Source organism: Ranitomeya variabilis, chromosome 2 (genome assembly GCF_051348905.1).
Source record: "Ranitomeya variabilis isolate aRanVar5 chromosome 2, aRanVar5.hap1, whole genome shotgun sequence".
In the NCBI taxonomy this organism is placed as follows: Eukaryota; Metazoa; Chordata; class Amphibia; order Anura; family Dendrobatidae; genus Ranitomeya; species Ranitomeya variabilis.
This window is the reverse complement of record NC_135233.1, coordinates 89,001,918-89,216,058: the sequence shown is the minus strand read 5'-3', so window position 1 is coordinate 89,216,058 and position 214,141 is coordinate 89,001,918. Positions and strand designations below refer to the sequence as shown.

General features: G+C 44.8%; 2 protein-coding genes across 4 annotated transcripts; one reads left to right on the top strand and one right to left on the bottom strand.

The window, feature by feature from the left end:
• Nucleotides 1–15,626: 15,626 nt before the first annotated feature.
• On the bottom strand, nt 15,627–85,178 carry TRMT6 (tRNA methyltransferase 6 non-catalytic subunit). 2 transcript variants are annotated; one of them, XM_077282652.1, is made up of 11 exons: nt 84,985–85,178; nt 70,123–70,247; nt 64,110–64,219; nt 61,354–61,445; nt 57,352–57,435; nt 56,129–56,253; nt 47,577–47,956; nt 30,997–31,082; nt 20,598–20,700; nt 17,897–17,983; nt 15,627–15,985 (listed from the first exon to the last, which is right to left on the bottom strand). In XM_077282652.1, the coding sequence occupies exons 1-11, from the start codon at nt 85,176–85,178 to the stop codon at nt 15,824–15,826; spliced, it is 1,548 nt and encodes a 515-aa protein (XP_077138767.1). In that variant the 3' UTR covers nt 15,627–15,823. The 2 variants fall into 2 exon arrangements, with proteins under 2 accessions (XP_077138767.1, XP_077138768.1); XM_077282653.1 differs by lacking the exon at nt 84,985–85,178 and adding an exon at nt 84,841–84,955.
• A 76-nt stretch (nt 85,179–85,254) lies between these two features.
• Nucleotides 85,255–167,870, top strand: MCM8 (minichromosome maintenance 8 homologous recombination repair factor). 2 transcript variants are annotated; one of them, XM_077282651.1, is made up of 19 exons: nt 85,255–85,393; nt 88,250–88,421; nt 101,648–101,740; nt 109,396–109,478; nt 114,059–114,205; nt 116,295–116,398; nt 116,479–116,677; nt 119,753–119,838; nt 144,766–144,917; nt 146,060–146,258; nt 150,271–150,301; nt 151,121–151,261; nt 151,492–151,633; nt 152,911–153,106; nt 158,846–159,065; nt 159,157–159,366; nt 160,476–160,552; nt 164,420–164,609; nt 166,819–167,870. In XM_077282651.1, the coding sequence occupies exons 2-19, from the start codon at nt 88,286–88,288 to the stop codon at nt 166,909–166,911; spliced, it is 2,499 nt and encodes an 832-aa protein (XP_077138766.1). In that variant the 5' UTR covers nt 85,255–85,393; nt 88,250–88,285; the 3' UTR covers nt 166,912–167,870. The 2 variants fall into 2 exon arrangements, with proteins under 2 accessions (XP_077138766.1, XP_077138765.1); XM_077282650.1 differs by lacking the exons at nt 85,255–85,393; nt 88,250–88,421 and adding an exon at nt 92,155–92,371.
• Nucleotides 167,871–214,141: the final 46,271 nt, after the last annotated feature.

The following is a 214,141-nucleotide window of genomic DNA, read 5'->3' as shown; positions in this document are numbered from 1 at the left end:
GCAGTTTTCCAATTCAGTCAGGTGTGTATGTGCATGCAATTTCTGAAATCTTATCGCTTTTGCAGTTACTCTAAAAAGCAGCTTTTAATTTGCAGCAGAAATGCAACGTGTGAATAGCCAAAGGCTTCTAGCTAGTCAGTCTTATAAAAAATGCAGCACCGCCTTTAAAAAAATTTAGCCTATCCATTCGGGAGCTTTAAGCTTTTTGTCCTGGCGTACAGAATAGCTGGCTTACCTTGCAGGAAGTTAAATCTGCTCCAAAATTTAAACCTAAAAGGAGCAAAAAAAAAAAAAAAACAACAAAAAACCTCACTCCTCTCATCCATCTGTATCTTTCTGTGACACAGTAATTATTTTTGATACAGAAGCTATTTCAGATGATTCTTACAATGACGTTTCTCCAGATTATCATCTTTTTCATGAAGATATGATTACTAAAAATGGCCTGAAAAGAAATCAAAGATACTAAAAAGAAAAATATATGCATTGCAACGTCAAAACGACTTGCTGTGCTTGTTAACCACATCATGCTTTAAAAGCTGCGAAGCGTCTAAAGCAGTGACCTGACCATTTTTCAGGCGGCTTCCACTTGGAAATTGCTAAATAATTTCTATTACAATGTAAAAAAAGAAATACAAACAGGTTAAAATGACCAAAAAGATTCCAGAAAAACAAGCTTTAGGACAAAATACGTCAGCATGTCCTCGAACGTCTTCCTCCGGCAAAACACAGTGGGTATGCCAGTGTGTAAAAAATGCAGTGTGCACATACCCTTATTCCTTCTCGGCAATTGAGCAATCAAACTGGTTTCAGAATGTTTGGGACAAACTGCAGAAGATGGTCAGTGAGTTAAATGTAAAACAATACATAAAATTTAACCTAATTGTTCCAATGAATAAAACAGTCATCCGAAAGTTGATCTAACTGTAGCCTGGCTCTTGGTAAAATCTTTTTTCCCCATCTGAGAAGGATCCAATGGATTTTAAACCTGATTCCCTAATATTCTGTTACAGCCTCTAAAGCAGTTCCAGAGGAGATCTTAAAAGCTTTCCTCTTATGAAAATGGCAGCTAAGTTCCTACACGATGAATCCTTGGATAGGTTAAAATTTTCTTTCCTCAGTCTGCCAAGCAATATTCATGTAGGTAACTTCACGCTGCTGCAGAAGGTCTTCTAAACAGCAATTGACCATCAGATAAGCAATAGTGATGAATGAACGTGCTCGGATAACGTGCTATCTGAGTGTCTTGGGCGTGCCCAAATAATGTTTGAGTCCCTGCGGTTGCATGATTTGCGGCTCGTGTGCTAACCGAGTGTTTTTGGCATGCTCGAAAAATATGTTCGAGTCCCTGCGGCTGTTCGTCAGCTGCAACACATGCAGGGATTGCCTGTTTGCTAAGCAATAATTTTTAACCCCAAGAGAAGTAATGCTGTATAGAAACTTCAACATCTTTTAATGTCAGAGTCATCTCTACCATCATCAACAGTGATTCCTTCAAGTCAAATTGATTACAAGAGACAGATTTTGGTTGAGGAAAGACAACCTAGTAGTGATTCGCCTTTTTCAAGAGTTCTTAAAGAAGCACTAGAAGAAGCTCGTTAAAATCAATAGTAAATGTTGTATACTGTAGTCTAATTTTTCAATCCTATGATGTCCAAATTGAGTGGGACAACTTGCCTGCTGCATTCTATACTAAACAAGTAGGCAGCATAAGGAGTCTTGTATTGATTTAAAAAACCTGTATAATCATGTGATGGGCAGTCTCTGCTGTCTATAATCAAAGCTCCTTGTATTTGAGAGAAGATTGGCTGAACAAAAAAATATATTCACCGAAGAAAGTGGATTCTAAATCTAGAACTTTATATGCATACTGTGAGAAGACAGGCAAGCCAGTCTGAAATGTTATGTCAACAGTGGAGCATGCCAAGATAATCAACGTCTATTCTCTCAGTAGGATTGGGTGTCCCTTTAACATAGACTGTCTTCACACCTACTCAGAAATCATCTATGCCTCTCCCTATCAATGCTGGGTAAGGAGACATGAGAGTCCGCTAGCCGGAACTGCATGGACCAGGGATCGTCCTGCCAAATGCCCACTCTCCCTTTAACGTGGACGTAACGCTTCTCAGACAACACAGAGTTAGGTTAAAACAGTGTGGCATAATAATGCATAATTAGCATATCAGCAAACATCACTAGTGATCAAGGATAAGTGCACAATACAAGTCAATAGTACCGGCTTACACAAACAAAAAGCTGTTGTTTTCTTGACCAACCAGAAATCAACACAAATTCGAAAGCCCACAAACATTCTATTATTCTTGGTTTGCTAAAAACAGTTGTCTGGTAAATTAAGATACAATGCTGTGTGTCTTCACACTGGGTTTCTGAGGAAGATCAGTGATGTTCAAGAGGAGGTATAATTGCAATTCTTTCTACTTTGCCCAGAAGGGCCTAGTTTCCGCTACTGTTTATACTTTGGATTAAATTTAATTTAAATCTCGAACATCTGTCTTTCCAGACTGGTTACCTCTTCCAAGTTGGAGGCAGCTGAGCGGTAGATCTTAAAGGGAACCTATCACCCCTTTTTTAAAGATTAGATAAAAATAGTGTGAAATAGGGGCAGAGCTGGGCTTTACATTAGTGCTTTTTTGGAGACTTTATTCCCCCGTTAGGCTGCCGAAATACCTTTGTGAAGTGGCCGTTTTGTCCTGTCACTCAAGTTGGTCAGGTCGGATGGGCGTGGTTAAATAGCGGTTCCTCCCCCCTGCTTCTCGGCGTGTCTTTCGTAAACGCGATCTGTGAATGGCACAGATCGCGCTTTTTCTTAGCAGTTGCGCAGTGAATTTGCCTCCGGCGCCTGCGCATTATGTTTTGCCCAACTCTGGGCATAGCATATTTTGCATCACTGCGCATGCGCGGGTCGTAACTTTAGCCTTGGTGACGATATGATACCATATTTAGTGTTGAGCATTCCGATACCGCAAGTATCGGGTATCGGCCGATACTTGCGGGTATCGGAATTCCGATACCGAGATCCGATACTTTTGTGGTATCGGGTATCGGTATCGAAACAACATTAATGTGTAAAAGAAAGAATTAAAATAAAAAATATTGCTATACTCACCTCTCCGACGCAGCCTGGACCTCACCGAGGGAACCGGCAGCGCTCTTTGCTTAAAATGCACGCGTTTACTTCCTTCCGTGACGTCACGGCTTGTGATTGGTCGCGTGCCGCCCATGTGGCAGCGACGCGACCAATCACAGCAAGCCGTGATGTAATTTTCAGGTCCTGAATGCAGAATTAGGCATTCAGGACCTGAAATTACGTCACGGCTTGCTGTGATTGGTCGCGTCGCGGTCACATGGGCGGCACGCAACCAATCACAAGCCGTGACGTAATTTAAAAATGCGCGCGTTTCCTGCCTCCCGTGACGTCACGGCTTGTGATTGGTCGCGTCGCCCATGTGACCGCGACGCGACCAATCACAAGCCGGAACGTAATTTTAAAATCCTCAATGCCTAGAATTAGGCATTGAGGACCTGAAAATTACGTCACAGCTTGCTGTGATTGGTCGCGTCGCTGCCACATGGGCGGCACGCGACCAATCACAAGCCGTGACGTCACGGAAGGAAGTAAACGCGCGCATTTTAAGCAAAGAACGCTGCCGGTTCCCTCGGTGAGGTCCAGGCTGCGTCGGAGAGGTGAGTATAGCAATATTTTTTATTTTAATTCTTAATTTTACACATTAATGTTGTTTCGATACTGATACCCGATACCACAAAAGTATCGGATCTCGGTATCGGAATTCCGATACCCGCAAGTATCGGCCGATACCCGATACTTGCGGTATCGGAATGCTCAACACTACCGGGACACCAAGGCTAAAGTTACGACCCGCGCATGCGCAGTGATGCAAAATATGCTATGCCCACAGTTGGGCAAAGCATAATACGCAGGCGCCAAATTAGACGTAACTACGCAGGCGCTAAACACAACGCCAACGGCGGTACTAAACTTCGCAGAGAAACGCAAGAGGTGGGGGAGGAACCGCTATTTAACCACGTCCATCTGACCTGACCAACTTGAGTGACAGGACAAAACGACCACTTGACAAAGGTATTTCGGCAGCCTAACAGGGGAATAAAGTCTCCAAAAAAGCACTAATGTAAAGCCCAGCTCTGCCCCTATTTCACACTATTTTTATCTAATCTTTAAAAAAACGGGGTGATAGGTTCCCTTTAAAAAGGTCTTTTGAAAGTATTAGCTGCTTTCCAAAAGTTATAGTACTGGCAGAGTCTACTATTGTTTTTTTTTTTTAATTTCTGCATGGTGTCTTTAACTCCTTCAGGACATCGGCAGTACATGGACGGCACTGCGGGAGGCATCGCCGATTGCGGGGGGTATAACTCCTCTGATGCCGCTGTTAATTCTGACAGTGACATATCAATAGACATATCAATCTTTGCTCCGATCGGCACAATGCAATTGTGATCAAGTTGTGACAATGTTCTCCATGGTGACCCCGGGCCGAAAATAGCCATGGGGTCATCCAGGTAGGGCGGCCTTTCAGTTCCTGCTCAGAGCAGGAGTGGACATGCCTCCTTCCTAAATGCGAGATGCTTTTCTACTGCCCTGTAATGCAAAAAGCATTGCAGAGTATTATACTTGCGATCAGGGCAAAAAAAGTTGACGTCACATCCCGGGACAAGGTAAAATAAAGTAAAAATGTTTAAAAAATTGTAGAAATATATACAAATAAAATATATCACAAAATAAAGAACAAAAAAACAACAATAAATACATACATTTATGTAAAAACAAAAATAATCTACAGATATTTGGTATCGCTATGTCCGGAACTACCTGACCTATAAAACTTCCCAACTAGTTAACATCTTCAGTGAACATCTTAAAAAAAAAAAAAAAAAAAAGCAAAAACTATTGTTTTTCATCTTGCAGCTGATCTAAAAGTCGAATGTAATTAAAAATGATACTGCTGAAAACGTCATATTTTCTCGCAAAAAACAAGCTGCCATACAGCTCCACCAACAGAGAAATAAAAAAGCTATGGCTCTCAGAATAAAGTGATGCAAAAATAATAATTGTTTCTATAAAATAGTTTTCATTATGTAAAAGAAACAAAACATATAGAGAAGTATATAAATGAGGTATCGCTGTAATCGTACTGACCCGTAGAATACAGTTGTCTAATCACTTACCACACGGTGAATGACATAAACCCCCCGCTCTCCCCCCCAAAATAATAAGTGAATTGCTGGTTTTTGCTCATTCTGCCTCATAAAAATTGGAATAGAAAGCGATAAAAAAATCTAATGTGCCTGAAAATTGTGCGAAAAAAGTCAACTCGTCCTGCAAAAAACAAGCCCTCACATGACTGTCTGCAGAAATATAGAAAATTTATAGCTCTCAAAATATGGGGATGCAAAAACTTTGTTTTGCAAAAAAAAAAGCATCTTTTAGTGTGTTACAGTAGTTAAGAAAAAATATAAATATGGTATCACTGTAATCACACCGACTCGATGAATAAAGTCGTCTAATCAATTACAATACACTAGAAAAGGTGTAAAAAATAAATAAAACCAATTCTTCACTAGCTATTTGTTAACTCTAACCCCAATGATCGCAGGAAGGCTCAGCTCACATTCATCCTGCGCTCTGTGCTGAGCACTTACACCGGGGTTTTCGTGTAAATCTCTAAATTATGTAATTCAGATGAAACTCTGGCAAAATTTTCTATAAATGAGGTAGAGACACTGTGGATGCTGTTTGGCTTATGTGCATAAACACGCGGTTAACCACAATTTTGTTCAGCTCTGATAAAGACACTGCTGAACAGAGGCCAGACCGGAGTCCAGCGTAACTTTGCTGCCTCATTATAGTGAATTGATGCCTCAGAATTTCATCTCAATCATGTCATTCGGAGATTTACATGCGAACCCCGATGTAAGTGCTCAGCGTAGTGCACAGGATAAATATGATCCAAAATGTCATGCAAAATATTCCCAATAAAAGCCTCCACTCAATCCACAAAAAAGCAAGTCCCCACTCAGGTCTGTCATCTGTCAATGAAAATATAGGGGGCTTTCATGTTACTGGTAGTACAACGGCTCTGGAAAAGAGCTATAGCTCCTCGCCCCAAAAGAAATCCAGAGAATTCTGCACTACCAAATCCAAATGTCCCCCTCCCTTCTGAGCCCCACAGTGCACCTAAACCGCAGTTAGTATCCACTTTTGGCATTTCTGCAGCAAGGAGAGCACGCTTAGGCTACTTTCACACTAGCGTCGTGCACTGCACGTCGCTATGCGTCGTTTTGTAGAAAAAACGCATCCTGCAAAAGTGCTTGCAGATGCGTTTTTTCTCCATTGACTTGCATTAGCGACGCAGTGCGACACGTCGCAACCGTCGTGCGACGGTTGCGTCGGACCGTCGCCACCAAAAAACGTTGCATGTAACGTTTTTTGGTGCGTCGTGTCCAGCATTTCCGACCGCGCAGCATCCGCTGCCCCCGTTGTGCGGCGCTTGCACAATATGCGTCGGTGCGCCACAACGTCGCATTGCGACGTGCAGTGCACGATGCTAATGTGAAAGTAGCCTATATTTACAGGGTCCATGACTCTAGAAGCACAAGCTGGGCACTGCAAGGTACTGGTCATTACAATGGCAGGTTTGCAATTTTCACTCACCAACATTCACTGCTGCTTGTCTCTGGCAAACAGTCATGGAGTCAAAATCATCACTGCACCTGTATATAAATTCCCAGAGGGGTGCAATTTCCAAAATGGGATCACATGAGGAGGCAATCTGCTCTTCTGGCACTTACGGGCTCTGCATATGGAATCCACAAACTATTCTACGATTTGTTCTCCAATTGTCAAATAGTGCTCCTTCCCCATTAGATCAGCAATACTGTACAGACATATATGAGGTATTGTCACATTCAGCAGAAATTGTGTGAACTTTTGGTGACATTTTTTACCAATTTCTCAATGTGACAATGTAAATTCTGGGTGGGTCTAAAACATTTCTTTGGGGGTAAAAATGTAATTATTTTTTCTTCACATGTGGTGTCAATATGATCTCTACACTCCTAGATGAATTGATTGAGTGGTGTAGCTTGTAAAATGTGATCTCTTGTGGGGGGTTCTGCCGTTATGGCACTCAAGGAATCTGCCAATGTGACATAGCACTATTCCAGCAAAATGTGCACTACAATATGGTCCTTCTGTTTTGCACTGTGCCTCAAAAGTAGTTTTCGACCACATAAGAGGTACTGGCGCATTCAGGAGAAATTGCGTAACATTTCCCTCTTGAAAATTGAACACTTGGTGCCAAAGTAATATTTTAGTGAAAAAAAAATGATAATTTTCCATGGACTCAGCCCAATGTTATACAATTATGTGAATCGAGGGTTATAAATGCTCACTACACCACTAGATAAGTTCCTTGAGGGGTGCAGTTTCCATTATAGGGTCACTTGTGGGGGGTTCCAATGTTTATTCACAACAGGGGCTCTAAAAACACAACATGGCATCCACTATCTATTAATGACAATTTTGAGCTCCATTAGCACGCCTCCTTTCCAAGCCCTGCAGTGCTCCCAAACAGTAGAAGTTGTACAACAAACTGTTTTGTCCATTTCCTCCTGTTACTCTTGTGAAAATGAAATACTTGAGGCTAAAGCAACATATTTAAGGGAAAAATGAATTTTTAGATTTTCACAGCTTAACGTTATCAAATTCTGTGAAGCACCTGTGGGTTCAAGGTGCTCACTACACTGATATATTTACGTAACCCTCATATTATATCAGCCACATTGTTTGCCACCTGTAGTGATTCCATCATTTTCCCCATTTCATCCTTACTGACCCATGGAGAAGGCGGCACACATGTGCACCCGATGTGTTTGGGTCTGCTTTCCGACTGCGTTTATGTTCTCTGTGATGTCTGGTCACGTGGTGTCCCATGTGGCTGCGGCGTCACAGATCACATGACGCGGTCACTCACTTGTGTCAGTGCGTGACATGCGTCACACCTTGCCTCCTCCCTGATTGGATAGCACTCCCACACCGATAGGCCTGCAGCACAATATATACCACACTAATCCTTGATGGCTCCACCCTCTTACGAAGGTGGAAGCCGAAACGTGCGTCAGGGTTGACGCCACTCGGATGAAGGACTCCTTGCTCTGTCATTGCAGGAACACTGGCTTTCCTCCCCTTAATTTTTAACTAGGTTTATCATGGCGTATGAACACATTGGCACCTTATATGCATATGGACTCTATATTTATTAACCACAAACCATCTGTAATTATATAATAGTTGTAAATATAAACTCTTGCACTAGCACTTTACCCATTTCTCATATTGTCAGTTCACAGCTTCTGTTTATTGATTTATATGGTTAGTCATTACGTACCAATCTCTATGCACCTTATATTATCATCATGACTATATTGTACCAGCCTCTTTGTCTCTCCTTCGGACACTTGTCTACATCCCTCCTGGGTGTGCGCTCCTGCTTTTAATAATGTTTTAATCTTTGTTCATTGTTCTGTTATCCTTTTTAGCACCTGATTCAAATAAAGCATTAATTTTGGTTCACTACTTGATGTATTGGGACTTCTTGGTTGTTTTTTCTCTTCTTTCTTTCTATAAAGTTACACTGGTCAGAATTGTAGAATTTGGCATTGTCAGGAAGGTGAAAACAGGATTTGGGGAGAAGGGGTTCTTACTGTCTTTTAAGGGGTTACCAAAAGGAGCTCAAGACTAAAACCTTAAAAAGTCTGTCTCATAATGTGTTATTTGAGAAAATTCTCTAAAGACCTGGTAATATCTGGATTCTGAAGGGCTATAAAGAATTTGAGTAAGTTGTATAATAGTTGTCTTAAATCATTGGACTTTATTCTTTTAACCACATCTGCCAGACTGTATTTGAGCCCTCACAGGACATCAAGCTTAAGCTTCTCTCCAAAAAGACAGTGTTCCTCATTGTTATCACTTCAACCAGAAGAATTTATTTTATATATATATTTTATACGCACTTATATAGTGCCATTAATTCCACAGCACTTTAGTCATCATCATCGCTGTTCCCATTGCGGCTCAAAAACTAAATTAATCAGTCTGTCTTTGAACTGTTGGAGGAAACCAGAGAACCTAGAAGAAACCCACGGAAACTCTTTGCAGATTTTGTCCTTGGAGGGATTTTAACCCAGGACCCCAGGTTTACAAAGCAAAAGTGCAAACCACTGAACCACCATGCTGTAGACCATCTCTTCCAAAGATTTTTATACCAAATTTACAATCTAAAGTATCTTTGGTCTTCAACATTAACAAATTATTCTTCTGCTGTTACGCTCAGCTCTAGAATCTGGCTCAAACAAAAAGTCATCATGTGGATGTGAAATGTCTTGTCGAGCACCTCAACAGAACTTGACCCTTCTAATGTTCTAAGGCCATTTTTCTCACAATTTCAGGAGCAACAAAAACTAATCCGTAAAGGCTTTGAAGCATATTTGAAGCATCCTGGTGTTTGTCCATTTTTTTTTTTTTAGTATTGAGTATATGCCTGTAATGGTTTCATTATTTAATAAGTGATGAGCCAGCATGCTCATGCGCTAATAGAGTATCTTCGGTGTGCTCGAATAATATGTTTGGGGAACCGCGCCTACCTGACTTGAGGCTGTTTGACAGCTGCAACACATACAGGGGTAGCCTGTTTGTTAGGCAATCCCTGCATGTGTTGTGACTGTTGAACAGCCGTAGGCTATGCAAGCCGCGTCAACTCGAACATAGTATTTGATATTCGAGTATGTCAAAGATACACTGTTAGCACATGAGCATTCTCGCATAACACCTTATTCGAGCATGTTCGCTCATCACTACTGCTAATCAATAGGCATAATCCATACGGGCAAACTACCTCATTAACCCATTCATGTGTTGGCACCAGAATCCTGGTAACAGATATTTCACGTAATAAAATTTTCCATTTCTTACAGTGCTGGTTGAATCAATTAAAATTGCCACAACCTATGATTTTCTAATGTACACTTTCCTTCAGTGCAGTGTGTTAGGCAGGTGTAACACATTTACTCCTCCTGTATTTAAGGTTACTAGCCAAAGCTTTCAAATCTTTGTATAATTACAGCAGAACACAAAGTCCTTGGTTTTGAAGTCTCATAAGCGTCAAATGTCGTGAAACGCAATGTACATGGAGTCATATTTTACATCACTTATATGGTTTACATTACCAATTGTGCCAATGATATGTAGAAGTTTCCAGCTCGATTAAGAAATTTGGTGCATGCGACAGCTGCTGTGCGCTAGACTAAAAAAATTATTGTAGTCAGGGACTAATATTTTGTCATAATTTAGTCTTGTGGCATAAATTAGGATTTTGGCAGTCATGCACAACCACACCCCAGCTCTGCCCACTTTACAAAAAGTTACCATAACTGGCATAAAAATGTCAAAAGTCACATTTTTGGGCAACTACGTACTTCGAATTTTGAAAATAGTTTAAAGGGAATGTCACCTAATTTTGGCCCTATAAGTTTTGGCCACCGCCATCAGGGGCTTATCTACAGCATTCTGTAGATAAGCCCCCGATGTATCCTGAAAGATGAAGAAATCAAGTTAGATTATACTCGGGCGGTCTGGTCCGATGGGCGTTGCAGTCTGGGTCCGGTGCCTCCCATCTTCATACGATGACGTCCTATTCTTTGCTTCCTGTCGTGGCTCCTGCGCAGGTGTACTGTATCTGCCCTGTTGAGGGTTAAGTACTGCAGTGTGCAGGCCTCTCTGACCTTTCCCAGCGCCTGAGCACTGCAGTACTTTACGGGGCAGCGACAGGAAGCAAAGAAGAGGACGTCATCGCATGAAGATGGAGTCGCTGGACCCGGAACTGCGACGCCCATCGGACCGGACCGCCCCTGGGTGAGTATAATATAACTTGTTTTTCTTATCTTTCAGGATACATAAGGTGGGGGGGCTTATCTACAGCATTACAGAATGCTGTAGATAAGCCCCTGATGGTGGTGGCCGCAGTTTACAGGCCCAAAATTAGGTGACAGAATTTCTTTAAAATATTGTGCTTAAACTGATGAATTGTGGTCAATGTTTGTAAACCTTTACAGTCCTAATCTTGGTTGCTGAGGTTTGGCTGTAATTGTATTCAGTGTAGTATCTTCGCAGTATACAACATATGCAGCGCAAATGGCTTGGTTAATATTCACCGACGTCAAAAAGATCCTGAAAAAGGAATTAATACACAAGGTATTTGACAAATTTGCAGGATATTTCATTAGAAAAAAAATAAATAAAATAAATCGGAGATGAAAGGGATTTTCTTGCTTATATGGTATATAGACTGTCTGTGTGAAACTCAAGGCCTGCATGCTAAATCCAGACCACCAGGTCATCTTATGTGGCCCAGATCAGCTCTCCACTTTCCCAGGAGGATGCAGCCAGCGCTTAGAAAGGACAGCGCCAGCAGAGGGAAAAGTTCCATCTCGGATTCTGAATTCTGGAGGTACGTGCCGAGCTCAGAATCCAAGATAGGGCGGCACCAAAGCAGGGAATGGGTGCCCTCTGCTAAACGCTGGGTGTCCAGTAGGGCATATCTTGGCTTCTGAGCTCCGGCGTGCACCTCCACCCTGCTCTTTTCAGCAACTCACAGCTCTGACATCCCTACCCAGCACCATAGCCAGCCGCCAAGACAGGAAGCTCGGTGCTAAAGAGGTGGAAGGAGCTGGCTTATATCTTACTTCATCACCATCATAGAGCACAACGTCAAGCTTCACTGCCTCCTTCAATACATCTGTGACTGCATCCCCCACTAGATAGGTATTTCTAGATCAGCGATCATCTAAGGTGGTTTTCAAACAAATGGAGTTGAAAAATACATGAAAATAATTCCAAATGTCCAGCAAAAGAAAAACTGATGGAAAACGAAGGTAATTTCATGAAAGATTGGAAAGTGAATACGTGAAAAAATGTATTTTATTTTTCATTAAAAATATAAAATGTATTTGAACTAAGACGACTAGTTAAATTACATTTTGCTCATACAGTTGAATGCTTGAATTTTGCTTTATATTTTCAGAACATGAGCAATGGCTGAGGATGGTTTGTGATCTGGTGTCTTAGGTTAATCAACCATATGTTACGGAGTAGTTATATTTACACAGTCTTACAATTACAGACGGCCCTTTGCAGGCCACCGTAATGCTGGTGAGGCCCTCAGTGAAAACGTTTGACATGTACACCATTAAGTAAGTAGATTTTAGATTTAGTACCAAATTAAATCAGCATTTTTTTTTGTATTTTTTTTTTTTTAAATCGGTTCCTGTTCTCGATTTGTTTCATACGACTTATGCATTTCAGGATGTATAAAATGGTTTCTTCAACGTGAAAACATATTGGAAACTGTACTTGTAGGAAAGAAATAAACACATCCCAGTGCATTAGCCATTGCCACGCTGCCTCCAGGAACATCACAATAATGACTTCACTCTACTTTATTGCTCTCGCTGCATTTATGGAATGATGAAAGTCACTTATGTCCAAAAGCAATACGCAGATGAAAACAAATAGAAGGCTCAATGGCGTTTACGTGTACAGACGTGGACTTTGATGTAACTGCGATCTGCAATCATTCTACATAATGCACGTCTCTGTATCCGGAATCGGACGGATGAAGGAAGACTGTGAGCTCCGATGTTACCCATGTCTATAATTACACGTTAATTTGGTCTATATCTTATAGTTTATAACTGAACAATAGTGAATGGAGCACTGAATAAAGTAAGAAGTATACAAAAAAAATGCAGACAATATAAACCAGCTATTGGTACATTGTAAAAAATTAGCACCAGACATTGCTTTTTCTTGCTGGATTTTTTTTTTTAAATAATTGAATACATTTATTACATTAATCTATGAAAATACCAAAACCATCATTACTTAACCAATGATGCTTTTTTGGTCTTCGCTGGCTGAAGTGGTGAAGTGTTGTAGAGGAGACATGATAAAGGCTGGTGCTGGATGTGGCGAGGGGTAAGTAATGAGACATTTGATATTTTCATATAGCTAAAACCTTCTGAAAATACAAATTTTCAACTATTCACACCTTTAAAGGGGTTGTCCCACGGACATAGTTCATTTTAATCAATAGATCTTTGAATATAAATAATTTCCACAATGGGATGTGTTTAAAAAAAAAGTTCCTGTGCTGAGATAATCTTATAAATGTTCCCCTGTTGTGTACTGTGTAATGGCGGTGTGTGACCGTGCAGGGACATGGTCTGTTCATACCACATCTCCTGGGCAGGGGAGGAAGCAAAAGACTATACAGATATTACAGCATGGAGTCATCGCTGATTCTTTCTTTGAAGTAAAACATTGCTTAGGCTTCTTTCACACTAGCGTCAGGCTCGGTCCGTCGCAGTGCGTCGGGCCGAGGTCACCGACGCTAGCGTTGTCTCCGCCGCACAACGGGGGCAGCGGATGCATTTTTCCAGTGCATCCGCTGCCCCATTGTGAGGTGCGGAGAAGTGCGGGGAGGTGGGGGCAGAGTTCCGGCCGCGCATGCGCGGTCGGAAAAAGCGGACCGTCGGGAGCAAAAAACGTTACATGTAACGTTTTTTGGTCCCGACGGTCCGCCACAACACGGCGCAACCGTCGCACGACGGTTGCGATGTGTGGCAATGCGTCGCTAATGTTAGTCAATGCTGAAAAAACGCATCCTGCAAGCACTTTTGCAGGATGCGTTTTTTCGGCAAAACGACGCATTTGCGACGTATTGCAGTTAACGCTAGTGTGAAAGTAGCCTTAGAAACAGGAAGGGAAATGTTTTACCTCACAGAAATAATCATTTGTGATCCCCGTGCTGTCCTGTCTGTATACACTTTTGCTTCCTCCCCCTGCCCAGGAACTGTGGTATTATCAGACCATGTCTCTGCACGGTCAGACACAGACATTACGCAAGCTAATTTAGGGGACCATATAACAAAATATATAGGGAGACTTCCAATATAGAACAGTATACCCAAAGAAGGGAAGTACACAACCCAAAATAAAATACAATTTTTTTTTTTTAATGTAACCCAGCTAAAACTAGAAACCAATATATACATAATATAGAAAAAGGGGGCCCCCCCAGGAAGAAGCAATAGCGAAACGCGCGTCGGGGTATCCCTCCTAAGCACCTTCATCTATACAGGTACTGGCAGCACCTCCTTCAGCAAATTTCTTCCTCGTTGTTGCAATGGTCCTTATGCACTTTCAAGCACTTGCACTTGAATAGATTTTTTCTACTCATCATCATTTGCCTCATCTTCTCCTGTGCAATATATTTTAGTATTGACAATCTGTATTTTGTATGAGTTCACACTTAACACATATTTATGTAGACCTTGCAACAGGGGTGCCACCAACACACATAGATTTTATCTGTTTCTGTATATACCGCTCCTTGTGCTGAAAATAATTTTCCCACTGGGTTGATATCATAAATCTATTTACAGTATTCGGTGATGCTTAATGGCTTTTTTTCTGACAGTGTGTTTAGCTACCTGTTTCACTTGAATTCCACTGGTTGCTTGGAGGTCACTCTGCTCAGGGTTTTTTCCCCGTTTTTCTATATTATGTATATATTGGTTTCTAGTTTTATCTGAGTTACATTAATACAAATTACGTATTTTATTTCGGGTTGTGTACTTCCCTTCTTTGGGTATACAGACATTACACAGTACACAGCAGGGGCGCATCTATAAGATTATCTCAGCACAGGGACATTATTTTTAAACTCATCCAATTGTAAAACTTATTTTTATTTCAAGATCTATTAATTATAATGTACTGTGTTCATAGGAAAACCCCTTTAAGTCCTCCAAATAAAAAAACAAAACAAAAACAGTGCAGTAGCTTTGCAATCTGAGTCATAGAGGGGATTTCTGAGCACTTCAATTCTGGACATGTATTAGAGACCTATAGAAAAAAGTTGGAATATGAGAAAACTCAGATCAAAAATAGATTAAGCATTTTGACAATTGTATTGGACATTGAAACACCCCTTTAACATGAGCGAGTAATACATTATAATCCTTTCATTTGAATGGGCACCATGTAAATTTTGCAAGCAGAGGTTGCTGCTGGGAAAATAAGCAGGAGAACGGAGCGTGCCTAAGGGTGGACAGATGATCGCTGGGGATTAGACAGAACCGCAGCTATCTGTCAGCCGCCGAGGTGCTTTTATTCTAACGAGGGCTTGTTTCCGAAGAATTACAGTTAAGTCAAAGCCTATTGTGTCCTGCTCTTACATAATGGAGACACAGAGCAGTCTACGGCACTGTATTCACAAAGCTGCACTGGATTAACTCCTGGAAAATAAACTCAAAAAGATTAAATGCTCTCAACTCCACTTTACGTCCACCATACAACATAAAGAAGCCGCAATCAGCTTTCATCCGACAATCCTCCAAAATTGCCAGCCACGTAGAAGGGGGACATCGGGCTGTACATACATTTTACATGTTAAAGTGATAAATAGACATTTCTTTTTCATTCTTGTTATATGTAAAAGAAAAGGAACAAATTCAATTATAAACTAAATTGTATTCTGTCTCTATGGCAACTTAAAAAAACAAACAAAAAAAACCCAACAAGAAACAAAAGGAGAAAAAAGCAACTAAAACCCCCCCCAAAACGTATAAAATTAAAGTAGAGAAAAAAATCTCTGGTTCATGCTGTGGGTTGAGTGTTGGTCTTGTGAAATTAAAAATAACGTTTGTGTCAAACTTCTACGACTTTCAGTTTTTTTGGTGCGGGCTCTTCGGTTGTTTCTGGACAACTGGTGCTGGTCTTTGTGGTGTCGCTAGCTACAGTGATGCCATGAAGTATGTAGCCTCCTGCACTACTCATCACCAATTTTGGGTGGCTTCTGTCTGGCAAAACCTAAAATAAATCATTATTATAGTCAGCTTGGGGAAATAAATCAGAAAGAAATAAGTATTTGATCCCTTGCTGATTTTGTAAGTTTGCACACTAACAAAGACATGAACAGTCTTATAATTTTAAGGGTAGGTTAATTTTAACATTGAGAGATAGAATATGAAAAATAAAATCCAGAAAATCATATTGTAAAAATAATATAAATTTCTTTAATTGGTGGCAAAACCCTTGTTGGCAAGCACAGCAGTCAGACATTTTTTTGTAGTTGATTATGAGGTTTGCGCACATGTCAGGAGGAATTTTGGTTCACTCCTCTTTGCAGATCATCTCTAAATCATTAAGATTTTGAGGCAGTCGCTTGGCAACTCTGAGCTTCAACTCCCTCCACAAGTTTTCTATGGGATTAAGGTCTGGAGACTGGCTAGGCCACTGCATGACCTTAATGTGCTTTTTTTGAGCCACTCCTTTGTTGCCTTGGCTGTATGTTTTGGGTCATTGTCTTGATGCAAGACCCAGCCGCAACCCATTTTTAATATCCTGGTGGAGGGAAGGAGGTTGTCATTCAGGGTTTTACGGTACATGTCTCCATCCATTCTCTCACTGATGTGGTAAAGTAGTCCTGTGCCCTTAGCAGAGAAACACCCCAAAACAAAATGTTTCTACCTCCATGCTTGACAGTGGGGACGGTGTTCTTTGGGTCATAGGCAGCATTTCTCTTCCTTCAAACACGGCGAGTTGAGTTAATGCCAAAGAGATAATTTTTTGTCTCATCTGACCATAGCATCTTCTCCCAATCATTGACAAAATCATCCAGGTGCTCATTGGCAAACTTCAGACAGGCCTGCACATGTGCCCTCTTGAGCAGGGGGACCTTATGGGAACTGCAGGATTTTAAACCTTTACGGCATCATGTGTTTCCAATGGTTTTCTTGGGGACTGTGGTCCCAGCTGCCTTGAGATCATTAACAAATTCCCCCCATGTAGTTTTAGGCTGATCTCTCACTTTCCTCATGATCACAGATACCCCACGAGGTGAGATTTTGCATGGTGCCCCAGATCGATGTTGATTGACAGTCATTCTGTATTTCTTCCATTTTCTTACTATTGCACCAACAGTTGTCTCCTTTTCACCCAGCGTCTTACTTATGGTTTTGTAGCCTATTCCAGCTTTGTGCAGGTCTATGATCTTGCTACTGACATCCTTATAATACTCTTTGGTGTTGCCCATGTTGTAGAGGTTAGAGTCTGACTGATTAATTGAGTCTGTGGACAGGAGTCTTTTATAAAGGTGACTATGTAAGACAGCTGTCTTTAATGCAGGTAACGAGTTAATTAGTCTGGTCAGTGGGAGCCAGAACTCTTAATGGTTGGTAGGGGATCAAATTCTTATCTCTCACTGCAAAATGCAAATAAATTGATATAATTCATACAATGTGATTTTCTGGATTTTATTTTTGATATTCTATCTCAATGCTAAAATTAACCTACCCTTAAAACTATAGACTGTTCATGGCTTTGTCAGTGGGCAAACTTACAAAATCAGCAAGGGTTCTAATACTTATTTGCCCCACTGTAAAAATGGAAACAGATGGCGGAGCAGCTATTAAGCTAGTAAAAGCATTAAAAGACAACGACGATCAATATGAAAGAACCTGTAAAGGCATGAGCCAAATTTGGCCACTTAAGGCCCCGGTGTCTCAGGGAAGACATTGCTATGCATTGACACAGACACTTCAGCAGACCAAGGTAATTCCAAGTCAAGTCAGCCATGTCATGTTCTTGTGGAAACTTTGATTTTTGCAATTACACAGTAAATAGGTTTGCTTTATTATTAGTGTTCGGCAGCCAATGAGGTTCCATCAGCAAGAGAGACATCAATGGAAAGTATTGATTGGTTATAGGAAAACAAATTACCTGATAATTCCTCAGCCAGGTCTCCGACAGCTTGAGGTTAATGACGCCACTTTTTTCTCGAAGTTTTGTATAACATTCAAGTAAGGGCTGAAAAATGAAAAAAATAATATACTGTATATATTTTCTTCAAGAAGTGAGGGTAAATGCTGCAGGTTTTAGTATTTTAGATTGCTCTTATGTTAAACTAAATATTATTAGTTTATACTGGAACTCAGTCAGACGGGTGTTCATTCGTTCTCTGGTGGTTACACCTTCATTATATGTATGAGAGACCAGCCATAGCCACACCTCCAGGTCTTGCCTCCGGACCCTCCCCAGGAAGTGTCTGTATGATTTCCGGGTCAGAACTTCTTCCCAGACACGCTATGTGCATGGAGCAGTCAGGCGAGACCTAATCACGCGCATACACAGCATTTCAAGGCCGCATCTCACTTTCCGGTGCGCTGATATAACCGTCACCAGCGCGCCCCACACGTGTGCAGGTCCAGACGGCAATGTCTCTGTTGCACGCCAATTCAGTGTGTCCCGGGCATCACAGGTCTGGGACAGCATGTTAGCTACAGACGTTTTGGCAAAGTTCTCCAACTGCACATCACCAACCTCCAGGACCGGTGGTGGCGCTTCCCAACCTGCCAGAGTCCCAGAAGGCCCTCGATGACACCAGCCAGACCTGGGAGAGTTCCTATTCTTCGTACCATCCTTTATCCGGTTCCCTCAAGGACAGGAGACCAAAGGAGAGGTGCTGCCCTTTTATTCAGTAGGTTTCATGTCCTTGATGAGCGGATATCCTCTCTCAGGTAGTGCTGTCATGGGAAATAGGGAAAACAGGTCCTTTCTGTAGAAACAATATGAACGCAGCATCCAGACCTCCCCCACATTACGTCACAACCAGAGTTAGACAATTATATGAGATTTTGATCAACCATAGGAGGTCTGGGTGTGGTCTGTGTAATATGGGCACAAAAAAGGACCTGTATAACATCCGTCAAGGCCACAGGATAGGCATTAAATGTATGATTGAGACCCTAAAGAAGAGTTGACATGCATTGCTTTGCTCAGCCTCCTGTGTTCCTGTTACATGGCCGGCGCCTGCGCTCTGCCAAGATTTCTCGGGCATGCACCATGCACGCTGCCCGGAACTTACATCAGGGCACGTAACAGGAACACAGGAGGCGGCGCACAGACGCAAGAGGGAGAGGATTGCCAGCTCTGAGGCAGTTGACACCGGGGGAGAAAACATACCTCCGGGACACAATAGAGGTATAGTGGGCAAATTATAAAAGTCTGTACTTGTGCGTTCCTAGGGATAAGAAACATAACAATCACCTTCACAGAATGCAGCCTTAGTACTGCTGAAGGTGGCTCTTTTACTTAAAAATGCCCTGGGAGGGGGGGGGGGGGGGGTGCCAAGTTCCCTTTAAAGGATGACTTTTTTTTCTTTCTTGCATCTAAGGTGCAAAGCTTTACTTAGTGGACAGTGACAAGTCAGGCCTGGCATGCCGGAGCGATGAGACTTATATACACCATGCAATGCTTCTCTTGGAAATAAAATCTGCAAATTACCTCTTCAGAGAGGAAGAGGACTAGAACCAGTGCCACTTATTAGAAGTAGCAATCCTAAAAAAAATCAATATCAACCCTTTAGCGAGCCTTGTCACATGACTTACGATAAATACCAAACCAGAATCTCAATTTGCAAACACTGTGTTTCGGGGTACTGCCCCTAATCAGTGCAAAGTATGAGATCTGATTTGGCTGCGTAAGAGGCTGTTTTTTTTCTTGTTACAGGCATATTTTTTTAAACTTCCCTGATTGTGGTCATAATGGTGACATACATTCTTGGACGGTCCACATTCTCACCTGGCAGTGGAGTGCGTTCTTTATGGCTGCTGCAATGAATGGGATTTAATGGAGGAGGAAATGTCATAATTGGATAGTTTACATAAATGATAGGAGTATAGCATGTCCTTCAGATACTAAGCAGAGACAGTGGAGATGTACAAGGAGTCTTCACTGTGCATAGAACGCTACTATTCTGTAGTAACAGTACACAAGTGCACTAATGACACCCCCTATCTGATTCTGGGGTGTCCTAGGCTACAGAGCAAAGCTGACAAGTGGGCTGCGAAACAGAATGTGCAAGTGCATTGCACTCACCCAAAAAAAAGATTTTTTTTTTAAACTGCAATCATATAAAGACAGAATGTAATTTTTTATTTTTTAGATGCCATTTTCTTAGAAAACATTTGCTTTAAAGACTACGTACATTTTTTTTTTACTATGTGATGGGCCCAGAAATGCCCTGGAGATTTGTGGGGGACCCGCACTGATTACTCAAAATGCTTGTCCTAGGAGAACTGCCCATGACGCAGAGGCGCTCAGATTGTGCCCAACAGTGGAGTACAGCGTTATAAATAGTGGAGCCCCTACACTGATCTGTGTGTGCACTCATATAAAAGCCTAAGCTGAATTGTTTGGAGCAATTGGTGGGGGTCCAGGACCTAGACCCCAACGATATGCTGGCCGATATGCTTTTTAATTGTTTGACCTACCGCACTCACAAGCAGCATTATAAAAAATATAAAAGGACTAAAAACCTGACTGCATTCAGAAAATATACATTTTATACATTATATATATTATTGGCTGTACAATAACAAAATGCTTTACACCAAGATGACATCTGTGGACTGACACCTACCTCCTTATATTGGCAATAGACTACAAAGGGCCTTGATGGGGCAACAAATTCTAGCAAAGTAAGTAGCAGAGGTGTAGGGTGGAACCGGGAAGCAATAATTAACCTGGAGCAAATAAAAAAACAAAAAATAAAAGACAATCAAATATAATTGACCACAGTCTAAAAAAATATTACAACAGCGCTTATCTACCATCTTTCAAGAAAGATTTTTGGAGATTGATTCTTGTTTGTCCACAATACATAAGAAGGAAACACGGATCTTAAATCCTGGCATAGAAAAGGCTGATAAATATATACATGATATAACACACCACAATGCTCCCATGATAAAAGGAGAAAGCAAGTACCGTAACTTTTCTTTATAGTATAGAAGAAAACAGACTATTATCCTGGAGAATGCAACTGCATGCAGGGCCGGCGCGAGAGATTACGGCACCCTAGGCGAAACTATTTTGTTGCGCCCCTACTACTTTTAACATACCTCCCAACTTTTGAAGATGGGAAAGAAGGGCAGAGTTTGCAGCGGCAAATTTTAGGCCACGCCTCTGACCACACCCATTCATAACTAGCCACACCCATATCCACGTCCCAACCACAACCATTTAGAACTGCTGATCACACTTTCATAAAGAATAATTATAAACGAAAAAATATGGCCACACAGTGCTCCATACTGTATAATGGCCACACATGATGCTCCATACTGTATAATGACCACACATGATGCTCCATACTGTATAATGGCCGCACATGATACTTCGTACCGTATAATGGCCACACATAGCTACTCCTACCCACGCGGCTGCGCTCCGTACACACGCGCTCCGCTCCATACACCTCGTACACACGCAGCTCCGCTCCGTACACCTCGTACACATTTAGCTCCGCTCCATACACCTCATACACACACGACTCCGCTCCGTACACCTCATACACAAGGCTCCGCTCCGTACACCTCATACACACACGGCTCCGCTCCATACACCCTCAGCTCCGCTCCATACACCTTTTGCCTTTTGAAAAGATTTTTTATAATTTTTTCTATTTTTTTCTCTGGCGCCCGCTTAGGGTCGGCGCCCTCGTTCGCCTATACGTTCGGGCCGGCCCTGACTGCATGATAAGATATTCCACCTCCTTGCCATACGTGGCCACCAGATCATCGGGCATCACTAAATCAGAATGTCCTCAAAAATTTCTCAATTTTGTCTTTTATGTCTGCCACCATCATCAGTGATAATGAACTCTTGACAATTGAAATTCACAATGAAATTCAAAAAACTTTTTTCAAGTGTTGAGCAAAATTTTGTAAGAGCTTTAAAAGGGGTTGTTCTCCACAATTGGACAACCCTTTTGAATGCCTCCAGTGTGCTTAATAAAAATAAAAGAGATAAACATATTTCCTTTCCGGACCGGCGCTGCTCCCCTGTAGAGAATGTTGTGTCTCCTGGCAGTCATGTATGTTACAATGTTAAACGTGTTCTCCAAGAATGTGATAAAATGACTCCTGTCACGTAATTTAAACGACAGTCCGTTCCTAGTCGTGTATCAGGGTGGGCTACAGTTTCAAGAAACACAGCTATCAAATTATTAAACAACATGTATGCAAGTACTTGGATAAGAAAACAGTAGTTAACCAGAGCCAGTATGGGTTTGCAGTAAACAAGTCATGTCAGATTAATCTAATTTCTTTCTATGATGGAATCACTGACTGGGTGGATCAGGGAAATGCGGTAGATATAGTATATCTCGACTTCAGCAAAGCATTTGATAAAGTATCTTGTACTATCCTTATTGAAATAATGATCAAGTATGGGATTGACAAGGCTACGGTTAGGTGGATTCATAACTGGCTCAGTGATCATACTCAGAGTGGCAATAAATAGTTACCCATCCAATTGGAAGCGTTTCAAGTGGGGTACCACATGTCCTGTTCAACATATTTATAAATGATCTAAATAAGAGAACTGAAGGTAACTAATCAAATTTTTAGACGATGCAAAGCTAGGAGAGATAGCTAGCACTAGAGAAGACAGAGAAAGGGTTCAGAAGGATCTAAATAAGCTTAAACAGTGGGCAGTGGCTAATAGAATGGTATTAACAGGGAGAAATGCAAGATTCCACATCAGGGCAAGAAAAATGAAAATTACATCTATAGAATGGGAGGAACAGAATGAAGCAACAGCACGTGTGAAAAAGACTAATAGATCACAGCTGGTCTTCTGTCAGTTGAAACACAGATTGCGTTAACTGTTTCTTCAGACTGCAGCCCATCCTCACATGTGACTAGGACGGGCTCCTGCATCAATTTCGTGACCGGGGCTGTTTCATAACATTCTTGGAGAATCCCTCTAATATCAAGTGAGCACTGCAACCCAGTTTAATGGATCATTGAAGACTACATACTATGTGATATAAACAATGTAATTAGATTGACGGGGAACATAGCGCTCAGAGTGGTGCAAGTCAGTGAGGAAAGTAGGTTTCTTTCTTATTTTACTAAGCAAATTTAAATAGTCTAGTGCCACCAATCAGTTCAAAAACGAAAAATAGCAAGGTAGGGCTGTAGTTAAGTAATTAATAAAATATAACCTTTAATCTTATCTATTTAAAATGAGCTATAATGTCTCATAAAATCCACGTAATACATAACAAACAACATATAGATACTCCTTAGTGCTTCAATCATGCACCATAGTCTCCAGCACAATGCACTTTTTATCAATATATGGGATATCACTCCCCCAACAAGAAAAAGAGTGCTTCTTAAAGTGGTCTAATCTATGTATGCCACTTATATTAGCCGTTGAAATATAGGAACAATCTCACCAAATAAGGTCCCTTGTTTCACGGTCTGGATCAGGATGGGTTGCGATGCTTCTATTCATGAGGGGGCTCTCCACTTGCCCTTTTTCGAGACCTCATTACTCAAAGTCTCATCCAACTCTCCCTACGTCCTCCTTCATAACAGAATCTCCCAACGCGTTTCTTGTTTCCCTAAGTGTGCATATCTGCATGGTGAATGGCACACTTGCTGCTATATTGAACGACCTCTCCCCTGATGACTGGGAAACAAGAAACGCGTTGGGAGATTCTGTTATGAAGGAGGACGTAGGGAGAGTTGGATGAGACTTTGAGTAATGAGGTCTCGAAAAACAGGATTTTTGGTTGCTTACCGTAAAATCTGTTTCTTGGAGCCTCCATTGGGGGACACAGGAACCATGGGTGTATGCTGCTGCCACTAGGAGGCTGACACTATGCAAATAAAAAAGTTAGCTCCTCCTCTGCAGTGTACACCCCACCGACTGGCATTATACTCTTCAGTTAGTGAGAAAGCAGTAGGAGATAAGTAACAAGGTTGAAAAACCATAACCACAAACTTGAGAATTGTAAACATAAGAACAGTCATAAAAACATATAACAGAAGCATTGGGAGGGAGCTGTGTCCCCCAATGGAGGCTCCAAGAAACAGATTTTACGGTAAGCAACCAAAAATCCTGTTTTCTTTATCGCCTCTCATTGGGGGACACAGGAACCATGGGACGTCCCAAAGCAGTCCCAAGGGCGGGAAAACAGACTTCCATCAGGTCAGAGGACTCACCACTGCCGCCTGCAAGATCCTTCTGCCTAGGCTGGCATCCGCCGAAGCGTAGGTATGGACCTTGTAAAATTTGGCGAACGTGTGGATGGAAGACCAAGTTGCCGCTTTGCAAAGCTGTAGGGCGGAAGCCCTGTGGCGCACCGCCCAGGAGGCGCCGACTGCCCGGGTAGAGTGAGCCTTAATCCCAGGAGGGGGCACTCTGTTCTTGACCCGGTAAGCCTCCAAAATTGCCATTCTGATCCAGCTAGCAATAGTCGCCTTAGAAGCCGGTTGGCCTCTGCGCGTGCCATCAGGAATGACGAAAAAGGAATCAGTCTTTCGAAAAGTGGAGGTTCTATCCAGGTAGATCCTCACAGCCCTGACAAGGTCCAGCTTGTTCAGAGAGCGCTCCAGAGGATGAGTCGGAGCTGGACAAAAGGAAGGTAAAATGATGTCCTCGTTGAGGTGGAAGGTTGAAACCACCTTAGGAAGAAAAGAAGGTGGAGGTCGGAAGACCACCTTATCCTGGTGAATGACCAAAAACGGAGGTCGGCAAGACAGAGCCGCCAACTCGGAAACGCGGCGAATAGACGTGATGGCCACAAGAAAGGACACCTTCCAAGATAGAACTGATAGAGGAATCTCCCGAAGGGGCTCAAAGGGAGAAACCCTCAGGACGTCCAGTACCAGGTTCAAATCCCATGCATCCACAGGGGCCCTGTACGGTGGGACAGTGTGGGCCACTCCTTGAAGGAAGGTCTTAACCTGTGGCCGAGAAGCTAAAGTCTTCTGAAAGAGGATGGAAAGCGCAGAAACCTGGCCCTTCAGGGAGCTAAGAGCCAGGCCCGAATCCAGTCCTGCCTGAAGGAAGGCCAAAAGAGAAGGCAGGGAAAAGGTCATGGATGGAACGCGGTTGGACTCGCACCAACGGAAGTAAGCCTTCCAGGTACGGTAGTAGATCCTGGAAGACGAAGGCTTCCGAGCCTGAATCATGGTATGAATCACCCGGTCTGAAAGGCCGGACGCTCTTAGAACCGCGGTCTCAACAGCCACGCCGTTAAACTGCGCGACCGAGAATTCGGGTGGCAGATCGGACCCTGAGACAGCAGATCGGGCCTGTCTGGAAGGCGCCAGGGGGCGTCCGCGAGAAGGTTGACGAGCTCTGCGAACCAAGCTCTCCTGGGCCAATCCGGGGCGATCAGGATGACCGGCACTCCTTCCGCTTTGATCTTCTTCAACAGTTTGGGAAGAAGTGGAAGGGGTGGAAACAGATAAGGCAGCCCGAACTGTGACCAAGGGATGGCCAGAGCATCGACGCCCACTGCGAGAGGATCGCGAGACCTGGAGACGAACTGCGGAACCTTCCTGTTCATTCGAGACGCCGTGAGGTCCACGTCCGGAGTCCCCCATCGAAGACAAATCTGATGGAAGACCTCCGGATGCAAGGACCATTCCCCTGCCGCGAGGCCCTCGCGGCTGAGGAAGTCGGCGGCCCAGTTGTCCACGCCGGGGATATGCACCGCCGATATCACTGGAACTGTAGCCTCTGCCCAAAGGAGGATCCTGGAGACCTCGGCAAGGGCTAGGGAGCTCCGGGTCCCCCCCTGATGGTTGACATATGCCACGGCCGTGGCGTTGTCCGTCTGGACCCGGACTGGCAGGCCCCTGAGAATAGTTTCCCAGTGGCGGAGGGACAGAAAAATGGCCCGAATTTCGAGGACATTGATTGGCAGAGACGACTCCTGCGACGACCAACGGCCCTGGACCGTCAGGTGGCGAAACACCGCACCCCAGCCGAGCAGGCTGGCGTCCGTCGTCACCACCTGCCAGTGAACTGGAAGGAAGGACCTGCCCTGGGAGACAAGAGGAGACGTCAGCCACCAGTTGAGAGACTGTTTGACCCGAGAAGAGAGACAGATTGGCCGATCCAGGGAGAAGACAGACCTGTCCCATTGAGACAGAATGGCTTGCTGGAGGGGCTGCGAGTGAAATTGGGCGAAGGGAATCGCTTCCAATGTTGCTACCATCCTCCCCAGAGCCCTCATGGCCGAACGGAGAGAGAGAGGCCGAGGACCCTGGAGCAAGCGTATGTCCCGACAAAGAGTGGATTTCTTGTCTTTGGGAAGAAAGACTCTGGACTGGCGAGTGTCGAAGAGCATGCCCAGAAAGATGATGCGCTGAGAAGGGATAAGGCAGGACTTCTTCCGGTTGACCAGCCACCCGAAACGGACTAAGGTGTCGATAAGAATAGACAGGCTTTCGTGGGCCTGAGCAAAGGACGGAGCCTTGATGAGGATGTCGTCGAGGTAAGGAAAAAGGACCAGGCCTCTGACCCTCAAGATGGCCATCAGTGCTGCCATGATCTTTGTGAACATCCTTGGCGCGGTTGCTAGGCCGAACGGCAGGGCAACGAACTGAAAATGTTCCCGGAGCACTGCAAAGCGCAGGAAACGGTGATGTCCAGGAAAAATCGGGACATGTAGGTAGGCGTCCTGGATGTCGATTGAGCACAGAAATTCCTGGGCCTCCATGGAAGCAATTACTGAACGAAGAGATTCCATCCTGAAGCGTCTCAGATGAACTCTCCTGTTCAGCAATTTGAGGTCCAGAATGGGACGAACCTTGCCGTCCTTTTTCGGTACCACAAAAAGGTTCGAGTAGAAACCCGTGAAACGTTCTTTTTCTGGTACGGGAACGATAACCCCGGCTTTGAGGAGAGAAGCGATGGCTGCAAAGAAGCCCGGAACTAAAGCGGGATCTCTTGGAGGACGGGATTCGAAGAAACGATCCCGGGGTCGTGAAACGAACTCGATCTTGTATCCCGAAGATACAACTTCCCTGACCCATGCGTCCTCTACTGCGGAAAGCCAGACGTCCCTGAAAAAGAGAAGACGGCCGCCCAACCTGGGAGTTGGGCTGGAGTCTTGCCGAGAGTCATGCAGAGGTGGATCTTCCAGTCCTGGACCTGGAGGATCTACCCTGGGAATAGCGAGGACGCCAGGACGGAGTGGGTCTAAAGGACACCGCCTTCTTCTCTTGACGTGCCTGTGGCCTCTGTTGCTGCTGGGAAAAGGAGCTAGACGCCGCGAAACGGCGAAAAGGCCGGAAGGGACGAAACTGCCGTCTAGGAGGACGACGAGGCTTAGCCTGGGGGAGAAGAGAACTTGTACCTCCGGTGGCGTCTTTAATGATTTGGTCCAGCTGGGAACCAAATAGACGAGAGCCCTGGAAGGGCAGGCTGGTAAGGGACTTCTTGGAAGATAAGTCCGCCTGCCAGGCCTTGAGCCAAACGGTCCGGCGGATGGCAACAGCATTGCTGGAAGCCTGAGCCGCACAAGACGCGGTATCCAGGGAGGCGGAGACCAGGTATTCACCAGCGTGGGAAATTTGGTTGGCAAGCTCCGCTAGTTGCGCGGGAGGCGCACCGTCCAGGATACCGCGACGGAGATCTTTGGCCCATTTGGAAATAGATTTAGAAACCCAAGTAGAAGCAAAAGCTGGGCATAGCGCTGCCGCAGCCGCTTCAAAGGCTGACTTCGCAAAGGATTCTACAACTCTATCGTTAGAGTCCTTCAGAGATGCTCCGCCGGACAGTGGAAGCACAGTGTTGGTGGACAGCCTGGAGACAGGGGGATCCACCGAGGGAGAGACCGTCCAATTGGCGGTAAGTTCTGGAGGAAAAGGATATAACACACCCAGGCGTTTTCCCCTCTGAAAACGTCTGGTCGGGTTCTCTCTCTCTCTGGACAAGATTTCCACGAATTCAGGATGAGGAGCAAAAAACTTGGAAGGTGGTTTGGCCCGTCTAAACGAAACCGCCTGATCTGCGGGTTCCGTAGAGGGATCCTTGATGCCACAGGTTTGGTTTATTGCCCCAATGAGATTCTGGACCATATCCCTCATAGTGGCGATTTGGTTAGAATCCAGCTCCGAAAAATCCTCCGAGGGCGCATCAGAGAGAGCCTCGCCTGACTCAGGGGAGGAGGATCGGGGGGACACCGACCGCAGGGGTGGGCCGTGTGGCGAGATGGAACGCGAAGAGGACTCAGACCGACAGTCCTGCCTGGACCTTTTGTGGCGTATCAAGGAGGGCTCGGGCGGTGGTTCCTGGGACCCGCTGGCTACTGCAGGGGTCTGCAGAGGTAGTCGATCCAGCACGGACACAAGGGTTTGAGACACCCGTGTTAAATCGGCCACCGATTGAGACAGAGTGGAGGCCCAGCCTGGGATGGGGTATCACTCTCGGGCGGATCGGCCGGGGGAACCTGGGCGGTGGGAACAATTGGGTTGCTGCAGGCCTGACAGAGTGGAGAGGACTGACCTGAGGGAAGTTTGCTGTTGCAGGACGAACATGCAAAGAACTTGACTATGGCAGAAGAGGAAGAAGTAGGAGGACGGGAGCGGCCCCCTTTAGAATTAGACATTTTGAGAGGTCCCTGAAGAAAATGCCAGCAGGTTAGGGGACAGTGAGGCAGAGGGGGGTGTCAGTCTGCAGTGCAGCTACTCACGGACCCGGTCCTGGAAGATGTCCCACTGTCGGTGAAGAACTCCTGCCTGAGGTGCTGTATACTGCGCAGTGCTGTGCCGAAGAGATGCGGTGCGGGCCGCACTGCGTGGGCTCCAATGCTGAGTGTCCCTGGAGGAAGGCGGGCGGGGCCAGACACAGAGACGCCGGTGGGTAGGGCACAGATGTCGGGCAGGAAAAAGCCCGCCCGCAGCAGCGGAAGTGGAGGGGCGTGAAACCGGAAGTAGGCCCCGGCAGAAGCTGGGACCTAAATTAGAGGCCGGCGCCGCCGGAGAAAGGAACCGCGGCGCCGGAGCAGTGCGCCGCACGGACAGAATAGCGCGGCGGCCTGCTAACGCCGCCCTAAAGACCGGAAGAGGCGGAGTCGCGGCGCCAGAAGTAGGCCCCGGCAGAAGCCGGGACCTAAATTAGAGGCTGGCGCCGCCGGAGAAGAGAATCGCGGCGCCGGAGCGGTGCTCAGAAGCCGGCGCCGACCGCAGGAATAAGTAGCGCGGCAGCCCCAAGAATGCCGCGCAGAGGACACATTGCGGCCACCGAGCGGTGAGGCCGTAGAGCGGCGCGGCAGTGGAAAGTCAGACGTCCCCTGCCAGGCTGTCACGCTGTAAGAGGGGACATTGTGGCCGCCGAGCCGTGCGGCTGCAGGGAGAGCCCGATGAAGGGTGCAGCTAAGGTGTGATACCTAAGAAACACCGCATTTAGGTACTTCTACTTCCCCACACTGCGAGGAAGATCCCGGGGGGTTGGAGAGGAAATACTCACCTAAACATCCCATGCCGTTACTAACCTGAGGGGAAATGAGACGTCCACGGAGCCATGATGGACGTCCTCGTCTCCTCCAACCGACAGGCTCTGGTAGGCGAGTGGGTGGGGGTCGGATGCAGGACCGGACTTCTAAACACGCTGGTGTGCTAGGCTCTTGGTCCTGCAGAAGGATCTATGAGGATACGGGGTGGCAGTACACGCCGTACTCATAGTCCGAATTGTGGGAGTACAGGTGTGACTGTTCACCCTGTATCCCTCCGGAAACCTGAAAAGAAACGACGCACATTGAGGTAGATAAGGGTCTAATGAAAGACCCGTGTCCACCTCCTACTGACACTAAGCTAAACTGAAGAGTATAATGCCAGTCGGTGGGGTGTACACTGCAGAGGAGGAGCTAACTTTTTTATTTGCATAGTGTCAGCCTCCTAGTGGCAGCAGCATACACCCATGGTTCCTGTGTCCCCCAATGAGAGGCGATAAAGAAAAGGGCAAGTGGAGAGCCCCCTCATGAATAGAAGCATCGCAACCCATCCTGATCCAGACCGTGAAACAAGGGACCTTATTTGGTGAGATTGTTCCTATATTTCAACGGCTAATATAAGTGGCATACATAGATTAGACCACTTTAAGAAGCACTCTTTCTTGTTGGGGGAGTGATATCCCATATATTGATAAAAAGTGCATTGTGCTGGAGACTATGGTGCATGATTGAAGCACTAAGGAGTATCTATATGTTGTTTGTTATGTATTACGTGGATTTTATGAGACATTATAGCTCATTTTAAATAGATAAGATTAAAGGTTATATTTTATTAATTACTTAACTACAGCCCTACCTTGCTATTTTTCGTTATTTTACTAAGCAAATTGGGGGCATTCATAATGGATTGTCCAGTATTGTACAACCCATTTAAAAACATCAAGAATGGTAGATTTGGCTGCAGACCATTTGTTTTGGGGCAGCAAGCATGGAGAAGCCTTTTCCTGTTCCAATGTCCTCCCACTATATGCATCTATGGCAAATCTTTCCAATTGTTTAGTATTCTCTAGCTTACAGTTGGCACCATGCCCGATAAGTTCACAATGGAATTCACAGGTTGAATTTGGCAATAAATGCTCAATAATTTTATCTGTGCCACAGTAGAAAGTTTTACCACCATGTTGTTCGTAAAAGATTGGGAATTATGTAATTTTCACGCACCGTAGAAAGTCTGAGGGTTCAGAAGTCAGCCTCTATGAATGGATCCAGCTACTTAATAAAAAAAGGTCTTCTGGGTCACATTTAGGTCTTCACCATTGTAGCCTGGCTAGCTATTCTGGGCCAGCAGTTTGTGCCTCATCTACTCGAATATATTATGTCTGGATGCCAAGTCATAAATTGCTTCCATGATGCGGAGTTTTTGCCGCCCTACTCTCAGGTCACTCTGCACCCATGTCAATGGTCTTTATTTTAGATTTAGGTTCTAACTCTGGGATGATTGACTAAAAAGCATCTTCAGCTATGGGAGTTTAGAAAATTGCAAAAAGACGCTTACCCGTCAGCATTTCTATCTTGTAACAACTTTGAGGCATCTGACTCCCTTTTTCTTCTCTCATCTTGTCTACGCTTCTTTTCTATAGCCTGGAGAGAAATAAGAAGCAGTCAGTTCTCCTGCAAAAAAAAAACAAGCCAATAATTCACTCAGATACGCAATTTTAGTTTATTTCCATTGCAGGAGGAACATCGCACACAATCGGAGATGCTCAGATCAGAATTACATAAACAGCGGATGAAAAAGAAACCTCATTCATGGGTTTAAAGTGGATCTGTCAGCATAAGAAGACAAGAAACGTCCTTCTGTTTGGCTACTAAGGAGCGCTGGAAAAAATTAGACGGACAAATTGTTTATGGATTGTTCAAAATCACAGTGCCCCCTCCATGCCTCAGACAGATGTCATGTATACACAGCAGTCTGTCAGTCACTGCTGAGGAGGGCACAGGGAGGCGAGGGGAGCAACCTCCACATGTAAAGAGTGGCTCCTGGCAGGACCACCTATTCATCTGAATGTATCTCTCCCACAAATGACTGCATAATTGTGGAACAGCACACACACAAAAAATGGAGATTCTGACACGAAGGCTCCAAATTTTGGCTGGTGTGACTGATGAAAGCATATCGGGGGTCTCCTGGCATGTTTGAATTGGAAAACCTGATCCTCTTGATCTCTACCACTAGAGGTGTCAGACAGCAGCTTACTAACGTCTCTTATTGAAAACATATGCACGCTCAGCAGAGCAGAGCATGCAAGTGTATAGCAGGGTTGGGAGATTTAGCCTACCACGATCAAAGGTTATGAAGATGAAATGATCTCTACAGGCCTAAAGTTAAAGATGACATTTCCTTTTGTAATTTAGGCTAAAAAATAATAAATTATATAGATATATAGTGTTCCCTTTAATAATAACAATATCTATAAATATAATATATATATATATATATATATATATACATATATATATATATATATATATATATATATACACACACATACATATATACACACACACACAGTACTGACCAAAAGTTTGGACACACCTTCTCATTTAAAGATTTTTCTGTATTTTCATGACTATGAAAATTGTACAGTCACACTGAAGGCATCAAAACTATGAATTAACACATGTGGAATTATATACTTAACAAAAAAGTGTGAAACAACTGAAAATATGTCTTATATTCTTGGTTCTTTAAAGTAGCCACTTTTGCTTTGATGACTGCTTTGCACACTCTTGGCATTCTCTTGGTGAGCTTCAAGAGGTAGTCACCGGGAATGGTTTTCACTTCATAGGTGTGCCCTGTCAGGTTTAATAAGTGGGATTTCTTGGCTTGTAAATGGGGTTAGGACCAACTATTGTGTTGTGCAGAAGTCTGGTGGATACACAGCTGATAGTCCTACTGAATAGACTGTTAGAATTTGTATTTATGGCAAGAAAAAAGCAGCTAAGTAAAGAAAAAAAGAGTGGCCATCATTACTTTAAGAAATGAAGGTCAGTCGGAAAAATTGGGAAAACTTTGAAAGTGTTCCCAAGTGCAGTGGCAAAAACCATCAAGTGCTACAAAGAAACTGGCTCACATGAGGATCGTCCCAGGAAAGGAAGACCAAGAGTCACCTCTGCTTCTGAGGATAAGTTTATCCGAGTCACCAGCCTCAGAAATCGCAGGTTAACAGCAGCTCAGACTAGAGACCAGGTCAATGCCACACAGAGTTCTAGCAGCAGACACATCTCTACAACAACTGTTAAGAGGAGACTTTGTGCAGCAGGCCTTCATGGTAAAATAGCTGCTAGGAAACCTCTGTTAAGGACAGGCAGCAAGCAGAAGAGACTTGTTTGGGCTAAAGAACACAAGGAATGGACAATAGACCAGTGGAAATCTGTGCTTTGGTCTGATGAGTCCAAAATTGAGATCTTTGGTTCCAACCAGTGTCTTTGTGCGACGCAGAAAAGGTGAACGGATGGACTCTACATGCCTGGTTCCCACCGTGAAGCATGCAAGAGGAGGTGTTATGGTGTGGGGGTGCTTTGCAGCGGCATGCTATCCCATCCGGTTTGAGCTTAGTTGGACAATCTTGGACCATCATTTATTTGTCAACAGGACAATGACCCCAAACACACCTCCAGGCTGTGTAAGGGCTATTTGACCAAGAAGGAGAGCGATGGGGTGCTATGCCAGATGACCTGGCCTCCACAGTCACCAGACCTGAACCCAATCGAGATGGTTTGGGGTGAAGGCAAAAGGGCCAACAAGTGGTAAGCATCTCTGGGAACTCCTTCAAGATTGTTGGAAGACCATTCCCGGTGACTACCTCTTGAAGCTCATCAAGAGAATGCCAAGAGTGTGCAAAGCAGTCATCAAAGCAAAAGGTGGCTACTTTGAAGAACCTAGAATATAAGACAATTTCAGTTGTTTCACACTTTTTTGTTAATTATATAATTCCACATGTGTTAATTCATAGTTTTGATGCATTCAGTATGAATGGACAATTTTCATAGTCATGAAAATACAGAAAAATCTTTAAGTGAGGTGTGTCCAAACTTGTGGTCTGTAATATATATATATATATATATATATATATATATATATATATATATATATATATATATATATATATATATATATATATATATATATATATATATATATATATATATATATATATATATATATATATATTTGTCTAAGGGGTACTTCCGTCTTTCTGTCGGCAACTTCCGTCACGGATATTCATTCGCTGATTGGTCTCGCCAGCTGCCTATCATGGCTGCCGCGACCAATCAGCGACGGGCAGAGTCCGATTACTCCCTCCCTACTCCCCTGCAGTCAGTGCCCTGCGCCCGCTCCATACTCCCCGCAGTCACGGCTCACACAGGGTTAATGCCAACGGTAACGGACCCCGTTATGCCGCGGGTAACTCACTCCGTTACCGCCGCTATTAACCCTGTGTGACCAAGTTTATACTATTGAGGCTGCCTATGCAGCCTCAATAGTAAAAACATCTAATGTTAAAAATAAATTTAAAAAAAACAAAAACAACAAATTATATTCTCACCTTCCGCCGCCTTTCCGACGCTCCGGTGACCGGTCCATACAAGCGGCAGGTTCCGGTGCTAAGGTTGGTGTGCGACAAGGACCTGCCATGACGTCACGGTCATGTGACCGCGATGTCATCGCAGGCCCTGTGCGCCTGCGCGAGAAGGACCTGCCGTGACGTCACGGTCATGTGACCACGACGTCATCACAGGCCCTGCGCGAGAAGGACCTGCCGTGACGTCACGGTCATGTGACCGCGACGTCATCACGCCCTCGGACCGGAAGCTGCCGCCTGAACCGAACACAGGCGACAGAACTACAAGGGGCCCCTTGGAAGGTGAGTATATGTTTATTTTTTAACCTGTGACATACGTGGCTGGGCAATATACTATGTGGCTGGGCAATATACTCCGTGGCTCTGTGCTATATACTACGTGGCTCTGTGCTGTATACTACGTTAGGCTACTTTCACACTGGCGTTAACTGCATTACGTCGCAATGCGTCGTTTTGCCGAAAAAACGCATCCTGCAAAAGTGCTTGCAGGATGCGTTTTTTCTGCATTGACTAACATTAGCGACGCATTTGCGACGCAATGACACACGTCGCAACCGTCGTGCGACGGTTGCGCCGTGCTGTGGCGGACCGGCGGGAGCAAAAAACGTTACATGTAACGTTTTTTGCTCCCGACGGTCCGCTTTTTCCGACCGCGCATGCGCAGCCGGAACTCCGCCCCCACCTCCCCGCACCTCCCAATGGGGCAGCGGATGCGCTGGAAAAATGCATCCGCTGCCCCCGTTGTGCGGCGGAGACGCTAGCGTGGGGAACCTCGGCTCGACGCACCGCGACGGACTGAGCCCGACGCTAGTGTGAAAGTAGCCTTACTGGGCAATATACTACATCACTGGGCAATATACTACATAACTGGGAAATATACTACGTCACTGGGCAATATACTACATCACTGGACAATATACTACGTCACTGGGCAATATACTACGTCACTGGGCAATATACTACGTCACTGGGCAATATACTAATTGGACATGCATATTCTAGAATACCCGATGCGTTAGAATCGGGGCACCATCTAGTGTGTAAATATTATATATATATATCTTTATTTCATTGCATAGTGGAGTGCGTTGAGTACAATAAAATATAATGATCACTGCAAGTCAAAATTCATATCCCATGGAGGTTTGGATTTGGAATGATGCTCAAAATCAAATTACAGGCTGATCCACCTTCAGTGGAAGAGTGCCTCGAGACAAGGATATGATTCTAAGTAGGGTGTGTGGCCTGCAAGTGCCTGTATTGACCTCTTTGTATCATCTAGGCATGCTCCTTATGAGGTGGCGGATGTTCTCCTGAGGGACCTCCTCCAGACCTGGACTAAAGCATCCGCCAACTCTTGGACAGTTTGTGGTGCATGGAATGAGACATGATGTCCAAGAAGTGCTCGATTGGATTCAGGTCTGGGGAACGGGCGGGCCAGTCCATAGAATCAATGCTTTCATCATGTAGGAACTGCTGACACACTTCAGTAACATGAGGCCTAGCATTGTCATGTATCAGAAGGAACCCAGGGCACACTGCACCTGCATATGGTCTCACAATGGGTCTGAGGAGCTCATCCCAGTACCTAATGGCAGTCAGGCTACCTCTGGCGAGCACATGGAGGGCTGTACAGCCATCAAAAGAAATGCCTCCCAACACCATTACTGACCCACTGCCAAATCGGTCATGCTGGAGTATGTTGCAGGCGGCAGAACGTTCTCCACAGCGTCTCCAGACTCTGTCACATGTGCTCAGAGTGAACCTGCTCTCATCTGTGAAGAACCCAGTGCACCAATGTCAGATCTGCCAATCTTGGTGTTCTCTCGCAAATGCCAATTGTCCTGCACGGTGTTGGGCTGTAAGCACAATACCCACTTCTGGACATCGGGCCCTTCAACCACCATTTCTGACAGTTTGAGCAGACACATGGATGTCAGTGGCCTGCTGGAGGCAATTTTGCAGGTCTCTGGCACTGCTCCTCCTGTTCCTCCTTGCACAGAGGAGGTAGCGGTTCTGCTGCTGTGTGCCACAGCCCACTCCACGTCTGCCGGTATCAACTCCATGATCTGGACACTGTGCTGACAGACACAGCTACCCTTCTTGTCACAGATTGCATTGTTGTGCCGTCCGGGATGCACTGCACTACCTGAGCAACTTCTGTGGGTTGTAGACATCGTTTCATGCTACTGTACAATACTTCTAAGGCTGAGAGTAATGACAAAATGCTAAAGTGACCAAAACAACAGCCAAACAGGATGAGAACAGAGAAATGGTCTGTGGTCACCCCCTGCAGAACCACTCCTTTATAGGGGTTGTCTTGCTAATTGCCTATCATTTCTATCTGTTGCCTGCTCCATTTGTACAACAGCAGGAAAAATGTATTTACAATCCGTGTTGCTTCATAACTGGACAGGTTGATTTCACAGAAGTGTGACTGACTTGGAGTTACATTGTGTTTAAAGGGAATCTGTCACCCCAAAAATTGTATATGAGGTAAGGCCACTGGCATCAGGGGCTTACAGGTCCTTCTCAAAAAATTAGCATATAGTGTTAAATTTCATTATTTACCATAATGTAATGATTACAATTAAACTTTCATATATTATAGATTCATTATCCACCAACTGAAATTTGTCAGGTCTTTTATTGTTTTAATACTGATGATTTTGGCATACAACTCCTGATAACCCAAAAAACCTGTCTCAATAAATTAGCATATCAAGAAAAGGTTCTCTAAACGACCTATTACCCTAATCTTCTGAATCAACTAATTAACTCTAAACACATGCAAAAGATACCTGAGGCTTTTAAAAACTCCCTGCCTGGTTCATTACTCAAAACCCCCATCATGGGTAAGACTAGCGACCTGACAGATGTCAAGAAGGCCATCATTGACACCCTCAAGCAAGAGGGTAAGACCCAAAAAGAAATGTCTCAACAAATAGGCTGTTCCCAGAGTGCTGTATCAAGGCACCTCAATGGTAAGTCTGTTGGAAGGAAACAATGTGGCAGAAAACGCTGTACAACGAGAAGAAGTGACCGGACCCTGAGGAAGCAGTGGACTGAGTCTGGTGTGGAAACATCCAGAGCCACCGTGCACAGGCGTGTGCAGGAAATGGGCTACAGGTGCCGCATTCCCCAGGTAAAGCCACTTTTGAAACATAAACAGCGGCAGAAGCGCCTGACCTGGGCTACAGAGAAGCAGCACTGGACTGTTGCTAAGTGGTCCCAAGTACTTTTTTCTGATGAAAGCAAATTTTGCATGTCATTCGGAAATCAAGGTGCCAGAGTCTGGAGGAAGACTGGGGAGAAGGAAATGCCAAAATGCCTGAAGTCCAGTGTCAAGTACCCACAGTCAGTGATGGTGTGGGGTGCCATGTCAGCTGCTGGTGTTGGTCCACTGTGTTTCATCAAGGGCAGGGTCAATGCAGCTAGCTATCAGGAGATTTTGGAGCACTTCATGCTTCCATCGGCTGAAATGCTTTATGGAGATGAAGATTTCATTTTTCAGCACGACCTGGCACCTGCTCACAGTGCCAAAACCACTGGTAAATGGTTTACTGACCATGGTATTACTGTGCTCAATTGGCCTGCCAACTCTCCTGACCTGAACCCCATAGAGAATCTGTGGGATATTGTGAAGAGAAAGTTGAGAGACGCAAGACCCAACACTCTGGATGAGCTTAAGGCCGCTATTGAAGCATCCTGGGCCTCCATAACATCTCAGCAGTGTCACAGGCTGATTGCCTCCATGCCACGCCGCATTGAAGCAGTCATTTCTGCCAAAGGATTCCCGACCAAGTATTGAGTGCATAACTGAACATTATTATTTGATTGTTTTTTTGTTTGTTATTGAAAAACACTTTTATTTGATTGGACGGGTGAAATATGCTAATTTATTGAGACAGGTTTTTTGGGTTATCAGGAGTTGTATGCCAAAATCATCAGTATTAAAACAATAAAAGACCTGACAAATTTCAGTTGGTGGATAATGAATCTATAATATATGAAAGTTTAATTGTAATCATTACATTATGGTAAATAATGAAATTTAACACTATATGCTAATTTTTTGAGAAGGACCTGTATCTACAGCATTCTGTAATGCTGTAGATAAGCCCCCAATGTAACCTGAACGGTAAGAAAAACAGGTTATATTATACTCACCCAGGGGCGGTCCCCGCTGCGGTCCGGTCCGATGGGCATCGCGGTCCGGCGCCTTCCATCTTCATACGATGACGTCCTCTTCTTGTCTTCCTGACGCGGCTCCGGCGTACTTTATCTACCCTGTTGAGGGCAGAGCAAAGTACTGCAGTGCGCAGGCGCCAGGAAAGGTCAGAGGCCCAGCGTCTGTGCACTGCAGTACTTTGCTCTGCCCTCAACAGGGCAGACAAAGTACACCTGCGCAGGAGCCACGGCAGGAAGACAAGAAGAGGACACCACCCTATGAAGATAGGAGGTGCCGGACCAGGACCACGACGCCCATCGGACGGACCGGCCCTGGGTGAGTATACTACCGGTGTTTACGTACCGGTAATAGGATTTTACGGAGCCACGACAGCACCCCTACGAGAGAGGGGATCCGCCCACCTTCCGGACAGGAACCTACAGGATTTAAAGGGGCGGTCCCCCTCATCACTCCAGTTTGTGTTTCAGAGTATAAGGGACACCGCCATTGAGTTAGTACATAAACATATATACTTAAACATTACTAAATACCATCACCTTCTAAAGAGTGATTTTTTAAAAGGCACACTTTTCCCAAAGGGTGCAGAAACCAGTGATCAACTACGGGGGGGGGGGGGGAATGTGCGGGTGCTGTCGTGGCTCCGTAAAATCCTATTACCGGTACGTAAACACCGGTTTTCCTATCGCCACGACAGCACCCCTACGAGAGATTTTCAAAGATCAATCACCTGGGAGGGACTACAGCACTAAGTACTGAACGGCCAAAAACTAAATTGGCCTCTGATGATAGGTCAAGACGGTAATGTCTATAAAAGGTGGAAGGAGATGACCACGTTGCCGCCTTACATATTACGTCTATGGAGACGTCCGCTCTTTCCGCCCAGGATGAGGCCATGGCTCGAGTGGAGTGGGCCCTGATGCCATCTGGTGGTGTCTGGCCTCTAGCCGTATAAGCAAGATATATGGCATCTCTTATCCATCTGGCGATAGACGTCTTAGTTACAGTCGCCCCCTTCCTTGGATTCTGAAAGGAAACAAACAGAGCCCTACTCTGCCTCCCTGGCTCTGTTTTGTGTAGGTATTCTAATAAAGCTCTTCTAACATCCAACATGTGATATTTCTGCTCATCCGCTGAATTCGGATTGTCACAGAAAGATGGTAAAACTATTTCTTGACTTCTATGAAATTTAGAAGCTACTTTTGGTAGGTATGCGGGGTCCGGTTTTAATACTACCCTATCTTGAAAGACCATTAAATAAGGAGGATCAATTGACAATGCTTGTAAATCACTCACTCTCCTAGCAGAGGTCAGGGCTACCAGGAAGGCTGTTTTTAAAGTTAAATTTTGTATGGAGACAGAATCTAATGGCTCAAAGGGGGGTTCTGTTAAGGCGTCTAAAACTAAATTTAAATCCCATGGGGGTAATCTAGGAATATACACTGGGTTACTGCGTTCAGTGGCCCTAATAAATCGGGAAACCCATCTATTTCCCGCCACATCGTTGTTATATAACGCCCCTAAAGCTGAAATTTGGACTCTAAGGGTATTCACTGCCAAGCCCAATTCTCGGCCCTTCTGTAAAAACTCCAGAATAGCCGGAATTGGAACCTTGCCTGAAAAGGGTTTTTGGTAGAAGGCAAGGAACTTTTTCCAAGTCTTAGCATAGATCTTGGTAGTAATCGCTTTCCGACTATTTAAAAGGGTAGCTATCAGAGCCTCTGAAAACCCTCTTCTCAATAACTCCCCCTCAAATTCCACGCCGTCAGATGCAGGGATTCCACATTGGGGTAACGGAATAGACCCTGCGAAAGAAGCTCCGGACTGACTGGCAATACCCAGGGATCGGTCACAGACATTGTCCTGAGTAACGAGAACCATGCCCTCCTGGGCCAAAAGGGGGCAATCAGGATCACTCTCGCCCTCTCCTCCCTGATCTTCCTGAGTACTATAGGGATCAGACACATTGGGGGGAACGCATATGCCAGAGGGAAATCCCAGTGTATTTGAAGGGAGTCTATTATACAGGGCTTGTCCGCCACCCGAAGAGAAGCAAACTTGTTGGTCTGTCTGTTCTTTCTCGTTGCAAATAGGTCTATAACGGGCAATCCCCATAGGTCTACTATCCGTTTGAACACCCGTCGACTTAGAACCCATTCTCCCTGATGCAGAGAATGACGGCTGAGGTAATCTGCCTCTGTGTTGAGCTCTCCTTGAATGTGAACAGCTGACAGAGAGCGAAAGTGGGTTTCGGCTATGTTGAATATGTCTGTGGTGGTGTTCATTAGAGATCTTGACCTTGTACCTCCTTGATGGTTGAGATACGCTACTACTGTTGTGTTGTCTGATTGGACTCTTACATGTGAATCCTGCAGAGATGGTAGTAACCTGAGAAGGGCCTTTTTTACTGCCGTCAGCTCTTTCCAATTCGAGGACTCTTGGGCCTCTAAGAGAGACCATTGCCCTTGAGTCCAAACATCTCCTATATGAGCTCCCCATCCTATTGGACTGGCATCGGTTTTAACCACGTTGTCTGGAACTATACTCCAGCATACTCCTTTTCCTAAATGTCGCTTGTTTAACCACCATCTCAGACAGTGTAGAGTGGCGGCGGACAGCCTGAGTCTTCCGCTTAACTGACCTTGAAGACTGCTCTCTGCATTCAAGACCTGGGCCTGCAACACCCGAGTGTGGAATTGAGCCCACTGAACGGCTGGTATGCAAGACGTTAGGGATCCCAGAAGGGACATAGCGTCTCTCAAAGTCAGATCTGTTTTTTTTGTTACCGTACTGACTTTGTGCACAATCCTCTGCTTTTTCTCTTCCAGAAGGAAACATAGCTGCTCTTCCGAATTTAGCAGAATACCTAGGAAAGTCTGAGTCGTTGATGGTTCCAATCTTGATTTTTCCATATTGACTATCCAACCCAAGTCCTGTAAGGAAGAAATTACATGATTTAGGCGACCACCACACTGAAAAACACTAATTTCCCACTACCAGGAAGTCATCCAAGTAGGGTACAATTAATGTATCATGTTCTCTGACATAGGCCATTACTTCCGCCATGACCTTAGTAAACACCCTCGGTGCCATAGATAGACCAAACAGCATTGCAGTAAACTGAAAGTGTCTGACCTGGTCGTTTAAGCGCACCGCCATTCTGAAGAATTGTTGATGATCCTGGTGAATGGGCAGATGGTAATACGCATCTTTTAAATCCAGGACTGTCATATAACATCTGGGAAAAAGAAGTTTAGTTGCCGTTTTAATAGATTCCATTTTAAAGGCATGATATTGAAGATGTTTGTTCAATCTCCGTAAATTTATGATGGTTCGAAAGGATCCATCTGGTTTGGAGATTAAAAATAAAGGGGAATAGAACTCTTTCCCCTGCTGATGTTTAGGAACCTCCACTATAACTTTCTTCCGTATTAACGTTTGGACCTCTTTCTCAAGGGCCTTTTGTTGGTGTAAGGAATCGGGGGCAGTCAAGATATAAAAATCAGAAGGTTTTTCCCGGAACTCTAATTTTAACCCTGAATTAATTATACCTAAAACCCAATTGCTTGCAGTTATTTTAGCCCACTGAGCATAGAAATATTTTAACCTGCCCCCTACTGGAAGATTTTTATTAGCGATAATTTCTTCTTCTTCTTGAGGAAGATGATGAGGCATTAAAGTCCGAACCTTTCTTTTTTGGGTCTGTTGGTTCCCAGTCTCAGTTGTGGTAAGGTCTTCGGTATTGGAAGCGTCTCCTGAAGGTATTCCTAAAGGTAGGATTGAAAGTTTTAGGAAAACCTTTCTTCCTATCCTCAGCCTTAGCTAGGATGTCATCCAATACCGGGCCAAACAGGTACTCACCCCTACACGATATTGTACATAGTTTAGCTCTCGCCTGGGCATCCCCTTTCCAGGTCTTAAGCCATAGGGCTCGGCGAGCAGCATTTGAGAGACCTGCCGATCTCGCTGCTAATTTTAAGGAATCCACCGATGCATCCGCTAAATACGCCACACCATCCCGTATTTGTGAAAGGGAGTTCAGCATCTTGTCTCTGGGCACCTTGGATTTCAGCTGTTCCTCCAGCTGGGATATCCACACCATAACGGATCTAGCCGTACATGTGCTAGAGATGGCAGGTTTGAATGCCCCCGCAGATGACTCCCATACTTTTTTCAAAAACATGTCCGCCTTCCTATCCGACGGATCTTTTAGAAGGCCCACATCCTCTAGCGGCAAAGTACCGGCTTTAGATGTAGAAGCCACCGCTGCGTCCACTTTCGGGACTTACATCCATTCTGCCAGATCATTGTCTTCAAAGGGATACCTCCTTTTGGCTGATGACGGCAGGAAACCCTTATCCTGCTTATCCCATTCCCGTTTTATAAGGGTCTTAACTGTATCCACAACCGGGAATGCCTTACGACTCCTCTGGCATAAGCCCGCAAACATTATGTCCTGTGCGGACCTTGGTTCCTTGCTCTCTGTAACACCCATGGTAGCTCGGACTCCTTTAACCAACGTGTCCATGTTATCCACCGAGAAACAAGGCCTTCCCTCTTCATCTGAGGAGGATGGAGATGAGGAGCGGGAACATTCACCTTCTTGGAGGGACAGACTAGATCCTGGAGATATGTCCCTGCCCGACCTTCCCTGGCGGCTGCTTTTAAGGGAATAGCTTATTTCCTCCCTGATGACCGCTCTAAGGTCTGATGACCGGAGGGGAGCTTCCTCTTTTAAGGTCTGACATATGCAAGCCTGACAAAGCCTTTTGGTATAACTGTCAGGCATTGGAGTCGTGCATAGAGCACATTGCTTGTGCTTAGATTTAGTTGTTTTTTCCCCTAAAACAAAGCACAAATAACAGACCATATCAGCATCAGGAGTTTTGTTAACACTCACCATAAGGCTGACTTTGTGAATACCGATTCTGAAGGAGTGGGATTCAATTGTGACGCTGGGGCGCTCGCACGTTGCCCCCGTACCACGCTGCTGCTGCTTCTCCTTGAGCGGCCGCTACCGTTTTTACTGCGCTGCTCCGTTCCCTCTCCATGAGGGTGCTCGGCGTCCCCGACTGAGGACATAGCTGCACGCATCGTTCCAAAGGCGGCGCTCTTTTACAACGCTGCAGCGCTCCTCCCCCGGCTTACCCCGGAAGTGTAAGAACTACTTCCGGGTTCACCAGCGCCGGTGTGCACCGCGCTCAACTGCGGACCAGGACGGCACTGCCCGACTCCTGGGACGCGATCCACTTGGCCAGACGAGGGGGGGTCTGCAAGCAGAACACCCCCGACGCTGCTTCCGAGCCCCCGATTCTGCCGTTCCTTAAAGACACCGCGCAGAGGCATGGAGGCCCGGGTAAGACTGCCTGCAGGCTCCCGCCGTCCGGACAGGAACCCAAACTGGAGTGATGAGGGGGACCGCCCCTTTAAATCCTGTAGATTCCTGTCCGGAAGGTGGGCGGATCCCCTCTCTCGTAGGGGTGCTGTCGTGGCGATAGGAAAATAACCTGTTTTTCTTACCTTTCAGGTTACAGAATGCTGTAGATAAGCCCCTGATGCCGGTGGCCTTAGCTAATATACGATTTTTGGGGTGACAGATTCCCTTTAAGTGTCTTATATCAGTTGTAGAACGGAGGACACATGTAGGGCAATAAATAGAAATGGGGGATGAGATATAGGGCGGTAAAGAACTGTGGAGAGCTTTGTGGGGGGAGAGAGAGATGAGTTTGTATTATATTCTGCAACGATTGGGCAACCAGTGCAATCACTGGCACAGGGTAATGGCATCAGTTAAACAGTGACAGAAATACGAGCCTGGCTGTGGCATTTAGGACGGTTTGGAGAGAAGAAAGTTTGGTTAGAGGGAGACCAATCAGAAGAGAGTTGCAGTAAACCAGACGAGAATGAATACGAGCAACAGTTAAAGTTTTTGCAGTTTGAAAGGTGAGAAAAGGTTGGATTCTCGAGGTGGTTTTAAGGTGACAAGAGTGACTGATTAGAAATGGGGTCATATTTGACACACAGCTTTCCTTTATTCCCCAAGACAGCGAACCTGCTGCTTGGGAGTTATGATTGCACCACCCAAGGAAATTCGGGTATAGGTAGATTAGTAGAGGGAGGAAACACAAGGAGTTTGGTTTTGGAGAGATTAAGTTTCAGATGGAGGGAGGATATGATGTTAGAAACAGCAGATAGACAATCCCTGGTATTTTGTATTAAGGTTACGTGATGTCAAGAGAAGAGGTGTATAATTGGGTGTCATCAGCACAGAGATGATGCTGCAAACCTAATCTGCTGATGGTTTGTCCAATAGGGGCAGTATAAAGAGAGAAGAGGAGGGGGCCTAGGACTGAGCCTTGAGGAACTCTGATAATAAGGGGAAGATTAGCAGAATTAGACCAGGGAACAAGATACAGTGAATGAGCGGTCGGAGAGGTAGGAGGACAACCAGGAGAGAACGGTGTCCTTCAGGCCAATGGCACGGGGAACATTTCACGGGTAGAGGGAACAATGGATTCCATGAAATTTCAACAAATTCTTGATGCAGATATACCACCATCTGTAAAAAGCTGAAGTTGAAAAGAGGATGGCTTCAACAAGTGGATAATGATCCTAATCACATATCAAAATTGACAAAAGACTACCTCAAAAGGTACCAGCTGAAGGTTTTACAATGGCCCTCACAGTCCTCAGATCTGATCGTCATCGAAAATCTGCGGTCTAGGCCTCAAAATAGCAGTGCATGCAAGATGACCCAGGAATCTCACAGAACTGGAAGAATTTTCCAAGGAAGAATGGATGAAAATCCTCTAAACAAGAATTTGAAAAACTCTTGTCTGTCTACAAAAAGCGTTTACAAGTTGCGGTACTTGTTAAAGGGGGTGCTAGGTATGAGCCAAGCACGGTGCTCAAACTTTTACATTGGCCCATTTTCCTTTTAGCAATTTTAAAAATTATATATATACCTGAGTGAAGGAGTAAAACAGACGACTAACAAACATTTTCCCTATAAACATTTTCTATTATTTCAGTTCACATTACATTTGTTTCAGGTTTTGTGTTTGACAATGGCAAGTGAAAAATCTTTCCAGCCAGATTTCCTTGCACAATCGATCATCTATATGATTGAGATCTGACGGATATTGGGACAGTGATGACAACACCCAGTCATACACCGATTACTGCAGATTTAGACAACTTCTAGACTACAATCCTGCAGTTACCAGTACAAGCAGCGACAAAGCGGCACCTACAGTCAGCATCTCCCATCATGCAGATGACAACAAAACTTTCATCAGCTTCATTAAAAGAATGAGTATTAAAAATTCCTAAACGTGGAATTATGTTATTACATTGATAGAAATATTAAAATGTGGTAATCCTCATCTGGTGAAAGGGAGTCTGTCAGAACAAAAATTGGCACCTCAACCCCTTCACAACCTTGGGGTTTTCCGTTTTTGCTCCTCTTACCAGAGCCATAACATTTTAGTCAATATGGCCAGGTGAGGGCTTGTTTTTTGAGGGACGAGTTGTACTTTTGAATGACACCATTGGATTTACCATAAAGAGTACTGGAACAAAATTACAAATGCGGCAAACTTGTAAAAAAAACTGCAATTCCACAAATTCCACACAAAAAAGGGCGCCATTTTCCGAGACCTGTAGCATTTTTCGGGATCTTGGGCTGGGTGTGGGCTTATTTTTTGCCCACCGAGCTGACATGAGTTGCTTCATAGCCCTGGTATGTGTAACTAAAATGCTCATGGCAGATGGACAATGATAACCCACAGGGGTCTCCTGCAGACCCCGGGTTCTCATGCCAACCTACGGCGCCCCATGGTCACAATGGATGGGATTAATGACTTGCTTGTGGCGCTGCCATGTTAAGTGCCGCTGTCGGAGATTAACGGCAGCATTTAACATGTTAACAGCCGCGGCTGTTAGGGGCACATGCCAGCTGATGAAATCAGCTGACATGTGCTGGAAAACATGCGGGCTCAGCGCCGGAGCCTGTATGGAATGTGGGTACACAACTTAAGATGTATATATACGTCATAGGGGTTAAATGGTTTGTCCGGTCTTAGGCTACAAGACTGCAGTCCCTCTGTATGACCGCAGGTTTGTGAATCTTTACAGCATGTACACTGCGTGCTGTGAGGATTCTCCAGTGCTTGGAGCGAGCAGTCATGTGACGAGTCCATGATTTCCATAATTCTGGCCATTTTCCGACTAGACATGTCTGGCCTCGCTCAATACGCTTGCATTGGGCAAGGCTACACCCACATAATCAGCACAGGACCACTTGTGTGCAACTCACATACTTGTAGTCACATGAACACTGCCGGCACCAGAGAATCCTCACAGCGAGCAGTGTGTGCGATGTGAGGATTCACAAGTCTGCAGTCACACAGAGCAACCACAGACTTGTAGCCTAAGACAAAACCGCTGATAAGGCCAAGTTCACAAATGGCATTTTCTCTGTAATTTTTTTTTAGTAAGGGGAGAAACCGTTCAAACTTTGACATAATCTTATTCATATGCAGCTCTTTTTCCTTTTCTGAGCTGTCGTTTTGTGTTTTTTTTTTTAAATCTGCAGCCGGTCAATTCTTTTAGCATTATTGTAGCATTTTTCAACCATTCAAATGAATGGGACAAAACTTTTAGATGAAGGTCTGTCAACCCCCCCCCAGAAGCGTAAAAAAATGTGCACACTGTACGCAGCGTTTTTCCTGCCAAATATCTGTTTCTCGTGCAGAAAAACCCACAGCTGCGTGTGAACATAGCCTTAGCACCTAAATTCTTTGCTGTAGTTGCCAAAAATTGTTCATTATTCAAATATGCTACTGAGGTGCTTGGTCCACCATTGATGTAGCTGAGCTGAACATTTCTTTGCACCTTCTCACCTACTATTTGTATATCCATCTCCTTCCTCCTCTCGTTCCTGTATAGCCAAAGCTGTCAATCAAGGAAGGGGGCATGAAGATACATGGAAAACAAGCAGGTGGGAAGGTACATGGATGGTTTGGCTAGGTGAAGGGTGCGGACACCTACCGGCCGGCTATTGATGATCTATCCTTTGGATAGGTTACAAAAATGTCACTGGACAACTCCTTGTTAAGCCAGTGATTGCCTTTATAAAACAGAGGAATGTTGGGAGTAGTAGTTTCACAATACCTGGCTGCTGACCCCTGTGCTGTAGTGGATACATGGCACCATAGGCCACTGATCCCAGAAGACTGGTGAGCAGCATCCACAAAAATACACGATCGTGAAATGAAACGTGTGCACCCGGATACTTACAAGTTGGTTCTTGTCGAGATCCTGCACTCCTTTGTGCCCCTCTGAGATCTCGCCACAACGTTTCACCTCTTCTTCATTTCCTGGTTGATTGGTTTCCATACGTTCTTCAGATTGCTCAGCTAAACAGTCCCCTACAACATTTCGAGTGGCTTCTTGATTTTCATTGTCAGACCTGCGGCTTTCTTCCTCGGTCTTTTCCTTGTTCTCCTCCGCAAGGATAACCGGACAGGAGGAATACCCAGTTCCAGAGATCAAAGCCTCGAGTTTGTTCAGCGGAAACTCATAGAGTGTTTTATAGAAGGACTTGGGAAACCCAAAGCAGTCTGTCGCGGCTCGGACCGGTCCGCTACCGGGGTACATCTGGATAACAGATCCGTATCCTTAGAGGAAGAAAACAAGCAACATCTAAATCAGGCAAGGAAGAAGAATAATGCAATACAAAAACGAAGTATCAGTGTGAACCATCCGTCCACCATGACCGGAGTCCCAGAAAGTGTTACAGATTGCTACAATTTAGCCTTTTACTAGAACTGACCTCTACAGGCCACCATAAATGGCAACTGGAAAATGGCTGGATTTCTCCCACAACTTATTATTGAACCGTTTCCATTTATACTGGGCTTTGCTAACAATACACTGGGGGGAGGAGGGCGGATATTCCAGGGTATACTCTGCAGGATGTCTCACGTGAGCCGCCGCTTTAATCACTTTCTTTATTAAATCCATTGTAACCAGGCAACTGCTTCACCTTGGTCTAAAATCCCTCCAATATATAATAAACCTACTCAGCTAAAGTTATGCATATTGGTTAAAGGGGTATTCCCATCTCCAAGATCCTATCCCAACATGTAGCTCTAAAAAATATTAGCAAATCCCTATTATTAAAAATGTGGTATAGTTCTCCTGATAACCTATGTCGCTTACCCCATGTCCGCTATGCATATTTATATAGCTCCATATAGGAGATATGATGTCAGTTACTGTCTACTCTAATATGCTTGCCTCAATACTTGTGCGCTTACCCCATGTGCAAATATTGCAGTAGATTAGATATCCATGGTTACGACCATTAGCAACTGTCACTATGAGTGGTTGTAACCATGGATACCTAAGCTACAGCAATGCCGCACACATGGGGTAAGCGACATAGCGAATCAGAAGAACTATACTACATTTCTACTTGGAGGTATTTGACAATATTATACCTAATACATACTAGGATAGGATCTTGGAGATGAGAATACCCATTTAAGTCAATAAAACTCTATGGGCTTTTTACACTTTTGTTTCATCACGGGTAACATGATTGTACCTTTACTACGATACGCTCAACTCCAGAGTCCCGATTTCTCTGCCTCTCAAATGGCAGTTCTGGGTTTGTCCTGACATAGAGAAGTAGCATCCCCTCTCTGCCTGTGTCAGAATAGGACCAGTGATGTGTATGAAGGGGGCTGGCTGGAAGATTCAATGAAGAAACCAAGCCAGCCTCCTACTCTAAGTTCAATAAATCAACATTTTAAACCCACTTAATGGGGTAATCCTGCTCCTATCTCCATTCTGCATTGGGAGGCGAGATGGACCGGTGACACCAATCTACAGGTATCTGCGAGAGGACAGGTACTGCAAACCTGTACTAGTAAAACAAAAACGGAAAGGACTCTAAGGGAACTCGCACTGTACTTCATGCTGCGCAAACTGCAGCCAGATACATTACTCTCTGTATTGCTTCAGCTTTTCAGAGAAACATATATTTCGAGGATCTAGTTGTGCGCGGCCCCGGACAGTCCATAACATGATGGCCTTCAGAGCTCATACCATGGTCATCCAATGGAAGTGTGAGGAAAGCAGCCCATCAGTGACAAATGATTGTCTGCAGTGTTCACCTGCAATACCGACATCACACAAGCGCTGGGAAACCCAGTGCTGAGGGACGAGTAGAAGGGTTTTTTGTATACACATTACATAGGACACAACACAACATTTAAGAAGCGGTTGTCTAAGTAGTGGACAACCCCTGTACTTACAGAAAATGCAAACCTGACTGACTGAAGAATTTTGATTTAAAAGGTTATAAACCTTTGTGGCAATTTCATAATGACCGCCATACATTTCCTATAAGTGGGGGTTCAGTAATTTAAGAGATCGAGACCCCGCTGATACCAGTTTGCCGATGGTCCAGGTGTAATGAAGGGGCCGAGCGGTGCAGGAGGTGCAGAGAGCACAGCGCGGATTACTCTGCTTCCATAGGAAGGACACCTCCTCTTCTCCACTGATCGCACTGCTTTGTGCATCTCCTGAGTCAGGGACTGAATCTGAAATGTGTCAATCATGTCACCATTAGATTTCAGATCATTCCCGTGATATCGTACATCAAGTCTGAGATGAGCTATGTCAGCTACATTTTCATGAAAATATGCAAAAATCTTTGCGCAGGGCCGCGCTTAGTAACCCGATGTTTACCCTGGTTACCCGGGGACCTCGGCATCGTTGGTCGCTGGAGAGCGGTCTGTGTGACAGCTCTCCAGCGATCAAACAGCGACGCTGCAGCGATCGGCATCGTTGTCGCTATCGCTGCAGCGTCGCTTCGTGTGAAGGTACCTTAAGTGCTTCTATACAGAAAGGGGAGGACGAGGAGGGACTAGCTAGAGGCAGACACAGGCATTCTGCCGAAAGTTCCCCGAAAACAACAGTTCTCCATAGAACCAACTACAATCTATCTCAGTAATGGGAAAATCTGCATTCTCTGAAGACATAGCTGTTACCCGTGAATGGAGAATTGTAAGAATGAATGATCATTTCACATGTAATATGGATTTATGAAACAAACAAAAAAAAAACAACAGTTACTCTTAAAGGGGTTATCCACTACTGAGACAATATCTTCTCAATCCCTATATTTGCCCCCAGTAAAATCTTAAGACTTTAATACACCTCCGCTGCAGGTGCCACACTAGCGGTGTCGGCACTGGCTCTCCCGGGGATCATGTTACGCTACGCAATCCCTGCGGCCACTCAGTGCTGCCTTCACGCTCTCTGCCTTCGGATGCATTACATGCATCTGATGAAAAGGAGACAGCAGCATCTGTCACTTCCTCCGGATGTAATGTGATTTGTCAGAGGGCAGGGAGTGTGAAGCCAGCACCGATTGTTACGTTACGCGATCCCTGCAGCCAATGTCACACAATCCCTGGGGGAGCTGCTGGAATGGTGCTGTGCTGCTGGCACTGGAGGTGGATTTAAGTCTAAGGGCTCCTTTTCATTTGCGAGAAATACGTCTGAGTCTCGCAGGTTAAAACCCTGCTCTGGCGCCGGCACTCCAGAGCGGAGCATGCAGCTGCATAGCAATACATGGAGCTGCACGCTCCGCTCCCAAGTGCCGGCGCCAGAGCTTGGTTTTAACAAGAGAGACTCGCACGTATTTCTCGCAAGTGAGAAGGAGCCCTTACTACTATACTGAGGGCAAACATACAGATTCAGGTGGTGTTGGCAGAGTAGAGGACAACCCCTTAAAACTGTGTGGCAGAGCAGCTCGTGACTTTCTGCCATTTGAACAGTTTTCAAAAGTTATATTTCCCTGTTATACCAAATCTGCACAAAGAAGGTGACTCATCGCAGCGAACCTCTCATGGTCCTGGATAATAGTTTGGAGACCTAAACCTTGGTGACAGATTCATTTATTCTACAGAAGAAACAAGAAGTTCTTCATGATGCTGGAGAGAACAGTGATGGTGGACACATTTCTTTCACCCCAGGCTTCCAGGGCTTGGCAGAGAGTTGATCAGAAGCGTTGGTGAAGCCTCCAGGCAGATCAGCTACACTCTGCTACATGCACCCAGTTCATGGCCCAAAATGTCGCCCAGTCATGAGATTCAACCCATTTCTCCAGATCACTGGATTCATTTTCTGAGGTTTTGTGAGGACTGAATTCAAGTCCTGTGCTGCAAGTTTATACAGATGCAATCAAAATTATTCAACCCCCTATTTATTGGCAAAACTCAAGCACACCGCCTGTGATGATCAAGGGCTTCATTAGCTGCATCAGGTGAGCTTGAGGTAAAATAGATCAAATACCTGGACTGGCTAGAGGTCTGTGGTTTGTGACTTTTCACTGACTGAATTTTAGAAATATGGTAAGAGAGAGATCAAAACAGTTAAGAGATCACTGTCTTGCACAAACAAAGGAACGGATACAAAAGATAAAAAGACTCCGAATGTTCCTAGAGATACAAGTGGAAGCAGAGTTCACTAGTTCAAAGTTATAGGAGAACCAACTACACTACCTCGATGTGGCAGAAAAAAGGAAGTGATCACCGGCTGCCACCAGATTCCCGAGGAGGCAGAGAGTGGAGTCAAAAAACCTTGAGCGACTGCAAAAGCCCTGAAACAAGATTTGGTGGCATCAGTCACAGTAAGGAGCATGCTAAACGCTGAAGGGCTCCATGCCTGAACTTCAAGAGGTACACTGGAAAAAAGTCAGCTCAAATATGCACAAAACCACTGAAATAACTAGGCCACATAAGTTTTGTGAATCTGTTCTGTGGAGCAATCAAATAAAACAAACTTTTTCAGGTCTATGTATCAGCGGTATGTCTGGAAAATGAGATGTATGCTGAAAAGATCAATGTGCCTACAGTGAAGAATGGCATTGGCTCGTTAATGATCTAGGGCTGCTTCGTTTCCTTTGGAACTGAAAACCTGTGAGCATGTGGAGGGATAGATGCATTCAAGGAAACCTTCAGGAAACAGTATGAGAAAACATTAAAGCCTTCGGTGAGTAAATGAAGCTTGGACGTCATTACAGTAGGAAAATAATCACAAGTAAAACCCCAATTCCACCAAGGCTTGGCTTCAGAAAAAGTCTTAGATTCTGTAGTTATGCTAACAGTTGTCTGCCATCTTTGATGGGATAGGGGAAGCATACAAACTGAAGAATATTAACGAACTGGAGACCATTGTCCAGGAGGAATGGATGAAGGTTACTCAGGAATTCTTTCAGAGCCTGATGTCTACCTATATTTCACGTGTGCAGTGGCTCATAACAACCAAAGGTTCTACACCAAGTACTAAAGACACTTGTCATAAAGGAGTTGAGAATTCTGAGACTGCATTACAGTAGTCAGTATAAGTGGCATTTTGTGATGAATTTGGAGAAACCACTTATCATATTAGTCGTGTTGCGTTATTTAGTTTGTTCTTGCTTGGTTTATTACAAAGAGCAGAAATTTTGCAAATTGTGCTAATAAATGTAATTGCCAATGAGGGTTGAATAATTTGATACGTCAAACATATCCAGGGCTACGCTGCACCATAGGAGGTCAGAAGAGGACTTCTATCAGAAGAATATATTGAGAACTCTTCCCAATGTACACCTGCAAGGAAAGACGTGTTAGGAGTAGGACACTTACATGGTACAAGTATATATTAGTGTTTGCAAGTTTGACAATTGCTGGATCATGTACACTTTGGAAAGTGGAGCTGTGGAAACACAATATTGCGTGTCTGTGCCAGTACCTGGAGGGCTAAATACGATTGTATTGCATTTTGCCGCTAAAGGTGAATAGCTAATTAATGATCATCATCCGTTTCCCGTTGTGTCCCACACTTCAGTGATAACTGCTCTGGGCTGTACAGGAGAACATCTGCTCTGAACCTACGTCAGAGGGAATCCCTTTCATTCACTGCTCAGCATTATCAATGTTGCATCAATTATGTGTTTCCTATAACCGGAGATGCTGTGAACAAATAAGGTTTTACACTTTGGTCACGCACAAACCCTCAGGGAGCTGCCGGATATTGAGTGCATTATATATTGTACAAATACAAAACCGCATTACTTTGGTCTTCAATAATAATGAACATCCACATACGATAACAATTCTGAGTACGTCAAAGAAAACTATTTTTGACGCCTCTACTACAGACCATCAGTGCTGGCGTTAGATTACCATAGACTTTCATTGCTGATTAAACTCCGGTCCTGATGAATTATGGGAAGTCTAAATTTATCATTCATAATTCGGGTGCAAAAAAATCTCCAGCACGAACATATATTCTACACACATCCGGTTCTGCTAAGCACCCATTTCTGGTAACGTACAGCTTCACAAGGCTTCAGGTATACGGTTTATACAGCAAGAAGAACAAAGCTATTACATTATAAATGGTTAATCGGAAAAGTAGGCAGTGTTTATAAAATGTTAACAAAAGAGGACAAAACAATACAGCATTTACAGTCACAAAATAAAAAATGGGTAAAGAAAAAAGTAATAAACCTGTAGTCGCAGGAATGGCGCTGATCATTATGGAGGGGAGCGCTCTGTTTGGAATATGGGGCAGTGATGCAGCAAGCTGTATGTCCTGATACTCAATAATGACAATAAATTGAAATCTAATTTATCAGATAATAGTCACTCCTACATACTTCCGCTCAGTGACCTCAGATGGGGTTGCTCAATGGGATGCGGCTCCGGTCCCCAAAAAATTAGGAGATCCCCAACCTGCAGGATATCGGTCCTCTGGAGGTCCCAGGCGGGAGATATTAATGACATATTTCCTATCATGATTTTAGCTATTGCGCAGATCGCCCAGTGATGCAACTAAATGCGTTATAACACTTCATCACGACACTGAAAAAATGTCTCCAAGACCTATAAGACCTACGCCTGGCACAAAAACCCCCAATATTCATAACAGGACACCGGTGTCGGAATGTCTGACATCCTTGGTCCAATGTTGCTTTGAAAAGAGGAAACGTATTTATCCAGGTGAGGAAAGTGTCACCTCCCAGCCTCTGTGTCTGGTCTTCATGTCTGCTGTTCATCAGATAACCTACTTCTATTGTTCACAGCAGGCGGTCATAGGTCAGGTGGAGTGCTTTGAGTGTTAGCTCTTGTTTCCTTTCCAAGTTATGATGAAGCCATGTTTCAACCCCCACTCTCAAGAGATGGCTTTATGGATTGTCATAATGTAATCGTAAAATAGGACCAATGGGCATCTAAACGTGGCCCCAAAAGAGTGATAGGAAAAAAAATATTGCACATTCTCAGAATTTCTCACTTGTGGCCAAAATACATTAATTCATACTTGCCAGCTGTCCCAAAATTGTTGGGACAACCCTGAGGTCCGATTGACAAAAGAGATCTATGCCAACACCACCAAAAAGCGTGTATTACTCTGTGTTTATGGACATTGTTTGGTGGTTCTTGGGTCATGGATTAAAAAAATTTTAAGTACGTGAACTGAAAATGAAGGTAACTAATAAGGACACCCCAGAGACCAAGGTTTTGGTGCGTAACCTTTGACAGTCAATAGGCTCACAGAAAAGCTGATGTAGATCTCCAGACTAATTAATAACTGAAATCCTGACTGATGGGGACAAAGAACCCGCTTGTAAATTCTCCTATACCCTTTTTAAAAAAGCATAGGAATTTTTGATTGTGTTTAGATCGAAGATTTTTACATTTGTAGGGAACCTATCAATGCCGTCATGTCATCGTGACATGTGAGAAGTTTTTATTTGATGGCATCCAAGTGCAGAGACCTTCACATATTACCCAGTGAAGGGGCATAGGCTGCTGTACATCTTCAGCTCTGCTCACTTCAGACAGCAGAGAAAGCAGTTTATGGATTCCTAAAAAGTCAATGTTCTTTCTAGAGCTGCAGTAAGAGCATCTTCCCCTGTGTTTTAGGGATTGATGGGGATTTCAGCATAAAGCCCTCCACCAATCACAACGTCTGACTTATCAGAAGTGTGTTGTTACAATGTACAGAAAAAGACTAAGTCCTTGTGTGATCAGATATATATTTCTGCATACATTTCTAATGATTTCACAATGTTGGATGATTTACACACAGTGCAGCAGATTTATCAATAATTGTCTAATTCTTAGAGTAAACTTCTAGACAGTCCAAAGATGCAAATTAACGCTGTCTAGTCTGAAGCAGCATTTACATTGCAACAATCGTGAACGAACGTTGTTAAAAAAACACTCATTTAATGATTACCTTGGCGTGTAAACAGGTTGGCAATCACCCGATGAATGAGCAAAACGCTTGCTCATACAGTGAAAATTAACTTACTTACAGCGCAAAAGATATTTTCTGCGGTGCATGGTCCTGTGTAAACAGGACTTGTGCTGTCGAGAGCAATGGCAGCACACATGCATATAGATCGTTTATTTTGGCCTGCCGGTGTAAACAGAAATTAAAAAATTTATTGATCGGCAGTCATATCTTGGTCTGTATAAATGAACCTTAAGTTTACACGACTTAATAGGCAGAAATCTGTGCCAAAATGTTAATGCAGTTTTTGATGCATGGTTTTTGCATGTTAGACCACGCTCTTTACCGCAAAGCCAGTGACCTCTTGACGGACAAGGCACAGAAAGTATCCAAAACCCTTAATAAATCTGCTGCAACTTGTGGAAAACTATTATTGGGTGCACTTCGCCTGATAAATCTCTCTCACTGTATATCAGAGTGCAGTGAATATTGTTTCACACACATCAGTCAACTTTCCCAGGAGCCACATACATAGGGCAGTATAATCTTACCTCCCATGCGCTCCATCACTGATCCCAGGACCAAACCAGCGCAGGTCTCCATGACCAGCACTTTGCTTCCTGCATGAATATTTCCTAGTGTGAGCATCTGGGCCAAGGTGTCATATCGGAGCTGGCTGAGAAACAAGCAAGATCAGTAAGGAAAGCAAAGTCTTAGGCTATGTTCACATTTCCGCTTGGCGGAACAGACAAACCCAATGAATAACTGAAATCAGAGGGGCGCATGGATTATTATGGGGTTCGTTGGGCTCCCTTGTGTGTCCGTTTTTAGAAAATCAGAAAAAGAATAGCATGGAGAACTCCCCCCCCATTCTAAAAGTGGACAAATAACAGAACCCAAACAGACCCCATAATAATCAATAGCATCAATCTGCTTCTGTTACAACAATTTAAATGTAACCGTCATTTTATTATTTTTTTTTCCATAAATCATTAATACACATGGAAAGAAGAAACTTTGCAATATATTTTATCAGAGAAATCTGCTTCTTTCTCCTCCTGGACAGGTCATTTGTTCTCAAAATTCTTAAGCAAAATCTATTCAGCGAAGACAGAATGTTACATTACGAGATAGAAACTTGTTAGTATAGCAACTGCCCTATGTAGAGGAGGTGATGGGGAGGAACAAGCAGCGCTCCTCCCTCCTCTACATAGAAGCTCATCAGCACCAACCGTCAGCAATCCCAGTAATGTCACAAACTTTACGGAATATGAGTTTACCCAAGAATTGAGAATTTTGGTAATGAAAGCGCAGTCCAGGAGGAGAAAGAAGCAGATTAATCTTAGGAGATATATTACAAAATTGATTATCTGCACTACCGATTTATGAAATAAAAATTAAAGAATGGTGACACGAAGCTCTGGATCTAGGGATTGTGGTGGCAGCAGGACGGGCAGCTGGGGCACAGACGATTTGTCCGTTGTCCTGTGGGTTCAGGTCTGGTTTAACTTTCTATGGATGTTTGCCTTCTTTGGTCTGCATAATAGCATTCAATAAAGACTGTCATATTTCTAGACTTCTCAGATGTGTGATTCTCTGGATCACAAAATGTTATTATCGAAAACAAAGAATACTAAACATGAAATAAAGGGATCTAAAAGTAATGTTGGGTGACCAGGTCATCTGCTGCACGCTGGATTCTAAACTTATGTGCCAAATCCAATAACATTTCCTCCCCCCCAAAAAAAACTGACCAGATGAGCAGTATCCTTACCAGATTTTTCCAGGTTCCCTCGCATAGTACATTATGGAAAGAATACGGGCCGTAGGCTTTAAAATCGTAATATGAGCTTCGTACCTGCGTTAGACAGTGTGTAACAGGTTAGGTCACAGTTAACCAACAGACGTTATATTCATTTATCCATTGAAGGTTGGAACATTAAAGGGTTATTCCAGCTCTGCTCACTTCTGCATTGGGAGATGAGCGGGGCTTGTCAAGTCACATTTATCACCAATTGTAAAATCTTCCAAGTTTCCAAATAGAGGAAATAAGGATTAGGCATACTGGAATTCAACATGCCCGATCCCATGGTCTTAGAGGGAGATAAGTCAACACTTCAAAAAGGTGTCTGGTAGTGATCGACCATGTGGGCTCCTGTGACGTTTCGGCTCGAGGTGTGAGCCTTTCTCAAGCCTGCTCATGTGCTAATTGGCTGCATGTCTCGCGGCTCTTAGATAGCCGCAACCCATGCGGGGATTACCTGTTTGTTAGACAATCCCTGCATGTGTCGCAGCTGCTGAACAGCCGCGGGACATGCAGCTGCGGGGACAGGAACATAGTATTCGTGCACACAAGCATGCCAAGATAACACCTTATCGAACACATTCGCTCATCACTAGTGAGCAATCTTCCTCACAACATGGACAGGTATGATCATGTCTTAGGCCCCGATTCATCAAGATCGACGTTTTTCACTCTGGTCTTGATGAGGGGGCATGCTGGAGTCAGACACTACTGATACAGAGAATCACGCTTCCTAATGAATCAGAAGCACCTGACAAATTGGGTGCACCTCCGTGTGTTCCTCACAAATCGTATGTCACTGCTTGTCAGGAATTTGACAAGCGACGGATGTCCCGCCATTTCCCAGGTCTGCTCACTGTGTCGGAGATGGCCAAGTGTTGTGATTTTCCAAAGCTTTTTACACCAGTTTACTGAGGTAAAAGCTTTGATGAATTAGGGCCGTCCGGTCTGGTCGGAGCTGTACTGAAACGTGCCACGCATTGCCGCTGCGAGGTGCTGACTTCTGGACTGAGGTAAAACGCATCAGCCCTTCACCCTTACAACAAGAGAGAAGAACTTTTTTTTTTCTCTCGATGAAGCCGAGTGATGTCATGTTTTCAGGATGAGTTTTTAATTTGAGGGAAAAAAAACTACTATCACTACCACCACTCATAATTTTTCTTTCTTTATTTATTTTTTACTATTTCAGTTTTGATAGTCTGTTAAGAATCCAATTCCAGTATCATAAGTTCACAACTTGCATATTTGACAGCGACTTTTATGCAGGACATCTATAGAAATAGGTCAAATGCAGATTTTACTGCTGATTTGAATCAACACCCACATTTTCCATTGCAGAAGATGAAATCAGAGCTGAAGCCAGACAAAAGGTTCACATGTTGTGGATTTAAATATCTGCACTGCAGATCAATCTCCTTACAGAAACTAGCAGCAATGTGGAAATAAAATTGATTAAGATTTTCTGCACTCAAATCTGTGTTGGATATCCACACCAAACGCCCAATGGTAGAACTTAAAGGGAATCTGTCACCAGGTTTTTGCCACGCAGTCTGAAGCATGATGTAGGGGCTGAAACCCCGATTACAATGATGTGTCACTTACTAGGCTGGGTATTGCTGCTTCAATACAATCAGTGTTTTATCATCAAGAGATTATCACTACAGGACTAGTTAACTTGAGCCGCCTAGTCCAACTACACCCCCAGCACTGATTAGCAGCTTTGTGTCATTATACAATGTACACAGAAAGCTGCCAACCAGTAGTGTGTACGGGGTTAAACAGAGCTCAACATTCTGAGCTCGGCTAAATCTACAACATAGAAATCTGTGATTTTATCATGACTGCTGCACCCAGTAAACTAAGAATACGTGCACACATTAAGTGTTTGCTGCACAAATTTCAGCATCTCTTGTCAGAAAAACCGCTGTGCAAAATAGGTGCGTTTTTGATGCAGATTTTTCCCCACTCATTACTATGGATGAAATCTGCAGCAAAGACGCTGAAAGAAGTGACATACTGCAGATTGAAATCAGCAAGTCACAAACAAGCAACATGTGTATGAGACTTCAGGATTCTCATGCACTTTCCTGGCATTAGGAAACCCTTCAGGTGTTCTGACAAAGCTGCACAGAAAAAAAAAAGCCTGAATCTGCAACGTGTGCACAGGCCCCAAGTGACACATCACTGGAATCAAGGTCTATGCCCCTACAATATGCTGCACTCATATTACATAACTAAAAGCTGCTGACAGATTGCCATTAATCTACTGTGGGGCACAATGGAGGAAATTGAAAGGGGCTACAGCGTGGTCACAGCCACTGGTCAGGTCAACACAGATTACTATAACATCCAACGAGTAAAGAGTGAAAATAGTGTATTGTAAAGCGGCTTTGTATATAAAACTGCTTCCTAATTAAAGAGGTACAGTCATTTTAATTGCAGGAAACAGATTGCTCAGGTAGTAATATATCTTAATAGAGAAACTGATTTTCTTCTCCTCCTGGATTAATCACTCACTCTCAAACTTCTAGAGACAGATGGCAGTTAGTGCTCATAATGTTCTATGGAAAATTCTAACTGTCGTGACAACGAGAACTTGCAGCAGAATCTCCAAAGAGCTTTAAAAGCACCAACTGTCATCTGCGATCTGAGTTATGAGATCCCGTGTGTTCACCGAAGACTGATTTTACCCACGAAATGAGTGAAGGATCAGCCCAGGAAGAAACCGGTAGCTCCGAAAAGATATATTACAAGGCGTCTTATTTTCACGCTTATTGTTGATTTATGGAGAAAGTATAACTGAGGGTTACTCTTTAAATCTTTGTTTAATTCGGCAGAGATCAGCGCAGCTCGAGCAATATTGGGTTCAGGAATGGAGTCACAGGTCAGTGCTCTGCTAACACCGCTGCTGAACCGAACGGGGATGATAGTGAAGATCACGTGGCACATCAGGGGGTGCGGGGAACAAGAGGAATAATCACCAGGGTCACGGAGCAGATGGATGCTCGCTGCACCAGATTAATAGACGCCTATCATCTGGCTGGCAGTGATCAATAGTAAGACACCGCAGAGCAGGCCGAGAATCGCAGGGTGTAACAGGATACAAGCCAGCAGGATGGCGGAGACAGAACTGGCACTAAGCCATTACTGATAATAGCCTGTACCACACACTGAAGAGACAGGACCCTCACAAGGAAGGACCTCTATGACCCGGTGTGCCAAGGGAGCATAGCCGCAGGACTGACCGTACAGAAGAATAGAAAAAAAGAAAGGGTGGTATAGCTCCGTATGCGGTTTTCTCCCCATTTTTTTTTTTTTTACAATACATATATACTAAATAACAATAGAATGATGCATACATGGAAGTCTATGGACGCTGCAGAGGAAAGCCTTCAGGAGGTGGTATAAAATCGATGAAGAAAAACATCCAGCTTCATAAAAAGTGCAAACTTTACTAGGACGTAAAATTAAAAAAATGTCCATATCTTGATTGTGAAAAGCAACGCGTTTCGCACGCAAGCTGCGTCCTTTGTTAAAGCTTTGACCGAAACGCGTTGCTTTTGACAATCAGGATATGCAGAGCTGTGGAGTCGGAGTCATGGAAATTGAGGAGTCGGAGGTTTGGCTTACCGACTCCACAGGCCTGATGATATTTTAAGGTTTCAATTTTCTGTCCCAATAAACTTTGCAATTTTTATAAAGCTGGATTTTCCTTCATCGATTTTCTACATTTGGTCCCATGAGATCTGTGCTCCAACACGCCGTGAGTCTTGGTGCGGCTTGTCCCCATTATGGCTGACAGCGCGTGGTGATCTGTGACTCCTGCACCCACAGTAACTGAAGAGCCGAATACGGCTGCTGAAGAGGAAAGGCCCGGCTAAGCAGCAGATCACCGGGGGTTAAAGCCATAAACTGGACGTACGGGGTGGTCCTAACATTCTGCCAGCACAGATGGAAATGGACAAAACTTACTTTTTCTTTTTTTTCTTTATATACTTTTCTTGTGCAAATTCTGTCTTGTCCCGAAACGTCGTACTGTTCTCGATCAGCTGCTGAACGATTTCCTATAGGAAACACGGATTAATAACGAGCTGTGGTATACGGATCCACACTATAAGAAGGTCTATATACTAACAAACATCAGCACACCCAATACCGGCAATAAACCTAACAGATATTCAGGAGGGGATTACAGATTTGTAGGAATGTAGCAGGAAGCGAGCGGAGGCGCCGGCGGTAATATTTACAGCCAGCTATAGGGGCGCGCTGCAGGACGGGCGATGCTTTAACAATCCATGTTCCCCGGGGTCCTCCGTTATTTACTATCACACCATTTTTACGGAAAGGCATAATTTCTTCAGGACCCAGCACAGAGCGGCTCCGTGTAATTATAGGAGGATGTAGGTAACACCGCTGCAGGCAGTGCACAATAGGAGAGCGCTGTGATCGCACTTCATTCATGTCCGCCAGTGATGGCTGGAGGCCAGGCAATTAACCTTTTGTCTTTACAAGGATAACAGTTATCAGGACGCTTCACGCCTGGACGAAGAAGAGACAAAGCCAGAAGTTTACTAAAAAGAGTAGAAGAAGACAACGGCTCAACCACCTAGAGCAGAACAGGAGAAGCCAGCTGGGGTCGACTCTGGACCAGTCTTGCCTCCGGTTATGTTCCCGGCCAGATCTTCAAAGTATATTTTCTCTGAAATTCTATGTACTTGGTTTGAATAATCATTGGGTGCTGATAGAGTCCCTTTAAGGACATGACAGGTTCTCTTTAAGACTGACATTGGAAACGCCAGTGTCTATGAATGGGTGTGGTGGAGTAAAAGGCGCTTGATTCACAGGCACACGCCACTTAATCAGGCGCATCTTACAAGTGTGTGCGCCTCTGTGCTCCTGGCAAGAAAATGGATTCCAGCTACAGACCGGAGTAAGAGTTGTGGCATAAGGTTCACCACATCCGAGCATGAATTAGGCTGGGTGACAAGAAATCTGGCTAAACACCCTAACATAGCGGCCCCAAAAATGTGTAGGTGAAATGTGATGAAATCTCACTTAGCTGTTACTACTATTTTACACGGTGGTTTATCTGCATGCTAATCAGTGGGAAAACCCGCACCAAAATGGCAATACGTGAGCTTAGCTTCCTCCAAGATATTATCATTTGAACATTTATTACCTGTACCTGGTGACAAATATACGATTACTTGGGGTACGACTGCCAATGACAAGAACGGCTCCTGAACCCCAATGTTCTATTAACGGTCTATGGTGATGGTCATGCTACCACTGCATTTTCACAGGAGAAAGGGACCTCATGACTGGTGGTCGTCCCTGCGATCGCACATTTGTTTGGTAGTCAATCCCTGCATGTGTTGCGGCTGTCGATCAGTAGAGACATGTAGCCGCAGGGACTGTGGACATATTATACGAGCACGTCGAAGTCACTCGGTTAGCACCCGAGCATGCTCAGATAACACCTTATCTGAGCACGCTCGCTCATCATTATAAGGGAATTGTAATCAAGGCTTCTGGCAGTCTGTCTGGGGCATAAGGATACTGGTGACAGTCAGACGAGCTATCACCGATCTCTGCAGTTACATAGGAAAAGCAGCCTAGCTGCAGGGAAGATGGCACAGTCACACGCGTGTCATACGGTACTAGGCCAATATACTTTTTTTTTTTTTTTAAAAAAAAGCAAAGCTAAAGATGGTTCATCATCTGGTATAAGACTGTGAATCTTCATTGCAACTTGATAAAATCCAGTGCACCTGAGTATTTCTAGACATACATGGACATCATTTAGGATGAAAAGTCAAGTGGTTTTCCAGTTACACAGATAATTAAAGCATTGTAAAGCCTATTAGAAATTAAGACTTTTTATCATTAAAATTCTGCTTTGATCCGGAGTTGTCAGGTGTGGTACGTGACCTCCAACTCCTTACTGCCTGCTGCGGTCCAGCACAGGGTACAGAGATTTCCAGCAGCTCTGCAGTGCGCTCTGAATAGTGATGTCATGGGAGCGTGGCCTGTGATGCACAGCAAGCTTAGTGTGACTGGTGATGTGCACAGGCAGGGAAGAGCACAAGAGCACAAGGTGGGCACCACATGGAACAAGGAATTTTATCCGCTTGTGACTTTGCCCAGAAAGGATGAGTATGGGCGTTCCAGAGTGCTATAATATATTAGAATACAGGAGTAAAATATATGCGAGTCATTGCTCCCTTACAGGACACGGAGCCACATGTAGAACCATTGTAACAATACTGGCAATAGGACAGTGTCAGCATAGTACATGTCAGGTGAAGTGGGAGGAATGGTAGGAAGAGGAAACTGGTCATGGTGATTTATCCATCTTGAGACTGTATATAAGTCTCATGATGGTGCTTTGTGGGTGGATGGGGTAAGCACAGAAGTTGAGAGCAAGTGAGCTGTGTGAACATTAATAACCCATAAGCATGGCAGCAGGGGCTGGAGGGGAGCTAAAAAAAGAAATAAGACATAACAGAAGGGTTTAGCGACTCAGTACAGGAAGAGCCAGATCGTATTTTTTTTTTTGTGCCCAGAAAACTCCTTTACGGCATAAGTCCTAACAATATGCACAAGGTAACTTGTTTTACGCTCTACAAATAAAGGTCAGTCCGCTTCATTTATACCATCTACATAATGAATGAGGTCACTACTAACAGATGTGAATGCATGGAGGGGTTTCATTAACTAGGACTAACCTGGCCTTTAATGCCTTTTTCCTTCAAAGCTTCGATGTCGTCGCGAGTTAGCTTTTGGGATTTGCCATCATCCACTATGTTACGGTTGTCAGCACCTGCTTCCTTAGGCTCTAAAGGGAAAACGAAAATTAATATTTAAACCAGGAAAATGAGAAGCACATGTATAATTTATGTATATATTTGCTTCTAGCACCGGGTACATATTCACTGAGAAAAGCTTTAGTGACTATACATGAAATGAGGGGAAAGAAGACAAATCCATTACAAAAGCTGCACTGATTAAAAGACAATGACATTCGTTTTTAATTTAGTCAAAATGCAAAAACCCATGTAATGCAGTGAGGGTCTGTTTACACGGACTGACCAACGGCACTAAACAACCAAATGGTAAACCTGTACTGACTGGCAGTCATTTGATGCAGTTTACACAGATAGACCGTTGTGAACGATGCGTACTGTGCGATCTAGAATAGATGGCTCCTTGTGTGTAGGCCGCCAAAGTTCTTGGCGATGCAGTTCTTGATTACACAGGATGATGCATCACCAAGAACGATGATATTTTGAAACAGGCAAAAAAAAAAATTTAACCAATGAACTAGCGTTTTGATCATTAATTGGCTGCTTATACTGAAATATTATGGTAAAATGAGCGTCCTTAAGAACAATCATTCCTGATAAGCCTTCAGTATAAATGCAGGTTAAAAGTCAGATCTACGGTACATGGAAAAACAGCTCCAGAGTGGATTCCAGGTTTGGATAGTTTAAATAGGCCATCAAGATCTGATCGGCGAGGGACTGACTCAGCGAGGGAGGTTATTACAGGGTTCTCTCAGAGTGACGGGGGCTATACTGCAATACCTTATATTGTAACTACGAGGTAAACTCTGCATATAGATGGTATGAAGTAAAGCTGTGCCCCTTTAAACAGCTGTCTGACAGGTGTGCCAAGAGATGAACCTCCACCCATCTGATACTGGTACCCTATCTTAAATGATAGGCCACCAATGTTCTAAACCCGGGAAATAATCATCATTTAGTATCAAACCATTGGGGTTGCTGATCTTCCTCTTCGCCTTGTTCCTTATATTCTTCCAACCATGATGTCCCTCTTCAGTGATTGCTCTCTTCGTGTGAGGTGTCCAATAGGCAAGGTGTAGCTTGGTGATCTTTCCTTCATAAAGGAGTAGTGAATATCTTTGTGTTGAGCAGCAGTCCCATGTTTGAGCTTTCCATCTTGGCACACTGTAAGAAATCCTTCATTCCAACATACAGAGAAAAAGCTACAGACCACAAACTGGGGATCACCAGACATAAATAAAGGAATAATAATTTTATTGAATACACACCAACAAACTTATTAAAAACAATTAAAAAGTCAAAAACGACTTGAACATGAAAACACCCAAACAGCTTATAATAAAAAAGCCTGGGAGCGGGGAGCCCGTGGAGATGCCCGACGCGTATCGCCCCTGACAAAGCCACCTTGCGGTGGCGATACGCGTCGGGCATCTCCACGGGCTCCCCGCTCCCAGGCTCTTTTCATGTACCATGCGCTGCTTTGGGTCTGTATTAGCTACTCTGCCATGCTGCACAGCATGATTTCATGGTTGTGCGAGCACTATTGGTGATATTAGTATTTTTCAGCCAGTTTATGCAGCATTCACTTGTTTACTAGGCAGAACTTACACATAGCAGCTTTGGTACTGTTGGACTTATTACTATGTTGTAGTTGTATATCCATGTTTATCATTCAAGTGTATTATTGGGACTCACATTATTGTTGATATATATATATATCGTTTTGATTACTGTTAGCAATATTCTTACTTCACTTTGTGACATTACAAAAGTCATTTGGATTCTTTATCAGCCTTGGGAGGGGCAGCCTCAGGCTTTATTATAAGCTGTTTGGGTGTTTTCATGTTCAAGTCGTTTTTGAATTTTTAATAGGTTTGTTGGTGTGTATTCAATAAAATTATTATTCCTTTATTTATGTCTGGTGATCCCCAGTTTGTGGTCTGTAGCTTTTTCTCTGTATGTTGTTATAAAATTTTTGTATTGACCCTGGGTGTATCCCTTTAGATTCATTGCGGTGCCCTCCTATACAAATTTAAATCCTTCATTCCATCTACACTTGTTTCTGTCAGCATTGCATCTTCCGCGTATTTCAACTTGCTTACGTCGGTAAAATGTGTAACTTCATGATGCTTATAGCTATGCTAGCAAGCAAAAAAGCCACATGGATGTCGCTCTTGAGGAATTCAGCTAAAAATATAATCCATGGGGTAAATGACGTTTTCAGATTATTCAAGAGAATTCTAAATTTATAAAGGAACAATAACAGATTATCGTGCCAACACTGTTTCTCCGTTGGTAGAAGTTCCACAGAGCGACACTAAAAGGTCAACTGGTTCCTGCACTTTGGGCTGGGCATCGGGCTAAAGAGAAGAGCTCAGTAATCTTGTGCTGCTGCTGGAGCACGGGGAGGAGGCTCCTGCTGCAGTCAGTTGTCTTACAGCCAGACTATAGAGTGTGAAGGTAAAGAGGAGCCATAGCTGGTCAGAAGTGACACAGGGAACACTCATTTTCATATAGTTCCCAGTATTAAAGGGAACCTGTCACCTGAATTTGGCGGGACCAGTTTTGGGTCATAGGGGCGGGGTTTTCGGGTGTTTGATTCACCCTTTCGTTACCCGCTGGCTGCAATATTGGATTGAAGTTCATTCTCTGTCCTCCATAGTACACGCCTGTGTAAGACAAGATTGCCTTGTGCAGGCGTGTACTACGGAGGACAGAGAATGAACTTCAATCCAATATTGCAGCCAGCATGCAGCCAGCGGGTAAGGAAAGGGTGAATCAAACACCCGAAAACCCCGCCCATATGACTGAAAATTGTTCCCTCCAAATTCAGGTGACAGAGTCCCTTTAACTGCAATACGACACAAAAAGGGAAGAATTTCTGGGATGGATATTTTTGGGAGGCATTTTATAAGTTTGCTGTTCTTTCAATCCCTTCCCATCTATGATGAAAATGTATGCAGTGTGCGCTGCGGGGACTCGCCAGTTTCTGACCCGGGAACGGAGGGTATGCATGAGTTATACATACTCCCGACCAGTCGGTGTAGCCTCGCTCCATACATTTCTATGGAGCGAAGCCGCGTCCCGTCTAGTGACGCGGCTGTTTAGTCGGTGTGGCTGACTAGAAGGCACGGCCTCGCTCCATACAAGTGTATGGAGCAAGGCTGTGCCCACTGGCCGGGAGCATGTACAATGCATACATACCCTCCGCTCCTGGGTCAGAAACTGGCAAATTCCAGCAGCGCACAGTGAATACTGAGGTAAAATACTGCCAGATACTGAACATCTGCTCACACAGGTCTGCTCCTGCTGTAACTGCAGTGATTGATGCAATCCTGGTCTCAGCAACTCAACCCCTTAGGTTATGTGCGCACGTTGAGTATTTTCTGCAATGTTTCTGCATCTCTTGGCAGAAAAACGCAGTGGAAAATCCGTGCGTTTTTTATGCAGTTTTTCATTTGTCTTTGTATGCGTTTCTATAAATCCATAGAGCTAAATAAAGATATATATATATATATATATTCTTCAAAAAGCACTAGAAAATGGTTTGAGAGAAAGCACTGAAGACTTCCAAGGTGGCCAGCAATGAGTCCAGACCTGAATCCCATAGAACACCTGTGGAGAGATCTAAAAATGGCAGTTTGGAGAAGGCACCCTTCAAATATCAGGGACCTGGTGCAGTTTGCCAAAGTAGAATGGTCTAAAATTCCAGCAGAGCATTGTAAGAAACTCATTGATGGTTACCGGAAGCGGTTGGTCGCAGTTATTTTGGCTAAAGGTTGTGCAACCAAGTATTAAGCTGAGGGTGCCAATACTTTTGTCTGGCCCATTTTTGGAGTTTTGTGTGAAATGATCAATGTTTTGCTTTTTGCTTCATTCTCTTTAGTGTTTTTTCATTTAAGACAAATTAAATGAAGATAATAATTCCAAAGAATTTGTGATTGCAATCATTTTCAGGAAGAAACTGAGTATTATCTGACAGACTTGCAGGGGTGTCAATACTTTTGGCCACAACTGTGTGGGCTGATATTAATAGCCTGGGAAGAAGGGGCCATGGATATTGGCACTCCCCAGGCTAAAAACATCATAGATGCGCTAATTCTGGCACTTAGCCTCGCTCTTGCCACTTGCCCTGTAGCGGTGACAAGTGGGGTTCATATTTGTGGGGTTGATGTCACCTTTGTATTGTAAGGTGACATCAAGCCCACAGCTTAGTAATGGAGAGGCGTCTATAAGACACCTATCCATTACTAATCCTATAGTTACATGGTAAATAAAGACACAACCAGAATAAAGACCTTTATTTGAAATAATCACACAGACTCCTTTATTGAATCTAAATTTACCATACTTACTGAACGCCTAATCCCTGACGCCCTCATCTCCTGCAAGCAATCAAAAAATAATAAACCAACATATACTATCCTTTAGAAAATAGGAGAACCTGAGTCTTCATATATTAAAAAATAAAATTTATTGGTACAAAAACATGAGATAAATACTCAACACAATTTGTATAAAATATTACATGTGTATGGATAAAAGCGTGATCCTCAAAAGTGACAAAAAATTCAGTAGCTGCTAACCTGGACCCAAATGGTGCAGCACCACAAACAATGCCCTGGTGGACATGTACATTCAGCCCTATGATGGCAACAAGGAAAAGTTATAAGCCATTAACCCACATATAGCGAGGCAAAAAAAGTAAGGCAATCCCAATCAGGACATATGGCTGAGATAGGCTATGAGAGCCAAAAAGTAGGTCATACTGGAGCGCTGCACCAAAAGCACAAAGAATACAATAAATCAGAGGTTAATTACCCATAGGAAAAGTTTCTTCGGTCCAGTCCAGGGGGCGACCACTCACCTGGTCGCCCCTGGACTGGACCGGAGATACTACTACTATGGGTAATTAACCCGATTAACTCTATTCTTTATGTGCTTTTGGTGCAGCTCATGCGGTCTCTGTTATATGTCACAAAACACGTACGACGCCTGGGTACACACACAGACAGACACATTCTCTGCCCACACACTCTTCCTCCTTCTGACAATTTCCCTTTGACAAATTGCAGCGTTTTTGACAGCAAATCTGCAGCAAATACACAAAAACACCTGCATTTTTGCAGCAGATTTGACTGAACTGAAGTCAATGAGTCAAAAACGTTGCAGAAACGCAAAAAGAATTGAAATGCTGCAGCAAATAAAACGCTGCAAATATGGATGGAAATTTACAGATCATGTGCACAACACTTCAGGATTGTCATTGCATTACCTTGCTTTAGTATTCCATTGTGTTTTTGAAGCATTTCCACACGTAAAAAACAAACAAAATAAAAACGCATAAAAAATGCATCGCGTGCACACAGCCTTAGCCTACGGCGCCACTATCAGTATTTACCAAAACCAGGAGTGGAACAATCAGAGGACAGGCATAATAGGAACAAGTCACCATTTCTGTATTTAACACCCACTCCTGGTTTAGCTTTCAAATACTGATAAAAAATACTGACCAAATACTGATAGTGGGCCGTAGTCTTAGATGCTACAGTCACAGCTACTGCAGCATCTCAATGGATGAGACAAAGGGAGAAGATGTTTTGTCGCCCAATCAGCCCCAGAACTGCTAACCTTCCCTCCCCCGAGGTACTAATGGGTTGCAACGGCAGCAAGGTGCCTAAGAAAGCATGCATAGCTGTCATTAGGCGCTTACATGAGCAATTGGGCTTTCTGCTTCTTCCTCGCCTCTCCAAGCCACAGAATTAGTAAGCTGTTTGTGGAGACACCGATTCCCTGAATAGGGGGAGATAACTCCCATAAAGGTGGGAGCAATAGATAAGTGGATGTCAGAGACCTTGTGTTGCTTATTATCAGGGGACACAATAACATATCAGCCGGATATAGCAGACCATTCATGCAGAAGGTAAAGCCATACCTGCTGACGCGACCACACTGCTCTTCGTCTGAAGATTTCCGCCTCCGGTTATCTCAAACATTGTGCCGTAGTTTTTACCGACTGCGTTATCCAGGTAGATCCATTGCTTTTCAAATATTACTTTCCTGTTGGATAAAAAAATATATCATATTAGTAAATGTACTTGATTTGAGATGAAAGCACACAGATGTATCCCACCCGACAGGAGGACAAAGAAAGGTGCAGGGATTGTGATGGCTCATGTACCCGTCAGACCTGTCAGCCTGCAGATTAACTAAAGAGTAATTCAAGAGGAATATATAACGTTTTGTCCAGTATGGAAAGTTCTGAGAGTTTATTTCACTGCCCGTACACAGACTGCAATGGGCGGGTTCATAAGAGCGTATTTCGCAGTCGGTATGTGGACTGCAATGCCCAGGATAGCCTCATATGTTTCTATGAAGCTGTACATTTGGGTGAGGACCCCCACGGTCATTCTGGGCATTGCAGTCCATATACCGACTGCAAAATAAGAACTGACCCTTTCACTGCCATCACCTGTACTCCAAATAAGAATGTTCTGACATCAATGCAGCTAATGGCAGGCATGCAGACAAGCACTGGCACCTAATAATGTAATTATTATTATTTTTATTTATTTTATTTTTTTACAGGAATGAAGCGAAATCTCTTACTTAATAAAGCAATTTGTAAAGCTTTTTAACTTACCATGCTGGACAAAATTTTTTATGTTTTTTTATAAACATTTAGGTACCCTTTGGTTAACCTTTGATTAACCCTTTGGCAAACTGGAAGTAGCACCCTTTGGATGCTGCACATGTCCGCTGCGTCCAAAGTACTACCGTCTAGTGAATCTGCATGTGGTCACTGGACCGTGCGGATTCAGTGCCCAATACATTCTATGGGTACAATTTGTCTTGGCCATCGCCTCAATGAACCGATAGCTCTGGCTTGCTAATGTTTCAGCGCTACTGCACAACTCTGCTATTAAAAAGGGGTGTGGGGGTGTCCCCCCAATCCTCAGCACCTATCACATGTATAAAAAAAAAAAAAATTAAACGTGTAGATAAACCAATTAATGGTCTGCCGGTGTTATTTCCAGACGTCCTCCAGAGAAATACATGATTCGGGACCATATAACCGCTAACAAAATTCTCCTGGCGGAAGCAATAGTCTACATTGTCTATACGAGGCCTGTATGAGGTAATTTATGAAGCCACTATTATATATGTCCTGCCTTACTGCGCCTAAAGAGAAGAGCGGCCTTGCAAAAAGGAACAAGATAAATGAGATTACAGACACAGAGAATAGGAATCCTGCGCACTTTAGGCTTTAATAAGAGACGTGGAAAGTATGAGAAATCAATGAATCAGCTGGAGACATTGGAAGCAGAACGTGACCTAATAATAAAGCTGGCGGTGTCCCTTATGGAATCCTGCAGGAACATATGCCGTCCTCATCGACAGATGTCATCTGGAGGAGGGTCGTGGAAAACACTGCTTCTTCTTCTTCTGGAGGATTACACAGGGAACCAAAATAGTCCTGCCTCCAGGCGCAGGCTGCATACACGCGCCCTCGGATGAATGATCAGAAGCCGCTCATTTATCTATTAACATTTTACATGTGGTGTCACTTTCCAGCTTTCTCCACCATCTAGCGCTGGATTATTCATAACAATGCCATTTGTTGTGAGAAAAGCATCCAGCGCCGGTGTATCTGCCTTTACTACCTGTTGAGGTCGGGCATTGCACAGATAAGGGTGCTTTCATATCACGTTACGCCAACCGTTCGGTGGCCCCGTCGAGGCATACTTCCAAATCCCATACAAAACAGGCATGGACGTATGCGCCGATGGCGCCATAGACCACAATGGTGACAATAGAACGGACGTACGCTCTGACGTGCATCATTTTCGGGAGTGTACGCCTAATGGAGGTGGACATTCAAATACAGTACACTGCATCTGAGTGTCCGCCCCCAGTAGGTGCACTCACCTAAAAATAATGCACATGAGAGCGCACACCCGCTCTGCCGGCACCATTACAGTCAATGGCCGTGTCGGCTCATACGTCCAAACTCACTTTTGCGGAGACTGAATGGGTACCAGAACCCAATGTGAAAGCTAATCATGACCGAGTGTTGTTACAAAGACTTGATTCTTGATTATCTTGCTTAGTAAACCGGCTGACGATCACTCATTCATGGGGTGAAATCTTTTATGGAGCATAAAATAACTCCTCCTGTAAACAGGACTCACGTTACTGAGAGCAATGGCGGCCTGTGCACACTGAGCCATCTAGTATAGATCGCTGAATGTGCATTGTTTAGTGATAGGTCGCACGCGACTGATCTGAAGCAAAGAGCCGGCTCCCTGCTGGGAAAGACGGGAGCCGGTACACCCGCGACAGACACAAAAGTCTCTGAATGGCTCTCACTGGGGGTGACATGATGGCGTTTGGCGGCACAAACCTTGCCCAACCAAATCCCGCCCTCCATCAATTCCATTGGCTGGCTGCATGTAGGCGGGGTTTCAGCTGTGCCAATTTCATTTTAAATGTGCATTCAACTGGGATGAACACAAATATAACAGGGAGCCATTTCCAATCCAAAAATAGCAGGATCTTTTGGGGGAGCAGAGCCAATCGCAAAAAACAAAAGAGCCAGTGTGCCCACCAGAAGAATCGTTTGCTTTGGTCTGCTTGTGTAAACAGGCAAGCGCCCGCCGATCGGTAAAGGTACCGTCACACTACGACGCTGCAGCGATACAGACAACGATGCCGATCGCTGCAGCGTCGCTGTTTGGTCGCTGGAGAGCTGTCACACAGACCGCTCTCCAGCGACCAACGATGCCGAGGTCCCTGGGTAACCAGGGTAAACATCGGGTTGCTAAGCGCAGGGCCGCGCTTAGTAACCCGATGTTTACCCTGGTTACCAGTGTAAAATGTAAAAAAAACAAACACTACATACTCACCTTCGCGTCCCCCGGCGTCCGCTTCCTGCACTGACTGAGCACCGGCCCTAACAGCAGAGCGGTGACGTCACCGCTGTGCTGTGCTTTCACTTTACGGCCGGCGCTCAGTCAGTGCAGGAAGCGGACACCGGGGGACGCGAAGGTGAGTATGTACTGTTTGTTTTTTTACATTTTACACTGGTAACCAGGGTAAACATCGGGTTACTAAGCGCGGCCCTGCGCTTAGTAACCCGATATTTACCCTGGTTACCATTGTAAAACATCGCTGGTATCGTTGCTTTTGCTGTCAAACACAACGATACACGGCGATCTGACGACCAAATAAAGTTCTGAACTTTAATCAACAACCAGCGATATCACAGCAGGATCCTGATCGCTGTCAAACACAACGATATCGCTAGGCAGGACGCTGCAACGTCACGGATCGCTAGCGATATCGTTTAGTGTGACGGTACCTTAAAAGTTTACCTATTGGCGATCATATAGTGCAGCCACCAGTCTGTGTAAACGGATCCTAACTGGAAAGAGCCCTTCCCGATCTTTCTGCTGGGATCATCTATCCTCCACACATAATCAATGTCTCCCAGTCCTTGAAAGGTGTGATTCATGTGCCAGTCCTTTGTATTGACTGACCACACATGTAAATGAGATCTCCTCTGAGGCGGCTTTTTTTTTTTTTTTATAAATGTAACAAGCCCAATTTTACTAGTTTCATGAGAGGCCTTTGAACTGACTGACTTCCCAATACCCTTTTTTAGGGTAGGTTAATACAAGAGTATAATGCTATGTTCACACACTGCGCTTTTTTCCCCACAGACAAAACCTGCACTCTTGCCAGTAACTTGCTGCAAAAAAGCAGCTTAGGCTACTTTCACATTAGTGTTGTTCGACGCACGTCGCAATGCGTCGTTATGTAGAAAAAACGCATCCTGCAAAGTTGTCTGCAGGATGCGTTTTTTCTCCATAGATTTACATTAGTGACGTATAGCCACACGTCGCAACCGTGTGTTTTGGCGGACCGTCGGCACAAAAAAAGTTGCATGTAACTTTTTTTTGCGCGTTGGGTCCGCCATTTTCAACCGCGCATGCGCGGCCCGAACTCCGCCCCCGCCTCCCCGGACCTTACAATGGGGCAGCGGAAGCGTCGTAAAACTGCTTCCGCTGCCCACGTCTGGCATTACTTTCACAACGCGCGTCGGCACGTCGGGCCGACGCTAGTGTGAAAGAAGCCTATACTTCAATTTTTGGTGTGTTTTTGGTAAATCCGCAGGAAATCAGCAGTGCGGAATTACAGCGGATTTACCGGGTTTTTTTTTGCGGTTTTTGTGCGGATTCCACCTGCAGATTCCTATTATGGAGCAGGTGTAAACTGCTGCGGAATCCACACAAAGAATTGACATGCTGCAGAATAAACAACGCAGCGTTTACGAAGGTTTTTTTCTGCAGCATGTGCACTGCGGATTTTGTTTTCCATAGGTTTACATGGTGCTGTAAACTCATGGAAAGCAGCTGCAAGTCCGCAGGAAAATCCGCAACGTGTGCACATACCCTTACAGGTCGGGCTGGGGGCAGATATGCAGCATTATAGAATGCCGTATATCAGCCCTGAAGGCTGATGGTTGTATCTTATATCGGCCAAAACTGGTGACAGGTTCCCTTAAAAAAAAAAAAAAAAAAGTTTTGTGATGTACGGTAATTTCTTGGTTCAACGTCACCTTTTTCATTCTGATGCAGTAGCATCAGGGGAATGAGATTAGGACTTTGTGTCAGCAGCTGTCATTGACACTAAAGGTACCGTCACACTAGGCGATATCGCCAGCGATCCGTGACGTTGCAGCGACCTGGATAGCGATATCGCTGTATTTGACACGCAGCAGCGATCTGGATCCCGCTGTGAAATTGCTGGTCGCTGCTAGAAGGTCTGCACTTTATTTGGTCGCTAGGTCGCCGTGTATCGCCGTGTTTGACAGCAAAAGCAAGGATACCAGCGATATTTTACACTGGTAACCAGGGTAAACATCGGGTTACTAAGCGCAGGGCCGCGCTTAGTAACCCGATGTTTACCCTGGTTACCAGCGTAAAAGTTAAAAAAACAAACAGCACATACTCACCAGCGCGTCCCCCAGCCTCTGCTTCCTGACACTGACTGAGCGCCGGCCCTAAACTGAAAGTGAAAGCACAGCGGTGACGTCACCGCTGTGCTGTTAGGGCCGGAGCTCAGTCAGTGTCAGGAAGCAGAGGCTGGGGGACGCGCTGGTGAGTATGTGCTGTTTGTTTTTTTAACTTTTACGCTGGTAACCAGGGTAAACATCGGGTTACTAAGCGCGGCCCTGCGCTTAGCAACCCGATGCTTACCCTGGTTACCCGGGGACCTCGGCATCGTTGGTCGCTGGAGAGCGGTCTGTGTGACAGCTCTCCAGCGACCAAACAGCGACGCTGCAGCGATCGGCATCGCTGTCGCTATCGCTGCAGCGTCGCTTAATGTGACGGTACCTTTAGCCATAAGCTTAGTAATGAAAAGGTGTCAGCCTGACACCCTCATTACTAAGCAGGTAAGTAATCACAAACACACATTGTCACCAGTCTATGTAGGAGCATTAACAGAATGAACCTACATAGGCTGTAACCAAACAGCAAATCTTAAAGAAAAAAAATGGTAAAAAAAAAAAATTGGGTGGGCTCCCATGTAATTTTCATAACCAGCAGAGGGAAAGCTGACGACTGATGTTAATATTCTGGGAAGGAGCCAATAGCCATTAAGGTTCCCAGGCTATTAATATCAGCTCACAGCTATTTGCTTAGCCTTTACTGGCTAGTTTACAGGGGGACCCCAGAAATTTTTTTACATAGGGTCCCCCTATAAAATCTAACCAGCAAAGGCTAGGCAAACAGCTGAGGGCTGACATTAATAGCCTAACAAGAGACCATGGATATTGCACCCCCAGGCTAAAAACATCAGCATGCTTAGCCTCACTCTTCCCACTTTCCCTGTAGCAGTAGCAAGTGGGGTGATGGTTGGGGTGATAGTTGGGGGGAGGGGGGGTTGATTTCACCTTTGTATTGTCAGGTGACATCAAGCCTACAGCTTAGTAATGGAGAGGCATCTATAAGACACCTATCCATTACTAACCCCATAGTTATATTCTAAAAATACACACAACCAGAATAAAGTCCTTTATTTGAAATAATGACAGACTCATTTATAGAATCTAAATTAACCCATGGTTACCAAACGCCTAATCCACTGATGCTAATGTCTCCTGCAACAAAAATAAAATAATAAACCACAATATTCCTCACCTGTCAGCAGAGAAGATAATCCATAATGTCCCATGACGATCCTGATCACTGAGAGCAGTCACTGATGTGACTGTTCTCAAAGACAACCGGCGATACACTGCGGGAGGTAATCACTCCTGCAGTGTATCACTGAGCTGCCACGAGAGAATTCACCGTAGCTCATTAACTGATCAGCTCCAATGCTCTCACTTACGGCACCACCGCTGCGTGAGAATTTTCTCACGCAGCAGTGGTGCCGTTGATCAGCTGATGAACTCCGGTGACCTCTCTCATGCAGCTCAGTGATACACTGCGGGAGCGATTACCTCGTGTCAGTGTATCGCCGTTGGCCAGGTAGAGCAGTCACGTTTCCCAATGTGACTGTTCTACAAGTGAGATCACCATGGGACACTTGGGATTACGTGGACTATGGTGGACAGGTGAGTATATGTTGGTTTATTATTTTACATTTTTTCTAGGAGACGAGGGCATTGGGGATTTGGTGGTAGGTGAGCATAATTTTTTTTTTTTAAATTTGCATTTGAATATGTATGTAAATATTTTAAATGTGTGTTTTTTGTTTTTAAATGTGAGCACAGGCGTCTCCCCATCAGCTCCTGCCATCACTGTTCTCAGTGACAGCAGACATAGCCTGATAGGAGGAGTAGTCTCAACGGCCCACGACTGCTGGCTTGTGATAAGCTTTTTACCGCGGGTCACAGCTGCGGGATCATGCTGACATCTGACAGGATGACCTCGCAGCGCTCTGACCGTAGTAAAAACGCAAACAGAAACTCAGCAAATCTGCAGCAAATCCGCAAACATTTTTACACCTGCGGATTTGACCGACTCAACGGAGGTCAATGTGTGGGAAACGCTGCAGAAACGCACAAAGAATTGACATGCTGCAGAAAAAAAACATACTGCAAATGCTCAAAGGAAATTTACTGATCACGTGCACAACACTCAGGATTGTCACTGAATTAGCTTGAATAAGGATTCCATAGCACTTTTGGCCCATTTCAGAATAGAAAAACTGCCGAGAAAACACATGAAAAAATGCACCATGTGAACTCAGCCTAAAACGCAGCTGGAAAAATTGTATATAAAAAAAAATGCATAAAAAAATGCTGAAAACACATATGCCTGAACATAGTCTGAAAACTGTCACAGTTTCATAAAGAAAAGCATTTTTTTCTCACTTGTCATCTGTGTAAAATCTGTTCTTTTTACAGCAGCAGCTATTAACCATTTACAGTTTCCAATGCTGCAGAACTGCAATGTATCCATAATAATCAGAGGTTATACTGCGGCTCTGTACATTCTTTTTTGCACACCATAGACTTGAATGGCTGAGTCTCATCTGATTTATGAAAGAAACTAGTGCAGATTGCGATTATTTTCATAAACAGATTGGTCAGTGAAAAAAGGAAAATTGTTCCTCTGCACTGCCCCTGTATAACATTGGTCATAGCGCTGTTTTTCATAGACCGCACTCGGACCGAATATATGGTTGTGTGAACGAGCCCTTGAGGCTATGTGCACACGTCAGGGTTATTTGCAGAAATTTCCTAAACAAAACCGGACTTTTTCTGCAGAAAATCCACATGCGTTTTTTTTGCGGATTTTTCACGTTTTTTTCCGGAGCTTCCCAATGCATTAAATAGCGGGAAATCCGCAAAAAAACTGCAAAATTAATGAACATGTTGCGCTTTTTACCGTGATGCGTTTTTTTCGTGGAAAAAAAAGCAACATGTGCAAAAAAATTGCGGATTGCATTCTATTAATAGGATGCCTAATGGATGCGGTTTGTTTGCGGTTTTAATCATTTTTATAGCGAAAAAAAACGCGAAAAACCCAGAACGTGTGCACACAGCCTGAAACAAGAAGCTAAAACCTGAATTCCATATTCATTATTTAGCCTTACAATATACAGAGGGTTAAACCTTCTGAATATAATTTAGTGGAGGCCACATAAAAACAGACAGAGCAAAATGTCCTACAGTCCGGCACCAATATAATCACATCAGGTGTGGAAGCGACATCTGCTTATATTGAGTCTATGGGAAGCGTGGTCAATGTTACTCCTGGAACAGATCAGCATCACAGCATCATTCACAGGATAGGCAATGGATTTCTGATCTGACCATAAAAACTGGGAGCCCTGATCCTGCTTCTACCTTGTGGGGTGGCTGCTGGAGACCAAATCCAGGCAGAGACTAAGTCACAAGTCAAACTCTGGCTACAAGGTGATCATATATGGCTCTTGACACCCCTCTATTCTGCGCGGAGGACCGTGGCGGGGCCCGCTATTCTGCGCGGAGGACCGTGGCGGGGCCCCCTATTCTGCGCGGAGGACCGTGGCGGGGCCCGCTATTCTGCGCGGAGGACTCTGTGGGGCTGATTATACTGTATTAAGGATGGCGGGGGGCCAGTTATACTATAAGGAGGATTATTATGTGGGGCCCACCATACTATATGGAAGACTATGTGGGGCCCACTATACTACAGTTAGGTTCATATATATTTGGACAGGGACAACATTTTTATAATTTTGGTTATAGACATTACCACAATGAATTTTAAACAAAACAATTCAGATGCAGTTGAAGTTCAGACTTTCAGCTTTCATTTGAGGGTCTCCACATTAAAATTGGATGAAGGGTTTAGGAGTTTCAGCTCCTTAACATGTGCCTCCCTGTTTTCAAAGGGACCAAAAGTAATTGGACAGATTAAATAATTGTAAATAAAATGTTCATTTCTAGTACTTGGTTGAAAACCCTTTGTTGGCAATGACTGCCTGAAGTCTTGAACTCATGGACATCACCAGACGCTGAGTTTCCTCCTTTTTGATGGTCTGCCAGGCCTTCACTGTGGTGGTTTTCAGTTGCTGTTTGTTTGTGGGCCTTTCTGTCTGAAGTTTAGTCTTTAACAAGTGAAATGCTGCTCAATTGGGTTGAGATCAGGTGACTGACTTGGCCATTCAAGAATATTCCACTTCTTTGCTTTAATAAACTCCTGGGTTGCTTTGGCTTTATGTTTTGGGTCATTGTCCATCTGTAGTATGAAACGACGACCAATCAGTTTGGCTGCATTTGGCTGGATCTGAGCACACAGTATGGCTCTGAATACCTCAGAATTCATTCGGCTGCTTCTGTCCTGTGTCACATCATCAATAAACACTAGTGACCCAGTGCCACTGGCAGCCATGCATGCCCAAGCCATCACACTGCCTCCGCCGTGTTTTACAGATGATGTGGTATGCTTTGGGTCATGAGCTGTACCACGCCTTCGCCATACTTTTCTCTTTCCATCTTTCTGGTAGAGGTTGATCTTGGTTTCATCTGTCCAAAGAATGTTCTTCCAGAACTGTGCTGGCTTTTATAGATGTTTTTTAGCCTTTTTATTCTTGATGCTTATGAGTGGCTTGCACTGTGCAGTGAACCCTATGTAATTACTTTCATGCAGTCTTCTCTTTATGGTAGATTTGGATATTGATGCGCCTACCTCCTGGAGAGTGTTGTTCACTTGGTTGGCTGTTGTGAAGGGGTTTCTCTTCACTATGGAGATTATTCTGCGATCACCCACCGCTGTTGTCTTCCGTGGACGCCCAGGTCTTTTTGCATTGATGAGTTCACCAGTGCTTTCTTTCTTTCTCAGGATGTACCAAACTGTAGATTTTGCCACTCCTAATATTGTAGCAATTTCTCGGATGGTTTTTTTTCTGTTTTCGCAGCTTAAGGATGGCTTGTTTCACCTGCATGGAGAGCTCCTTTGACCTCATGTTTACTTCACAGCAAAACCTTCCAAATGCAAACACCACACCTCAAATCAACTCCAGACCTTTTATCTGCTTAATTGAGAATGACATAATAATAATAATAATAATAATAATAATAATTTTATTTATATAGCGCCAACATATTCCGCAGCGCTTTACAACTTATAGAGGGGACTTATACAGACAATAGACATTACAGCATAACAGAAATCACAGTTCAAAACAGATACCAGGAGGAATGAGGGCCCTGCTGCTCGCAAGCTTACAATCTATGAGGAAAAGGGGAGACACGAGAGGTGGATGGTAACAATTGCTTTAGTTATTTGGACCAGCCATAGTGTAAGGCTCGGGTGTTCATGTAAAGCTGCATGAACCAGTTAACAGCCTAAGTGTGTAGCAGTACAGACACAGAGGCTATTAACTGCATAAAGTGTATGAGAACATGATGGAGGAACGTGATTATGTTGTTGTTTTTTTATTAATAGGCCACACAGGGATAATTAGGTTAATGCGTTGAGGCGGTAGGCCAATCTGAACAAATGAGTTTTTAGTGCACGCTTAAAACTGTGGGGATTGGGGATTAATTGTATTAACCTAGGTAGTGCATTCCAAAGAATCGGCGCCGCACGTGTAAAGTCTTGGAGACGGGAGTGGGAGGTTCTGATTATTGAGGATGCTAACCTGAGGTCATTAGCAGAGCGGAGGGCACGGGTAGGTTGGTAGACTGAGACCAGAGAGGAGATGTAGGGTGGTGCTGAGCCATGGAGTGCTTTGTGGATGAGGGTAGTAGTTTTGTACTGGATTCTGGAGTGGATGGGTAGCCAGTGTAATGACTGGCACAAGGTAGAGGCATCGGTGTAACGGTTGGTGAGGAATATGATCCTGGCAGCAGCATTCAGGACAGATTGGAGCGGGGAGAGTCTGGTAAAAGGTAGGCCAATTAGTAGAGAGTTACAATAGTCCAGACGAGAATGAATAAGTGAGACAGTAAGAGTTTTTGCAGAGTCGAAAGTAAGAAAAGGGCGAATTCTGGAAATGTTTTTGAGATGCAGATAAGAAGAGCGAGCCAGTGATCGGATGTGGGGGGTGAATGAAAGCTCGGAATCAAGGATGACTCCAAGGCAGCGGGCATGTTGCTTTGGAGTAATGGTGGAACCGCACACAGAGATGGCAATGTCGGGCAAAGGTAGGTTTGTAGAGGGAGAGAACACGAGGAGTTCAGTTTTTGACAGGTTCAGTTTCAGATAGAGGGAGGACATGATGTTAGAGACAGCGGTAAGACAATCACTGGTGTTTTCTAAAAAGGTCGGCGTGATAACAGGAGAAGAGGTATATAATTGGGTGTCGTCAGCATAGAGATGGTACTGGAAACCAAATCTACTGATTGTTTGTCCAATAGGGGCAGTATACATAACGACATAACGAAGGGACTGCCCACACCTGTCCATGAAATAGCCTTGGAGTCAATTGTCCAAGTACTTTTGGTCCCTTTAAAAACAGGGTGGCACATGTTAAGGAGCTGAAATTCCTAAACCCTTCATCCAATTTTAATGTGGAGACCCTCAAATGAAAGCTGAAAGTCTGAACTTCAACTGCATCTGAATTGTTTTGTTTAAAATTCATTGTGGTAATGTCTATAACCAAAATTAGAAAAATGATGTCTCTGTCCAAATATATATGGACCTAACTGTATATGGAGGACTATGTGGGGCCCACTATAGTATATGGAGGACTATGTGGGGGCCCACTATAGTATATGGAAGACTATGTGGGGCCCACTATAGTATATGGAAGACTATGTGGGGCCCACTATAGTATATGGAAGACTATGTGGGGCCCACTATAGTATATGGAAGACTATGTGGGGCCCACTATAGTATATGGAAGACTATGGGGGGCCCACTATAGTATATGGAAGACTATGGGGGGCCCACTATAGTATATGGAAGACTATGGGGGGCCCACTATAGTATATGGAAGACTATGTGGGGCCCACTATAGTATATGGAAGACTATGTGGGGCCCACTATAGTATATGGAAGACTATGTGGGGCCCACTATAGTATATGGAAGACTATGTGGGGCCCACTATAGTATATGGAAGACTATGTGGGGCCCACTATAGTATATGGAAGACTATGTGGGGCCCACTATAGTATATGGAAGACTATGTGGGGCCCACTATAGTATATGGAAGACTATGTGGGGCCCACTATAGTATATGGAAGACTATGTGGGGCCCACTATAGTATATGGAAGACTATGTGGGGCCCACTATAGTATATGGAAGACTATGTGGGGCCCACTATAGTATATGGAAGACTATGTGGGGCCCACTATAGTATATGGAAGACTATGTGGGGCCCACTATCGTATATGGAAGACTATGTGGGGCCCACTATCGTATATGGAAGACTATGTGGGGCCCACTATAGTATATGGAAGACTATGTGGGGCCCACTATAGTATATGGAAGACTATGTGGGGCCCACTATAGTATATGGAAGACTATGTGGGGCCCACTATAGTATATGGAAGACTATGTGGGGCCCACTATAGTATATGGAAGACTATGTGGGGCCCACTATAGTATATGGAAGACTATGTGGGGCCCACTATAGTATATGGAAGACTATGTGGGGCCCACTATAGTATATGGAAGACTATGTGGGGCCCACTATAGTATATGGAAGACTATGTGGGGCCCACTATAGTATATGGAAGACTATGTGGGGCCCACTATAGTATATGGAAGACTATGTGGGGCCCACTATAGTATATGGAAGACTATGTGGGGCCCACTATAGTATATGGAAGACTATGTGGGGCCCACTATACTATATGGAGGACTATGTGGGGCCCACTATACTATATGGAGGACTATGTGGGGCCCACTATACTATATGGAGGACTATGTGGGGCCCACTATACTATATGGAGGACTATGTGGGGCCCACTATACTATATGGAGGACTATGTGGGGCCCACTATAGTATATGGAAGACTATGTGGGGCCCACTATAGTATATGGAAGACTATGTGGGGCCCACTATAGTATATGGAAGACTATGTGGGGCCCACTATAGTATATGGAAGACTATGTGGGGCCCACTATAGTATATGGAAGACTATGTGGGGCCCACTATCGTATATGGAAGACTATGTGGGGCCCACTATAGTATATGGAAGACTATGTGGGGCCCACTATAGTATATGGAAGACTATGTGGGGCCCACTATAGTATATGGAAGACTATGTGGGGCCCACTATAGTATATGGAAGACTATGTGGGGCCCACTATAGTATATGGAAGACTATGTGGGGCCCACTATAGTATATGGAAGACTATGTGGGGCCCACTATAGTATATGGAAGACTATGTGGGGCCCACTATAGTATATGGAAGACTATGTGGGGCCCACTATAGTATATGGAAGACTATGTGGGGCCCACTATAGTATATGGAAGACTATGTGGGGCCCACTATAGTATATGGAAGACTATGTGGGGCCCACTATAGTATATGGAAGACTATGTGGGGCCCACTATAGTATATGGAAGACTATGTGGGGCCCACTATACTATATGGAGGACTATGTGGGGCCCACTATACTATATGGAGGACTATGTGGGGCCCACTATACTATATGGAGGACTATGTGGGGCCCACTATACTATATGGAGGACTATGTGGGGCCCACTATACTATATGGAGGACTATGTGGGGCCCACTATACTATATGGAGGACTATGTGGGGCCCACTATACTATATGGAGGACTATGTGGGGCCCACTATACTATATGGAGGACTATGTGGGGCCCACTACACTATATGGAGGAGTATGCGGGGCCCACTAAACTATATGGAAGACTATCTGGGGCCCACTATACTATATGCTGGACTATGTGGGGCCCACTATACTATATGCTGGACTATGTGGGGCCCACTATACTATATGCTGGACTATGTGGGGCCCACTATACTGTGAGGAGAGCTGTCAATACATATCAAGGTTAACCCGCAACTTTGTCCAAATTTTTTTTTTATGTTGGACCCGACTATTCTGATCATTGTTTGGTCTGAGTGTCATCTGTTTTTCTCGAAAGTGGGGAAATTATTAAAAAAAATGTCAACACCTCCTTTCTGACAGCCCATAAAAATCAGATTGCACATCTGATGCCATCCGATTTTTCACAGACCCATTAATTTGCATCGCTGATTTTGATAAGGCGCATATGTGAAAATCGGGTATGTCTCTGCGACATGTGAATGGCCCCATGGACTATCAGGGATAAGTGTCATCTGCGGAAAACACGGATGTGTGAAGGCTGGAGCTGTGAATGAGCACTATACAAGGTCCATGGGGGTAAACGGCCGCCCGTCCTAATGATTGTTCCTTGCTCCGACCCAGTGATTGGGACGCAGCACTGAACAGTCACCGCCGCTCTCCGATTCTGTGTGACTGCCGGCCGATGTCCTGTGAATACACTGACAAGTGGGCGTGGTTGGAGTCTGATCACTGGATCGGAGGCGCACGGGGCGGGATTATTATCTCCATTCACCAATAATGATACATGGCTGCTCATTATCCCCCCAGGTTGCTCTGCCAGGGCATCAATAACAGCTTAGTGGGGTCACCACCCTGCACCCCCCGATCAGCTTCATACACTGTAGCGGCTGCTCACATTCATTCAATAGGAGCCGATCTGCTGGAGATGCGGATGGCCCGGATGGGTGATACTAGCGGGATCCCGGGAGCACACGGGGCAGCTGCGGCTATCAGTGACATGCTGCTATCAGTGACACGTGGTCCGGCCGCAGACACTCACTTCCTCCTCTGCACCTGCACCGCTTTGAACACGTCCTCTCTCTTCAGCACCACGTAGTCCCCCTCGCAGATGAGCTGCCCGCAGGCTGGCACCGACTCCGCCATCCGCACAGCAGCCGCGCAGCCCACGTGTGACACACACACTACTTCCGGGGTCTCCTGAGCCAGGCCAGAAGAATCGAACACCGACCGCATCCACCTCGCAGACGGACTTAGGATAGCCGATAGAGTCAATCGATTAAGTCATTACTGATACCGGAGCCCAAGACTCGGTCAGCGACACATCACTGGCCGTATTAGTGACGGAGGCTAAACAGTATTGACGGAGGGTCGCGTTACTATGGTGACCAAGACAGCTCCCGGAAGTGACGTCACGTGGGCGCTAAACTAGAAACTGAGAAGCGAAGCAGGTGAGTGAGCGGCTGTGGCGTCAGTGGCTGCACATAGTCACCAGGTCTCAGCACAAGTGACTGGCCCAGAGGCAGAACTACAACTCCCAGCAGTCAGATTAGGAGTTGTAGTTTGTCACCAGTTGTAATACAAAGCGAACGTACCTTGTGCCGTATCAGCAGTGTGGGCCCCAGGCTCGTGTGTGTGTGTGTGTGTGTGTGTGTGTGTGTGTGTGTGTGTGTGTGTGTGTGTGTGTGTGTGTGTGTGTGTGTGTGGGGGGGGCCCAGGCTCCTGGATGTATGTATGTATGTGTGTGTGTGTGTGGGCCCCAGGCTCCTGGATGTGTGGGCTCCCAGGCTCCTATGTGTGTGGGCCCCCAGGCTCCTGTGTGTGTGTGTGTGTGGGCCCCCAGGCTCCTGTGTGTGTGTGTGGGCCCCCAGGCTCCTGTGTGTGTGTGTGTGTGTGTGGGCCCCCAGGCTCCTGTGTGTGTGTGTGTGGGCTCCCAGGCTCCTATGTGTGTGGGCTCCCAGGCTCCTGTGTGTGTGTGTGGGCTCCCAGGCTCCTGTGTGTGTGTGTGTGGGCCCCCAGGCTCCTATGTGTGTGGGCCCCCAGGCTCCTGTGTGTGTGTGTGTGTGGGCCCCCAGGCTCCTGTGTGTGTGTGTGGGCCCCCAGGCTCCTGTGTGTGTGTGTGTGTGTGTGGGCCCCCAGGCTCCTGTGTGTGTGTGTGTGGGCTCCCAGGCTCCTATGTGTGTGGGCTCCCAGGCTCCTGTGTGTGTGTGTGGGCTCCCAGGCTCCTGTGTGTGTGTGTGTGGGCCCCCAGGCTCCTGTGTGTGTGTGTGGGCCCCCAGGCTCCTGTGTGTGTGTGTGGGCCCCCAGGCTCCTGTGTGTGTGTGTGTGGGCTCCCAGGCTCCTATGTGTGTGGGCTCCCAGGCTCCTATGTGTGTGTGTGGGCTCCCAGGCTCCTGTGTGTGTGTGTGTGGGCTCCCAGGCTCCTATGTGTGTGTGTGGGCTCCCAGGCTCCTGTGTGTGTGTGTGTGTGGGCCCCCAGGCTCCTGTGTGTGTGTGTGGGCCCCCAGGCTCCTGTGTGTGTGTGTGGGCCCCCAGGCTCCTGTGTGTGTGGGGGCCCCCAGGCTCCTGTGTGTGTGTGTGGGCCCCCAGGCTCCTGTGTGTGTGTGTGGGCCCCCAGCGGACCACACTGTAATTACCTGCCAAGGATTAGAGAAACACCGCTACTAACTCAGAAACAGTGCCACTTCCTGACCACAGGTTGTGTCTGGTACTGCAGTTCAGTGCCTTGAAAGTGACTGGAGCTGAGGTACAATACCACACACAACCTGTGCACAGGTGAAGTGCTGTTTCTGAAAGAAGCCGCCATGTTTTCCAACCCTGGATTAGAAGGGTTTGTGCGGGCATTCTTACCCAGATGCTGCTGAATGCTGCGCAGGACGAGCATGCACAAAGCAGTGAGGAGCGTGCACGTGTCTTACTGATTGGAAGGAATCCCTGGAGTCGCCTCGTCCCATCACGTGCCTTCCTTCGCCCGATGCGACCGTGCGGTGTGAATGATTTGGCGTAGTCGCTGAGAACCTAATGAAGTCACTGTGTATGACTGCAGACTTGTGAGTCCTCGCAGCTTGTGCTGTGAGGATTCTCCACTGCTGATACCCAGGTCATGTGACTGCAAGTATCCGATTTACATACTTCTGGGCACATTTTGACTAGACGTGGGCGACCTACAGACTTTCATGATAAACTTGAGCAACCCTTTTAAGGGGATTTCCTGGTTTTGGAAACCCCCCTCTTCTCCCATTTGAAGTTTGTTGGAACAAACTGAACATTACTCACCCTCCCCAGGTCCAGCACTTAGTCTCTGCTGCTGCGCCGGGTGTCTTATTCTCTGCAGCCAATAGTTCTGAGCTGCTCATGCCGTCACCTGAGAGAGAGCCTCTGAGCTCAGTGTTTGGCTGCAGAGCTGTCGATCTGATGTCAGCACTGTATAACAGACACTGGGAGAAGCATTGTTAGACCTGGGGAGGGTGTGTAAAGTTTTTTTTTTAAACAATCTGTCAATGCTTAGGAATAAGTTGTGTGGTTCTCGTCAATGCCATGGTATGAATGGACGATCACTGATTCGCTCCGCCTACTGGACTCCTAAAAAGGATCTGTCAGCACTAATTTGTAAGTTAAAGACCTAGCTGTAATGGAGCTGTGCGCAGACTGAGTCCCCGGCTCAATGATGTCTTTTAGAGATGTATTGCCCACAGCAATGACTGCTCCAGAACGAGATTTCGGACAGCGGAGACAGGCCACTCAATGACCTGTCATTCACAGACTGGAGGTAGACTGTGGGTCTGGGGAGTCTCAGACAGGGAGGAGAAGGCCCAGGGTACAGTCCGGCCCCTGAGCACCAACATCCTGTTAGAAGAAAATGTCATTAAAGAAGAACAAAATGGATTTCTTCACCAACGGTATCAATGCACTCAGTATTACAGCACCATTACTGCCATGTCTTTACATTATTAGGCTAGGTGCACACGTTGCGGATTTGGCTGCGAAAAAATGAACTTTTTGAATTTACCAAATGGCTTCAATGAAGCAAAGAGTGAAAAATGTAAAGGGGTGTGAATACTTTCTGTACCCACTGTATGTAACACGTGAAGTTCATGTCAGGACTCCCACAGCAGACCTGGAAACCTCAAGGCCATACTCGGACTGTAAAAAACTGAGACATGTGAACCTGGCCTTAGCCTGAGCAGGGAGTGTGTGGCGAGAGGAGCTTTGCTCTGTAATTGAAGGGACGTCTTCTAGCACAGTATTTCTTTTCCACTGTCGCTGTACGTAGAACTTTATTTTCTTAATTTCACTCTACATTTCAGCATTGTTACAGTGAGAGTCCAACAAAACGCGATGTAATGAGTCAGAGTTGGAGAGGAGGTGGAGGAGCGCATCATTATTCAGGAGGATGGAGAGGCCGCTCCTGGAGGCAAAGGGGCAGCGGAAGAGGCCAAAGTGGAAACTGGAACAAAAACCCCGGGACCCATCCATCAAGTGAGTCAGACCTCATGGGAAAAACTGCAACAAATATTAGTCATTGAATTGCTACAAATTCTATTCACGTTTTCTTAAAGGGAACCTGTCACCCCAAAATCGAAGATGAGCTAAGCCCACCAGCATCACGGGCTTATCTACAGCATTCTGTAATGCTGTAGATAAGCCCCCGATGTATCCTAAAAGATGAGAAAAAGAGATTAGATTATACTCACCCAGGGGCGGTCCTGCTACGATGGGCGTCGAGGTCCGGTCCGGGGCCTCCCATCTTCTTACGATGACATCCTCTTCTTGTCTTCACGTTCCGGCGCAGACGTACTTTGTCAGCCCTGTGGAGGGCAGAGCAAAGTACTGCAGTGCGCAGGCGCATGACCTCTCTGACCTTTCCCGGAAGAAGCTGGTTGCGAAACATGCGGTGGGGTGAGGTGGGACGCTGGGTCTGCTGCAGGTAGATATTATTCTGGTGTCTGGTTACACTTGTATCTACTATATAATTGTCTAAGGGTCACTTCCATCTGTCCTTCTGTCTGTCACGGATATTCATTGGTCGCGGCCTCTGTCTGTCATGGAAATCCAAGTCGCTGATTGGTCGTGGCAAAACGCCCACAACCATTGCCACGACCAATCAGCGACGGACACAGTCCGACGGCAAAATGGCCGCTCTTTCCTCCCCGCAGTCAGTGCCCGCTCCATACTCCCCTCCAGTCAGCCCTCACACAGGGTTAATACCAGCGTTACCGGAGCGCGGTGTAACGCACTCCGGTTACGCAGCTATTAACCCTGTGTGACCAACTTTTTACTATTGATGCTGCGTATGCAAATGTGCCCACAGGATGCTTTTTTTTCCCATAGACTTGTATTGCCGATGGATCGCGACGTATGCCCAAACGTCGCGTCCGTCGTGTACTGGTTGCGTTGGGTTTTGGCGGCCCGTCGTCTGGTAAAAACGTTCAAGGGAACGTTTTTCTGTACGTTGCATCCAGTTTTTAATACTGCGCATGCGCAGCAGGAAATATCGCTCTTACTCTCTTCCTCACCCAGAATTCTGATGGAAATGTGAAAGGACACACTTCCGTCGGTACGTCGCGCCAACGCTTTGTGACGGGCGACTACCGACGGAAGTGTGAAAGTAGTTTTAAATGGGTTGTTCAGTTTTATCTCTTTTCTGATATGTCTGTTTCCTGCACATAAAAATAACATTAACCCCTTCCCGACCTTTGACGCCGCGTATGCGTCATGAAAACCCGTGCCAATCCGACCTGTGACGCAGCATATGCGTCATGGCCGGATCGCGTCCCTGCAGGCCGGGTGAAAGGATTAACTCCAATTTCACCCGACATGCAGGGACAGGGGGAGTGGTACTACAGCCCAGGGGGGGTGGCTTCACCCTCCCGTGGCTACGATCGCTCTGATTGGCTGTTTCACTTTCAACAGCCAATCAGAGCGATTTGTAATATTTCGCTATGAAAACTGGTGAAATATTACAATCCAGCCATGGCCGATGCTGTAATATCATCGGCCATGGCTGGAAACACTGGTCTGCACCCCCCCACCAACACCGATCGCCTCCCCAGTCCTCCGATCTGTCCGGTAGTCCCCTCCGTCGTCCTGTCCGCTCCCCCGTCCTCCTGTCCGCTCCCCCGTCGTCCTGTCCGCTCCCCCGTCCTCCTGTCCGCACCCCCCGTGCTCCGATCCCACCCCCCTGCTCCGATCACCCCCCCGTGCTCCGATTCCCCCCCCCCCCTAATACTTACCGAGCTTCCCGGTGTCCGTCCGTCTTCTCCACGGGCGCCGCCATCTTCCAAAATGGCGGGGGCATGCGCAGTGCGCCTGCCGAATCTGCCGGCCGGCAGATTCGTTCCAGCTACATTTTGATCACTGTGATAGGTTTTATCACAGTGATCAAAATAAAAAAAATAGTAAATGACCCCCCCCTTTATCACCCCCATACGTAGGGACAATAATAAAATAAAGAATATATATATTTTTTTCCACTAGGGTTAGAACTAGGGGTAGGGGTAGGGGTAGGGTTAGAACTAGGGTTAGAGTTAGAATTAGGCTATGTGCACACGGTGCGGATTTGGCTGCGGATCCGCAGCGGATTGGCAGCTGCGGATTCATAGCAGTGTTCCATCAGGTTTACAGTACCATCCGCTGTGCCCATGGTGAGGAAAATACAGCGTGGAAATGCTGCGTTGTATTTTCCGCAGCATGTTAATTCTTTGTGCGGATTCCGCAGCGTTTTACACCTGTTCCTCAATAGGAATACGCAGGTGAAATCTGCATAAAAAACACTGGAAATCAGTGGTAAATCCGCAGGTAAAACGCAGTGCCTTTTACCTGCGGATTTTTCAAAAATGGTGCGGAAAAATCTCACACGAATCCGCAACGTGGGCACATAGCCTTAGGGTTGGAATTAGAGTTAGGGTTGGAATTAGGGCTAGGGTTGAAAATAGGGTTAAGAATAGGCTTGTCTTTAGGGTTATGGTTAGGGGTGTGTTGGGGTTAAAGTTGTGGTTAGGGTTGGGGTTAGGGTTGGGATTAGGGTTAGGGTTAGGATTAGGGTTAGGGTTGTGGTTAGGAGTGTGTTGGGGTTAGGGTTGTGATTAGGGTTATGGCTAGAGTTGGTATTAGGGTTAGGGGTGTGTTGGGGTTAGTGTTGAAGTTAGAATTGAGGGGTTTCCACTGTTTAGGCACATCAGGGGTCTCAAAATGCAACATGGCACCACCATTGATTCCAGCCAATCTTGCGTTCAAAAAGTCAAATGGTGCTCCCTCCCTTCCGAGCCCTGACGTGCGCCCAACCAGTGGTTTACCCCCACATATGGGGTACCAGCATACTCAGGACAAACTGGGCAACAACTATTGGGGTCCAATTTCTCCTGTTACCCTTGCGAAAATAAAAAATTGCTTGCTAATACATAATTTTTGAGTAAAGAAAAATTATTTTTTATTTTCACGGCTCTGCATTATACACTTCTGTGAAGCACTTGGGGGTTCAAAGTGCTCACCAAACACCTAGATAAGTTCCTTGGGGGGTCTAGTTTCCAAAATGGGGTCACTTGTGGGGGGTTTCCACTGTTTAGGCACATCAGGGTCTCTCTAAACGTGACATGGCATCCGATCTCAATTCCAGCCAATTCTGCATTGAAAAAGTCAAACGGCGCTCCTTCCCTTCCGAGCCCTGCCGTGCGCCCAAACAGTGGTTTATCCCCACATATGAGGTATCAGCGTACTCAGGACAAATTGGAAAACAACGTTCGTGGTCCAGTTTCTCCTTTTACCCTTGGGAAAATAAAAAAATTGTTACTAAAAGATCATTTTTGTGACTAAAAAGTTAAATGTTCATTTTTTCCTTCCATGTTGCTTCTGCTGCTGGGAAACACCTGAAGGGTTAATAAACTTCTTGAATGTGGTTTTGAGCACCTTGAGGGGTGCAGTTTTTAGAATGGTGTCACTTTTGGGTATTTTCAGCCGTATAGAACCCTGAAACTGACTTCAAATGTGAGGTGGTCCCTAAAAAAATGGTTTTGTAAATTTTGTTGTTCAAATGAGAAATCACTGGTCAAATTTTAACCCTTGTAACTTCCTAGCAAAAAAAAATTTTGTTTCCAAAAGGCGGAAAATTTCTGAAGCCGAGATAATGGCCGCCGCGATCTCCATCTGTGCACGCGCGGCATCCCGCGGCCATTTTCCTGAAGCCCCGGGCAGCAGAGCACTCGATCTGCGCACACGCTGCCTCAGGAAGATGGCCGCCCCCACCGATAACCAGGGGAATAGCGCAGATCGCGCTCTTTTTCTTCACCTGCGCTGTGGATTCGGCAGTTGGGCATGCGCAAACCACTACGCCACCAACGGAAAGATAAGCAAGATCTGGGGGAAGAAACAGCGATGTCACCACGCCCATTTGACCAGACCACCTAGATTGACAGGCGAAAACGGCAACTTTGGTAAGGTATTTCTGCAGCATAGGTGGGGAATCAGGGTACACAAAATACACTATTGTAACGCACAGCTCAGGCCCTATTTAACGGTATTTTTATCTCATACTAAAAAAACGGGGTGACAGGTTCCCTTAACATCTGTATTTACCCACAGCAGCTTCTGCCACTGCTTTCCACTGACATGTTGACATTGGATGAGCTCTGCAGCGAATCAATGGGCTCAGTGTAGATGGCACCAGACTATTGAGCCGGGTGATTGGCTGCAGCAGTCATGCGATGTTGATGCAACTTTATTACTACTGCAACCACAATATAAAAAAAGTTTAGTATTTCCACTTTTAAACTCTAGTGGGAGCAGCTGCTTAAATTTGCCATGAAAACCCTAGTGCACAACAAACTCACCTTACGGCTGCAGTAAATGTGGGCGGAGTCTGCTCACGTGTGTGTGTGTGTGATGTCACCTTTTCGTGATGAGCGAATATACTCGTTACTCGAGATTTCCCAAGCATTCTCGGGGGTCCGACGAGTATTTTTTAGTGCTCGGAGATTTAGTTTTCCTTGCAGTAGCTGAATGATTTACATCTGTTAGCCAGCATAAGTACATGTGGGGATTCCCTAGCAACCAGGCAACCCCCACATGTACTTATGCTGGCTAACAGATGTAAATCATTCAGCTGAGGTGAGGAAAACTAAATCTCCGAGCGCTAAAAAATACTCGGAGGACCCCCGAGCGTGCTCGAGAAATCTCGAGTAACGAGTATATTCGCTCATCACTAGAGATGAGTCTAATATACATGGCAGCTGAGGGCCTAATAAATGCTTCTAGATCTGCGACATTAGTACGCCTATTTCTCCTTCGCCTCATTGGGGGACACAGACCGTGGTGTATGCTGCTGCCACCAGGAGGCTGACACTAAGTGATACAAAGAAAGTTCTCTGCTCCCCTGCAGTATACACCCTCCTGCTGGCTCCCAGCTAACCAGTTCTTGCTTAGTGTCTGTGGGAGGCACACGGGTCTGGTTCAGACCCCAACGTTTTTATTTTATTTTTTACTTTACTGTAAATTTTTATTTTTTAACCCCTTTACCCCCAAGGGTGGTTTGCACGTTAATGACCGGGCCAATTTTTACAATTCTGACCACTGTCCCTTTATGAGGTTATAACTCTGGAACGCTTCAACGGATCTTGGCGATTCTGAGATTGTTTTCTCGTGACATATTGTACTTCATGATAGTGGTAAAATTTCTTCGATATAACTTGCGTTTATTTGTGGAAAAACTGAAATTTGGAGAAAATTTTGAAAATTTCACAATTTTCCAACTTTGAATTTTTATGCCCTTAAATCACAGATATATGTCACACAAAATACTTAATAAGTAACATTTCCCACATGTCTACTTTACATCAGCACAATTTAGGAACCAAAATTTTTTTTTGTTAGGGAGTTATAAGGGTTAAAAGTTAACCAGCAATTTCTCATTTTTACAACACCATTTTTTTTTTTAGGGACCACATCTCATTTGAAGTCATTTTGAGGGGTCTATATGACAGAAAATACCCAAGTGTGACACCATTCTAAAAACTGCACCCCTCAAGGTGCTCAAAACCACATTCAAGAAGTTTATTAACCCTTCAGGTGTTTCACAGGAATTTTTGGAATGTTTAAATAAAAATTAACATTTAACTTTTTCTTTTTACACACACTTTATTTCAGCTCCAATTTGTTTTATTTTACCAAGGGTAACAGGAGAAAATGGACCCCAAAAGTTGTTGTACAATTTGTGCTGAGTACGCTGATACCTCATATGTGGGGGTAAAACACTGTTTGGGCGCATGGCAGAGTTCGGAAGGGAAGGAGCGCCATTTGACTTTTTAATGCAAAATTGACTGGAATTAAGATGGGACGCCATGTTGCGTTTGGAGAGCCCCTGATGTGCCTAAAGATTGAAACCCCCCCCAAGTGACACCATTTTGGAAAGTAGACCCCTTAAGGAACTTATCTAGATGTGTGGTGAGCACTTTGAAGTGCTTCACAGAAGTTTATAATGCAGAGCCGTAAAAATAAAAAATCATATTTTTTCACAAAAATGATCTTTTCGCCCCCAATTTTTTATTTTCCCAAGGGTAAGAGAAGAAATTGGACCCCAAAAGTTGTTGTGCAATTTGTCCTGAGTACGCTAATACCCCATATGTGGGGGGGAATCACTGTTTGGGCGCAGGGCAGAGCTCGGAATGGAAGGAGCGCCATTTGGAATGCAGACTTAGATGGATTGGTTTGCAGGCGTCACGTTGCATTTGCAGAGCCCCTGATGTACCCAAACAGTAGAAATCCCCCACAAGTGACCCCATATTGGAAACTAGACCTCCCAAGGAACTTATCTAGATGTGTTGTGAGAACTTTGAACCCCCAAGTGTTTCACTACAGTTTATAACGCAGAGCCGTGAAACTAAAAAATATTTTTTTTTCCCACAAAAATTATTTTTTAGCCCCCAGTTTTGTATTTTCCCAAGGGTAACAGGAGCAGTTGGACCCCAAAAGTTGTTGTCCAATTTGTCCTGAGTATGCTGATACCACATATGTGGGGGGGAACCACTGTTTGGGCGCATGGCAGAGCTCGGAAGGGAAGGAGCGCCATTTGGAATGCAGACTTAGATGGATTGGTCTGCAGGCGTCACGTTGCATTTGCAGAGCCCCTGATGTACCCAAACAGTAGAAACCCCCAAAAGTGACCCCATATTGGAAACTAGACCTCCCAAGGAACTTATCTAGATGTGTTGTGAGAACTTTGAACCCCCAAGTGTTTCACTACAGTTTACAACGCAGAGCCGTGAAAATAAAAAATCCTTTTTTTTCCCACAAAAATGATTTTTAGCCCCCCAAATTTATATTTTCCCAAGGGTAACAAGAGAACTTGGACCCCAAAAGTTGTTGTCCAATTTGTCCCGAGTGCGCTGATGCCCCATATGTTGGGGTAAACCCCTGTTTGGGCGCACGGGAAAGCTCGAAAGGGAAGGAGCACTGTTTTACTTTTTCAATGCAGAATTGGCTGGAATTGAGATCGGACGCCATGTCGTGTTTGGAGAGCCCCTGATGTTCCTAAACAGTGGAAACCCCCAATTCTAACTGAAACCCTAATCCAAACACACCCCTAACCCTAATCCCAACGGTAACCCTAACCACACCCCTAACCCTGACACACCCCTAACCCTAATCCCAACCCTCTGCAGTGGGATATTCACGTGCTGACAGGCAGGCTCAGCTTCCTTGTGGCCCACCTCCCTGAGGTAACTCTCTGGCCGGCTGCGAAAATTTAGCCACCGGCTTCGGCCGATGTGTAGGCCGCATCCCGGAAGCCGTGCCCGCATTATGGTGCGGTAAGGTGGCTCCACCCACCTTTTCTGGCGCTTCTTCCCTGGCACGGGAGCGATCGCTTACCTCGGCAACGCTGGGGCCCCGGCTTGGGCCTATTCATGGAAGTCACGAGGCTCCACCCACTTAGCGTCTGTGGCTCCGCCCCCCAAATTGTCGCCTCTCGCTCTCTGCGAGACTTTGCCACCTCTGCAACTCCAGTGGCCATCTTGGTCCACTCTGCCTACACACACACACACACACACACACACACACACACACACAGGCTATGGTTTTACATTAATGGGGCACAACGACTCTGCAACCGAGTAAGGAAGTACTGCATAAAGGTGCATATTCAGTAGTCTTAAAGGCACATGACCAGTATTCCCTGGTCTTAAAGACACATGACCAGTATTCCCCTGGTCTTAAAGGCACATGACCAGTATTCCCTGGTCTTAAAGACACATGACCAGTATTCCCCTGGTCTTAAAGGCACATGACCAGTATTCCCCTGGTCTTAAAGGCACATGACCAGTATTCCCTGGTCTTAAAGGCACATGACCAGTATTCCCTGGTCTTAAAGGCACATGACCAGTATTCCCTGGTCTTCAAGGCACATTACCAGTATTCCCTGGTCTAAAAGGCACATGACCAGTATTCCCTGGTCTTAAGGGCACATGACCACTATTACTTTTCTTGGGCGCATGACCAATATTTCCTGGTCTTAAAGGCACATGACCAGTATTCCATGGTCTTAAGGGCACATGACCAGTATTCCATGGTCTTAAGGGCACATGACCAGTATTCCCTGGTCTTAAGGGCACATGACCAGTATTCCCTGGTCTCAAAGGCACATGACCAGTCCGAAGCCGGTCACCCTAAATGAGCTCAGGAGCCCTCCGCCTCCGATCCCAGCTTATCCCAGAGTACCTAGTTCCCTGAGTGGGCTTCGTCACTGCCGCAACACATGGATTCTCTAACAAGAGATTGAAACCCTCTGTGAACCCTCTATGGCTCGGAGTGCTCGCAGGTCCAATATAGATGTCCCTTTCCTTCATGCAAGCCGTCAGCTAGCAGGGGCCGCAAGTATTCTAGAAACGTACACACGCCTAGAAAACGGAAGTTTCATTTCCTGATCCCTCACCAATGATTTGTGGAGAACAAGTCTCTGAATATGGATCGGTTATTGCCTTGGTTCTGGACTCGCCAGAACTTCAGAAAAGGATGGATTCGCCTATTTATATCATCAACCAATCTCTGTAGATTGACGAGGACTTAGGTTCTACTCTAGATCACGCAGTGTCCCTCATGAGGAAACTAAACTCCCTCGCAGAGCATTTGCCATTCACCCTGACAGGTAGCGTCCAGATAAGCGGTCCACTGGACAGAAACCTCTGCAAGCGCGGTATCCTTTTTTTCAGCCAATATGCAAACACGCGAGGTGTCCACTCCACATATATCTACCTAAGACGTGAGATGCCATGCTTGGTCTGATTCTTAAGGGCGAAGGGTCCTCTTAAAGGGCACCGATCTCCTCACACCATCGATAGACGAGCACATGGAGTGTCGCCTCCATGTATCCTCTTCTACGGCCAGGCCTAATGCCGGACAACCAGCCCTGTCCACCCAGGGACCTTAACTCTGTGGATGTACAGAGGCCCCCCTTTTTGGCATACAAACACACCCTCTGCATCTCCACTATTTAGCAGATGATGCAAAAAGGCGGACAATCCCTCTCCACTTCCCTGTTAAGAGGATGGTGAATCGAGGGTTCATCATTTTATCTCCGCACCGTCAAAAAAGAGCAAGAGACGGTTTTTCCTAACCTTCTGCATGCAGCCGCGCATTCTGTCACTTGGCATATTACCGGGTAGAATGTCCTGTGGTATACCTACCAGTATCCCTACCCGATGGGTCATCAATTAAAAATACAATGGACTGTCAGATAGCAAATCTAGTTCGTTCCGTCTTGCGGCCTCCAGTTCAGTGCTCTACCCTTCCTTAGCTGCCGCATGTGTTACTAGAGCAATGGTCTCTTGGTCAGGGACCTTACCTATTTTGATTTCCTATAGACTCAACCAGCAGTGGATCAGTTGTCCAGGACGGTCTAGATCTAAGGGATCTTGGTTCCAAAATGGGGACCGGAAGGTAAGACCGGCCCTGAACCTCAAACTTCTACCAAGCTTGACAAGGTCCCCCTTCTTCGGATGGAGTTCCTCCGCTCAGTCATTACTTCACCGGAAAAAGGTGGAGTTTCTGGCCTCCACCGACATTCGGTATGCTTACCTTCACATTCCTATGTTTTCCCCTCTTCAAAAATTCCTTCGCTTTCCCTTTCGCGAACAGCATTTTCAAATCACGACCTTGTCCTTCGGCCTTGCCACCACACCCAGAGTGTTCCCAGGGGTTATGGCGGCTGTCACGTTCCTCTTGCACCTAGAGGTGTGGTCATCCTGCCCTATCTGGTCGACTTTTTAGCCGCTCTTCCAGCCCTGCGCTCAGTCGTCCATATCTCTTGCTATACCCTATCTCTCCTGGGCTGGCAGCTAAACTTAGACAAGTTTTTTCCTCTTTTCCAGCCCAGCAGATATCCTTTTTTGAGGATAATCCTGGAATCCTCCAGAAGGTTGGTGATTCTCCCTTGAGACAAGGCCGTGGCCCTTCAACAGGGAGCTTGCGCACTTGTTCACTCATCCCCTCATTCCATTCGATTTGCTAGGAGGGTTCTGAGGAAAATCGGTGACGACAATGAAAGCATTTCCCTTCGCTCCTCGTTTTCTGCAGGTCAATCAGGCTTTCAGAGGGTAGTCTCTGAGCTTCTTCCTCATCCAGGGGAGATCTTTCCTCCCGGTTCAATAGTTATTAGTGACTACCGATGCCAGTCCTCTTCTCCTGATCATTGTTCTGGGGATCCGAACGGTATTGCTAGTTCTACGGCAGGTCCACTGCCTTCTGGCGGGTCACCCCCATCCAATTCAATCGGACAATCCCACGTCTGTGCCATACGTAAATCATCTAGCAGGTACCCACAGTCAGGCGCCATGGCCGAGGTACCTCACATTCTCTGTTGGGCCACGATCTATCATTTGGTGATCTTGGCACTACACATCTCAGGTGTAGAACTCTGGGCGGCAGACGCCATCAGGGTCCCTTCTCATGTGAGTAGGAACTTCACCCGGAAGTCTTCCATCAGATCTGTCTTCTCTGGAGCACTTCAGATGTAGGTCCGATGGCGTCCAGACTGAACGCCAATGTACTATAAGTTCAAGGTTCGGCCTCCAAGTCCAATAGCCATCGCAGTGCATGCTCTGGTCCTTCCATGGTAGCAGTTTCCTTTACCCCTCTTCCACTACTTCCGAGATCTTTTCGGAAACAGGAAGGGCCCCAGTGATCCTGGGAGATCCGCACTGACCATGTCAGGTTTTTCTCGTTTGCAGAACTAGTATTTTTCCATCTTATTGCAACAAGACTGCAAATATGGACTTCCTCGCAGGGAGTCTTCACATGTGGTTCTTCCCTATCGCATACCGTTAGATCTTTGGGACCTTAATGATCCGGTCCCCTCATCCTACCTAGTCTTCGGAGCTAGCCGCTCTGTTCTGTCAGACTTTTTTTCCTTATTACCATCAAGGCAAGGTTGCCCTCAGGCCATCCCCATCTCTTGTTACCAAGGTGGTATTGTATTCCCACAGTTATGAGGGCATCGTTCTTCCCTCAGCTCTTTCCGCACCAGTCCACATAACGGAATGGGTTCCCCATATTCTGAATGTGGTGAGTGCTCTCAGTAGGTACGTCTCGAGGACAGCATCCTTCCTAAGGTTGGACTTTTGATTCTTCACTGTAAGTGGACAGCTTCCTGACGGTTACAGGAAGGGTTTAGCCTTTTCATCGGCCATGTTGGTTTGGTGGATTTGTTACACCATCCAGGAGTCCTTCCGTGTTAGATGTCAGCCTATCTCCCTATCGAGGTTTCTTGGATTCTAGGCACCAGGCATCGGCACAGCACGCCTGCAAGCTTGCGAGGTCGTTCAGTCCGCATGCATTCTTTAAGCACTATAATTCCCAGACTTCCAAAGATGTGAGTCTGGACAGGCGGACTCTGCAGGCCATGGTGTCGCACTTGTAAGAAGCGGTTATACAGGGCCTGATCTGATGTTGTCCCCACCCAGGGACTGCTTTGGGACGTCCCACGGTCTGTGTTCCCAATTAGGCGTAGGAGAAATAGGGATTTTTGTGTATTCACCGTAAAATCCTTTTCTCCGAGCCATTCATTGGGGGACACAGCTGCCACCCTATTATTTGCTTGTGCTTGTTTTATACTTTAACATGCTATACTCTCATATATAATCTGACACGTTATATGCTCACATATTGTTTATTGATCTCTTAAGGTACCGTCACATTTAGCGACGCTGCAGCGATCTAGACAACGATCCCGATCGCTGCAGCGTCACTGTGTGGTCGCTGGAGAGCTGTCACACAGACAGCTCTCCAGCGACCAACTATGCGAAGTCCCCTGGTAACCAGGGTAAACATCGGGTTACTAAGCGCAGGGCCGCGCTTAGTAACCCGATGTTTACCCTGGTTACCAGCGTAAACGTAAAAAACAACAAACACTACATACTTACATTCCGGTGTCTGTCCCCCCGGCGCTGTGCTTCTCTGCACTGTGTAAGCGCCAGCCGGAAAGCACAGCGGTGACGTCACCGCTGTGCTCTGCTTTCAGGCCGGCTGGCGCTGACACAGTGCAGAGAAGCACAGCGCCGGGGGACAGACACCGGAATGTAAGTATGTACTGTTTGTTGTTTTTTACGTTTACGCTGGTAACCAGGGTAAACATCGGGTTACTAAGCGCGGCCCTGCGCTTAGTAACCCAATGTTTACTCTGGTTACCAGTGAAGACATCGCTGAATCGGCGTCACACACGCCGATTCAGCGATGTCTACGGGAGATCCAGCGACGAAATAAAGTTCTGGCCTTTCTGCTCCGACCATCGATGGCACAGCAGGATCCTGATCGCTGCTGCCTGTCAAACTCAACGATATCGCTATCCAGGACGCTGCAACGTCACGGATCGCTAGCGATATCGTTCAGTGTGAAGGTACCTTTACTGCTTTTGCACCGAACTGGTTAGCTGAGAGCCAGCAGGAGGGTGTATACTGCAGGGGAGGAGCTAACTTTCTTTGTACCACTTAGTGTCAGCCTCCTAGTGGCAGCAGCATACACCCACACACAAAAATCCCCATTTCCTATTTTTCTTTACATTTTTTCCCCAAATCCGCAAAAAAAAAAAAAAAGAATTGGAATATAAACATGACATAAATATCAAGCCCCATATATCGCGATAAAAAAGCCAAAAATTATATAAATATCCCAATGAGATATATTTTAAAGCCATTAAGAACGCAAGAAGGATAAAACCCGAATTTGTGCCCATTTAGGAATGGAATAAAATGGTGGTCATGAACTGGATAAAAAAAATTGTCTAAAAGGAGAACATTTCCCCCAGTTCTCTAGCATTGATGCTCCTGTGTTTCATCTTTTTACTTCCCTGCATTGATGGCAAAACGTACATCGATGTAACTGCTGCAGCCAGTCATAGGTCTCATCTGTCTCATGCTGTACCTCACCACTGAGGCTAGTGATTGGCTGCAGTGGTCACATGTATGTATGTATGTATGGCATGCCATTGTTGATGAGAAGCAGAAATAGCAGAGGAGTATTGGTGCTGGAGCGATTGAACAAGTGAGTAATGTTTTTTTTTTCTTTTTAAACTTTTCGCAATTTCTGCCATTTTAAAAAATCCTGGACATCTCCTTTCATCTTATACCTTATTTTTTCACCTTTCACCTCACTATTTATTTTCTTCGCCTTAGAATTGAAAAATGCAAGTATCCTTACACAGTATAATTCTGCAATTTTTTTTTCAGGTCAGTGCTGTATTCCTGCCAGGCCTCGATTAACCCAGACAACACTGGACAAGTACATTCCATACAAAGGTTGGAAGCTTTACTTCTCTGAAGGTACAGTGTCCAGCCCGGGAAGATGAAGAAATGGATTACACCACTCATAACATCTAGATCGCAATTTATTTTCTGTGCATCAATCATTCTCTGTCTGTGATTTTCTGGGTTTCATCAAATAACCTTCACAGCTGAGCATTTCTCATCTAGTGCAGATGATTACTGGTGTCAGGAGTCAGGGCAGTAGCTCCATTTCCCCTTGTATCAGATCAAATACATCTGCTACTTATCTGTATCATCTCAAAAAGGGAAATGCATCCTGGCAGGAAAAGATTGTATTAAGCCCAGCGCATCCCCCTGTATTATCAGCCTCGTCTTTGCATTATCTTTGTACTGCTGAATACACATGAACTGATTAGGGGGAATGGTTGTGAGCATGGTCTGTGTGATGTACAAGTAATGAACGCAATGTGCACATTTTCACATTGTCTGTGCACCTGTTCGTTGGTCCCGTCGGAGTTTACATCTGAACGCCTTGCAAAACGGGATCCGGATGTACGCGCCGATGAGCCAGACACTAAAATGGTGACAGCAGAGCGAACGTACGCTTTGATGTGCACCATTTTTTGGAGTGCACTCCTACAGGAGGTGGATACTCGGACATACTAGACTACGTCTGAGTGCATTCTGTAGTTGTACAATCCCGAAAATGGTGCACATCAGAGCGCACGTTCCCTTTGCGTCATTACAGTCTATGGCCCCAGTGGAGCCCCTGGGGAGGTTGGACCTACTGATCGATTCTCTTTTAGGTATTTTCACATTGTGTTTGGTGACCCGTCGAGTCATATGCCCGAATTCTCCCTTAAAATGGGATTCTGACGTATGCGCTGACAGGGGCCATAGACTGTAATGATACAGACAGAGTGAAAGTGTGCCCTGACATGCATCATTTTTGGGTGTGTACGACTACAGAAGGCGGACACAGATGCCGTATACTACTTCTGAGTGTCTGCCTCCTGTAGGTGTGCACTCTCAAAAATGGTGCTCATCAGAGCGCACGTTTGCTCTGCTGTCATCATTATAGGCTATGGCCCTGTCAGCGCACACGTCCGAACCCAGTTTTTCCCGGGTGTGTGTTTCAGATGCATGCCCTGACAGGACCAGCGAACGTGACCCTAGACGCAATTTGAAAGCACCCTTAAATCTATGGCTGCTCATAGTAGATGATCACATACAGTTGCACCAAATTTATTAAGAGGGATGTATCTCTAATTAAGTTTGATGCATGTTATGATTGAGGCTGGCACATAGAACACCAATGTTAATAAATCCCCCCATTATGAGATGGTTTTCTCACTTAAACCGTATTATTGAGACAAATAAAACTAGAGACAATTCTGAGGCATAAAAAGTTTATTAACAATGTTCATGTATCATGTATTCTGCCTTTACTCATGGTACCAGATGGTAAATATTCGGTACATAATAAACATGTGGAGGCATAACCAGTATCCGACCAGTTCCACCACTGACATAGGAGACCAATAGCCAATCTCAGATATAACAACATAAGATGCTGTAGTCAGGAGTATGGCACCCAAAACTCCAGTGGTGAAATGGAGAAAACCATTGCGGATGACTTCTACCACCTTGCATTGTTCATTCCGAGACATGGCGAGGGGCAGCCATATTTCTGGTGGAAGGACATATCTCGTAGCTGTATACACGGCTGGCCCGTCCATGTAATCAGTCAGTAGTAGAAAGTGAGCAAAGTAAATTTGTCCAATTATGATGAAGCCGGCAAGATTCCAGGAGGCAGAAAGAGCCGGTAAACAGGATCCAAGGGTCGTCACTGCAGCAAACGTGATTGTAACCCAGATGATTATCTGCAGGGCGCTCAGTCGCTTCTGACCATTTTTCCTCCTCAGTACAACGATCTGCCGCTCCATAGTGGTGACAACCTGTATCATCAGCCGAGAACAGGTTGCTGGAGAAACCTTCAGTGAAGAAATATCTTCTTGAAATTGCAGAGATGCTGAACAGCTCCAAGAACACGTCTGACGTCTCTAACCAATCAAGGAGAAATGGTGGCACATCGCTCCTTTTTCTGATGGCCGGAGTTCTATTATTATGATGCGGCAGGGTTCTATGATTGTGAGGCAGCAGGGTTCTAGGTTCTATGTATCAGCTATCTTAATCACTGTCTTGCCATCCCACATCTTTTTTTATTACTGCACCCTCCCTATCAATAGTTTTATGATCAATTTTCATTATTTTGGTGAGAATAGATAAAATTTAACTTTTGATATATTAATAAATTTAATAAAAATGCGAAAATGCCTTTCTTTAAATAAGGGTTAGATAACTATACTACAGCCACAGTGATGAACTTGTATATACCGAAAGACCTAATGCCACGCCATTTTAGGTAACAGCAGGGTGGGCAGTGGACACTTGGCCTTGATTCTAAGCGTGTAGATGACCTTCCCTCATGATGTGAGAGGAGAAAGGCATCAGGAGGAACACATGGATATTTAGGGAGAGTCTAGCTGAGGGAGAGCAGTGGACTGCCCTTGTAAGTGCAGGAATTATGGAGTTCAGGGACATTATACTGACCCGTTGGACCTTATAGGGTTAATGCTCCTGCCTTACTCTATTCAGACCTGATAATGATAAGGGTCTCCTTGATCGCCCTGGGAGCTGCAACAGTGGGTGAGGGATTTCCATTTTTTGTAAGATGTACCAGTTGTCATTGGACATTTTCTCATGCACTTAATACATCTTATGCATACTTCAGTATATATGACCTCATTTTCAGGTATCCATTGTGAAGTACTGATCATTGCCTCTTTTCTAGACTTATATGCAACCACTGTCGTTTTTGGATCTATGTAAAATTTTGTTTCTGTTTTTTGCCGTGTGAAGTATTGATCGATAGATCTTTCTGTATATATTCGTCCACCACTGTGGCTGTATTATAGTTACCTAATCCTTATTTAAAGAAGGCATTTTTCACATTTTTATTTGTTAATGTATTAAAAATTAAGTTTGATCTATTCTCGCCAAGTTACCACTCCATTGATTGTGAGATTGGGAAATATTAGATCACCTGGGACCTAAGTCCTAGTTATCTTGTGCTAATTTCAAGTTTCGTTATCATCTGTAATTTACAAGGATTTCACATGTCCTTGTGGGTTTAATTTAAAGAAGAACTCCCACTAACTTTTTTTTTTCGTTGTTAAATGTGTGTATATGTACTTGTAATGTAGTGTGAGTGTATTAAAGGGAACCTGTCACCCCCAAAATCGAAGGTGAGGTAAGCTCACCGTCATCAGGGGCTTATCTACAGCATTCTGCAATGCTGTAGATAAGCCCCCGATGTAACCTGAAAGAGGAGAAAAAGAGGTTAGATTATACTCACCCAGGAGCGGTCCCGCTGCGGTCCGGGTCCAATGGGTGTCTCAGGTCCGGTCCGGAGCCTCCCATCTTCATTACATGACATCCTCTTCTGGTCTTCACGCCGTGGCCCCTGTTGAGGGCAGAGCAAAGTACTGCAGTGCGCAGGAGCCGGGCCTCGCTGACCTTTCCCGGCGCCTGCGCACTGCAGTACTTTGCTCTGCCCTCAACAGGGGCCGCGGCATGAATACCAGAAGAGGACGTCATGGAATGAAGATGGGAGGCTCCGGACCGGACCTGAGACACCCATTGGACCCGGACCGCAGCAGGACCGCCCCTTGGTGAGTATAATATAACCTCTTTTTCTCCTCTTTCAGGTTACATCGGGGGCTTATCTACAGCATTGCAGAATGTTGTAGATAAGCCCCTGATGACGGTGAGCTTACCTTACTATCGACTTTGGGGGTGACAGGTTCCCTTTAATATATTCCCAAAACATGGCCCAAGAGTAATATAGGCACTTCCAAGAATCTACAAGAAGCTGGAAAGCTAATGGTGAATACAATAAAATATAAACTGTATTGATTTAAACATAAAAATCAGTCAACACACACAAATATTTAAATAGAAAGACAAATGCAGAGAATGCTGAGTCACTCAGGAAAAATCTTTCTAAGGTCGGTGTCACACTCAGCGTATGTAAATACGGTCCGTTTATTACGGCCGTAATACGCAGAAATGTTCCCAAAATAGTGATCCGTATGTCATCTGTAGGCAGGGTGTGTCAGCGTATTTTGCGCATGGCATCCTCCGTATGTAATCCGTATGGCATCCGTACTGCAATATTTTCTCGCAGGCTTGCAAAACCGACATCTAATGGATTTATGTGCTAAAATGTTCGTTAAAACTTATATACAGTATGTGTGTGTGTGTGTATATATATATATATATATATATATATATATATATATATATATATATATATATTCATATTCATATATATTCTGTATTTATATTTAATTCAGTGCGAGATATGTGAAAAGCCGGTAATTCAATTGCCGGCTTTTCATGTCTCCTTCCCAAACCCGACAGGATATGAGACATGGTTTACATACAGTAAACCATCTCATATCCCTTTTTTTTTTGCACATTCCACACTACTAATGTTAGTTGTGTGTATGTGCAAAATGTGGGCGCTGTTGCTTGTAAAATAAAGGGTTAAATGGCAGAAAAAATTGGCGTGGGCTCCCGCACAATTTTCTCCGCCAGAGCGGTAAAGCCGGTGACTGAGGGCAGATATTAATAGCCTAGAGAGGGTCCATGGTTATTGGCCCCCCCCTGGCTACAAACATCTGCCCCCAGCCACCCCAGAAAAGGCACATCTGGAAGATGCGCCTATTCTGGCACTTGGCCACTCTCTTCCCACTCCTGTGTAGCGGTGGGATATGGGGTAATGAAGGGTCAATGTCACCTTGCTATTGTAAGGTGACATTAAGCCAGATTAATAATGGAGAGGCGTCAATTATGACACCTATCCATTATTAATCCAACAGTACGAAATGGTTAATAAAACACACATTATTTAAAAGTATTTTAATGAAATAAAGACATAGGTTGTTGTAATATTTTATTATACTGGTAATCCACCTGATGACCCTCGTCCCGTAACAAAGGAAAAATAAAAACTCAACAATATCTCATACCTTCCGACGCTCAGGTCAAGTCCCACAAAGTAAATCCATCTGAAGGGGTTAAATCATTTTACAGCCAGGAGCTGTGCTAAAGCAGTGCTTGCGGCTGTAAAACCCTGGGGAATGAATGGATTGCAGGGGAATGACCTGTAGTTACCTTGAGTTGCGGTGAGGCGCCCTCTGCTGGATGTCCTCATGAACTGGAGCCTGGTAAAAGTTCCCAGGCTCGAGTTCATATGAGGACATCCAGCAGAGGGCGCCTCACCGCAACTCAAGGTAACTACAGGTCATTCCCCTGCAATCCATTCATTCCCGGGGGTTTTACAGCCACGAGCACTGCTTTAGCACAGCTCCTGGCTGTAAAATGATTTAATAAATGTATTGATTCTCACTAATAAAATCAAAAAGAGTCAATAGTTCAGACGTCATGGAATATTGCAGTTGAGCTAGAAGAGCACTACAAGTGACAGCAAGTCAGCATGTACCAGTATACAAAATGGAAACCTATGTGTGTGCACCTCTCTGGCCATCAAAAAATGACTTTACTACAAAAGCGAAACAAATACATCAAACTTGCACAGGCCGGAATTCAATGCATTTAAAGAGGATATGTCAACAAATTTCACAATACAAACTGTATATATTATTAAATAAGTCTCTTAGATCTGATGAGGCTGGTGTACTTGCTTTGAAAATCCATGTCAGAATGGCTATATAATCCTGATATTGAGATGATCATTTTATTAGTTCAGCTATAGAGTGAGAGAGCTCATGAGCCCAAGTGTATTCAGTCTCTTCACATCGGGCCTGACGGACAGCTGCAGCTTGTACTGAGCATTGTGAGATGTCAGCAGCAGGGAAGAGGAACAATGAGGAGCTGTCAATTAGGCTAGGTGGGCAGAGATTCTTGTAAAGCATTATACATCCATACTAGCATAGATGTAGTTAGTTTTTGTCTTGACTGTTTCGCATCTAAAATATATACAAGTGCTTCTCACTAAATTAGAATATCATCAAAAAGTTAATTTCAGTTCTTCAATACAAAAAGTTAAACTCCTATATTATATAGAGTCATTACAAACAGAGTGATCTATTTAACGTGTTTATTTCTGTTAATGTCGATGATTATGGCTTATAGCCAATGAAAACCCAAAAGTTATTAACTCCGTTAATTAGAATACTTTATAACCAGCTTGAAAAATGATTTTAAAATCCGAAATGTTGGCCTACTGAAATGTATGTTCAGTAAAGGCACTCAATACTTGGTCGAGGCTCCCTTTGCATCAATTACTGCATCAATGTGGCGTGGCATGGAGGCGATCAGCCTGTGGCACTGCTGAGGTGTTATGGAAGCCCAGGTTGCTTTGATAGCAGACTTCAGCTCGTCTGCATTGTTGGGTCTGGTGTCTCATCTTCCTCTTGACAATACCCCATAGATTCTCTATGGGATTAAGGTCAGGCGAGTTTGCTGCCAATCAAGCACAGTGATACTGTTGTTTGTAATCCAGGTATTGGTACTTTTGGCAGTGTGGACAGGTGCCAAGTCCTGCTGGAAAATGAAATTTCCATCTCCAAAAATCTTGTCGGCAGAGGGAAGCATGAAGTGCTCTAAAATTACCTGGTAGATGGCTGCGCTGACTTTGGTCTTGATAAAACACAGTGGACCTACACCAGCAGATGACATGGCTCTCCAGACCATCACTGATTGTGGAAACTTCACACTAGACCTCAAGCAGCTTGGATTGTGGCCTCTCCACTTTTCCTCCAGACTCTGGGACCTTGATTTCCAAATGAAATACAAAATTTACTTATATCTGAAAACAAAACCTTGGACCACTGAGCAACAGTCCAGTTCTTTTTCTCCTTGGCCCAGGTAAGATGTTTCTGGCATTGTCTATTTGTCATGAGTGACTTGACACAAGGAATGTGACACTTGTAGCCCATGTCCTGGATACATCTGTGTGTGGTGGCTCTTGAAGCAATGACTCCAGCAGCAGTCCACTCCTTGTGAATCTCCCACAAATACAGTATTTGAATATCCTTTTATTAACAATCCTTTCAAGGCTGCGGTTATCCTGGTTACTTGTGCACTTTTTTTTACCACACTTTTTCCTTCCACTCTACTTTCTATTAATATGCTTGGATACAGCACTCTGTGAGCAGCCAGCGTCTTTAGCAATGATCTTTTGTGGCTTACCCTCCTTGTGGAGTGTGTCAATAACTGCCTTCTGGACATCTGTCAGGTCAGCAGTCTTCCCCATGATTGTGGAGCCTACTGAAACAGACTAAGGGACTTTTTTAAACACTTAGGAAGCCTTTGCAGGTGTTTTTGTTAATTATTCTAATTTACTGAGATAATGACTTTTGGGTTTTCATTGGCTGTAAACCATAATCATCAACATTAACAGACTTGAAATAGATCACTCTGTCTGGAATGACTACATAATATATGAGTTTCACTTTTTGTATTGAAGAACTGAAATACATTAACTTTTGGATGATATTCTAATTTAGTGAGAAGCACTTGTGTATATGAAAAAACCTATACAATCCAGGTTACTTTTAGTAGGACTGTCTATTGTGTATTTAGTTTTTATCTAGTGTGTTAATATTTCCATGTTGTATCAGTTTACAGTGACAATTCTCCTTTTGTGCTGAAGGTCCAAGCGTTTGGGAAGTTTTTTACAAAACACATTGAATTGTATGATAAGGTAAGTGTCTGACCAACATGTTGGGTTTCTGTGAGGAGTTAAGTGCAAATCTGGATGTTGTTAGTGCGGCTTATGTGATTTATCTGGACTTTGAAAAGGCATTGATTCTGTACTACATAACAGCCTTATACTGAAGCTACAGAAGCAGGGGAACTGGGGGGAACCTATATGCAGATGAGTAAAGACAGGGAACAAGGAGACGTCATCTGATTTACATGTATAAATACATGTGTGGACAATACAAAGGACTGCCTCATGACTTAAGGTACCGTCACACTCAGCAACTTTGCAATGAGAACGACAACAATCCGTGACGTTGCACCGTCCTGGATAGCGATCTCGTTGTGTTTGACACGCAGCAGCGATCTGGATCCCGCTGTGCCATCGCTGGTCGGAGCTAGAAGTCCAGAACTTTATTTTGTCGCCAGGTCGGCGTGTATCGTCATGTTTAAATATGCAAATTTCCTCTGCTGAAAAAAAGAGGACTTAACTCTATAGCGTCACCTATTGGAAGTAGCGATCCTACAAGTCACAACCAACCCTTTAACGAGTCGTGCAATATGACTTAGGATTAAAGCCAAATCAGTATCTCAATTCGCAGACACGGTGTTTCGGGCTGTTGGCCCTCGTCAGTGCGAAGCATGAGAACTGATTTGGCTAGGTGAGAGGCTCTGGACTGGGGTCTAAGGGGTAACGTTTCTCCTTATGGAGAGTGACATACCAGCTGGCTTGTCAAGGTAAGGAGGCTTATTCGCCGTGCAATGCTCCTCTGGGAATTTAAATATGCAAATTGCCTCTGCTGAAAAAAAGAGGACTTAACTCTATAGCATCGTCATGTTTGACATCAAAAGCAACAACGCTAACAATGGATGTAATGGAGCTAACAACCAGCGAGAACGAGAAGTGAGTTGCCGTTACGTCACTGGATCGCTCCTGCATCGTTCTGGAGCTGCTGTGTTTGACGTCTCTACAGCGACCTAAACAGCGACGCTGCAGCGATCTAGTTTAGGTCGGCTCGTTGTCTATATCGCCGCAGCGTCGCTGAGTGTGACGGTACCTTTATTCCTTCCAAAGACCGTACTATGGACCAGGATGCACTCATTACGGGTGCTAGAAAGGCTATTCTAGCAGCTGTATAGGAACGGGTTCTTTACCGTTAGAGCAGTCAGATTGTGGAATGCCGAGCACAAGAGCTAGTAATGGCAGACACTATAGCAGCTTTTATAAAAGGTTTGGATGATAATTTAGTGACACAATGTATAATTGGTGGAGAAAGGTTGGACTTGATGGACCTAAGTCTTTTTTCAACCTATGTAACAAGATTTATGGTTCCCATATAATAACATCCTGTAGATCAGGGGGCCACATGCGGCCCATGATGCTATTCTGTGTGGGCCCTAACCCATCTGGTCATAGACGTGTGTGTCTGTCTGTGTTGGCTTCTGATATGTATAGTCAAGAGAGAAGAAGTGTGGCATAGTGCAGAGCAAGGATAGATAAGTACTTGTGGTTTACGCTGTGCCCTTCTCTGGATCCCCCAAATAGTAGCAGATTGGGGGTCTCCTGACCCCTGTGTAGTATTCCAGAAAGGAATAGGTGGGGAGATGGCCATCAAACAGTCAGACTCTCTTCAATGTAGTTTTATATGAAGCACATATTAGCAAGTCACATTAAGCAGCAGGCGAGGAGGTGACGCTTCATTTTCATGACAGGTGGGAATCCTATAATGTGCATCTGTCTGACACGTATGATTATGATGAAAAACTGGAGCGACAATGAGCGCAATAGCGTCTTATCTGGTTAAAAAGGAAAATGAAAGCAAAGAATATTCTCACCTTCAACAGTTGTGAAAGGCACAACCCCTGCGAGCACTGAAGAGACTGGCGGCAGCAGATCCAACACAGGAGATATCGTGCTGCCAGAAGTAAAAATGCAGTAAAAAAACTCCTTGAAAGTATAAATATTGAAAGTATACAGTAAATGCGTTCATCATCGCGTTTTGAAGCACGCCTGAAGTCCACTTCTGTGGTTTATCCTGATGAAGAAGCAGGTGTGCTTCCAAACGGGTTGATAAATTAAAAACGCATTTAGACTTTTAATATTTATACTTTCAAGGGTTTTTTCTACTGCATTTTTACTCCTGGCAGCACGATTTCGTCTCCAGTTGCACATGAGATCTGTCATTTTTGGCATTTACCATAATTATAATATTTTATAAATGGTCCCAAATCATATTTCCACTTCAGGTTTTCTTGTGCTCCTTGGAATTGATTCAGTCTGACAATGTGGCCCTTGGGGCAGGAAAGGTTGGGCCCCCCGCTGTCCGTTCTAACGCCAGTATAGGGTGTACAGGCCGAGGACTGAATCATTCTCTCTACTCTGATGTTTAGCACAGATCAGGGGGCCTGTTTTTTTTTAATAAATGTGTATAACATACCGTACATGCTAATTACTGGCCCTGTACATTTATCTATATAGAATATTCACAGTATTTATCAGTCACAACTGAGTGATGTTTCTATTCTCCTCGACGTAATAAAGAAACTGATGCGGAAAATGATTCCATTTTTTTTAATGGGAAGATTTTTGTTATCTGGCGCAATGTGTGGTCCAGAAGATTGATCAGACATATGCTGTGCTATTTTGTCTGCTCCGGTCAGGAGTCCATAGCCACAATTTTCAGGACCAGATTCATGAATTTTGTGCAGCTAAGGCATAAAACAGATATATGTATGCTCAACTATGGTGGCAAACAATTTCTTTATGCAAAAAAAGGGTCCAAGGCACTTCCAAAGGTTTTCACAGTTTTATTGTGGAGTATGAATGTAGTAATCCGCTTGTTTGGTAACAAATATCTGGCGGAGCCTTAGACCCTTCTTGCACATTATACTTCTATGGTGGCTAAGATTGGAACCCATCACCAAATTAGCACACTGCGACCTCGCCTGCTGCACATGATAACTAGTTGGATACAAATTTCCCTACAACTTAGAAAAATGTCTGTTCTGTGGTGGCCCTCACTCATCTGGGTGCGTTAAAAAGATCCTGTGATATTTCCTAAGGCCCCCAAATTTCCACCAGTATAATACAGAGCTGCATTATTGTGTCTTAATCAAGCTTGTGGTGGGGAAAAAAACTCTGGAGCTATAAGTGGCAAACCCATCATCATATGCAAATACGACAGCATTTGTGGAGCAGGCAATCTATTTCCTGGGACTAGCCCTGGCCTTGGATGCAATAATCACGCCCACTCGGCGTGATTGACATCTTACATTCTTTCACACATCATATCTTCAGTGCACAGCACTCTGGGAAAGGGCAGGATGTCCTGCACTGAAGCCATTACTGGAGTCGGGGAAGAAAAGGTCATTCACTCCGAGTGATTACTGCACCCGAGGTCGGGACCAGTCCAGGGGAGAGGTCTCTCTGCTGCACTAGTCCTGGCAACTTGGCTCATCATGGGTAACATAACCTTCTTTTTTGTTGTTGCTCATAGCTTGAAATCTTTGCGAAAACACAAACCTGATTAAAATGCAGGAATAGGGCTCTGTGTGACACTGGTGGCAGCCTGGGGACCTTGGGGAGCCTGATAAGTTACCTTTAAGAACTTTGTGTGTATGACCTGCTTAACATGTGTTACTGGTGGAGTCTAGTACCTGCCAATTGGATGATCATTTAGCTCACTGCCAACTTATGTCTGTGGTCAGCTTGTTCATGAAAAATTATCCTTCTTTCAGTTAGGAATACCTGTGAGGGGATCATCCAAAAATATGATATATATTTTTTTCTCAAAATATATGATAAAATGGAGGGACGGTTAAAAGTGAACGACTTAAAAGGAACCTGTCATCTCTTTGGGTGGCACAGTATAAGGAGGAGAAGCTGAGCAGAATGATATATGGGTTTGGTGGAAAAGATTCAGTATGACTTGTAATTTTTTTAATTGAAACCCCTGGTGTTTCAATGTACAGGGGGCGGTCCTACTAGTGACTGACAGCTACACACGTGGTCAAAATTGTTGGTACCCCCAGTTTAATGACAGAAAAACCCACAATGATCACAGAAATAACTTGAATCCGACAAAATTAATAATAAATAAAAAATCTATGAAAGGAACAAATGAAAGTCAGACATTGATTTTCAACCATGCTTCCACAGAATTTTTAAAAAAAATAAAACTCGTGAAATAGTTCTGGACAGAAATGATGGTACCGTTAAGTTAATATTTTGCTGCACAACCTTTTGAGGCAATCACTGCAATCAAACGATTCCTGTAACTGTCAAAGAGACTTCTGCACCTCTCGACACCCAAAAGAGCTCACAATCTGAATTCCCCATCACAAACGCACGCACATTAGCCAATATCATTGGAAGCCAATTTAACCTATCAGTATATTTTTGGATATTTATAATTGTTCAATACATGTCCAATATGGCCATGGCTTGGCCAACATCACCAATCCTTGGCCAACATCGCAATGCCTTGGCCAACATCGCCATGCCTTGTCCTATGATTTCTTACTACATACATTTGTAATTGGATTAAACATTTGTTTCCTAAGATGTTACCTTTGTTATAGGATGAAATTGAAAGAAAAGGCAGCATACTTGTAGACTATAAGGAACTTCTACAGGACAATGAACTTGCGTCATATGTTCCACTGACATTGGAGCTAAAAGATATGCCGGAGAAAATCCTGGATTGTATGGGGCTAGCGATCCACCAGGTGAGCAGTTACACAATATATAAATGTCCTAAAAAGCTGCTTATTGGCACAGCACTACTGGTAAGGTAAAAAATGAAGATTTTGGGATGTTCCAGCACATATTGGAGTTTTTTCACCCTTGTGAATTTGCATGGATGAATCATGATATATTCATACTTGGCAGACTACGGTAATTTCCGACATTTTTAAAACCGAAAATCAGTTCCATATATCTGAATGGAATTAGGAGAAACATCTGCACAAGCATTAAGATGAGTGGAATTAATTTGCAGTCACAGAAAATTCTGCAACAAATCCGCCATGTGTGAATGTACCCGGTAAGTTCTAATTCCTATTACAGTGGCATGTAAAAGTTTGGGCACCCCTTGTCAAAATAACTTTTATTGTGAACAATTTAACAAGTTGAAGATGAAATGATCTCTAAAAGGGCTAAAGTTAAAGATGACACATTTCCTTTGTAGTTTAGGAAAATATATATATATAATATATATTGTAATTTTTTTTACATTTTAAAAATTACAAAAAGGAAAATCGACCGATGCAGAAGTTTGGGCACCCTGCATGGTTAGTACCTAGTAGCTCCCGCTTTTGAAAGTATCACAACTTGTAAATTCTTCTTGTAGCCAACCAAGTGTCTTTCAATTCTTGCTTGAGGGATTTTCATCCATTCTTCCTTGGAAAATTTTTCCAGTTCTGTGATATTCTTGGGTCATCTTACATGCACTGCTATTTTGAGGTGTCGCCACAAATTTTCAATGATGTTCAGGTCAGGGGACTGTGAGGGTTATTGTAAAACCTTCACCTTGCACCATTTGAGGTCGTCTATTGTGGATTTTGACATTTGCAGAAGTCATCCTCTTTTCAACTTCAGCTTTTTTACAGATTGTGTTATGTTTGCATCAAGAATTTGTTGAAATTTCATTGAATCCATTCTTCCTTCTAACAGTGAAATGTTCTCCGTGCCATTGGCTGCAGAACAACCCCAAAGCATGATTGAGCCACCCTCAAGCTTAATGGTTAGAGATACATTTTTTCCTGAAATTCAGTGCTTTTTTTACTCCACACAAACCTTTAATCATTGTGGCCAAAGAGTACTATTTTAACCTCATTGGTCCACAGGATTTGTTTTCAAAATGCATCAGGTTTGTTTAGATGTTCTTTTGCATACTTCTGATGCTGAATTTTATAGTGAGGATGCAGGAGAGGTTTTCTTCTGAAGGCCATACTTGTACAGGTGTCTCTGAAAAGTAGAACAAAGTACCACAACTCCAGAGTCTGGTAAATCTTTCTGAGGGTCTTTTGCAGTCAAGAAGGGGTTCTGATTTGCCTCTCTAGCAATCCAATGAGCAGCTCTCACTGAAATTTTGCTTGCTTTTCCAGACCTTATCTGGACCTCCACTGTTCCTGATAACTGCCATTTCTTAATTTCATTTCAAACTGAGAAAAGAGCAACTTGAAAAAGCTTTACTATCTTCTTATAGCCTTCTCCTGCTTTGTGGACCACCACCATTTTCATTTTCAGAGTGCAAGGCAGCTGCTTAGAATAACCCATGACTGTTGTATTTCTGACAAGGTTAGAGGTGGCTAGGTTTTTATAAAGCTGGGAAATTTGCATCAACTGCCCTCTCCTAACGATGATAGTAAACAAGCCATAACTCTTAACAGGCTAATTAAGGTCTGAAACCTTGGTCAAAGTTATTTTAGCACAGAAATATCCAAGGGTGCCCAAACCTTTGCATAGGCCCATTTTTCTTTTTGTAATTTTTAAAATGTAAAAAATGACAATATATTTTATTTTTTTGCCTAAAACACAAAGGAAATGTGTCATCTTTACCTTTAAGCCTTTTAGAGATCATTTAATCTTCAACTTGCTTAACTGTTCACAATAACAGTAATTTTGACCATGGGTGCCCAAACTTTTACATGCCACTGTATTTCCACCGTTCTTGAAGTTCTGTGATCTCTCATTGTTTTGATCTGCATTTGACGGACCTTTAGACTTCTCTTACAAATGATAGTTATAAACCTATACTGCTTTATTTTTGTGCTTTGTCCATCTATGAAGTTGATTTCTTTGGTTTATTTTCAGGTATTAACTAAGGACCTGGAGAGACACGCAGTGGAGTTACAGGAACAGGAAGGCCTTCCACTAGAGGAGGACCCCATTGTCAATGTGCCATACATACATGCCAGGTATTTCATGTGCACTGGTATTATGCTAATAATGGAAGTATAGGTGGAATCATGTTTAGTAATTGACCTTTCTTCCACAGGGTATATAATTATGATCCATTGACTGCTTTGAAAAATCTTAGGGCCAACTTGTATGGGAAATATGTTGCATTACGCGGCACAGTTGTGCGGGTTAGTAACATTAAACCACTATGCACCAAAATGGCTTTTGTATGCAACATGTGTGGTGATGTACAGAGTCTTCCCCTGCCTGATGGAAAGTATACCATTCCAACAAAGGTAATAGCATTTTATTTATTTTTAAACTGAACATTTTCATTGAAGGTAATAGCATTTTTATGGTTAGGGGGATGAAATGTTTATGGACTGTCGCTCCATCAGATATTGCTAAGGGCATACCCATAAGATATTGCTAAGGGCATACCCATCAGATATGGCTAAGGGCATACCCAGCAGATATTGCTAAGGGCATACCCATCAGACATTGCTAAGGGCATACCTGTCAGACATTGCTAAGGGCATACCCGTCAGACATTGAGACATAGCTAAGGGCATACCCGTCACACATTGCTAAGGGCCTTCCCATCAGATATTGCTAAGAGCATACCTGCAGACATTGCTAAGGGCATACCCGTCAGACATTTCTAAGGGCATACCCATCAGATATTGCTAAGTGCATACCCATCAGACATTGCTAAGGGCATATCCATCAGATCTTGCTAAGGGCATATCCATCAGACATTGCTAAGTAAACGCAAGGAATACAGAGCAAGCAGAAAAGTTGTAACCATGTGACCATGATAACAATGGATAGGTCAGCAAAATGTAACTAACAACCTGCTAGCTATGGATATCATAGGACAACACCCATGCTGTAACAGCAAAGAACAACAAATGAAAAAAATGGTGCAAAACATCCATGTAATAAAAAGATATAAACTTTATTAAATAGATTTGCGAATATAACAAGAAAGACTGACAGTAATGGGTAAAATAGCCTATAGCCACCATGGACCGCCTGGAGACATAACAACACTCCTCATATGAAACAATATATAGTATGCAGAGACGGGAATTAACCCATATATGTACAAAGACTAATATATCAAGATGGAATCTACTACAGCATATATATCGATCGATATTCGTATAAATAAACATATACAGCGTGTAGATACATGGTCTATAGCATAGGGAACATACCCAGAATGTAGCTGAGGAGAGGAAACAGCTCCAGCTCACCCCTGGAGGGCATATCCATCAGATATTGCTAAGGGCATACCCATCAGACATTGCTAAAGGCATATCCATCAGATATTGCTAAGGGCATATCCGTCAGATATTGCTAAGGGCATATCCGTCAGATATTGCTAAGGGCATATCCGTCAGATATTGCTAAGGGCATATCCGTCAGATATTGCTAAGGGCATACCCGTCAGACATTGCTAATGGCATATTTATCAGATATTGCTAAGGTTACATAGCAGGTTTCCAGTGTCGGTACTTTACATTTAGTTGAAAGTGCAAATATGGTAAAATGCTTGAACAACACTTAGGAACAGAGAAAAAACTGTGACACCACCTCGTGGCCAAAAAATCCTAGAGCCTGGATGGAGCGCTAGGCAGTGTGAAACGGCCATCGGTCTTTTTTCTGTCGGTATCCTCCTCCCTGTATGTAATAAAGGAATAACTTTTTAGCCATGGGGTGAGTGCCAATGGTTTTTTTCTTTGTTTCTATTTTTAATATTTTTATATAGGTGTTATCATTACGCATTCTTTCTCTTACTCAGTATAGATATGCCCATTACCCACTTTAAGTTGTTAAGCAGAGCACGCAAACTTTTCTTTTTGGAAGTTGGAAAGGTATTGTCATCAACACCAAAATAGTTGTATGTGAAATGTCAGTCCTTGTCCCTCACATATCGTGTCTTTCCAGGAGAACACAAGGTAGTAAAAAGGGCCCACAAAATCAATTGCTCTCCGTGGGTGTTGGCAGTCTTAGAAAGCTGCATGCCATTGGTTGTAACTATCAAGGGGGATTGATTGGGGGTACTCATGTATTAAAATAGTATATTTATGTGTAAAGCATCGCAGACATTAAAAAGATTGTCTGGGTTATAAATTGCATGTTTAAATACCCTGTTAATGAATGTCCCTAACATTAGGGGTACCCTAGCTCGGCCTGTTCCCTGGATTACTTCTGATGGTGAAGACTCTGAGGCCACGTACCTTGCCTTAGCTCCTGAATCTGCCCTCAGTTTTAGCCTTGCCCCACACAGGGAAGAGGGGTGTAGTAGTGTACTGTACAATACACCAACCAGGTAATACAAACAGGCATAAAGGAAAATACCAAACATACAAATATACTCACATAAACAACAGAGGTAAACACCAAGGAGTGGAGGATGGGGTTAAACCAAAGTTGGAGAAGAAAAGTATCACACACTCAAAACCTAGCAACAGTCACAGATAAATCCACCAAACACCTTAAACAACAACAACCCAGCCATGCAGTGTGAGCTAACTCTGACAATGAGTGCTAGCCAGGGCCCAGTTTATATAGGAGATGGGAGTGGCTAACAGTGCACAGCTGAGAGCCTTAATGCAGGAAAGCTTCAGAGCAGATTAACCCCTGCACTGCTAAAATAAACCTGCACCGTTTAGAAGCACTTCACTTTCATATTAATCAGTGCGGGAGTAGAAGAAATCAGACGCTGCTGTCGTCTGGCTCCTCTCTGTCGTGGTAAACCTGTGACAATAATGCAAGCAATCACATGGTCACCAGTGGACTAAATAATGAGTGGAAGTTCATAAAAAAAAACTTTAAAAGCGTAAAAAAATTATAACGATTTTCATCACGCGTCCTTTTTTTTATATATATTTAAAATCAAAGAATTAAAAAAATGCATATGAATAAACACATTTGTTATTGCCGTGTCTGTTAGTCATAAACCATGAAATTATAAAATGTATTAACTTGTATGTTAAAGGTCATTAAGTAAGGAAAATCGAAACTCCAGAATTGACATATTTTAGTGATCTATTGCCCCTCCAAAAAATAAATGGAATAAAAAGCGATTTTGTACATTTTTTTTCCTCATTTTTCTTTTACATTATATGGTAAAGTGAGTGATACCCTTCATAACTACATGTGCCACAAATAACAAGGCCTCATAGGGCTATGTCGGCGGAGAAATTAAAAAGATATGGTTCCTGTAAGAAGGGGAGGAAAAACTAAAGTACAAAAATGGAAATTGGCCATGCGGAGAAGGGGTTGATCAAGATTTTGTACAGCGCTGGCATGCATTAAAAATGCTATAATGTTCCTATTATAGCTAGGATTTTGTGTTTTAGTGCCCAGTCCCAGAATGCCGAGGACGCTCATTTACACCGAACCGAGGGTCTCCTCTGACTGTGACTGTGGACTGGCAGACGATAAGGCAAGTGGAGAGTGTCTCTTATATCATGGCTTATGAGTCTCCTCACTCTGACATACCAGGCTTGGCTTGTCATTCTGCACAGGAGAAACGTTACCTCTTAGACACCATCTCACTGCACTGCAAGACATAAAGATGTTTCCTTCATCTGCTCTGTGTATGTTTTCCTTTTGCCTACATGTCTGTTCTTGACAAAAGCTTCTATAGATCAAAGTGTGAGTCACAAAAGGCCGAGGACAATGCAGCATCAGGCTCCGTACATGGGTTTTGCTGCCTGCGTCCTAGAACGCCTATTCAGTCTCATTCAGAATAGATTTATAGAGGCGTCTCCACTCCAAAAAGCAGATATTCTCTGAGATTTCCATATGAAAGGAATCGTGATTATATAATTATTACAAACGAAAAGGTTGTAGTTTTTATTCTGCCGCTACTTGGCTCATCCAGGTGTTTTCTCTATTCATGGTGAGAACATTATATTAGGTACACAGGGGTGTTTTAGCATATTGCTATTGTGTCGCTTTATTGCTTTAACTACAGTATATTCTACTTTGTGTCTTTATATTTTGATGTTTCCTGCCCTTATTACCTAACTGAGACGCAACCAGTTTAATACACAACATATTCTCATCTTTACTTTGTGGAACAGAAAAAAAAAACATGTTTGATCAGTTTCACATTACAGTAAAGATAAAGCCACTTGCAGGTAAAGGAAACCGATGAAACCTAATGAAAGGGTAAGTTGTGAATTCTGTTCTCGAGCTCCTTCCTGTGGTTATGAATGGTACTTCGGCGAGTTCTGTTCATGGACTCCCTCTGGTGGCTGTGAGTGGAGCTGCTGGTTCTGAGGTTCCTTCTCCAGCTGATCTCGTTTAGGCCTTGGCTGGCTGCTCTATTTAACTCCACTCAGATCATTACTTGATGCCAGCTGTCAATGTCCTAGCACTGGTTCAGTTCTCTTGGATCTTTCAGATTACCTGTCTACTTCAGCAAAAGCTAAGTCCCTGCTAGCTTATTTGTTACCACTGTGTTTTTGTCCAGCTTTCTATTATGAGTTTATCTTGTTAGCTGGAAGCTCTGGGATGCAGAGTGGCCCCACCGCGCCGTGAGTCGGTGCGGTGTTTTCTTTTGCACACTCTGCGTGGTTTTTGTTAGTTTTTTATGCTGACCGCAAAGATACCTTTTCTATCCTCAGTCTGTTTAGTTAAGTCTGGCCTCCTATGCTGAAACTTGTTTCATTCCTGTGTTTGTGACTTCCATCTTAACTCACAGTCAATATATGTGGGGGCTGCCTATTTCTTTGGGGAATTTCTCTGAGGCAAGGTAGGCTGTATTTTCTATCTTTAGGGGTAGTTAGCTCTTAGGCTGTGAAGAGGCGTCTAGGCAGAGTCAGGAACGCTCCACGGCTATTTCTAGTTGTTGTGATAGGATTAGGGGCTGCGGTCAGCAGAGCTCCCACTTCCCAGAGCTCGTCCTGTATTGCTAGTTTGCTCATCTGGTCATTTCTAGTGCTCCTAACCACCAGTTCAATCATAACAGTACAGCTGGCCCATAAAGTGTTAATGCATCTCAATAGAGGGATAAGAGAAGTTCTGAGACCATTTTTTTTTTTCCTCTGCAGTGTGTTTTGTTTCTCTTTTCCCCTAAATCTCTGGGTGGTTCAGGACACAGGTGTAGATATGGACATTCAAGGTCTGTCCTCTTGTGTGGATCAACTCACTGCAAGGGTACAAAGCATTCAAGATTATGTAGTTCAGAACCGATGTTAGAACCCAGAATTCCAATTCCTGATTTGTTTTCTGGGGATAGATCTAAGTTCTTGAATTTCAAAAATAATTGTAGACTGTTTTTTGTTTTGAAACCCCGCTCCTCTGGTGACCCCATTCAGCAAGTAAAAATCGTTATTTCTTTGCTACGTGGCGACCCTCAAGACTGGGCATTTTCCCTTGCGCCAGGAGATCCTGCATTGCGTAATGTAGATGCGTTTTTTCTGGCGCTTGGATTGCTTTATGATAAACCAGATTCAGTGGATCAGGCAGAGAAAATTTTGCTGGCTTTGTGTCAGGGTCAGGATGAAGCGGAGGTATATTGTCAGAAGTTTAGAAAGTGGCCTGTGCTTACTCAGTGGAATGAGTGTGCCCTGGCGGCAATTTTCAGAAAGGGTCTGTCTGAAGCCCTTAAGGATGTTATGGTGGGATTCCCCACGCCTGCTGGTCTGAATGAGTCTATGTCCTTGGCCATTCAGATCGATCGACGCTTACGTGAATGTAAAAATGTGCACCATTTGGCGGTATTTTCTGAGCAGAAGCCTGAGCCTATGCAATGTGATAGGACCTTGACCAGAGCTGAACGGCAAGAATACAGACGTCAGAATGGGCTGTGTTTTTACTGTGGTGACTCCACTCATGCTATCTCTGATTGTCCTAAGCGCACTAAACGGTTCGCTAGGTCTGCCACCGTTGGTACGGTACAGCCAAAATTTCTTTTGTCCGTTACTCTGATTTGCTCTTTGTCGTCCTATTCTGTTATGGCATTTGTGGATTCAGGCGCTGCCCTGAATTTGATGGACTTGGAGTTTGCCAGGCGCTGTGGTTTTTTCTTGGAGCCTTTACAGTATCCTATTCCATTGAGATGAATTGATGCTACACCTTTGGCCAAGAATAAGCCTCAGTACTGGACTCAATTGACCATGTGCATGGCTCCTGCACATCAGGAGGATATTCGCTTTTTGGTGTTGCATAATCTGCATGATGTGGTCGTTTTGGGTTTGCCATGGCTACAGGTCCATAATCCAGTATTGGATTGGAAATCAATGTCTGTATCCAGTTGGGGTTGTCAAGGGGTACATGGGGATGTCCCATTGTTGTCAATTTCGTCTTCCCATCCTTCTGAAGTCCCTGAGTTCTTGTCAGATTACCGGGATGTATTTGATGAGCCCAAATCCAGTGCCCTACCTCCTCATAGGGATTGTGATTGTGCTATTAATTTGATTCCTGGTAGTAAGTTTCCGAAGGGCCGACTGTTCAATTTATCTGTGCCAGAACACGCCGCAATGCGGAGTTATATAAAGGAGTCCTTGGAGAAAGGGCATATTCGCCTGTCGTCGTCACCGTTGGGAGCTGGGTTCTTTTTTGTGGCCAAGAAGGATGGTTCTCTGAGACCTTGTATAGATTACCGCCTTCTCAATAAAATCACCGTCAAATTTCAGTACCCTTTGCCGCTACTGTCTGATTTGTTTGCTCGGATTAAGGGGGCTAGCTGGTTCACCAAGATAGATCTTCGAGGGGCGTATAATCTTGTGCGTATTAAACGGGGCGACGAATGGAAAACAGCATTTAATACGCCCGAGGGCCATTTTGAGTACTTGGTGATGCCATTCGGGCTTTCTAATGCTCCATCTGTGTTTCAGTCCTTTATGCATGACATCTTCCGAAAATACCTGGATAGATTCATGATTGTATATTTGGATGATATTTTGGTCTTTTCGGACGATTGGGAGTCTCATGTGAAGCAGGTCAGAATGGTGTTCCAGGTCCTTCGTGCTAATTCCTTGTTTGTGAAGGGGTCTAAATGTCTCTTTGGAGTCCAGAAGGTTTCATTTTTGGGCTTCATTTTTTCCCCTTCTACTATCGAGATGGACCCTGTTAAAGTTCAGGCCATTTATGATTGGACTCAGCCTACTTCTGTGAAGAGCCTTCAGAAATTTCTGGGCTTTGCTAATTTTTACCGTCGCTTCATCGCTAATTTTTCTAGTGTTGTTAAACCATTGACTGATTTAACCAAGAAAGGTGCTGATGTGGTCAATTGGTCCTCTGCGGCCGTTGAGGCTTTTCAGGAGCTGAAGCGTCGTTTTTCTTCTGCCCCTGTGTTGTGTCAGCCAGATGTTTCGCTCCCGTTTCAGGTCGAGGTGGATGCTTCTGAGATTGGAGCAGGGGCTGTTCTATCTCAGAGAAGTTCTGATTGCTCTGTAATGAAGCCATGCGCTTTCTTTTCTAGAAAGTTTTCGCCTGCGGAGCGCAATTATGATGAGGGCAATCGAGAGTTGTTGGCTATGAAGTGGGCGTTTGAGGAGTGGCGACATTGGCTTGAAGGAGCCAAACATCGCGTGGTGGTCTTGACGGATCACAAGAATCTGACTTATCTCGAGTCTGCCAAGCGGTTGAATCCTAGACAGGCTCGATGGTCGCTGTTTTTCTCCCGCTTCAATTTTGTGGTTTCGTACCTTCCGGGTTCTAAGAATGTGAAGGCTGATGCCCTTTCAAGGAGTTTTGTGCCTGATTCTCCGGGAGTTCCTGAGCCGGCTGGTATTCTCAAAGAAGGGGTAATTTTGTCTGCCATCTCCCCTGATTTGCGGTGGGTGCTGCAGGAGTTTCAGGCTGATAGACCTGACCGTTGTCCAGCGGAGAAGCGGTTTGTCCCTGATAGATGGACTTGTAGAGTTATCTCTGAGGTTCATTGTTCGGTGTTGGCTGGTCATCCTGGAATCTTTGGTACCAGAGATTTGGTGGCCAGATCCTTTTGGTGGCCTTCCTTGTCACGAGATGTGCGTTCTTTTGTGCAGTCCTGTGGGACTTGTGCTCGGGCTAAGCCCTGCTGTTCTCGTGCCAGTGGGTTGCTTTTGCCCTTGCCGGTCCCGAAAAGGCCCTGGACGCATATTTCCATGGATTTTATTTCAGATCTCCCTGTCTCTCAGAGGATGTCAGTTATCTGGGTGGTTTGTGATCGCTTCTCTAAGATGGTCCATTTGGTACCTTTGCCTAAATTGCCTTCCTCCTCTGATTTGGTTCCATTGTTTTTCCAGCATGTGGTTCGTTTACATGGCATTCCGGAGAACATCGTGTCGGACAGAGGTTCCCAGTTTGTTTCAAGATTTTGGCAGTCCTTTTGTGCGAAGATGGGCATTGATTTGTCTTTTTCTTCAGCTTTCCATCCTCAGACAAATGGCCAAACTGAACGAACCAATCAGACTTTGGAAACATATCTGAGATGCTTTGTTTCTGCTGATCAGGATGATTGGGTGTCCTTCTTGCCTTTGGCTGAGTTCGCCCTTAATAATCGGGCCAGCTCGGCCACTTTGGTTTCGCCTTTTTTCTGTAATTCTGGTTTCCACCCTCGTTTTTCTTCTGGGCAGGTTGAGCCTTCGGACTGTCCTGGTGTGGATTCTGTGGTGGACAGGTTGCAGCAAATTTGGACTCACGTAGTGGACAATTTGACTTTGTCCCAGGAGAAGGCTCAACGTTTCGCTAACCGCCGTCGCTGTGTTGGTCCCAGACTTCGTGTTGGGGATTTGGTTTGGTTGTCGTCTCGTTTTGTTCCTATGAAGGTTTCGTCTCCTAAGTTTAAGCCTCGTTTCATTGGTCCTTATAAGATTTCTGAAATTCTTAATCCTGTGTCATTTCGTTTGGACCTTCCAGCTTCTTTCGCCATCCATAATGTGTTCCATAGTTCGTTATTGCGGAGATATGTGGCTCCTATGGTTCCCTCCATTGATCCTCCTGCCCCGGTGTTGGTTGAGGGGGAGTTGGAGTATGTGGTGGAGAAGATTTTGGATTCTCGTATTTCGAGACGGAAACTTCAGTACCTTGTCAAGTGGAAAGGTTATGGTCAGGAGGATAATTCCTGGGTGGTTGCCTCTGATGTTCATGCTGCCGATCTTGTTCGTGCCTTTCATTTGGCTCGTCCGGATCGGCCTGGGGGCTCTGGTGAGGGTTCGGTGACCCCTCCTCAAGGGGGGGTACTGTTGTGAATTCTGTTCTCGATCTCCCTCCTGTGGTTATGAATGGTACTTCGACGAGTTCTGTTCATGGACTCCCTCTGGTGGCTGTGAGTGGAGCTGCTGGTTCTGAGGTTCCTTCTCCAGCTGATCTCGTTTAGGCCTTGGCTGGCTGCTCTATTTAACTCCACTCAGATCGTTACTTGATGCCAGCTGTCAATGTCCTAGTACTGGTTCAGTTCTCTTGGATCTTTCAGATTACCTGTCTACTTTAGCAAAAGCTAAGTCCCTGCTAGCTTATTTGTTACCACTGTGTTTTTGTCCAGCTTTCTATTATGAGTTTATCTTGTTAGCTGGAAGCTCTGGGATGCAGAGTGGCCCCACCGCGCCGTGAGTCGGTGCGGTGTTTTCTTTTGCACACTCTGCGTGGTTTTTGTTAGTTTTTTATGCTGACCGCAAAGATACCTTTTCTATCCTCAGTCTGTTTAGTTAAGTCTGGCCTCCTATGCTGAAACTTGTTTCATTCCTGTGTTTGTGACTTCCATCTTAACTCACAGTCAATATATGTGGGGGCTGCCTATTTCTTTGGGGAATTTCTCTGAGGCAAGGTAGGCTGTATTTTCTATCTTTAGGGGTAGTTAGCTCTTAGGCTGTGAAGAGGCGTCTAGGCAGAGTCAGGAACGCTCCACAGCTATTTCTAGTTGTTGTGATAGGATTAGGGGCTGCGGTCAGCAGAGCTCCCACTTCACAGAGCTCGTCCTGTATTGCTAGTTTGCTCATCTGGTCATTTCTAGTGCTCCTAGCCACCAGTTCAATCATAACAGGTAAGCGTGCTCTGTCCCAAATTATGTACCCCTACCCCATACTAAGGAGGAGGAACAAAACCTCTGAACAGTGTTGTCTACACCTTGGTGTCCTTGGTTTGATGACGCTAGAGATACAGTCATGTCTCAAGGCTCTTTAAAGAGACTGGCCACTATTTGAACAACCCCCTACTCAATCCATATGTTTGCCCCCAGTAAAATAATAACATTTATGCTCACCTCTGGTGCCAGTGCTGTTCCATCAGTGTCGGCAGTGTCTCTCCCGGGGTTATAGCAGCTCTCACTTCCTCCGGATGTCAGTGATTTGTCTGAAGGCAGGGAGAATGGAGCTATCGCTGATTGGCCATAGACATCTCTTGACATAAAAATGTTACGCAAGCTCCGGGAGAGACACTGCCGACAATACTGGAACTGCGCCTGAGGTGAGTATACGTGTTATTCGTTTACTGGGTGCAAACATACAGATTGAGGAGGGATTGTCAGAGTAGAGGACAACCCCTTTAACGTCTGTTACAGACCCCCCAGCACCAAGAATATGTTATGCAGTATATGTATGTATAATAGGTTCCATGTGAAATGCATCAGTCCACAGGCTGCGCCCCTGGACAAGATATTCTCCTTCTGACCTCCCCCACCTTTGTAATTCCCACAGTAAATATCGGCAGGCTCCGGCCACCTGCGGCTATTGTAATGTATGTCTGGCCTGCTGTTTTTTTTCTATTGGCCTGCCCTCTATATCTGTGTTATATATTCTGTGTGCTGTGAATAAAGTGTGGTTAGACTAGAAATACGTGGAGAAGCAGTGAGATTTTATATGCACCCATGTAAACCTAGGAATTCCAGCCAGCATCCTTCATTCAGAATCCAGCCAAAGCAGAGTGGACCTCCTGAAACACGGGGTGGTACTGAAAGAGGTACTACAGCACACTAGACCCCGTTACACTGGTGGCAGACAGCGGGATGTGAGACCCCTTCTACCGGAGGAAAGGAATGAATGGAAAACAACTACCAGAAGTTAAAGAGGAATACATTAAAATATCTGGTGGAAGCCCGAGGGTTAATCGCCAGCAACAAAACAAAAGCGGATTTGATAGCAGCCATCATGGAACACGACAGTGCAGCGCCCCCCAATGTGAACATGGAAGAGACTGAATTCCAGAGGGAGGTAAAGCACAGACTGGCGTTCTATGGCCCAAACCCTGCAGTAGAGATCATACGAGAGGTGATGGCTGATGTGCGTACTGATCTGAAGGAAAAGATGGCCGAGCAGACCAGGATAGAGCTAGCCAAGATGGAGATGGCAGAGCGGACCAAAGTGGAGCTGGCCAAGATGGAGATGGCAGAGCGGAGAGAGGAGAGTCAACGAGCAGGGGGAGCTCTGGCCTCCGACCAGGTACCTTCAACAGTAAGCCACAAAAAGATCCAGTAAAATGCCTTCCGACAGTTGGGGGAGGCAGAGGAAGACATTGATGGCTTTCTGCAGGACTTTGAGCGGCAGTGTGCCCTTCATCAAGTGAAGCCAGAGGAATGGGTTCAGATTCTGGCCAGCAAGCTGACCGGCCGGGCAGCGGACGCCTATCGCACGGTACCTGATGAGGACTGTATGGACTATGAGCGGATCAAAGAAGTGATCTTGGCCCGGTATGCGCTGACACCAGAGGCATACCGCCAAAAGTTCCGCGGACTTATAAAACGAGTAATCGATACCCACGCTGAATGGGCCTGTAAATTAAGGCGGTCACTGCTACAGTGGGTACAAGGGAGCCAAGCAACCACTAAGGAGGACGTCCTCCAGCTCGTCTTGTTAGAACGATTCTTTAATGGACTAACCCCCAAGACACAGGAATAGCTTCGGGACAGGCGGCCAACGACTCTTGAGGAAGCCGCTCGTCTAGGCGATGAACATCATGATGCCAGGAGGCCTCAGTTGTCCGAATCAAAGATGGTCACTAGGAGTCCGCCCATGGACCTGGAGGGCCCCAAACCACCGAAGATTGTAGGGGGACCTGCTAGAAACCCGGCCTACTACAGTTCCCCTGGGGCGCGATGCCACACCTGCCGTCAGCTGGGCCACCTGCAAAGACAATGTCCCAACCGGACCTAGCATACCCAGTGGCCAAAGGCGGGAACAGCTACCTTCAGCCGGGCCGCTGTACACTGCTACCAAGGCGAAGTTGACCCGACATTGGGGGCTACGACTAACCAAGGGGTGGAAGAGATGGAGGAAGTGCTGCATGAAGTGGACCCCGTGCAGGCAGCCCGGGCAGATAACCGACAACAGCATCGACAGGTCGTGTTGGTTAATGGGAAACATATGCAGGGACTAAGAGATTCAGGGGCAACTTTGACCCTTGTGCCTCATCTCGTCCGGGACCAAGAGAAGACGGACCGGACAGTGGCAGTCCGTGTAGCAGGGGGAGCCATACATCGACTGCCCGGATTCACCTGAACTGGGGAGTCGGGGATAACCTTGTTGAGGTCGGCTTGATGGAGGATTTGCCCGCAGATGTCTTGCTGGGAAATAACTTGGGGCCCATGTTGTCTGCCTTCTCGGTTGCCTCTCTGGCTGAGACATATCCTGTGACCACCCGGAGACAAGCTCGAGCTGTGGAGGCGAAATTACACTCAGAGGAGGCCCAGGTAAGACATCCCAGCCCTACACGTATTCCCATAGCCAGGCACATTTCTTGGGCCACACCAGATGAATTTAAGAGGGAGTTACTTGAGGATCCTTCATTGGAGGGATATCGTGGGAAGGCACAAGAGGGGAGAGGGGTACTGGAAGGGGAACAGTTTATATGGTTGCAGGGACTCCACTACCGGATCACAGAGCAGCACCACACAGGGATGAGCCCCACTATAAAACGACAGCTGGTAGTTCCCAAGAAGTATAGGCAGGAGTTACTGCGAATCTCTCATGACATACCCTTGGCCGGGCACTTCGGCGTCAGTCGCACCAGGCATCGTCTGACACAAAACTTCTTTTGGCCGGGGGTAACCTATGATGTTCGTCAGTACTGCCAGACCTGTGACAGTTGCCAGCGCATTGGCAAGAGGGGAGATCGATGTAAGGCCAAATTACGCCCCCTCCCCATTGTGGAGGAACCATTTAGCCGAGTAGCGGTCGATCTGATAGGGCCATTAGCCAAACCCAGTCCGTCAGGGAAAAGGTATATATTGACAGTGGTAGACTATGCCACACGGTATCCAGAGGCGGTTGCGTTACCTAACATACTGGCAGAGACGGTGGCGGCTGCCCTGCTCCAGGTTTTCTCACGGGTTGGATTTCCCCGGGAGATTATCTCGGACCAGGGTACCCAGTTTACAGCAGAGGTGACCAACCAACTGTGGAAGCTGTGCGGCGTAAAGTCCATTAGAAGCGCCCCGTACCACCCGCAATCCAATGGGTTGTGTGAACGCTTTAACGGGACGTTAAAACAACTCATTTGGACTTTTACCAGGACCTACAGGGACTGGTAGAAATTCTTGCCTCACCTCCTATTTGCCTATGGGGAGGTGCCCCAAGAATCCACGGGGTTCTCCCCGTTCGAACTGGTATACGGGAGACGGTTAAGGGGACCCCTAGACTTAGTGCTAGAACACTGGGAAGGGGAGGGCATCATAGAAGGGGTACCTATTGTACCCTATGTGCTGGAATTCCAGGTCTGCCTACAGGAGCTGACCCAGGCTGTATGTGGGAACATGTAGGTGGCTCAGCGGCGCCAGCGCGTATGGTACGATCGGAGGGCCAGAGAGCGCACCTTGGAAATAGGACAGAAGGTCCTGGTGTTAGAGCCCACTAGGCAGAACAAGTTCCAAGCTGCATGGCAGGGGCCCTACCAGGTAGTGGGGAAAATAGCCGACACCACCTATAGTGTCACCGATTGTGACGACCCCAGGGTTATCCGCATGTTCCACGTGAATATGCTGAAGCCCTACTGGGAGCGCCCTGAAGAGGTAGTGGCCATCTGTGCACCTGAAGCAGAGCATTTAGCCGGACTTCACTTGCCTGATGTTTTAGGGATAAGGACTCAGTCTAAAACAGGGGACCAGGTACACTTTGGTGAAGACCTAGGCCCCCGGGAGAGACAGCAGGCGGAGGCATTGAGGCAGCGACAGAGGATGTTTTCGGGGAAACCCGGGTACACTCACCTGGCGCAACACAAGGTTGAGACCCAGGATCAGACCCCCCTGCGACAACCCCCCTTCCGCGTCCCGGAGTCTGTACGAGAAGGGATGCGATGAGATACAAGAGATGTTGCGTTTAGGGGTCATTGAAGAGTCAGATAGTCCCTGGGCATCCTCCGTAGTGTTAGTGCCCAAGAAGGATGGGACTACACGGTTTTGTGTAGACTATCGTAAGCTCAATGAGAAAACAGTGACGGATGCGTATCCCATGCCGCGTGTGGATGAGTTGTTAGACTGGCTGGCAGGGGCAAAGTATTTGACCACCATCGATCTATGCAAAGGCTACTGGCAGATTCCCCTTAGTCCTGACGCTATTCCCAAGTCGGCATTTGTCACCCCATTTGGCTTATTCCAGTTTCGAGTTATGCCATTCGGGACGAAGACTGCCCCGGCGACCTTCCAAAGGCTGGCTGACCGGCTTCTGGATGGTCTCCAGGACTATGCTTGTGCCTACCTGGATGACATCGCCATCTACAGCGCAACATGGAAAGAGCATCTAAATCACCTAGAGACAGTATTAGACAGGATCCACAAGGCCGGAATCACCCTGAACCCAAACAAGTGTCACGTGGGGAAAGCAGAGGTTCAGTATTTAGGGCATTGGGTGGGAAGTGGGAAACAGAGACCAGAACCAGCCAAGATTGAGGCCATAGCCAAATGGCCCACCCCACGCACTGAAACCCAGGTCATGGTGTTTCTAGGGACAGCGGGGTATTACAGGAAATTCGTTCCCAATTACAGCAGCGTAGCCAAGCCCCTCACTGGTCTGACCCGTAAGAACCAACCCCGCCAGGTAACGTGGACCCCAGAGTGTGAGGAAGCCTTCCGCCAGCTAAAGGATGCCCTCACCAATACCCCTGTATTGGCCGCACCCGATCCAACTAAACGTTTCCTGGTTCACACAGACGCTTCTATGTTTGGATTGGGGGCAGTACTAAGCCAAGTCGGGCCGGACGGCCAAGAACACCCGGTAGCTTACCTGAGTCGGAAACTACTGCCCTGTGAAGTGAGCTATTCGGCCATCGAGAAGGAGTGCCTGCAATAGTATGGGCACTCAAAAAGTTACAACCATATTTGTATGGACGACAGTTTTCCCTCCTAACAGACCATAATCCCCTAGTCTGACTTAATCGGGTCTCCGGAGACAACGCCAGATTACTGCGGTGGAGTTTAGCCCTACAACATCTGGACTTCACCATCCACTACAGACCCGGCAAACAAAACGGTAACGCCGATGGACTAAAGGTACCTTCACACTAAGCGACGCTGCAGCGATACAGACAACGATGCCGATCGCTGCAGCGTCGCTGTTTGGTCGCTGGAGAGCTGTCACACAGACAGCTCTCCAGCGACCAACGATGCCGAGGTCCCCGGGTAACCAGGGTAAACATCGGGTTGCTAAGCGCAGGGCCGCGCTTAGTAACCCGATGTTTACCCTGGTTACCAGTGTAAAATGTAAAAAAAACAAACACTACATACTCACCTTCGCGTCCCCCGGCGTCCGCTTCCTGCACTGACTGTGAGTGCCGGCCCTAACAGCAGAGCGGTGACGTCACCGCTGTGCTGTGCTTTCACTTTACGGCCAGCGCTCAGTCAGTGCAGGAAGCGGACGCCGGGGGACGCGAAGGTGAGTATGTACTGTTTGTTTTTTTACATTTTACACTGGTAACCAGGGTAAACATCGGGTTACTAAGCGCGGCCCTGCGCTTAGTAACCCGATATTTACCCTGGTTACCATTGTAAAACATCGCTGGTATCGTTGCTTTTGCTGTCAAACACAACGATATACGGCGATCTGACGACCAAATAAAGTTCTGAACTTTAACCAACGACCAGCGATATCACAGCAGGATCCTGATCGCTGCTGCCTGTCAAACTCAACGATATCGCTAGCCAGGACGCTGCAACGTCACGGATTGCTAGCGATATCGTTTAGTGTGAAGGTACCTTAAGTCGACAAACAGAACTTGTACCAACCCCATAAACTTCGGTCATCCCCAAACCGATCCGTTAAGGATCAGACTGTGTATGCCGATCGCGTCGCTGAAAAGGGGAGCCGTGTTACAGAACCCCCCAGCACCAAGAATATGTTATGCAGTATATGTATGTATAATAGGTTCCATGTGAAATGCATCAGTCCACAGGCTGCGCCCCTGGACAAGATATTCTCCTTCTGACCTCAACCACCTTTGTAATTCCCACAGTAAATATCAGCAGGCTCCGGCCACCTGCGGCTATTGTAATGTATGTCTGACCTGCTGTTTTTCTATTGGCCTGCCCTCTGTATCTGTGTTATATATTCTGTGTGCTGTGAATAAAGTGCTTACCGGCTGGCTGAAGGTCTGGGGAGCGAAGCGGTGCTGAGCAGTGGCCCCGACGCCAGAGGAAATGACTAGGAGACTTCAGAAGGACGCGGGAGCCGGAGATGCAGGTGCTGGCCAAGATGGCGCCGAGGCCAGAGAAGAAGCTGATAAAGCTAATTACGCATGTCAGAAGCGCATGGAGGTGGCGGCGAAGATCCAGCATTTCGCCAGAGTGGGAGCAACGGAGGAGGCGGAGAAGGGAGCTGGAGCTGATATCGAGGAGGAGGAGGAGGAGGGGATCCCAGCAGGAGAGCAAGAGGTACAGAAGGGGAGGGAGGAAAGCAGCATGGCGGTGGCAGGAGCTGGACCTGAAGACATGATACCAGGAGCTGAGCCGACCCTCAGGGATGTCTTTGTACTGGTTTCCTCATGCAAACAGTCCCTGACCCTTCAGATACAGGAGGTTAAAGGAGACACAGCACAGATAAGCGCAGCCCTGCAGAAGATGGACAGACGCATGGGGGTGGTGGAGGAGAGGGTGAGCACTGCTGAAGATCATATAGTTCAGCTGCAAAAAGCGGAGAAAAGGTTTGCTCAAGCGTTATCAGAGCTGGCTGCCAAAAATGAGGATCTGGAGAATAGGTCCAGAAGGAATAATATACGTATAGTGGGTATCCCTGAAAAAACTGAGGGGAGAAATCCCACTGAGTTTATTGAAAGCTGGCTGTTGGAGAACATTGGTGGCACAGTGCTGACAAAAGTGTTTGCAGTTGAGAGAGCTCATAGGGTCCCTCCGAAGCCCCCTGCTCCAGGAGCGAATCCCCGTACCATGCTTGCCAAAATTCTGAATTACAGGGACAGAGATCCTGAGGAAGGCTAGGGATATGGCGGATCTGACGGTTGGAGGTCAAAGAATTGCTATTTATCCCGACTATTCTGCTGTGGTTCAGAAACAACGGATGAAGTTCACTGGTATCAAGAGATGACTGAGGGAACTGGGAGTGCAATACTCTATGATGTTTCCAGCAAAGTTAAGAGTGGTGGCTTTTGATAAAACCCACTTTTTCCTGACACCAGAGGACGCTACCCAGTGGATTGACACCAATGCTAAACAACTTAAGGGAAAAGGAGATTGAACTACCGGGGAGACTCGGACGGGAGATATTTCACTGTTGCCCGGAGAAGAGATTTGTGATTGATAATCTTTACCCATCCCCATAGCAAATATGCTGAGGGCTGAGCTGGGCCTTATTGAGTAAATGGCCGAAGGGTGCAGTAATGGCTGTTGGGCACGGGGGAGGAGGGTTATGCGGCGTACTGCAAGCTTGATTTGTTCTTTTTCTACATGTTTATACACGTTGAAATGTTTTGTTCTGTTTAACCCCTTAACGACCGCCGATACGCCTTTTAACGGCGGCCGCTAAGGGTACTTAAACCACAGCGCCGTTAATTAACGGCGCTGTGGAAAAAGTGAATAGTGCCCCCCAGAGTCGGATTTTCTCTGGGGTCTCGGTTGCCGAGGGTAGCCGAGACCCCAGAGAACATGATTCGGGGGGATTTTACCCACCCCCGAGTTGCGATCGCCGGTAATTAACCGTTTACCGGCGGTCGCAACAAACAAAAAAAAAAAACGCGATTTGCCTTTAAAATTTCTCTGTCCTCCGATGTGATCGCACATCGGAGGACAGAGAAACAGGGTCCCCGATAGCCCCCCAATACTCACCTATCTCCCCCGGTGCTCCTCGTGGCTCCCGATGGGCGCCGCCATCTTTTTTCCGGGAAAAAATGGCGGGCGCACGCGCAGTACGCCCGGCACCCGGAAGATCTTTGGGGTCTCGGCTGCCGGGGGTAGCCGAGACCCCAAAGAACATGATCGGGGTCGGTTTGCACCGACCCCTGTTTTGCGATCGCCGGTAATTAACAGTTTACCGGCGACCGCAAAAAAAAAAAAAAAAAAAAAAAAAAGCGATCTGTATTTCTCTGTCCTCTGATGTGATCGCACATCGGAGGACAGAGAAATAGGGGGATTCGGGGACCCTAACATACTCACCCGGTGTCCCTGGGTCCTCTTCTGTCTTCTCTTGCCGGCCGGCTTCTTCGTCGGGAAAGAAAATGGCGGGCGCATGCGCAGTGCGCCCGCCATCTGCTGCCATCTGCCGGCCGGCAGGAGAAACGAGTTGGGGCTAAAATTAGGGTTAGGGTTAGAGTTAGGGTTAGGGTTAGAGTTAGGGTTAGAGTTAGGGTTAGAGTTAGGGTTAGAGTTAGGGTTAGGCTACTTTCACACTAGCGTTTTTTGGCTTCCGTCGCAATGCGTCGTTGGAGAAAAAACACATCCTGCAAAAGTGCTTGCAGGATGCGTTTTTTCTCCATTGGCTTGCATTAGCGACGCATTTGCGACGGATTGCCACATGTCGCATCCGTCGTGCGACGGATGCGTTGTGCTTTGGCGGACCGTCGGCACAAAAAAAGCTACATGTAACTTTTTTGTGCGACGTGTCCGCCATTTCCGACCGCGCATGCGCGGCCGGAACTCCGCCCCCGCCTCCCCGCACCTCACAATGGGGCAGCGGATGCTTTGAAAAAACAGCATCCGCTGCACCCGTTGTGTGGCGCTTATAACGCTAGCGTCGGTACGTCGGCCCAACACACTGCGATGGGCCGAGTACGACGCTAGTGTGAAAGTAGCCTTTGGCTTCTTTCACACTTGCGTCGGTACGGGGCAGTCGCAATGCGTCGGCCCGACGTACCGACGCATGTTGTGAAAATTGTGCACAACGTGGGCAGCGGATGCAGTTTTTCAACGCATCCGCTGCCCAGTCTATGTCCTGGGGAGGAAGGGGCAGAGTTACGGCCACGCATGCGCGGAAATGGCGGACGCGACGTACAAAAAAAAGGTTACATTGAACTTTTTTGTGACGACGGGGCTAAAGTTATGGTTAGGGTTGGGGCTAAAGTTAGGGTTAGAGTTGGGATTAGGGTTTGGATTATTAGGGTTGGGATTAGGGTTACGTTTGGGATTAGGGTTAGGGGTGTGTTGGATTTAGGGTTTTGATTAGGGTTATGGTTAGGGTTGAGATTAGGGCTGTTTTGGGGTTAGGGTTGTGATTATCGTTAGGGTGGTGATTAGGATTATGGATCGGGTTAAGATTAGGGTTAGGGGTGTGTTGGAGTTAGGGTTGGAGTTATAATTTGGGGGTTTCCACTGTTTAGGTACATCAGGGGGTCTCCAAACACGACAGCCAATTTTGCGCTAAAAAAGTCAAATGGTGCTCCCTCCCTTCTGAGCTCTGCCGTGCGCCCAAACAGTGGTTTACCCCCACATATGGGGTATCAGCGTACTCGGGATAAATTGGACAACAACTTTTGGGGTCCAATTTCTCCTGTTACCCTTGTGAAAATAAAAACTTGGGGGCTAAAAATCTTTTTTGTGGGAAAAAAAAATATTTTTTTATTTTCACTACTCTGCATTATAAACTTCTGTGAAGCACTTGAGCATTCAAAGTTCTCACCACATATCTAGATAAGTTCCTTAGGGGGTCTAGTTTCCAAAATTTGGTCACTTGTGGGGGGTTTCTACTGTTTAGGTACATCAGGGGCTCTGCAAACGCAACATAACACCCACAGACAATTCTATCAAAGTCTGAATTCCAAAATGGCGCTCCTTCTCTTCCGAGCTCTGCCGTGTGCCAAAACAGTGGTTTACCCCCACATATGGGGTACCAGCATACTCAGGACAAATTGGAGAACAACTTTTTGGGTCCAATTTCTCTTGTTACCCTTGTGAAAATAAAAATTTGGGGGCTAAAAAAATCTTTTTTGTGGGAAAAAAAAAATATTTTTAATTTTCACTACTCTGCATTATAAACTTCTGTGAAGCACTTGGGCATTCAAAGTTCTCACCACATATCTAGATAAGTTCCTTGGGGGGGTCTATTTTCCAAAATGGGGTCACTTGTTGGGGGTTTCTACTGTTTAGGTACATTAGGGGTCTGCAAATGCAACATAACGCCCGCAGACAATTCTATCAAAGTCTGCATTCCAAAATGGCGCTCCTTCCCTTCTGAGCTCTGCCGTGCGCCCAAACAGTGGTTTACCCCCACATATGGGGTACCAGCATACTCAGGACAAATTGGACAACAACTTTTGGGGTCCAATTTCTCTTGTTACCCTTGTGAAAATAAAAACTTGGGGGCTAAAAAATCTTTATTGTTAAAAAAAAATATTTTTTATTTTCACGACTCTGCATTATAAACTTCTGTGATGCACTTGGGCATTCAAAGTTCTCACTACACATCTAGATAAGTTCCATGGGGGGTCTAGTTTCCAAAATGGGGTCACTTTTGGGGGGTTTCTACTGTTTAGGCACATCAGGGGCTCTCCAAACGCGACATGGCGTCCGATCTCAATTCCAGTCAATTTTGCATTGAAAAGTCAAATGGCGCTCCTTTGCTTCCGAGCTCTGCCATGTGCCCAAACAGTGGTTTACCCCCACATATGGGGTGTCGGCGTACTCAAGACAAATTGTACAACAACTTCTGGGGTCCATTTTCTCCTGTTACCCTTGGTTAAATAAAAATTTGGAGGCAAAAAGATCATTTTTGTAGAAAAAATGCGATTTTTTTATTTTCACGGCTCTACGTTATAAACTTCTGTGAAGCACCTGGGGGTTTAAAGTGCTCACCACACATCTAGATAAGTTCCTTAAGGGGTCTAGTTTCCAAAATGGTGTCATTTGTGGGGGGTCTCCACTGTTTAGGCACATCAGCGGCTCTCCAAACGTGACATGGCATCCGATCTCAATTCCAGCCAATTCTACATTGAAAAAGTAAAACGACACTCCTTCTCTTCCAAGCTCTGCGGTGCGCCCAAACAGTGGTTTACCCCCACATATGGGGTATCGACGTACTCAGGAGAAATTGCACAACAACTTTTGTGGTCTAGTTTCTCCTGTTACCCTTGTGAAAATAAGAATTTGTGGGCGAAAAAATCATTTTTGTGAAAACAAATGCGATTTTTTATTTTCACGGCTCTACGTTATAAACTTCTGTGAAGCACTTGGGGGTTCAAAGTGCTCACCACACATCTAGATAAGTTCCTTAAGGGGTCTAGTTTCCAAAATGGTATCACTTGTGGGGGGTTTCCACTGTTTAGGCACATTAGGGGCTCTCCAAACGCAACATGGCGTCTGATCTCAATTCCAGCCAATTCTGCATTGAAACAGTCAAACGGTGCACCTTCACTTCCAAGCTCTGCGGTGCGCCGAAACAGTGGTTTACCTCCACATATGGGGTATTGGCGTACTCAGGAAAAATTGCACAACAAAATTTGTGGTTAAATTTCTGTTTTTACACTTGTGAAAATTAAAAAAAATGGTTCTGAAGTAAAATGTTTGCAAAAAAAAAGTTAAATGTTCATTTTTTTCTTCCACATTGTTTCAGTTCCTGTGAAGTACGTAAAGGGTTAATAAACTTCTTGAATGTGGTTTTGAGCAGCTTCAGGGGTGCAGTTTTTAGAATGGTGTCACACTTGGTTATTTTCTATCATATAGACCCCTCAAAATGACTTCAAAGGTGATGTGGTCCCTAAAAAAAAACATGGTGTTGTAAAAATGAGAAATTGCTGGTCAACTTTTAACCCTTATAACTCCCTAACAAAAAAAAAAATTGTTTCCAAAATTGTGCTGATGTAAAGTAGACATGTGGGAAATGTTATTTATTAACTATTTTTTGTGACATATCTCTCTGATTTAAGGGCATAAAAATACAAAGTTTTAAAATTGCTAAATTTTAAAAATTTTCGCCATATTTCCATTTTTTTCATAAATAATCGCAAGTAATATCGAAGAAATGTTACCACTAACTTGAAGTACAATATGTCACGAAAAAACAATCTCAGAATCAGCGGGATCCGATAAAGCGTTCCAGAGTTATAACCTCTTAAAGTGACACTGGTCAGAATTGTAAAAATTGGCTCGGTCACTAAGGGGTTAAGAAATGTACAAAATATTGTTATTTACGGTACCGAGAGGCAGGTGGAGAGGTTAACGTAAGGGAGAGTGTTCGCAATGGGCGGTGGTGCCCCACCCTTGAGAAAAGGCAGAATGTGTAGCATTGAGAGGGTTAGGGGGGAAGTTGGGTTTTGGTGGGGGGGTGGGGGAGGTTAGACAGCTCATAATTGGGAGTAAAGGTATAATGAAGGTTGATGAGTCACATGATGGGGGGCCGCATTAAGATACTGAGTTGGAATGTAAGAGGCCTTAGGGATAAGTCTAGGCGAGCCGCGAGTCTGCAATATGTTAGAGCTCAAAGGGCTACAATGATATGTCTGCTGGAGACGCATTTGGTGTGGGAGAGGGTGGATGTACTAAATAGGCGATGGATACAGAAGGCATACCACTCTACCTTCTCTACGTACTCAAGGGGGGTGTCAGTGTTGGTACCCATGGGAGTGCAGTATGAAGAGGTGAAGATACATGTGGATGTGGATGGTCAGTATGTGATGATACAGTGTATAATAAACATGGAGTGAGGTTGTGTATAGCAGCAATGTATATTCCACCCTCTTACTCAAGCAAGAAAATTAGAGAGGTGTTGGAGCGGGTGGAACGATGGGGTCCGACACCACTTCTAATTATTGGTGATCTAAGGCTGGTTTCACACTTGCGTTTTGATCTGCAGCGTTTTAGCGCTAAAAAACGCATGCGTTTTTTTTCCTATACTTAACATTAAAAAATGCATGCGTTTTTTAGCGTGCGTTTTGACGCGTTTTCGGCAACGCATGCGTTTTTTGACGCGTGCGTTCATTTGCAGAAATGCAACATGTAATTTCTAGCGGCGTTTTTTTGCCGCAAAAAAACGCATGCGTTTATTCGTGGCAAAAAAATGCATTGATGTCTATGTAAACGCATGCGTTTTTAAGCACATGCGTTTGCTTGCGTTAAAAACGCATGCGTTTTTACCGAAAAACACAAGAAAACACAAGAAAAATCAAGAAAACCCTAAACACAAGAAAAAAAAAAAGAAAACCCTAACCCTAACCCTAGGGTTACTAGGGATCCTAACCCTAAACCTAACCCTAACCCTAAGGTTAGGATCCCTAGTAACCCTAGGGATCCTAACCCTAGGGATCCTAACACTAACCCTTAGGGTTAGGGTTAGGATCCTAACCCTTAGGGTTAGGGTTAGGATCCCTAGGGTTAGGGTTAGGGTTTGGATCCCTAGGGTTAGGGGTAGGGTTAGGGTTAGGGTTTGGATCCCTAGGGTTAGGGTTAGGGGTAGGGTTAGGGTTAGGGTTTGGATCCCTAGGGTTAGGGGTAGGGTTAGGGTTAGGGTTTGGATCCTTAGGGTTAGGGTTAGGGTTTGGATCCCTTTATCACCTTGATGGTGGGGGGTGGCTTATCAGTGACCTGGTGACCAGGACATTCTAATAAAAAGCTACCCCTAACCCTAACCCTAGGGATCCTAACCCTATCCCTAACCCTAGCTAATTCTATTAATAGTGTGTTTTCTAGTTGATTTTGATGATTGGCAGCTGTCACACACTTCTCAGCATGCGTTTCAAAAACGCAAACGCGGGAAAAAACGCATGTAAACGCGGGAAAACGCCGCGTTTTCCCGTGTTTTTTTTTGGCGCTAAAACGCATGCGTCTAAATAACGCAGCGTTTGCATGCGTTTACATGCGTTTTTTCACCACATGCGTTTTTTTAAAAAACGCTGCAGATCAAAACGCAAGTGTGAAACCAGCCTAAATAATATCTGTGATGACTTTTGGGACAAAAATAATAACATCCAGAATAGGACGGGGGGGGGGCACACTACTACATTTGGCACCTATGTTGGTGATATAGGTATGATTGACCTATGGAGAGTTAGACATGTTGGGGAGAGGGGGTATTCATGTTATTCACCTGCTCATAGTACTTTGTCCAGAATTGATATGACTCTGGGTAATCGTCTGTTAGAAACGATGGTGGGAGATGTGCGATACTTACCGAGGGCCCTCTCAGACCACAGTCCAATTGAGTTTAAATTGTTGGGGACGCAGGCCCGAGTAGGAGAGAGTGGAAGATCCACCCTAATTGGCTGCACAGTATAGATTTAGATAATATAAGACAGGAGGTGGCGGAGTTCTTTGTACTGAATGATGGGAGTACAGACGCTCTTACTGTTTGGGAGGCTATGGAGGCGTACTTGAGAGGGTTACTGTTTAGAGATATTAGTAGGTGTAAGCGGAAGACGAGAGAGTCAGAGAAGGCAGCGGTTGACGAGCTGAGGGCAGCGGAAGACGAGATGGTAATATTGGGAACTCCTGAGGCTGGGAGTAGATTAAAAACAGCGCAAAATCATATGGAGACAATTCTGCTGGGAAAGGCTGAAAGGAAGCGGGAATTTCAGAGGCTGACTTATCAGGAGGGAGAAACTGTGGGCCACATGCTGTCGCTGGTGGCTGCTGCCCAGAGGGGTACCTCGTTTGTCCACTCGTTGGTTTCTGACAGTGGAAGTAGAGTCTCCGAAACCTCTGAGATTTTGAAGGTTTTCGCAGATTTTTACGTGGACCTATACTCCTCTCGGGTGGATGAATCGGTGGGAGACACAGTGGCTTTCTTGGAGGGTTTGGGGCTGCCGAGATTGAGTGAGGTAGATAGGGAGAGCTTGGAGGCCCCTATTATGGAGGAGGAACTGGGTCGGGCACTACAGTCTATGGCTAATGGGAAGGCACCTGGTGTCGATGGGTTGCCCGCTAAAATCTATAAAAGCATGGGGGAGGTGTTAGTTCCCAGATTAAAGGCGGTTCTAGACGAGGCTAAGTGTAGAGGGTATCTGCCAGCCTCCATGAGAGAAGCCATAATAGTGGTCATTCCAAAGGAAGATAAAGATTTGGGGAAACCTGAGTCATATCGTCCAATTTCTTTGCTTACTATGGATGTCAAGCTTCTGGCCAAGGTGTTAGCGTCCTGTCTGTCAAGTGTTATTACTAGTCTGGTGCATCCGGATCAGTCTGGCATTATGCCTGATAGATCTACAGCGGTTAACCTGCGGAGGCTGTTTATGAATCTGCAGCTTAGGTATGACAACTCTGGGCAGAGAGTTATCGCATCCTTGGATGCCCACAAGGCGTTCGATAGCATGGAATGGGGATATCTCTGGCAGGTGCTGAAGTGCATGGGTTTTGGATCGCAGTTGGTGTCCTGGATTCAGCTGCTGTGTTCGCTGCCGGTGGCTAGAATCAGAGTGAATGGGGAGGTATCTCAGCCTATAAAATTAGCTAGAGGCACAAGACAGGGATGTCCGCTCTCTCCACTTTTGTTTGCTCTGGCTGTGGAACTATTGGCCGTCAAGATTCGACAGTCTGATGAGGTGTCCGGGTTTAGGTATGGGATAGTTGAGGAGAAGATAGCGTTGTATGCGGATGATGTTCTGCTGTTTCTAGCTGACCCGCCTGCTTCCTTGGGGGGCGCCAATGGGATTATTGAGGGATTTGCCTCCTTGTCGGGGCTGACGGTAAATTGGAGTAAATCAATTCTGTTTAAGGTAGATGAAGTGGGAGAGAATGAGAGTGAGCCTTTGGGGGAGGGGCATCTTAAGGTGGTAAATCATTTTAAGTACTTGGGGATATGGATCTCTGTACCAGTTACGGACTTTCTACATAGGAATCTGACTCCTGTTTTAGGTGTACTTAAGGCAAAAGTGGATGCTTGGATTAAGTTACATTTATCGGTGGTGGGTAGGGTTAATCTTATTAAAATGTTTTTGATGCCTAAAATACTATATGTCCTTCATAACGCACCAGTTTGGATACCGCGCGGGAAATTTCGACAGATTAACTCCCTCTTTAGAAGTTTGGTATGGGGAAGGCAATATCCACGTATCAGACTGGAGACGCTTCAGCGACCCAAGGAGGATGGTGGTTTGGCTTTGCCCAACCCTGAAGTATATTTTCTTGCAGCCCAGAGTCAGCATTTGAAGGGCTGGGCGCATGAAGGGTCGTCCAGTGCGGTACAGCATTTGATGGAAATGGTGACAAACCGATGTCCAGTAATACAGTGTCTGGAGGATGGTTCCCTGGGGGCGTTGGGGAAAGTGTATCCAACTATATTTTTGATAAGTAAGGTGTGGAGCAGATTGAAGCCAGTTTGGGGGGTTACGGGTCTAACTAGATTATCACCGATATAATTTAATAATAACTTACCGGAGTTTGTAGCATTGGGGGTACTACCAGAGTGGCAGGCCAAGGGAATTCATTACATGAATCAGATAATTGAACAGCGAGTACTGAAATCCTTTTCCCAATTGCAGGTGGAGTTTGGACTCAGGCCCTCGGGGGAATACCAATATGCACAGATGAGGCACGCATTTGGAGCTCAAAACAGGGGTGCAGGTATTAGAATACAAGAAGATATAGTGTTGGAATATGTGTGTGGTGATGGGACTACGAGGGGAGTTATTTCCACCCTATATAAAGACTTACTACATACATACCTGTTAGGATTTCCGATAAAGGCGAGAGCTAAGTGGGAGAGGGACCTGGGCCCAATGGAGAACGAAACCTGGGAGTCGGTGCTGGAGTGGGTTCCACGGGTGTCATTAAGTGAACCGTATAGGCTGTCGCAGCTTTATATCATACACAGAGTCTACAAATCTCCGGAAGTATTGTATAAAGCGGGTTTGCGTGCTGATTCTGAGTGTCCGAGGTGTAGGACTATGAATGCTGGAATATATCATATGATGTGGACGTGTCCGAGACTGGCCGCTTTTTGGCTGGTGGTTTTGAGTCGTATGGAAGGAGCGTATAGATGCACGGTACCAAGGGATCCGATGGTGTGCTTGCTGGGGTATGTAGATGAGATTGGAGTGGATAACACCTGGAAGATAGCAATTGCTAGACTTTTATATATGGCCCAAAAGGTGATAGCACGAAACTTGAATTCCTTCAATATGTAAAGCAGGGTCTGAAAATGGAAAAAGGGGTTTACAAGAAACGAGGGAAAATAGAAACGTTTGACAGAATGTGGTCTCCGTGGCTTGAATTTGGAAAGAGCAGGTAAAAGGGGTGGGAAAGTTAAGGGGCCCGTGTTCGGTGAAAACTGAATGTTGAATATGCGGTCTTAAGTGGGTTAAGTTGGTTAAAGATTCTCTAAGTATTATTGATAGAGGCGATACTAAAAAGGATGAGCTGTCTTTTGGGGGTGGGGTGGGACTTGTTGGGAATGGTGGGGCTTTTAAAATTGAGAAAACTTTGTATGGAACATGAGAAAATAATATGTAAAATGTAATGTTATTCTTAATAAAAATCTATTTAAATTAAAAAAGGGCTTGTCTACTTCTCGGACTGCCCCTTGTCAATTACTATTTTTTCACCCTTAAATAAAAAAACATTTTCCACATGACTATCCCTTTTGGGTTGTGCATCTTGTCTGTATAACTTTCCGCGGGCTGGAGGAAACAGTCTGGCCTGTGTCCTTCTCTGCCCTCCGTCTATTGAGGCTTGTTGGCACATAGAGAGGTGAAATACTAGAGATAGGACCGTCCCGATTGGGTGCACTTTGTCGCCCTGGGATAGCTTTTACGCATCTTTTAATTAAAATGGTGCCAACCTACGTACCCTATGCTGTTTACATGTCCTATTACTATTTACTTACCTACTTACTGCATGGTATTTCCTCAGTGTTTTTTTCCTAGGTTTTATTTGTTAACGGCCACAATGTGAATGTGCACCTATACATTCCACTTGTACCGACAGGTCTGCCAGCCCATTTCTTCAGTTTTAAAATAAAAAATGTCTGTAGTCCCCTGCGATATCGTCGCAGTTCCAGAGACTAACTCTGTGTTGCTTTTTAATTTTAAGAACCTGTTTTAGCAAAGTGATATCGAACTTACCGACTTGAAAATATGTTTTCTCTTCCAGAGTCCAAGAGTTGATGTCGGATGATCAGCGGGAAGCCGGTCGCATCCCAAGAACTGTAGAATGTGAACTGAGCCAAGATTTAGTGGACAGCTGTGTCCCCGGAGATCTGGTGACCATCACTGGGGTAGTGAAAGTATCTAATATTAAAGATGGTACGTGTCATTCACTTTCACCAGACCACACGACAGAAGCTTGTGCTTTGTCTTAGGAATCTATCACAGTAAATTCACACATTAGTCAATTGAGGATAGTGAAATATTTTGATCAAGTACCCGATGACATTTTTTACTTTTTTTTAAGGAAGTTCAGTTTTAGGCCAGTGACCATGATTGATCCAGGGGATATCCCCATAAAGTGAGGTCATAGCCCTAGAATATGGCATCACTTCATGATCAGTTGGGTTCTGTATTCTGGGACCCCGGCTCCCCCGGCATTGAGGGGGCCATAGTGCTGGCTCACATAAGGAATTAGGTGCAGAACAGGTCAGTGAATGGGGACAGGTTGGGGAATCAGGTCATGTGATATGCTGTCACTTTTAGAGCGCTGTACACTGCCAGCTTATCCACTGAAATTGTGCTAGCTGGACATCGTGGTATTATATAGTATTGAGCCCATTTGGTGATGTCTCCTAAAAGAACTTTGCAGGCAAGTGTAGAAAGGATGCCATCTATATTGCCCTCAGAGGGTAGGACCTACGAGGTGAGCACTATGAAGGCATAAGAGGCCTTTTCTATGCATTTTTTTGCTTTGTTGGTACTTCAATATTGATAATTTAATATTGAAGCCTTTCATTAAGATATCTCATTAATCTCAGATCGGTGGGGATAACACCTTGCACCCCGGCCGATCAGCTGGTCCCAGAGTCGGTGTCGGCTGGAAGTGCTAAGTTGCGGAGCTGCACAGCTGTATCATCTGCATAGTGACCGCAGTGGGTACTGCAGATCCACTTCTATTCATTCAAGTAGGGGTGGATGTGCTGTACCCAGCACCAGGAACAGCTAATCAGTGGGTTTGCCGGGTGACGCACTGCCACCAATCTAATAATCACGACCTACTCTAAGGATAGGCCATCAGAATTATTAAAGTACTAGACCGCCCCTTTCATCTGTGTACTACTCACATGAAGCATTATAGGACTACATACACCAGCTGGATCTCCACAAGTAGAACCGATACCTTCCAAAATTTTGTTTTTGCACATTTTTATGTACTACATAAATGTGGCATAATGAACCTGTATTATAACAGGTCGCTAAATAATATATCACTTTTTTATCTCTTATCTTGTGAATAGGAGGATTTAAAAACAAAAATAATAAATGTATGTTCCTATTATACATCGAGGCAAATTCTGTCTGCAACAGCAAAGGACACAAAGGGAAAGAGACAGACGAGAGCGCCACCCATGGAGCTTCCATGGACTTCTCCTTAAAAGACCTCTACGCTATTCAGGAGATCCAGTCTCAGGAGAATCTCCTAAAATTAATAGTCCAGTAAGTGTGTTTCTCTTACTAGTTCTACAGCCTTCTTCTGACTGATGTGAATGATGAATTATTTAGGTTCATTAAAGTGACTTGGTAGAAGCTTGCTCTACTCCAGCTGTTATATAATATATGTCATCATCCATCCTGGCAGATGGAACGATTTACTGACGAGTCATATTCAGTGGAGACCTCCACCTACTCAACTTATTGTAACGTTCACCTGTGTAAGAAAATGGGCTCTGCGTCATTTTATTCTGGTGCTTTAAGGGGTTTTCTATTTCAGAAACGCCTGTCTCCAGCTGCACTTTGTTAAAAACAAACAAACCCTCTTTTATCACCCTCCCCAGGTCCACCACTGAGTCTCTGCCACTGCTCGCTTTGTCTGTTATTGTCTGCAGCGCTTTCTACTGGGGCCTCAGCATCCAGAATCCAGTGATGGCAGAGTCTTAACATCCTTGGTCAAAAAGCAATGAAGAATGAAAAACCCATTTACCCTCATATAACATTATAATAAGCCAAGAAGGAGCCGGTTATAGTGCTAAACCAGAAATTGCTGTAGCTAAAGCAAGTCTGTGCAGCCGATAATGACAAAAACTGCCTCCTGCATTTGGTGGGCTTACCCTCACCAAGTGGTAGGGGGGCGCCGTAAGCTGGCCGCACACATTGGAGAGCTGTTAGGCTGACCGCTACCACTCACAAGAGATGATCGGTCAATACCGTTGAAATTGGCAGATTTGGACGACTTTTATCCAACAGGGCTTTTACTGGAGAGGCTTCACCGATTAAGAAGCCCTGGTGTCGAAAAATACTTTATAATAGTTTGTATGCTGTTTTATAACAACCCTGAAATAATCCAAATTGTCATTTCGTCCCCACTGTAATCATGTTCCAAATCGAGGAGCGATGGATGTGCCAAAGAGGGTTCGATTCAGTAGATGCAATGCCGACATGTCAGACATGTTCTGTAGTCATCGCCAATCATGTCTCATGGGGCTGATAACTGCTGGGACGGTGTGACTATGGGACAAAGGCTCCTCCCAAATGACCTCTGCAGGGTTATTATCATAAAACATGTAGATGATTAATACTTTTCTAGGCTACACAGTATCTCCTCAGCCAGCATAACCATGATAGGAGAGGTATTGGGGATGGTGTACACCCCATAATCCTGCTGACAGGGTCACTTTAGAAGTGCTGTACACATGGCTCCGGAACAATTTTTTTTTAGAAGTTGTAGAAAATCTTTCAAAGACAGCTCCAACTACACTGTGTTCCAAATTATTATGCAAATAATATGTCCTCATATTTTCTCTAAATTACCTATCTGAATTGCAGTTATTGTTATTTTCCAGTCATCTACTATTCTAGTATAGTTGCAATGTTTTGGAACAAACTGCCTATGAAAACAGTATCTTTTAAAAAAAAAAATAAACACTCAAAATGCATGTTCCAAATTATTATGCACAGCAGAGTTTTCAACCTTTTTTTTTTATTATTTTGAACAAAAAATGGTCAATTGTGAAGTTATAAGCATTATCAGCTTATTACAAAATGAAATCACACAGTTTTCAAGTGAAAACTTTATTCTAGGTGATGTTACATTTGCACATAGGACCCCTTGTTCAATAGAAGCTTCTGAACTCTCTCGTCCATTGAATTTGTCAGTTTTTGGATGGTTTCTGCTTCAGTTGTTTTGCATGTGGACAGAATACCCTCCCAGAGCTGTTGCTTAGATGTGAACTGCCTCCCGCCATCATAGACACTCCTTTTGATGATGCTCCAGAGGTTCTCAATGGGGTTGAGGTCAGGGGAAGATGGTGGCCACACCATAAGTTTGTCCTTTTATGCCCATAGCAGCCAGAGATGCAGATGTGTTTTTTGCAGCATGAGACGGTGCATTATCATGCATGAAAATGATCTTGCTGCGGAAAGCACGGTTCTTCCTCTTGAACCATGGCAGGAAGTGTTGTTTTAGAAACTCCACATAGATTATGGAGTTCATCTTTACCCCTTCAGGGATCATAAAGGGGCCGACAATCTCTCTCCCCATGATTCCAGCCCAAAACATTACTCCACTTCCTCCTTGTTGGCGCCTTAGCCGTGTTTTCATGGGGTGTCCATCAACCAGCCATCCTCCACTCCATCCATCTGGACCATCGAGCGTTGCACGGCACTCATCGGTGAACAAAACAGTTTGGAAGTCAGTCTTCATGTATCGTTTGGCCCACTGGAGCCGTTTCTGCTTGTGTGCAGTTGATAGAGGTGGTCGACAGGATGGCTTACGCACCTCTGAAGGACCCTGCATCTTGTTGTTCTGGGGACGTTGGAGGCACCAGCAGCTTCAAAAACGTGTCTGCTGCTATGACAAGGCATTTTTGCAGCTGCTCTTTTAACCTTACACAATTGCCTGTTGGAAAGGGTCCTCAATTTTTCCTTATCAGGACGCACACGTGTGTGCTGGGAATCAGCTACATACTTCTTGATTGTGCGATGATCACGATGAAGTGTCTTGGCAGTGTTGATTGTAGTCATGCCTTGACCTAAATACTCCACAATTTGTTGCTTCTCAGCAGCCGACACATCCTTTTTCTTTCCCATTTTGGCAAAAAATGTAGGCTGCTTAATAATGTGGGACAGCCTTCTTAAGTAGTCTTGCCTTTATTTGGACACACCTGCCAAACTAATTTGCACAGGTATCTGCAATTGCTTTCAGTGATATAAAGAGCCCTGACACACATCACCATCAATGAGTTTAAATGACAAACAACAAAATTCTAACCTTATCACTCCTAAACTCTATGTGCATAATAATTTGGAACACAGTGTACATGTAAGGCCTCTTTCACACTTCTGTTTTTTACAATCAGTCACAATCCGTCAAAATGTTGAAAAGATGAATCCTGTGCTGATTGTAAAAGACGGATGCACTGGAGCCATTTTTTTGACTGTTCCAGTGCATCCTAGAAGGCTATGTGCACACGTTGTGTATGCATCTTCGCCGCGTTTTTTCACTGTGAAAAAGTATACACAACACAACCCATGATAAAAATAATTAAAAAAATAAAAAATCGTGATATTCTTACCTTCCAGCGTCCTGCGCAGCCCCTGCAGCCTTCCCGATGTTCCATTCCCAGTGATGCATAGCGAGACAATGACCTGTGATGACGTAGCGGTCTCGCGAGACCGCTACGTCATCACAGGTAATTTCGCTATGCATCATTGGGAACGGGAGCTGCCGGCAGCATCGCGAGCATCTGGGGGACCGCAGGAAGAAGGCTGCGGGGGACGCCGGAAGGTAAGAATATCACAATTTTTTTTTATTATTTTTAACATTATATCTTTTTACTATTGATGCTGCATAGTCAGAATCAATAGTAAAAAGAGAGACGGGAAATTCTTCCAGGCATTCTCATTTTGAAAAGATGGCATCCGTTTCTGGATTCCTGCTTTTGACAGTCAGCGATGGATCCTGCGCCCATAGGCTTCCATTATAGCCAATGACGGGCAGCACAGGACCCGTCGCTGAGCGATTTTCCGACATACAGAAAAAAGTTCCTCTGTGCGTTGTCTCCACCCGACAGACAGCAATTTTACGACGGATCCAGTGCACGACGGATGAAACGTGTGGCCATCCGTCACAATCCATCGCTAATACAAGTCTATGAGAAAAAAAACGGATCCAGCAGCACCATTTGCTGGATCCGTTTTTTTCACAAAATGACGGAATGTGATGGAAAAAGAGAGACGGAAGTGTGAAAGAGGCCTAAGCTGCACTCCTGTCACTTTTTCATGTAATTTTACTGGAGCATACCCCATAACACTATTCTTACTGGTAATGGACAACTGGACCATATGCTACAAACTGGCGGCCAAGAAAACCTCTGGTTACTCTTTCCATAATAAGTCACCTTCAGCACAGCCATTTACTAAGTCACTGTCCCAGTGAGCGGCACGATCAGTAACATTGGCCTTAGAAGCCATGAGTTCATTTGTAACATCGCCTTCTTTCTTTGTATTTCAGCTCACTTTGCCCTACGATTTATGGACACGAGGTAAGATGATCTATATGTATCCATGAACGCATTATGCCTTATATGTGTAGGAAATAAGAAAAAAAGAAATGGGTTGTCCTAGGACAAGGTTAGAATATTGGGAAATTGCAACCCTCCCTATCTTCTGGTATCATTATTTACAAATATACAAAACAATAGTGTTGTGTGATGTAGCCGACCGACTATTAGATATTCTCACTCCTCAGTAGGCTGCATCTTTCCCTGCAGGAGAGGCCAAAACAATGCTACATGCCCCGGAAAACATGGCGCCCGAAAAAAAGAGTCTAATGTTATCTGAGCCATAACTTGGCTCCCATTGAAGTGAAGAGGAGCCGATCTGCAGATCTCTACAATAGTGTTTACAGTCGTACAGCGCTGTTCTGTTCTGGCTCCATTCACTGTTTATATGTGAAGCTGAGTTCAGCTCATCGGTGGGGGGACCATGTGTCTGACCCCCACTGGCCTGATATTGACGACCTGTTCTAAGGATAGTTTACCAATATCATAAGGACCGAAAACCAGTTAATTATGGCACTTTAAGAAAATCTCAGTCGCAGATAATCAATAGTTTCTCTATCTTATATCTTTGCCGCGCTTAAAAATGTAACAGGTTTTGAGCCCCCCGTTTCAATATAGCAGCTGATGAGTATGTGCGTGGTGCTGAGGTAGGACCACCGCTACTTCCTAAAGGAAGATACAATCATAATTTGTAAGGGTCTTAGCTGTGAGACCTCTTAGATGATAAGCTGTGATTGTGGGACAACCCCTTTAATGCTTTTAATTTTTAACCGATAAAAAAATCCATTTTTCTTTTTTTAGGTGGTAAAAGCCGGCCTGTTACTTGCTCTTTTCGGAGGTTGCCAGAAATACGTGGACGACAAAAACAGGATTCCAATTCGAGGGGACCCTCATGTACTTGTAGTTGGAGACCCTGGACTAGGAAAAAGTCAAATGTTACAGGTATGGATGGCCTTAATACTCCTGACTAAATAGCAGATCGCTATGATCATACTCATTAGATATTAAAGAAATGACATAATGATGCTGCTCATGCCACCATTTTATTTCATGTAGAATTAAACTCCACTGGGTACAAGTCAAAAATAATAGCTAATGCTGAGATGACGTAAGAGTGACTTAAAGCAATAAATAATAAGAGTATGATCTATGTATGACATTGTGTTTTCTAGGCGGTGTGTAATGTCGCACCTCGTGGCATTTATGTGTGCGGAAACACCACTACGACGTCTGGACTGACTGTAACCTTAGCCAGAGACAGTGCAACGGGAGATTTTGGTTTGGAAGCTGGAGCACTTGTTTTAGGAGATCAAGGTATCATGTTTGCCACAAATCAATAGTTGTACGTCCTAATTCTGAAACATTACTAACTATCTTAAAAATTAACTATTGTTGCAAATTTTTTTCATTAATCAATGATACAAGCGAAGATAAGAAACCCTGTTATATATATCTTATTAAAGATAAATGCCCCAATCACCTGCACTCATCAAATCTGGCTTCACTGAAGGATCATTACTGCTGCTGCCTATAATAGTCTACAGAGATGGGAGGGGTAAGGAGTTGGAGGGAGACAGAGGCAGAGACACAGAGAAGCTGCTGCAGCTTCTAGTGCCCAGAGCCTGCAAGTGGGAAACTGCTTAAGATGCTGTGGCCAGAAATCTTGTTTGTTGTCATGTGCACACAGGACTGCACACTTTTTTTAAGTTACCAGGAACGACAGGTACACTTTGAGCTCAACTAGTGTGTACAACCAGGATAAACTCCTGAAATCCTGCCACATTATATGCTGAAGATACTCAGAGACTTTTATGGTCCAGATGTGAGCGAAAAAGGTGTTTTATATAATGTGTTTGGCCATTGTGTTCACACATCTTGTTTTTCCACTGTTTTAGAAATCAAAATGAACTTGCCTGCACAATGGCAGATATATTGGATCTGTACTAGGGGGAGCACCAACTCCTGATTTGGGACATGCACACTTCATTAATATTGCAGCAGTCACCTCCTCAAGATTCCTTATTAATGTAGATCATCCAAATGATTAAAGGGAATCTGTCAGCTGGGTTTTTGCTGTGTAATCTGATAGCACCAGGAGGTAGGGACAGAGACCCTGATTCCAGCGATGTATCACTTAGTTTACTGCATGCAGCAGTTATGATAGTCAGTTTTCTCTGCTGCAGATCTAGCAGAGCTCAATTGTTAAGCTGTATATAATCCGCCCACACCACAGTTTTCTGGGGACATTGTATAGTGACAGAGAGCTGATAATCTGTGCCATGGACGTGGTAGGACTAGCAGGCATGAGGCCAGTTGTCCTGTAGTGATAATCTGCTGATAAAACACTGATTATATTGAAACAGCAAAACAAAGCCCAGTAAGTGACACATAACTGTAATCAAGGTCTCGGTCTCCCTACATCATGCTGTTCTCTAAGTACATACTAAAAACCTGGTGACAGATTCCCTTTAAAGAAGATCTATACATATTGTTAAAAGAATCACATGATATAAGTTTGTATATATGGTATGCACATGTTCTGCAAATCACTCCCGCTCTCTTTGAGTCGTTCTTCTGATGTTCACATTCAGGGATATGTGGAATAGATGAATTTGATAAAATGGGTAACCAACACCAAGCTTTATTGGAAGCCATGGAGCAGCAAAGCATTAGCCTTGCCAAAGCTGGGATCGTCTGCAGTTTACCAGCCAGGACGTCTATAATTGCTGCTGCCAATCCAGTAGGAGGACACTACAACAAAGGCAAGACTGTGTCTGAGAACCTGAAGTAAGTGATAAAACTACATTATTAGAGGAAGGGAAACATTATCTGAAACAATTACCTGTTGCCACAAATTGTAATACATATCTGAATAATGTGTCCTCTACAGAAATAGCAGGGATCTCCTGGAGCCTCTACAGGAATACCAGGGATCTCCTGGAGCCTCTACAGGAATACCAGGGATCTCCTGGAGCGTTGTACCCAAATACTAGGGATCTCCTGGAGCTTTGTACCCAAATACTAGGGATCTCCTGGAGCTTCTTCAGAAATACTAGGGATCTCCTGGAGCTTTGTATAGAAATACTAGGGATCTCCTGGAGCTTCTACAGAAATACTAAGGATCTCCTGGAGCTTCTACAGAAATACTAGGGATCTCCTGGAGCTTCTATAGAAATACTAGGGATCTCCTGGAACTTCTACAGAAATACCAGTGGTGTCCTGGAGCTTCTACAGAAATACCAGTGATGTCCTGGAGCTTCTACAGAAATACCAGGGATGTCCTGGAGCTTCTACAGAAATACCAGGGATGTCCTGGAGCTTCTACAGAAATACCAGGGATGTCCTGGAGCTTCTACAGAAATACCAGGGATGTCCTGGAGCTTCTACAGAAATACCAGGGATGTCCTGGAGCTTCTACATAAATACCAGGGATGTCCTGGAGTTTCTACAGAAATACCAGTGATGTCCTGGAGCTTCTACAGAAATACCAGGGGTGTCCTAGAGCTTCTACAGAAATACCTAGGATCTCCTGGAGCTTTGTACTGAAATACCAGGGATCTCCTGGAGCTTCTACAGAAATACCTGGGGTGTCCTGGAGCTTCAACAGAAATACCAGTTATGTCCTGGAGCTGCTAATGAGTGTCATTTACACATCCAATGCTGCTTCTCACCCTGAATGATGTCACATGTTAACGGCTTGTCCGGTATAAAACATTTTTGTGGCAAACACTGAAGTAGCAGCGGAAAGGCAGTGTTGAACCCGGGGAAGGTGAAGAAGAGTTGCGAGTGATATTTTAGATACCCGTATATACTCGAGTATAAGCCGACCCCCCTAATTTTGCCACAAAAAACTGGGAAGACTTAATGACTCGAGTATAAGCCTAGGGTGGAAAATGCAGCAGCTAACGGTAAATGTCAAAAATACAAATAGATACCAATAAGAGAAAAATTAAAGGGAACCTGTCACCACGTTTTTGGAAGATGGGATAAAAATAGAGTTAAATAGGGGCAGAGGTGGGCGTTACATTAGTGTGTGTGTTATGCGTTTATTACCCACCTAAGTTGCCGAAATAACTTTGCAAAGTCTCCGTTTTCGCCTGTCAATCAGGCTGGTCAGGTCGCATGGGCGTTGTCTTCCCCCAGATTTGGCGTAGTTTTCCGTTGGTGGCGTAGTGGTGTGCGCATGCCCAAAGTCCGGAATCCTCTTCCAGGGGATTTAAAATAGCGCGGTGTTCGTTATTGCATTGGTGATCGGTGGGCGCGGCCATCTTCCTTTGGCCGCGCGTGCGCAGAAGCGGCGCTCTGCTGGCCGCGGCTTCAGGAAAATGGCCGCCGCGATATCCATCTGCGCACGCGCGGCATCCCGCGGCCATTTTCCTGAAGCCGCGGCCAGCAGAGCGCCGCTTCTGCGCACGCGCGGCCAAAGGAAGATGGCCGCGCCCACCGATCACCAATGCAATAACGAACACCGCGCTATTTTAAATCCCCTGGAAGAGGATTCCGGACTTTGGGCATGCGCACACCACTACGCCACCAACGGAAAACTACGCCAAATCTGGGTGAAGACACCACGCCCATGTGACCTGACCAGCCTGATTGACAGGCGAAAACGGAGACTTTGCAAAGTTATTTCGGCAACTTAGGTGGGTAATAAACGCATAACACACACACTAATGTAACGCCCACCTCTGCCCCTATTTAACGCTATTTTTATCCCATCTTCCAAAAACGTGGTGACAGGTTCCCTTTAATTGAGACATCAGTAGGTTGTGTTTTTGAATATCCATATTGAATCAGGAGCCCCATATAATGCTCCATAAAGTTTATGATGGCCCCATAAGATGCTCCATATTAAAATATGCCCCATATAATCCTGCATAAAGGTTAATAATGGCCCATAAGATGCTCCATAGACACATTTGTCCCATATAATGCTGCACAAACGTTAATTATGGCCCCATATGATGTTCCATAAAGATATTTGCCCCATATAGTGCTGCACAAACGTTATGGCCCCATACAGACATTTGACCCATACAATGCTGCACAAACGTTAATTATGGCCCCATAAGATGCTCTATAAAGATATTTGCCCCATATAGTGCTGCACAAACGTTAATTATGGCCCCATACAGACACTTGCCCCATACAATGCTGCACAAACGTTAATTATGGCCCCATACAGACCCTTGCCCCATATAGTGCTGCAAAACGTTATGGCCCCATAAGATGCTCCATACAGACACTTGCCCCATTTGCTGTTGCTGAGATAAAAAAAAAATCACATACTCACCTCTCCGTCGCTCAGGCCCTCGGCACTTTCAATATTCACCTGACTTCGTTCCGGCGCCGCTCCATCTTCAGCGTCTTCTGCACTGACGTTCAGGCAGAGGGCGCGCACTAACCACATCACCGCGCCCTCTGACCTGAGCGTCACTGCAGAAGACGCTGAAGACGGAGCGGCGCCGGAACGAGGAGCAGGTGAATATCGCGCTGCGCTCCCCCTCCCCGTTATACTCACCTGCTCCTGGCGCTGTGCAGTCCCTGCTTCCCCAGCGCCGCAGCTTCTTCCTGTACTGAGCAGTCACCGTTACCGCTCATTGCAGTAATGAGCATGCAGCTCCACCCCTATGGGAGGTGGAGCTGCATATTCATTACTGTAATGAGCGGTACCATGTGACCGCTCAGTACAGGAAGAAGCTGCGGCGACAGGGAACCAGGGACCGCGCCAGGAGCAGGTGAGTATAATTACACAGCTCCGCTCCCCCACCCCTGCTGACCCCTGGGTATGACTCGAGTATAAGCCGAGAGGGGGACTTTCAGCCCAAAAAAAGGGCTGAAAATCTCGGCTTATACTCGAGTATATACGGTATCTGCAACCAAATAGCTACGTCAAATTTTAAACCGTACAACCCCTTGAAAAGTAATAATGATCATGAAGTTTCCCAACAGATCCTAGTATTCTCAGAAGGATGTGGAGGTAGCATTGTCCTCCCTTCTCTGTACATTGCCTTAAAGTATTTATACTCCCTGAACTTTTCCAAATTTTTTTCACATACTCACAAACTAAAATGATTTTTTATTTGGATTTCACGTGATATACCAACACAAAGTAGCAAGTATTTGTGAAGTGTAAAGGAAATGATACATGGTTTTCTAAATATTTAAAAAATATAAATTTCACAACTGACGTGCATTTGTATTCGGCCCCCTGTAGTCTCATACCTCTAAATATAATCCTGAGTGATCAATTGCCTCCGTAAGTCACATAATTAGTAACTGAAGTCAACCTGTGTGTAATTTATTCTCGGTATAACTACAGCTGTTCTGTGAATGCTTCAGAGGGATATTTGAGATAAGGGGTATCAAATCACATAATGAAAACCAAGGAACACAATAGACAGGTCAGGGATAAAGTTATGGAGAAGAGTAAAGCAGGGTTAGGTTATCAAAATATAGCCCGAGCTCTGAATATCTCACGGGGCACATTTCAGCCCATCATCCAAAAATGGAAGGTGCAAGACACAACCGTAAACGCACCAAGACATTGCCGTCCACATAAACTGACATCCCATGCATGGAGAGCACTAATTAGAGAAGCAGCCAAGGGGCCCATGGTCTGGAGGAGCCGCAGAGATGCACAGCTCAAGTGGGAGAATCTGTCCACAGGACAACTACTAGCTTAATGCTCCACAAATCTGGCCATTGTGTTAGAGTGGCAAGATGAAAGGTAGTTTTGAAAGTAAGCCATAAGAACTCCCATTTGCAAAAAGCCATTAATTCGACACAGCTAGCACATGGGAGAAGGTTCACATGCTAGCTGTGTCCTCTACGTGGCATGTGGAAGAGGGTGCCCTGGTCAAATGAGACAAAAATATAATTTTTAGGGCTAATTGCAAAGCTTTATGTGTGGCTGAAAACTTAACACTGCAAATGACCCTGAAATCACCATCCTCACTATCAAACATGGTGGTGGCAGCATCATGCTGTAGGTAGGCCTTTCTTCAGTAGGGACAGTGAAGCTGCTCAGTTGATGGGAAGCTGGATGGAAGTAAATACAGGGCAATCCTGGAGGAAAGCCTGTTAGATGCTGCAAAAAATTTTTAAACTGTAGATTCTGCCTTCCAGCAGGACAATGACCCTAAACATCCTGCCAGAACTAAAATGTGTGTGAATGGCCCAGTTACAGTCCAGACCTAAATCCCACTGAGAATGTAAAGCTGATAGAGAAATACTCCAAAACACTCGCAGCAGTAATTGCAAAAAAAAGTGTTCCTACAAAGTATTGACTCAGGGAGGCTGAATACAAATGCACGTCACAATTTTCAGATTTATATGTTTAAAATAGTTAGAAAGCCATGTGTCACTTCCTTTACACTTCAGGAATACATGTTACTTTGTGTTGGTATATCACATAAAATCCCAATAAAAACATTTACGTTTGTGGGTGTAACGTGAATAAAATGTGGAAAAGTTCACGGGGTATGAATACTTTTTCAGTCAGTTATTTACATAACTTGTGTTTGCCTAAATCTGTATCATCGTAACCTTCTACTTCATGGGAACAAGGGCAAATTAAAAAATACACTTGGAAATATAACCTCAGAACACTAGAAAGCAACAGTCTGGTGCGTAAAGCCAAATAATGTGACAATGGGGCTCATAAATGAAGGTGGAATATATGGAGTTTTTTCCATAGTCGCCAATATAATTGTATCTGCCAGAAAAACATAGCGAGAGTGACCTCTACAGGGCAATTGATGCGACTTCAAGCTGAAAACAAAATATTGCTATATGTTGTTTGTGTCAGAAAATCACTTATTGTGATCTGGGGACCTAAAGCAAAGTTACTAATTTTTCCTAACCATCCAGAAGGCATAAGAAATGAGGATATGTTCTGTAGGATTATGTGCACACAATCAGTAAACGTACTTGTGCAGCGTCCAACCCGCAGCATCCAGATGTTACAGCATAGTGGATGGGATTCCAAGAAATCACCTGGGGAGACGGACATGCAGCGCTTCTTTTCAGACTGCGGCATGTCTATTTATCTGGCGGAGATGTAGAGCAGGTGCCTGAATGCGACGTACAGAGATCACGAGGCGGAAACAGACAGGGGTTGATAGATTGATATTTATTTACAACAATAACATCTAAAGGGTTAGTAAATATGCAATTTAACAATATAGAGGATTAGAACAAGTTATGAACAAGCTAGAAAGTCTTTCAGCACTTAACGTTGCTGATCGTGGTAGATGGCCGTTCCTCTCCAGCATATTGCCCAATGTTGAGCAGGCTGAGGATTCATGCTCCACTGTGACATTAAAGCAGATGATGCCTGTAATGTTAATTTACCTTCGGGATTCCGTTTTTTGATTCTTTCTTTTTGGCATGTTTTCTCCCAGGCAGCTTCCTTGCACGGCTCTCAGGCATAACCTATGGCACAGAGAGGCCAAACTATATAATGTTCCTGCAGAAAATGTAGAATAAACTTTACTTTGCCGATATTTTCTGTTTGTTCCGCAGAATGGGAAGCGCTTTATTGTCACGTTTTGACTTGGTGTTCATCCTGCTTGATACCCCTAATGAAGACCACGATCATTTACTGTCAGAACATGTCATGGCCATGAGGTCCGGGTCAAAGAACGTCATATGTGGTGCAAGTGTAACACGGACAGACACGCAGGGCTCCAACATCTCTGTCCTAGAAGTGACTTCCGACAGGCCACTGAAAGACAGATTGAAGGTATTGTTAAATGTAAATGAATTCCATATACAGAAGATCTAAGTAAGAAATGTAGTGCACGAAAATAAAAGCTGCTTTTGGTTTATTTTAGGTTCGGCCCGGGGAACATATTGATGCAATTCCACATCAGCTGTTAAGAAAGTACATTGGATATGCCCGACAGTATGTCCAGCCGAAACTGTCACTGGATGCAGCTCAGGTTCTCCAGAACTTCTACCTGGAGCTCAGGAAACAGAACCAAGGCATAGACAGCACTCCTATAACAACCAGACAACTGGAGTCGTTAATACGGTTAACAGAGGTGCGGAAACCCAACACTGAATGTGATGTATCCAACCTGCACAACACAGAAACCACACACAACAGTTTCTACTAATATTGTTTATTTTATATTATTGTAATATATATTTATATATATATTTTTTATTCTTTTCATGCATATATATTTATTATTCTAAAAATGAAATACTGACACGGGTGTCTACATTTATAGTGACAGATACCTAGCTTTCCTAGTACAGTACAGCAAAAGCAAACCTAATTTTGTAGATATCTGAGACAATGACTTTCAGAATGAAATCATTAGGGCAGTGTGCTGGTCTGGGTCTCTCTCCTGCCGACAGCAGCAAACATCTAACTTTTGCTGCAGTCGGCAGGAGAGATACCCAGCCTATAGTCTTACACGGTGGCCATTTAGATGAATAGCTGTCTATGTGATAAAAGAATGGCTGACATCTGCTCGAACACAGATTGCTTATACAGAGGAACTCTCTGTTCAGGCTTATAGAGAAGGGTCCTAGGCTGACAACCCACCTCTATGATGTCCGTATGCTCTGATATTGCAGATGGACAAAGGTTGTCTCCATAAATGTGACTACACTAGTCCACACTTCTTTTCCGGTTACATTTGGAGTAAATTGCCATAGAATAATTTATTTGCAAAAACTTAAAGCACCAGCGTTTTTTTATTTATTTCACTGCTGGAATAGTGCTTAAAATCTAAGTCCCCTGCTCCCTGTCTGATACTCACCTTCCAGGGTTTTTCATATGTTTTTATCGCCAGTCCAGTCTGTCTCCTGCAGTTTGTGACCTGCCAGCTGCTCCAGGGTTTCATGGAGCAAGCCGAAGGTCACTAATTAATGTACGTCTATGAGAGCCTCATTCTGTCCTCGTTCTGGCTCTCATGGACTTGCATTGAGAGCGTTTGACGTAGCTTATGACTTCCGGCCAGTCAGAAGCTGCACACGCAAGAATGCATTGTGGGCCCGAAGTGGCACTGGAACTGTGAAGACGCTGGAGGATGAGTATATGATCAGGGGCTGGTGGCTTAGATTTAAAGCGCCACTCCAGCGGTGAAAAAAAACAAACAAACTCTGGAGTGGTGCTTTAAACGTCTTGTATTTTACACAGGCCCGGGCCAGATTAGAACTGAGGGAAGAGGCCACCAGGGAAGACGCTGAAGATGTCGTACAAGTAATGAAATACAGGTAACCAGTTTTTTACATTCTGAATTTTGCATGATAAATTTATACATTTCATCTGATTAGTTAATGACAACCCCTTTTCTTATAGAGCTGCCGAAATAGTTTTTGAAATATACAGTAACTTCATTCTCATTTGGAAAAACAACAACTTTTTTCTAAACTGTTATTGAGCGCGGTTGTAAAAGTGTGAAGAGTCGGGACATTGGGTGTAGAAGAATGCACGAGTCTGATTAACACGTTATATAAGTAAAAAAAAACCCATTGGTCCCGTTTCATGAAAGCGTCCACACCAGAATTCTGCTGTAAAAGCTTTGAATAATCACAAAATTTAGATGCAATTTGGAATTGTGCCAGATTTTTACAACCTTAGGCTGTTTTCATGCCTGTTTTTCCAACTCTGACATAATGGATGGAGATGGGGTGGGATGAGGCCAACAGGGGCGCAATGCCACAGGTCGTCTGATGCATGATGAGCTGGGACATGCCGTAGTCCAGACATCGCACTGATTGGAGTAAGATTTTTGGCGTAGCTCACACCAGTCTACAGATGCTGCAGATTCATGAAGAGCTATCAACAGCGACGGTCTTGATGAATCGGGCTCATTGAGTTCAGCTTTTCTTCTGCTGTTGGAAGGTTTATGTTCTTTGCTTTTTTTTTTCTCCTGCATTGTGTTGTTCAGGCCACTAGCTGTATAGTTAACAGCAGATTGGGCCCCATCGAAGTCCGAGAGCGTTTCTTTACCAGGAGAACTTCGATGAAGACTCAGAATTACAAGTGCAGCATCTGTTTCACAAAATTCTTGAACTGTTCATACAACTTTTATTGGACAATTATATGTAGAATCCATTTTTTACATGGAGTTTTACACCTGTGTTTTTCCTCTTTTATGTCCAAAAGGAAAACAGCACATAGACACATATAACAGAGATGCATGGACTATACAAATACTGCTATATACAAGTGTTTCTCACTAAATTAGAATATCATCAAAAATTTTATTTATTTCAGTTCTTCAATACAAAAAATTAAACTCATATATTATACAGAGTCATTACAAACAGAGTGATCTATTTCAAGTGTTTATTTCTGTTAATGTTGATGATTATGGCTTACAGCCAATGAAAATCCAAAAGTCATTGTCTCAGTAAATTAGAATACTTTATAACACCAGCTTGAAAAATGATTTTAACATCCGAAATGTTTGCCTACTGAAATGTATGTTCAGTAAATGCACTCAATACTTGGTCGGGGCTACTTTTGCATCAATTACTGCATCAACCTTAAAAGGAACCTACCCCAAAATCGATGGTGAGGTAAGCTCACCGTCATCAGGGGCTTATCTACAGCATTCTGTAGTGCTGTAGATAAGCCGCCGATGTTACCTGAAAGAGGAGAAAAAGAGGTTAGATTATACTCACCCAGGGGCGGTCCCGCTGCTGCTACAGGTCCGGTGCCTCCGATCTTCATTCCATGACGTCCTCTTCTGGTCTTCACGCCGCGGCTCCGGCGCAGGTGTACTTTGTCTGTCCTGTTGAGGGCAGAGTAAAGTACTGCATTGCGCAGGCGCCGGGAAAGGTTAGAGAGGCCTGCGCACTGCAGTACTTTGCTCTGCCCTCAACATGGCAGACAAAGTACACCTGTGCCGGAGCCGCGGCGTGAAGACCAGAAGAGGACATGGAATGAAGATGGGAGGCACCGGACCCGGAGCAGCAGCGGGACCGCCCCTGGGTGAGTATAATCTAACCTCTTTTTCTCCTCTTTCAAGTTACATCGGGGGCTTATCTACAGCATTACAGAATGCTGTAGATAAGCCCCTGATGACGGTGACCTTACCTCACCATCGATTTTGGGGGTGACAGGTTCCCTTTAAAGGCTTCCCCAGATCAGTGTCCACAGGTCGGGACCCGGTCCTTTTGTCTGCCCTTATTCACACACTGATGTCAACTTTGACATAGGGTAGGGTTTTTAACCCCTTAACCCCCGGAGCTTTTTTTGTTTTCGTTTTTTTGCTCTCATTCTTTCCAGAGCCATAACTTTTTTATTTTTCAGTCAATATGGCCATGTGAGGGCTTATTTTTTGCGGGACGAGTTGAACAATACCATTGGTTTTACCATGTTGTGTAACAGAAAACGGGAAAAAAATTCCAAGTGCGATGAAATTGCAAAACCAGTGCAATCCCACACTTGTTTTTTGTTTGGCTTTTTTGCTAGGTTCACTAAATGCTAAAACTGACCTACTATTACGATTCTCCAGGTCATTACGAGTTCATAGACACCAAAAATGTCTAGGTTCTCTTTTATCTAAGTGGTAAAAAAAAATCCAAAATTTGTTAAAAAAAAAAAAAAAAAAAAAAAAGCGCAATTTTCCGATACACGTAGCGTCTGCATTTTTCATAATCTGGGGCCGTGATTTTGCGTGCCGAGCTGACGTTTTTAATGATACCACTTTTGTGCAGATACGTTCTTTTGATCGCCCGTTATTGCATTTTAATGCAGTGTGGCGGCAACAGAAAAAAACATAATTTAGATTTTTTTTCTCGCTACGCCGTTTAGCGATTAAGTTAATTCTTTTTTTTTTTTTTTCATTGATCGGGCGATTCTGAACGCGGCTATGCTAAATATGTGTAGGTTTGATTTTTTTTTTTATTGTTTTATTTTGATTGGGGTAAAGGGGGGGTGATTTGAACTTTTTTTTTTAAATATTTTTAAACACAGGGTGGCGCTCATAGCAATCTGCCATCAACAACCATAGAGGTCTCGAGAAGACCTCTGGTTGTGACGGCAATGCACCGTTGACCCCCAATCACATGATGGGTCAGCAGTGCGCGTACTTGTTAAATGCCGCTGTTAAGAGTTTGACAGCGGCATTTAACTAGTTAATGGGCGTGGGCGGATCGCAATTTCGCTCGCGCCCATTGCGGCATATGTCAGCTGTTGAAAACAGCTGATATGTTGCGGCTTTGAGGTGGGCTCATCGCCGGAGCCCACCTCAAAGCGGGGGATACTGCCAGCTGACGTACTATTCCGTCAGCTGGCAGAAAGGGGTTAATATTAGACAATGTAGGACCGTCCCAATCAGAATCGCCTTGTCGACGGTGGGATGGCGGCTTTTATGCCATTTTTGATCAAAAACAGTATTACTAAGAACCCTGAGTTCTTTGAATGCACTTTTGCTTTTTACTTATTTAGTTACAGCAGGGTTTTGATCATTATGTTTCTTGTAGGTTTTGTGCGCTTTATGGCCAATGTGAACATATGTTTATGTGCTGCATGTATGCCAACTCAAACCAAGCTCAATTTTTGTGTTTTTTTTCTTGATATTCTAATTTTATGAGACGCACCTGTATAAGTACATAGTGTTGTAATGTGGGCACTTGCCATGCAGATTGGGCACCCGCTCGTGTGAATAGGCGGGTTGCTCCATCACTGACGTCGGCTACATAGCACTACAATGTGACCCCACTATTCACTGGAACGAAGAAATAAAAGTCCTAGAAAATCATCTTACCACTTAATTTTCCTTTTTGCTCCACATTTTCTGGTTGTCTTTGTTAATCCTTGTACTATCCAGTCTAGGGAATATGTTACAGGATTTGATGAGTTATGAAGAATATTTGTTGCTAATGTCTTATTTGCATCATGTGTTCCATATTCCCCGGAATGATATGTGCACGGGGACACATGCAAAGATCATACGGATGGCGGGGAGCTAGCACAGCGCTGGGTGTTTCACAGACAGATGGGCAGATGTTGCCTTTTCCTCGCTGATGTTGGTCATTACTATTATTGATGGTCATTTTCTAGCTATGACTGCAGAGAGTAATCCCATCTTTACTTTCTTCCTAAATTAATGTTTTTATCCCCTCTAGTCTACTGGGAACATACTCCGATGAGTTTGGGAAATTGGATTTCAACAGATCTCAGCACGGCTCTGGAATGAGCCATCGATCACAAGCAAAGAAGTTTGTTTCCGCACTTAATAGGATCGCAGAAAGAACCTACAATAATCTATTCGATTATCAACAGCTTCGGCAGATTGCAAGGGAGCTGCAGATACAGGTAGTGCGACACATTAGACTCCACTCCACGGAGCCTCTCCAAAATGAAAACTAAATATATGTCCTCGTTCTCCATTGTTATTGAGCCATTCTCTGACAAGGGAAGGGGATGTCTGACTACATAACTAGAGACTGGACTCTTCGGAATCGGGGAAACAGGGTGACAATTATTTACTGGATCCAATAGATTGTGGTAGATCAGAGGACAGGAGCACAGTATGGGCATGTTCACACACAAGTTTTTTGACTTGTGAAAAATTGGATCTGTATTCGCAGCAGAATCCATGCAGGAAATCCGAGGATGACCTGTGTTTTGCAGTTTGAGCTGTCTCGTGACTGCACATGAATTGGCTGCATTCAGTTGGGCTAGTCTGCACTAATTATCATGGCTGACATCACAGTGAAGTCACTTATTTTTTTAAAAAAAAAAGCTGCGAGAAAAGCAACACAGATTTCCAATATAAAACAATAGGAGCTAGTTTGGGAATCTTTTTTTATTTGGATTTCAGTGCTTGCTGAAAAACTGCACGTAAATCTCTGTGTGAACATACGCTGATTTAGACTGTTGTTTCCCTGACCGTTGTCTCTGCAAATATTCACAATCTACCAGATATTTCTAGCATTGCTTTATTTCTTGGAGGAGCAAAAAAAAAAAAAAAAAGCATGACAAATCTTCAATCCCCAATGACACGTGAGACTTTCAGAGGGTTTGATATTCATTGTCAATGTCACCTGATTGTCTCCCACATTTGAAACCCTCTAACCCAACCTGAAAACTCCTCTCTACTGGAAAGTCTACAGCCTACAATGTCACCATCTGAGGTGCTCCAACCACTTTGCCCACTGACGCTTTCACTTATTCTGTGGAGATTTTGAGTTATTTATTTTCTTCGCCTTGGAATCAGCATGCAGGTTATATGCAATCTAAAGACATTCCTATATCGTACAGCCTCAATGCTGGCCATACACTGTATGAATGTGACAAGTGTGTCACGTCTTCCTGAAAGATTTGAAGTTAGAAGATCACTACTTATTGTGAATCGCAGATCTTCCATTTAGCCTGTGTGTTTGTGCCCCATATTGAATGGATTTGGTTTCCTTTGGTGCTGAAGAGGTTAACGACCCTTTCTATACTGATCAGAAACTTGCAGCTCCTTCTGATCTGGCCATTACCTCTCCCTATAAAACCCGGTCAGACCTTCTCTTTCTTTCCCGTGAAAGCTTTGCTTCCTAGCTCGTTGGAGACGCTGTGCTGAATAGGCGTTTGCTGTTGTTATTGGAGATTGTTGTATGCTGTTTTTGGTGTATGCTTTCCTCATTGTCCTATTCCCATTTGGTTGGTACATTCCTATCCTTGTCTATATACCTCTTTACCTTTGGTGAGTGTTTGTATGTTTGTTGCTTTCTGTTACCCCTGTTTTGTTTTTGTGTCTTGTTTATATTTGTGTCCCATGTGTCATGGGGCGGGGAGGGGACAGATCAGGTACTGTCCTCTAGAGGAGGTGGGATGCTGAGGAAAAATCTTGGAGGTGGAGCAGAGAAGGAAGTCTTGCAAGGACTGGAGATTACATGTGGGAAGGTATCGGGAGATTACTTAGGAGATGCATGAATGAGACATTATGGCCAGTCTTGTAGGTCAGTGTTTTTAGGCCCCTTTCACACATCAGTTTTTTGCCGTCAGTCACAATCCGTTGGATCGACAGATCTGTTGCAGATTGTGAAAAACTGGTGCGATGGATCTGTATTTTTGACAGATCCGACTAGGTGGGCTGGCTAATTGGATCCTAAAAAAAGCAGAGCATGCTCAGTTAAAAAAAAATGGAATCTGTCGCCGGATTCCGTCATTGGACGGATCTGGCGCCATAGGCTTCCGCTCTAGCAAACGACGGACGGCGACGGATCCGTCGCTGTCTGTTTTTTCGACGGAGACAAAAAACGTTACTTTGTCCGTTGTTTCCGGCCGCCGGACAAACAATTTTTGACAGATCCACCGAACGACGGATGAAACGTGAGGCCATCCGTCGCTAATGCAAGTCTATGAGAAACGGTTTGTTTTTTTTTAATTCGACGTATTGCGGCTGAAATTGGATGCCAGCACAAACTTTTTATGTAGCTTTTTACATAGAAATGTTACTAGATATGCAGGAGGTAATGGGTGATGTCACCAGCATTGCTGCATTGATTATTTTCTCTAATTTGTTTCCTTTCAGGTTCCAGACTTTGAAAGTTTTGTGGGCTCACTGAATGACCAGGGATATCTTCTAAAGAAAGGACCTAAAGTTTACCAGCTACAGACCATGTAGGGCCATTTCATGGTCCTTATGATCTACCTGCAATAGCCATTATAATGTAATCCAGAGGTGGTCAGACAGTTTATACCCACAGAACCATCTACACGGTCAGGTACGGGATGTGCCCAAATATACCTGTGTGGCCGCAGATAGTAATTGTAGATGAAAACACCTTTGATGATCTGGCGAGGAGTTGAAGGGTGGTCCTGTTCTTGGCAAGTGCTCCAACTGTTTTCCCTAACTTCTACCTCATGACAGGGACAGAAACTTGGCTTCAGTGCCCATCACAATGGTGGAGGCTAGAGATGAGCGGATATGTTCGGGTCCCTCCATATTCGGCAAGCTATAGTTCTTACCTAACAGGCTGCTGAGAGGATCCGGCTACCTGGATCTCTCAGGCTGATCAGCTGTCCAGCGCCGCATGTGTCGAGGCTGTTTCACTGTCACAGTACATGCATGGAGAGCCCAACACACAGGCCCAACACGCAGGCTCTCCATGCATGATCTGTGACTGTGACACAGCCGCGACACATGCAGCTGATCAGCCAGCGCGCTCCATGTATCCGGGTTCCCTCTGAAGCTTATTCGGTAAGCCCTATAGCTTGCTGAATAAGGAGGGACCCGAACATATTCGCCCATCTCTCGTGGAGACGTTATACAGGGATTAGTGAGGAAAACTGAAGCGTTAGCCAGGACCGATTCCATCCTTGGAGCACTTTATTTTCATACTCAAAGATAAATTTCTCTACAAGGCAAAAACGTGACTTGGACAAGTCCATTGTTTATATCAGGGGCCTGTGTGAATCCCATTGTTTAGGGATGCAGAAGCCCACAATGAATAGGTAGCATAATGCAATGTGAACACTGCCGAAGTCTTTCTGTGGCCACAAAGTTATGTTTGAACATGTCTTAATGTCCCCTACCCAGCACTGCATATATTTAGTAGGAATAAACCACGGTGTAAATGTAAAGCTGAATGTATTTATTTTTGTAATGTAAGCTTGATACATATTATTAATACATGAATATTACATTTAAAAGGAGTTGCCTCAACTTCTTAAATAGATGAAATTGTAAAGTGGATGTAAAATACAAGCAACGTTGCAATTTACCTCTTACTAAAATTCCTCCCCATTCTCAAGATCAGAGGGATTTTGAATTGTCTAGTTTACTGCTCATTGCTTAGGTTCCCTCTGATAGACTGCAGCGGTGGCCTGTTTACTAAGCAAGGAGCGCCAGCGGTTTACTATAGAGCTTGTAAGCGCAGCTCTGCAGCTGGTCAGATAGCTTCAGTGCCCCAGCGCTCCTGTGATGCTGCGGAGGCAACGCTTGCAACATGGGTGAGCATACATTTCAGACCAGCGGCATGACCACACACCCAGTGGAATCGTCAGGATCGAACCTCCCCTCGAAAGAAGGTAGCTGGGATGCATAGAGCGGTGTGCTCCTGAAGAAAGAAATGCAGAAAACCGCTTTAAAGGGAACCTGTCACCAGGTTTTTCCCATATACAGTATGGGCCTGCACCTGTAAGCCCTATGTGACATAATTCTAAAATGTTGTCTCTATGTCCCCAACGTGGTCTCCAGAAAACAAAAATAGCTCTTATTATACTCACCTACAGCGAGGTCCGGTCTGATGGGCGTCTCTGGTCTGGATCCGGCGCCTCCTGTCTTCTTGCTTTGTGCGGAGGACGTATTCTACATCATCCACACAGTGTCCTCTGTATCGCGCTCCTAGGCAGTCACACTTCTCTTCCCTGCCGAGGGCAGAGCAAAGAATTGTAATGCGCATGCGCCGGCCCACTGACATTTACCCGCGCATGCGCATTACAGTACTTTGATCTGCCCATAGTGGAGCAGAGAAGTTCGACCGTACAGGGGCACGATGCTGAGGATACTGTGTGTATGTAAGCAAGATGTCATCCTCATAAAGCAAGAAGAGAGGAGGTGTCGGATCCAGAACAGCGACTCCCAATCGTATAGCACCACCCCGTAGGTGAGTAAAATAAAAGTTATTTTTTGTTTTATGGAGAGCGTATTGGGGACATATAGATGGCATTCTAGAATGCTGCCACATAGTTACATAGCTACATAGTTATTAAGGTTGAAGGAAGACTTTAAGTCCATCTAGTTCAACCCATAGCCTAGCATGCCCTAACATGTTGATCCAGGGGAAGGCAAAAAAACCCCATGTGGTAAGAGTAAGCTCCATCATGGGGAAAAAAATTCCTTCCCGACCCCACATACGGCAATCGGACTAGTTCCCTGGATCAACGCCTTATCAAGGAATCTAGTGTATATACCCTGTAACATTATACTTTTCCAGAAAGGTATCCAGTCCCCTCTTAAATTGAAGCAATGAGTCACTCATTACAACATCATACGGCAGAGAGTTCCATAGTCTCACTGCTCTTACAGTAAAGAATCCGCGTCTGTTATTATGCTTAAACCTTCTTTCCTCCAGACGTAGAGGATGCCCCCTTGTCCCTGTCACCGGTCTATGATTAAAAAGATCAGCAGAAAGGTCTTTGTACTGTCCCCTCATATGTTTATACATTAACATAAGATCACCCCTTAGTCTTCGTTTTTCCAAACTAAATAGCCCCAAGTGTAATAACCTATCTTGGTATTGCAGACCCCCCAGTCCTCTAATAACCTTGGTCGCTCTTCTCTGCACCCGCTCTAGTTCAGCTATGTCTTTCTTATACACCGGAGACCAGAACTGTGCACAGTATTCTAAGTGTGGTCGCACTAGTGACTTGTATAGAGGTAAAATTATGTTCTCCTCATGAGCATCTATTCCTCTTTTAATGCATCCCATTATTTTATTTGCCTTTGTAGCAGCTGCCTGACACTGGCCACTGAATATGAGTTTGTCATCCACCCAAACACCCAGGTCTTTTTCATTGACGGTTTTGCCCAGAGTTTTAGAATTAAGCACATAGTTATACATCTTATTACTTCTACCCAAGTGCATGACCTTACATTTATCCCCATTAAAGCTCATTTGCCATTTATCAGCCCAAGCTTCTAGTTTACATTAATCAGCCTGTAATATAAAATTGTCCTCCCCTGTATTGATTACCCTGCAGAGTTTAGTGTCATCTGCAAATATTGAAATTCTACTCTGAATGCCCCCTACAAGGTCATTAATAAATATGTTAAAAAGAAGAGGGCCCAATACTGACCCCTGTGGTACCCCACTACTAACCGTGACCCAGTCCGAGTGTGCTCCATAACTACCCTTTGTTTCCTATCCCTGAGCCAACTCTCAACCCACTTGCACATATTTTCCCCTATCCCCATTATTCTCATTTTATGTATCAACCTTTTGTGTGGCACCGTATCAAAAGCTTTTTAAAAGTCCATATACATTACATCCACTGGGTTCCCTTGGTCCAGACCGGAACTTACCTCTTCATAGCATTTGATCAGATTAGTCTGACATGAACGGTCCCTAGTAAACCCGTGCTGATACTGGGTCATGAGGTTATTCCTCTTCAGATACTCCAGCATGGCATCCCTTAGAATGCCCTCCAGGATTTTACTTACAGTAGAGGTTAAGCTTACTGGCCTATAATTACCGAGTTCAGTTTTTGTCCCCTTTTTGAATATTGGCACCACATTTGCTATACGCCAGTCCTGTGGTACAGACCCTGTTATTATGGACTCTTTAAAGATTAAAAATAATGGTCTATCAATGACTGTACTTAATTCCTGCAGTACTCGGGGGTGTATCCCATCCGGGCCCGGAGATTTGTCAATTTTTGTGATTTTTAGACGCCGCCGTACTTCCTGCTGGGTTAAGCAGGTAACATTTAATGGGGAATTTTTATCACTAGTCATATTGGCTGCCATGGGATTTTGTTTTGTAAATACTGATGAAAAAAAGTCATTTAGCATATTGGCTTTTTCCTCATCCTCATCCACCATTTCACCCAGACTATTTTTAAGGGGGCCAACACTATCATTTTTTAGTTTCTTACTATTTATGTAGTTAAAGAATATTTTGGGGTTATTTTTGCTCTCTCTAGCAATGAGGCTTACATGTGTTATATGGGAGAAGAAACCTAGTGACAGGTTCCCTTTTAAAGGGAACCTGTCACCCCCCCTCAGGCGTTTGTAACTAAAAGAGCCACCTTGTGCTGCACTAATGTTGCATTCTGACAAGGTGGCTCTTTTAGTTCGGGTCCCTGGCACTTCTGCAATAATCATTTTTGAAATTTTTCCGTCATACCTCGAAATCACCACGGGAGCAGGTCTTTTCCCCCCTAACACAGACGCACCACAGCCGTCACTCGTGGCCTCTGAGCGCCGCCTCCTCTTCCTTCATTAGCGTCCCCGGCGCCTGCGCTGTTATTATTTTTTTTATTTCCGGGCATGCGCAGTTGCGCTGCCCTTACAGCACAGGCACCGGGGACGCTGATGAAGGAAGTGGAGGCGGCGCGCAGAGGCCATGAGTGACGGCTGTGAGGAGTCTGGATTAGGAGGGAAAGACCTGCCCCTGTCGCGATTTCACGGTATGAGGGACAAATTTCAAAAATGATTATTGCAGCAGTGCCAGGGACCCGAACTAAAAGAGCCACCTTGTCAGAATGCAGCATTAGTGCAGCAAAAGGTGGCTCTTTTAGTTACAAACGCCTGAGGGGTGACAGGTTCCTTTTAAGGTTTATTCACATATGGTTGTTAGGTAGCTGTTCTTGATATGAATCCAGAAAATCGTAACATAACTGCAGTGTGTGTACAAATCCTTAGGCACTGATGATAATATATGTATATTGTTCAGATAAGATTCTGTAATCAGTGAAATTGTGTTTTGTGTAGATTCTACTGTGTATACGACATTTTATCTATACATTCTTTCATTTAAAGAATAGCGTGATACATTTATCGTACAATTGTTGTTACCATGATTATATTCTGAAACATTCTCAATGGTTTGTAAAGGCCTCACATCTCCAACTTCCACATGTGCAAGTGTTAACTTTATCATCTGCATCACACACTTCAAGGAACACAATACTTCAGTCCGACTGCCACATTCACCAGCAGATGGCGCTTCTCTCTTTCACAATCACTTGATCAGGTACATATAATTATAAAATATTTTTACAAAAATTACTATTTATATAGCGTCAACATATTCCACAGCACTTTACAATTAAGTGGGGACATGTACAAACAATAATTGTGAAAGCACCCTTAACCCCTCTGTGACCGAGTCAATTTTGACTGTAATTACCAAGCTAAATTTTTGAAATCTGACCAGTGCCAGTTTATGTGGTTAGAACTCTGTAAAGGTACCGTCACACTAAGCGACGCTGCAGTGATACAGACAACGATGCCGATCGCTGCAGTGTCGCTGTTTGGTCGCTGGAGAGCTGTCACAGACCGCTCTCCAGCGACCAACGATGCCGAGGTCCCTGGGTAACCAGGGTAAACATCGGGTTGCTAAGCGCAGGGCTGCGCTTAGTAACCCAATGTTTAACCTGGTTACCAGTGTAAAATGTAAAAAACAAACACTACATACTCACCTGCGCGTCCCCCGGCGTCCGCTTCCTGCACTGACTGAGTGCCGGCCCTAACAGCAGAGCGGTGACGTCACCGCTGTGCTGTGCTTTCACTTTACGGCCGGCGTTCAGTCAGTGCAGGAAGCGGACGCCGGGGGACGCGAAGTTGAGTATGTACTGTTTGTTTTTTTACATTTTACACTGGTAACCAGGGTAAACATCGGGTTACTAAGCGCGGCCCTGCGCTTAGTAACCCGATATTTACCCTGGTTACCATTGTAAAACATCGCTGGTATCGTTGCTTTTGCTGTCAAACACAACGATACACAGCGATCGGACGACCAAATAAAGTTCTGAACTTTAAAATCAACGACCAGCGATATCACAGCAGGATCCTGATCGCTGCTGCGTGTCAAACACAACGATATCGCTATCCAGGACGCTGAAACGTCACGGATCGCTAGCGATATCGTTTAGTGTGACGGTACCTTAACGCTTCAATGGATCTCAATGATTCTGAGATTGTATTTGTGACATATTGTAATTCATGATAGTGTTAAAATTTCTTCGATATGACTTGCGTTTATTTGTGAAAATAGTGGACATTTGGTGAAAATGTAGCAATTTTAAAACTTTTCATTTTTATGCCCTTAAGGGTATGTGCACATGTTGCGGTTTTTGATGCGTTTCAGTGGCGTTTTTGGACTCGCGGAATTGCCTCAAATCCGCAGTGCGTTGTGCACACAATGTTAATCAATGGGAAATTCTAAAACGCTGTACACCTGCTGCGGAAAAAAACACACGGATTTGCAGCTTTTTTTTTCCGCAGCATGTCAATTCTTTTTGCGGATCTGCAGTGTTTCTGCAGCCATTGACTTCCATTGCGTCAGGCCAATCAGCAGCAAAACCGCAGATGTAAAAAAGATCGCAAGTTTTGCTGCGGATGTGGGTGTGAGAAACGCTGCGGCCCGGGAGTAGGGAAGTGTGTGGGCGGTGACTGTGTGCGTGTCTGTGTGTGCGGGCGGGGTCTGTGTGTGCGGGCGGGGTCTGCGTGTCTGTGTGTGCGGGCAGGGTCTGCGTGTGTGTGGGCGGGGTCTGCGTGTTTGTGTGTGTGTGGATCTGCGGGGCTCTGTGCGGGTTCGGCGGGGCTGTGTGCGGGAGGTCTGCGGGCTGTCCGGGGGTCTGCCGGGGCTGTCCAGAGGTCTGCGGGCTGTACAGGGGTATGCCGGGACTGTGTCAGTGTGTGTGTGTGTGTGTGTGTGTGTGTGTGTGTGCGCAGGCATCATCTGAGCCGGGGGGGGGGGGGGGGGGGCAATATTCATGGCCCCTTCCTAGGCTATGAACATCAGCCTGTCTGCGTAGCCTTTCTGGCTATAAAATATAGGGGGACCCCATGTCATTTTTTTTTTTTTTTTTTTTGGGGGGGGGGGGGTCCCCCTATTTTAATAGCCAGAAAAGGCTATGCAGACAGCGGACTGATATTCATAGTCTTGGAAGGGGCCATGGATATTACCCCCTTCCCAAGCTACAATTATTGGCCATCGGCTTTCCCCCTCTGGCGCAGAAAATTGTGCGGGAGCCCACACCATTTTTTATTTTATTTTTTTTTTTTAATTAAACATATTGTTCATTAATACACATCGGTCTTGCTATTCTATATCTATGTATATATCTATAGATATATCTAGGGATATATCCCTAGACATATCCATAGATATCCATCTGTAGATATATAGCTATATCTGTAGATAAAACCGTAGATATATCCATAGAGATACATATGGATATATCTATAGATATAACTGTGGATATATCTATAGAGATAGATATGGATATATCTATCTATAGATATATTTATAATTACTGTATATCTATCATATATCTATCTAACTATCCATATATCTTTCTACATCTCTCCATAGAAATATCTATCCATAGAAATATCTATCCATAGATAGATCGATAGATCTATCTATCTATAGATTTATATATCTATCTATCTATAAGAAATAGAAAAATAGAGCAGCACATTCAGCATTTAAAGAATCTGGGTGCAAAAGAGCTTCCACAGGCATATACCAAACCTTGCATGTAGTAGTCCAAAAAAGGAAAATTCACCCACTGTCTGTGAATAAGGAGCTATTTTATTTAGCCCATGATGGCGATGTTTTGGTTCGCTACACTGAACCAAAATGTCGACATCATGAGCTAAATAAAATAGCTCCTTATTCACAGACAGTGGTGTTCTGCTTCCTTTTTTGGACTACTATCTATCTATAGATCTATCTATCATCTATCTATCATCTATCTCATTCCTTCTATCTATCAATCTATAGATCCATCTCTTTATCATCTATCTATCATCTATCTAGCCCATATCTATCTAGCTATCTACCGATAGATTGACAGAAGGAATGGGATAGACAGAAGGAATGAGATATATGATAGATAGATTGATAGATAGATAGATCGAAGGAATAAGATAGAATGAATGAGATAGATTTATTGATAGATAGATCTATACATAGATCGATAGATGTTCTCTAAAGATCTATCTATCTATCCCTCTATCCCATATCTATCTGTCTGTCTATCTGTGTGTAATGGAGTTTGTGTTGGACAAATGTAAAAGAGGTTGGACAAGAAATTACATCACAAATCTTTTTTTGTTCAATAATAGATCTTCATTTAGCTTTCAAAAATGCATCAAAAAACGCATCAAATCCACACAAAAAAAAACCGCTCGGATTTTTACTTGCGTTTTCTGCCAAGAGATGCAGATTCTGTGCTGAAAAATCCGCAGGCAAATCTGCAACGTGTGCACATGCCCTAAATCAGTTATGTCCCCCCAAATAGTTAATACATAACATTTCCCACATGTCTACTTTACATCTTTATCATTTTTAAAAAACATTTTGTTAGGAAGTTACAAGGGTTAATGGTTGATGAGCAATTTCTAATTTTTCCAGCAAAATTTACAAAAATATTGTTTTAGGGACCACATCACATTTGAAGTGACTTTGGGGGGCCTGTATGACAGAAAATACCCAAAAATGGCACCATTCTGCAAACTGCACCCCTCAAAGTCCTCAAAACCACATTCAAGAAGTTTATTAACTTTTCCAGGAACTAAAGCAATGTGGAAGGAAAAAATGAACACTACATTTTTTTTCCACAAAAATTTTACTTTAGCTTCAAATTTGTTATTTTCACAAGAGTAACAAGAGAAAATGGACCCAAAAATTTTTTGTACATTTTCTATTGAGTACGCTGATACCCCATATGTGGAGGAATACTACTATTTGGGTGGATAGCAGAGTTCGGACGAGAAGGAGCGCCATTTGACTTTTTGTACGCAAAACTGACTGGAATCGAGAGCAGACGCCGTGTCGTGTTTGGAGCTCCCCTGAGGTGTCTAAAAAATGGAAACCGCCACCAGTGAAAGTGGAAACTAGACCCTTCAAAGAACTTATCTAGATGTGTCATCAGCACCATGAACCCTCAGGTGCTTCACAGAATTTTATAACGTGGAGCTCTGAAAATTCAAAATCACATTTCACCCATAAAAATGTACTATTAGCCCCTATTTTTTTATTTTCACAATGGTAGCAAGAGAAAATAGTCCACATAAACTGTTGTGCAATTTCTCCTGAGTACGCCGATACCCCATATGTAGAGGAATACCACTGTTAACCGTTAGGGCGCACGGCAGGGAAGGAAGGAGTGACATTTTGGAACTCAGACTTTGATGGGAATGGTCTGCAGGCGTGATGTTGCGTTTGGAGAGCCCCTGATGTGCCTAAACAGTGGAACATCCCCCCCCCCCCCCCTTACAGTTGACCCAATTTTGGAAACTGCACCCCTCCTGGATCTTATCCAGGGGTATAGTGAGCATTTTGAACCCACAGGTACTACACAGAATTTCAAAACATTAGGTCGTCATATTGAAAATGTTAATTTTTTTCAAGAAAATGTTGTTTTAGCCTCAAATTTGTAATTTTCACAATGGATAATAGGAGAAAACGGACCCCATAATTTGTTGCACAATTTGTACCCAACGTAACTATACCCAATATGTGGTCAAAAACTTCTGTTTGGTCACACAGCAGGGCTAGGAAAGGAAAGAGCGGTATTTGCCTGGGATAGATTGTGAATGCTATGTTGCATTTGAAAAGCCCATGACATGTGAAAACTGCAAAAAAAAAAAAAAAAAACAGTAAGTGACCCCATTTTGGAAACTAGACCCCCCTCAAGGAATTCATCTACGGGTGGGTGAGTATTTTGAACCTATAGATGCCTCATAGAATTTTAAGAATTTTATAAAATTGAGACATGGAAATATGACATTTTAGTGTTAAAAATGTAATTTGTGTTTGCTGCAAATTTATCAGGTACACAAGGGTTAACCCCTTAATCCCATATGACGTACTATCCCGTCAAAGTGACCTGGGACTTAATTCCCAGTGACGGGATAGTATGTCATATGCGATCGGCCGCGCTCACGGGGGGAGCGCGGCCGGGAGTCCGCTAACTATCGCAGCTGACATCCGGCACTATGTGCCAGGAGCGGTCACGGACCGCCCCCGGCACATTAACCCCCAGCACACTGCGATCAAACATGATCGCAGTGTTCCGGCAGTATAGGGAAGCATCGCGAAGGGAGGGGGCTCCCTGCGGGCTTCCCTGAGACCCTCGGAGCAACGCGATGTGATTGCGTTGCTCCAAGCGTCTCTTACCTCCTCTCCCTGCAGGCCCCGGATCCAAAATGGCCGCAGGGCTGCATCCGGGTCCTGCAGGGAGGTGGCTTACCAAGCGCCTGCTCAGTGCAGGCGCTGGTAAGCCAGGAGCGCTGTAAGTCAGATCACCGATCTGACAGAGTGCTGTGCAAACTGTCAGATCAGCGATCTATGATGTCCCCCCGGGACAAAGTAAAAAAGTATAAAAAAAAAATTTCCACATGTGTAAAAAAAAAATAAAAAATTCCTAAATAAAGAAAAAAAATATTATTCCCATAAATACATTTCTTTATCTAAATAAAAAAAAACAATGAAAGTACACATATTTAGTAACGCCGCGTCCGTAATGACCCGACCTATAAAACTGTCCCACTAGATAACCCCTTCAGTGAACACCGTAAAAAAAAAAAAGGCGAAAAACAACGCTTTATTATCATACTGCCGAACAAAAAGTGGAATAACATGCGATCAAAAAGACGGATATAAATAACCATAGTACCGCTGAAAACATCATCTTGTCCCTCAAAAAACGAGCCGCCAAACAGCATCATCAGCAAAAAAATAAAAAAGTTATAGTCCTCAGAATAAAGCGATGCCAAAATAATTATTTTTTCTATAAAATAGTTTTTATCGTATAAAAGCGCCAAAACATAAAAAAATGATATAAATGAGGTATCGCTGTAATCATACTGACCCAAAGAACAAAACTGCTTTATTAATTTTACCAAACATGGAACGGTATAAACGCCCCCCCAAAAGAAATTCATGAATAGTGGGTTTTTGGTCATTCTGCCTCACAAAAATTAGAATAAAAAGCGATCAAAAAATGTCACGAGCCCGAAAATGTTACCAATAAAAACATCAACTCGTCCCGCAAAAAACAAGACCTCACATGACTCTGTGGACCAAAATATGGAAAAATTATAGGTCTCCAAATGTGGAGGTGCAAAAACTTTTTTGCTATAAAAAGCGTCTTTTAGTGTGTGACTGCTGCCAATCTTAAACATCCGCTATAAAAAACACTATAAAAGTAAATCAAACCCCCCTCATCACCCCCTTAGTTAGGGAACAATAATAAAATAAAAAAAATGTATTTATTTCCATTTTCCCGTTAGGGCTAGGGTTAAGGCTAGGGTTAGGGTTAGGGCTAAAGTTAGGGTTGGGGCTAAAGTTAGGGTTAGGGCTGGGGCTAAAGATAGGGTTAGGGTTTGGATTACATTTACGGTTGGGATTAGGGTTGGGATTAGAGTTAGGGGTGTGTCAGGGTTAGGGGTGTGGTTAGGGTTACCGTTGGGATTAGGGTTAGGGGCATGTTTGGATTAGGGTTTCAGTTAGAATTGGGGAGTTTCCACTGTTTAGGCACGTCAGGGGCTCTCCAAACCCGACAATGTTGTCCGATCTCAATTCCAGCCAATTCTGCGTTGAAAAAGTAGAACAGTGCTCCTTCCCTTCCGAGCTCTCCCGTGCGCCCAAGCAGGGGTTTACCCCAACATATGGGGTATCAGCGTACTCGGGACGAATTGGACAACAACTTTTGGGGTCCAAGTTCTCTTGTTACCCTTGGGAAAATAAAAATTTGGGGGGCTAAAAATCATTTTTGTGGGAAAAAAAGATTTTTTATTTTCACGGCTCTGCGTTGTAAACTGTAGTGAAACACTTGGGGGTTCAAAGTTCTCACAACACATCTAGATAAGTTCCTTGGGAGGTCTAGTTTCCAATATGGGGTCATTTATGGGGGTTTCTACTGTTTGGGTACATCAGGGGCTCTGCAAATGCAATGTGACTCCTGCAGACCAATCCATCTAAGTCTGCATTCCAAATGGCGCTCCTTCCCTTCCGAGCTCTGCCATGCGCCCAAACGGTGGTTCCCCCCACATATGGGGTATCAGCGTACTCAGGACAAATTGGACAACAACTTTTGGGGTCCAATTTATCCTGTTACCCTTCTGAAAATACAAAACTGGGGGCTAAAAAATCATTTTTGTGAAAAAAATATTTTTTTTATTTTCACGGCTCTGCGTTATAAACTGTAGTGAAACACTTGGGGGTTTAAAGCTCTCGAAACACATTTAGATAAGTTCCTTAGGGGGGTCTACTTTCCAAAATGGTGTCACTTGTGGGGGGGTTTAATGTTTAGGCACAACAGGGGCTCTCCAAACGCGACATGGTGTCCCATCTCAATTCCAGTCAATTTTGCATTGAAAAGTCAAACGGCGCTCCTTCCCTTCCGAGCTCTACCATGCGCCCAAACAGTGGTTTACACCCACATATGGGGTATCCGCGTACCCAAGACAAATTGCACAACAACTTTTGGGGTCCAATTTCTTCTCTTACCCTTGGGAAAATAAAAAATTGGGGGCGAAAAGATCATTTTTGTGATTAGGGTCCTTTTAGGGTGATTAGGGTATTAGGGGATTAGGGTTAGGAGTGTGTTAGGGTTAGGGGTGTGTTGGGGTTAGAGTTGTGTTTAGGGTTGGGATTAGGGTTAAGGGCGTGTTGGGGTTAGGGTTGGAGTTAGAATTGGGGGGTTTCCACTGTTTAGGCACATCAGGGCTCTCCAAATGCGACATAGTGTCCGATCTCAATTCCAGCCAATTTTGCATTGAAAATGTAAAACGGTTCTTCCCTTCTGAGCTCTGCTGTGTGCCCAAACAGTGGTTTACCCCCACATATGGGGTATCAGGATACTCAGCACAAATTGCACAACAACTTTTGGAGTCCAATTTCTCCTTTTTCCCTTGTGAAAATAAAAAATTGGGGGCGAAAAGATCATTTCTGTGAAAAAAATATTTATTTTTACGGTTCTACATTATAAACTTCTGTGAAGCACTTGGGGTTCAAAGTGCTCACCAGACATCTAGATAAGTTCCTTAGGGGGTCTACTTTCCAAAATGGTGTCACTTGTGGGAGGTTTCCACTGTTTAGGCACATCTGGGGCTCTCCAAACGCGACATGGCGTCCCATCTCAATTCCAGTCAATTTTGCATTGAAAAGTCAATCGGCACTCCTTCCCTTCCGAGCTCTGCCATGCGCCCAAACAGTGGTTTACCCCCACATATGGGGTATCAGCGTACTCAGGACAAATTGTACAACTTTTGGGGTCCATTTTCTCCTGTTACCCTTGGTAAAATAAAACAAATTGGAGCTGAAGTAAATTTTGTGTGAAAAAAAGTTAAATGTTCATTTTTATTTAAACATTCCAAAAATTCCTGTGAAACACCTGAAGGGTTAATAAACTTCTTGAATGTGGTTTTGAGCACCTTGAGGGGTGCAGTTTTTAGAATGGTGTCACACTTGGGTATTTTCTGTCATATAGACCCCTCAAAATTACTTCAAATGAGATGTGGTCCCTAAAAAAAAATGGTGTTGTAAAAATGAGAAATTGCTGGTCAAATTTTAACCCTTATAACTCCCTAACAAAAAAAAATTTTGGTTCCAAAATTGTTCTGATGTAAAGTAGACATGTGGGGAATGTCACGAGAAAACAATGTCAGAATCGCCAAGATCAGTTGAAGCGTTCCAGAGTTATAACCTCATAAAGGGACAGTGGTCAGAATTGTAAAAATTGGCCCGGTCATTAACGTGCAAACCACCCTTGGGGCTTAAGGGGTTAATAATAATCATAATCATCCCAAGCGCAGTGCAGCCCTATATTTTGTCAGAAATTACTGTTAGGCCATATGTCAAGGCTGAGAAGGAAAAGGAGCGCTATTTGGCTTTTGGAGCACAGATTTTGGTAGAATAGTTTACGGACGACATTTGTAAAGCCCCGAAGGTGCCCGAACAGAAAAAAAAAAAAAAGTGACCCCCATTGTAGATACTGCACCTCTAAATGAATTCATATGCGACTGCAATGACTATTTTGTAACATCCACGCCAGGCTTTTTTTCTGGAGAAATGCAAATCTGCCAGTTTAGTATCCATACATTGTGTCCCCATACAGTGTAGAGCCCCCATATATTGTAGCGCCCACATACATTGTGCCCAGCTTGTGCTTCTGGCAATACATACCTGTAAATTAAGTGCCTCCTCTCCATTACAATAATGTCAAATGTGTCCGATTACTGTGGCATAGGCCCAGAAGGAGGGGGGCATTTGGATTTGGGAGTGCAGAATTCACAGGATTTATTTGAGGGATCAGGAGCCGTTGCTTTTCCTGAGCCTTTGTTCTACCAATAACGTGGTAAACCCTTATGGTTCCAGTGACATATGACGAACCTGTGTGGGGGGCTGGTTTTGTGTGGGATAAATTAGGGTTTTTATTGGTAACATTTTGGGTTACATAATATTTTTCAAACGCTTTCAGAATAAGGTTGGATCACAATCTTGTGTTCTATGCTGAGCACTTACCTCTGGGTTTCTGTGTAAATACCACATAAATACAATTCAGTTGAAACCCCCAACGGAACCATCCACCATGAGGCAGATGGAGACACTTCGTATTCCGTTTGACGTCTGCTCCGGTGGTATACATCTTTTTAGACGTGCACAGATCTGTGGTCGCTCACACTTGTGTGTTAAACCCCTAAAATGATGGGACACCGCTGGCACACAGACCAGTGCATAGTGACTCCATCTGCCTCATAAGTGAGTGGTTCTGCCCGGGGTTTTGTATGAATCGCGGTTTTTGGGAATTTACATGGAAACTCTGACGTAAGCGCTCATCGGAGAGCGCAGGATAAATGTGAGCCGAGCTTTATTCTGATTTGTGGGAGGTAGAATGAACAACTAGACAGCAGTATAAGAATAGTTTTTATTTTTGCACAGTTCACCGTGCTATATAAGTGATAAGGCACATTTATTCTTGTATTTATTCTATTTAATCACTGGTCTCATACACTGCAGTAATTGTGTACAGCCGTGTATCAGACTGTCAGTGACTCATTGACTGGTGCCTGAGAGACTCAACTTATAGCTGGATTTCACAGGGCACCATAGCCTGGGTCATCACGTGACCTCAAGGCACCATAGTAACCATCAGGACCTGCGATTCTCATCGCGGGGGTCCGATGGTTACTAAGAGGGTCTTTTACCCCCTTGTAACAACTTAAATACCGCTATCGCGATTGACAGTGGTATTTAAGGGGTTAATCGGCCCTGATCGGTCGCAAACCCGGCCGGGGCCGATAACGCAGGGTAATAGCTGTCACATACAGCTGCGGGAATCGCCGCTATACTTATTCCTCAGCGCTGTTAAAAAGTGGTGCTGAGGAACAAGGTTCCTTGACCACCGCTCTTAATCAAGGCCTATCGGCAGTTGTTAATGGATTAAATCTATGGCCGATAATGGGTATCGTTCAACTGTGTTGGTGGGTGCTCTGAAGTATGATGAGTAGTCATATAAATTATATAAAGAACTTTGACACTCCAAGTTGCAGTAAATCAAAATTTTATATGAAGACATAAATTACAGACATTAAGCCAATGTTTCGGCCCATGTGTGGCCTTTCTCAAGGTAAGTCTATGAAACATAAAATATACAATAAAAAAAATAAAAAGGAATAAAAAAATACACGTATAATAGAAATATATAAAGCAGTTTACAAAACAAACATGAAAACTGCTAGAATCATAGCAAAAAACAAGCATGCGCAGGTACTATACACGTATGATACAACAACGATCGTCATATGGTGGCTCAGAGAAGGAGGGACTGTAACTTATACGGTTGGCTCCAGAATGGAGGATTCGCACATAGGGTTTTTTTATATGTGAGAAAGAGATAAAATGCATTAATATAAAAAGTAAGATGAAATAAATTTAGTAAAGGGATATTTAATACAATAATAAAAACAACTAATGTACACCAAAAAAGAAATACCTACATAAAATATAGGAATAAATGTTGAGCTATATAAGGGAACAGGACCATGGACTGGCAGGGAAGAGGGTTGGAGAAATTAAGTAAGAGGTAAAAGGGGGAAATGCAGGAAGAGTATGTACCTGTAGGTGCATCAACAAAACATTGGGATTTAATCTTCCATGCTGCTCGGAAGATGCAGAGTCCGTGAGTGAGCTTCTATTTATGGCGTAGGGGTGATGTATGAGACTGGCATTCCTTAAAGTGTGACATGAATATATTAACATAAGGGGGTGCCACATTGGAGCCCATTGCAGTTCCCCGTTATTGTAGGAAAAACTGATCCTTGAACATAAAGAAATTGTTAGTCAAAATTAATTTGAGTAACTGTATACAGAATTGGGACTGGTATGATCTAAAAGTGGTATTAAGATTAATGAAATTGGAAATGGCCTGAATGCCTATGGAATGTTCTATGCTTGTGTAAAGGCTATTTACTGTACATCAAGGATAACTAAAAGACCGAGGGAATTATCCCAAGAAGTTGGACAGATTGCAAAAACTTGTTAGTGTTTTTTAAATAAGATCTAATCAGTGGAGTCAAAATTTTTCAAGTGTAATAGCCATTGGAGAAAAAATGGAATCTGTAGAGGACACATTGGACTGTCCAGGTGGTTCTCTCAGGTTTTTGTGAATTTTCGGAAGCGTGTAGAACACTGGAGTAACAGGAGTGGTATTGATAAGAAATTCGGCCAGTTTTGAATCTATGACCCCTTATTTTTAAATCGTGATCAGACTTCTAACAGTTTCAACAATTGTAGAAGTGGGATTATTGGGGATATGTTGGTAGGTAGTTGAATCATTTAATTGGGAGTAGGCCTCAGAAATGTAATATGATCTGTCTATTACCACAATCGAACCCCCTTTGTCGGCAGGTTTTATGATTCTGTTCTGATCTCTAAGGGATGTTATTGCTCTTAACTCCTCCTTAGATAGGTTGCTGTGTAAATTCAGAGAGCCACTGTTAACTGACAACAATGTTTCGGAAATATGTCTTTGGACCAATGAGATGAATGTCTCAACAGGATGGTTGGTACATGGTGGGAGAAAAGTACTGGGGATCTGTAATCCCAGGTCCTTTAAACAAAATGTCTCTATAGAACAAAGAGTAGTGTTCATTGTGGTAGTGGGAAATTCCTTTTCAGCTAAAAGGACTTTAAGTCTCAATCAGCGATAAAAACGCTGTAGATCTTGATTCAAGGACAAAATAAAAGGTGGGGGTAGGGCAGAAGGATAAACCCTTCTGCAGGACCATTATTTCAGACAGGGAAAGGCAGTAGGAGGAAATGTTATAGACAATGTCGGGAGTCCTACCTGTGATCAAGTCTTTATCTATTGAGTCTCGACGCTGTCATCTCCTACTCGTCCTCGTTGGTATGGGCGAATTGGACATTGTCTTAAAAAATGAGAAGAACGGGTTGAGCCATATTCGCTTTCGGAGCTGATGGGGGTTGAATTGTAGTAACTTTGATTAAGTCTGGTCTCTCTGAAGGAGCCTGCTGATTGCCATCGATAAACTCGTTCATGTTGAGATACAGTGAGGGGCAGCCATCTTTCTGATGGAAGGATATAGCTCGTAGCTGTAGACACCGTTGGCACATCCATGTAAACAGTCAGTAGACATAGAATGTGAGCTAAGTAAATCTGTCCAATAATGATGAAGCCAGCAAGATTCCAGGAGGCAGGAAGAGCCAGTACACAGGATCCAAGGGTAGACACTTCAAACAACAAGTTTATAATCCAGATGACCACCTGTAGGGCGCTCAGTCGCTTTTAACCAGTTTTCCTCAATACAGTGATCTGCTGCTCCATGGTGACAACCTGCATCATCAGCCGAGAACAGGTTGTCAGATGCTGGAGAAATCTTCAGTGAAGAAATATCCTATTTAAATTGCAGAGATGCTGGAAAAAAAAATCAAGATAAAATTGGAAATAAAAACTAAATATAAAAATGGGAAGATTATGTTGAAAGATTAGTAAAATAAAAATGAAATAATCATGGTTATATTGGAAAAATATGAAAATTAAATAAGAAAAATAGAGAAAAATACCAAAAGAAAATTAGGCAATAAAAATGAAAATAAAAAATATAAAATACTAAGAAAAACTGGAGAAAACTGGTGTAAATGAAAAAATGCAAATTAAAATAAAAGGAGCAATTAAAAAGGGAAAAAAAATAAAATTAATAAAAATGAAAATAATAACAATGAGAAATTGGGAGTAATGGAAAATGATTATAAAAAGGAGTCAAAAAAAGAAAAGTTATAAAAAAAAAAACCATGAACAACAGTGAGGAAAAATAAAAAGTAGAATAGTATAAAAATTCTGAAAAAAGAATAATAATACAAAATTGGAGAAACCAGGAAACTGGACAGAAACGAATGGAAAAACCACAAAGGGAAAAAAGAAAGAAAAAGAATAAAAGAAAAAAAAATTTGAAGGAAAATCAAGAAGAAAATAAAAGGGATGGAAAAGCCAGCCATAAATACCTGATCCCGCTTAGGAAATCTGAAAGAAAAAATGAAACACATTAGAGAGGAAGCACATTTCAGAACCAAACCTCGTATTCTCTATTAAGGCCAAGAGGGGTTAACATTTTTAAGGTGTGAGTCCAGAAGGCTTCTCTTTCCTTTAATCTCCTGTACAGCAAGTGGCCAATACCCCATTACCATTTTTTTTGTAAGGATTCACATTTAGAAAATGTAAAGCGAAGCGACAGTTTAATAGACAAAAGTCTCATTTAGGGTCCTGGAAAAAATTAGCAATGGCCTTTGTCCAGCACTGTAAATTGCTAACGAATATGTATGCCCTATCTAACTAAAAATTTGTGAACAGACATACATGCTGACAAGGGACAACTGAACGCTGTGCTGGGACAACGAACTGGACATGGTTGCTGACTGTTGTGTCAGTGCAACTGCAGGTTGTGGACAGGAGGCCTCAGCACCTCCTTCCTGGACAGCAGAGTGGGAATGACGTAATACAGGGGAAGGGCCAGTGGTTTCACAGTCAAACACAGATTTTGTACCCAGGCATTCTGCCCACCTACAGGGGTGCTGCGTACAGTATATGAGTAGGATATGGCGAATGCTAACAGGTATTATGTCGAATTTCCCTTTATAAAGGGATGTGTGGGTAAGATTTTTGAACTAGCTGCATATATATAGAGCATGTTTCATTACTCATATTCTGTGTAAGACTGAAACATGAAGAATTGTGTGGAGCATATTTATGTTCCAAAATGTCCAAGTGCAGACCCAAATACCAAAATCAGGCTACCAGATAGACGCTTAAAGAGACCATGAGAAGGGCAACACAATAAAAAAAAAATAATAATAGAATATATAGAGATTGAGAGTAGAAATTTGACCATTGAACAATGTACAAAGGTTTCCAAAAATTACCCCAAGGGGTCTATATCATACACGCTGAAAGACACCATGATGGGGACCTCACAAAACATTTTGCAGTTATTACAAGAGGTAGAGATAGACAGTACAAGTTTCACCATTGCACAATGTACAAAGGTTTCCACAAATTAGTCAGGGGGCCTCTCTCAGACCAGCTGAAAGACGCCCTAATGGGGATATCACAATACCCTTAGCAGTTATTACAAGAGATAGAGAGTACAAGTTTCACCATTGCAGATTGTGTAAAGGTTTAAAAAAATTAGCCAAGGGGTCTCTCTGACCAGCTGAAAGACGCCGTGATGGGGATATCACAATACCCTTAGCAGTTATTACAAGAGGTAGAGAGTACAAGTTTCACCATTGCACAATGTGCAAAGGTTTCAGAAAGTACAAAACAATACCCACGTGGGGTACACATAGATGAACACTAAGTATTTGTTGCAGGAGGAGCTGATTTCCTGAACAAAATGGTTTTGAATGGTAAGGGATGGACGATAAGACAACTTCCCCCAAAAAAAATTTGGCCTGCATTTACATAACATTGCTGTCAGCCAAAGGGCTTACAAAGTCAGAGAAAATCCGGCCCTTGTTCAATTTTAGAAGAGTCAGCCTGTCTGAATTTTTATTGACAGCCGTGTGCGCCTATCCATTATGATTGCACCTGCCGAACTGAAAACCCACTCAGACAGCACACACACACGGCAGGGTATCGCAGCACCTTCAATGCGTACAAGGAGAGGTCGGGCCCCGTGTTCAGCTTGGACAACCAATAGTTAAAGGGCACTGAAGAATGCTGGTATGGTCACTTAAGTAGTCCTTAACTATCTTGGTCAACTTCTCCCTCCTCATCATAGTTTCACCCAGAGATAGCCCTTGCTGATTGGACGGTCTCACGAAAATGGCCCAGTTGGTGAACATCCCCCCGAGTTTCACCTGGTGTTTGTGGCCCTCTCCTGTATTTATTGTGGTCGAAAAGAGCCGGTACCTCTGCCTGCAGCGTTGTCTTAGGGTAATCTTTTGAGCAAGTCAGTCACTATGACCCTCTGGCATGCATGCACTGAAAATGGCATGTCTGCCTCCGACATTAGAGAAGCAAATTTTTCCTTGTACCATGGGTCAAGAAAGGTACACAGCCAGCATTTCATGGTGGACAAAATGTCTTTCACGTGAGGGTCTTGAGAAAGGCATCTGGACATGAAATCTGCCTTGTGTGCCAGACTACAAAGAGTCAAATGTTCAGTGTCCTCACCAGGAACAACACTAAGCATCTCCTCACGGTGCTAGCGGGGATCTCACCGCAGCTCAGCCCGGCTGGGAATGGAGCCTCGGTGACCGGAGGTAACCTCGATGATGTCACCGCCGGTCACTGACGCTGCGTTCACAGCAGCTCATTCACCAGTGGTTCTCAGCCTGGATGGTCGCATCTTGGCACCATCCAGGTTGAAAACTGCATATCCCGCAGACATGGATTACGGCGTTGGACAGAATGACAGACAGGTATGGTATTTTATTTTTTTATTTTTGCTTTATTACAGGAGAACGAGGGCTTTGGTGGAATAGGCGTTAGGTGAGTATAACTGTGTTTGTTATTTTTAAATAAAGTCAAACTTTCATTTTATTTCTAATAAAAGACTTTTTTCTAGCTGTTTTTATTTACCATATATCTATAGGATTAGTAATGGATAGGTGTCTTATAGACGCTTCTACATTACTAAGCTGTAGGTTTGATGTCACCTGACAATACAAAGGTGACATCAACCCCACAAATATGAACTCCACTTGCCACCGCTACAGGGCAAATGGGAAGAGCCGGACAAAGCGCCAGAATTGATGCATCTAATAGATGTGCCTTTACTGGGCAGCTGCGGGCTGCTATTTTTAGGTTGGGGGGTCAATATCCATGGCCCCTTACCAGCCTGAGAATACCAGTCAACAGCTGTGAGCTTTAGCAAGGCTGGTTGGGAGGGACCCAATGCCGTGTTTTAAAATTATTTAAATAGTTTAAAAAAAACAGCGTGGGGACCCCTCTATTCTTGATAACCAACCTTGCTGAAGCTGACAGCTAAGAGTTGTAGCCCCCAACTGTGAGTTTTGCCTGGCTGCTTATAGAAATTACAGGGGAACCCACTCTGGGGAACAGTGCTTACTGTAACGCTTCTTCCTCGGTGCCGATGTGTGTCACATGGATGATATCCATGTGTGTTAAGCGTGTGCACGATGTTTTGTGACCCATGCTGACATTAAAAAACAGACATGTCGGCGTGTTTTGCCCATGGACACACGGTCCATGGAAACATGACGTGCACAGACCCATTCACTTGAATAGGCAAATAGCCATACGGAGAAACTCGGGAGGAACGAAGCGCTAAGTAGTACTGTACAGCCACATATGGGGTATTGCCACGTTCAGTGGAAATTGTGGGACAAATAATGGGGCAATTTTTAGCCACTTGTGTGAAAATGTAAAATCTTTGGCTAAAACAACATTTTGGTGGTAAAAATGTAATTATTTTGTCTTCACTGCCCAATGGTATAAAATTCTCTGACACACCCATGGTGTCAATATGATCACTACGCCCCTAGATGAATTCATTGAGAAGTGTAGTTCGTAAAATGGGGTCACTTATGGGGAGGGGGGTTCTGCTGTTCTGGCACCTCATGGGCTTTCCCAGTGGGTCATGGCACCTGCAAACTGTAACAGTAAACTCTGGTGCTCCTTACCTTCTGAGCTTTGCACTGTGCCTGAAAAATATTTCCCGATTACATGTAGGGTATTGGCGCACTCAGGAAAAAATGAACCTCAGTTTGTTGTAACAAAATTCCTATTAGACCTTAGAAAAATAAAGTTTTCTTTACCACTCAGTGGTATAAAATTCTGTGAGGCATATGTGATGGTAATATGATCACTGCACCCCTTGATGAATTCATTGGGCTCTGCCAATGTGACATGGCACCCTCAAACCATTCCAGCAAAATCTGAACTCCAGTATGGCGCCTCTTCCCTTCTGAGCTTTGCACTGTGCCTCAAAAGAAGTATTCTCCTACATATGGGGTATCTGCGTACTCGAGAAATTGCACAACTTTTTGGGTCCAACTTCTCCTGTTACCCTTGTAAAATAAAAAATTGGGGGTGAAAAGATTATTTTTGTGGAAAAAATATACTTTTTTATTTTCATGGCTCTACGTTATAAACTTCTGTGAAGCGCTTGGGGGTTCAAAGTGCTCACCACACATCTAGGTTTCTTCGAGGGTCTAGTTTCCAAAATGGTGTTACTTGGGGGTTTCCACTGTTAAGGCACATCATGGGCTCTCCAAAACGCGACATGGTGTCCGATCTCAATTCCAGCCACTTTTGCGTTGAAAAAGTCAAACGGCGCTCCTTTCCTTCCGAGCTCTGACATGCGCACTAACAGCCGTTAACCCCTACATAAGGAGTATCAGCGTACTCAGGACAAATTGTGCAGCCACTTTTGTGGTCCAATTTCTCCTGTTACCCTTGATAAAATAAAAAAAAATTGGAAATAAAGTACATTTTTGTGAAAAAAGTTAAATATTCTTTTTTTTAAACATTCCAAAAATTCCTGTGAAGCACCTGAAGGGTTAATAAACTTCTTGAATGTGGTTTTGATCACCTTCAGGGGTGCAGGTTTTAGAATGATGTCACTTTTGAGTAATTTTCTATAATATAGACCCGTCAAAGCGACTTCAAATGTGATGTGGTCCCTAAATAAAAATGGTGTTGTAAAAATGAGAAATCGCTGTTCAACTTTTAACCCTTATAACTTCCTAACAAAAAAAATGTTGGTTCCAAATTTGTGCTGATGTAAAGTAGACATGTGGGAAATGTTACTTATTAAGTATTTTGTGTGACATATCTCTGTGATTTAACCCCTTTCTGACATCAGACGTACTATCCCGTCGAGGTGACCAGGGCCCATATGACCATCGACGGGATAGTACGTCATATGCGATCAGCCGTGCTCACAGGGGAGCGCGGCTGATCGCGTCCGGATGTCAGCTGATTATCATAGCTGACATCTGGCACTATGTGCCAGGAGCGGTCACGGACCGCTCCCGGCACTTTAACCCCTGGAACACTGCGATAAAACAAGATTGCATGGTTCCCGTGGCATAGGGAAGCATTGCGCAGGGAGGGGGCTCCCTACCTGCTTCCCTGAAACCCTCAGAACAACGCGATGTGATCGCGTTGTTCCGAGGGTCTCCTCCCTGCAGGCCCCAAGATCCAAGATGGCTACGAGGTCCTGCAGGGAGGTGGCTTGTCAGTGCTTGCTGAGAGCCTCCTGCACTGCTTATCAGATCGCTGATCTGACACAGTGCTCTGCAAAGTGTCAGATCAGGGATCTGACACTATATAGTGATGTCCTCCCTGGGACAAAGTAAAAAAAATATATATATTATACTGTGTAAAAATATTTGTAAAAAAATTCCTAAATAAAGAAAAAATATATACGGTATATTTTTCCAATAAAATACATTTCTTTGTGTAAATAAAAAAAACAATAAAAGTACACATATTTGGTATCTCGCGACCGTAACGACCCGACCTCTAAAATTGTCCCACTAGTTAACTCCTTCAGTGAACACCGTAAAAAAATAAATAAAAAACGAAGCAAAAAACAATGCTTTATTATCATACTGCCGAACAAAAAGTGGAATAACACGTGATCAAAAAGAGAGATATAAATAAACATGGTACTGCTGAAAACGTCATTTTGTCCCGCAAAAAATGAGCCGCCATACAGCGCCATCAGCCAAAAAATAAGGTTATCGGTCTCAGAATAAAGCGATGCAAAAACAATTATTTTTTTATATAAAATAGTTTATTGTATAAAAGCGCCAAAACATAAAAAAAAGATATAAAAGAGGTGTCGCTGTAATCTTACTGAGCTGAAGAATAAAACTGCCTTATCAATTTTACCACACGATGAACGGTATAAACGCCCCATCCAAAAGAAATTCATGAATTGCTGGTTTTTGTTCATTCTGTCTCCCAAAAATCATAACAAAAAGCGATAAAAAAAAATGTCATGTGCCCGAAAATGATACCAATAAAAACGTCAACTCGTCCCGCAAAAAACAAGACCTCACATGACTCTGTGGGCCAAAATATGGAAAAATTATAGCTCTCAAAATGTGGTGATGCAAAAACTATTTTTTGCAATAAAAAGCGTCTTTTAGCATGTGACAGCTGCCAATCATAAAAACCCGCTATAAATAGTAAATCAAACCTCCTATTATCACCGCCTTAGTTAGGGAAAAATGATAAAATAAAAAAATGTATTTATTTCCATTTTCCCATTAGGGATAGGGTTGGGGCTAAAGTTAGGCTAGGGTTTGGATTACGTTTACGGTTGGGATTAGGGTTAAGGTTGGGATTAGGGTTAGGAGTGTGTTAGGGTTAGGGGTGTGTTGGCGTTAGAGTTGTGTTTAGGGTTGGGATTAGGGTTAAGGGTGTGTTGGGGTTAGGGTTGGAGTTAGAATTGGGGGGTTTCCACTGTTTAGGCACATCAGGGCTCTCCAAATGCGACATAGTGTCCGATCTCAATTCCAGCCAATTTTGCATTGAAAATGTAAAACGGTTCTTCCCTTCTGAGCTCTGCTGTGTGCCCAAACAGTGGTTTACCCCCACATATGGGGTATCAGGATACTCAGCACAAATTGCACAACAACTTTTGGAGTCCAATTTCTCCTTTTTCCCTTGTGAAAATAAAAAATTGGGGGCGAAAAGATCATTTCTGTGAAAAAAATATTTATTTTTACGGTTCTACATTATAAACTTCTGTGAAGCACTTGGGGTTCAAAGTGCTCACCAGACATCTAGATAAGTTCCTTAGGGGGTCTACTTTCCAAAATGGTGTCACTTGTGGGAGGTTTCCACTGTTTAGGCACATCTGGGGCTCTCCAAACGCGACATGGCGTCCCATCTCAATTCCAGTCAATTTTGCATTGAAAAGTCAATCGGCACTCCTTCTCTTCCAAGCTCTGCCATGTGCCCAAAGGCCGGCGTCACACTAGGCGTAAGACAATACGGTCCGTTTTTTATGGCCGTAATGCGCAGAAATAGTGTTCCGTTGCCAAGGTGTGGTCGCGTATTTTGCGCATGTAATGTTGCGTATGTGATCCGTATGTAATCTGTAATGCGTATTTTATATGCAACATCAAAAAATGGACAGTTAACGGTTTTCTGGCCTGCAATTAATTTAAATCATCATCACCAACCCTATTTAAGTCCTGTACAACAGGTGGGACCCTCCCATCTGGCCATTTAGTTGGTGTGCATCTCTTGGTTGTGTTGTTATTACCTTAAAACCATGGCTGACCTACTGTCTTTCACCCCAACTGAGCGGGTGTTGTATCACTGGGTCTTGTCGCGTCGATTTGGGCAGCCATATCCCGTGATTGTCGATCCGCGAAGGAGGATCCTGTTGCCAGGATCATCCTGCCTTGCTTGTGCTGCTGCTGCTGTTGGTGGTGGGGCCTCATCTTGGCCAGGTGCTGCTGGAGCAGGATGCCCAGATGACGAGGATCCTGGAGGGATGGAGCATGACGGATCATAAGATGGGCAAGCCACCTCTTCTCCTTCCCCAACTGGGTCTATGACCACCTCAGAATCGGATCCTGTCTCCCTCTCTGTGAGGTTGGACTGTGTTCTGTTAGGAAAGTATGTAGGAAAAATTTACAAAAATTGTCTGACCATTATAAACATATGTGTATAATGTGTTGTGAGGTTTGTACTTACGGTCTCAGATCCATACTGGGATTCAAAAAGGTCAATCTATCAAAATAGATATATTTCTTCTTTTTAGGTGGTGCGCCTGACCCACTCCTGTCCTGCTGCTGCCTCTCCCTCCTGTACTGATCACGGATGCTCCGCCATCTTCTCATAACATCATCCACTGCAACAAAATATTGAAAAATAATGTATTACGCCATTATGCACAGTGGTCACACAAGGTGTAATTGACTACACAGATTGTAGTTTAGCCTAGGAAGCTGGTTTTTTTTGTTAAATTTTTTTAAAATACAAAAATTAACATCATAGAATGTAAGGCCACAAGGACAGAGTCCTCTCCCCTCTATCCCAGTATGTCTTTTTGGGACATCTATAATAACCCTGTATGTAACCAGTTTCTCATGTACAGCAACATGGAATTAATGTTATCTAAAAGAATATATGCTATATGCAATACTTACAAAGAATTTTTACATTACTTAAAAGGAGTTAGGTCCTGCTGTTTCACATAAATATCAATGTACAAACATGAGTGTACTTACTTATTTGCGTCTGTGCCTCACGTGGCCGCTGATCATAATTTGGGAATAGGGACCCACATATACTCCTCCATGCTGCCTCTTTTTGGGCCCTGTTGGCATAGTTGGGATCTCTCTGGTTCCAAATTACGGGCCTTTCCTGGACCAAAATGATGAGCATGTCAACATTTATGATGTTAGCCATGCTGAATCAGACTCGGTGGAGGCGTGCGGCAGACTTCCAGGATCTCTGGCTTTTTCAGCTAATTAGCATGTCTCAGCTTCCTGATTGAGGCCTTGGGACATTTCCTGGCACCTGCCAGAGTCTAGCGTATTTCTCGCAAGTCACATGCATGGTCCGTATGCATTCCGTATTTTTCTCGCCCCCATAGACTTTCATTGGCGTATTTTTTGCGCAATACGCTGACAAATGCAGCATGCTGCGATTTTCTACGGCCGTACAAGACTGTATAATACGGATACGTAATATACGGCAGATAGGAGCTGGGCCATAGAGAATCATTGGGCCGTGTGCAATGCGTATTTTCTGGACGTATTTTCTGGACGTATTTTCTGCGCTCATACGTCGGTAAAACTCGCTAGTGTGACGCCGGCCAAACAGTGGTTTACCCCCACATATGGGGTATCGGCGTACTCAGGACAAATTGTGCAACAAATTTTGGAGTTCAATTTCTCCGGTTACCCTTGGTAAAATAAAACAAATTGGATCTGAACTAAATTTTTTGTGAAAAAAAGTTAAACGTTCATTTTTTTTTAAAACATTCCAAAATTTCATGTGAAGCACCTGAAGGGTTAATAAACTTCTTGAATGTGGTTTTGAGCACTTTGAGGGGTGCAGTTTTTAGAATGGTGTCACACTTGGGTATTTTCTATCATATAGACCCCTCAAAGTGACTTCAAATGAGATGTGGTCCCTTAAATAAATGGTGTTGTAAAAATGAGAAATTGCTGGTCAACTTTTAACCCTTAACTCCCTAACAAAAAAAAATTGTTCCAAAATTGTGCTGATGTAAAGTAGACATGTGGGAAATGTTACTTATTACCGTATTTTTCGGACTATAAGACGCACTTTTTTTCCTCCAAATTTGGGAGGAAAGTGTGGGTGTGTCTTATAGTACGGATATAGCATGTGGGGAGGGGGGCAGCAGCGAGTGGGATCGCACTGTTATCCCACTTCAGGATGTCCCCGCTGCCCGGAATCAGTTGCTGGGGAAAGCACATGGCCCCGCTGATTAAGTGCAGTGAATATTTATTAGCTGCTCCCCGCCCACTGATCAGCTGAGCGGTGAGCCGGGAGCAGCAAATGAATGCTGCACTTAATCAGGGACACAGTTTCCCCAGCACTGATTCCGGAGAGAATCTGTGTGTCCGGGGGAGGAGGAGGCAGCAGCAGGGGCCAGGAGATCGCTGTCTACCTGCCTGTGCTGGACGCTGAGCTGTCTGGTGCACAGGGAGGACCTGTGTGATGTCAGAAGTGGGCGGGCTGGAGCATCACATGGCAGCTCAGAGCCCTCCCTCTTCTGACATCATCACAGGTCCTTCAGACTCCCACCTAGAATCTGCAGCTTCCTCTTATGTCCTGCGCTGTGGAAAGGCAACAACAACAGGGAGGGCTCTGTGTGTGTGCAGCCATTGGATGCTCCAGCTTTTACCTCACCACAGGCTGGCTGCCACAATTAAGAGGTCAGTCTTTACAAAACACAATAAAGCACTCTGCCACTCCTTTGGTGAACTATAACTCCCAGCATGTCATAGGATCTGCAGGACATGCTGGGAGTTATAGTTCTCCCATGGGATTTTAAAGCAGCACTCCAGTGTTATTTTGCAGTGCTGGAGTGGTGCTTTCACTATAAGCCCTGTGCCCCCATTCTTAGGGCTCATTTCCACATGCGAGGCACACGTCCGTATCTCGCATGTGGAAACCAAGCTGTGGAGCCGGCACTCCAGAGCGGAGCGTGCGGCCGCATAGGAACACATGGAGCTGCACAGCTCCGCTCCAAAGTGCCGGCGCCAGAGCTTGGTTTCCACATGCGAGATACGGACATGTGCCTCACATGTGGAAATGAGCCCTTATACTCACCCTCCAGCGTCTTCATATCGTACTTCACAGACACCACACTGGTCCCGCAGCTTCCAACATAATAACATACTATTATATATAATAACACCACATATAATAGTATGTTATTTATGTTATTAAATATTTTACCACATTTTTTTGCTTCAAATATTTTTTTCCCTATTTTCCACCTCTAAAACCTGGGTGCGCCTTATAGTCCGGTGCGTCTTATAGTCCGAAAAATACGGTAAGTATTTTGTGTGACATATCTGTGTGATTTAAGGGCATGAAAATTCAAAGTTGGAAAATTGCGAAATTTCCCCCAAATTTCCGTTTTTTTCACAAATAAACACAAGTCATTTCAAAAATTTTTTACCACTGTCATGAAGTACAATATGACACAAGAAAACAGTGTCAGAATCACCAGGATCCGTTGAAATGTTTCAGTTATAACCTCATAAAGGGACAGTGGTCAGAATTGTAAAAATTGGCATGGTCATTAGCGTGCAAATCACCCTCGGGCGTAAAGGGGTTAATTAGAATTTCTAGGGTAGTGCATTCCAGAAAACTGACGCAGCACGAGAGAAGTCTTGGAAATGGAAGTGGAACTTTTGACTTCTGGAGGATGTTAGTCGTAGATCAGTTGCGAAACAGAGAGCACGGGTAGGGTGATAGACAGCAATGAGGGAGGAGACCTAGCGTGATGCAGAATTGTGAATGGCTTGGTGGGTGAGAGCGAGAAGTTTATATTGCAGTCTGAATTGGATGAAAAACCAGTGCAATGACTGGCACAGTGTAAAGGCATCAGTGTAGTGGTTAAACAGAAATATGACCCTGGCTGCCTCATTCAGGACAGATTGGAGATAGTTGCACACAATTTAGCCATTTGTGCACTAAAATTTTAGTTATGTTAATATTTTGCCACTTTTGTGCTTACTCTAGCCTGGGCCAGACCTACTAACTTTTTTTAAAAGTAGGCAGAGCTTCATAGGATGGGGCCACGGGGGCACCCTAATTAGCACATGCAAATAAACAGCCTTTTTTTGAACATGGGGAAAGATTTATACAATATAAGGTATGATTTTATTTGGCCCAAGTCCTTAATATGACTGTATTTACTTAGGGCTCGCTGACACTGGCATATCCTACAGTGGAGTGCAATGTGAGAAAACATCGCATTTCTCTCTGACCAAAGTTATACAATGATTCCTTGCTCATGTGCAAGTTTTTCTTGAGCTCAGATCGGACTGCGATTGTGAGAATTGGATCGCACTCGCCAATGCATGTGAATGAGTGCGAGGGAAAAAAACGCTTGGTACATTGACCATCCGTGTGCCGTCTGATTTGTACCGACACATCGCAAAAGAAACCCGACATTTCATCAGCCAAGTGCAGTAAATTCACAGCCAGAAATGTCAGAACAGAATAGATACCGTATATACTCGAGTATAAGCCGAGATTTTCAGCCCACTTTTTTGGGCTGAAAGTAACCCTCTCGGCTTATACTCGAGTCATACCCAGGGGTCGGCAGGGGAGGGGGAGCGGAGCTGTGTAAAAATACTCACCTGCTCCTGGCGCGGTCCCTGCACGTCTTTTCCCTGGCGCCGGCAGCTTCTTCCTGTAGTGAGCGGTCACATGGTACCGCTCATTACAGTAATGAATATGGACCCCACTCCACTCCCATAGGGGTGGAGCCGCATATTCATTACTTTAATGAGTGGTACTATGTGACCGCTCACTACATGAAGAAGCTGCCGGGGAACAGACGTGCAAGGACCGCGCCAGGAGCCGGTGAGAATAACGCAGTGCGCAATATTCACCTGCTACCCGTTCCACCGTCGGCGCCGCTGCGTGTTCCGTGTCCCCTGCAGTGACGCTCAGGTCAGAGGGTGCGATTAATGTGCGCCGCCCTCTGCCTGAACGTCAGTGCTGAGTGCAGAGGATGGGAAGACAGCGGCGGTCAGCGGTGGAACGGGGAGCAGGTGAATATAGCAAGTGCCGGGGGCCTGAGAGGTGAGTATGTGATTTTTAAATTTTTTTAATCGCAGCAATTATATGGGGCCAATATCTGTATGGAGCATCTTATGGGGCCATGTGCAGCATTATATGGGGCAAATATCTGTATGGAGCATCTTATGGGGCCATGTGCATTATATGGGGCAATTATCTGTATGGAGCATTTTATGGGGCCATGTGCACCATTATATGGGGCAATTATCTGTACGGAGCATCTTATGGGGCCATGTGCAGCATTATATGGGACAAATATCTGTATGGGGCCATGTGCAGCATTATATGGGGCAAATATCTGTATGGAGCATCTTATGGGGCCATGTGCAGCATTATATGGGGCAATTATCTGTATGGAGCATCTTATGGGGCCATGTGCAGCATTATATGGGGCAAATATCTGTATGGAGCATCTTATGGGGCCATGTGCAGCATTATATGGGGCAAATATCTGTATGGAGCATCTTATGGGGCCATGTGCAGCATTATATGAGGCAAATATCTGTATGGAACATCTTATGGGGCTATGTGCAGCATTATATGGGACAAATATCTGTATGGGGCCATGTGCATCATTATATGGGGCAAATATCTGTATGGAGCATCTTATGGGGCCATGTGCAGCATTATATGGGGCAAATATCTGTACGGGGCCATGTGCAGCATTATATGGGGCAATTATCTGTATAGAGCATCTTATGGGGCCATTTGCAGAATTATGTGGGGCAAATATCTGTATGGAGCATCTTATGGGGCTATGTGCAGCATTATATGGGGCAAATATCTGTACGGGGCCATGTGCAGCATTATATGGGGCAATTATCTGTATAGAGCATCTTATGGGGCCATGTGCAGCATTATATGGGGCAATTATCTGTATGGGGCCATGTGCAGCATTATATGGGACAAATATCTGTATGGAGCATCTTATGGGGCTATGTGCAGCATTATATGGGGCAAATATCTGGGGCCATGTGCAGCATTATACGGGGCAAATATCTGTATAAAGCATCTTATGGGGCCATGTGCAGCATTATATGGGGCAAATACCTGTATGGAGCATCTTATGGGGCCATTTGCAGAATTATATGGGGCAAATATCTGTATGGAGCATCTTATGGGGCTATGTCCAGCATTATATGGGGCAAATATCTGTACGGGGCCATGTGCAGCATTATATGGGGCAATTATCTGTATAGAGCATCTTATGGGGCCATGTGCAGCATTATATGGGGCAATTATCTGTATGGGGCCATGTGCAGCATTATATGGGGCAAATATCTGTATGGAGCATCTTATGGGGCCATGTGCAGCATTATATGGGGCAAATATCTGTATGGAGCATCTTATGGGGCCATGTGCAGCATTATATGAGGCAAATATCTGTATGGAGCATCTTATGGGGCCATGTGCAGCATTATATGGGGCAAATATCTGTACGGGGCCATGTGCAGCATTATATGGGGCAATTATCTGTATAGAGCATCTTATGGGGCCATTTGCAGAATTATATGGGGCAAATATCTGTATGGAGCATCTTATGGGGCTATGTCCAGCATTATATGGGGCAAATATCTGTACGGGGCCATGTGCAGCATTATATGGGGCAATTATCTGTATAGAGCATCTTATGGGGCCATGTGCAGCATTATATGGGGCAATTATCTGTATGGGGCCATGTGCAGCATTATATGGGGCAAATATCTGTATGGAGCATCTTATGGGGCCATGTGCAGCATTATATGGGGCAAATATCTGTATGGAGCATCTTATTGGGCCATGTGCAGAATTATATGGGGCAAATATCTGTATGGAGCATCTTATGGGGCTATGTGCAGCATTATATGGGGTAAATGTCTGTATGGGGCCATGTGCAGCATTATATGGGGCAAATATCTATGGAGCATCTTATGGGGCCATGTGCAGCATTATATGGGGCAAATATCTGTATGGAGCATCTTATTGGGCCATGTGCAGAATTATATGGGGCAAATATCTGTATGGAGCATCTTATGGGGCTATGTGCAGCATTATATGGGGTAAATATCTGTATGGGGCCATGTGCAGCATTATATGGGGCAAATGTCTGTATTGAGCATCTTATGGGGCCATGTGCAGCATTATATGGGGTCAATATCTGTATGGAGCATCTTATGGGGCCATGTGCAGCATTATATGGGGCAAATATCTGTATGGAGCATCTTATGGGGCCATGTGCAGAATTATATGGGGCAAATATCTGTATGGAGCATCTTATGCGGCTATGTGCAGCATTATATGGGGCAAATACAGTACAGACCAAAAGTTTGGACACACCTTCTCATTTAAAGGTTTTTCTGTATTTTCATGACTATGAAAATTGTACATTCACACTGAAGGCGTCAAAACTATGAATTAACACATGTGGAATTGTATACTTAACAAAAAAGTGTGAAACAACTGAAATTATGTCTTATATTCTAGGTTCTTCAAAGTAGCCACCTTTTGCTTTGATGACTGCTTTGCACACTCTTGGCATTCTCTTGATGAGCTTCAAGAGGTAGTCAACGGGAAAGGTCTTCCAACAATCTTGAAGGAGTTCCCAGAGATGCTTAGCACTTGTTGGCCCTTTTGCCTTCAGTCTACGGTCCAGCTCACCCCAAACCATCTCGATTGAGTTCAGGTCTGGTGACTGTGGAGGCCAGGTCATCTGGCGTAGCACCCCATCACTCTCCTTCTTGGTCAAATAGCCCTTACACAGCCTGGAGGTGTGTTTGGGGTCATTGTCCTGTTGAAAAATAAATGATGGTCCAACTAAATGCAAACCGGATGGAATAGCATGCCGCTGCAAGATGCTGTGGTAGCCATGCTGGTTCAGTATACCTTCATTTTTGAATAAATCCCCAACAGTGTCACCAGCAAAGCACCCCCACACCATCACACCTCCTCCTCCATGCTTCACGGTGGGAACCTGGCATGTAGAGTCCATCCGTTCACCTTTTCTGCGTCACACAAAGATACGATGGTTGGAACCAAAGATCTCAAATTTGGACTCATCAGACCAAAGCACAGATTTCCACTGGTCTAATGTCCATTCCTTGTGTTCTTTAGCCCAAACAAGTCTCTTCTGCTTGTTGCCTGTCCTTAGCAGTGGTTTCCTAGCAGCTATTTTACCTTGACGGCCTGCTGCACAAAGTCTCCTCTTAACAGTTGTTGCAGAGATGTGTCTGCTGCTAGAACTCTGTGTGGCATTGACCTGGTCTCTAATCTGAGCTGCTGTTAACCTGCGATTTCTGAGGCTGGTGACTCGGATAAACTTATCCTCAGAAGCAGAGGTGACTCTTGGTCTTCCTTTCCTGGGGCGGTCCTCATGTGAGCCTGTTTCTTTGTAGCGCTTGATGTTTTTTGCCACTGCACTTGGGGACACTTTCAAAGTTTTCCCAATTTTACGGACCGACTGACCTTCATTTCTTAAAGTAATGATGGCCACTCGTTTTTCTTCACTTAGCTGCTTTTTTCTTGCCATAATACAAATACTAACAGTCTATTCAGTAGGACTATCAGCTGTGTATCCACCAGACCTCTGCACAACACAACTGATGGTCCCTGTTATGATCCGGTGACCCTGGAGCCGCATGAGACTATCTCTGGAGTAGGTGGTACCTATACTGACCGCAATCCTAATACTGACACCGCAACTAGAAGTAGCCGTGGGATGTACCTAACCAGGCCTAGACACCTCGACACAGCCGGAGGACTAAATACCCCTAAAGATGGAAATGGGAAATCCTATCTTGCCTCAGAGCAGAGTCCCAAAGGATAGGCAGCCCCCACAAATATTGACTGTGAGTTCAAGAGGAAATACGTACACAGGCAGAAAAGACATAGTTTAGCAAAAGAGGCACTTCTAGCTAAATAGAAAAGGATAGGACAGAGTTCTAAGCGGTCAGTATTAAAACACTAGAAAAATCCACAGCAGAATATACTATATACTACATCTAACTAAAGACATAGGATGTATATCTGCTGTTGTGAATTCCGTTCTCGGGCTCCCTCCTGTGGTCGTGAATGGTACTTTGGTGAGTTCTGTCCTTGGACACCCTCTGGTGGCTTTGAGTGGAACTGCTGATCTTTGAGGTTGGCTTTCTCAGCTGCCCTCGTTTATTGCTTCTGCTGGCTTTTCTATTTAACTCTGCCCAGGTCGTTAGTCCATGCCAGCTGTCAATGTCTCAGTACTGGTTCAGATCTCTCTTGGATTTCTCAGATGACCTGTCTACTCCAGCAGAAGCTAAGTCCTTGCTAGTCATTTGCTGTTCATCGGTTTTTGAATATATTTTTCAGTACATGCTATGTTTCTAGTCCAGCTTGCTATTATGATATTTCCTTGCTAGCTGGAAGCTCTGGGGGTGCAGAGCTGCACCTCCACACCGTGAGTCGGTGTGGAGGTCTTTTTGCACACTCTGCTTGGTTTTTGTAGTTTTTAATACTGACCGCATAGTTCCCTTTCCTATCCTGTGTCTATCTAGAGAAGATTTGGCCTCCTTTGCTAAAATCTGTTTCATTCCTGTGTTTGTCACTTCCCTCTTAACTCACAGTTAATATTTGTGGGGGGCTACCTTTACTTTGGGGAATTTCTCTGAGGCAAGGTAGGCTGCTATTTCTATCTTTAGGGGTAGTTAGCTCTTAGGCTGTGAAGAGGCGTCTAGGGAGAGTTAGGTACACTCCACGGCTATTTCTAGTGTGTGTGATAGGATTAGGGATTGCGGTCAGTAGAGTTACCACCTCCTCAGAGCTTGTCCCAGGTTTTCTGTTTTAACCATCAGGTCATTTCGGGTGCTCCTAACCACCAGGTCCATAACAATATGCATCTCCAGAGAAACCAGCATGACAGAAAAATCTAAACAAGTCTAAGCTGGACAAAAACACAATAGATTGCACTGCACATAAAAGCACACTGCATGCGTGCTACAGAGAACCCAAACAAGACACTTATCTTAGTTGAAATGACAGCAGGGCAAGTGGAGCCAGACAGATGCAATCCCTCCAAGATACAATGGACAACTGGCAGGGATTGATGGATCCTACAAACCTAAATACCTAATAGAGCTGCAATAAGCAGAAACACCTGCCCAGCTTATAATCCAGAGACCACTGCACTACCACTAACAACCACCGGAGGGAGCCCAAGAGCAGAATTCACAACAGGTCCCAACCCCATTTATAAGGCAAGAAATCCCACTTATTAAACCTGACAGGGCACACCTGTGAAGTGAAAACCATTCCCGGTGACTACCTCTTGAAGCTCATCAAGAGTGTGCAAAGCAGTCATCAAAGCAAAAGGTGGCTACTTTGAAGAACCTAGAATATAAGACATTTTCAGTTGTTTCACACTTTTTTGTTTAGTATAATACGACGTGTTAATTCATAGTTTTGATGCCTTCAGTGTGAATGTAGAATTTTCATAGTCATGAAAATACTGAAAAATCTTTAAATGAGAAGGTGTGTCCAAACTTTTGGTCTGTACTGTATCTGTATGGGGCCATGTGCAGCATTATATGGGGCAAATATCTCTATGGAGCATTTTATGGGGCCATAATCCACATTTGTGGAGCATTATAGGGGGCAAATGTGTCTATGGAGCATCTTATGGGGCCATAATCAGCATTTGTGCAGCATTGTGTGGGGCAAATGTCTGTATGGAGCATCTTATGGGGTCATAATCAACATTTGTTCAGCATTATATGGGACATATTTTAATATGGAGCATCTTATGGAGCCCATCATAAACTGTATGGAGCATTATATGGGGCGTATTTTGTATGGAGCATCTTATGGGGCCATCATGAACTGTATGAAGCATTATTTGGGGCTCCTGATTCAATATGGATATTCAAAGACACTTAACCTACTGATGTCTCAATTAATTTTACTTTTATTGGTATCTATTTTTATTTTTGAAATTTCAGTAGCTGCTGCATTTTCCACCCTAGGCTTATACTCGAGTCATTAAGTTTTCACAGTTTTTTCTGGCAAAATTAGGAGGGTCGGCTTATACTCGAGTATATACGGTATATAGAAATAGGTCTGTGAGACATGTGCTTTGCGTGTGTAGTTTTCTGTAGTTGTATTTAGCTGATAATTAAATAAATTTTAAAAATGGTGTGTGGCCCTCTTATTTTTAATTATTTATAATTGATCAATTCTTAAAAGACAGAATTACACATTGGTGTACACCACTGGTAAGTGATGGATAAAGCACAAAAAAAAATGTGTACCGTATATACTCGAGTATAAGCCGAGATTTTCAGCCCACTTTTTTGGGCTGAAATTGCCCCTCTCGGCTTATATTCGAGTCATACCGGGGGTCGGCAGGGGAGCGGGAGCGGGGGCTGTCTAAAAATACTCACCTAGTCCAGGCGCGGTCCCTGCTTCCCCGGCGCCGGCAGCAGCAGCTTCAGCTTCTTCCTGTACTCAGCGGTCACATGGTCCCGCTCATTACAGTAAATGAATATTTGGCTCCACCTCCCATAGGGGTGGAGCCACATATTCATTACTGTAATCAGCGGTACCATGTGACCGCTGAGTACAGGATTAAGCGCTGCGGCGTCGGGGAAGCAGGATCTACACAGCGGCAGGACCAGGTGAGTATACGGGGAGGGGAGCGCAGCGCTGCGCGATAGTCACCTGCTCCTCGTTCCGGGCGCCGATCTGTCTCCAGCAGTGACGCTGAGGTCAGAGGGCGCGGTGACGTGGTCAGTGTGCGCCCTCTGCTGAACGTCAGTGCTGGAAACAGATCGGCGCCGGAACGAGCAGGTGACTATTGAAAGTGCCGGGGGCCTGAGCAACGGAGAGGTGAGTATGTGATTTATTTTTTTAATCGCAGCAAATGGGGCAATTGTCTGTATGGAGCACTATATGGGGCCATAACGTTCCTGCAGCACTATATGGGGCCATAACATTCCTGCAGCACTATATGGGGCCATAACATTCCTGCAGCACTATATGGGGCCATAACATTCCTGCAGCACTATATGGGGCCATAACATTCCTGCAGCACTATATGGGGCCATAACATTCCTGCAGCACTATATGGGGGCCATAACATTCCTGCAGCACTATGTGGGGCCATAACATTCCTGCAGCACTATATGGGGCCATAACATTCCTGCAGCACTATTTGGGGTCATAACATTCCTGCAGCACTATATGGGGCCATAACGTTCCTGCAGCACTATATGGGGCCATAACATTCCTGCAGCACTATATGGGGCCATAACGTTCCTGCAGCACTATATGGGGCCATAACGTTCCTGCAGCACTATATGGGGCCATAACGTTCCTGCAGCACTATATGGGGCCATAACGTTCCTGCAGCACTATATGGGGGCCATAACGTTCCTGCAGCACTATATGGGGCCATAATGTGTCTGCAGCACTATATGGGGCCATAACGTTGCTGGAGCACTATATGGGGCCATAACATTCCTGCAGCACTATATGGGGCCATAACATTCCTGCAGCATTATATGGGGCCATAACAATTCCTGCAGCACTATATGGGGGCCATAACGTTCCTGCAGCACTATATGGGGCCATAACATTCCTGCAGCACTATATGGGGCCATAACGTTCCTGCAGCACTATATGGGGGCCATAACGTTCCTGCAGCACTATATGGGGCCATAACATTCCTGCAGCACTATATGGGGCCATAACGTTTCTGCAGCACTATATGGGGCCATAACGTTTCTGCAGCACTATATAGGGGCATAATGTTTGTGCAGCACTATATGGGGCAAGTGTCTGTATGGGGCCATAATTAACGTTTGTAGGGCACTACGGCATATGGGGCAAGTGTCTGTATGGAGCATCTTATAGGGCCATAACGTTTGTGCAGCACTATAAGGGGCAAATATCTTTATAGAGCATCTTATGGGGCCATAATCAGCATTTGTGCAGCATTATATTGGGCAAATGTGTCTATGGAGCATCTTATGGGGCCTTTATTAACCTTTATGCAGGATTATATGGGGCATATTTTAATATGGAACATCTTATGGGGCCATAATGAACAGTATGGAGCATTATATGGGGCTCCTGATTCAATATGGATATTCAAAGACACTTAACCTACTGATGTCTCAATTAATTTTACTCTTATTGGTATCTATTATTACTTTTGACATTTACCGGTAGCTGCTGCATTTTCCCCCCTAGGCTTATACTAGAGTCAATAAGTTTTCCCAGTTTTTTGTGGCAAAATTAGGGGGGTCGGCTTATACTCGGGTCGGCTTATACTCGAGTATATACGGTAATTAAAATTTAACTTTTATTCCACATGTATTTAAAATTGATAATGTATACAGAAGGATTTACATGTGACCCGCTGATTCCTGGTGGCAGATAAATGTGGGACATTTAATACCAATTCGTAGGATTCTTGATTATTGTCCGTATAAATTATTAGTCAGATTACTCCAATGACAATTATGCCAGAATCCCTGACAAATGGGTAGAGGCAAGAGTTTGTATTATTTGTGCCTATTTGTATCATGAGAGGCACGGTCGCTACAAATGAGTTTGAGTGATAGGTTATTATTTGTTACAGTGCTTTATAATAGATTCATAGTTAGAAATTGCAGTTATAAATTGTATCTGCAATTTCAGCTATGAAACACTTTTGGAATTGAACCTGCAACTGAGCAACCAGCAATTGAATACCGCCCTGAGTTGGTACAACGTGCTGAGAAGCAGAATCACGCTGATGGTAATGAGAAGGTTACTGCAGCCGCTGAATTGCGGTGACCTTATTGACATCATCACTCGCAGCGCGAGAACTTACTGCTTTGTGTGAGAACAACTGGCAGTAAGTTCTTATCTATTTCCACCCTTCCCTGGCTCTGTAAAGCCAAAGCTGTCAAACAAAATAAAAGTGAGGCGGAAGTAGACGGAAAGCAGGTGGGAAGGTGCGCTAAACTATTTGGCCACGCTAAGGATGCACGGAGTGCCTGTAATTTGATATGGCTTCTCCTCTGACTTGCATATAGGCTGGTTTACCTCAGTGGCACCAAGAGGGGACACGCTGCACCAGCACGCCATTGTGCTCGCAGGACCACTGCGCCACCAATCCTACCCTGTGTTCATGATCAGGACAGCGCTCCCCTGGCTTGCTGCTCATACTCCGCATCCAGTGCAGCACACAATTACTGCACGAGCACGTTATTGCTCCCACAAGACCACTGCGCCTCCTATTCTTCTCAATTATCAAAATCAGGACAACACTCCTTTGGCTTGCCGCAAACCCCTCTTGGATCATCCACTAAACGGGAAGTATATCATCAATTTGAGACATCCCAATAAATGGTGCCAATAACCTTTCGGTGACCTTAAAGGCGACTATGTGATAAAGGCCGGAGTTTGGCCGAAACGTCAAAAAAAACTGTCGCTTCATCCACCACCGTAAATAAAATTTATTCACTTGAAAGCATACTTTCTCTATTGAGTGCAGTGATTCTATATCTATTTTTGGACTTTACGGAATTTTTGGTTCCTTTTCACTTGCACCTTCCTCTACGTGGCCGAGTGCTAACCATCTATACTAAAATTGGATATTTAGTTCTAGATACTCCTGCACCATCCTCTCCATTGAATCACCACGCGTAAGACTTGGACTCTGTTGTGCTGGTGTACGAGCTGGTCTAAAAAAAAGTGTCAAAGGATTCACAGAAATCGCTTCTTCCACCAATGCTGCTGCTGCTCTTTTGGCGTTGACGAATTGACATGCCAGAGGTTGGAAGTCTAGAGCTGCGATGCGAACTGTGTGCTTCACAGCTGTCTTGGGGAAAAGCTCTCTTAAGGTTGTGTAAAAGCGGTTTTCGATACTCCAGCATTCGTGGGTCCCTTTCCAGGGCAGGAATCATCTGGCAAAATTTGGTTTTATAACGTGGATCTAACAGAGTGGCAACCCAGTAGTCAACAGTATTCCTAATCATAAGTATACGGGGTTCATGTTGCAGACAGTACAGCAAGAAGGTACTCATATGTCGGGCTCTACCATAATGTCCAAGCCTATGCTGTGTTGATGGCTGGGTAACAATGATGCTTGTTTCCTCCGTCCCCTCCCGCCAACCACGAATAACAGAGGGGAGGATTATCCTCTTCATCTGACAGTTGCACGCCTATCACAACTTCGTCCTCCATTTGTTCCTTGGATTTTGCACCTTCGAGAACAGTTTGTCTGTTATCACCAGCCCCCCTCGATTGCAGTAATCCACCCTCTCTTGGCACCCGCCTGTGTGACGACAGTCTGGAACTTAGAGATAATGTTATCCCTTCCACGTCCTCCTCTTTTTCTGGGACCACCATCTCCTCCCGCAGGCGATTCAAAGTCAGCTCCAGCATATAAATGACCGGAATAGTGATGCTGATGACGATGTTGTCAGCACTAACCATCTTAGTAGCCATTTTGAAACTGTGCAGAGGTCCTTAATCTGTGCCCTCTCCGTAAACGTGATATGCGCCATGTTCGTACTGCATTGGCCCAGGCTATACGACATGACATACTGCATCAGGGCTCGCTGCTGCCACAGTCACTGCAACATGAGCAGAGTGGAATTCCACCGTGTCGGCACATCGCATATCAACCTGTTAACTGGCATGGACAAAGACATCTGAATCGAAGCAAGTCGATGACCTGAGGGGTGCGAACGGCGGAAATGAGCACACAGCGACCGTACTTTCTGGAGCAGCTCACCCAGGCCATGATAGTGGCGGAGAGGACACTGTATCACCAGGCACCTATTCCAGGCACCAGATGGGGATATATTACTAATACTACTCTGGATGGAGAAAAGCTAGATTTACTACAAGACCAATATTTCTAATGATACCCGTTGCCTGCTGGGGTAAGTAACAGATTCAGCGACTTTGTGCTCCATCACAACTCTTAACAGTATGGGTGTCTTGAGAACACCGATTATATTAACAACGTAGCAGACAAGGCAGCCCACGACCAGACAGGCCCTTCTGGCATTTTCTAGAATTGCCAGATGGCCAGTCTGGACCTGGTTCCTTATCTACATGGATCGGTCAGGTCAAAGGACTTTCTGGTGAGCAACACATCTTCACTGACTTTCATCGTATGAGCACAGTATTAGCAACCAAAAATTAGAGGGTTTTTTTTTAATGTGCCTTAGGTCTGCAGACAGTTTCATATCACCACAGCACAAAATGAGAAGGTGGGGAGACAGCAGGCTGTTTCACATTTAGCTAGTGAGAAAAAAACTATTTAGAATGCCATACTCGTGCATGGAGCACAATAGAAGCAGTGCACAACATACTTGTAGGACATGTGCCAGATTGCGACGGATGGCCTCACGTTTCATCCGTTTTTTGCCGGATCTGTCGAAAATCCGTTTTCCGATGGCTGGAGAAAAAGGACATAGGAACGTTTCTTCTGTCCGTCGAAAAAACGGACAGCGACGGATCTGGTGAAAAACGGGTGAAAAGTGAGGTGAAATGTTGGAATCCGGGAACGGATTCCGTCCGTCTCTCTCTCAATACAAAATAGCCGGCAGATCCACAAACTCTGATCCGGCGAAAAAAAAACGGATCCGTCACAGCAGATTTTCACAATTTACGATGGATCCTTTTTTTTTCAAAATTCCCTGGATTTAGCCTGACGGCAAAAACCTGATGTGTGAATGTGTGACGGCAAAAACCTCCGCAGCATGGTAGGGTATAATAGGGCGCTAGTAGGGCCCTCCATTATCCTGCTAACCTCTGCCTTCTGGTTATATACGCGGTGTCGGGGGCTGCTCTCAGACTGGGGTCGGTTTTGGTGTGGTTTGTTTTTCGAGCTTCTCTAACATCATATATACGTATCTCTGTGAAACTTTCCTGTGAGAATTCTGTTATATAACATTATATACTGTGACCAGCACCAATGTGCCAGCCTTGTAGTTGGGGCAGGACCCCCTGTGCCGGCAGCATTAGCCTTGTATTTGGGGCAGGACCCCCTGTGCCGGCAGCATTAGCCTTGTAGTTGGAGCAGGACCCCCTGTGCCGGCAGCATTAGCCTTGTATTTGGGGCAGGACCCCCTGTGCCGGCATTAGCCATGTAGTTGGAGCAGGACCCCCTGTGCCGGCAGCATTAGCCTTGTATTTGGGGCAGGACCCCCTGTGCTGGCAGCATTAGCCTTGTATTTGGGGCAGGACCCCCTGTGCTGGCAGCATTAGCCTTGTATTTGGGGCAGGACCCCCTGTGCTGGCAGCATTAGCCTTGTATTTGGGGCAGGACCCCCTGTGCCGGCAGCATTAGTCTGGTAGTTTGAGCAGGACCCCCTGTGCCGGCAGCATTAGCCTTGTATTTGGGGCAGGACCTCCTGTGCCGGCAGCATTAGCCTTGTATTGGGGGCAGGACCCCCTGTGCTGGCAGCATTAGCCTTGTATTTGGGGCAGGACCTCCTGTGCCGGCAGCATTAGCCTTGTATTTGAGGCAGGACCCTCTGGGCCGGCAGCATTAGCCTTGTATTTGGGGCAGGACCCCCTGGGCCGGCAGCATTAGCCTTGTATTGGGGGCAGGACCCCCTGTGCCGGCAGCATTAGTCATGTAGTTGGAGCAGGACCCCCTGTGCCGGCAGCATTAGCCTTGTATTTGGGGCAGGAACCCCTGTGCCGGCAGCATTAGCCTTGTATTGGGGGCAGGACCCCCTGTGCCGGCAGCATTAGCCTTGTATTTGGGGCAGGACCTCCTGTGCCGGCAGCATTAGCCTTGTATTTGGGGCAGGACCCTCTGTGCCGGCAGCATTAGCCTTGTATTGGGGGCAGGACCCTCTGTGCCGGCAGCATTAGCCTTGTAGTTGGGGCAGGACCCCCTGTGCCGGCAGCATTAGCCTTGTATTTGGGGCAGGACCCTCTGGGCCGGCAGCATTAGCCTTGTATTGGGGGCAGGACCCTCTGGGCCGGCAGCATTAGCCTTGTAGTTGGGGCAGGACCCCCTGTGCCGGCAGCATTAGCCTTGTATTTGGGGCAGGACCCTCTGGGCCGGCAGCATTAGCCTTGTATTGGGGGCAGGACCCTCTGGGCCGGCAGCATTAGCCTTGTATTTGGGGCAGGACCTCCTGTGCCGGCAGCATTAGCCTTGTATTGGGGGCAGGACCCTCTGGGCCGGCAGCATTAGCCTTGTATTTGGGGCAGGACCCTCTGGGCCGGCAGCATTAGCCTTGTATTGGGGGCAGGACCCTCTGGGCCGGCAGCATTAGCCTTGTATTTGGGGCAGGACCTCCTGTGCCGGCAGCATTAGCCTTGTATTGGGGGCAGGACCCTCTGGGCCGGCAGCATTAGCCTTGTATTTGGGGCAGGACCCTCTGGGCCGGCAGCATTAGCCTTGTATTTGGGGCAGGACCCCCTGTGCCGGCAGCATTAGCCTTGTAGTTGGGGCAGGACCCCCTGTGCCGGCAGCATTAGCCTTGTATTTGGGGCAGGACCCCCTGTGCCGGCAGCATTAGCCTTGTATTTGGGGCAGGACCCCCTGTGCCGGCAGCATTAGTCTTGTAGTTTGAGCAGGACCCCCTGTGCCGGCAGCATTAGCCTTGTATTTGGTGCAGGACCCCCTGGGCCGGCAGCATTAGCCTTGTATTTGGGGCAGGACCCCCTGTGCTGGCAGCATTAGCCTTGTATTTGGGGCAGGACCTCCTGTGTCAGCAGCATTAGCCTTGTATTTGAGGCAGGACCCTCTGAGCCGGCAGCATTAGCCTTGTATTGGGGGCAGGACCCCCTGGGCCGGCAGCATTAGCCTTGTATTGGGGGCAGGACCCCCTGTGCCGGCAGCATTAGTCATGTAGTTGGAGCAGGACCCCCTGTGCCGGCAGCATTAGCCTTGTATTTGGGGCAGGACCCCCTGTGCTGGCAGCATTAGCCTTGTATTTGGGGCAGGACCCCCTGTGCCGGCAGCATTAGTCTTGTAGTTTGAGCAGGACCCCCTGTGCTGGCAGCATTAGCCTTGTATTTGGGGCAGGACCCCCTGTGCTGGCAGCATTAGCCTTGTATTTGGGGCAGGACCTCCTGTGCCGGCAGCATTAGCCTTGTATTTGAGGCAGGACCCTCTGGGCCGGCAGCATTAGCCTTGTATTTGGGGCAGGACCCCCTGGGCCGGCAGCATTAGCCTTGTATTGGGGGCAGGACCCCCTGTGCCGGCAGCATTAGTCATGTAGTTGGAGCAGGACCCCCTGTGCCGGCAGCATTAGCCTTGTATTTGGGGCAGGAACCCCTGTGCCGGCAGCATTAGCCTTGTATTGGGGGCAGGACCCCCTGTGCCGGCAGCATTAGCCTTGTATTTGGGGCAGGACCTCCTGTGCCGGCAGCATTAGCCTTGTATTTGGGGCAGGACCCTCTGTGCCGGCAGCATTAGCCTTGTATTGGGGGCAGGACCCTCTGTGCCGGCAGCATTAGCCTTGTAGTTGGGGCAGGACCCCCTGTGCCGGCAGCATTAGCCTTGTATTGGGGGCAGGACCCTCTGGGCCGGCAGCATTAGCCTTGTATTTGGGGCAGGACCCCCTGTGCCGGCAGCATTAGCCTTGTATTTGGAGCAGGACCCCCTGTGCCGGCAGCATTAGCCTTGTAGTTGGGGCAGGACCCTCTGGGCCGGCAGCATTAGCCTTGTATTTGGGGCAGGACCCTCTGGGCCGGCAGCATTAGCCTTGTATTTGGGGCAGGACCCCCTGTGCCGGCAGCATTAGCCTTGTATTTGGAGCAGGACCCCCTGTGCTGGCAGCATTAGCCTTGTATTGGGGGCAGGACCCTCTGTGCCGGCAGCATTAGCCTTGTATTGGGGGCAGGACCCCCTGTGCCGGCAGCATTAGCCTTGTATTGGGGGCAGGACCCTCTGGGCCGGCAGCATTAGCCTTGTATTTGGGGCAGGACCCCCTGTGCCGGCAGCATTAGCCTTGTAGTTGGGGCAGGACCCTCTGGGCCGGCAGCATTAGCCTTGTATTGGGGGCAGGACCCTCTGGGCCGGCAGCATTAGCCTTGTATTGGGGGCAGGACCCTCTGTGCCGGCAGCATTAGCCTTGTATTGGGGGCAGGACCCTCTGTGCCGGCAGCATTAGCCTTGTATTGGGGGCAGGACCCTCTGTGCCGGCAGCATTAGCCTTGTAGTTGGGGCAGGACCCCCTGTGCCGGCAGCATTAGCCTTGTATTTGGGGCAGGACCCTCTGGGCCGGCGGCATTAGCCTTGTATTGGGGGCAGGACCCTCTGGGCCGGCAGCATTAGCCTTGTAGTTGGGGCAGGACCCCCTGTGCCGGCAGCATTAGCCTTGTATTTGGGGCAGGACCCTCTGGGCCGGCAGCATTAGCCTTGTATTGGGGGCAGGACCCTCTGGGCCGGCAGCATTAGCCTTGTATTTGGGGCAGGACCTCCTGTGCCGGCAGCATTAGCCTTGTATTGGGGGCAGGACCCTCTGGGCCGGCAGCATTAGCCTTGTATTTGGGGCAGGACCCTCTGGGCCGGCAGCATTAGCCTTGTATTGGGGGCAGGACCCTCTGGGCCGGCAGCATTAGCCTTGTATTTGGGGCAGGACCTCCTGTGCCGGCAGCATTAGCCTTGTATTGGGGGCAGGACCCTCTGGGCCGGCAGCATTAGCCTTGTATTTGGGGCAGGACCCTCTGGGCCGGCAGCATTAGCCTTGTATTTGGGGCAGGACCCCCTGTGCCGGCAGCATTAGCCTTGTAGTTGGGGCAGGACCCCCTGTGCCGGCAGCATTAGCCTTGTATTTGGGGCAGGACCCCCTGTGCCGGCAGCATTAGCCTTGTATTTGGGGCAGGACCCCCTGTGCCGGCAGCATTAGTCTTGTAGTTTGAGCAGGACCCCCTGTGCCGGCAGCATTAGCCTTGTATTTGGTGCAGGACCCCCTGGGCCGGCAGCATTAGCCTTGTATTTGGGGCAGGACCCCCTGTGCTGGCAGCATTAGCCTTGTATTTGGGGCAGGACCTCCTGTGTCAGCAGCATTAGCCTTGTATTTGAGGCAGGACCCTCTGAGCCGGCAGCATTAGCCTTGTATTGGGGGCAGGACCCCCTGGGCCGGCAGCATTAGCCTTGTATTGGGGGCAGGACCCCCTGTGCCGGCAGCATTAGTCATGTAGTTGGAGCAGGACCCCCTGTGCCGGCAGCATTAGCCTTGTATTTGGGGCAGGACCCCCTGTGCTGGCAGCATTAGCCTTGTATTTGGGGCAGGACCCCCTGTGCCGGCAGCATTAGTCTTGTAGTTTGAGCAGGACCCCCTGTGCTGGCAGCATTAGCCTTGTATTTGGGGCAGGACCCCCTGTGCTGGCAGCATTAGCCTTGTATTTGGGGCAGGACCTCCTGTGCCGGCAGCATTAGCCTTGTA

Excerpts from the sequence above, each read along its gene's own strand:
- TRMT6 (XM_077282652.1), bottom strand. The coding sequence starts at position 85,178 with ATGCGGTCGGTGTTCGATTCTTCTGGCCTGGCTCAGGAGACCCCGGAA. Across the intron at positions 57,436-61,353 it reads ATAAAGAAAAAAAAGAAAAA|GTACGAAGCTCATATTACGA; the intron begins GTAAGTTTTGTC and ends TGTCTAACGCAG. Across the intron at positions 20,701-30,996 it reads CAAGATAGAAATGCTGACGG|GTTAATTATTGCTTCCCGGT; the intron begins GTAAGCGTCTTT and ends TATTTGCTCCAG.
- MCM8 (XM_077282650.1), top strand. The coding sequence starts at position 92,170 with ATGGCCGCCCCCACCGATAACCAGGGGAATAGCGCAGATCGCGCTCTT. Across the intron at positions 159,066-159,156 it reads CACTGAAAGACAGATTGAAG|GTTCGGCCCGGGGAACATAT; the intron begins GTATTGTTAAAT and ends GGTTTATTTTAG. Across the intron at positions 160,553-164,419 it reads GTACAAGTAATGAAATACAG|TCTACTGGGAACATACTCCG; the intron begins GTAACCAGTTTT and ends TATCCCCTCTAG.